The 242,995-nt window shown below is 45.2% G+C and overlaps 2 protein-coding genes and 2 non-coding genes across 4 annotated transcripts; 2 read left to right on the top strand and 2 right to left on the bottom strand.

Moving 5' to 3' along the window:
- Positions 1-2,939: 2,939 nt before the first annotated feature.
- On the top strand, positions 2,940-215,570 carry LOC101610720. Its single transcript, XM_045155548.1, has 48 exons — positions 2,940-3,076; positions 6,267-6,339; positions 6,761-6,871; positions 16,165-16,278; positions 17,125-17,319; positions 19,741-19,891; positions 22,231-22,379; positions 28,144-28,296; positions 31,378-31,479; positions 40,719-40,876; positions 41,341-41,347; positions 52,381-52,454; positions 53,080-53,215; positions 53,649-53,852; positions 68,895-69,087; positions 73,255-73,382; positions 85,720-85,920; positions 89,228-89,349; positions 93,457-93,685; positions 98,759-98,961; positions 102,349-102,504; positions 105,567-105,660; positions 106,916-107,053; positions 113,396-113,553; positions 115,424-115,535; positions 117,722-117,771; positions 118,135-118,311; positions 130,691-130,693; positions 133,978-134,095; positions 136,365-136,530; positions 144,153-144,291; positions 154,534-154,684; positions 157,924-158,019; positions 159,408-159,560; positions 165,503-165,732; positions 167,145-167,283; positions 168,829-168,949; positions 182,994-183,103; positions 192,532-192,681; positions 196,542-196,595; positions 197,390-197,557; positions 200,891-201,043; positions 201,285-201,419; positions 202,004-202,156; positions 204,056-204,265; positions 208,257-208,377; positions 212,497-212,624; positions 215,445-215,570. The coding sequence occupies exons 1-48, from the start codon at positions 2,940-2,942 to the stop codon at positions 215,568-215,570; spliced, it is 6,549 nt and encodes a 2,182-aa protein (XP_045011483.1).
- On the top strand, positions 103,307-103,409 carry LOC123462483. Its single transcript, XR_006638302.1, has one exon. It is a non-coding gene; the product is annotated as a U6 spliceosomal RNA (small nuclear RNA).
- Positions 152,975-153,074, bottom strand: LOC123462670. Its single transcript, XR_006638452.1, has one exon. It is a non-coding gene; the product is annotated as a small nucleolar RNA U13 (small nucleolar RNA).
- Positions 215,571-224,822: 9,252 nt separating the features above from the next.
- Positions 224,823-236,943, bottom strand: Cd164 (CD164 molecule). Its single transcript, XM_045154898.1, has 6 exons — positions 236,692-236,943; positions 234,203-234,286; positions 232,766-232,837; positions 232,088-232,123; positions 228,069-228,125; positions 224,823-227,186 (listed from the first exon to the last, which is right to left on the bottom strand). Exons 1-6 carry the CDS (start codon positions 236,870-236,872, stop codon positions 227,020-227,022), a joined length of 597 nt encoding a protein of 198 aa, XP_045010833.1. The 5' UTR covers positions 236,873-236,943; the 3' UTR covers positions 224,823-227,019.
- Positions 236,944-242,995: the final 6,052 nt, after the last annotated feature.

The following is a 242,995-nucleotide window of genomic DNA, read 5'->3' as shown; positions in this document are numbered from 1 at the left end:
CATGCCTTTAATCCCAGCACTCAGGAGGCAGAGGTAGGAGGATTGCTGCGAGTTCGAGGCCATCCTGAGACTCCATAGTGAATTCCAGGTCAGCAGAGATGGCTCAGTGGGTAAGGCACTTGCCTTCAAAGCCTCTAATGACCTGGGTTTGATTCCCCAGTACCCACATAAATCCAGATGCACAAAGTGGCATGTGCATCTGGAGCTTGTTTGCAATGGCTAGAGGCCCTTGCAGATTTACTCTCTCTCTGTCTCTCGACTCTCTTCTCTCTGCCTCTTTGCTTGCAAAGAAATAAAAAAAAAAAATTTTTTTTTTTAAAGAGATTCGTTGAGGGAAAAATCAGAGAGCACATGAATAGGGTATTAATGACAAACAGTAAGAATAGGCATTTTGGTATGTAAAGCAAATACTGTGAGCACTATTAAAGTGAAATTGTATTGTCCAAATGCTTTTTTGATTCAGGTGTCCCCCAAAACCTTGTGTTCTAAATGCTAGGGCCCTAGCTGGTGGCAATTTGGTAATTGGAGCCTGCTGGAGGCAGTGTATTATTGGGGGCCAGCTTAAGGGTATTATATCCAGGTTTCCCTTGCCAGTGTTTGGCACACTTTCCTGCTGCTATTAGCTGCTATCTGATACTGGCCAGGAGGTGATGTTCACCCTCTGCTCAGGTAATCATTTTCTCCTGCCATCATGGAGCTTCCCCTCAAGTCTGTAAGCCAAAATAAACTTAACAGTCTTGGGCCTTCTGGGTATTTTCTGCAGATTCTCTAATTAAGGAGAAGCATGGATCTAATCAGGTGTGATGTCCAGGTCTGGAGTATAAAGTTCTCAGGAGACGGAGGCAGGAAGATCACGGGCTCAAATCAGGTGTGATGTCCAGGCCTGGAGTCTCAGCACTCAGGACAGAGAGGGAGGAGGGCCATGGGTTTGAACCAGTTGTGATGCCCGGGGACACAGAACTCAGGAGACATCGGGAGGAGAATCATGGGTCTGAACTAGGTGTGATATCCAAGCCTGGAGACACAGACTCAGGAGACAGAGGGAAAGGAATCACAGATTTGGATCAGGTGTGATGTCCAGGCCTGGAGTCACGGCCATCAGAAGGCAGAGGCAGAAGGATCATGGGGTTTGTGAAAGTATTGCTAGGCACTGCAAAGTTGTGGATATCAAAGCCTATTTTTTCTCTTTCTTTTTTTCTTTTTCCCCAGAGGTAGGGTCTCACTCTAGCTCAGGCTGACCTGAAATTCACTATGTAGTCTCAGGGTGGCCTTGAACTCACAGTGCTCCTCCTACCTTTGCCTCCCTAGTGCTGTGATTAAAGGCATGTGCCACCAAGCCCGGCTCGAAGCCGATTTCTGTCTGGATATTGCATTCTAAGGAGTCACATCCTTCCTTTGACTCTCACATTCTTTCCGCCACCTCTTCTGCAATGGACCATGAGCCTTGGAGGGTGTGATGGAGACATTTCAGTGCTGAGCACTCCTCCATCACTTCTCAGCACTATGGTGCCTTTTGGGTCATCCCCAAGTCACTGCCACCTGAAAAGAGAAGCTTCTCTAACCAAAAGTGAGAGTAAAAAAAAAAAAAAAAAAAAAAGGAAGAGTAGCACTAATATATGGCTATGACATTAAGGAAAGTGCTTACAGGGCAGCTTGGTGAGCATAATATACGCATTTATTCAGTCAAGAGCAGGCAATGCACTCCTAAGGCTCATGACCTCCCCTGCAATAGGCTTTTGATTAAGTTTTCAGTACTCGCTATGCATTTCTAGAGGAGGGAAAAAGGATAATTTTCTATCAAACTCAAATGTGCAAGGGGCTTGAACAAGTTAAGGCTCCCTATCCTTGGAGTATTATCCCTAGCCGGAAGCTCGGGTTCCTGTCTTTGGATAACTATCTCTAGCCGGACGCTCAGGTTCCCAAACTTGGAATACTATCCCTTGATGGAAGGTCGGGTTGCTATCCTTGGAGTTCTATCCCTAGCCAGAATTTTGGGCTCCTGTCCTTGGGATACCATCCCTAGCAGGATGCCTCCAGAAGCTCTGATGGAGAAATACTGCGGGCACATGGAGTGTCTGAGCATACCCACTGTGTATTCCACTTGCACTGATGTCAGAAGTCCATAGTAACCGCCGCTCACAGTACTCAGTGGGATCCCCACACACCTTTGTGAAGGCCCCAGGGGTGGGGCAGGGAGCTTGCATTCTCATTTAGTGAACCCACAGTCAAAGCAGAAAGAGGTTTGTTTTTTCTTAATTTTATTTATTTATAAGGGGGGGGGAGGGGCGAGGGAGAAAGAATGAATATGGCCACAGTAGGGGCTAGCGTCACTGCAAACAAACTCCAGACACAAGTGCCACCTGTGTATCTGGTTTTACAAGGGTACGGGGGAATTGAACCTAGGTCTTCAGGGTTTGAAAGCAAGGGCATGTAACCACTGAGCAATCTGTCCAGCCTGAGACTTATTTTTTGAAGATGAAGCAAGCTGAACAGAGATGCATGGCCATAGAGACTCTAACATAGCTGGTCTCTACCATTTACTAAACAGTAATTCAATCAGAAATGACAAAGCCAATCTGCTTATTGATTGATGTTTTTCTTTTCTCAATCTCTCTCTCTCTCTTTTTTTTTTTGAGGCAGGGTTTCACTCTAGCGCAGCATGACCTAGAACTCACTCTGTAACCCAGGCTGGTCTTGAACTCAGGGCAATTCTCCTCCCTCAGCCTTCCAAGTGCTGGGATAAAAAGCGTGAGCCACTGCACCCAGCAAATATCTAATCTGGCTGTTTCTTCATACTGCAAATGGATATTTTTTCATAAAGTTGACAGGATTTCTTGGAGAATGAATTTCTACATATTGCATAAGAGTCGCTGAGGAAGTTTGACACAGGCTTTGGGCTCTTCTCTTCCAAGCATATGGACAAACAGCGCATGGAGACCATGGATGAAGTCTACAAGATCACCTCTACAGCAAGGACCCAGCTGTTAGAGAGACAGCTGGCTGGGAGGTTGAGTGAACTGAAGTCTCAGATGGAGGAGCAGGGCATCCTTCAGGGAGCAGCTCGCCCAGTTTACAGGTAAATGCTGCTGCCAGGAGCCGTCAAGGTGTAGCCTAGTCGTCCATTATATGGTGGGTCTCATGGGCCCAGGGTCTTCACAGCCCTGGTACTGTTTGTACAACCACCTTGCTGGGTGAGTAACACTGTATGGATGTTAATGGTGTGCAGAGATCAGGAGAAGAGGCAGTAAGCAAGTGAGATTGTACTTCATGCCCAAGATGATTCTGAAGAACTGGGGTGCATAGTGTGGTTTACAATTGGCCTTTCAAGCCACTGGTGTCTGAAATAGATCAAGGGTCATGTAATGAGATGGAAAGATCACCGAACCATGTATGTCATCATTCCCTCTCACCTTGGCATCTTTATTTGAAGAATGAGGTAAAAGATGTGTACTGAGACCCAGATTCCATTCCCCAGCACCCACGTAAGCCAGATGCACAAGGTGTCGCATGCATCTGGAGTTTGTTGGCAGCGGCTGGCTAGAGGCCCTGGCATGCTCATTCTCTCTATCTACCTCTTTCTCTCTCTCTCAAATAAATAAACTATAAGGGTTGAAAAGATGGCTTAGTGATTAAAGAGCTTGCCTGCAAAACCTAAGAACCCAAATTTGACTTCCCAGTATCTATATATGGCTGGAGGCCCTGGGGCACCTATTCTCTCTGTCTCTCTATCTGTCTCTCTCTTCTATCTCTCTCAAATAAATAAAAAATTAAAAATAAATAAAATATTTTTGAAAAAGATGTGGACTGGGCTGGAGATATGGCTTAGTGCTTAAACACTTGCCTCTGATGCCTAAGGACCCAGGTTCTAGGCTCGATTTCCCAGGACCCACGTTAGCCAGATGCACAAGGGGGCGCACGCGTCTGGAGTTCGTTTGCAGTGGCTGGAGGCCCTGGCGCACCCATTCTCTCTCTCCCTCTCTCCCAATTTCTCTCTCTCTCTCTCTCTGCCTCTTTCTCCCTCTGTTGCTCTCAAATAAATAAATAAAAATAAACAAAACAATTAAAAAAAAAAGATGTGTACTGCTCCTACCTCATAAGGTTGTGAGGAGCAAGTGACAGGCATGATCATACTAAAGGGTTTTGAAAACTTCAGATTGCCACACAAAGATCAAGGGGTGATAGTGCAATTTAGAAGCCCGGCAAGTGGCTCCTCTGCATCACAACATGAAAGGAAGGCTTCCCAAAAGCTTTGTGAGAACACGGTGGCAGGAGACCCTAGATATTCATCTTTCTTGGTCTCCTTAACCGTCCAGCGCTGCTGCCACTTGAAAGAATATCAATCCCAGCAGAGCCTCATGAGGCACGTTGCGTTTTCCAGGTGCTGCGCCAACTTCTAGAGCTCAGGGAAAATGTCAATATCCACTCCTGCTAAGCATTTTAGCATTCTTTTCATTGAACTGAAAAATCTTTCTTTTTTAAAATAAATATTTTATTTTATTTATTTGAGAGAGAGGCAAAGAGAGAGAGAATGGGCATGCTAGGGCCTCCAGCACAAGCTAACTCCAGACGCATGGCACCACCTTGTGCGTCTGGCTTATGTGGGTCCTGGGGCATCGAACCTGGGTCTATAGACTTTGCAGGCAAGAACCTTAACTGCTAAGCCATCATCCAATCCCTTTTCTTTCTTTTTTTTTCACTTTTTAATTTTCAAAAATATTTTATTTATTTGTTAGAAAGAGAAAGAGACAACAACAGGACACACCAGGGCCCCGTTGCCACTGCAAATGAACTCCAGATGCATGCACCACTTTGTGCATCTGGCTCTATGTGGTACTGGGTATCGAACCTGGGCTGTCAGTCTTTGCAAGCAAGCAACCTTAACCACTGAGCAATCTCTCCAGCCCCCACTTTTCTTTAAAAAATGATTTTTCATTTTCATTCTTCATTTTTACCTCCATCACCCCCATGGTTACATTCTTCATAAATGCTCGTTGAACAGGTTAATGAATATACGTCACATGAGTAAATGAATCTCTTTGAGGGTCGCTGCAAACGTCACATGGGCTCACTAGCTATTTCTAGGTCATCCACAAACACACTGAGGGCAACAGAGAGGAACGTCTTGATTTGAGTGAGAGCTGGGCAGCTAAGCTCGTGACTCTGCCTGGGCTCCCAGCATGCCACAAACTGGGAGACAAGAGTGTAATGGAAGCCTTTTTCTGCTTCCATAAGAGCCTGCCCAACAGCAGATCCTCTTTCTGTTTGATTGCTGCTTCTGCAGTTCCATGAAGCTGTGGCCAGGATCCAGTGAGCGTGGAGGGGACACCTGTGATTCGAGTCCCCTCCTCCCCTGCTCACTGCACCCACCAAGATGTGAGTTGGCGTATGCTTGTGTGGCTAATGGAACTCCTGACAACCTAGTATCTTTTCATTTCCCCTGGTGCTGGGGATTGAACTCAGGGTCTTACCCTTGCTAGACAAGTGCTCCAACCATTGAGCCACGCTCCCATCCTCCTAGTATTCCTTTAACATGAACACTTGTTGGCAAGTGTCAAACCACAGTGCCTGTTTTAAACACATTCTGTTCACCAGGGAAATAGCTCAGTGGTTAAAGATGCTTGTTTGCAAAGCCCACTAGCCTGGGTCCGATTCCCTAGTACCCATGTAAAGCTAAGCGCACAAAGTGACACATCTGTCTGGAGTTCGTTTGCAATGCTAAGAGGCTCTGGCATGCTCATACTCTCTCACTTTCAAATAAATAAAAATAAAGTTTTCAAAAAAAAAAGTTCAGTGAGGCCTGGAGAGCTGGCTTAGTGGTTAAGCGCTTGCCTGTGAGTGAAGCCTAAGGACCCAGTTTGAGGTGCGATTCCCCAGGACCCACGTTAGCCAGATGCACAAGGGGGCGCACAAGGGGGTGAACACAATGCTTTGTCAGACACAAGGTTCCTAAAGGAAATACAGGCAAGGAAATACAAACCTTCCCCATGAGTGCCTTTACTCTGGAGTTGTGAGGTCAATCGGAGGTAGAAGGAAAGACTGCGTGAGGAGAAGGAAAGAGGAGCTGCTCCAAGGGAACATCAAGTATATAAAAGATTCTGACCAAGACAGAAGAACGTGGCCTTCCCATGCCCCTAAATAATCCATGGAAATATGACCATTCACAAATGAGCCCTGGGGAAGAGTTACAGATTTATCAGGCCTAGCTTCCATCTGGTCTATTACAGCGCTTTGTAATTTCAGCTTCAGTTGCATAAATCTTCCTGCAGCTCTGTTCAAATACCAAAGGACATCTCTTACTACAGAAGAGAGAGGGAACTGGCCTTGAAGAGAGCCTTACAGGTGAGCATGAGGGTGGGCCATTGCAAGACAGTCTGTCGTACATTCGATTTTCTTTTCTTTTTTGGTTTTTCGATTTTTTGAGGTAGGGTCTCACTCTAGCCCAGGCTGACCTGAATTCACTATGGAGTCTCATGGTGGCCTTGAACTCATGGCAATCCTCCTACCTTTGCCTCCCGAGTGCTGGGATTAAAGGCATGCGCCACCACGCCCAGCAATACATTCGATTTTCTAACTTGGGAATTCTTTACAAGAGTTTATTTTCGCAAACAAGCAACTGGTATTATTGAAAGTGGCCTTAAGAACAAAACCACCCTGCTAGAAAAGGGCAGGCTACTGTTTCCTTACAGCGATCTCATTTTGTGAGATCTGGTAATTTTACATTTCCTTGATAAGGGATGTTGAAACTTTCTTTTGGGGTTAGGTGAGTGAGCCCAAGCCCCTTGTAATTCAGAGCGATGTACTGCAGAGGGAGCTAGAGAGCTGCCTACGAAGGGAGTACACGCCGGAAAATCTACCTTTGCTCCTTTTGCAGGTAAGGGCTATTTGCAACTTGGAATTTGGTAGAAATGTGTGAGCAACCTGGCTTTCTAGTATGTTCTCTGTATAGGTTTTCTAGACCTGCATAGTCTGTAGAACTTGGTATAAACGCTGTTATTTTTAGAGGCTTCTCACAGCTAAGTTCAGTATTAAAGTCACTGGGCAATTTAAGTTTCTACAAAATATTACTTGTGCTGGTGTTACAGAGCATTATTGGCATGGGCAAAGACAATCCCAATCTTAAAAAGCTGCAGGCTAATCTAGGAAAGACCTTCCTGGAAATGTCTCCTAAGAAGATTACTCAGAGCTGGGCATGATGGCTCATGCCTATAAAGCCCAGCAGTTGAGGCTGAAATAGGAGGATCTCTGTGAGTTCAAGCCCAGCTTGGGCTATAGAGTGAGTTCCAAGTCAGCCTGGGCTAGAGTGACCCTACTCAAAAAAACAGAAAAAAACGAAACATGATTACTCAGAATGGGAAAGAGTTTTCTATAAAGGTTGTTGTAGCCTTATAGTAAAAGTAAAAAAAGCATGAGAGACAGGGGAGATGACTCAGTGAGTGACAGCGTTTGCTGAAGAACTTGAGGAGCTGAGTTTCATCCCCAATGGCCACATTAGAACAAAACAGTGTGCTGTGGTCATGCACGCCTGCAATCCCAGCAAAGGTAGGAGGATCACCAAGAGTTCAAGGCCACTCTGAGACTGCTTAGTGAGTTCCAGGTCAGTTTGGGCTAGAGTGAGATCCTGCCTCAAAAAAACAAACAAACAAAACCAAAATAAAACAGTGTGGTGTGGTCATGCATGCCTGTCATCCCACTGCTGGGCTGGGGAATGCTGGGAAGGAGCATCTCTGAGGCTCACTAGCCAACCAGTCTCACTGAACAACTGGGAGCTGCAGGTTTAGTGAGAGACTCTGTCTCAAGGACATAAGGTGGACGCACCATAGAAGAGAACCCCGGGTTCTCCTCTGGCCTCTGCACAAGTATGCATACACCACACACAAACACCCAAATCCAAATAAATAAACCCCAGTATTTTAAAATATATTTTATTTATTTATTTGAGAGAGAGAAAAAACATGGGTGCACCAGGGCCTCCAGCCACTGCAAACAAACTCCAGATGCATGTGCCCCCTTGTGCATCTGCTAAGCCTTCTCTCCAGCCCCACAAATTTTTTTAATGTAGTTACCTAAATCTCTACTATATGACACGAATGAGGTAGGTATAGCAATGTGGTATTTGGTAGAATATTGCTCCACCATTTAGTTTTTTTGCCTAAGAATTAGCATGTTATGTAATGTTAGCTAAAAGGTTAAAATTGTGTGCTTAATAACAATGATCAAATAATATATAGGAGAAGCCTCCTTTTACATATTTTCTAAATTTTATATAGTCATATTATTTCACTTTTGAAAATTGTCTTTAGCTTTTTAAAAAAATTTATTATTTATTTGCAAGCAGAGAGAAAGGGAGACAGAAGACAGAAGAGAAAAGAGAGAGAGAGGCTGAGAGAATGGGTGGGTGCCAGGGCCTTCCGCCGCTGCAAACAAACTCCAGAAGCATGCATCGCTTTGTGCATCAGGCTTCCTGTGGGTCGTGGAGACTTGAGTGGGAATAGTCAGGCTTTGCAAGCAAGTGCCTTTAGCCACTGAACCACTTCCCTGGCCCGGTTGTCTTGAATGTCTATTAAACCACTTGGCGTAATTCCAGGCTCTGAGTTCCCCCTCATTCATGCAGATTAGTTCTTTACCAGCTAGTTAGCTATTAACTATTAATCACAGAGAAATAAGACTTCGAGATTCTATTTGCAAGTCAGACCACTGTCATTATTTTATTCCAAGGTCTCTTTCCTTATATTTCCCTTCTTTTCTTCCTTCTTCCCCACACTCTTCTTTGCTAGTAGTCTCCATCACATATCTATCCATAGCTCTCGAAGACAAGAGTGGAAGGCTTTGTACATTACAGGTCATATGCCAAAGCCTGGAGACAGTTTTGGTTATCAAAAATTGGGTGCGAGATATACTTGGTAACACCTCACGTTTACTTGCCAGAGGCCAGGGATCTTGTGAACCACGCTGCAATGCACAGGGCAGCCTTCTGCAACCACGAGTTATCCAGTCCTAATTGTCCCCAATGGTAAGGTCGACATGGTTTAGTATAGTCTGAATTTCCATACTGTGTCATTTACCTTTTGTCTGAAGAACTTCCTTTGACATTTCGCATGGCGCAGATGTGCTCTGGATACATTCTACAATCTTTGTTTTATTTTTTTAAAGTATCTTCATTTCAGAAAGATATTTTTGCTTAGCATAGAATTCAGGGTTTTCTTTTCTTTCATTATTTTAAAGATGTTGCTCCGTTCTTTTCTAGCTTGAGTAGTTTTCATGTCTGAACACAGTATCTTTCTCTGTTCTGGCTACTGTTAAGATTTTCTGTTAATTATTTTAGGTATTTTATTATGATGTGTACAGATGAGCCTTTTTTCTTGTTTGGGGTTTAATTTAACTTTTTGGATCATAGGTTTTTAAAAAAAATATGATTTATTTATTTGCAAGGGAAGAGAGAGAGAGAGAGAGAATGTGTGTTTGGGAACACCAGGGCCTCTTACTGCTGCATGTGCCATTACACCTGGCTTTGATTTGTTTTTAATCTCATACATAGAATGAGGAGATGGCTCAGCAGTTAAGGCACTTTTTATGGCTGCAATGCCTAATGGCCCAGGTTTCATTCCCCAGTACCCACATAAAACCAGCTGCAAAGAGTGTTGCATCCATCTGGAGTTCATTTGCAGAGTCAAGAGGCACTGGTACACACATTCTGTCTCCATTTCTCTCTCTCTCCTGCTGATTGCAAACAAATAAAAATACTTTAAAAAATCTCACACATTTGGCTGAGATGGATGGGCTGAACCTAACTGAGGAAACTTGGAGTATAATTAGCAAAGAATAAATAGAAGGAAAACAAACATAAGCACCCAGAGAAAGAAACGGTGGAGGAACCCACGGGTGGAGGGACATTCATTAGCTATTTTTCCCCTTGCTCCTCTCCTGTCTTTCTCTGCCATGGCCCCAGTGCCCAGCTTTGGCTTTGGATTGTCTTCTCTTTTTGTTTTCCCCAGTGGACAAAGAGATGACCAATCCAGATAAACATCTTATGGTTTTGATTTCTTCTTAAGCCTGTTCAATTTTGCTTTCCCTCAGTTGATAGTTAGCACCTCATTCCCTTGTAAACCCTGTTCCTTGGCCTTCATCTCAGGCTGGCGATGCTATTGTCCATGGAGATGCCCTGGGCAAGGCTATTGTTGGAACATGTGGCAGGATGGGGTAGCCATGGCACTGTGTGGGCAGGCTGTCCCCTAGGGGAGGTCATCGGTGGGTCTAGGAGCAAGGCGAGGTCCCATGGGTTACACTGAGTGGAGTTATGGAGGGAAGCATTTTTCTTGGTGAGAATAGCCCTCTGAGTCCTGAGGAAATTGCCTCCATGGTTCTGAAATGACACCTGCTCCCTAGCCTCAGTGAGACTCAGTGGAAGGGTGAGATCTTCTCACATGAAAGCATCAGGGTAGAGTGACCACTCGGAGACACGCGCCAAAGCCTGCAGCCGGCAGCTAAGGGAAGGAGGCCCTGTTCCCCCACTGCTTTCTCGTCTTTTCCTCTGGGATCAGCTGTGCATAGTTCCAGGGGGGAGAGCCCATCCCAGTGGGAAGGCGTGGTGACAGGGGAGAGCCCATCCCAGTGGGAAGGCGTGGTGGTAGCAGCATCAGGTGAGCCAGTCACATTGCATCCAGTGATCAGGCAGAGAGAGCAAGAATAAGACATGGAGCATCCTTCTTCTTCTCCTTCTCCTTCTCTTCTTCTTCTCCCTCTCCGTCTTCCTCCTCTTTCTTCTCTCAGGTTCTTCTTGTCTTCAGGGACCTGACTGACTTCGTTGTAAGTGATCTTGACCTTGTCGTCTCTCCTTGCTGCCCACATGGTACCTTTCACCACGTTCTCTTTTCCTTTTTGTTTAGTGAAGATTCTTTCTTCCTACCTGCTGGCTTTTTTATGCCAGCTGATGTATGTGGCCCAGGGCAACCAGCATGGTCAGGCCGTGAGGATTTTCTCACTTTTTAAATAATGGGAACCACTATTTCTTCAAATCCATTTTCCGAGGTACTGAGAATGTGGCTCAGTGGTAAAGCACATGCTTAGTATGCATAAGCCCCTCAGTTCAATCCCTAGAACCACAACTTTCTTCTAATTGCATCCCCTTTTGTTTGACATTTCAATTACACATACAGAAAACTATTTCATATTGGTCCATGGATTGCTAAAAGTGCTCAGTATATCTTTTAGTCTATTTCTCCCCTTGGTACTTTTGTTGTTTTTGTTTTTCAAGGTAGGGTCTCACTGTAGCCCAGGCTGACCTGGAATTCACTATGGAGTCTCAGGGTGGCCTCGATCTCATGGTGATCCTCCTACCTCTGCCTCCTGAGTGCTGGGATTAAAGTGGTGTGCCACCACACCTGGCTACCCTTGGTATGTTTTTCACGTGTGTCGTTGCATGCATGTGTGTATAAATGCTTGTATCTCCCAGTTCTGTAGGTACCCCGTGTGTGCTGGTACACATGCATATGTGTGTTAATGTGTGGGGAGGCCAGAGGTTGAGGTTGGTGCCTTCCTCAACTGTCCTCAGCCTTATTTATTGAGATAAGATCTCTCACTTGAACCCAGAGCTCCCCAGTTTCACTACTCTAGCAGGCCAGCTTGCCCTTGGTATCCCCTGAATTCTCCTCCCAAGTGCTAGAAATCAAAAGGGGGCTGCCACACCCTCTTAGTTAGGGTTCCAAGCTGAGGTCCTTGTATGTCCATGACAAGCCCTCTCCCAGCATCTCCCAGCCTCTGGGGCTTCATTTTGTGCCATTCATTCCTATTGCAGTGTTTTCAGGTTCAGCAATTTTGTTGTCTGTGGTGTTTGATCTGCTTTACATCCAACCCACTCAAGTTTTCATTTCAAATATCAGATCCTTCATTTCCAGGCAGTTCGTTTGATTCCCTTTTATGTTTTCCATTTCTTTCCCTGTTAAAGTCACATGTTTCTCTCAGTCCTTGAACATGCTGTGTATATTCATTATGGTTCTTAACAGGCTCTGGTTGCTGATTTCGTTTCTCGGGGTGTTTCTCGTCACTATCACTAGTTTTTCCTCTGTTCCTGGGGTTACTTTCCTGCCCCTGTGCGAGTCTGATGGCTTGTAAATGAATGCCCCAAATTGCCAACTTTTCACTCTTGGATTTTATTCTGGCAAGCTTTTAAGTTGTTTACACATCAGCTTGATCCTTCAAGGTTTGCTTTTAAGCTTTGTCAGCGTGACTTTGCTCTAGGCATAATTTGTCCTTATTACTCAATCCTCTGGTGTCCCCACTGAAGGTCTCAGGCATGCAGGGAAGACACTTCACTCAGGCTGGCTGGAACCTGAGCATCTCCCAGGCCTGTAGGAAGACTGAGAACCTTTCCATTTACAAGGCCCCAGGCAATTATTCTTGTTATTCTGTGCACAGCGCCTGGATTTTTTTTTTTTTTCCATCTGAATGCGTGGCTAGGTACTCCCCAGCACACTCTGGGGATCGCTACACAGTTTTCTGGAATCTTTCTCTGCAGTTTCCTCCTCTCCAGTACTCCACCCAACCAACTCCAGCTGACTCCACTTGCCAAATTTCAGTTTCTCTCTCCTTAACTCAGAGGCCCGTCCCTCTGCTTAAGAGTGTCCCTTTCATTGTCCCTGGCTCAGAAGCTGCAAGTGATGGGAAGCCTTGCCTGACTCATTCATTCTCTTCTCTCAGGGACCATGGCACAACGTCAGGAAGCAGCTACCTTGTCTTGTTTTGTCCAATTTTCTGCTTGTTTCTGATGGAAGGTTATGTTCGAACCCTGTAGCCACTATTGCTTTTACTATCAGTAAGAAAACAAGTCAAAGAAACAATACAACTGTATTTTGAGATGCCTTAGTGGCTGGTCTTGAACTCATAATTCTCCTGCCTGGGCCTTCTGAGTGCTGAGAATTCAGGAATGTACTAATATGTCCCTCTTATTAACTATTTTTTTCTGGCTTTTTTTTTTTTTTTTTTTTTTTGGTGGGGTCTCTACCTACCTCCGCTCCAGCCCAGGCTGACCTGAAATTCACTCTGTAGTCTCAGGCTGGCTTTGAACTTACAGCGATCCTCTACCTCTGCCTCCAGAGTGCTGGGATTAAAGGCATGTGCCACCACACCTAGCTTTTTATGTTTTTAAAATATTTCTTTATTTGCAAGCAGACACAGAGAGGGAAAGACAGAGAGAGAGAGAGAGAGAAAGAATGGGTATGCCAGGGCTTCTCAATGCTGCAGTCAGACTCTAGATACATGCATCACTTTGTACAACTGGCTTTCCATGGGTACTGGGGAATTGACCCCAAGTTGGTAGGCTTTGCAGGCAAGCACATTAACTGCAGAACCATCTCTCCATGCCCATATTAACTATTTTTGAGTGTTAACAAAATTTCCAGTCTGATGTTAAAAGCTATAATTTAGTTTGTGGACTGGAGAGCTGGCTCATTGGTCAAGGCACTTGCCTGAAAAGCCTGAGAATCTGAGCTGGATTCCCCAGTGCCCACATGAAGCCAGATGCACTACGTGGCACATGTATCTAGAATTTGTTTGCAAGTAGCAGGCAGCCCTGGTGCAGCCGTACTCACTCTCCCTGTGTCTGTTTGTCTGTCTCTCAAATAAGTAAAATTAAAACTAAATAGAATAAAACAGAATTAAAATAACTTGTTACATACTAGGTATTTGGAATCTTTTTGTGTACATGTGTGATGTGCATGTGTACTGCATGTGCGTACGTGTGTGCACATGCGTGTGGAGGCCAGAGGTGGACAATGGGTTGGGTGTATTCCTCAATCATTTGATGCCATTTTTATTTTATTTATTTATTTTGGTTTTCGGAGGTAGAGTTCCAGGCTCTCCTGGAACTCACTGTGTAGTCTCAGGGTGGCCTCAACTTCACAGCAATCCTCCTACTTCTGCCTCCCTAGTGCTGGGATGAAAGACATGCACCATCATGTCTGGCTTAAAAATATTTAAGATAGAAAGAGACACAGAGAGAGAGAGCATATGGGGACACCAGGGCCTCCTGCTATTGCAAACAAACTGCAGATGCATGCCAGTTTGTACATCTGACTTTATGTGGGTAAACAAACTCAGGCCATCAGGCTTTGCAAACAAGTGCCTTTAACTACTGATCCATCTCTCTAACCCAACGCCTTATTTTTTTGAGATAGGGTCTCTCGCTGAATGGAGAGCTCACTGATTTGGCTAGACTAGCGAGCCAGCAAACCCTAGGGCTCCTCTGTCTTCTTCTTCCCAGTGCTTGGATTATAGGCGCATACAGCCATTCCTGGCTTTTATGTGGGTACTGAGGATTCAAACTCACATCCTCATGCTTGCATGGCAAGCGCTTGGCCCACTGATATGTCTTCTCAGGCCTGTAGTTTTTACTCTCAATTTCAGGTTCCGTGTGTGTGTGTGTCTGTGTGTGTGTGTGTGTGTGTGTGTGTGTACATGCATGTGCGCGTGTACAGGGGTGGATGTATGCATATGGAGATCAGAGGTTGATATAGAATGTCTTCCTCTATTGCTCTCTACTTTGTTTACTGGCAAAGGGCCTAGCTAGTCTAGCTGGCCAGCCTGTCCTAGAGATCCCATATTCGCCTCCATAGTGCTGAGATTGTAGGAGGGACACCGGATCCACCAGCATTTCCATGAACGCTGGGCATATAGGCTCAGGTCCTCATGTTTACACAGCAAGCACTTTGTCTACTGAACCGTCTCCCTAGCCTCTTAAAAAATACTCTTTTGGGATGGAGAGATGGCTTAGCGGTTAAGCGCTTGCCTGTGAAGCCTACGGACCCCGGTTCGAGGCTCGGTTCCCCAGGACCCACGTTAGCCAGATGCACAAGGGGGCGCATGCGTCTGGAGTTCGTTTGCAGAGGCTGGAAGCCCTGGCACGCCCATTCTCTCTCTCTCCCTCTATCTGTCTTTCTCTCTGTGTCTGTCTCTCTCAAATAAATAAATAAAAAATTAAAAAAAAATACTCTTTTGCTCTTCCAGGGCTGGCATTTAGAGGCACCGTGACAGTTTGATATACCATTGTAGGCTGTCCTACAAGACAGCCTCTAACGAAACTAGTCTGTCCCGAACCCCTGGTAATAGCATTGTTCACCTGGGCACCAAGAAGGCCGGGAAAGCACCAGGGTCAGCATGTGACATGTGCCCAGGCCGACTTCAGGGGTTCATGCTGTGAGACCTAAAGTCCTTAGGAGATTGTCCAAAACAAAACAACATGTCAGCCAGGCCTGTGGTAGTTCTGTGTGTGCTGAATGAGTACATGACAGGATCAAGTGAGCTTTCATTATTATTTATTATTATTATTATTATTATTATTATTATTATTATTTTTTCCCTATTGATGAGCAGACAATCGCCATTAAGGTGTTGAAGGCACAAGCAGAGTCAGAAAGCTAAAAAATATGAAGCTTTTTAAATAACTTTTTTATTTATTTGAAAGCAGAGAGAGAGAGGAGAGACAGGTAGAGAGAATGGGTGTGTCAGGGCCTCCAGCCACTGCAAATGAACTCCAGATGCATGCGCCACTTTGTGCATCTGGGTTTACGTGGGTACTGGGGAATGGAACCTGGGCCATTAGGCATTGCAGGCAAGTGCCTTAACCTCCGAGCCATCTCTCCAGCCCTCCCTAGCTTCTTTTTCTTTTTCTTTTTTTTTTTGGTTTTTTGAGATAGGGTCTCACTGTAGCTCAGGCTAACCTGGAATTCACTATGTAGTCTCAGGTTGGCCTTGTACCCTTGGCAATCTGCCTACCTCTGCCTCTCGAGTGCTGGAATGAAAGGTGTGTACCACCATGCCCAGCCCTCCCTAGCTTCTTAATTTCAGTCTTTAATACAAACTTCAAGTTCAACTTTAGGCTATTGAATATTTTAATTTCACTGCTGAAATTGCTGAGTAACTAATAAGTAAATTTACAATCGACAGACTTGGAAATATATCAGAAGGCTTTAGGGACATCTACTTGGCCTACTTGCTTTATTTAAGTTGGAATGATATATTGGGCCAGACTTCTTAACTTTATGGTGTTCATGTAGAAAAATGCAGTTGCTCGCTACAACTAGATATTGATTTATTGATTTGTTACTAATTTACTAAGATGCAATTCAGCCTTCCTAGCATAATTGTGTTCTGCTAAATGTGTTGTTGTTACAGTATTATACAGAGAGGGCCTCGCAGCTGGCCCAGAGTAAACGTGTGCACGGGCTTAGATGGAGAAGGCTCTGCGGGCACAGTCAGACCATGGAACGGTTCCTTCCTCTTTACAAGGTGGGGAGTCCTGAGCAGAACCGGGGTGAAGTTTTTAAAGAAACAACTTAAGTCAGTAAGCTTGCTGTTTTCTACAAGGCACAACTTCAGAAATGGACTAACGGAAGCATGCTGACTCTACCTACCCAAGTCCCACATAAGAGGAGGAAAAAAAAATGATGACTTCAAGGAAGAAGAGAGACTAGTGGGAAAAAATAAGTGATTCAATGGAGGGGGAACCTGGGAGGAGAAGAAAAGAGGGTGGTGGGAGGGGATTATGATCATGGTATTTTTTTATATTTATGGACGTTGACTATAAAAAGGCTTTAAAGAAAGAAAAGAGCCAGGTGTGGTCATGCACACCCTTAATCCCATCACTAGGTGATGGAAGCACTATGGTGGAAGATCTTTAAAAAGATCATATGCATTTATCTGGGAAGGGGTAGAGAGGATGGGCATGTACGAACTCCAGACACATGTACCACTTTGTGCATCTGGCTTTACATGCCTAATGGGGAATTGAACCTGGGCCAACAGGCTTTATAAATAAGTGCCTTTAATGACTAACCCATCTCTCCAGTCCACAAGGTTCCTATTTGTAGCCGTGGCCTCTGCTGTAGGTAGAAAGCTCTGCAGTGGGCTCCCATGACTAAACTCGCTGTGTCCTGGCTCTTTGGGGTCACTCTCCTTTGAAATCCCAAGAGAATGGCCACGACCTTTGTCAATCAGTTAGAATACAGAAGAATTTTGGAATCCCCAAGAGCCCTCATCTGGCCCCCAAACAGCGTTCCTTAATGTCGACAAGCCAATGGCACAGGGACAGGGCTCAGGGTCAGCCTCATCCTGCGTTGTGCTTCTCTGAAACAGGAACGCGTGAGCTACATTCTGCAGGAGCTCAGCGACGCAGTTCAGAGAGCCGAAAGACTGTCTGCTGCTCGAGAAAACTTCCTGATGGGGAAAAGCAATCCTCCCAACCTAGTGACACAGGAGGACCTGACCATTTACACAAAGTGGCTGGTGTGTCACTTGCACTCCCTCAGGACCATTCACCACTACCTGCAGGTCTGTGACGCTCTTATGTGACATTGCAACACCTTTCCACGAAGGACCCAGCACAGTGTCCCCACGCTTATTACCCACTTTGGGATTCTTCCTGTTCTATACTCCACCTGCCCTGCAAAGGACAGGAAAATAGCGTGTCACCGAATGTTTCTCATGATTGAAAACTTGCCCTGCTGACATTGCTCCATTGTTGAGTGCTCTCAAAAATGCCTCTAAGGGGCTGGAGAGATGGCTTAGCGGTTAAGCGCTTGCCTGTGAAGCCTAAGGACCCCGGTTCGAGGCTCGGTTCCCCAGGCCCCACGTTAGCCAGATGCACAAGGGGGCGCACGCGTCTGGAGTTCATTTTCAGAGGCTGGAAGCCCTGGCGCGCCCATTCTCTCTCTCCCTCTATCTGTCTTTCTCTCTGTGTCTGTCGCTCTCAAATAAAAAAATTTTTAAAAAAATGCCTCTAAGGCCAGGTGTGATGGGACACAGCTTTAGTCCCAGCGCTCAGGAGGTTGCAGTAGGAGGATTGCCATGAGTTCAGGGCCAGCCTGAGGCTCCAGAGTGAGTTCCAGATCAGCCTGGGCTAGAGTAAGACTCTGTCTCAAGAGTGCTTACAATACTGTCTTCCACACATAAAGTGGCCCTGATATTCATGCTCTCATAGTGGCTGATTCTACCTACACAAGTCCTGCATAATAGGAGGGAAAAAAAATGATAACTTCAAGGAAGAAGAGAGACTAGTTAGAAAAAGTGAGGGATTCAGTGGAGGGGGAACCTGGGAGGAGAAGAAAAGAGGGTGGTGGGAGGGGATTATGATCATGGTATATTGTTGATATTTATGGAAGCTGTTTATAAAAAGGTTTTAGCTGGGCGAGGTGGTGCACACCTTTAATCCAAGAACTCGGGAGGCAGAGGTAGGAGGATCACCGTGAGTTCAAGGCCACCCTGAGACTACATAGTGAATTCCAGGTCAGCCTGGGCTATAGTGAAATCCTACCTCGAAAAACCAAAAGCATTAAAAACAAATTAAATAAAAAAGGTTTTAAAGATAGAAAAGAGCCAGGAGTGGTCATGCACACACACTTAATCCCATCACTAGGGAGGCAGAGGTAGGAGGATCATAGTGAGTTCCAGGCCAGCTTGAGGCTACACAATAAATTCCATGTCAGTTTGGGCTATAGTAAGAACTACGTTGAAAAGCAGACAAACAAACAAACAAAACAAAACAAAACAACAACAACAACAAAAAAGACTGCCTTGAAAAAATGCTTCTCCTGAACTATTTCAAATATACTCTAAGTTGCTATTTTCAACTTCTTCAGGATCTATGCTTTCCAATTTAGGGCTGCTTTTTCACTCAGCAATATTTAGTGAAGTTTAATATGTCTAAGTACTATAAGATAGGACAATGCATTTAGCTTTCTTTTTAAAAAAATTGTTTGTATTTATGAGAGAGAGAAAAGACACACACAGAGAGAGAACAGGAGCACCAGGGCCTCCAGCCCTGCAAATGAACTTCAGGCGCGTGCGCCACCTTGTGCATCTGGCTTACGTGGGTCCTAGGGGATTGAACCTGGGTCCTTTGGCTTTGCAGGCCAGTGCCTAAATCAGTAAGCCATTTCTCCAACCTGACAATGCATTTTTCTTTGCCAATTTGGCCTTCTAGTCTTAGGCCACACAGCAAGAAATTGGTCTGTGCTGAAAAGTCACTAGGTCCCGACTCATAGGAGGAAGGACAAGTAAATTTAAGCTGCAGTGTGATGGGATAAGAAAGAGGAGACGCGGGCTGGAGAGATGGCTTAGAGGTTAAGGCACCTGCCTGCAAAGCCAAAGGACCTAGGTTTGATTCCCCAGGACCCATGTAAGCCAGATGCATAGGATGGCGCATGCATCTGGAGTGTTTGCGACGGCTGAAGGTCCTGTCACTCCCATTCTCTATCTGCTTCTCTCTCGTTCTGTCAAATAAATAATTAAAAAAAAAAAAAAAGAGGAGACGGATCTGGGCATTGTGATGTCACTTACACTGCCACACCATGGAAGCTGAGGCAGGACAATCTTGGGCTCCATCATGAGTTCAAAGCCAGCATGGGACGTAAGGAGACCTTGCCTCCTCCCACAAGTAAGGAGACTATAAGGTAAATAGTTACATGGGAGAGGCTCTAAGCAGGTTAGAGGATCACAGAGGAATAACATGTCCAATTTCCAAAATCCTGACCATCGCCTGGATTCATCCCTTCCTCATGGCCAGCCAGCACCTGGCAGTATAGCCAGTGTGGTCAAAGAAGGATCTGGGGGCATCAGGGAACCATCACTGGGTGGTGGTGACCCATGTTCTGCCCAGCACCCTCCATCTCCTTCCCTCTTCATCCTAACAAAGCCTGCAACTTCTGTGTGAACAGGGTTGACCGTGGCCTCTTGGTTTGTACCTCTCTTTAGACCCTCCAGTATCTACCCTTCTCCAAAGGGCTGAGTTTAGCTGACAACCAAGTCCCTGAGTTTGGTCAGGAAGGTGAAGTCTGCGTCAGTGACATTAACCCTGATATCCAAGATTCTTCATCTCCCCATCCTATGGAGGCCAGCGTTTGGGGTAAGAAGTTTGTCCTTTCTTTAGAGTGGCATGGAGAAAGGGTTGTGATCTTGAGCATGGCCTATTTTGTCTTATATCTTCCTGAAGTTTTTCTGTGTAGCATAAAGTTTTCTTTATATTTTATATTTATTTATTTGAGGGAGGGAGAGAGAGAGAGAATGGGTGTATCAGGGCTTTCAGCCACTGCACATGAACTCCAGATACATGTGCCCCTTTGTGCATCTGGCCTATGTGGGTCCTGGAGAAATGAACCAGGATCCTTTGGCTTTGTAGGCACATGTCTTAAGCCATCTCTCCAGACCCCCCTTTTTAAATATATTTAATTTTAATTAATTAATTAATTTGAGGGAGACAGAGAGAGAGAGAGAGAGAGAGAGGGAGAGGGAGAATGAGATAAAGTTTTAATTTAATATTTCCTGAAGGGAAAAGTACCCTTAGACATTTTAAAAAATTTATTTATTTATTCATTTGACAGAGAGAGAGAGAGAGAGAGAGAGAGGGAGAATGGGTGTGCCAGGGCGTTCTGCTACTGCAAACGAACACACCAGATGCATGCACCACTTTGTGTATCTGGCTTTACATGGCACTGGGGAATTGAATCAGGGCCATCAGACTGCAAACAAGCCCCTTTAACTGTTGAGCCTTCTCCCTAGCACTCCTTAGACATTTTGATACCTGTGTTTATAACCTGCACATTTAGAGACAAGGATAAATGGACTTGAAGCCAGGTTCTAGGCCCATTTCTGTTCTAGCCTCATGTAGGCCTGCATCTCACCTCCTTGAGATGCAGTTTATTCACGTCCATGGTAATCCTTTCAGATTAAATGAGCCTTCAGGTTCTTTCCAGGTTAAATGTTACACAATTGTAAGAGACCTTCCCTGTCAAAATCAGTCTCTCTGTCCTTATCCTGTGTTACCACGACTGAGAAAGCTGATTAGGTTTCTGCTCTGAGTGCCCTTCTTGCTTGGGTGCTGTGTAGAAGGTCCCAAGAGTTCCACCCATGAAAGGAAGCCAACCTCAGTTCTGGGGACTGGAAATGCTCCTTCTTTTGTTTTTTAAAATTATTATATTTTAAATTTTATTGATTTTTATTTTGAGAGACAGATGGGGAAGGAGGGAGGGAGAGAGAATGGGCACACCAGGGCCTCCAACTGCTGCAAATGAACTCCAGATGCATGTGCCACCTTGTGCATCTGGCTTATGTGGATCCTGGAGAATTGAGCCTGAGTCTTTTGACTTTGCAGGCAAGTGCCTTAACCACTAAGCCATTTCTCCAGCCCTGAAAAAAATATTTGTTATTGTGAGCAGAGGGAGAGAGAGAGGGAAAGAGTGCAGAGGCACACCAGGGCCTCTTATGACTGCAAACAAACTAAGTGCAAGTACCACTTTGCGCATCTGGCTTTATGTGAGTCCTAGGGACTCAGACCTGAGTTGTCAGGCTTTGCAAGCAAGCGCCTTAACCACTGAGCAATCTCTCCAGCCCCTGAAACACTTTTTTTTTTTTGGTTTTGGTTTTTCAAGGTAGGGTTTTGCTCTAGACCAGGCTGGCACATTACTATGTAGTCTCAGGGTGGCCTCGAACTCACAGCGATCCTCCTACCTCTGCCTCCCGAGTGCTGGGATTAAAGGCGTGCACCACCATCCCTGGCTGGAAACACTTTTTGAAGAAGGGAAGCTGAGTGGGAGTTAGCTAGGCAAAAAGCAAGTGAGGGTCTGGCGAGATGGCTTAGCAAGGAAGGTACTTGTCTGCAAAGCCAAAGGACTTATGCTCAACTCTCCAGGTCCCACTAACCCAGACACACAGTGAAGCAAGCGGGCAAGGTCGCCCATGTGCAGAAGGGGGCGCACGTGTCTGGAGTTCCATTGCAGAGGCTGGAGGTCCAGGCACGCCAATTCTCTCTCTCACTCTCTCTCTTGCTCTCTCGCCTTAAACAACAACAACAACAAAAGACCAGTCTGCTGGGCTTGCCTCAAAAATAAAAAAAAAAAGCAAATGAAAGTTCTCACCTTCTTCTAATTAGTTGGTTAATTTATGATGCTGCAACTTGTGTCTCACAGGCCCATAGCAGGACCGCTCCCAGAGTGATCCCCCACAAGATCTGGGGGGCTTCCCCACAGGGTGTGACATGCTGAGGCGTCCTTGCTCCTTCCAGAGCAAACCCAGCTCCAAGAGCTTGTGACATAGACCTAGCTAGGCGTGACACAGTCTAACCTGCAGGGAGCCGAGGGGCTGTCCCTTAGCAGAGGGTCTACCTCCAGTGTTGACAGGGCCCTCTGCTGGCTCTCTCTGACTTGTGCTCGCTGGTCTTCATGCTCTGGATTTTGGATTGTTTTTCAGGGCCAGTGAGCGCTTCTGTCCTGCCCCAGCACACAACAGAGGCGGGAGAACTGAACCCGCAGCTGAGGCGCCTGCTCTCCTGTTTCCATGTTCCTTTCGACCTGCAGGAGCTGAGGGACTCAGCGAAGGAGATGGAACTTTTTTCTTTGGTATTCGAGGTTCTTACTACAAATATAGTATTTAAAAGGCAGCTCAAGCCGGGCATGGTGGCGTACACCGTTTATCCCAGAACTTGGGAGGCAGAGGTAGGAGGATCATCATGAATTCGAGGCCAGCCTGAGATGACATAGTGAATTCCAGGTCAGCCTGGGCTAGAGTGAGACCGTACCTCAAAAAAAAAAAAAAAAAAAAAAATTAAAATTAAATAAAATAGGTAAAAGGCAGCTCACAGAGTTTCTTTTATTGTTTTGTTTTGTTTTGAAAACTTACTTGAGAGAGACCGAGAAAGAGGCAGATACAGAGAATGGGTTTACGAGGGCCTCCAGCCACCACAAACTCCAGACGTATGCGCCACCTTGTGCATCTGGTTTACGTGGCTTCTGGAAAATCAAACCTGGGTCCTTAGGCTTTGCAGGCTCACGTCTTTAACTGCTAAGGCATCGCTCCAGCCCCCTCTTCTATTGATTTTTTTAAAATATTTTTTATTTATTTATTTGAGAGTGACAAACACAGAGAGAAGGACAGATAGAGGGAGAGAGAGAGAATGGGCGTGCCAGGGCTTCCAGCCTCTGCAAACGAACTCCAGACGCGTGCACCCCCTTGTGCATCTGGCTAACGTGGGACCTGGGGAACCGAGCCTCGAACCGGGGTCCTTAGGCTTCACAGGCAAGCGTTTAACCACTAAGCCATCTCTCCAGCCCTTCTATTGATTTTTGAGAATTGGTCTCAGGTAGCCTAGGCTGACCTCACACTTGCCATGTTGCCAAGGATGATTTTGAATTGCTGACCCTCCTGCCTCCACCTCCACAGTGCTGGGATTACAGGCAGGAGCCACCGCACCCAGCGCAGCGTTGCATGTTGATGCTGTCGGCTCTTGTTTCTAGAGTGCTAAGATGAAATAATAATGAGTGACATTCCCCTAGGGGTTAGGAAGCAATTACTTTCCATATGAGCAATGGGACCTTCCAATAGTGAAACTAGAGGGATTTTAGGGCTTATCTGTTGTGTAGAATTTTCAGGAAAAGGTAGGGTATGGTCTTTAGTAGATGGAATAGATGTACCCAAGATTTGGCAAACTTACATGGCAGAGTTGTCAAGTGTCTAGAACCCTCCACTTCTCAGGACAGGTACAAGTAAGTGTTCTTACTGACAAAATAGATCATATAGCCAGTCATGCGCTCTAAGCACTGAGGGTGAGTCATGTAGTCTTTTCTGCTGTGAGACTGGGCAACAGTTGCTTAAGAATGAAACATCATAGCAGGGTGTGGTGGCGCTTGCCTTTAATTCCAGCCTTTGGGTGGCAGAGGTAGGAGGATTGCTGTGAGTTTGAGGCCACTCTGAGACTACATAGTGAATTCCAGGTCAGCTATCAAAAATCAAAAGTTATGGGGCTAGAGAGATCGCTTAGTGGTTAAGGTGCATGCCTGTGTAGCCTAAGGACCCAGGTTCGATTCTCCAGGTCCCATGTAAGCCAGATGCACATGGTGGCGCATGTGTCTGGAGTTCATTTGCAGTGGATAGAGGCCCTGGTGCACCCAATCTCACTTTCCCTCTCTCCCTCTCTCTCTGTCTCTAAGAAATAAATAAAAATAACTCTTAAAAAAAAAAAAAGCTATGCTTGCTAGGTGTGGTGGTGCATGCCTTTGATGCCAGTACTTGGGAAGTCAAGGCAGGAGGGTCCTGATGAGTTTGAGGCCAGTCTGGGCTGCAGAGTGTGTTCCAGGTCTGCCTGGGCTAGAGAGAGACCCTGCCTCAAACAAGCAAACAACAAACAAACAAACAAAAGAAGCCATGCTAAAACTTGTCACAAGGGGAAATATCAGACCATGGGCAGAGAGCTCCTGATTAATATATAGTAACACTTTTGTTAGAACACATTTCAACAATAAAAATATTTTTCTAGCTCTAGCTGTATTTGCACAAGTGTATCTATTTACTAGATAAACAGCAGTCAGTTGACTGGCTCAAATAGGCAAAAATCGAATCAGAATGTGTTGAATGCTCTTCGCGTAGGAAGTGGCCACTTTCTCCTCCATCACCATGTGCTGACCTTGAAGTTGCACTTGGCTTTGTGTTTACTGGAGCGTCGTCTTCCCAGAATTTGCTCTTTTGTATATGACACGTGTTTTAAGTTCACTGTCATCACACTCCTCTAGCTTGTTTGACAGCTGGAATATTTAGCTTTTGTCTGCCTTCCTCCACTTTCCCTCCTCCTCCTCCTCACCTCCCCCCTTCTCCTCTCTTTTACCTGCTCTTCTCCTCTCCTCTCCTCTCCTCTCCTCTCCTCTCCTCTCCTCTCCTCTCCTCTCCTCTCCTCTCCTCTCCTCTCCTCTCCTCTCCTCTCTTCTCTTCTCTTCTCTGTTTCCTCTTCTTCCTCTTCTCTTCCTCCTCCTCTTCATTCTTCTAACCTCCTCATGCTCTTCCTCCCCCGATAGCGTCTTTTTGAGTAGCTCAGCCTGACCACAAACCCACTTTCTCAGCCTCCCAAGTTCTGCGATTACACATGCGCACCACCATGCCTGAAACTTTTGTCTTTCTTTTCATATAACCAGTGATAAACAAAAGGACATGATGAGGCTGGAGAGATGGCTCAGCCATTAAGGCACTTGCTTTCAAAGCCTAATGACCTGGGTTCGATTCCCTAGTACACATTATAAAGCCAGATGTACAAAGTGGTGCATGCATCTGGAGTTTGTTTGCAGCAGCTAGAGGCCCTAGTGTGTCCACCCGTTCTATCTCTCTCTCTCTGCTTTAAATAAATAAATAGAATATGTTTTAAAAGGACATGAGGCCATCTAAACCCTCCAGCAAAGCAGCCTTGTTCCTGAGAAATAGTGTGTACACTTTACATGATGCAAGTTCCACTCGTGATTGTCTTAAAACAGTGTTATGTGAAATGTTGACTGTCCTTAGTTATCGATCATTGTCCAGTGACTCTCTCTTTCTCGGTCTCTCTGTCTCTCTCTCTCTGTGTGTGTGTGTGCGCGCGTATGTATCATTTTTGCCCTCTGTTACTTTAATGCCCTGAGCAGGGTCAGCCAGCTACAGCTCCTAGCCTACCACCTGTTTTCCCAAAATAAAGCTACATCAGAGTACAGCTGTCTTAGCCCATCTGGACGAGTGTAACAAGATACCACACACTAGGCAGCTTATATATAATCAACAGAAACATATCCTACAGCTTTGGAGCTTGAGAGGCTTACCCACAAGGCAGGTGTGGTGCCTGGGGAGGGCTCTCTTTCTGGCTCACAGATGTTGCCTTTCTGCTATGTCCTTACCTAGTAGAAGGGGCAAAGGTCTCTCAGGGATTTCTTTTGCAAGGCAGTAGCCCTATACATGAGAACTAATCACTTACTCAAAGCCCCATCTCCTAGACCCATTACTCCAGGGGTAAGGATTTCAATGCATGAATTTTGTGGATGCACAAATGTTCAGGTCACAGCAACGCTTCATCCACTAACTACAGTGGCCGACCCGAGTTGCTGTAACGGGCGACCTTATGGTCTACAAAGACTCAAATGTTTCCTGTCTGGCCCTTTAAGGAGACATTTGCGGCCCAGCCCTGAGCCAACACTCTTCACTGTACTTCATGGTGGATGTTTCCCCAGGCCGCCCTGTGCAAGGTGTCAACCACTGGCCATGGGTAGCTACTGAGGGCTTGAAATGTGACTGGTGCAAGGGGAAAAATGAAAATTTTATGTTTATTTAATTAATTTGTAATTAAATATCGAGCAGCCACATGGGGTGAGAGTTAGAGCTCTGGGGAGCAGTGCCTCAGAGGTATCAGCTGTCCCTGGGAGAAGCCTTTGCTCTGAAACTCACAGACTTGCTCGGTCACTGCAGAAACCTTTGCTGAGGCATTGCTGTGTCCAGCCTGAGGGCAAGCTCCTTTTTATGCATGTGTTCTTGTGTGTGGGGGATAAAATGCACACATTCATTACCATTTTACTCGTGTTACATGTATAATTCAGTGGCACTAAGAATTTGCACACTGGGGCTGGGGAGATGGCTCACTGGTTAAAGACCCTTGTTTGTAAAGCCTGTTGGTCTGGGTTTGATTCCCCCAGTATGCAAGTAAAATCAGATGCAAAAAGTGCCAAGAGGTCCTGGCATACCAACTCTCTCTCAAGGAAGAAGGAAAGAAAGAAAGGAAGGAAGAAAGAAAGAAAGAAAGAAAGAAAGAAAGAAAGAAAGAAAGGAAGGAAGGCAGGAAGGAAGGAAGGAAGGAAGGAAGGAAGGAAGGAAGGAAGGTGGGAGAGGGAGGGAAGAAGGAAGGAAGGAAGGAAACTTTTGCACTGCTGTGAGTGTGACCATCCCGTGTAAGGACATCGTGATGCACCGGTGACTGTGCATTCATAGGGCTGCCACCACAGACCCAGAGAGCCTTGCCCACTCGAGAAGGAAAGAGCAAGTTCTGGTCATTTGGGCAGTAGGAAGCGATGTCATAGAAAGCACCGTAGCTTCTGTCTGAAGATGGCTTTTGAAAGGAATGGAGCTGGCGCCTTAAAAGGTTTGAACAGGCCCTGACATCAGAAATCCTCTCTGTAGCAATATCCTAGCCAGGCTTGTTGTGAGAGTGGGATTTCTTTAAACTTTAGATTTTTCAGTTTACCTGGTGGTCAGAAAAGGTGAATCCAGAGGTGGACAGTTAACCTCCCACTTATATTTAGAGTCCAGATCAGTGCATATAAAGAAATGTGTCAGCGCTGGAGAGATGGCTTAGTAGTTAAGGTGCTAGCCTGTGAAGCCTAAGGACCCAGGTTCAATTTCCCAGTATCCACCTAAGCCAGATAAACATGGTGGTGCATGGGTCTAGAGTTCATTTGCACTGGCCAAAGGCCCTGGCATGCCCATTCTCTCTCTCTCTATCTGCTTGTTCCTCTGACTGTCTCTCTCTCTCTCAAATACATAAATAAAGATAAAAATATTTTTTAAAAAGATGGCTGGAGGGATGGCTTAGTTAAGCCATGGTTAAGGCATTTGCCTGCAAAGCCAAAGGACCCAGGTTCTATTCCCTAGGACCCACATTAACCAGATGCACAAGGTGGAGCATGTGTCTGGAGTTTGCAGTGGCTGGAGGCCCTGGTGTGCCCATTCTCTCTCTCTCCATCTTTCTCTCTGTCAAATAAATAAATGAAGATTGAAAAAAATTAAAAAAGAAATGTGTCAATGTATTTCCAGTTTTAGAAACAATCATTCAGAATACGGAATGAATACACTTACAATAATGATCTGAGTGCATGTGTCCTGTTAATCACACACAGTCCTATTTTATGAGTTAGTTTGACCCCAGGGTTAATTTCAAAGACAATCAGTAGCGTTTTTTTTGCATGTGTATACGTATATGGTATGCATGCATGTGTGTGTATGTATGTGTATGCATGTGCTCATGAATACATGTATGTGCATGGAGGCCAGAGGACAAACTGGGATACTAGCCTTAGATGGGCTGTCTACCTCTTTTTGAGACAGAGGGTCTCACTGGCCTGAGGCTCACCAATTAGGCTAGGCTGGATGGCCAGCAAACTCCTGGGTCCTGTCTGTACCTTCCCAGTGCTGGGATTCCAAGCCCATGCTGCCCTGACTGGCATTTTACATAGGTACTGAGGTTTGAACTCAGGTCCTCATGCTTTCAAAGCCAGTACTTTACCAACTAAACTCTCTGTCTTAAAGGCCAAGCAGCTGCTTCTGAAATTGCCTACAGTGTGAGACTTTTCCTCTGGGATCCATTTCTCTCTTATCAATTCTGTTTAGGTTTTCCCCAAATTCCAGAGCATCTTCATGGAGCAGCAGAGAATGCAGACGTTTCCAGACTACGAGGCTGGGATAACTAAAGCGGAGAATTTGGGTTTGTCGGGACCTGCGATGGCTCTGAAAAAGACAGCTGACTGGATTCCTTTCATAAAGGTAAGCAGGCTGTGGGACAGTCATCTGTCAGGGATGTCAACTGTGTCATTACACTTCCCTCTAACCAGGCATGCTAGCAGCCCAGGTCTTTCTGGTCCCTGTTGTTCCCTCTTCTTAGTGACCTTAGCAAATTGGGTCCTCTAGGACCCAAGCGAGATGCCCACTGTCCTCAGGGAACCTGACCCTGTCCACAGGGGACCTCCAAGCTCTCTTTCTGCTTATCTCTGCGTTGAAGACAGCCAGGTGACCAGCCTGCTCTGGAACCCCATGTAGCCCAGGGTGACTTTGAACTGGTGGCGGTCCGTGTGCCTCAGGATCCCAAGTGCTGGAACTACCAGTGTGCACACCACACCAGAGCGCCTTTTCGTATGCTTGGCAAGAAAAAAAACAACAAAAATATCACTCAAAAGTGCAGTTGATTTGTGTAAAGCCAACATTTTAGGTTAAACCGTGATTGGGCACATGAACTGGATCAGGCGTGGCTGTGGTACTGAAGGCCTACAATTCACAAGCCATGCAGGCTAAATCTTGTGACATTAGTGTGATGCACTGTCAAATCTCACTATTCAAGTTAGTTGTGTTCTAGAAACAACTGGGGCCAATGGTTTTAGCAAATACCAAAGTACAGGGTTAGGTTCCTGAGATTGAATAGTTATGACATCAATCAATACAGACCATTGCCAAGCGTGGTGGCTCACACCTGTAACCCTAGCACTTAGGAGGCTGTGATAGGAGGCCATGAGTTCAAGACCAACATGGACTACAGAGTGAGTTTCAGACCAGCCTAAGCTACAGAGTAAGACCTTGTCTCAAAAAGAAAATAAACATGGGCTGGAGAGATGGCTTAGCAGTTAAGCGCTTGCCTGTGAAGCCTAAGAACCCCGGTTTGAGGCTCGGTTCCCCAGGTCCCACGTTAGCCAGATGCACAAGGGGGCGCACGCGTCTGGAGTTCGTTTGCAGAGGCTGGAAGCCCTGGCGCGCCCATTCTCTCTCTCTCCCTCTATCTGTCTTTCTCTCTGTGTCTGATGCTCTCAAATAAATAAATAATAAAAAAAAAGAAAAGAAACATACAAACAAATTAAAAAAAAATGAAGCCAAACCAAAACCCAGAACCTTGATTTACATGTGTTTCTGTTTATAATATATCATGGATTCATTAACATTGAGCTCATGGCTAGTGGCCCTTGAACTTGTGTGATGACACTTGTCTAACAGGTCTTTTCTGGAGGACATGTCACAGCTCTCTTGTGCTTAGGACCCCAGCCAACATTCTAGCACTCTGTTTAGGGAACATTTTAACAATGAAATAACCCACAAATAAATGATAAATGTGGCTATAAATAGTCCACAAAAGGGGCTAGTGAGATGGCTCAACAGTTAAAGGCACTTGCTTGCAAAACCTAATGGCCTGAGTTTGATTCCCCCGTACCCATGTAAAGCCAAATGCACAAAGTGGTATATGCCTCTGGGGTTCATTTGCAGAAGCAGGAGACCCTGGTGCACCCATTCTATCTCTGTCTTTGTCTGCTTTCAAATAAAACTATTTGAAAAATAGTACACATAAGGATCCTTATTTCTAGAATCCTTAAGGTAGGGTTAGGATTGCTGCCCTGTCCAGCCTTAGCTGGCCAAAGCCCACCGCCCCCGCCCCGTGCATGCTTATTACTCATCATGAAAGTCCTACCATGACTGACTGAACTTTAAATAACTCTTAGGGAGGGGCTGGAAAAGATGGCCTAGCAATTAAAGCCAAAGGGCCCAAGTTCGATTCCCCAGGACCCACGTAAGCCAAATAGACAAGGAGCATATGCGTCTGGAGTTCATTTGCAGTGGCTGGAGATCCTGGCACAACAATTCTCTCTCTCTTTCCCTCCCTCTTCCTTTCTCTCAAATAAATAAATAAATAAATATTTTTAAAAAATCTTAGGGAGTAGGCAAACCTGGAAATATGGAATCTGCAAATGATTGTGTTATAAAAAGGTCTTACATGATTGTTTTGTCCACTCAGTCTGCTTTGAGAAATACCAAAACAAAGCCGGAAGGATGGCTTAGCGGCTAAGGCATTTGCCTGCAAAGCCAAAGGACCTAGGTTTGATTCCCCAGGACCCACGTTAGCCAGATGCACTAGGGGTGCATGCATCTGGAGTTCGTTTGCAGTGGCTGGAGGCCCTGGCATGCCCATCCTCTCTCTCCCTCCCTCTTTCTCTGTCAAAAAAATAAATAAATAAATAAAAAGAATTTTAAAGAAATATCAAAACATTGGGTAGCTTCTGCGACAGACAGGTATTTCTCACATTTCTGGAGGCTGAGAGGGCCAAGGTTGTGGCATGTTGGCATGGTGGGGTTCTGGTGGGCAACTTCTAGGTGGCAGACTGCTGACTGGAAGGCTTTGCCTTCATGATTTAATCCCTCCCTAGAAGTCTCACCTCCTATAGTGACATACTGGTGGAGGTGGGTTTCAGTATATGAATTTTGGAGGGACACAAACATCCCAAGGACAGTCCCTTTCAACAGTGGACAAAGAGGAGAGAAATCCAAGGTTGTTCCTACATATGGGGGCTTGAGTTCAGGTTTGAGAATCCAGAAGTCTGTCTTAGATTTTACACTTGACCTCCAAACACAGATGTTAAACAGAAAGATGGACATAGTACTCTAGAGCTTAGAGCTGAGATGTAAATTTGAGAATAATCAGAATATTGGTGGAATTTATAGCCACAGAACTAAGCCTTGAAATCCAGCTTGTTAATGTGAAAAATGAAGTTTAAAATGTGAAGTCATAAGGAGTTGTGGGTGAACGTCTCTCTCCTGCCCATAAAGTGCGGTGCCCAGTGATAATGGTGTCAGGGTCACACAGTTTGGTCCAGGCGCCCTGATGCACGGCATAGGCCAGACACTCTGATGGGAACTGCTGGCTCCTTCCATACGTCTGTGATCCCATGCAGACCCGCCCAAGGCTTCGCACACCCCAGACCACCTTCCAGCAGCATCCCCAGAGCACAGTACTGAAGATCCCTAAACCTTCTTGCTTGTGCCTCCCATTTGGTGATGCCGGAGTTTTCTATGGACATGTCTGTCCTCTAGATCAAGCCAAAATGTGATCCTTGGCAAAAGAAGATGTTAGCCAAACTGAAAGAACGGAAGAGAATGGATACACTATTGCAGTTTCAAGCAAAGTTTTTGAAGGTAAGAAATAACCATATTCTCTTGTTGATAAGATTATGTCCAAAAAACCATCCCTCTAAAATGGAATGTTTAATAAAATATTTATTTATAGCCAGGCATGGTGACACATGTCCTTAATCCCAGCACTTGGGAGGCAGAGGTAGGAGGATTGCCTCGAGTTCAAGGCTACCCTGAGACTACATCATGAATTCCAGGTTAGCCTGGGCTAGAGTGAGACCCTACCTCGAAAAACAAAAAAAAAAATTTTTGTTTATTGACTTATTTTATGAGAGTATGGGCATGCCAGGGCCTTCTGCTGCTGCTGCAAATGAACTCCACATGTGTGTGCCACTTTGTGCATCTGGCTTTATGTGGACACGGGGTCATCAAACCCTGGTTGTCAGGCTTTATAAGCAAGCACCTTTAACTGCTGAACCATGTCTCCATCCCCCCACCCCCAACCCCAGTGGAATTTGTTTTCCCTTTAAAAAAAAAATGTTGGAGGACTGGAGAGATGGCTTAGCGGTTAAGCACTTGCCTGTGAAGCCTAAGGACCCCGGTTCGAGGCTCAATTCCCCAGGACCCACGTTAGCCAGATGCACAAGGGGCCGCACGTGTCTGTAGTTTGTTAGCAGTGGCTGGAAGCACTGGCATGCCCATTCTCTCTCTATCTCTATCTGCCTCTTTCTCTCTCTGTCACTCTCAAATAAATAAATAAAATAAACAAAAAAATTTAAAAAATGTTGGCATGGGTCTACAAAGACTTTGTTTGGAACTTTCTAATATCCAACTAAAAATCTCACTACCTTTAATAGAGAAGAAAAACTGGCAAAAGGCTAGGCTAGGGAAGTGGCTCTGTGGATTGGTGTGAGGTTTGGATTCCCAGAACCTACATTAGTGCCTGATGGATATGGTGGCTGCAGTCTGTAATCCTAGTGCTCTTAATCTCAGGAGGTGCAGACAGGGGATCCCGGGACAGGCCTGCTAGATAGATGAGCGGAATTAGTGAGCTCTGGTTCCCATCAGCAAGCAGGAGACACTGTCTCAGCAAATAAAGTGGAGAGCAGTTGCAGAAGATGCCCAGTGTCAACCTCTGACCGCACGTCAACACCCACACTTGAGAGCTTGGAGGTTCTAACAGAGGAGGGTAGCTACTTGTATACCCTTGATGGAAGACCTGTCCTCCTTTATTGGGCATCTTCTAGGGGGGCACACATAAGTGGTGAGGGAGGAAAGGGACACCCACCTAGCCATCCAGATCAGCCGAATCAACCCTGGTGATCAATGGGGTGACAGATGCTACAGTGAGATCATCTTCCCATCCTCCCCCCCATCGCACGTGAATGCACACATGAGCACACATGTACCCACATGCATATGAGCACAACACACACACATGCATGCACACCACAAACATACAAATAACAAAACAGTTGTCAGAAAAGCTAAAACTAAGTCCCAGTTCTTAACTCTGAGCCTCTGTGGGCATTAGTGTTGTCATGTAGTCTCTTTGAACTTTTGTCTGCTCATCAGTGAAACAAGAATGTTGTACTAAGCCGGGCGTGGTGGTGCACACCTTTAATCCCAGCACTCGGGAGGCAGAGGTAGGAGGATATCACCGTGAGTTCAAGGCCACCCTGAGACTACAGAGATAATTCCAGGTCAGCCTGGACCAGAGTGAGACCCTACCTCGAAAAACCAAAAAAAAAAAAAAAAAAAGAACGTCGTACTAAATGTTTTTTTTTTTCTCTTTGTCATGGTACAAGCTATTCGCAGGAAATGTAGTGACTTAGCCACGTCAGTTGCACAGCTTCTATGATGTGAAATGTATTCTCATTGTTGTACAACAGATCCGTGGAACATTCTGATCTACAATGGTGAAACTCTGCCCATCGAACAGCTCCACATAGCCCTCCCCCCAGCTCTTGGAAACCACGATTCTACTTTTCTGTTTCTATGAACTTGACCACTTTAGATAGTTCAGACGAGTGGGCTCATGCATTCCTTATCCTTTTGTGACCAGTTTATTTCATGGAGCACAGTGTGCTCAAGGTCCATCCTTGTTGGAACATATGTCAGAAATTTCTTTTATTTATTTATTTTTTTCAAAGTAAGGTCTCACTCCAGACCAGGCTGATCAGGAACTCACTCTGTAGTCTCAGGCTGGTCTTGATCTCACAACGATCCTCCTAACTCCGCCTCCTGAGTGCTGGGATTAAAGGCATGTACCACAACACTCTGTACAATTTCCCTTTAAGGGATAAATGACAATAAGATTTATTAAATAATGAATCTGTTGATGGATATTCAGGGTGCTTCCACCATGGCTATGGTAAACAATGCTGCTATGAACATAGGTAGGCAAATATCTCTTTAGTTTTTGTTTTCAATTTTTTCGGTATGTATACACACAAGTAAAATAGTGGGATCACATGTCAGTTCTACTTTTAATTTTTTAAATTTATTTATTTGGGAGAGAGGGAAAGAGAGAGAGAGAGGCAGATAGAGAGAGAATGGGCACACCAGGGTCTCTAGCCACTGCAAACAAACTCCAGACATGTGTGCCACCTTGTGCATCTGGCTTATGTGGGTCCTGAGGAATAGAACCTGGGTCCTCTGGCTTGGTAGGCAAGTGCCTTGATCACTAAGCCATCTCTTCAGCCCTCTACTTTTTTTTTTCTTTGTTTTTCGAGGTAGGGTCTCATTCTAGTTCAGGCTGACCTGGAATTCACTATGTAGTCTCAGGGTGGCCTTGAAGCAATCCTCCTACTTCTGCCTCCTGAATGCTGGGATTAAAGGCATGTGCCACCACACCCGGCTCTTACTTTTAATTTTTAAATGTTTTCCATACCATTTACACCATTATACAGTGTACAAAGGTTTAAATTTTGCTACATTTTTTACCAACACCTGCTAGTTTCTTCTTTTTTTTAAATAGGTATCCTAATGGGTGATATTTATTTCTAGTGAATTTATAGCATTGAAAATATTTTCATATGCTTGTTAGCTATTTATATGTCATTTTAGGGATATGTCTATCAAGTTCTTTATATATTCTGTTATTTCCTATCAGATATATGATTATCAAATATTTATTTCCATGTCATGGGTTACATTTCCATTTTGTTAATAAGCCCTTTGATACACAAAACTTTTCAAGTTTAATGTAGTCCTTTGTGTCATTTTTTGCTTTGGGAGGAGGGCTGGGCTTTTGGTATCATATCAAAACAAACAAACAAAATCAAACATCACCAGGTCAGTGTCATGAAGCTTTTCTTCTATGTTTTCTTTGAAGGATTTTATACTTTTGGGGGTTACATTGAAATCTTTGGCCCACCTTTTTTTTTTTTTTTTTTTTTTTTTGGTTTTTCAAGGTAGGGAGGTAGGGTCTCATTCTGATCCAGGCTGACCTGGAATTCACTCTGTAGTCTCAGGGTGGCCTTGAACTCATGGCGATCCTCCTACCTGTGCCTCCCTAGCACTGGGATTGAAGGTGTGTACCACCATGCTCGGCTTGACCCACCTGTTATGTATGATATAAAAATAAAGCTTCAGCAGGGAGTGGCAGCACACACCTTTAATCTCAGCACTTGGGAGACAGAGGGAGGAGTTCAAGGCCACCCTGAGACTACACAGTGAATTCCCGGTCAGCCTGGGCTAGAGCAAGACCCTATCTTGAAAATCCAAACAGAAAAATAGTAATAAAGCTTCATTATTTTGCAGATGGCTGGTGACTCAGCTTTCTCAGCATCAGGTATTTTCCCGTTTGGTGGTCTGGACTCCTAGACCACATTTGTTAGAGTTGGTCTCTGGTTCTATTCTAGTCCATTGGCCTGTGGTCTGTCCTTACACCAGGACTACATTGTTTTCAAAATATTTGTGATATTAAATTTTTTAAAAAAATTTTTATTTATTTATGTGTCAGCGAGTGAGAGGGAAAGAAACAAAGAGGCAGATAGAGAGAATGGGCACACCAGGGCCTCCAGCCACTGCAAATGAACTCCATACACATGTGCCACCTTGTGCATCTGGCTTACATGGTTCCTGGGGAATTGAACCTGGGTCCTTTTTCTTTGCAGGCAAGTGCTTTAATGGCTAAGCCACCTCTCCAGCCCTATAATATTTTTTGAAATAAGAAAGTGTAAACCCTCCGATTTTATTTTCTCTAAAATTGTTTTCTCTGTAGTTCCTTGTGATTCCATCTAAATTTTAGGATTTTTTTTATAACTGTAACAAATGCCCTAGATTTTGATAGGTATTGGAATAAGTGATCTTTGGATCTTTTTAATAGTTCTTTTTAATAGTTTTAAACTTTACTTGTTTATTTATGTACATGTGTGCGTGTACTTGTACAGGTACTGAAATTTCTTGCCACTACAAACCAGTGTCCGCCTGTTTCTACATGTGTGGCTGGGGAATTAAACTTGGGCTGATAGGCTTTGTAAGCAAACACCATTAACTACTGAGCCATCTTCCCAGCCCATGGAATTCTTTTTTTCTTTTTATTAGTTCATGGAATTCTTTTTTAAATAATTATTTATTTTAAAGAGAGAAGTAACAAAAGAAGTGGGGAGGGGGAGAAAGAAAGAAAGAGAGAGAGAAAGATTGGGTGCCCTAGGACCTCCAGCCATTGCAAACGAACTCCAGATGCATGTACCCCTTGCGCATCTGGCTTTATGTGGGTATACTGGGGAATCAAACCTGGGTCCTTTCGCAGACAAGTGTCTTAACTGCTAAGCCATGTCTCTAGCCCTGGAATTCAAGTGGTTAATCTCATCTTGATTTAATTTTGGTAGGTCATACAAATCAAGGAAATAATCCATTTCTTTCAGATTTTCAAACTCAGTGGAGTACATGTTCTTATAGTATGTCCCTATGATTTTTTTAATTTCTCTGGCATCTGTTGTGATGTTACCTTTTGCATCACTAATTTTATTAATTTGTGTCTCTTCTCTCTTTCTTTTGGTCAGATTTGGTAAGGGTCTATCAATCTTGTTTGTCCTTTCAAAGAACCAACTCTTTGTTTCATTGATCCTTTGGATTTTTTTGTTATTGTTATTTCTATTTCATTAATTTCTGCCCTGATCTTTCTTATTTATCCCAATCTACTGATTTCCAGTTGCCTTGTTCTTCTTTTTCTAAGGCCTTAAGGGTGAATCATTAAATTGTTTACTTGTGACCTTTCTGATTTCTTAATATAGGCACTTAGAGCTATAAATTTCCCTTTCAGGACTGCCTTCATTGTGTCTCAAAAGTTTTGGTATGTTGTATTCTCATTATCATCTGATTCTATGAATTTTTTGATTTCCTTCTTGATTTTTCACTAACCCATTCATCATTTAGTAGTGTATTGTTTAGTTTCCATGATTTTGTGTATGCGTGATAGCTTTTCTTGCTACTGATTTGTAGCTTCATCCCTTTGTGCTCAGATAGAGTGAGTGCAAGGAATTATTTCAGTTTTCCTGTATTCGTTAGGGTTTTCTTGTGTCCTAATATATGGTCTATTTTAGAGAGTATTCCATATCTTCCTGAAAAGAACATATATTCTGCAGCATTTGGATGAAATATTCTGTAGATATTTGTTAGGTCCATTCCTTCTATGACCTCATTTAATCCAGAAGCCTCTCTGTTTAGTTTTTGCCAGTATGACCTGTCAATTGATGAGAGTGGGGTGTTGAAGTCACCCACTACAACTGTGTTTGGTGTTGTCTGTGACCTTTTTTCTAATAGTGTTTGTTTGATGAAAGTGGGAGCCCCCATGTTGGATGCATATATGTTTAGGATTGTAATATCCTCCTGTTGGAGTGTGCCTTTAACCAATATAAAGTGATCTTCCTTATCTTTCCTAACTAATGTTGGTCTGAAGTCTACCCTGTCAGATATTAGGATCACAACACCTGCTTGTTTTCTAGGCCCATTTGCTTGAAATGCCATGCTTTTATCCTAAGATAGTATCCATCTTTTGTGGAAAGGTGAGTTTCTTGGAGGCAACAAACTGAAGGATATGGCTTTTTTTCTTTTATTTATTTATTTATTTTTTTGGTTTTTTGAGGTAGGGTCTCACTTTAGTCCAGGCTGACCTGGAATTAACTCTGTAGTCTCAGGGTGGCCTTGAACTCACGGCAATCCTCCTACCTCTGCCTCCCGAGTGCTAGGATTAAAGGTGTGCACCACCACACCTGGCTAGGATATGGCTTTTTAACCCATCCTGCAAACCTATGTCTTTTGGTTGGGTCATTGAGGCTGTTGATATTAAGAGTTATTATTGAAGGGTGTTTATTTATTTTTGCCATTTTTCTTGTTTTTTAGTTCTTCTGGTTTTGCCTTTGCTCTCTTGTATTAACTAATAATTGAGTATGGTTTGGTTTTTTTTCCCCAGGTTTATTATGTGTATGCTTTTCTTTCTCTTCAGCATGGAGGATCCTTTCCAGTGTTTTCTATAGAGCTGGTTTTGTCTTCATATGTTCTTTTAGCCTGCTTTTGTTGTGAAATGTACTTATTTATCCATCTTTTTGAACGGGTAGCTTTGCAGGATAGAGTAATCTTGGTTGACAGTTGTTATCTTTCAGAACTTGGAGTACATCATTCCAAGCCCTTCTGGCTTTTAAAATTTGTGTTGAGTAATCTGCTATTATCCTGATGGACTTGCCTTTGTATGTGACTTGATTTTTCTCTCTAACTGCTTTCAATATATTTTCTTTGGTTTGTGTGTTTTGTATTTTAATTATAATAAGACAATGAAAGGTTCTTTACTGATTTTGTCTGGAATTCTATAGGCTTCCTGTATCTGTGTTGGGATCACTTTTCCCACTTGAGGGAATTAATTTTTTTTCTAGGATTTTGTTGAAAATACCTGTAATACCTTGGGAGTGAATTTCTTCTTCTACTGTGCCTGGAATTCTTATGTTTGATATTTTCATAGTGCCCAGAATGTCTTGAAATTCCTATTTATGCCTTCCTATTAGTTTGTTTCTCTTTGTTGGACTATATTAGATCTGCCACCTGGTCTTCTAATTTAGACATTCTGTCCTCTCCTTGATCCATCCTACTGGTGAGACTTTCTACAGAGTTTTCTATTTGACTTACTCTGTTTTTTATTTCTAGTATTTCTGATTGGTATTTCTTCATTATTTCTATTTCCTTACTCATGTTTTATATTGACCTCCTTACTTCATTAAGTTGGTTTCCTGTGTTCTCCTTCAGGAGTTGGTTTTCTTCTTTGATTTCTTTGAATATAAATATAATCATGTTTTAAAAAATATTTGTCAGGCATTTCATCTAAAGTCTCACTGGGGGTAATTTTTGATGGATCTATAATTTTTTGGTGGGGTTGCATTCTCATGATTTTTTGTGTTCCTTGTATTATAATGTAGAGATTTTTGCATCTTGAGTTAATTTGATGCTTGGGTTTTCTAATTATCTGCAGTGTTCTTAGCTGTGTAAATATGACTTTATATATCTTCAGTGTTGGAGTTTAAGGTGCCAGGTGTAGCTCTTATAGTCCAAGAGAAACAGCAGAAGTGACCCTAGGTGTTGAGTTTTCCTACTATTCAAGTATTGTACTAGTCTGAGTGAAGCAAATTACTGGCAAATTCTAAAATTCAACAGAGCAATATAGACATTTAATCAAAAGCAGCACAGAGTACCTGTACAATTGTGGGAATTAAACCAAACAGGTAATCTGGTAAAGCCAAAGTCCCTAAGGGTAGGCTCTGTCACCTTTTTGGATGGCTTCCAATCTCACCAATGCTGAGTACCCACCTTGACCTCTCTTGGTGCTGGGTTGCTGGGGGTGAAGGAGTTCTCCATATGTTCATGGCCCCGACGGTTGGGGGATGGGAGCTTTTGCGGGGTGCCTGCAGTTGTACCAGAGCTGCTCAGTTGGTCCTGTTTGTAATCTCTTTTAGCAGCTGCTCAGCTGGTCCCTGCTGTCTTCCCCTTGAGGTTTCTTGTCTTTGCAAGGGTCTGATATGAGTGGAAAATCCCCTCACTTTGTTTCTGCTCCTGTTGCACCAGCTGGGCAGGCACCTCGGCAGGATTCTTGCCAGTTTCTGCCTTTCTGGAAGATATTGGTCTCTCATGGTTCTCTGCTATGGTTGATAATAACTTATACACCTTCACTTTTCAGTAGAAGAGTGAATTTTGCTGTGTTTCTGTTTATTTCCCTCCCTAGGCTGCTTTGGTGAGTCTAGCATGCTGCCATCTTACCAGAAGTCTGGAATTCTTTATAGCATTAAAATACTGTCACACATGTATGACTTAGATCAAGGTTCAATCCTGGCTGGGACCTTTATTTAATTATTAACTCCCAGAAGAGAAGGGACACTTATTCAACTACCACAGCATGCTGGGCATCTTGCAGCCATCCAAGGAGAGATATCACTAAGATTGGTGTTAGGTGGACATGCAGTTCTCTGTGTGGAAAAGCCAGGATAGCATTAGGTAGGTGAGCCCAGGTCTATGTCCTTATGAAAATTGGCTGGTCCAATGCCACCAACTGATCTGTCCCCTCCCCAATCTCCTCCAGCTTCCTAAGTGAAGACAGAGCTTCCACTCACAACTTATGGGTGTTTATCATTTCACTGGTGCCACAACATTTGTGAAGCTGTCCCCTGATACTGTCTTTGGGGATGTCTCAGAATTTTAAATGAGGTGATATGTATATTGAATACATATTGTGAAGATATTGGGGCATTGATGATGCTTGAGTTTAATTTTATATTATTTATTTATTTACTTTTTTTATTTTAGAGAGAAACAGAGAGAGTAGGAAAAAAAAAAAGAATTGGCATGCCAGGGCCTCAGCCACTGAAATCAAACTCCAGACACTTGTGCCACCTAGTGGGCATGTGCAACTTTGTGCGTGCCTCACCTTTGTGTGTCTGGCTTACATGGGATCTGGAGAGTCAAACATGGGACTTTAGGCTTGGCAGGCAAGTGTCTTAACCAGTAAGCTATCTCTCCAGCTCCTTTTTTTTGTTGTTGTTGTTTCTTGGTATAGGGTCTTGCTGGGGTCCAGGCTGACCTGTAATTCTCTATGTAGTCTCAGGGTGACCTCAAACTCACAGTGATCCACCTGCCTCTGACTCCCAAGTGCTGCGATTAAAGGCACGTGCCACTACGTCTGGCCCATTTTTTAATTCAAAAATGTCCCATCTGAGGCTTCTTCCTTATTCATGTGTAGATGATCAAATTCTTGCTGGAAAGAAGGGAACAATCTTTCTGTTAACTATGTCTTTTCTCTCTGTCTTCTACCTGAGATTTCTGACCCCAAGCGAGTTGTGCAAGTGCTCCAGAACCATGCCGCAAGGACAGCCACGCTGGCTTCCCATCAGTCATCTGGCATGACTTTCCACCAGTGCAACTACGATCAAGTCTGGGAGAATATTTACAGCAACCCTAACCTCTACCAGGTACAGTAGTAATAAATAACCAGAACGCCTTCTGTTCAACCTCAGCACCTGTGTATAGCCCTTTGACATCTACTTTGGATGTTTATTATAAGCCCTTCTCCCCCTAAAGTCCCATTATCTATGTGGGTTAATTTTGATAGTAAGAAAATTGTATAACAATAAAAAGAGAAATATGGGGCTGGAGAGATGGCTTAGCGGTTAAGCGCTTGCCTGTGAAGCCTAAGGACCCTGTTCGAGGCTCGGTTCCCCAGGTCCCACCTTAGCCTGATGCCCAAGGGGGCGCACGCATCTGGAGTTCGTTTGCAGAGGCTAGAAGCCCTGGCGCACCCATTCTCTCTCTCTCCCTCTATCTGTCTTTCTCTCTGTGTCTGTTGCTCTCAAATAAATAAATAAATAATTTTAAAAAAGAAAGAGAAATATGGGCTGGAAAGATGGCTTAGCGGTTAAGCGCTTGCCTGTGAAGCCTAAGGACCCCGGTTTGAGGCTCGGTTCCCCAGGACCCACGTTAGCCAGATACACAACGGGGCGCATGCTCTGGAGTTCGTTTGCAGAGGCTGGAAGCCCTGGCGCGCCCATTCCCTCTCTCCCTCTATCTGTCTTTCTCTCTGTGTCTGTCACTCTCAAATAAATAAATAAATAATTTTAAAAAAGAGAAATATAAGGCTGGGAAGATGGCTCAGTGGCAAAAGACGCTTGCTTGCAAAGCCTGATGGCCCAGGTTCAGCTTCTAGTACTCATGTAAAGCCAGAGGCACAAGTGCATATGAAGATATTTTAGAAACAGGAATATAAAGATGTGTACCATGCCATGTTCCTACCAGCCCACAGATTCAAGTGGATCAATACCAAGTGAGACTGCACACCATAGTCCTTGGTGCTACACGCTTACCAAATGTGGAGAGGGTCTGGAGGGAAGTGGCCCCCACAGGGCTGGCTCTAGTAGGAAAAAAGCCCCTTGAAGAGAGAACTGAGCCAGGCTTGAGGGTAGGGTAAGGCACAGATAAGCAAGGCCATCGCGCTAGGGAGCATTTTCTAGGAAGGACAGCCCAAACTATGGTGCAAAGAGACAGTGTGAGTGGTGTGTTCAAGTTCAGACTGGGTGAAGGGAAGATTCAAGTGGAAATACAGTGAATAGGAACTGCCGTGTTTTGAGTGGGAAAGAGAGGCAGGTTGTGAGTAACCATGGATACAAGAGTAAGAAATCTGTGCTTTCTCCTGTTTTTTGTTTTTGTTTTTTGAGGTAGAGTCTCACACTATCCTAGGCTGACCTGAAATTCACTATATAGTCTCAGGCTGGCCTTGAACTTGGAGCAATCCTCCTATGTCTGCCTCCTGAATACTGGGATTAAAGACATACACCACCACACCAGCTCGCCTGTGACTTTAAGGAAGATTCACGTGGCAGCAAAATTGGATTGAAAGAGAGAGAGGTCAAAGCAAGGATACCACGTAGACAGCTGCTGGTAGGAAGGGCCTGAGGCTTGGCAGCAAAAGAACATCTCGATACAAAACCAATGTCACTTGTCTTTACTATGGCATCATAGCTGCTGTCATTTGTTGGTTTCTGATTTACTTGTCTAAGATGAAGATGAGAGGACCTGAGTGTGTTCATAGTCTGAGAGAAAGGGGCGGTGGAGAAGAGATGGAAGAGGCAAAGGGGAAAATGGAGAAACCATGGGCTGGAGAGATGGCTTAGTGGTTAAGCGCTTGCCTGTGAAGCCTAAGGACCTCGGTTCGAGGCTCGGTTCCCCGGGTCCCACGTTAGCCAGATGCACAAGGGGGTGCACGCGTCTGGAGTTCGTTTGCAGAGGCTGGAAGCCCTGGCGCGCCCATTCTCTCTCTCTCTCTCTCTCTCTTTCCCTCTATCTGTCTTTCTCTCTGTGTCTGTTGCTCTCAAATAAATAAATAAATAATTTTAAAAAAAAGAGAAAAAAGAAAAGAAAATGGAGAAACCAGCAACCTTGTGGGAAGAAGAGGGGATGAGAAAGGGAGGAAGATACTGCTTCCCTTGAAGATTGCAAGTGTAAAAGGTAATGAGAGTGTGTGCGTGAGACAGAGAGAGAGTGAGAGAGGGAGAGAGAGGGCTTGCCTGCATTTGTGAGGCGGTAGCTCAGAGGGTGAGTGAGGAGGCACATTACTATGGGCAGTTGCAGAGCCATGGGGAAGGGAAGAAGATATATGGAGAACTGCACAGTCATAAGGTTCAAGTTAAAGCAAGGGACCATGAGTTTGAAATGGGCCCATTCTGCATTAATTGTTACTTCCATCCCTGAAGATAATTGCAGTGGGGCTGAAAATTGCATAGAGCCATAGGTATAGGAAGCTGAGTGGTATGCGGGAGAGAACCATCATCCTAGGAAAGAGGAGACCTGGAGGTTTCCAGGTTTCCGGATAGACTGGAAGCAAACACACATGGACATATGTGTATACACACACACACACATACACACACACCTTTTGTGTAACTGCTGAATCTATTAAATGTGGGTCTAGAGAACTGAATGAGAAGCAAGTTGACCATACAGGTCAGAGTAGAGGCAGCATTCCAGCTCAGGTCCCCCTGCCCCCAGACTCCCTGTGGGATACACTTGGGTACCAGTGACACTCATTCCTCAGTTTGCACCTTGCCAGAGTTGAGGAGGTAGCCCATTTTTCCTATCCCATTGCCATGTGTCCTGAGGTATATGCCACCATTCAGGAAGACTATATCAAGCGGGTATTTTATTTATTTTGGTTTATTTATTTATTTGAGAGAGAGAGAGGCAGAGAAAGAGAAAAAGAATGGGCTCACCAGGGCCTCCAGCCACTGCAAGCGAACTTCAGATCCATGTGCCACCTTGTGCATCTGGCTTACGTGGGAACCGGAAAGTCAAGCCTTGAACCTGGGTTCTTAGGCTTCATAGGCAAGCGCTTAACTGCTAAGCCATCTCTCCAACCCAAGAGGACATTTTAAAGTACCCTTTATACTTCTTGACCCAAACTGAGAAGGGAGTGATAGTGGAAAAGGCAGGAGGGACGAGACAGCCAGCCAGCCCCAAGTATATTTTAACATCTTTGCTTCATGTGTCCTGGATGGTTTATCTCTGAGACTGATTGATAATCATCTTTTCCTGGGGTTTAGGGTATTAATATCTTGAGGGTCCCTGGGTTTGGTGGCACATATCTATAATCCTGGCACTGTGGTGGTGGCAGGAGAATCAGGAGTTGAGGGTCAACCTCTACATAGCAAATTTGAGGCTGAGCTGGACTACACGAATCATGAGACCAGCCTGAAAATAAAACATTGTGCTGGTTTGAATTAGGTGTCCCCTATGAACTCACGTGTTTGAATGCTTGGTTCCCAGCTGGTGGCAGTTTGGGAGGGAGAGCCTTGTGGGTGGAGGTGTGTTCTTAGGAGCAGACTTAGGGGTGTTATAGCCACCAACTCCCCTTTACTAGAGCTTGGCACACTCTCCTGCTGCTGTTGTCCACGGGATGTTGGCCAGGAGGCGATGTCCAGTCTCTGCTCATGCCATCATGAAGCTTCCCCTCCAGTCTGTAAACCACAATAGATAACTTTCCTCCATCAGCTGGTTTTGGTCAGGTGCTTTGTGCCAGCAACAAGAAGGTATCCATGACATATATAAGATAAAATAAGAAATCTGAGGTCTATGAGCACAAATCTGTTCTCCTCACTGGCCAAGAAAGCACAGACAATGACTGAGGCAGAGAGTGGAGGCAGCGCGTCATGTTTGAGGTTGTGTGGGTGCAAACGGGTGCAGGGTGTGACCCGGCCAGCAATGGTTTGAGTTTCGCAGCGCCCATGGTACTTAGCGGATGAAGGTGATTACTTCCAAGGGACCACCCTGCCAGTGACCAACAGAAGATGCACAGCCAGGGCACAGTGGCTTAGCTAAGCATTGAGTGACATAAGGCACCAAGTTAGGAAGACAGTGTGAGGAGATGGAAATGGAAGTGAGGAAGGCTCCTGCTGGCCTTTGCCCAGCGTGTAGTAGGGACAGAGAAGACACTTCCTAACTGGGTTTCCTCCCTCCCTTCCTTCCTTCCTCCTTCCTTTCTTCTTTCACTGGTACAGGGGGTGAAGAATCAGGTGTCAAAAGGTGTAGTCTGGGGCTGGAGAGATGGCTTAGCGGTTAAGCGCTTGCCTGTGAAGCCTAAGAACCCCGGTTCGAGGCTCGGTTCCCCAGGTCCCACGTTAGCCAGATGCACAAGGGGGCGCACGCGTCTGGAGTTCGTTTGCAGAGGCTGGAAGCCCTGGCGCGCCCATTCTCTCTCTCTCCCTCTATCTGTCTTTCTCTCTGTGTCTGTCACTCTCAAATAAATAAATAAATAATTTTAAAAAATTAAAAAAAAAAAGGTGTAGTCTGGTCGCAGCAAAACCATGTTGAAGGCACTTGTCCAAGTATTCCAAAGAGCGGGAAGAGTTCAAGGCCAGCCTGAGACTACCGAGTGAGTTCTAGGTCAGCCTGGGCTAGAGTGAGACCGTACCTTGAAAAACAAAACAAAACAAAACAAAAATGGAAGGAAGGAAGGGAGGGAGACTTCTTTTGGTTATTTGCTGAGTTATAAATGTTCTTTGAATTAGCCAAAGGAAGAAAAATATTTATTTTTCACTGTGTTTTCAAACTGATCTGTGGTAAATAGATCAAAAAGAGGCTTAAAATACCTGGGCATTTTCAGAGTCCAGAGCTGAAGGCATGAAGAAAACATAATTCACACATTACTCTACATGTTGGCATCCTTCCTTCCTTCCTTCCTTTCTTCCTTCCTTCCTTCCTTCCTTCCTTCCTTTCTTCCTTCCTTCCTTCCTTTCTTCCTTTCTTCTTTCCTTCCAGCATGCTTATATGGATGCTGTCCTTATGCCTGGGATTAGGCTGGACTCAGGGAATGAAATAGACCCAGTCCTTGCCCCTGGGGAATAGCAGAGGCACCACTGAGGGCCAAGAGCTCCTCCTGTGAGCCTGGGACCTGTTAGGTCAAGTCAGTCATACCCCCTGTCATTTCCTATGATGTCATGTGCCACCTTGTGCATCTGGCTTACATAGGTCCTGGAGTATCAAACCTGGGTCCTTAGGTTTTGCAGGCATGCTCCTTAACTGCTAAGCCATCACTAAATGAGGGAACAAAGAATCACTCCTGAGTGCTCGCTTGTGTGTGCATGAGGAGACCAGCTGCCATAATCCAGTGGCTGGGAAGGGGCACACTGGGACAGAACTCAGCCAGCATCTCCTGCTGGGGGGAGGCCATGGCATTTGGGCTGAGACTTCAGGAAAGAGAAGGAGCCAGCCATGCCAATAGCCCCAAGAAAAGCTTTCTAAACAGGGAACAGAAAAAATACCACTGGGTTCAAGAAAGTAGGCAACATCCTGTTATCATTTGTTTTTCTTCACATTTTTCTTGTGGGTGATAATATGTGACCTCCTCAAATATTTCTGTCACTTTATGTCAGAGCCCCGGTGGTATCGCATAACCGTTCTGAATGTTGCATGCCAGTCCGATGAGGTTAGGATGAAGTGAAAGGTGGCAGCTGGAAGGAGTGATGGGAATGTGGATATGGAGCTCACAGCTCACAGCTGTGTGGCAAGTGGCTGTTTTGCAATCATGTGGCAGCAAAGTACAAAGTTTAGCATCTGCGTGCTGGTCAGCATTCTGACTCCGAGGTGGACAAGTGGCTGCCAGTAACCCATAACAAATAAGGGTCTTGGGCAGAGAGGAAAGCAAATGTCATGGGTATGTTGATTGTCACAGCTGTGAGAGCATGCAACCGCTAATTAATTGTCAGCACAACTTCAGAACAGCTTCTAGTCAGTTTTCAAGAAATGCTGTTCCGCGGTAACCTTGTTTTAGAGTTTTAAAAAATATATTTATTTATTTAAGAGAGAGAGAGAGAGAATAGGTGCCCCAGGGCCTCCAGCCACTGCAAAGGAACTCCAGATGCATGTGCCCTTTTGTGCATTTGGTTTACGTAGGTCCTGGAGAATCGAGCCTGTGTTCTTTGGCTTTGCAGGCATGCTCCTTAACAACTAGGCCATCCCTCCAGCCCTAGAGTTTTTTTTTATTTATAGTTAAGTAGTATTTAGTTAACATGGGCTGGAGAGATGACTCAGAGGTTAAGGCATTTGCTTGCAAAGCCTAATAGCCTGAGTTTGTTTCCCCAATACCCACATAAAGCCAGCTGTGCAAAGTGGCGCATGCATCTGGAGTTTATTTGCAGTGGCAAGAGGCCCTAGCATGCCATGCCCATTCTCTCTCCCCTCCCCCCTGCTTGCAAATAATAAATAAAAAAGGCCTAGGTTTGAGGAACAAAGAAAAACATCATGTTTTCTTATCATTGTTAATTGATGATAATGTATATCTATAAATAATTCTGGTTTAAGCAGACCATAATTTAAAAATATTCTTTATAAAACCAGAATGCTTAGTAGCAGTCTTGATCGGGTTAAGGCCTGTACCACTGAGGGCCAAGAGCTCCTCCTGTGAGCCTGGGACCTGTTAGGTCAAGTCAGTCATACCCCATGTCATTTCCTATGATGCCATGTGCCACCTTGTGTATCTGGCTTACATGGGTCCTGGAGTATCAAACCTAGGTCCTTAGGTTTTGCAGGCATGCACCTTAACTGCTAAGCCATCTCTCCAGCCTGGCAATGGCATTAAAATTTTTATTTATTAGAGATGGGGTAGGGGAAGAGAGAGAGAGAGAGAGAACGGGCACACCAGAGTCTCTAGCCACTGCAAAGAAACTACAGACGCATGTGTCACCTTATGCATCCGGTTTATGTGGGTCCTGGGGAATTGAACCTGGGTCCTTTAGCTTTGCAGGATAATGCCTTAACTGCTGAGCCATCCCTCTAGCCTACAATGGCATTTTAAAAGATGTAGTTTAAACGGCTCAGGTTTTGAACCTTATGCTGTGAAATGGTAGCAAACACAGCATCCAGATGCATAGCCAGGGAACAGTGGTACGACCTCTTTTTTTGCCTCTTCCCAGTGGCCACACCCTGTCTGTTGTGGCTGCCCTGGACTCCAGAGATGATGCAAGGCAATGTGCATGAGATGCAGGAGAGAGTGTGTGCTCTCATATGCAGGAAGTCCTACAAAATATAAAATATTTTGTCTTGGTATTCCTCATCAACTTCAGTAGAACATTTTTTAAAACAACTAATATTTTCCAATGACAATAGGGACACATTAAAATTTTTTTAATTTTTATTTTGAGAGAGAGAGAGTGAGTGAGCAAGAGAAAGAGAGTATAGGTGCCATGGCTTTCTGCCTCAGCAAATGAACTCTAGGCCATGTACCACTTTGTGTATCTGCCTTTACGTGGGTACTAGAGAACTGAACCTGAGCTGTCAGACTTTGCAAGCAAGTACGTTTAACTGCTTAGTTATCTCTTCAGCTCCACATTTTTTATTAAAAAAAATTTTTTAGAGGGGGTGAGAGGGAGAGAGACAGAAACTGAGAGAGAGACACAGAGAGAGAGACAGAGAGAGAGAGAGAGAGAGAAGTGGCATGCCAGGGCCTCAGCCATTGCAATCAAACTCCATGTGCTTGCACCACCCAGGGGGCATGTGCAGCCTTGCGTTTGCCTCACTTTGTGCATCTGGCTTATATGGGATCTGGAGAGTAGAACATGGGTCCTTAGACTCCGCAGGCAAGTGCCTTGACTGCTAAGCCATCTCTCCTGCCCCACATTTTTCAATCATAGAAAATAAAAGAATCATAGAAAAAGATTAAAGAAGAAAATAAAAATTACCCATTATTATACCACCGTAGATAATACTAGTTGGAATGTTTGGTTTATATCCCTCTAGACTTTTCAGTCTGCAGGTAAATGTGCATAAGTTGTAGAGACATGTGCGGACAGGGAACATCGAAGTGAACTTTTCCTCTAATCATTTCTCCATCCTGCTTTCTGATCCCCCTACTAGCTTGGCCAACTTCCAAGGAGTTTCCTTCAGGTTTTCAGTCAGTGAAAGTCTCAAAACCCAAAATCATGAGGTCAGCTCTGCTGGTTCACAACCAGCCACAGGCAGGGTCAAGGTCAAGGACAAGGTCAAAGGTTTGCCTACTCAGGAAGAAAGAGAAAACCCAGCAGAAGCTGACCCTGGTTCTGCACAGCTCAGTGCTTCCCAGAACTGTCTCCTGTTCCTGAGAGGAAGACTGTCCCGGATGGTGGGTCCAGGAGGAAGCTGAGCCATCTCCCTTCCCCACCCAGACCCGTCTCTGCTCCTTGCCTTTCTTCCTGGCAATCCACAGCACTTTTATGGTTTTGGTTCTATCATTCCTTCAAATGTCTGTCACCTGTATCTTGGTGTCTGTTCTTTTCTATGTAATCCTGGATAATTTTATAGACAGCAGAAAACATTACAATCTCATCAGAGAAAGGATGTGATTCAAAGTCTTCCTTCTGGGGTCATGTAGATTAGTGTCAAACTGTGACCAGTGATCATGACAGACCCAGGAGACAAAAATGTCTTACCCTAAAATCAAAGGAGTGTGAAGATCAGCTCTCCTTGCTGGATGCATGCTTTCCTGACAGTTCCTAAAATAGTCTCTTCACTTCCAAATGATCGCCTTATGTTTCTATTTTTAGGAGCAGAAATGTACCATGTACTCCCAGGGTCTGCTCCACCCCTAGGCTTGTGGGACACATACACTGAAATACTCCAATTGCGGTGGTTTGATTCAGGTGTCCCCCATAAACTCAGGTGGTCTAGGTCTACAGCTGATGGCAATTTGGTAATTAACATCTCCCGGAGGCAGTGTATTGTTGGGGGCAGGCTTATGGGTATTAAGCCAGCTTCCTTTTGCCAGTATTTGGCACACTTTCCTGTTGCTGTTGTCCATCTAATGTTGACCAGGAGGTGATGTCCACCCTCTGCTCATGCCATCATTTTCCTCTGCCATCATGGAACTTCCCCTCAAGTCTGTAAGCCAAAATAAACCCTTTTTCCCACAAGTTGCTGTTTCTTGGTCAGGTGTTTTCTGGCAGAAATGTGAACCAATGTTCACTCACATGGAACAGACAGGCACTAACTCTATGCACAGGCAGAATGGCTGCTGCGTAATGATAACCAATGTCCTATCTTACCATTCTTCTTAATATCCCTGCAAACATGTCCTTCCCCACTGACTGTCAGGAACTTGGTAGAGTCCACCTGGAGCCTTGAGATGATACGAGTTAAGCTCAGATTTGACCGTCATTTATGATAAAACAAGATCAAAAGAGCTGGAAATGTCTTTCTCATGGTCGCCTCTCAAGATAGGAAGCGCAGTGCTGACATGGAATCTGCCAGAGCTCTCAGGTGGCTCGGCTTTGTCTGTCCTGAAGCTCCAACAAAAGTGGTCCCTGTACCCTGGGATCACCTGGTATCAACCTTCTTGTCCTAAGAAGTAGGAAGGAGCAGGGGAGTGGAGCCTCCCCAGGGGAATGCTCACAGCAGCTACAACATGGCTCTTTGTCCCCTATTCCAATAATCACATGGCCATAGCCACCTGTAGGAAAGGCTTGATAATGTCACCTTCAGCTGAGTGGCCAAGTGCCGAGATAAATATTTAATGTTACCCCGAGATAATTTATCCCAAGAACCAAGTACTAGAATAGCCTAACCCAGACAGGAGGCTCCACGTCAGTTACTGCTGCTCGGCACTGTTGTGGGTATCTGGGACACCATGAAGGAACACACCATGGGAGAATGGGGTGCGTGCTAGGGACAGGAGAGAAGACAACTAAGAGAGGCTGCCCAGAGGAACCACAGACCGTCACCTTCTTTACGGCTGTCTCTGGAGCCTGGAGTGCATGAGTTCCTTCTCAGCACCAGGGAAAGATGAGTGTGGGAAGTAAACGTATGCATGAGATCCAAGGAAGGCCCTATGGTCCAACTGATGATTGCAATCCACGGAGGACAGCATGAGCTTCCCATCACCTATTAGGTGCCAGGCACAAAGACAGAGGCTTTGGACGCATTCCTCACTCACTTCTCACAGCCCCTCACTACCATTTCCACGGCCATGCCATTTTATAAAAGGGAAAACAGGATCCAGGCTTTAAGAGACTGCATCGGGGCTGGAGGGATGGCTTAGCATTTAAGGTGCTTGCCTGTGAAGCCAAAGGATCCAGGTTCAATTCCCCACTACCCATGTAAGCCAGATGCACAAGGGGGCGCATGTATCTGGAGTTCATTTGCAGTGGCTACAGGCCTTGGCATGCCCATTCTCTGTCTCTCTTCTCTCTTTCTCTCTACTTGCAAATAAATAAAAGAAAAGAAAAGAGACTGCATCATACAGCTAATGAGGAGAAAGAGGTGAAATCCACTGGTGTCTCTTGGTTCAGAGCAGGGTTGGATTAGAGAGGCTCAACGTTCCATGCATGTGTGGTTTTGAAAAACATGTGAATCAATGTTTTTGTAAAGTGAATCATGTAAAAGGTAGGCAGTAGGGGGGGTTAGGGCCTGTTGTATCAAAACTGTGAATGCCTTCATAAAATAAAGACTTTCTTAGTAAAAATGGCGGCCCCATACTTTGTAGAAATATAGATTTTCTTTTTTTGGGGGGCAGACTGGTGAGATGGCACAGTGGGCTAGAGAGCTTGCCATGCATGTATGAGGGTCAGAGAGGTCCTGGTTTGCCCTGGGTTTGATTGTCCAGTACTCATGTCAAAATCCGGGCATGGTCACATTCGTCTGTAACCCCACTTCTAAGGGCAGCAGAGACCAGAGAATTGCTGGGGGCTCCTGAAAGCAACAGTTCTGGGTTCAGAGACATACTCTGCCTCAAGGAACTACATGGATGAGTGATAGAGGAACACACCTGATGCTTTCCTCCATATGCACACACATGCATACACCATGCACACACACCCATGCCACACAGTACACACACATGCATACACCATGCACACACACACACACACATACCATGTACCACACATACACATGCATACGCCATACGTACATACCCATGTCACATAGTATTCACACACATGCATACACCATGCACACACACCCATACCACATAGGACACACACATGCATTTTTCCTCTTTTCAGGCATTTGTGTATGTGTGCATGTTCATGTGTGAGCGTACCACGGCAAGGACCACCTCAAGCGCTGCCATTGGGAATGCCTTGCGACTTTTCTTATTCAAGACCAGGTCTCTCGTTGGTCTGCAGCTTGCCTGGACTGGCTGGCCAGCAAGCCCCAGGGACCTGCCTGCCCCGCATGCCCAGCACTGGGACTCAAGGTGTGCACCTTACATTCAGCACCTTTACGTGGATACTGGAGATGAAACTCAGTTTTCATGCTTGCAAGATGACTGAGCCACCTCCCGGCCCCGGATGTTCAAATGTTGAAATGTATGAAGACGTTTGTCTGTGAATGCATATACTTTTGTCTAATTATATGATGACCTGTGATTCTTTTTAGGTATCATAAATGCTTACGTATCTGAACCAATGCTAATTTTTTTAATAGACTGACAATACAAAGGATGGTGACTTTTCAGTGGACCAGAGCGACAATGACCTCGCGCAAATGAGTATCCACCAAAGTGCTGATGGGCCGCGCAAGCAGGAAACAGAGACAGGGTAAAAGAAAAACTAAACCTTTGTATTGGTGACAACAAAATTGGTTTACAGACTGTGAGGAACACTGAGTGACTGATTAATATATAGCTTACCTGTTAGCTTAAAAATATTTGAAGTCAGAATGAAAACAAAACTGTTCAAACAGGTCAGACAACTAAATTAACATTTCACCCTAGGACTGTGGCTTTAAGGAGCGTCATTGCTAAGAGAAATGTCCTTTTATATTTATACCTATAGACTACTTATTTTCCCTCCAAAGTATTTTTTAATATTTATAGAGAGCTAGTGGGGGAGGGGTTGGGGAGACAATGGCATGCCAGGGCCTCAGCCACTGAAATCAAACTCTAGAAGCTTGTGCCACCTGGTGGGCATGCATGACCTTGCAGTTGCCTCACCTTTGTGTGTCTGGCTTGCGTGGGATCTAGATAGTAGAAGATGGGTCCTTAGCCTCCGCAGGCAAACGCCTTAACTGCTAAGCCATCTCTCCAGCCCCCTCCAGAGCATTTTTAAAGAGCAGCTATTGGAAAATTCCTTAGGTTCAATAAAAATTTCAATGTGGTGTGTGTGAATGTTCTGAACTGCTTTGAGGTAAAGGTACTTATTTCATTTTTCCTGCACACTGAAGATACAATTATACGATAGCCCTCCAGCTGCTGGGCCTGGATGATGGGACAGAACCCAGTGGCAGGAATCCTGTCCTGATGAAAGGTGCCTACTTGTCCTTTCTGTATCTGCGCCACCTGCGCATCCGGGAGTTACAGGTATGCAATCCACCTGGCACCCTGGCTCTGGGTACCTGCCTGTCTGGAAAAGGGGCTGCTTTTCAGTAGCAATATATTTTTTATGTTTTTACTCCTTGCTTTTTTTTCTTTCTTGCATTCTTTCCTACATTCTTTCCTTTTCTTCCTTCCCCCCTTCCTTTCTGTATACCTTCCTTCCCTCCCTTCCCACATTGCTTTCTTCCCTTCCTTCCTTTCTTCCTGCATTCCTTTCTTTCTTCCCTTCCTTCCTTTCTTCCTTCCCCTCCCTTCCTTCCTCTCCCTCTCCCACTCTCCCTTTCTCTCCTTTCCTTTCCTTTTGTATGGAATCAGCCCCTTTCAGAAATGGTGTGTTCTGTTCTCCCCGGCAGGGCTGGCCTGCTCTGTAGGGTGAGGTGAGGCAGAAGATCCTGATTCTGTTCTTTCTTCCTTACAGCGCATCTGTTTGGGAGTTCTCAACTACTTCAGATCTGTTGAGCGAACTTTGACAATCAATGTTTCAGGCCTTACCTTGGTTTCAGGAAAGCTGGTCCCCGCAATGGAAGATGGTTCTTGGGTAAATACAACAAAAGGAGGCTTGGGTACCTTGCAAGGCCTAGGTGCTCACCAATATGTCCATAGGACACCTGCTGAGCAAAAGGTGAGTTGGTCTGCTCGGTTCTTCTAGCTTGTCTCTCACAAGCGGCTTTTTTTTTTTTTAAACCTAAACTCAGCTAACATGACAAAATAGCAGGTGGAGAGGTTCTTGGGGAAATGGCTGTTTAAAAAAATGTAAAAATGCCAGGCGTGATGGCACCTGCCTTTAATCCCAGCATGCAGGAGGCAGAAGTACATATAATTCCAGGTCAGCCTGGGCTAGAAAATAAAAAAAAATAAAAATAAGCCAGGCATGGTGGCGCACACCTTTAATCCCAGCACATGGGAGGCAGAGGTAGGAGGATGCTGTGAGTTTGAGGCCACCCTGAGACTACATAGTGAATTCCAGGTCAGCCTGGGCTACAGTGAGACCCTACCTTGGAAAAAAAATTTAAATTTAAATTTAAAAAAAAAGTAAAAATGGATGGACCTGGAGATCGTCCTCTTGAATAAGATAAGCCAGACTCAGAAAGACAAATATTGCATGTTTTCTCTTGCATGTGGCATCTGGGTTAATTAAAGGGAAAAGACATGAAAGTAGAAGGGCAACTGTTTTGAAAGAAGGAGGCCAGGGTGGGGTGGAGGTGTGAGTATGATGGAAACATGTTATGTTAGTGCATGAAAATGTCACAATGCTACCCATATTTTGTATAATTAGTATATGCTAATAAAAATAGGAAAAAAGGGGCTGGAGAAATGGCTTAGTGGTTAAGGAACTTGCCTACAAAGCCAAAGGACCCAGATTCGATTACCCAGGACCCATGTTAGCCAGATGCACAAGGGAGTTCGTTTGCAGTTACTGGACGCCCTGATGTGCCCATTTTCTCTCTCCCTCTCTCTCTCCCCCCACCTATTTTCTCTCTCTCAAATTTAAAAAAAAAATAGGAAAAATATGGTAAAAGAAGAAATAAATAACCACAGCTAAACACAGTGTTCAAAGCTGGTCATGGTGACACTCACCTGTGGTCCTGGTACTCGGGAGGCTGAGCAAGAGGAGCTCACGTTTGTAGGCCATCCTGAGCCACACATCAAAACCCCCTATATTCCCTTGAGAGCAGGATGCAGGCAGACGGCTGTATCCTAGAGCGGCTCTGCAGGCGGGAAGGAGGCCATTGAGCTGCCGAGTAGCTGACTTTCTAGTAAAGGGCTTCTAGTGAGGGGTCCTTCCTCTTGTCATGGCCAGGGGCACACAAATTCTTACAGAGCACTTACAAGATTCTCTTTAAAGTAGTGGGGAGATGGCTCAGTGGTTAAAGGTACTTGTTTGCAAAGCCTGACAGCTGGGGTACAGTGCCCCAATATACACATAAAGCCTGATGCACAAAGTGGTACATGTGTCTGGAGTTCATTTGTAGTGCCAGTATGCCCTGGTACACCTTTTCTCTCTTGTAAATAAATTAAAAAATATATTTTAAAGGGCTGGACAGATGGCTTAGTGGTTAAGGTGTTTGCCTGCGAAGCCTAAGGACCCATGTTCAATCCTCCAGATCCCACATTAGCCAAACACACAAAGGTGAGGCAAGCATAGGGTCACACATGCCCACCAGGTGGCGCAAGCATCTGGCATGCGATTGCAGTGGCTGAGGCCCTGGTATGTCTATTTTGTCTGTCTCTCTCACTCTCCTTAAAATAAAAATTAAAAAATAAAAAAAATTAAAAATGATTCTCTCTGATATCGTGAGAGTTCCTTTTTTCCCCTTCTCTGTTTTCAAAACCTCAAATGGAAAATAGACTTAAAAAACAAGGGTAGAAAAATTAGTAAAGTTAAATAATTAAAAATAATTTTGGACTAGGGAGATGGCTCAGTGGATAAAGGTGATTGCTCGTAAAGTCTGCCAACTGGAGTTCAAGTCCCCAGAACCCATGTAAAACCAGACAGACACACAATGTGGCATATGTGTCTGGAATTCATTTGCACTGGCAAGAGACCTTGGCATATGCACTCTCTTTCTCTAATAAATAAAGAAAATATTTTTAAGGAATTTTTAGCCAGGTGTGGTGGTGCACGCCTTTAATGCCAGCACTTGGGAGGCAGATGTAGGAGGATGGCTGTGAGTTTGAGGCCCCCCTGAGACTATATAGTTATTTCCAGATCAGCCTGGGCCAGAGTGAGACCCTACCTCAAAATAACCAAAAAAAAAAAAAAAAAAAGCTGGGCATGGTGGGCACGCCTTTAATCCCAGCACTTGGGATTGGCACTTGCCCTGAGTTCGAGGCCATCCTGAGAATACATAGTGAATTACAGGTCAGCCTGGGCTAGAGTGAGACCCAATCTCAGAAATCCAAAACAAACAAACAAACAAACAACAACAACAACAACAAAAACAGGTAAAAAAAAAAAAAGCAGCAAGAGCCTGGCGTACTGGTGTGTGCGCACCTTTAATCCCAGCACTCAGGAGGCAGAGGTAGGAGGACTGCCCTGAGTTCGAGGCCATCCTGAGAATACATAGTGAATTACAGGTCAGCCTGGGCTAGAGCAAGACCCTACCTTGAAAAATCAAATAAATAAATAAATAAAATATTGCTCCTTGGTGATCTTGATGTTTCTTGCACACATTTTTCTATAGAATCTGTAAAATTTAAGCCCTGCCCAGCAACATGAAGAAGACAAAATTTATATTAAATCCGTTTCTTTGGGACTAAACTTGAGAATGTTGGTCTCTTAGTAGGTGCTCTGGCAATATGTTTGTCTCAACCTCTAGCAAGTTTACTTCTGAAGACAGAGCTTGATACAAACTCAAACCTCTTAAAGGGTGCTAGGTTAAGCTGGGCGTGGTGGTGCACACCTGTAATCCCAGAATGGGGAGGTGGAGGCAGAAGAATCAAGAGTTCAAGGTCATTTTCAGCAACCTGTGCTATATGATACCTTATAGTTGTCCCCACCTCAAAAAATAAAAAAGGCCAGGCATGGTAGTGTTCACACACACCTGTAATACATGCATTCCAGAGCCTGAGGCACAAGGATCATAGGTTCGAGGACTACCTAGTTTGCATAGTGGGACTGTGTTAAAAATCAAAACAAAATTAAAGAGCATATTAGATGACAGTGGTGGAAAATAAAATCTATTCATCTATCAAACAAGTCATATTCTAATCCACTGTAGCCCCTGATATATGCCTATATCTTTACGGTATGAAATCTTACTGCTAATGATTGTTCATATGCACAAAGAAATACATACAAACCACATATATTATTTAAAATTTTGTAATGACTACATTTAAAGCATGCCAAGAAATGTGAAGTGATTTTTTTTTTTTTTTTGAGGTAAGGTCTCACTCTAGCCCAGGCTGACCTGGAATTCACTCTGTAGTCCCAGACTGGCCTCCAGCTCACAGCCATCCTCCTACCTCTGCCTCCTGAGTGCTGGTATTAAAGGTCCATGCCCAGCTGTGAATTGATTTTAATAATTCAATCTGTAACCCGATTCATACAAGATATCATTTCTATGGGCTGGAGAGATGGCTTAGCGGTTAAGCGCTTGCCTGTGAAGCCTAAGGACCCCAGTTCGAGGCTCGGTTCCCCAGGTCCCACGTTAGCCAGATGCACAAGGGGGCGCACGCGTCTGGAGTTCGTTTGCAGAGGCTGGAAGCCCTGGCGCGCCCATTCTCTCTCTCCCTCTATCTGTCTTTCTCTCTGTGTCTGTCACTCTGAAATAAATAAATAAAAATTTAAAAAAAAAGATATCATTTCTACATATACTCAATAGTAAGAAGTCAATGATGAGATATGCATGGTTTTGTACCAAGTCTTGGAATCTAACATATATTTTCCATAAGCAGCACGTGTGGCCAGAGGCTACCATGTTGAGCAACCCAGCTGTAGATACTAAGGAGTATCCTAAGTCTTTCAGTCAGACACCTAGAGTCTGCCTCTACTCAGTGCCCAGGATAGCCTTCTTTTCTGCTCTCCTCCCTCCCAGCTCCTGTCCCCTCATCATAGCCAGCCTCCTTTTCTGATCTGCTCTTGTCCTCTGCCTCCTCCTTGAGCTCGTTCGTGAAGCTACTGGTCCACCTTCGCGGAGCAAGGGATGACATGCAAACTCCTTCAAGCAAACACACGTGTACCACACATGCACGCTCCTCTTACTAGTATTAATCCTACCACAGCTGATTACTAGGCTGATAGAGTATTTAAAAAAAAAAACAAACACTTTTCTAGCTGGGCATGGTGGCACACACATTTAATCCCAGCACTCGGGACACAGAAGTAGTAGAATCACTGTGAGTTCGAGGCCACACTAAGACTACCTAGTGACTTCCAGGCTATTCTGGGCTAGAGTGAGATCCTACCTCAAAAAACTACAAAAAGCACTTTTCTTACCAAAAGCCCTCTCCCTGTTTGTTCTGAAGTGGGGTAGGGAGGAGACATAGAAAAGAGGGAAGACAATACTATCCTTCCCTATTGACTACAAGAATAATTTCTTGGAATAATGCACTATGTCTTACCTGTTTGCTCATAAATGATGAATTATGTCATACTCAAAAGTTCCCTGCTGGTATTACTTTAGTGTGAGACACTCAAGACAGTGGCCTTCCATCAGGGTCTTCAATAGGACCATATATATGCAAAGGGCATGGCCTTGTTGCAGCCTTGGATAATGTGATTCTTTTGCATATGAGGGGAAGAATGGGACACAGATGTTTGTCTTTTGGGGTCATATTGCCAGGCCCAGGGACTAGCTGCTGGTAGCAAGACCACTGGGATATCAAATGTGGGAGATGCTCCTAAAATAGAGGCTCCTTCCCTGACCCTTTCCTCCTGGCCCCAAGTGTTTGATTCCACAAGGAAAGGATTGGGCTGATACTAATGACTGTTCACTCGACAGCAATACCACATCAAGAAGGTGCATTTGGTTTGTCACAGACACCTTGGCTTTTTATCTTATTTATTTATATTTTTTTTTGAGAAAGAGAGAGAGGGGGAGGGAGAAAAAGAGAGAGAGAGAATGGGCACACCAGGGCCTTCAGCTGCTGCAAACAAACTCTAGACGCATGCACCCCCTTGTGTGCATGTGCGACATTGCACACTTGTGTCACTGTGCGTCTGGCTTATGTGGGTCCTGGAGATTCGAACATGAATTCTGAAGCTCGCAGACAAGCGCCTTAACTGCTAAGCCATCTCCAGCCCCATCTTGGCATTTTGTGAGCTTACTTAATGTAGGTACATGGCCAGGTAGAAAAATCCCTGGATGCAAAGCAGCAGGCCTTTCCTAACTGTTAGATCTTGAGTGCATGTCCTCAGTCCAGGAGACCTGGCAGTCAGTGGTGTCTGTAGGGTCTGCCCAGACTTGATGTGCTGGTAGCAGGGGCTGTTGGGAGAAAGGAGTGTGTGGAGAGGGAGAGACAAGCTGATGGGAGGGGATAGGCTCTTCTTAGATGTGGGACCACTTCCCAAGGTAGTAGGAACAGGGGACTTTAAATAGGAGACTGCCTCTTCTCATTGCTTTGTAGTTTTCTCTAGGATCTTTGCTTGCTTGTTCCCTGTCGGGAAGTCCTTCACGGACTTCCTGCTCCAATGAAAGCCCAAGCTTCCTGGTGACATTTAGAAGCCTGAGCACAATCTGGCCCCTGTCATCCCTTGGGCCTCAGTCCCTCACAGTTCCTATACTTTCATCTTATCAGAGTAGCCCAAATCTCCTCTGATTGGGCAGAAGTGTTCATGACCTTGGGCCCCTCTGTTCCTGTCCTCTTCAATCTTTGGAAAGCACCTACTCTTTTTTTTTTTTGTTTTGAGAGAGAGAGAGAATTGGTGTGCTAAGGCCTCAGCCACTGCAATGGAACTCCAGATGCTTGCACCACCTAGTGGGCTTGTGTGACCTTGTGTTTGCCTTACCTTTGTGTGTTTGGCTAACATGGGATCTGGAGGATTGAACATGGGTCCTTAGGCTTCACAGGCAAGTGCCTTAACTGCTAAGCCATCTCTCCAGCCCCTCACCTACTGTTAATTCAAGACTCCATTCCAGAAACTTTCGTGGGCACAGTCCTTCTTTACATCTCTGTGCGGAACTGAGAGCTGCTCCTGTGATGGCTCCTAGGCGTGCCTCGTAGCACTCAGCACATGGCTGTGCCTATTTCCAGACTGTGAGCCCATCAGAACTACCTGACTAATTCCACAGGTATTCTGACTCAAAAGGAGACTAGGTTCTATACTACGCTACATATACTAGGTTCTACTCTAGATATGGGGGATACAGCACTGAGCAAAACTGACACAGCTTCCTGTCAGCATGGGACTATCTTCAGGGCAAAGAGATACAATATGCATAGGAGGTCAGATTACTGGACCCCAAAGCTTCCTCAGAATTCCTAGCCCTGGGTTGGAGAAATGGTTTAGTGGCTAAGGTGCTTGCCTGTGAAGCCAAAGGACCCAGGCGTGATTCCCCAGGATCCACGTAAGCCAGATACACAAGGTGGCTCTTGCATCTGGAGTTCATTTGCAGGGGCTGGAGGCCATGGCACGCTTATTCTCTTTCTTTGCCTCTTTCACTCTCAAAAAAAAAAAACCCAAATAAATAAAAATAAAATATAAAAAAAATAATTCTGGGCTGGAGAGATGGCTTAGCGGTTAAGCGCTTGCCTGTGAAGCCTAAGGACTCTGGTTTGAGGCTCAATTCCCCAGGACCCACATTAGCCAGATGCACAAGGGGGCGCACGCATCTGGAGTTCGTTTGCAGTGCTGGAGGCCCAACAAAAAAAAAAACAAAAACAAAAAACAACTAAGTCCTAGCCCTTGCGGTCAGATGGGGCTCTGTGACCAGCCTTGAAAGCCAGTGGAGCTCCAAACAGAAATGACATGTCAGTGTCCGTTGAGAAGTCTTGGGAGCCACTCTATATCCTCTGACTGTCTCCCTGAGTAAGTGTTGAGGGGGGTCATATAACAAGATTGAACCCTCCTGGGTCACTACAGGAGGGTGACATCCTAAAGGGCAGCCGGTCAGGCAGTGGCTCTGCATGAGGAAGTTCGCTGGGTCAGGCTGCTGAGCACTGAGGCTGTGGACCAGGGAAGGAGGTGACGGTGACGGTGCCAAGGAGGGAAGTGAAGAGAGGCCGACCGAGGGTGCTGGAGGTGGGCAATGGATGCTGCTGCTTTAAGTAGGTGAAGGGGGGCCACAGGGATGGGTTAGTAGTTAAGGTGCTTGCCTGCAATGCCAAAGGACCCAGGTTCGATTCCCTAGGACCCATGTAAGCCAGATGCACAAGGTGGTGCATGCATCTGGAGTTCATTTGCAGTGGCTGGAGACCTTGACATGCCTATTTTCTCTCTATATCTGCCTGTCTGTCTGTCTCTCTCTCAATTAAGTAAAAATGAAAATAAAGTTTTAAAAGTAGGTGAAGGGGAAAGGCTTACAGAAGGATAGAGTGACTGTCTGGGTAAAGACCCAAAGGAATTAAGGACAAACCATCTGGAAAAGTACCAGCAGGGGACCAGTGTAAGGCCCTGCACAGGACCATCACAGCAATCACAGCAGACTGCAAGACGGCAAGGAGTTCAGCGTGATGGAGTGGATCAAGCGGAGAGTAGCGAACAGTGAATCTAAAGAGAAGAAGGAAGGTTCTAATGGGCCTGAGGGCCACTGTGAGGACCTTAGCTTTGAAGCCAGGCATGGTGACACATGCCTTTAATCCCAACACTTGGGAGGCAGAAGTAGAAGGATCACTGTGAGTTCAAGGCCACCCTGAGACTACATAGTGAATTCCAGGTCAGCCTAGGCTAGAGTGAAACTTTTCCTCAAACAACCCCCCCAAAAAAGGGAGGCAGAAGTAGAAGGATCTCTGTGAGTTCAAGGCCACCCTGAGACTACATAGTGAATTCCAGGTCAGCCTGGGCTAGAGTGAAACTTTTCCTCAAACAACCCCCCCAAAAAAGGGCAGCTTTGACTCTGAGTGAGAAAAGGAGCCCTTGTCCAGTAACAGAGAGATGTTATACTTGATTTACATTTAAACATTCATGCTGCTGTCAGGGGGACAGAGGCATTTTAGGACTGGTGCAGGGAGGCCATTGAATTAATTAAACCAGAGACAATGTGTCTGAGAAAACAGCCAGACAAGAGATGGTCAGATTCTGAAGATATAGCCACGGTCTGTGTAACCACACTTTGGTCAACGATGGACTGCATATACAATAGTGATCCCCTGAGATGATTATTATCATTATTATAAGCTGAAAGGTGCTTATTGTCTAGTGACATTGTAGCCATTATATAACAGCGGAGTGCAATGCATTACTACAGGTTTGTGGTATGGGGTTATGTAAACAAACTTGTTTAGATATGTTGAAACAAATGTCGTGATTATGTTCTGATTTTTGGCCACAGTAGTATAGTAACATGCTTTACAGGCTTGTAGCCTATGGACAATAAGTTAGATTATATACGTAGTAGACCAAATAGTCTATGATGCTCACACACAGTGAAATTGACACATCATAACAAATTTGTTATTGAGTAACATATGACTACTTAATTTTTTAAAGAAATACACTTTCTTAATATTTCATTTATTTATTTATTTATTTATTTATTTATTTATTTATTTGACAGAGAAAGAGGAGGGGGAGTGAGAGAATAGGTGCACCAGGGCCTCCAGCCACTGCAAACAAACTCCAGACACATGCACCCCCTTGTGCAGCTGGCTAATGTGGGTCCTAGGGGATCAAACCTGGGTCTTTTGACTTTGCAGGCAAATGCCTTAATTGCTAAGCCATCCCTCCAGCCCTATGACTAGTTAATTTTAATTTTTATTTCAAACAATATTTTTGAGGCAGGGTCTCACTCTAGTCCAGGCTGACCTGGAATTCACTATGTAGTCTCAGGCTGGCCTCCAACTCATAGTGATCCTCTTACTGCAGCCTCCAAAGTGCTGGATTAAAGACATGCACCACCATGTCTGATCTTATTTTTAAAAAATTTTTAAATTACTGGGCTAGAGAGATGGCTTAGCGGTTAAGCGTTTGCCTGTGAAGCCTAAGGACCCCAGTTCGAGGCTCGATTTCCCAGGACCCACATTAGCCAGATGCACAAGGGGGCACATACATCTGGAGCTCGTTTGCAGTGCCTGGAGGCCCTGGCGCGCCCATTCTCTCTCTCTGTCACTCTCTCTCTGCTTCTTTCTCTCTATGTCTGTTGCTCTCAAATAAATAAATGAACAAAAAAATTAAAATGCTTTTATTATTTTGGAGGATGAGATGGAGTCAGGAAGTAGCTTTGTTAGGCAGTTGGGGTGACTGGGCTCCTGAAAATAAAAAGGCAGGTCAGAGTGTACTTGCTGGAGATCAAAGGCTGATCTGGCTTCTTATCTCTTGCCCAGTTCCCTAGACCCGTTTTTCCATACAGGAGGTCCTTTTCTAGAATTCTGACATTGTGCTTGGTCAAGGTTAGACCCTGTAGCAGACAGCTTCAGGTTCACTGAGATGAACTTCCAGACCAGGCACAGTTATGGAGGAAGGGATATTTATTGAAGCTTACAGATCCAGGGGAAGTTCCATAATGGCAGAAGAAGCTAGGCAGCCTTCACAGGCCCAAGCAGACAGAGAAAGAAGTACAAACTAAAAGCCAAAAGCCACAGCACAGCACACTTCAGGAACTCCAGCTAGGCACACTTTGCATATCTTTAGATTGAAATCTGAAAGCCACCACCACACCTTAAGATCCACCCAGTGACATTGCCTCTAGCCAGGTAGGCAGCAGATGCAAACACACAACTGAATATCTTGGGGGTCATCTATTCTATTCAAACCACCACAGACCCCATGAACTGGCATCATGGCTGGCCTCTTCTTGCGACAGCCCCTAGCCCAAACCAATGAGCTCTCCCTCTGGCTCACCTGAGCTGGAAGGTATGGCCCACACCATAAGGTTGTAAGTGCCTTTGTGAGGATGTGCTGCCTAAGTTCTGAACCTCCAGCTTCTAGTGAGTTTCCTCTTAGCTAAGCCCAGCTGGGCTGAGCCAAAGGGGGAGCCCCCTAACCCTTATTTTCCACACGGGCTCCTTCTCCACATGGCAGGAACTCTTTGAATTCTCTTTTCTGTCCTCTCCATGGTTTTTCCAGGCCCACCACATGAGCTCTGAAGGCACGTGGGTGTGTTCATTCTCCTTTCTTTGGTTCTGTACTTCCCTCAATAAATATAATATTTTAATAATTATCCTTCTCGGTCTTAATTCAATTCTTTGGGTAAAAATAGACACAAATCTATGGTTTGGGAGTTAAGGACTTTCCTGAACCCCTAAAATCCCCGTTTCAAGGGGAAAGAAAGACAGAAAGCAAAGCACCAGGGCCTCTTGCCGCTGCAAACAAATGCCAGACACATGCACTACTTTGTGCATCTGGCTTTAGCTGGGTACTGGGAAGACGAACCTGGGCCAACTCAGGCTGCGGGCTTTGCATAAGCACTTCCAACCACTGATCCATCTCCCCAGCCCTGTATGACTGTATGTATGTTGAAGGTACACCGAGCATGATTTCCGTGCAAACAGATCAGGGTTCATCTTAAAGTTTAAGCCTGAGCGTGTGTCAGTGGGGAGTTGCCATCACCCGAGAGATGATTACAACAGGGTTATTGTGAAGGTCACCTTCTCATTTAGGACATGGAGATTTGAGGTGCTTGCTGCATGTGCATGTGGTAAAGGAAGTAGCAATCAGGAAATATATCTTTCACATAGTATGTATTTAATAAATATTTATTACTAAGTAATATAAACTAATATTAGCCCTCCTGCCCCTAACGGAATAGTTAGGTTATTAGAACAGCAAACACAAAAGTGGTTTGGGAAGTGTATCATGCTGTCAAAACACAGAATGACTAACAACAATAATAAAATCATTCTCTATGGACTAGAAATGTAGAGTAAAAGATATATTTGATCTTATTTAAATAGTAAACATTGAAGCCAATGATTGAGTCAGCTAACAAATATTTCTGACAACTTCTTCCATGAACTAGAGTTCTCTTAAAGCAAAATGATTCAAGGAAAGGTAATCTTGCCAGGTAAGTATTATCTACATTGCCAAAAGGCCCAAAATTCACATTAATTCATGGTGGCAGAAGCCACTAGAGAGCAAAAGCAATGAAAGTCACCAGTTTTTCTATAGAAACTTTTTTCAGCACATCGTTATGGTGCCATCAGCTAAAAACATATATGAATCATTCCAAAGGTCACATTATTTCTTACTCAGACAATAATTATTGCCCTCCCCTTCCAGCCACATTTCCAAGCCTAGCATTGAAGTATCAACTTTCTTACCACAAAACCTTTAGAAGGAGGATCTTCTGCATGACCATGAACAACTTACAAAGGAACTACGAAAATGTTAGCGTAACTGAACCATTGCCCTACATGAAGCACTTTGCTAAGTGAATTGCTTTTGCATGGGTGTGACCAAAATACCCGGGAGAGAGAACAAGTTGAAGGGAGCAAGTGTTTACTTTAGCTGATGGCTTCAGAGGGCTCAGCCCGTGGTTTCTTGGCCTTGCCACTTGGAGAGAACATCACAACAGCAGAAGTGTGTGATGGAGGAGGACTGCGCTGCAGAGCACACAGCAAGTGGAATGGAACAGCAACAGGGAGGGGCTGGAGCAAGATGTAGCCTCTCAAGACATGTCTGCAGTAACGTACTTTCTCCAACTAGGACTCACCTTCCGCAGATCCACGGCCTCAATAGTCTCTTCAGGTGTCAAACCTAATGGTGGAGTCATTCATTGCATCAGAGCCTTCATGATCTAAGGGTCTCTGGCAACGTCCCTTCAGATACCCCTAGAGGTGTGCTGAACTAATCCAAGCATTAATTAACCCAATCAAGTGGGCAGTCATGATTAACTATCACATTGGCCATATTTGGTTTCCTTTCTTTTTATGTTGTTTGTTTTATTTTTTGAGGTAGGGTTTCACTGTAGTCCAGACTGACCTGGAATTTACTATGTAGTCTCAGGCTGGCCTCAACCTCACAGTGATCCTCCTACCTCTGCCTCCAGAGTGCTGGGATTAAAGGCATGTGCTGCCATGCCTGGTGCCCACTTGGTTTTCAAAGTGCATCTCCTGTGGGCAGAAGTACACATTTCAGAGATAGGAAGTGAAGAAGGGAAAGAGCAAACTGTAGCAAAGAAAGAGAGAGACAGAGAGAGAGGAAGGAAGGAAGGAAGGAAGGAAGGAAGGAAGGAAGGAAGGAAGGAAGGAAGGAAGGAAGGAAGGAAGGAAGGAGGAAGGAAGGAAAGAAGGAAGAAAGGGAAGAAGATAACCTGTGCCTTTGTGGAGGATTTGAGTGGGGAGAGATATAAATGACTGTTTAAATATATGGCATCAGAACTAGCAGTTGACAATACTATTTCTCTTCATCAGCTTCCAGACTCTAATGAATGGCCATTCCCTAAAAATCTTATAAAATTCTCCTGCACAATAACAGTGGGAAAGGACTTTTCCAGTAATTAGATTAAAAAAAAAAAAACCCTCCACATTGTTGTCCTTTTCTTCAAGGATGATGGAAATGCACAGTAAGAGTGGAGTTTAAAAGGCCAAAAGCCAGCACACAGGTTATCAAGGAAGCTGCTGCTGGCATGGTGGTGCCCACTGGAATACCAGCGCTGGGGATGCTAAGGCAGGAGGATGGCAAGTTCAAGCCAGCCTGGGCCTCAGTGTGAAATCAAGGACAGCCAGGCAACTTAGTGAGCCCCTGTTTCAAAATAAAAAGTGCAAACACAGTAGGAGATGCAGCTCAGGGCAGAGCACTGGCCAAGCATGCATGAGGCCTTGGGTCAGCCTCCAGCACTACTGAAACAAAAACCGTAATGATAATGGTAATTAAGAAGAAGCTCAGGTGATTAATTTTGTTGTGTATATTTTTGCCACATTAATGTATATATAATTTTAAAACTAGCTCAGGGTTTCTTACCCTCTTTTGCTTTATGAATATTCCCTTACAGCTTTTTTTCTACTCAGCCCCTCCAAAGAAAAGTTAATGCCCAAAAAATGCCATATATTTGCTTAGTACCATGTGTATATCTATGCTTTGTATGTGAAGAGAATAAGCTTTCCTTTTTCTCTCCCAGAACCATCTTGCACTCTGGGCATGATCACCCTCTTACAGACTGTATATATTACACTATAGTGACATAAACCAGAATTTATGAGAGCAAAACACACAAGTTTTGATTAGAAATAAATAAATAAATAAAATCATTCTCTATGGACTAGGAATGTAGAGTAAATGTAGAGTATCTTTTTTTAAAAAAATATTTTATTTATTATTTGAAAATGAGAAAGAGAGAGATTATTTTTTTATTTATTTATTTGAGAGCAACAGACACAGAGAGAAAGACAGATAGAGGGAGAGAGAGAGAATGGGTGTGCCAGGGCTTCCAGCCTCTGCAAACGAACTCCAGACGCATGCGCCCCTTATGCATCTGGCTAACGTGGGACCTGGGGAACTGAGCCTCAAACTGGGGTCCTTAGGCTTCACAGGCAAGCGCTTAACCGCTAAGCCATCTCTCCAGCCCAATGTAGAGTATCTTAAAAGTACAGGAGGAGACTATAAGCACAGACTTAAGGAAACATACATGTGTGAAAATTTCTAAAAGCATTTATTTACTCATCTCTTGGGTCAGTTAACAATTTCTACTCATCTACTGTGTGTTTGGGTACTAACCAATGGACAAACAACGATGAACAACATAAACACGGTGCTTCACTCTCACAGTACTTCATAATCCATGGAGTAGACAAAGAGTGGTCACCCAAGTGGCTGAGAAGATGGCTGAGTGGCTAAAGTGCCTTGTTTGCAAAGCCTGTTAGCACAGGTTCAATTCTCCAGCTGCCCATGTAAAGCTGGATGGTCATTCATTTCCAGCAGCAAGAGACTCTGGCATGCGCACACACAAATAAAAAATATTTTAAAATGTCACACAAATAGGGCTGGAGAGATAGCTTAGCAGTTAAGGCACGTGCCTGCAAAGCCTAAGGATCTATGTTCAACACCCCAGAACCCACATAACCCAGATGCACATCGTGGTGCATGCACCTGGAGTTTGTTTGTAGTGGCTAGAGGCCCTTGTACACCCAGTCGCTCTCTCTTTCTCTCTCTCTCCATCTTTCCATCCCTCTCTCTGTGTAATAAATAAATAAGTAAAAATAAAAAATATTCAAACATCACACAAATAAATGTGAAGCACCAGTGAGTAAGTACCTCAAAAGAGAGATGGCAATCTTTATCAGATAGAAACTTTCACGTACTTGGAGCTCGCCAGTTAGGCTGGGCTGGCCAGCAAGCCCCAGAGATCCTCCTGTTTGTTCAGTGCTGGGATTGCAGCTATATTCCACCACGCCTGGTCTTTTTACATAGGCACTGGACATTGAACTCAGGTCCTCAAAGCACTTTTCTAACTGAGCCATCTCCCCAGCCCCAAATTTCCCCTTTTATAAGGCTTACTGGAATCCTGTGTGACTATATTTTAATACGATTGTATCTGCAAAGACCCTGTTTCCGAATAAGAGCTCATTCCTAGGTCACAGTTAGACCTGGATTGGGAGCCCATTATCCAACTCCGCCCATCAGTAGGACATGAGACTGCACCAATGCATTCTGGAAGACCTTACAGAATTAAAGCAAAATGTTCTTAATGGCTATTATTCATGGATCCAACATGCCTCACCTGTGGTTTCACGTATTTCCACAGCTCTTACATTGTGTGCTGTCCCCCGCTGTCACCATTTGCTAATGAGCTAGAGCAGCAGAGTACCTGGCCCAGATTGAGATCTGGCAGTCCCTGGCCTTCTGTCCCCAGAGGCCACTTTTCCATGGCTCTAGAATTGACCAGAAAGATAAAAAAGCTGGCATTTATCTGCCTCAGGAACTACCTCTTCCTGCAACATTCTTTGTCCATATATATGTATATTTTTTTCTACATGCAGCTTTTTATCCATCCAAACTGTCTGCAGCTCTGTGCTGACAGTCCATTGTGTAGGCACAGGTTCAAACCTGCTGCCTGGCCTATTTGGACTGGGAAAATATAACTCTCCCTTTTCCAGTAATGTCAGGGCTTGGCTTTCTTTCTAGGTCCACAGCATCCAATTCATGGAATCCTCAGAAGTGGAGAGCCAGGATGACCACTACAGCACAGAAGGTGGCTGTGTCCACACCCAGGACCAGCATGGGGTATATGTCATATATGACGTAGCCTTGCAGGATCTGAAGGAACTGGAGGCAGAGCTGCTGCTTGTGGCCAGCCACTACATCGAAAAAGAAAAAGGTAAGGAGGGCTGGAGAGATAGCTTAGCGGTTAAGCGCTTGCCTGTGAAGCCTAAGGACCCTGTTCGAGGCTCGGTTCCCCAGGTCCCACGTTAGCCAGATGCACAAGGGGGCGCACGCGTCTGGAGTTCGTTTGCAGTGGCTGGAAGCCCTGGCACGCCCATTCTCTCTCTTTCCCTCTATCTGTCTTTCTCCCTGTGTCTGTCACTCTCAAATAAATAAATAAATAATGAACAAAAAAATATTAAAAAAAAAAAAAGAAAGAAAAAGGTAAGGAGCGGGAGTTTTGAAAATCAACTGGTCAGGGGCTGGTGGTGTAGCTCAGTGGTAGAGCACTTACCTAGTATGTTCAGAGGCCTGGACTAGTTCCCCCACACCAAAAAAAAAAAAAAAAAAAATCAACTGACCAAACAATAGTATCTAAAAATTCAAGGCTGGGGAGATTTCTTAGTGAATAAATGCACTTACTTGTTTGCATAAGCCTTTTGGCCCAGGTTCAATGCCCCAGTACCCACCTAAAGCCACCCAGTGATGCATGCATCTGGAGTATGTTTGCACTGTATATGGCCTAGACGTACCCCTTCCCCCCACCTCTCTCCTTGCGGATAAAGAAATATTTTATAAAAAATAAAATTGGGGCTGGAGAGATGGCTGAGCACTTAGAGCACTTGCTTGCAAAGCCTGCAGGCCTGGGTTTGATTCTACAGTGCCCACATAAGCCAGGCGCACAAAAGTAATGAGAAAAGAGAAAGTGATGCATGTACCTGGAGTTGCTATACAGTGGCAAGAGACCTTGGCATGTCCATTCTCTCTCTCTATCCTTATAAATAGTAAGTAAAAAATCTTTTAAAAATACAAATCCATTAAACAGATAATAATCTTCCACCTCTAAAACATTCCCACTAGTGAGAAGATGTTCTGTTATAGCTCACTACCCCTTCCTGGTGGAAACTGACTACTCTTGAAGTGCTTAGCTGAAATTCTTTTTTTTTAATTTATTTTTATTTATTTATTTATTTGAGAGCAACAGGCAGACAGAGAGAGAAAAAGGCAGATAGACAGGGAGAGAATGGGCATGCCAGGGCCTCTAGCCACTGCAAACAAACTCCAGACGCATGTGCCCCCTTATACATCTGGCTTAAGTGAGTCCTGGGGAATCGAGCCTTGAACTGGGGTCCTTAGGCTTCACAGGCAATCACTTAACTACTAAGCCATCTCTCCAGCCTGAAATTCTTATTTAAAATATTCATTTATTCATTTCCAAATAGAGAGAGAAAGAGAGAGAGAAGAGAGACAGAGAGTATTGGCTCACCAGGGCCACGCTGTAAATGGACTCCAGATGCATGGGTCACTTTGTGCATCTTGCCCTATGTGGGCACTGGGGAATTGAATTCTGGCCATTTGGCTCCATAGGCAAGCACCTTAACTGCTGAGCAATCTCTCCAGACCATGAAATTCTCATTTAGACTATGCTTGTTGCACAGGGAAATTTCTGCATCACCCACTGGGTGTAAGGGACATGGTGCTGGGCCCTAAAGCAAAGAAGCAAGTGAAATGAATGACTTTGTTCCCCTAAGCAACTGACCTTGAGGAAACTGCATTTCGAAGCAGAGACATGCTGGGTTCCTAACAGGAACACATCATGATGCAAAAAGATCTGGCCAGGGGAATGTCAGACAAGTCTCAGAGGGCATGCTCATCCCTCAGGGTAACCAGTGCATCATCTGCGTACTCTCTTCTTTCTTGGTACCATCATCTAAATGGCCAGTTTTAGAAATAGATAAAAATAGAGGGCTGGAGAGATGACTTAGTGGTTAAGCGCTTGCCTGTGAAGCCTAAGGACCCCGGTTCAAGGCTCGATTCCCCAGGACCCATGTCAGCCAGATGTACAAGGGGGCGCATGCGTCTGGAGTTCGTTTGCAGTGGCTGGAGGCCCTGGCACGCCCATTCTCTCTCTCTCTCTCTCTGCCTCTTTCTCTCGCTGTCTGTTGCTCTCAAATAAATCAATAAAAATACCCAAAAAATTAAAAAAAAAAAAGAATTGAATAGTGTGGGGCTGGAGAGATTGCTTAGTGGTTAAAGTGCTTGCCTACAAAGCCTAAGGACCCAGGTTCAATTCCCCAGTGCCCATGTAAGCCAGATGTGTGAGGTGGCACGTGTGTCTGGAGTTTATTTGCAATGGCTAGAGATACTAGTAGACCCATTCTCTCTTCCTGTCTCTGTCTCATAAATAAAATATAAAACATTTTCAGAAAGGACGTAATCATGTGATAGCACTGACTATTTCATTTGGAAAGAGTTTAGAAGTTTTAGACACATTGCAACACCTGAAGGGAACTTTAGCAAGGCTTTTGTGTTATTTCACAGTATGTGTGCACTGTAATTAAGGATAATTCATGTTCATAGTGTTACGAAATGCTGCTCAGAGGATGTCTGACAACTAACTTATCAGGTCTCAGAATGAATTTAACATAGGAATCAATCCTATATCACATCATTGCTACAACACTGAGGATCTCAGTCATGCAGGGACAGCATCCGATGCTTGAGCCCATTTAATTTCAGCTCGTCATTTTTATCTTTACTAGATATATAACATACAATGCAGCACTTTTGTCCACATTAACTCACAATACCGTGTCACTGTTTCTAGCTGCTGAGAGTTTAATTAGATTGAAACACATTTAACCACACAGGCATCTTTCAATCAAGCTAATAGGTATACAGTCATCCATTGTGAAATGGCTCCTTGACTTCTGCGAGAGAAATCAAAGTCTTTCTCTTGCTAAGTACCCATCATAGACTCAATTAGTATCCAACTCACATGTCTGCACCTGTACATTCTTGCCTTCTAGTATTTTCTTATGAAACATGCCACTTAAAAACCCAAAGCAATAAGAATTTTGGCAGTGAAAACTAAATTAATATAGTAGAAAAATATTTCTGTCAAATAGTAATAAAGATTAACTTTATTGATTTAAGTTGGCAATCAGCATAATTAAGAAATATTTTGGGAATTTCCCTGAAAACTTTAAACATTTATAAAAAAACATTTATTTATTTATTGAGGAAGATAGAGAAAGAGGGAAGAAGGGAGGGAGAAAGAGAGAATGTATCAGGCTTCTAGCCATTGTAAATGAACTCCAGACATATGTGCCACCTGGTGAATCTGGCTTATGTGGGTGCTGGGGAACCAAACCTGGTCCTTAGGCTTCACAGGCAAGCACCTTAATAGCTAAGCCATTTCCAGCCCTTAAAACTTCTTAATGATAATTTGTATATATATATAATATGCAATATATAATATACATAATGTATTTTGATCATAATCCCTTTGCATTAAACATTTTTATCCCCCTCCCTTATATCACGGAACCCCCTTTTTTCCAACAAGTACCTCTTCTTTGAAAATTTTTGATTTAGTTAACATGAATAAAATAGCAAATGAGGATGCTGGAGAGATGGCTCAGCAGTTAAGGTACTTGCCTACAAAGCCTAAGGACCCAGGTTTGATTCCCAAGTACCCATGTAAAGCCAGATGCACAAAGTGCTACATGCATCCTGAGTTCATTTGAAGTGGCGAGGGCACCCATTCTCCCTCTCTCTCTCTCTCTCTCTCTCTCTTTCTCTGCTTGCAACTAAATACATAAATAAATTATATACACACACATATATTTAATCTGAGGGTTTTTTTTTGATAAACCACCAGACGCCAAACCTTTAGTGGGTTTTTTTTTTTTTTTTTTAGTTTTTTGAGGTAGGGTCTCACTCTAGCCCAGGCTGAGCTGGGATTCACTATGGAGTCTCAGGGTGGCCTCGAACTCACAGCGATCCTCCTACCTCTGCCTCCCGAGTGCTGGGATTAAAGGCATGCGCCACCATGCCCGGCCAGACCTTTAGTTTTATGTTAGCTGAACTTTGGTTTTATATCTAAAATTTGTCTTTAAAATTGGAAAATAAAACCCCAAGCTCCCATAGACTTGGAGGTCCACAAGAGTGGACCTGGGCCTTGTCTCTGTGGACATTTCTTCAGTGGATATAATAGGCCCAGTTCCAGTTTCCGTGTCTCCGTTCCTGAGATGCGGCTGATCATCCAGGGGCACATTTCCCTCAGAACCAGCCTTGTTGGAGGCCTTAATCTAACACTTCCCACCCGCTTCTCTCCCAGGTCACAAGGAGGACAGCAAGTCACAGCGTAGCCCGCACTGGGGATGGGCCCATGCGAGAGTGGACAGATTTGCTGTCCTGTATGACATGTGGACTTGGGAAGCAGCTCTCTTTGAACACAAACAGGAGGTATGATCCCTAAAACACACAGAATCTCCTAAATGCCATTCTTGCTGGGTACGGTGGTATATACCTATAACCCCAGAACTCGGGAGGCCGAGGCAGGAGGATTCCTCCAAGGTTAAGGTCAGCCTAGACTATAGAATGACTTCCAGGCCACCTGCTACATATCAGGACCTTGTGGAAAACAAGCAAACACCATAAGGCTGTTCTTACCAAACCAGGTTTGTTTGTTTGTTTGTTTTTTTAATTTAAAAAAAACCCAAAGAGGGCTAGAGAGATGGCTTAGCGGTTGAGCACTTGCCTGTGAAGCCTAAGGACCCCGGTTCAAGGCTCGACTCCCCAGGATCCATGCTAGCCAGATGCACAAGGGGGCGCACGCGTCTGGAGTTCGTTTGCAGTGGCTGGAAGCCCTGGCGCGCCCACTCTCCTCTCTCTCTCTCTCTCTCTCTCTCTGCCTCTTTCTCTCTCTGTCTGTCACTCTCAAATAAATAAATAAAAATTTAAAAAAAAAAACCCAAAGAGACTTTTAGGAAGCTCTCGGTAAAGCAAATCATTTTTATTTAAATGGTTTCAGCTAATTATAAAGATACAAGTATTGAGTTTAGGTTAATTAATCGTTGCAGACAGGTTCACATTGCTGGTAGAAATCACCCAACCTAGAGCAGCTTGTGGGGAAAAGAGGTTTATTTTGGCTTACAGGCTCGAGGGGAAGCTCCATGATGGCAGGGAAAACGATGACATGAGCAGAGGGTGGACATTACCCCCTGGCCCATGTAAGGTAGACACAGGAACAGAAAGTGTGCCAAACACTGGCATGGAGAAACTGGCTATAACACCCATAAACCTGCCCCCAACAATACACTGCCTCCAGGAGGTTTTAATTTCCAGTTGCCATCAGCTGGGGAATCTAGCATCCAGAACACCTAAGTTTATGGGGAACGCCTCAATCAACCCATCACATTAATCTTTTAAAAAAATTTTATCTATTTATTTGAGAGAGAGGGGATGGGTGTGCCAGGGCCTCCAGCTGCTGCAAGTGAATTCTAGACTCATGCACCACCTGTACATCTGGTTTATGTGGATCCTTGGGAATTGAACCTGGGTCCTTTGGCTTTGCAGACAAGTGCCTTAACCACTAAGCAATCTCTCCATCCCTAGTTAATTGTTTTTAATGAAAGAGGGGGAGGGGGAGGGGGAACTGGCATGCTAGGGCCTCCAGCCACTGTAATAGATCTCCAGACATGTGCACCACCTAGTACACATGTGTCATCTTGTGTGTCTGACTTATGTGGATTCTGGGGAGTTCAACCTGGGTCCTTAGGCTTCACAGACAAGCACCTTAACTGCCAAGCCATCTCTCCAGCCCCTAATTAATCTGTGTGTGTGGGTGGGGGGGTGTGTGTGGTACTGGGGATTAAATTCAGGGAAATTCTAGGCAGGTACTCTCCCACTGAGCTATATCCCCAGCCCCCCTTTCATTTTGCTATTTGTTTAAATGTATTTATTATTTTTGATTAACAACTTCCATAGTTGTAAATAATATCCCATGGTAATGCCCTCCCTCCCCCACTTTCCCCTTTGAAACTCCACTCTCCATCATATCCCCTCCCCCTCTCAATCAGTCTCTCTTTTATTTTTTTTTTAAATTTTTTTCCACATTTAATATGGAAATACTTTTTTTTTTTTTACTGATGTGTCTATAATAGGTTGATATGTTTTATCAATCACATTGGTATAATATAAGCACAGCTCAATAAAGACAACTAGGTATGAATATCCATTCAAGGTAGAAAATATATATTCTACAAATATCAAAATACCTTAGGTAGTTAGAAAGAAATGGATTTGTAGCAAACAAAAGATAAGGCTCTGTCAGATTTTATTTTATTTTATTTTGGTTTTCTGAGGTAGGGTCTCACTCTAGCCCAGGCTGAGCTGGAATTCACTATGGAGTCTCAGGGTGGCCTCGGACACACAGCGATCCTCCTACCTCTGCCTCCCGAGTGCTGGGATTAAAGGTGTGCGCCACCATGCCCGGCTTCTCTTTTATTTTGATGTCATGATCTTTTCCTCCTATTCTGATGGTCTTGTATAGATGGTGTCAAGCACTGTGAGGTCATGGATATCCAGACCATTCTGTGTCTAGAGGAGCACATTGCAAGGAGTCCTACCCTTCCTTTGGCTCTTACATTCTTTCTGTCACCTCTTCCACAATGGACCCTGAGACTTGGAAGGTGTGATAGAGATACTTCAGTGCTGAGCACTCCTCTGTCACTTCTTCTTAGCACTATGGTGCCTTCTGAGTCATCCCAAGATCACTGCCACCTGAAAAGAGAAGGTTCTCTACCAAAAGTGAGAGTAGCAGTAATATATGGGTATGAACATTAAGAGAAGTGCTTACCAGGCAGTTTGATGACCATAGTATATACATTTAGCCAGACAGCAGCAGACGTTACACCCCTAGGGCTCATGACTACCCCTGTTGCAGGTTTTCAGTAGCAAGGATGTATTCCCTCCCATGGAGCGGGCGTCCAGTCCAATTAGAGGGCGGTTGGTTTCCACCATGACAGATGTGCCACTATATTTTGCTATTTTTGAAACACATTGCACTAAGTTGTCTGGGCTAGTCTTGATTTCACTCTATAACTCAGGCAGGCCTTGAACTTTTGATCCTTCTGCTTCAGTTTGCTGAGGAGCCAGGATTACAAGCCTGTGACATCCACCAGGCCCCATTCAATATTATTTTCTGTATGTGGTTCTTCATCACTAAAAATACAATGTGACAGTAGTCCTTCATCTTGCAGGTGCATTAGAGGACTGCTTGATTTAGGCCTTGCTTGTGATGGGATTGCTAGATATGATGCTTATTAGGATGCTGTTAGGTGTGTATGCTTGTGGTGGGGATGCTGTTAATGGGAATGGGTCATGATTTCACTTGCACTCACTGGCCAGTCATAGGGACAAGCCTGGCTTTGCTAAGCACAGGCAAACGGTCTGGCACGATCAGAAGTAAATGTCACCAGCAAGTGAAGCAGTGAAGCCAGGAGTGCCGAGTGCAATGATCACAAGTGAATTTAAAGCAATGAAATAGCAAGTTACTAAGCCACCTCCCAAATCATTAACAGTGGACATCTCAGAAATGAAACACTGCACGTGAACTGCTCCTGGCTACCAGCCCTCCCAGTGATCATCCACTGCTGAGATTTTTTCTTGGGCTTGCCTGAAAAGCCTAAGGACCCATGTTCAACTCTCTAGATCCCATGTAAGCTAGATGCAAAGCTGAGGCAAACACAAGGCTGCACATGCCCACTAGGTGGCGCAAGTGTCTGGAGTTCGATTGTAGTAACTGAGGCCCTAGTCCACCCATTCTCTTTTTAAAAACATATTTTTATTTATTTACTTGAGAGAGAGAAGCAGAGAGAGAGAGAGAATGGGTGTGCCAGGGCTTCTAGCCATTGCAAATGAACTCCAGATGCATGTACCACCTATGCATCTGGCTTATGAGAGTACTGGTGAATTGAACCTGGGTTTTAGGCTTTGCAGGCAAGTGTATTAACTGCTAAGCCATCTCTTCAGCCCTAGAGAAGTGGTTTTTTTTTTTAAAATTTTTTGTTTATTTTTATTTATTTATTTGAGAGTGACAGACAGAGAGGCAGAGAGAGAGGGAGAGAGAGAGAGAGAGAGAGAGAGAGAGAGAATGGGCATGCCAGGGCTACCAGCCTCTGTAAACCACCTCCAGATGCATGTACTCCCTTGTGCATCTGGCTAACGTGGGTTTGGGGGAATTAAGCCTCGAACTGAGGTCCTTAGGCTTCACAGGCAAACGCTTAACTGCTAAGCCTCCTCTCCAGCCCTCCTAGAGTGTTTTTAATCAAACATTAAGTATTTACTCCCCCATGTACCAGGGGTATATAATATATAAGAGAAAATGATTCCTATCTTTAAGAAATTTGTAGTCTATAAAAGTTCATCCAATCTCTAAGCAAAAGCATAACTCATCTGGGCATAGAGGTGTACATCTTTAATCCCAGCACTTGGGGAAACTAAGGTAGGAGGATCGTCCTGTGTTTGAGGCCAGCCTGGAGCTATAGAGTAAGTTCCAGGTCAGTTTGGGCTAAAGTGAGACCCTACCTCAAAATAAATACATAAATAAATAAAAGCATAACTCAGTATCTGTCAGTTTACAACTGAGGCCCATTCAAGAGCTTTGGGGACTTCAGCAGAGTCAGAGTAGAAAAATGCCAGGAAGTCTTTCCAGAAGAACCAATGCTTAAAGTCATCATGAAAAGAGGAGTATAATGTTGTGTGACAGAGAAGTAGACTCGTGAGTGTAGGAAGTAGCAGTTACACTGTCAGTGAAGGTACTCATGGGAATGACCGGCTGAGTGCCAGGCAGACTGCTGGCTAGGATGTAAAGGCATAATGAGATACAAGCTCATTTAATTAATTAATCAATTTTTCTGCACACAGTACTGGGGATTTGGACGCAGCCTATGAAGAGCCTGTGAATCATGGAATTTTAGGGTTCATTGTATAATGAGGGGCTTCTTAAACTTTATCCATTTGTGACCCCTTTACACTCAAGAAATTTTTACACAGCCCCAGGTATGCAGGATTGTATAAAGTAGGTATTCAAATTAAGCATTTCCTGATGATAAATCATATCTTTTTGATTTTTAGAGGCATATTCTCACTCAGGCTGAGGCTGATCTGAAACTCTAAAGCCCAGGCTGGCCTCAAACTCACGGCAATCCTCTTCTCTTAGCTTCTTAATTACTAGAAATATGTGCGCAGCCTGGGCATGGTGGCACACGCCTTTAATCCCAGAATTTGGAAGGCAGAGGTAGGAGGATTGCTGTGAGTTCGAGGCCACCCCGAGACTACATAGTGAATAATGAATTCCAGGTCAACCTGAGCTAGAGTGAGACCCTACCTCGAAGAACAAAACAAAAAAAAGGGTCGGGGGAGAGCCAACATACTTGTTTATAATTTATTTTAAAACAATTCTTTGGTATATGTTGCAGTTACCATCTCATTGCTGACATGAAACACCCCAAAGCAGCTTCTGCATTTGATCTTGAATTCACTTTTGGTTGTGTGGTTCAGAAATCTCTCAGTATTGCCCAATTTGTCATGACCACCCCATGCATTGGGTTGTGACCCATAGTTTAAGAAGCTGTGGAAAAGCAAAGGGCCACAGGTGAGAAACATGACAACCTTGTTTTCAGCAGCTATTTTGGTGCCAGCTCAGAGGGCTGTGGCAGAAAGCCTTTGGAGAAAAGAGGGGGCGGCTATTGCCATAGAGACCTTGAGAGTTGGGGGGGACAGGGGGCACGGATATGGCCATGAGACAGGGGTAGACTTGAGATCACTCTGAATTGAACCCGAGGACCAGATGTGAGGTTTGCAGTGTGAGAGTGAGGAGGATTTAATAGTTTTATCACAGGGTCCAGCTGGTGACTTCTAACTGAAGCAGGATGCAGCGGGAGTGAGGACATCTTTAAGGGAGATCAGGTTGGCTCTAGGACACAGCCTACTGAGGTATTTGTGAAAACCCTGAATACATTGTGAGGAGCTGTGCGAAGCTCAGAACAGATATAAGCTGACATATAATTGCGGCACTTAAACCACAGTCATGAGTCAAGAGAAATGAGAAAAGTTAGAGGTTGAATGGGCCCCTGAGGGACACCTACATTTAACAGGAGGTCATGGAAGCAGAAGTAGTAACCAAATCGACTGGAGCACACCCAAGAAAAATAGAGTTTTGTGAAAGCCAACAGGAAAAAAATAAAAGTTGAACTATGCTTGCTGGTGTGGAGTACAGTGAAATTTCAAGAAAGATGACTCCCCAAATCCCACAGTGGGGTCAGCACTCAGGTGACCTGGGCGGCTGTGTAGGACTGTTCCAGAAGGCTTTCTGGGGGTAGAAGTCAGACTACCACATGCTGTGATGTGGTCTGAAAACCGGGAAGTGGAGACGGTTTCTCTGAATTGTTTTTCTAGTGGAATAGATGGTCTTACTGTTTCTTTTACTCTCTGGTCTGTTACTCACAGAGAAGTGGGTCATCCAGTGTTTTGAAAACAACCCACTAAGTTTAAAAGGTATAAGCCTTGGGCTTTGCAAGAATGTTTTTCTTTTCCAAGAAAACCTTGACCTACCAGTTAGAAGCTTATTTTGATTAATGAAGTAAGTCAATGAAAGATTTAGACTCATAGCATAGTCCCTGGAAAGGAAGTATTAAATGTAAATAAGACAGTAAGGCAGAATCTCTAATGTTTTTTATATTTTTGTTTTGTTTTGTTTTTTGAGGTAGGGTCTCGTTGTAGCCCAGGCTGACCTGGAATTCACTATGTAGCCTCAGGGTGGCCTTGAACTCATGGTGGTCCTCCTACCTCTGCCTCTCAAATGTTGGGATTAAAGGCATGTGCCACCTCACCAGGATAAAATCTCTAATTTTTGGTTCAAGCATGAGCTTCAAATAGTCCTTTTTGTTCTCTCTCTCTCTGTCTCTTCCTCCCTCCCTCTCAAAGTGTACAGGCAGGACAGGTTGGTGACAATAATAGAAGAAGAGGAAGTTCTGAAAACCACTTTCTCCACAGTTGACCCTTCAGTTCGTTCTGGGCTTAGGGGTAGGCTGCTTGTGGGTTCTTTCCAGGGCAAATGAAACTATTTTAATTTTTTAAAATTATTGAAAAGATCTCTCCTTCCTACCCTGAGAATAAGTTCCCTATAGAAACTGAGCTTTCTGTGCCAAATCTGTAAAATATGACCTTCCAAGTCAGAAAATCTAGCCTCAGGTCCTATTTTTAATGGCCGAGCCTGATTTCTAACTAAAGCACGATTGATTTCCCCAGCCCTGAATCATCGCCAAACTTCCTCAGCTGTTTCCAATTGCTAAATATATTGGTCTCACTATTTGAGAATGACTTGAACATATTGGGCTCTTTTAAGTCCTTAAAATAACCATAGTATATATGAAGACTCATAAAGTCAGAACTGAGGTCAATTTAAGTGGATTAAGGGACCCAAGGAAGCCAGGTACGCGCAGCAGCAGGAAAGTCAAGTAGGTGATGATGTACTGACTTTGGATTCTCTCTCTCCACAGCCACCAAACACGGTTCCTGGATAATTCAATTAAGTTCATGTGGCACTAAAGTGATTTTCATGTATTATTCCCTTGAAAAGAAGAAATTAATTCTGTGATAGGTTATGTTTAGAGAGGGAGAGAGGAAGAGAGAACATGCCAGGGCCTCTTGCCATTGCAAACAAACTCCAGATGCATGTACCACTTTGTGCATCTAGCTTCACGTGGGTACTGGGGAATCAAACCTGGGCCGTCAGGCTTTGCAAGCAAATGCCTTAACCACTGAGCCATCTCTCTAGCCCCTAGCTACCTTTGATTTTCTGTTTTACACCTTGATTTGACCTAAGACCCTTCTTTGAAAAAGTTATTTTAAAATGCTAGAAATAAAAAAAAAATTGTGAGGTTAAAAATAAGATAAATACAGTGTGACTTGGGATTATTTGTTTTGTCTGTTTTCCTATTTTCTCCAACATTCTCCTGCCCACTATCCCTGTATGTACAACATATTATTTTGCCTGCACAGTTGGCCCATGACACACAGAGGTGACATTTGACAGGCCAAAAAGACTTCTTAGACAAATATCAGCCCAGTGTGTAAATGGACATGGGCCAGTTAGCAACTAGATAATAAATAGAACCTGAGGCAGAAAGAGTTTGTCCCACCCTGTTAGGAAAGAATTAATAATAAAATGATGTAAGGTTCCATCTGAGAGCTTCAAGGGCTTGAGCCCAAAGCTTCCAAAATCCTTGTTAATTCAAAATGCCACGTTTTCCCAAGCAACAGCTAAGACCCCTAGACAAAACATTGCAATACTTGGGACATACTTAGGCTGAAGAAGTATCTGTTATTTATGTGAAATTCACATGTGTTTGGGTGCTCTCACCTGCTGACTGGCCAGGTCATCAGCAGTGAGCTTGCAGTTCAGCCTAGGCCTCTGTCTCTGCAGCCGGGTGTCACTAGACTGAGCAACTTGCAAGAACCAGCTCCCCAGGGACTCCCCCTCCCCCCCCCGCCCCAAGTAGTCAACACTTGGACTCTTTGTCCAAAAAAACAGGTCAAGGAAGTTTAAATACCATAAACCAGCTCTTGGGGTTGCCCTGGCCCAGCTGAAAAGATTCAGGTTAGGCCAGAAGGAATTAAGGAAAGTAATTGTTGCTTTTCTAATCTCCCCTTGGGGCTACTGAGTGATCCTCCTAGCCAGTCGATCCATTCTTTCTTCATTTCCGTCCTGCCCTTTGCTGTTTCATAATTGAATCTCATACCAGAGTAGACCTTGGGGAGGAGGGAATAAGGTCCTTTTCAGCTTATCCTTTCTGCTTCATTTTCTGTTAGGATCACTTAGTTTAGGGGATCCTGCCTTCCCTGCACTTGTGACACGCAGTCCCTAATCTGTGGGCCACCTTCTGCCCCTTCCGTGGCGGCCTGAGGCTCTCTCAGTGTTCTCAAGGTTGATCCAAAGTCCTTTGGATCTGGAATCTTTTCAACAAGGTATTCAAGAAACTCAGGTTATGTATTCATTACTTTTCTGGTCACTGTGAGAGAATGCCTGGAAGGTGCCCATTAAGAGAGGAAGGATTGGGCTGGAGAGTTGGCTTAGTGGTTAAGGCACTGGCCTGCAAAGTCATAGGACTCAGGTTTGATTCCCCAGGACCCACATAAGCTAGACACATAAGATGGCACATGTGTCTGGAGTTTATTTGCAGCGGCTGAAGGCCCTGGTATGCCCCTTCTCTTTCTCTCTCAAATAAATAAAATAAATGTTTAAAAAAAGAGAGAGAGAGAGGAAATATTTACTTTAGCTCACTGTTTGAGGGGACATAATCTATCATGATGTGGGAGGCACAGTGTCAGGCAGCTCCACGGCAGCAAGGGGAAACATGTGACTCTTCCATGACCTCACTTTTCAGCACAAGAGGCAGACAGGACCTGGGGGACAGGCTATTAACCTCAAGGCCCATCCTCCCAAAAGATCCACTTCCCAAAGGTTTCATGACCTCCAGAAATAATCACTACCAGTCAGAGACCAAATTTCCACACACAATTCTGTAGGGAACATTTTATATCCAACCATACCAGGTGCCAACTGAGATCTCCCAGACTATCCCATCTTGAGCCTTGACCCTGGGAAGACATTAAACATCTCTTTATAAAGCAATACTTGATTTCTATTATGCTATTCACCTTCCATTGTCTAGTACTTCTATAGAGGAGGAAGAGCTCTCCTACCCACTGAGATTCAGTGCCTGGGCCCTGCAAAGTAAACTGACGAAACACAGAAATGTTGGCATTGTGTGCATCTCGTGGGCTTCATAGAAAAGAAGACCCAGGGGCTGGGGAGGTGGTTCAGCAGGTGAAGGTACTTGCTTGCAAAGCCTGCCAGCTTGGGTTTGTTTCCCCAGTACCCATGTAAAGCCAGATGCACAGTGGCACGTGCATGTGGAGTTCATTTCCAGCAGCAAAAGGCACTGGCATGCACCTCTGTCTCCAATAAATAAATAAAAATATTTTTTTAAAAAAGAGAAGAAAAGAAGATCCAAAGAAGCCAGGAGGCAAACAAAACAAAAACTCTCTCAAATCTTCCAGTCAATAAATGGGCCAGTGAACTGAGCAGAAACACAGATGGCTAGTAAAATTGTAAAAAGTGTTCAGCTTCCTTAGCCATCAGGGAAATGTAAATTAAGACTACGTTTAGATTTCACTTCACCCCAGTCAGAATGGCTAACCTCAAGAAAATAAATGACAGCAAACGCTGGCAAAGATGTAAGGAAAGGAGTGATTATTCCCTGTTCATTGGATAATAGACTGACAGAGCTACTATGGAATTTAGTGTAAGGGTTTCTCAAAAAAAAAAAAAAGACTAAACAAAAATAACATGAAAGTAGGAGGGGGCGGGCTGGGAAGAGGATGGAGTTTAGTGGGAGCGAGAGCTGAGCAAGAGAGGATAATGGAGGTGAATATGATCAAAACACATTACACACGTGTGTGAAAGAAAATAGGGGGGGCTGGAGAGAGGGCTCAGTGGTTAAGGCGCTTGCTTACCCGCAAAGTCTGACAACCTGGGTTTGATTCCCCAATATCCACATAAAGTCAGATGCACAAAGCGGTACATGTGAGCTGGAGAGATGGCTTAGCGGTTAAGCGCTTGCCTGTGAAGCCTAAGGACCCCAGTTCGAGGCTCGATTCCCCAGAACCCACGTTAGCCAGATGCACAAGGGGGCGCATGCGTCTAGAGTTCATTTGCAGTGGCTGGAAGCCCTGGTGTGCCCTCTCTCTCTCTCTCTCTCTCTCTCTCTCTCTCTCTCTCTCTCTCTGCCTCATTCTCTCTCTGTCTGTCGCTCTCAAGTAAATAAAAATAAACAAAGTGGTGCATGTGTCTGGAGTTCATTTGTAGTGGCTAGAGAGCCTGTTGCGCCCATTCTCTCTCTCTCTCTCTCTCTCTCTCTCTCTCTCTCTGTATCTCTCTGCTTGCAAATAAAATATTTAAAAAAAATATATAATGAGGGTGAATATGATCAAAACACATTACATATATGTATTAAATTGTCAAAATAAATTAATTTAGGAAAAAAACCCTAAAAGCAGGATTAGCCTATGACCCAGCTATACAATTCTTGAGCACATTTCCAAAGGGTTCTCTGTCGGAACACAGAGGAACTCTTCACCCACACTCAGGACTCCACTGTTCACAACAGCCAGGACATGGAGCCAGCCATGAACAGATGAGTGAATGAAGCAAACACGTTACATATGCCCAGTGAAGTTTTATTCAGCCATAACAAAATGAAATCATGACATTTTTAGGAAAGTGGAAGGGAATGGAAATTGTTCCCAAAGTATCCTAGACTCAGAAAGACACTGCACATATTGGCTCATATACCCATCTTAAATTTTGATTGTTGGTTGTTTTCTTTTTTTTTTTCAAGGTAGGGTCTCGCTCTAGCCCAGGTGGACCTGGAATTCACTATGATAGTCTCAGGCTGGCCCTGAACTCACAGTGATCTTCCTACCTTTGCCACCCAAGTGCTGGGATTAAAGGCATGCACCACCATGCCCGGAAATTTTAATTATTTTATTTTATTTTATTTATTTGAGAGAGAGAGAGAGAAAGTGGGTGTGCCAGGGCCTTTAGCCACTGCAAACAAACTCCAGACACATGCATCTCCTTATGCAACTGGCTTACAAAGGGTCCTGGGGAATTGAACCGGAGTCCTTAGGCTTCGCAGACAAATGCCTTAGCAGCTAAGCCATTTCAGAAGTCTCACTTTTAATTTTTATATATGTGTGTATGGGGGTGTGTAGGTCATAAACCTAGAAAGGGTACCATGGGCAGGGGGTGTCTTAAGGAGGACTGGGGAAGGGGGGAAGTCAGTAATAAAATACATATGATATGAAAACAGAAAGGGGCCCACCAGGGGGAGGAAGAGTTTCAGCAGGAGGGGATGGCGGTAGGAAAGGAGGGCAGGAGAGATGGCTCCACAGTTAAGGTGCTTGCCTGCAAAGCCTAGGGAGGCCTAATGATCCCGCGTTTGAGTCCCCAGTACCCCCATAAAGCCAGATGCACAAATTGGTGCATGCATCTGGAGTTTGTTTGCAGTGGATAGAGGCCCTGCTATGTCCATTCTCTATCTCTCCTTGCAAATAAATAAAAGTAAAATATTTTTAAAAAGCACAGAATAAAAGTGCCATCAGGAAGCCCATTATTTTTGTATACTAATTTTAAGAAACAAATCAATTGACTACAGTGTGTATATGTGAGATGAAAGATGCATTGCACAGTAACTTCTCTCTCATCCAAAAGCAAAAAGCAGCAAGTGGTCCTAACAAGAGATGGAGCTAGACAAAGGAAAGAGGGGTGGGCTTCTTCTAGGAATGGCAAACATGTGGTGAAGAACCTTGGAATGCATCCATCATCTCACTGGAGCTTGTAATTTTCGCAGAAGAATGTCATTAATTATGCAGCGCTCCTTTTCTTTGCAGAGAGCAGAGCGAGAAGAGACAGAGGCACAAAGTCAAACTCAAGTCCAGTTCTTTTGGCTCCAAAACGTGTGTTCTTTCTATGTCTTCCTTACTTTGGGGTTTACTAGCTGCCCAGCTATCACAGGTGCTGCATCTGTCCACATGGGACCTGCTAGTACCAGAGGCTCAGGGCTGTGTCTCCAGCTGAGGCCATAGATGGGGCCTCCCGTCTTCTTCTCTGGGCCCAGGGCTACCTTTGCTGTCTCCTATCAAACTTACTTAAATCTTCCCCCCCCCCCAGCTTCTTGATAGTTATTTTGAAGCCTACCAGCACACGTTGGACACTGAGGAGAGGTTCACCTTAGCACAGGTGATGACTGACATCATGCACCGGCGCCCCAAGTTTGATCTCAGCCACCCCTATTTCGTCAAGGCCTACCAAGATGAATGCACCTGCCTGAGGCTTCACCTCCAGCTAGTGCGGGCCATCCTTAACCACCAGGTGAGCAAGGTGTTTTTTTTTTTTTTAAATTATTTATTTATTTAATTATTTATTTATTTATTTGAGAGCGACAGACACAGAGAGAAAGACAGATAGAGGGAGAGAGAGAGAATGGGCGCGCCAGGGCTTCCAGCCTCTGCAAACGAACTCCAGACGCGTGCGCCCCCTTGTGCATCTGGCTAACGTGGGACCTGGGGAACCGAGCCTCGAACCGGGGTCCTTAGGCTTCACAGGCAAGCGCTTAATTGCTAAGCCATCTCTCCAGCCCAGAGCAAGGTTTTAAATACTGCATAAGCAAAGAGGATGGAGGGTTGGAGAGATGGCTCCGTGGTTAAAGGCACTTGCTTGCAAAGCCTGATGGCCTGAGTTCAATTCCCCACTACTCATGTAAAGCCTGCTACACAAAGTGGCTGGAGTTCATTTCCAGGTACACCCTGGTATGCACATACTCTCTCTCTCTGAAATCAATAAATAAAAATGGGGCTAGAGAAATGGCTTAGTGGTTAAGGCACTTGCCTGCAAAGCCCAAGGACCTGGGTTCTATTCCCCAGTATCCAGGTAAGCAAGATGCACAGTGTGGTGCATGTGTCTGGTGTTTGTGTGCAGTGGCTGGAGGCCCTGTCATGTTGTATGTTCTCCCTCATGCGCGCTCTCTCTTTATCTGCCTCTTCCTCTCTCAAATAAATAAATAAAATATTTAAAGAAATAAAAAGAAAAGAGTATGGAAACAGGAGCTGGAAATGAAAGTAATGTTCTCCTTGCCTCACACGTCCAGAATCTGGGTTTTCTAGGTAGAGTTTCATTTAAGGTCATTGGTATGGCTGCATTCCAATTCCAGCTACAGTCTTTTTTGAGGGGGGGAGGCAGGGGGGTTCAAGGTAGGGTCTTGCTCTAGCTCAGGCTGACCTGGAATTCACTACTAGTCTCAGGATGGCCTCGAACTCATGGCAATCCTCCTACCTCTGCCTCCCGAGATTAAAGGCTGGCCTTAAAAGCATGTACCACCATGGCTGGCCCAGCTACAGTTTTACGGGGAGTTTCTAGCCCTAATTACAGGTAATGGTCCACAAGGAACCAAGGGCCTGGGTTTTTATGAGATCACATTCATCACTAATGAAGACACTGAAGACACATCTTCCCAAGGCATCAATGTTTAAAACTGTGGAAATGTTTGTGCCTATTTCTGGGATACCGAGAGAAGTAATTACATCAATGTCCTCTTGGGAAAAGCTGGGAATAACGCAAACGGGAAGTGAAGGGCTCTGAAGCTTGGTTGGGATTGGACCTTCCCTCCCCACCCCCGCCCTATAAAGAGAGGCTTCTTTTACTCCTTTCTTTCTTTTTCCTTCTTTTTCTTTTTTTTTTTTTTTTTAAGACAGGGTCTCATACTACAGCCCAGGTTAGGCTTGAACCCATGGTAATATTGCCCCAGTCTCTGGAGTACTGTAATTAGAGCTGTGAACCACTACATCTAGCTTTAATTTTTTTTAACTATTTTTTGTTTATTCTTATTTATTTGAGAGTGACAGACAGAGAGAGAAACAGGCAGATAGATTTCCAGCCACTGCAAATGAACTCCAGATATGTGCTCCCCCTTGCGCATTTGGCTAACGTGGGTCCTGGGGAATGGAGCCTCCAACCGGGGTCCTTAGACTTCACAGGCAAGCGCTTAACCGCTAAGCCATCTCTCCAGCCCTAGCTTTAATTTTTTAAAATATTTATTTATTTAGTTAGTTTTTATTAACATTTTCCATGGTTATAAAAAAAATCCCATAGCAATACCCTTCCTCCCCCCCCACTTTCCCCTTTGAAATTCCATTCTCCATCATTTAATTTTTTAAAAAAATATTTTATTTATTTATTTGCAGAGAAAGAGAGAGAGTGGGCATACAAGGGCCTATTGCCACTACACACATACAAACTCCAGATGTATGCTCCACTTTGTGAATCTGGCTTTACATGGGTGCTGGAGAATCAACCATGGGTATGCAGGTTTTGCAAGCCAGTCCCTTTAACCACTGAACCATCTCTCCAGCCCTTTATTATTATTTATTTATTTATTTTTGGTTCTTTCGAGGTAGGGTCTCACTCTAGCCCAGGCTGACCTGGAATTCACTATGCAGTCTCAGGGTGGCCTCAAACTCACAGTGATCCTCCTACCTCTGCCTCCCGAGTGCTGGGATTAAAGGCGTGCACCACCACGCCCGGCTTCAGCCCTTTTAAAAAATATATATATATTTTGAGAGAGAAACAGGCAGAGAGAAAGAGGGACAGAGAGAGAGAATGGGCATGCCAGAGCCTTCAGCTGCTTCAAACGAACTCCAGATGTGTGCGCCCCCTTATGCGCATGTGTGACATTGCGTGTTTGCATCACTGTGCATCTGGCTATGTGAGACCTGGAGATTCAAATATGAGTTCTTAGGCTTCGTAGGCAAGTGCCTTAACCACTAAGCCATCTCTCCAGCCCCTGTATATTTTTCGACACAAGGTACTACTGGATACTTTCTTTATAGCCCACACTAGCCTCCAATACATGGCATTTCTTCTCACTCAGCCTCCTGAGTTCTAGGATTATACCACCACATCTGGCTTAGAGTTTAGAGAATTATTTGTCAGGAAAAAAAAAAAAACAGTATTTTCAGTTTTGCCCCTTAAAATTGCCCTTTGCCTTTCTTAGTGCAGCATGGTTCATGATAAACAAGTCTTCAAAACCATGTCTGCAGCCTGGGGAGATGGCTCAGTTGGTGGGTGCATTGCTGGCTGTGCAAACATGAGGACCTGAGTGTGGATATCAAGCACCCATGTCAAAGCTGTGTGTGACAGTATGCATCTGTAATCCCAGGTCTGGGAGGATCCCTAGGGCTTGCTGGCTAGTCTAGCCAAATCTAAGAGCTTCAGATTCAGTAAGAAACCCTGTTCTTAAAAAAAAAAAAAAAAAAGAGTGGAGGGCTGGAGAGATGGCTCAGTGGTTAAGGACCTTGCCTGCAAAGGTAATGACCTGGGTTCAATTCCCTAGTGCCCACCAAAGCGAGATGCAGGAAGTGATGTATGCGTCTGGTGTATTCATCTGTGCTGGCTAGAGGCCTTGGTGGGCCAATTTTCTCTCTTTCTCTTTCTCTTCTTGCAAATAAATAAATATTTTGGAGGGTTGTTTTTTTTTTTTTTCTTTTTGAGGTAGGGTCTCACTCTAGCCCAGGCTGACTTGGAATTCACTATGTAGTCTCAGGGTGGTCTCGAACTCACGGCGAGGTTCATAGCTGAGGTTCATGGGAAAACCTGACTCATAATTACTTTGCTCTCCCATCAGCTGGAGCAACAACGGGAGTATGTCCAGAGGCTCTGGCGAGAGGATTGTTCAGACAACCATAAGACATTTGGGCTTCCCCTTAATGTAATTTGCAATCAACTAATTTCCATCAACAACAGCTGGTAAGTTTTAGGCATTTTTACATTTAGTCTTCTAGGGTGATTGTGGGTCCAGGGCTATGTTGGGTCTAAATACCAGTCTTAGGCCAGGCATGGTGGTGCACACCTTTAATTCCAGCATTCAGGAGGCAGAGGTAGAAGGATGGTTGTGAGTTCAAGGCCAGCCTGGGACTACATAGTGAATTCCAGGTCAGCCTGGGCTAGAGAGAGACCCTACCTCCAAAAAAAAAAAAAAAAAAAAATTGTTTAAATACTAGTCTTTAAAACATCACTAAAGGTTTTGGGAAAATGAGAGACATTTCTAAAAGCTCCAGAAGACAGAGTCCTCCAGATATTAGACCTCTATCGTGCTTTATAAATAATAAAGAAGAGGTGGCTAAAATTGAAACTGGTATCATTGGGTGCCAGACCATCACTTCCTTACAAAGTTCTGAGGAGGGCCAGGGAGCTGGTTCAATGGGTAAAAGCACTTGCTAGGCAAGCCCAAAGATCTGAGTTCTGATCTCCAGCACCCATGTAAAACACCAGATGCGGCAGCGCTATCGTCTGTAATCCTGGACACCCTAAGGTGAGATGGGAGGTGGCATCAGGAGAGCCCCCCAGCTCAGGCCACTAGCATGGCTTACATTAGCATGGTGGGCATGAGCGAGACCCCTGCCTAAGCCAAAGTAGAGGTCAAGGGCCAACACCTGAGATTGTCCCCTGACCTCCACACACATGCTGTGGTACATACACACAGAGCACAAAAAGAGGGAAAAAGTCCCATGGGGGAGCGGGGACAGTTGTTCTTGAAATGCACAAAAGGCCATTCTAAACCTAGAAGTGCCTCAAAGACTTTCAAGTGGAATTTTGTTTTTTCTTCTCACAGTGTCAATAAAGAGGTTCTTGAGGATTTATTTGGTGACATCACCCATTTAAAGAGCAGAGTTCCATTTCCTCTCCCTTGCCTTTTGGTCTTTGAGGTTGGGGGGACTGAAGTGGTGACAGGCTCCAGGTTGGTTTGAGCAGCCCCAGGGTGCAATCTGCCTATTGTCTCCAAGTGGATGGAGAGAATGGCTGGCTTCCCTCAACATCCAACGTATACTTGTGAGGATGGAGATGTGGACACAGAAGCAGCCCTGTGTTTTGGTAGTGTGTGCACTAAAGAGTCTTTATGGAAGAAGTTGTCATGATAGGATTGGGGAGAGGCAGGGTACTGTGAGAGTTAATAGCTGAGATCCTGGGCTGGAGAGATGGCTTAGCAGCTAAGGCACTTGCCTGCAAAGCCTAAGGACTCATGTTCAACTCTCCAGGTCCCACCTAAACCAGACTCACAAGGTGATGCAAGTGTGCAAAGCTGCCCATGTGCACAAGGGAGCCCGTGCATCTGGAATTCGATTGTAGTGGCTGGAGGCCCTGGTGCACCAATTCTCTCTCTCTCTTTCTCTCACTCTCGCTCTCTCACATTTAAAAAAAAGTGGGGGGCCTGGAAAGATGCTTAGTGGTTAAGGCACTTGCCTGTGAAGCCCGAGGACTCATGTTCCACTCTCCAGGTCCCACATAAGCCAGATGCAGTGATGCAAGTGCACAAGGTCATACGTGTGCTCAAGGGGGCACACGTGTCTGGAGTTCAGTTGCAGTGGCTGGAGGTTCTGGTGCACCAATTCTCACTCTCTCTCACACTCTTTCACTCTCACATTAAAAAGGGGGGGGCAGTCTGTTGAGTTTGCGTCAAAAAACAATCTCATTTCTTTAAAAAGAGCTCGGGAAGTTCCAGACACAGAACCCCATTTTCCCCATAGACCTTTGTGGGGATTGATTTTTTTTATGGTAATGAACCTGAGACACCAGCTGTGTATACATCTTGCTATGGCAAGAATCGGCTCTCAGGAAATGGCTTTTGGCAGATCACACTAAGGCTATGTGGATGCTAAAAGCTGTCAGAATGCTCTCCACAGCTAGTGTCACTGGCTGGATGAGGCTCCTTTCCAAACGTAGGACTGTATTTCTTTTTTTAATCGAGGACTAAGCAAAGTCCCATTTGCACAGTAAAAGGAAACATTGCTGGTCTTTAGCTCTAAGAAGAAAGGCCCCTGACTTCTGTCTCCTCTGCTCCCAAAAGAATTGCCCACAGACAAGAATCCTATCAGTGCTGGCTTTGTCCATTTCTTTATTGGGTTTATTTTGCATGTGTGCATACCTGGGGAATTGATCCTGGGTCCTTAGACTTTACAGGCAAGCACCTTAACCACTAAGCCATCTCTCCAACCCAGTTTTATTATTTTAATACATACATTTCACAAACAGAAACCCTCTATCACCACATAGTTTCAAACCCAAATGTTTCTATTTTGCCAACATTCTTCAACTATTTACACTGCATTTGTCTGCCTCTTTTTAAAAATTTTTTAAAATTATTTTATTTTCATTTATTTGAGAGTGACAGACAGAGAGGAGGAGGAAAAGGAGGAGAGAGAGAGAGAGAGAGAGAGAGAGAGAGAGAGAGGGAGGGAGAGAGAGAAAGAGAGAGAGAGAATGGGCGCGCCAGGGCTTCCAGCCACTGTAAACAAACTCCAGACGTGTGCGCTCCCTTGTGCATCTGGCTAACGTGGGTCCTGGGGAATCGAGCCTCAAACCGAGGTCCTTAGGCTTCACAGGCAAGTGCTTAACCACTAAGCCATCTCTCCAGCCTCCTTAATCATTTTTTTAAAAATATTTTATTTATTTATTTAAGAGAGAGAATGGGCACTCCAGGGCCTCTAGCCACTGTAGACAAACTCCAGACACATGTGCCACCTTGTGCATCTGGCTTTACCATGGGTACTGGAGAATTGAACTTGAGTCCTTAGGCTTTGCAGGCAAGTGCCTTAAGCTCTGAGCCATTGCTCCAGCCCTCATTTTATGTTTTTAAGTTATTCTTTCTTCAGCTATTTGACTGGATATTGGTTGCTGAAATGTTGGCCTTTTGCCATGTCTAGTCTTAATCTTATTCTTACTGGGCAATTAGCATACATGCCTATTTATTTCTATTGCAAAGGGTTTGTATTAAGACAAAGCACAGGTTGTAGAATTCAGTTAGTTCCCTGGATGCTTGCTGAAATCCTGCTAAGCTCCCTGTTCCTGAAAATGGTCTTGGCCTATACAGCTTTATTATTGATCTTTTTTAAAAATATTTTTATTTATTTATTTGAGAGCGACAGACAGAGAAAGAGGCAGATAGAGAGAAGGAGAGAGAATGGGCGCGCCAGGGCCTCCAGCCACTGCAAACGAATTCCAGATGTGTGCGCCCCCTTGTGCATCTGGCTAACGTGGGTCCTGGGGAGTTGAGCCTCGAACTGGGGTCCTCAGGCTTCACAGGCAAACACTTAACCGCTAAGCCATCTCTCCAGCTCTTTATTATTGATCTTTAGAAACAGAATTCAAGCCGGGCATGGTGGTGCGCGCCTTAAGTCCCAGTGCTTAAGAGGCAGAGGTAGGAGGATTGCTGTGAGTTTGATGCCACCCTGAGACTCCATAGTGAATTCCAGGTCAGCCTGAGATAGAGTGAGATTCTACCAGAGGAAAAAAAAAAAGAAAGAAAAAGAGAGAGAAAAGAAAGAGAATCCAAGAGCTAGGGAGATGGATCAGTGGTTAAAACATTTCCTTGCAAAGTCTGACAGCCCAGGTTTGATTCCCAATACCCACATAAAGCCAGATGCACAGAGCTGTCATGTGGCTAGAGTTTGTTTGCAGCAGCCATTTCTCCCTCTCTGCTCACAAATAAATGAGAATATTTTTTAAAGAAAATATATAATTCAAGAATCTCCAAGACTGGAGAGATGGCTTAGTGGTTAAGCACATGCCTGTGAAGCCTAAGGACCCTGGTTCGAGGCTCAATTCCCCAGGACCCACGTTAGCCAGATGCACAAGGGGGCGCACGCGTCTGGAGTTCGTTTGCAGTGGCTGGAAGCCCTGGCGTGCCCATTCTCTCTCTCTCTCTCTCTCTCTCTCTCTCTCTCTCTCTCTCTCTCTCTCTCTCTCTCTCTCTGTTGCTGTCAAATAAACAAAAAAAAAAATTAAAAAAAAAAAGAATCTCCAGAAACATTTTCTCCATTGTGTAAGATGACCATTTTGTTTTTCTTCTTTTTCAAGCCCAACTTTGAAAACTGTTCACCCACTGGAGCTCCACCCTTCTCTTAGCCTGGTCAGGCTCGTCCCCCAAGCCCTTGAGCACCTGCTGTGCGAGGTCCGCCGTGCCCACAAGCCCACGTCACCCAGTGGGCTCGCCCTGCTGGAGCTACGCGTCCTGCGGCTGGCGTTGGACCTGTGGCTCACCCCGAACCAGCCTGAGGCCTGGTACAGTGCACAACTCCAGAAAGATGTGGGTTCTTTCTGCAGGGGACATTTGGGTCCTTGGCGAAGAGAACGTTTCCTTCCAGATGTTACTGTTTAGCTATGTTTGGCTGTTTGGCTCCGTTCCCCTCTATTTGGCCAGGGACAGAGCTCAGCCCTAGGACCTGCCAATATTTTCACGTGATTCTTTTTGGACAGAGTTTCTAGTTTATAAGGATATTGCTATAATTAAAATTAAACGGAGGATTACATAAGCATGTGAGAAGTATTTTCTCATTTCTCATTGGCATTTTGACAATACACAGTATGCTTGTGTATTGGGGGAGACATTGGTGGAGGTAAGCCGGAAGGTTGGTAAAGCCCAGCTCTCCAGTGCTTCATGGCTAAAGATGTGCCCAACGACATGTGTGGAGCCTGCAATTGCACTGAAATCCTGCTTTGCTTCCATTAAGGCTACCAAGGCCGAGCTGGCCCAGTGGGGGCATTTGCCATATGGACTCCGGAGCTCTCACGGGCACCACCTGCCAAATTACCTGGTCCTTTGTCTTCTCCCCTCCTGCCCAAACTTAAATTCATCTAAAAGTTAATTTTAAATTGAGCAAAATAAGTTTATAGAGCATTTAATGAAAGTGGAAAGGCAAGGCTAAAATACAATCTGAATAAAATCACTCGAAAGCTGGGTGGTGTACATCTGTAACCTCAGCTCCTTGGGTGGCTAAGGTAGGTAGGTCACAAATGTAAGGTTTTTTTCTGGGCTACAGAGTGAGTTTCAGGCCAGTGTGAGCAAGATTCTGACTCAAATTGTTTTGCAAGTCAAAAGAGGGCTAAGTACCTCAATGAGGGAGGGAGGTGCAGGTTTGATCCCTAGCACTATAAAACTGATAAATATAAATAAGTAAATAAGGCCACTCAAATGCACTCACATTATTGTTTTGCTAAATCCAAGTATTTCTCATATGCATAGGATGTGACCAAACATTTCATACATTATTACCTTCAATTTCTCTCAGTTAATATTATATCATATGTTTTCAAATTTTCTACTAGATTTAAAAAATATTTTATTTATTTATTTGAGAAAGAGAGAGACAGAAAGAAGTAGGGACAGAAAGAAAGAGAGAGGGAAAGTGTGTATGGTTGCAAATAAACTCTAGACACATGCTCCACTCTGTGCATCTGGCTTTACATGGGTACTAGGGAGTTGAACTTGGGCCATCAGGCTTTGCAAGCAAGTGTCTTTAACTGCTGAGCCATCTCTCCAGCCCTTCTACTAGATTGTTAAAAAATTTTTTTGATTTAATTTTATTTATGTGCAAGCAGAGAGAGAGAAAGAAATAGAGAGAAGAGAGATAGACAAATACAGAATGGGTGCACCAGGGCCTCTAGCCACTGGAATGAACGCCAGAAGCATGTGCCCCCTTGTGTATCTGACTTACAAGGGTACCGGGGAATTGACCCAGGGTCCTTTGGCTTCGCAGGCAAGCCCCTTAACCACTAAACCATCTCTCCAGCCCAGCCCCCTACTGGTTTTTATAGTCAGCTTTGTGACCATGTAATATCCTTAATGGTGAATCATAACTTCTCTAACCATTTCCTTAGGATGGACATCCAAGTGGCTTTTTAAGTATTATATTTTTATAATTTATTTGAGAAAGTGAGAAAGGGAAGAAGACAGAAAGAGAGACACCGGGTGCACTAGGGCCTTCGGCCACCGTAAACATTATGTGGTGGTTGCAGGGCGATCAAACTCAAGCCCTGAGGCTTTGCAGGCAAGTGCCTTAACTGCTGAGTCGTCTCTCCAGCTCCCAAGTGTTTTCTAATTTTTCATGATTATTAAAAATGTTGGAGGCTGGAGAGATGGCTTAGTAGTTAAGGCATTTGCCTGTGAAGCCAAAGGACCCAGGTTCAATTCCCCAGTACCCATGTAAGCCAGATGCACAAGTGGCACGTGCATCTGGAGTGTGTTTGCAGTGGCTAGAGGTCCTGGTACACCCATTCTGTATTTGTATTCTCTCTCTGTCTGTCTCTCTTCTCTCTCTCTCTATTTCTCTCTCTTCTTGAAATAAATAAATAAATTTTAAAAAGATGTTGAGCTGGGCATGGTGATGCGCACCTTTAACCCTGGCACTTGGGAGGCAGAGGTAGGAGGATTGCAGTGAGTTCAAGGGCAGCTTAGGATGACAGACTGAGTGCCAGGTCAGCCTGAGCTACAATGAAACCCAACCTTGAGAAAAAAAACAAACAATGCTGAGCTGGAGAGATGGCTCAGTGGCTAAGGCAATTGCTTGCAAAGCCTGACAGCCTGGGTTTGAGTTCCCAGTACCCACATAAAATCAGATGCACAAAGTGGTGTATGTGTCTGGAGTTCATTTGCAATGGCAAGAGGCACTGGTGTGCCCATTCTCTCTCCCCTTGCAAATAAATAAATAAAAATTTAAATTTAAAACAATGCTAAAGACTGTGCCTGCACATGCACACACACGTACACATGCACATACATGTGCACTGAATACACACAAATACATACATACCCACACAGAAAAGCAAACTAAAACATCCTTGTGTTTATAGCTATCTCCATATTTTGAATTGATTCCTTTTGATAGATTCTTGGAAGCAGGACTGCAGAAATGAAATTTAAATCTTGGATGCACATTAGCAGACTGTTTTCCAAAAGAGTTGTGCCAACTTATATAATGTTATCAGCTAATGGAGAAGGGGTCAGTTCTGCTATAGTGATTTATATATAGTACTAGGTAAACATATAGAACTGATACCTGCATGTACACGAAGCATGGTCTTATGCTCTTAATTTATAGTTCCTTGCTATTTATTGAGAATATTCTTGCATATATTTTGTTCCCAGCTAAAACTTTGTGAAAGTTTTGCTCTTTCCCTGTTTTTATTTATCTGTTGGAGACTTACTTCATTTCTATCCACTTACATGAGCTTTTCTGAGGTAAAACAAACTTTCACTGTTTTGTCTATCATATTTTTTACAAATAACTTTCTTATTTGTCTCTCTGGGATTTTTTTTTTTTTTTTTTGGTAGGATCTCACTCTAGTCCAAGCTGATCAGTCTCAGGGTGGCCTCAAACTTATGGTGATCTTCCCAAATGCTGGGATTAAAGGTGCATGCCCCTGCACCTGGCTATTTGTCTGGTATTTTAACATAAAGTTCTTATTTTAATATCATCAAATCTGTTGACCATTTCCTTTGTGACTTCATCTGCCTGCCTAAATGCAGAAAGAAAATCTCCATACAGATGTTTCATATTTGTCTTATTTTATTACAATTTTAGGGCTTGATTTAATTTTTAAAATATTTAACTCCTTTACTATTTCACTGGAATGTGTGCACATGTGTATGATGTGTGAGGTATAAATCAAAACTGAGTTTTCTCCAAGTTATGAACCATTCCTCTTTCCATTTAATGAGGATTCTTTTCATGCTGTCTCATACCATACTTAAATATGGTACCATATTTAAGAAAGCTCTCTACAATTCTCTACTAAACTGTCGTGAGCATCTGGGACACTCACACTGTCTCAAGGCACCATATTTAAGGAAGTTTTGGAAATTCTCTAATAAATTTTAGTGAGCATCCGGGACATTTGTTTAGTTTTGTCTTGGTACCATAGCTTTATTTATTTTTTAAAATGTATTCAAATGTGGGCCCCAAAATGTTCAATATTCAGACTAATCTTTTGTACTAGGAAATAGAGAGGGGGTTAAAGGCACTTGCTTGCAAAGGTTGATGGCTTCGGTTCGGTTGATTCCCCAATACCCATGTAAAGCCAGATGCACAAAGTGGCGCATGTGTCTGGAGTTTCTTTGCGGACACAGAAAGCCCTGGTGCACCCATACTGTCTATCTGTCTCTCTGCCGCTCTCTCTCTAATAAATAAGGAAAACATTTTTAAAAAGAAATAGAGATGGTGTTGCCCTCAGCACACATGCATTATCACATTAGAAGTTTTTCAGAACCAGAAATCCAATGTCATATAAATAAGTCCTTTGGTAGATAATGTAGAGAGATAAGGGAGCTGGTGCAACTTGGGGAACCAAACCAAGAAAAGCTAATAAAGGCGCCCCAATCTGGGTTCTTGCTGGGAAGGGCACCATAGAGGACAGCAAAGATGTCAGAGCAGGGATGCCCGCCACAGTAGGCCAGTAAAGGCTCCGTGAATATCCCACTGGAAACTGGCCAGGAATGAAGGAGCACTGTTGAACAGGTGGGGGTCTTGGGGAACTGCAGAACTTGGCACTGGGCAGCTGAAGTTACTTCTGGTGGTGCTGAGTAAGCTTGGAAAACGTAGATTTTGCAGGTCAGGCTCAGTGGTGGAGGCCTATAAATCCGGCCACATGGTTGAGGAAGCAGGATCACAAGTTCAAGGACAGCCTGGGACACTTAGTAATATATACTGTTTCAAAATAAATAAAAAGAGGGTTGGGAATGTGACCCTCTATGAGGCCCCGAGTTCAATCCCAAACACACACGCATGGACGCACAACACAGTTAAAGGTTGTTTCAGGTTTGCTAAGGGAGAATAATCTGATAAAAATGAAAGTGATTTGACATATGTGAAAATATTTGAACATTTTAAATCCAAAATTTAAATGGTTTGTTTAAAAACTGCTATTCACGCTCCTAATAATTCTTTTTTTTAGCTAGTTTCACACTCTAGCCCAGGCTGACCTGGACCTTATCCTGTAGTCCTAGGCTGGCTTCAAACTCACAGCAATCTCCTTACCTTTGCTTCCTGGGTGCTGGGATTAAAAGCATGCACCACCATGCCTGACGAAAAATAGTTCTTAAAATGAGACTTCTAGTTCTATTAAGATTTTTTCCAATTTCTATGTTTAGACTTGAAGCATTTATAATCACGATCACATTTATGGTAAATGATGACAAAAGTATTTTGCGTATATTAGCAACCCTAACCTCTACAACAATCCTAATAGGTAGCAATGGCTATTAGTATCTGGGAGAGAGCCCGGGGCATATGGACCAGGACGTGTGTCACTAACACTATTGTTTTTTGAGCATATATGAAGTTTCTTTTTCCTTTTTTTTTTTAAATGACTGGTTTGCTTTCAGCTATTTTCATCTAAAGTGATGGGCGATCCGTTTCTTGTGGAGGAGATAGGCCTACTTGCTCTCAAGTCTGCCACAGATGAAGGACAGAAGCGGAGCCAAGATTCCCGGCCGCCGTTCCTGGAGACGTTTTCCAAGCTGCTGGAGCTCCTGACCCTGCGCCACCGCCTGATAGAAATGAGCGTGGCCAGCGCGGGCTTGGCCGGGTCAGTGGTGGGGCGCTCCCCCCGCGGAGTACAGAGAGCGAGCCGCAGACCCAAGCTCTCGCTGCTTACAAGCCGGGTGCCTCTGCGCCCAGAGGGCAGCCAGAATCCCTTTTCTAGTGGCTGAAGAGATCCCCTAGCTCAGCTGTTCCTTCCTTTTTCTAAGACACCCTGTGCTCCTCTTGGATTACTCAGCAGGGCCAGGTCCTCCCAAGTCACACCCCTGTTTCCTCTCGACCCAGCACACGCCCTTTGACTTAGACACCAAATATTGACTTGTCACTGTTTTCTGCTGGCATAAGCTCCTTGAATGTGCAAGCCCTGCCAGGCTGTTTATCATGGTATCCCGTGACCTGGTGCTGCTTTAACAGAATGTCTGGGGCTAGGTAACTTACAAAGAGTGGAGGTTTGCAGCTGGGCGTGGTGGCGCACGCCTTTAATTCCAGCACTCGGGAGGCAGTAATTCCAGGTCAGCCTGGACCAGAGTGAGACCCTACCCCCCGCAAAAAATAAAAAAAACTGGAGGCTTACTTCTAACTGTTCTGGATGCTGAGAAGTCCAGAGCGAAAGGGGGCCAAATCGGCCAAGACCCTTCTTTTGATATCAGCCCAAGACAGAAGACCAAGGGCAATAGAGTATGCCCTCGCTTGTGAGCATAGGAAGGGGGGAGAAAGGAGGAAGAAGAGGACGAGCGGAAGGAGGATATGGAGGAGAGATAGAAGAGAGAGAAGGGGCCGGAGAGGTTGTTCAGTGCTTAAAGGCACTTGCTTGCAAAGCCTGATATCCCAGGTTCAATTTCCCAATGCCCACCTAAAGCCAGATGCAGAGTGGAGCATCCTTGGAGTTTGTTTACAGTGGCAGAAGGCCCTGGTATACCCTTCTCTTTTCTCTCTCATAAATAAGTAAATAAATGAATAATTTGTTTTTCAAAGGAGAGAAGGAAGAAGTCCTCTTATCTTATCAGGAACACACTATCTAACCCACATCCTCAATAACACCTGAGCCCTCACAACCTCCTTATCTCTTAAAAGTCCTGCCTGTCAGCAATATTTATCGGGGATTAATTTCTAACACATGAACTTGGGGACCACTCAAGACATAGCATTTGGTGCAGGGCCCAAGTCATTCTAGGCCTCTAGAAATACTGGCTAAATTTGCTCTTGAATGTACTGAAATTGATTAGCAGAGAGCCTGGGGGCAGGAGAGGATGAGTTAGTGGTAACACCTAGGTCTGGAGGCTCTGCAGGTCAGAACGGTTAACGAGCTCCAGTTTAGTTGTGTGCGGTGACGGTAAGGCTTCAAGTAGACATGTTCCATAAGCCGGAGGAGTAGGAACCAAGAAGGGTTGTTGCAGACGCATGTGAGCTATAGTGCTTTTGTCCTCAGGAGACCTTGTAAACAGACATCCAACCATTATCAAGAACCTGCCCGGACTTTGTGTGTGTTCTTTTGCTGAATTCTTAGAGTGTCTTATGAGATAGATACAGTCCAGCAGCAAGGAAACAGGGGTGCAGAAAAGTGAAGGACTTGACCGAGGTCATGGAATTAGAAAGGAATAGAATCAGGAGCCATTAGTCAGGAGACCGTGACCTCTCTAACACTGCTTTTGGGCAGTTAATGATGCAAAAATTACCTGTAGCGTATAATTATAATGATATTCTGCTCATTAAAAAAAAAAAAATACCATGGGTTGGGCCTGGTGACTCATGCCTTTAATCCCAGCACTCAGGAAGCAGAGATAAATGGATCACTATGAGTTCAAGGCTAGCCTAGGACTACAGAGTGAGTCCTAGGTCAGCTCGAGCTAGAGTGAAATCCCATCTAGAAAACAAGAACAGCCAGGCGTGGTGGCACACGCCTTTAACCCCAGCACTTGGGAGGCAGAGGTAGGAGGATCACCGTGAGTTCAAGGCCACCCTGAGACTACATAGTGAATTCCAGATCCGCCTGGGCTAGGGTGAGACCCAACCTCGAAAAACCAAAAAAGAAAAAAGAAAAAGAAAACAAGAGCAAAAATACCATGGGAGCTCAAAAAAGAAAACACTTTGTTTTCTCCTAAATGAGCCAGGGAAAGTACCTCAGGAGAGGGCGTGCTATGAATTGAATTGTGTCCCAAAGTGCATATCCCCCAGACCTGTCTGTCACTAGATCTTCACAATGTGATCTTATTTGAATTCAGGGTCTTTTTAGGAGATAATAAAATTAGGGGATGGAGAGATGGCTCAGAGGTTAAGGTGCTTGCTTGCAAAGCCTAACAACCCTGGTTCAATTCACCAGTATTCACGTTAAGCCAGATGCACAAAGTACCGCATGCATCTGGAATTTGTTTGCAGTGGCAAAGTCCCTGGGGTGCCCATTCTTTCTCTCACAATCTCTCTACCTCTGCCTCTCTCAAATAAATAAATAAATGTTTTTTAAAAGAGATAATCAAATTAAACTGAAGTTATTAGTTTGGCTGTATCCAGTATGGCTGGTATACTCATAAGAGGAACATTGACGCAGACATATACACAAAGGACAGTCTATGTGAAGCAATGGGGAGAGGCCGTCCACAAGCTAGGGCGGGAGACATAGACAGATCCTTCCAGCACACCCTTCAAAACCTGCTCACCGTGACCTCAGCTTTCTTGCCTCCAGAACCGTGGGACAATGAAGTTCTGCTGCTTCAGACACTGGGCATTTGGTGTTCCTGTGGTACTTAGTCACATGTCACAGCAGCCTAGTGCACAAATACAGGTGTGATTGAACTCAGTCTTCACTGCCCACTCCTTAGAGAACCGGGTTAGAACAGGGAAGTGAGGAGCGGGCATTGCAGACAGGCACGGCTGAGCTGTCAGAGGGTCGTCTGAACAGAGCCACACTGCAAGCCATGGAAATGCGGAACTGGAGCTCAGAGGCGAGTCAGGGTAGAGACAGGGGCCACAGGTTCTCACATGGGATGGGCTGATTTCAGGGCCTTGGGTTGGGTGGATTCCACAAGGAGAGGATGTAGTAGATTACAAAAAGGACCAAGGCTAGACCCCCGCCCCCACCAGAACTTGAAAGCCAGAAAGGACTGAGGTAGGGTGGTCACAAGGCAAAACACAAGGACCCAAGAGAATGTGAATGTTCTAAGAGAGGCCAAGGGCCAGCTGCGAGGAGCTATGAGAGAAAATGGTGAACACTGGTCACCTCACGAGGGCTCTGGAAAGCCAGTCTGGAGGAAATGAAAGGTAAGGAGGTGTTCAAGTACATCTCGCCTCTGCCGTCTGTATCTGACATAGCCAGAACAGGAGTGGGGACCTTTTTGGTTTGTTCACCTCACACAGTGCTGGGTTTATTCTTGTTTGACTCTGCTTAATTTCTGTTCAGGAGCAAATACTAACAAATGTCCTTATTTTTTTTTTTAAGACTCTATAAGGAATTGGCAAAAGAGATGGGATTTGAAGAATTCCATTTGTTCCTGAGGCCTGTTCCCTTTGAGCTGGCATTACCCAAGAACAAGATAGACCAGCCACCTCCGGTCTTTATGACATCTCTGCTGGAGGACAGTGGTCAGGTAGACAGGTGAGCTTTAAGAAAGTCAAAGTGAAGATGCTGTTATGACCAGTGCCAATGGTTTCTGTCGCTACTAGACACAAAAGTGTAATTGCATTTCTAAATTCTTTCCTTATAGTCTATCTGCCATGACGTTCACTCCGTAGTCCCAGTCTGGCCTCAAACTCGCAGCAATCCTCTTACCTTTGCCTCCCGAGTGCTGGGATTAAAGGCGTGTGTCACCACACCTGGCTCCATCCATCTTCCTCCCTCCCTCTCCTCTTTCTTTCTTTCTTTTTTTCTTTTTTTCTTTCTTTCTTTCTTTCTTTCTTTCTTTCTTTCTTTCTTTCTTTCTTCTTTTCTTCCCCTTTTGGTTTTTCAAGGTAGGGTCTCACTCTAACCCAGGCTGACGTAGAATTCACTATGTAGTCTCAGTCTGGCCTCAAACTCATGGCAATCCTCCTACCTCTGCTTCCCAAGAGCTGGGATTAAAGGTGTGCATCACCACACACAGCTTTTCTTTCTTTTAATAAGAGAGGCAAAAGGATATCTCAATCAAGGGCTGGGGAAATGGCTTAGCAGTTAAGGTGTTTGCCTATGAAGCCTAAGGACCACAGCTTGATTCCCTAGGACCCACGTAAGCCAGATGTACAAGGAGGGCACATGTGTCTGGAGTTTGTTTGCAGTGGCTAGAGGCCCTGGTGTGCCCATTCTCTCTTTCTCTCTATCTGTCTCTTTCTTGCTCTCTCATAAATAAATTTAAAAAAATATTTTTTAAAAAAAGAATATCTCAGTCGAGGGGGATAACTAGATTTAAAAACAGAATCAGTAATTGCTTTGACAGCATATATACTACAATTGGGATGATACAGAGAAGATTAGCATGACCCCTGCACTAGGATGGCATGCAGTTTCGTGAAGCATTCTATATTTAAAGAAAACAGCAACACAGAATTAGGGGCTGGAGAGATGACTCAGGGGTTAAGAACACTTGTTTGCAAAGCCTGACATTCCAGGTTCAATTCCCCAATACCCACATAAAGCCAGACGCACAAAGTGGCACAGTAGTCTGGAATTCATTGACAGTGGCAATAGGCCCTGGTTTTTCGACCTTGGCACCCTGGAAATTCTGAGGCTACATAGAGGAGAGGAGAGGTAGCATTCCTGTATGTGTTAGGTTGTTCAGTAGCGTTCCTGACTTCTGCCCACTAATACCAGTAGTACACACACACACACACACACACACACACACACACACACACACACTCCCCCCCCCTCAGCTCTACTCCTGGGTTGTCCCTGACAATTGAAAATGTCTTCATATATTAACAAATAGTGTCCTGGAGGCAGCCCACATCCCATGCTCTCTCCTGCCCCACTAGCTAAAACAAGACCAGAACTCACTGTGGGATTTAAATGTGTCACAGTTCCCAAGGCAGGAAGTGACCCAGCTGTGGCTGAGGCCAGGTTGCCAACTGGCACTATACATCTGGAGCCAAGCTCCATTCGAGCTCTCGAAGGGTCTCCTGATGGAACTGCTGATGCCATTTTACACTTCTGCCACAAAAGGACCCACCTGGCTTTGGCTGGAACTCACCAAATTGCACAAGCTGCCCAAACGTCCTTATGTTTTGGTCACAAGGTGACTGGTCCTCCCAGAGATGCTTCAAGAGAAGGGGACCCCTCCCTAGGGAAGGTTCATGTTGGCATCTTGACGTGGTCTCATGTGGTAATTCCTTGAAATTGTCACTTTGGAGTGTCACAATAATTGCAACATACACTAAACATGAGCATGGTGTCTTCTTACACTTAAAAAAATGCATCCAGGCTGGAGAGATGTCTCCGAGGTTAATGAGCTTGCCTGCAAAGCCTAACGACCTGGGTTTGATTCTCCAGTACCTACGTAAAACCAGATACACAAAGGGGCACATGTATTTGGAGTTCATTTGCAGCAACTAGAGGCCCCGGTGTGCCCATTCTCTTTATCTCTCTCTCTCCCCTTTCTGCTTGCAAATAAATAAATTAAAAATTAAAGATAACACACCCATGCATATTATTCATTTCATATTTGTCAGCATTCTACAATGGATGATAGTCCCAGTTATCGATGAGGAAACAGCTTGACAGATATAAAATTGTTTGACAAAAGTCTCATAACTCTCAACAAAGAACTACATTCCAAAGAGGAAACATGGGTGCAGAGAATGTTTAGATAACTGCTAAAACCAAGATCGAGCAAAAATGAAACACTGTTTCGAAGGGTGTCCAAAACCAGAGCTCCCAGGCCATATGCAGCCCCGGAGAGCTATTAAAGATGTCTAGGGCTGGAGAGATGGCTTAGCGGTTAAGCGCTTGCCTGTGAAGCCTAAGGACCCTGGTTCGAGGCTCGGTTCCCCAGGTCCCACGTTAGCCAGATGCACAAGGGGGCGCACGCGTCTGGAGTTCGTTTGCAGAGGCTGGAAGCCCTGGCGCGCCCATTCTCTCTCTCTCCCTCTATCTGTCTTTCTCTCTGTGTCTGTCGCTCTCAAATAAATAAATAAAAAATTTAAAAAAATGTTTAAAAAAAAAAGAAAGAAAGAAAGATAGAGCTAGAGAGATGACTTAGCAGTTATGTGCTTGCCTGTGAAGGCTAAGGACCCCAGTTCAAGGCTCAATTCCCCAGGACCCACGTAAGCCAGATGCACAGGGTGGCACATGCATTTGGAGGTCACTTGCAGTGGCTGAAGGCCCTGGTGTTCCCATTCTCTCTCTCTCCCTCTTTCTCTCTCTGTCTGTCGCTCTCAAATAAATAAATAAAAGTAAACAAAAAAGAAAGAAAGAAAGGAAAGGAAAGATAAAAAAGAAAATAAGAGAAGTATCAAAAAGACTTTAAACAGGAAGGGTCGCCATCACCCAAACTGTGGATACTGAGTTCAGTGAGGACCAAGAAGACTCCAGAGCCATCCAGTCTGGAGTTGGAATGTGGTCTTGCGGAATGGAAACCCTGCTGCTGTTAATGTTCCGCATCTGGTCCCGTGCTTTCTAGGCCATCAGGACTGGCATCGCTCGATCATTGACACAGCACTTCACCACACTTCTTTCTCTGCTTACAGATATTCTCCTGCTCACCTTGTCTTAGCCATCTCTGAGGTGGATGAGAACCAAGTTGGCAAATTTAGTTTTTATACCAAAGAAGCCATCCTTGAGGTAAATTGTTTCTGTGAATTTTTAGAAAAGAAGCTAATGCTTAAAAAAAAAAAAAAAAGCTAAAGTAAAAGAAAGCAACTTGTTTAAATGTTCCTAAAAATGATCTTTAATTCACGTAAATTTGGTTTCCATTTATTTAAAAAAAAGTGCTTTCTTTCATTGGTAATAATAATGGCCTTGCTTTGTTAGTGTGAATATTGGTCTGGCTTGAGCCACAGACACTGCAATGTCACATAGACTTAGACAGGAACAAGAAGTACACGTAGAGGCTGTGGAGATGGCTCAGTGGTTAAAAATACTTGCATGCAAAGCCTGCGGCCTGGGTTTGATTCCCCCACACCCATGTAAAGCCAGACGCACAAAGTGGCGCGTACATCTGGAGTTTATTTGCAGCAGCAAGAGGCCCTCCCCCTTATTCTCTTTCAAATAAATATAAGAAAAATATTTTTATAAAGGAAGTCTATTCAGCAAACCACCTTTGCATTGAGCTTTTGAAGTGGTGCTTTTTCCCCTGCCCCTTGGATTTCTTTGTTTATATATGCGCATTTCAAAGACAGCAATCTAATTTTGGCTCGCAAGAGTGGCAGTCCATATACTTTGTCAGAGCCAACCATAGGGAAAAACCACATGGATGTGTAGCCTGGAGGCTGCCTGTCTGTCTGTGTTGCAATCCTGCTTAAGGAGACTGGATGCAGTCTGATGGCTGATCAACAAAGATCACAGCACATCCTGCAGTTAAATTCATAGATGAGTTTACACACTGGGTAAGTGATAATCTCTACTTCACCTCTTTTTAAAACTTTTTAAAAAATTTTTTTTTGAGGTAGGGTCTCACTGTAGCCCAGGCTGACCTGGAATTCACTATGGAGTCTCAGGGTGGCCTCGAACTCATGGCGATCCTCTTACCTCTGCCTCCCAAGTGCTGGGATTAAAGGCGTGCGCCACCACGCCTGGCTTACCTCTTTTTAAAACATTTTAATTAATTAATTAATTTATTTATTTATTTATTTGCAAGCAGAGAGAGAGATAGAAGACAGATAGAGAGAACCTGCGCGCTAAGGCCTCCAGCTGCTGCAAAACGATTCCAAATGTATGTGCCAACCCTATGCATCTGGCTCCACATGGGCACTGGGGAATCAAACTCTGGTCATTAGGCTTTGCAGGCAAGCTCCTTAACCACTGAGCCATTTCCCCAGCCCTTTGCTTCTTTATGTATGGGAACAATTCCTAATGTTTTTCACATTTTCTTCCTTAGCTCTTGTTACACTCAGGAGCGGAAAATATGCAGGTGACTCTTGCATGCCAAGCTGTTCAGAAAAATGCTTTGATGGTGGCCATTCAACAGGCATCCTTCTATCACACCCCACGAGTGGGCCGCCCTGCTGCTGGCAAGGTCAGCCAGTATGATGGAGTAGGGCCAGAGGTACGTTGCCACTGCCACCAGCTAATGCCTGGCTGTCCTTGTTCCTCCTTCCCTTCCTTTTTTCCTCCCTTTCACCTTTCCTCCCTAACTCCCTTCTTTCCTTCCTTTCTTCCTTCATTTCCTCTCTTCCTCCTTCCCTTATTTTCCTTTTTTCTTTCCTTCCTCTAACCCCTCTATCCTCTTCCGTTCTCTCTCTTTCCTATCTGTGTAGGAAAAACTGACTCAATTTCTCATACTAAGTACAGCACAGGTCACTTTTGTGACTCTCCAAACTATGACAATGTCTCCTCACTAATAAGCAAGCAATTTCGCAGACATCATCTGGGCATGCTGGAATTCAATTCAGTTCTGACACCATCCACCAGAGATAGTGGCAGATCCCATAGATTAAGGTCTCCTTCCCTAAACTGCTCCAAATTCAGACCTAATCACAAGTCTGCACCTCCAGAACTTCTGACTGCCTGCCTACAAATTAGACTTCCCACAGCCCCTTGGTCAAGTCCTTGAGAACTCAGGGAAACACTACATACATTTACCAGTTAATTTTAAATGGTTTAAAAGTATTTTTATTTAGTATTTGCAAGGAAAGAAAGAGAGAGTGAGAGAAAGAGAGAATAGTTGCACCAGGGCCTCTTGCTGCTGCAAACTCCAGATACACACACCACTTTATGCATCTGGCTTTATTGAGTACTGGGGAACCGAACCCAGGCCATCAGGCTTTTCAAGCAAGTGCCTTAACTGCTGAGCTACATCTCCAGTCCTTATAAAAAGTTCTCTAGGGCTGGAGAGATGGCTTAGGTAGGGGTTAAGGCACTTGCCTGCAAAGCCATATAAGCCAGATACACAAGGTGGCGCATGCCAGGTGAACACTTCTAGCTCTTGTCTCACAAAGGAATGAAGCCAGCTGAGAGACATAGGATAAGGATTTATTTAGCAAAACAGAACAAAGGATATTACCACCAGAGAAAGACTGGAGTAGGCTGAGGTACAGAGGAAGAATAGCAGTTCTTTACTGTGTTTTTTTTAAAGTTCTTATGAATATTCATGAGTTCAATGGCATAATCATGAGGTAAAGTTACTCTTTAGTCCCCTTCTAAATCTTGATGGATCCCCTCCCCCTTTTAGAATATTTCTTCCTATGATCATCTTGAAAACAGGGGGTGGGGATCAAAACTACAATAAAGGGCTAGAGGGATGGCTTAGCAGTTAAGGCGCTTGCCTGCAAAGCCAAAGGACCCTGCTTTGATTCCCCAGGATCCACGTGAGCCAGATGCACAAGGTGGTGCATGCATTTGGAGTTCGTTTGCTGTAGTTGGAGATCCTGGTATGCCCATTCTCTGTCTCAAAATAAATAAATAAATAAATAAATTTCAAAAAAAATTTACAATGCACTGGGCGTGGTGGCACACGCCTTTAATCCCAGCTCTCTGGAGGCAGAGGTATGAGGATTACTGTGAGTTCGAGGCCACCCTGGACACTACATAGTGAATTCCAGGTCAGCCTGGGCTAGAGTGAGACCCTACCTTGAAAACCAAAATAAATAAATAAATCTACAATGCAAATGATTTGCTAATGAAGCTGGGTTTGCTGAGGATGCAGGACCTCCATTAGTGCGCCTGAGTGGCTCCAGGGAAAGTCCCCTGGTACCTGGGTTTTTAGTACAGTGAGAAGAAGCTAAATACAGCTTCAAGTATTTTTAGCCTCAGAGGGACATTCTAACCATCAGGAAACAGCTACTGAGATGAGACACAGCTTCGCTGGTTACCTCACATCTAACTCTTCGCCTGCCTGGTCTCAGGGAAGGAGATCCAGCAAGGCTTGTCTGTCCAGATCCCTCAGCACACGGGCCTGGGGCAGATCCCTTTCTGCAAGGGGTCTTATCTATTATCAGACAAATGTCAAAGAAGTTAAGATTACAGCTTCAACTACCTGCCCCGAGAAAGAAATTCCAGGTTCCACAGCCTGCCTTGAAGAGACCAAGGAGCCCTGGGGAAGCTGGGAAAGGGGTGGGCGGGCGACTGCCTGATGCTTCTGAGAACTCACAGGCCACACATCATCCCTAGTCAGGAAATAAAAAGCACTGTGGGGTTAGGAGTCAAGAAATGATAAAGGGATATGAAACATATCTATCACATCATATTTTCTACACATGAATGAGCAAAGCCAGATTCAGAAAGAACAACACATTTTGCAGGGTTTGACTTTTAGGAAATTCTAGGAAGCCCATTCTGATCTCTAGTTGCAGAGGGAGGCGCAGTGTATGGGAAAGGGAGCAGGGAGAGAAAAATACGTGTTTTCAATGGCATGTGGCGATAGTTTCACGCTTGAGTACATATGAAATACATCAGAATTTATCTAAATGTACACTTTTCTTAATTTTTTTTATTTTTATTTATTTATTTGAGAGTGACAGAGAGAGAAAGAGGCAGAGAGAGAGAGAGAGAGAGAGAATGGGCACGCCAGGGCCTCCAGCCCCTGCAAACAAACTCCAGGTGCATGCGCCACCTTGTGCATCTGGCTTACGTGGGTCCTGGAGAATTGAGCCTCCAGCTGGGGTCCTTAGCCTTCACAGGCAAGTGCTTAACCACTAAGCCATCTCTCCAGCCCTAATTGCATACTTTAAATATGAGATGTTGGGCTGGAGAGAGATGGCCCAGTGGTTAAAGGTGCTTGCTTGCAAAGCCTGAAGGCCTGTGTTCAATTCCCCAGTACCCACATAAAGCCAGATTCCCAAAGTGGCATATATGTCTGGAATTCCTTTGGAGTGGCAAGAGGTCCTGGTACACCCATTCTCTCTCTCTCTCTCCATGTATCTCTTGAATAAATAAAAATATAAAAAATGAGCTGTTTATAAAATGTCAAATACTCCTCAATAATGCTACTATTTTAGAAAGAACAAGAATTTGACAGGTGTGAATGGTGAAGGGGGAAATGAGGCGTGTGGGTGGGGACTAACATGAAACTGTGTGACGTTCACAGACTTCACTGCTGACTGCTGAGCAGCTCAGAGGGAAGGCCAGATGCCAGAGTTAAGGTACAAGTGGCTAATGGAAGAACAGGATTTCATTTAATTTTTTTTTAAATCAGAAAAGGAGAGAGAGAGAATTGGTGTGCCGGGGCCTCCAGCCACTGTAACCAAACTTCAGATATGTGCGCCGTCTGGTGCTCAGGAACGACCTTGTGAACTTGCGTCACCTTGTGCGTCTGACTTACGTGGGACCTGGAGAGTTGAATGTGGGTCCTTAGGCTTTGCAGGCAAGCACCTTAACACCTAAGCCATCTCTCCAGCCCTAGTTTTGTTTGTTTGAGACAGGATCTTATATCTCAGGCTGGTCTCTGACTTACTATATAGCCGAAGATGGTCTTGAAGTTCTGTTTCTTCTGTCTCTGCCTCCAGAGTGCTGGCATTATAAGTGTGCCCCACCATGCTTGGTTTATGACGTGCTGGGGATGGAACCCAGGGCTTTGAGTATGCTAGACAAGTGTTCTCCCAACTGAGCTGCACCCCAGCCCAGGAGAAATGTTTTCTGTTCTCACATTGGTCAGCTAGGGTTACTACAACAGAATAACACAGAATCGATGGTTTGAACAATAGAAACAAATCTTTTCCTAGTCCTATAGACTATAATTAATTTTTTTTAATCTTTTGTTTTTCCTTTTTATTTTAAAGAATTTTTGTTTATTTTTATTTATTTATCTGCAACAGACAGAGAAAAAGAGAGAGAGAGAAAATGGGCACACGAGGGCCTCCAGCCACTGAAAATGAACTCCAGATACATGCTGTGCCTTGTGCATCTGGCTTACGTGGGTCCTGGGGAATTGAGTCTCGAACCAGGGTCCTTAGGCTTTACAGGCAAGTGCTTAACTGCTAAACCATCTCTCCAGCCTCTTGTTTTTTTCTTCCTTTAAAAAGCATTTATTTATTCATTTATGAGAGAGGGAGAGAGAAAATGGGTGAGCCAGGGCCTCCAGCCACTGCAAGCCCTGCAAGTGCATCAACCACTGAGCCATCTCGCAAGCCCCGAGACTAGAGGTTTGAGACCAAAGTGCAGCTTGGTTTCTGGTGAGGGCTCTGCTGGCTGGGAGATGGAGACTTTTGGCTGTGTCCTCATATCAAGGGGAAAGCAAGCCAAGGAGAGCTCGGATGTCTCTTTGTATATGGCACCAGTCTTGAATTAAGTCCTTACTCTTATGAACTCACTTAACCTTTACCAAACAAAGATCCCTCTATCACAACACAGGGTAAAACTTGTTGGAGGCATACACATGTTCAGGAGTTCAAGGTCCATGGTTACATAGTGAGTTTGAGGCCAGCCTGGGCTACATGAATCCCTGTCTCAAAAGAAACCAACAGGGCTGGAGAGATGGCTCAGCGGTTAAGGTGCTTGCCTGCAAAGCTTAAGGACCCTAGTTTGATTCCCCATTACCCACATGAAGACAGATGCACAAAGAGGCACATGCATCTGGAGTTTGTTTGCAGTGACAAGAGACTCTGGTGTGCCCATTATCTCTCTGACTGTCTCTCTTCTTCTCTGTGTGCAAATAAATAAATATTTTAAAAAAAAACTTAGAGGGCTGGAGAGATGGCTTAGCGGTTAAGCGCTTGCCTGTGAAGCCTAAGGACCCCGGTTCGAGGCTCGGTTTCCCAGGTCCCACGTTAGCCAGATGCACAAGGGGGCGCACGCGTCTGGAGTTCGTTTGCAGAGGCTGGAAGCCCTGGCGCGCCCATTCTCTCTCTCTCCCTCTATCTGTCTTTCTCTCTGTGTCTGTCGCTCTCAAATAAATAAATAAAAAAATTTAAAAAAAAACTTAGAAAAGAAACCATGGAAGAGTTGAAGAGATGGCTCAGTCATTAAATATACTTGCCTGCAAGGCCTGTGAAGCCTGGGTCTGATTCCCCAGAGTCCACATAAAGCTACATGCACAGAGTGATGCATCCGTCTGGAGTTCATTTGCAGTGGCAGGAGGCCCTGGTGCCTCCACGCTCACTCTTTCTGTGTCTGCCTCTTCTGGTTTCTGTCTCTCAGATAGATAGATAGATAGACAGACAGACAGACAGATAGATAAAAATAAAAATCAGGTCAGTTGTGGTGGCACATGCCTTTAATCCCAGCACTCTAGAGGCTGAAGTTTGAGGCCAGCCTGAGCTAGAGTGAAGTCCTGCTTAAAAACAAAAATAAATAAAAAAGGTCAGGTCTGAATGAGGAAGGAAGCTTGATGGGACAAGAGTATTTAAAGAGGAAGAAGAAATGTGGACAGCTTTTTAGGAAAGCAGTTGAGGAAGGAAATGAAAGCTGGATGTGGTCAGAGCTGAGGGGGGCTGTGTGGGAATCCAGGGGTGAGGGTCTTCTCTGCAGGGCTTCTGCAGGCAGCGCTGGCAGAAAGCAATACAAGTGCAGACGCCTAACCTCGTAGTAAAGCCCCTGGGCACGGTGGTGTTCTGCATGAGGAAACAGGCTTTGAAAAGTTAAGGAAAGCAGACCTGTCAGCAGGCAGAATGTGACTCAGACGTGTCTTCTCTTTCCTCCCGCTCTTCTCGGGGTCTCCTAAGACTTCTCACTCTTCTGAAATGGTCCACACTGCTATTTCCAGCAGACTGGGATATCACAAGGGGCTTGAGGGGTAGGGGGAAGAAAAGGTTGGAAGCTTTAGGTTTTTTCTTTCCTATGATTTTTTTTTTCTTTTTTGGCCTTACTCTTCTTATTGTCAATAGTAAATTCAATATGAATAACTCCTTGTTGATTTCAAAGTCTGGCCTTTCCTTTGAAAAATTAACTCGTTTCTTTTCAGCTAATTATGCTCTGTAACTCCATAATAAATGGCACTGGAATACTGGAAGACACGGATGTCTGTTTTTACCCTCTCTCCTCTCTCCCTCATTCCTCCTGCCTCTCCCTTCAATCCCTCTCTCTCTTTCGCTCCTTCGCCATGACATTGCTGATGGCAGCATGCCCTCTAAGCTCGGGAGCCCTGAGGAACTTTCCAGATCTTGTAGCTGTGAAATCCATTAGCAGCTTTTCTTAGGAGGCAGTTGCCTATAGAACATTCCACACAACCACACTGTAGAATGGAGAATTATTCTCACAGCATTTTAAGTGGCTGCACTGAATTCTGGAATGAGTCATACTGCCTCATGCAAAATGGTGCCTCCCCCCTGGGCCCCTTCCCCAACCCTTCTACTCTTTCTAGTCTCTTCCTCCCATTACCTACCTGCATGTGAGATCACTTGTGGTTGTGAGACAATTTTGCAGCCAGCACTGTACGACTTATACATCCAACAAATTGAATTCGTTTGGGACTGAAATGTTTTAGGAAACAAGTTCAGATCTGAGGAATCATGCTGGAATGAATCCAACAAGAAGAAGACATTCCAGAATGGTGAATGGCGCAGAGAGCTTGCTGTTAGCCCCAACGCCAAAGGTCCCAGCTGCCCTGACTCACCCTTCAGAAAGATTTCAGACTGCAAAAAGGTACTGTATCGACTTGAAGGATAGTTTACAATGAAAGTGTTCTCACCGGGTGTGGTGGCTCATGCCTTTAATCCCAGCACTCAGGAGGCAGAGGTAGGAGGATCGCTGTGAGTTAGAGGCCACCCTGAGACTCCATAGTGAATTCTAGGTCAGCCTGGGCTAGAGTGAGACCCTACCTCCAAAAACCAAAATACGAAAAAGTGTTCTTCTCTTTTTTAAAGTTTGTATTTTGTTTATTTATTTGAGAGAGAGGCAGAGAGAGATTGAGGGAGAGAGAGAATGGAAGCACCAGGGCCTACAGCCATTGCAAACAAACTTCAAATGCATGCTTCACCATGTGCATCTGGCTTATGTGGGTACTGGCGAATCAAACCTGGGTCCTAAGGCTTTGCAGGCAAGTACCTCAACCACTAAGCCATCTCTCCAGCCCAAATAGTGTTCTCTTCTGAGTCAATAAAAAACACAGAGTTATGAGACTGAAGTCACCAGGCTTCTCAGGAGGTATGATTAATATATGTTGTTTTTTCTTTTAAGATCTCATATGAAGGGGCTGGGGAGATGGGCCAGTGGTTAAAGGCTCTTGCTTACAGACCCTGGCCCCCCAGATATGATACTCTAGTACTCCAAGCCAGACACACAAAGTGATACATGCACCTGGAGTTCATTTGCAATGGCAAGAGGAGCTCCCATATTCTCTCTCTCTCTCTCTTTCTCTCATATGAAAAAAATTACAAAAAAGAAAAAGAAATTATATAAAGAGCTTCTAAGAACATTCCTTCAATGTAGTCCAGTCTATGAAGGAGAGTCAGTTGTCCCCAATTTCAATCTCTTCCTCTTTTATTTTCTTCTCCTCTCTTCCATCTCTCTCCCCTTCCTTCTCTATTGTTACTTTCTCAGTATTTTTCAAACTCTTTTTCACAAGCAAGAAGAGGTAGAGGCCACTCCAAATTTTCTGTATTTACTTTAAAATGAGAAGTACAGAATTGCCCTCACTGCTCTAATAAATGTTTTGCTGTTGTTTAGAATAACAGCATGGTTAATTCTCTGAGAGGCACAGTCTCCAGAGGCAGTGGATAATCCAGGATAATGGAGATTATGTCTTGATCTCTTCATCATGACAGAGAAAGAGATATGCTTATATTCTATAGTATCTATTTTTTGAAAACTTAAATATTTATTTATTTGTAAGCACAGAGACATACAGAGAGAGAGAGAGACAGACAGACAGACAGAGAAGGGGTGCAACAGGTCCTCTAGCTGCTGCAAATGAACTCCAGATACATGTGCCTCCCTGTGCATCTGGCTTTACGTGGGCACTGGGGAATCAAACCTGGATTCTTAGGCTTTGCAGGCAAACACCTTAACTGCTGAGCAATCTCTGCAGCTCAGTAATCACTATTTTATTCAGGACTTACCAAGGATGCTTAAATTTAATTTAGCCATTTTAGAATGAAAAACAGCAACAGGCAAATCAACTGTGCTATTCAGGATGCCATTAATCTGCAAGTTGGTCAGAAGTCAAGTTCCTTCAGCCCACATCCCAGTGTGGGTGGAAGATTCAAGATCAGTCAATGTGTCTAGTTGAGAAGCCCCTTCATTCCAGGTAACCCATGGCCCAGACCAGGAGGGAACACTTGGCCGCTGCGTCTAGGGAGGCAGTGCTGGTCAGGCCACGTTCTAGGTTCAAAGCTCCTCGGAGCGGGGCGCCATGGCAGCATCTCTGGAGAGTAGTCAGAAATGCCTGAAGCAGATGGGAACTGTGGAGACAGAACCACCTGCCCTCTCGCTATAGCACATGAGTTGTATGCTGCACGCTGCATGCTCTCTCACTTCCCTCGTCAGCTCAGCCATCTCTCTCTTCCCTTAACAGGACGCCACAGGCCTTTGTGTCTATTCAACTAGAAAAGGTGGGCTTGCGGGATGCAATGCTGAATGCCTTCCTCCTCAGGAGACAGGCCATGGCTGAGCAGATGAAGAGCCCTGTGAGTGTGCAAAGGGAAGGGCTTCCCACAGCTCTGCTTCTCTTTTGTATCTGAAAAACTAAAAATTCTGCACTTGGACTCTGTTGCTTTCAGCCATTTGGATAGGACGATTAAATATATGTTGTAAGGAACTGAAAAGAAAAAAATAGAGTTTAGGGCTAGAGAGATGGCTTAGCAGTTAACGTGCTTGCCTGCAAAGCCTAATGACTAGGGTTCAATTCCCTCGTATCCACATAAAGCCAGATGCACAAAATGGCACATACAACTGGAATTCATTTGCAGTGGCTAGAAGCCCATTTCCTCCCCCACCCCTCTTTCTCATTCCTTAGAAATAAATAAATAAATATCGAAAATTGAGTTGACTGAAAATAAAATAATCAACTCAAGCAGCTTAATACCAATGTTTTTCCAAGCTCACACATCATTTATTGCCTTCTATATTGACTAGTCTGAGCACTCACACTGGGACCCTTGCTTTTCCCGAGTGATTCATAAGTGGCTCAAGCAAGGTGGACATACGTTCACCTGTTTCTTGGTTTTTCAGGTGCTACTGGTATATTCCTGTTTGAGCTTTCAGTTGGAAATCAGTTGGAAAACATTAAACTCAAAACCTTATTCAGTTAAAATCATTATCTAATTTTATGATTAGTATAGTACTTCATTATTCATTAGTTTTAAAAGATATTTTATTTTTATGTATTTATTTATTTGACAGAGAAAGAGGGAGAGAGAGAGACAGAGAGAGAATGGGCACGCCAGGGCCTCCAGCCACTGTAAACAAACTCCAGATGTGTGCGCCCCCTTGTGCATCTGGCTAATGTGGGTCTTGCCTGGGGAATTGAACCTGGGTCCTTTGGCTTTGCAGGAAATGCCTTAACCACTAAGCCATCCTTCCAGCCCCTTTATTTTTTTTTAATTTTTTTGTTTATTTTTATTTATTTGAGAGTGACAGAGAAAGAGGCAGAGAGACAGACAGAATGGGCTCACCAGGGCCTCCAGCCACTGCAAACTCCAGATGCATGAGCCACCTTGTTGTGCATCTGGCTTACGTGGGTCCTGGGGAGTCGAGCCTTGAACCAGGGTCCTTAGGTTTCACAAACAAGTGCTTAACTGCTAAGCCATCTCTCCAGCCCTTAATTTATTTTTGAAGAGGGAATCACTCCACTAAAGTTTTAGGTACTTGGAAGGAAAGTGTCCAGGTTTATTGTCTGTGGGCTTCGCCCCCACAGTGACCAAGAAGGAAGGACTGAAATGTGCCTGATGGGGAGCTGCACATGGAGATGATGGAGGCCCACCAAGCAAAGGTGGAAGCAAAGGGCATCAATTCTCAGCACATATTTACTGGAGAATACATAAGACCTTTAACTGACCTTCGGGAATATCTAAAACCAGTTGGGAATACAATTCAGTTGAAAGTGCTTGCTCAAGGCCCTGGCTCCCCTGAATGGAAAAACAAAACAAAAACAAACAAACCAAAACAAAACAGTGAAGAATGACCTAACACCTACTAGATCACAAAGAGCTCAGGCTATATATAATGATCAGTTAGTTGTCAGGTCTGGGATTTTTTTAAAAACTTTATTTATTTATTTATTTATTTATTTGAGAGAGAGAAAGAGGCAGAGAGAAAGGGAGAGAGAGAATAGGCACACCAGAGCCTCCAGCCACTGCAAATGAACTCCAGATGTATGTGCCCCCTTGTGCATCTGGCTTACATGGGTACTGGGGAATCAAACCTGGGTCCTTAGGCTTTACAGGTAAGTGCCTTAACCTCTAAGCCATCTCTCCAACCCAGGTCTGGGATTTTTAGCCTACTTCCTGGTTAAGAAATTAGCCTTTTTCTGTTCCATGGATACCAGCAGAAGACATGAGACTCCAAGCTTGGTAACAAAATATTACTCACAGCAGAGCAGGCAACATGAGTGACCTGTTTGTGTCATGTCACGTGTCATGGAGAAACGGTCCAGTTAAAAGAGGTCAGGGCATGACATTCTTGGCATACTCAGTGAGCTGTGTGAGGCTAGAAGATACCACAGAAGAGTGTCCAACAGGCTTACCCCGAGAAAGAAGTGGCTTCGGCTATGCGACCTTTTCCTCCTTGCAGTTGGCCATAAGTATGTCCATATGTACTGAGACATCTGGCCCCAGACAACTAACGGATGGAAGGTCATTTTCTTTTGTCACAGGATGGAATTGGAAAAGTCAAGAGGGACGTTATAGTCGAATACTGTCAAAAGTAAGTATAATCCGTGTGAATTACACACAGTGGTTTTTCTGACTGAATGAAATTACCAGCAATTTAGCATAGGGACCCAGACAATGAGTGTTGTGGTTTGTGTCTTAGCAAACCAGTGGCCACTGAATGGCACCTGGTGAAAGTGTCCTGTCACATACAGGGCAGCACCAGAAATGAAGGGTAGGAAGCGCTTCTCTGCCTTTGGGCAGTGCCAGCCTGACCCCGATGGCAATTATCTTTTTGCTGGCAAAGATGCTCTGTTGTCTTTGAAACAACCTCCGGGAAGCAGATCCTGGAGCTTCTTTGCAAGGTGGAGGGCCTGGGACTCTTCTTTGGGACACCACCTTTTCTTCTGACTTCCAGGTTGAACCGCCACATGTCTCACTATGCATTTCGGGGACAGATCATGGCATATTATAATAGCCTGAGAGCTCTGCTAGAAGATTTTCCCACCATCAGGGACACCTTCTTTATGGTGGGACAACCGGAGGAAAAGAAGGAATGGGAGGACTCCAAAGAAGTCCCCAAGGCTAATCCAAGGTGCGTGTTGTTGTAGTTTGTGACGTCCCAGGCCCTATCTCTCCCTTAAGAGCACCACTGAGTATGGAGGCTCTGTTTTGCTTATTTGTGTTTTTTTTGTTTGTTTGTTTGTTTGTGTTCTTTTGTGAGTTAAGGTCTCACTCTAGACCAGGCTGACCTGGCACTCACTCTGTAGTCCCAGGCTGGCCATCCCTCCAGCCCAGCCCAGGTATTTCTTATAGTAACTAAAAGCTGACAGACGCGCTCCTTTTATTTGCCTTTGACTATGACATTCTGGTCTAGCAGGACAAAAGGAAACATGAACCCGCCAAGGATAAGAGCATCTTTGTATTTGGCCCCAGAAGGAATTCTTTGTTTCTGGGCTGTGTGGCTACTTAAAAAAAAAAATCAATGCAGTTTTGTTTTCTGCTGGGGAGGTCAGGGATTTTCATCAGTCACAAACAAACAAACAAGGGAACTTGATGTTGAGCCATTTTCGCTTCAAACACTCGACTCAATGGAGCAGAAGAAGTATTTGGGGGGGGGAGGGGATAATTGACACTGCAGATCAGTCAGTGTCCTGCTTTTCTAGATAGATAATGATCTATCTAGGTAGACAGCGATCTTCCCAGCTACTTATCACACTGTCTCTAGTTTTCCCAACGTTCTTAGTCCCGCCTGTAGGGTGACTCCTATCTCTATCTTTCCCTTATAGCCCAGAGCTTGAGGAGCAGTAATATTTAAAATATGGACATAAGGGCTGGAGAGATGGCTAAGGCATTTGCCTGCAAAGCCTAATGACCTGGGTTCAATTCCCCAATACCCACATAAAGCCAGATGCAAGAAGTGGTGCATGTTGGGCTGGAAAGATGGCTTAGCGGTTAAGGCACATGCCTGTGAAGCCTAAGGATCCCGGTTCAATTCTCCAGGTCCCACGTTTGCCACATGCACAAGGGAGCGCATGCGTCTGGAGTTCATTTGCAGTGGCTAGAGGCCCTGGCGTGCCCATTCTCCCTGTCTTTCTCTCTCTCTCTCTCCCCTTCTTTCTGCCTCAAATAAATAAATAAAAATAAAAATCTTTTAAAAAAAAAAAAAGTGGTATGGGCTGGAGAGATGGCTTCGCAGTTAAGCGCTTGCCTATGAAGCCTAAGGACCCTGGTTCGAGGCTCGGTTCCCCAGGTCCCACGTTAGCCAGATGCACAAGGGGGCGCACGCGTCTGGAGTTCGTTTGCAGAGGCTGGAAGCCCTGGCGCGCCCATTCTCTCTCTCTCCCTCTATCTGTCTTTCTCTCTGTGTCTGTCGCTCTCAAATAAATAAATAAAAATTTTAAAAAAAAAGTGGTACATGCATCTGGAGTTGGTTTGTGGTGGCTGGAGGCCCTGTCATGCCCATTCCCTCTATCTCTCTTTGATTGCAAATAAATAAATAATATTTTTAAAAATACAATCATAGACTGGATGGATGAAGGGAATAGAGATCAGTTGCATGAGCCTCTTCATACATGCGTTCATTCATTCATGCACACTTGCTTCCGTTGCCCAGCCATCATTCACTCAATGCAGACAGTTTCAGGCACTTTGTTGCATGCTGGAGGTACAAAGGTGAGTGAGTCATTGTCCCCCAGCAATAAATTGTGGTGGAAGAAAGCTGTCTACTCAAACAAGTTAACTTCCGAGATAGCATGTTAGAGGTATGTGGAAAGGTATGTGAGGGCTCATGGCAGGAGACGCTTACTCTATCCCAAGCCCTCAGGGAGGAATTAAAAGGGTAGGTGCTAGCCAGGCATGGTGGTGCATGCTTTCAATCCCAGAGGCAGAAGGATTGCTATGAGTTCAAGGCCAGCGTGAGACTATATAGTAAATTCCAGGTCAGCCTGGGCTAGAATGAGACTCTACCTTGAAGCCCCCGGAGCCCAGCTCCCTAAAAAAGGGCAGGTGGTATGAAAGCTGGAGGTCACAAGGAAAGGAAATAGCTGACTGAGAAAGAGGGCACCAGAAACTTCTGTCAGCCCCTGACTGACTGGCGGCTGAGTGCCTGAGGAGCAAGCATCCAGCCCTATCTTGACACTCATAAGGTGCTCAGTGGATACTGGTGTTTTATTTTTGTGCTCAGCAGCACTTTCCTTCGAGTAGACATCAGGATTTGCCTCACGTAAGAATACACTTGGAGGGCTGGAGAGATTGCCTAGTGGTTAAGGTGCTTGCTTGTAGAGCCAAAGGATCCAGGCGTGAGTCCCCAGAACCCAAGTAAGCCCGATGCACAAGGTAGTCGTTGCATCTGGAGTTCATTTGCAGCAGCTGGAGACCCTGGTGCACTCATATTCTCTCTCTCTCTAATAAATAAATAATTTTTTTTAAAAAATAATGCGTTTAGAGAAAAGTGGGTGGAGATACAACAGCAGACTATTTAGTGGAAGGTTTAACTAGACACGTGCAGCTCAGGGAAGCTACAGGAAGCTAAAATGTATTTTTCAAGAAGCAGCACAGAGGACTGGAGGGATGGCTTAGCGGTTAAGGCATTTACCTGCAAAGCCAAAGGACCCTGGTTCGATTCCCCAGGACCCATGTTAGCCAGATGCACAAGGTGACGCATGCGTCTGGAATTCGTTTGCAGTGGCTGGAGGGCCTGATGTACCCATTCTCTCTCTCTCCCTCTTTCACTGTCAAATAAATAAAAGTAAAATATTTTTTAAAAAAGAAGCAGCACAGGAAAATCCTCTCAGACATCTTTAGTTTCATTATTTCATCACCCTCTAGCCAAATTGATTTAACCATTTGGATCAAACTTGAAAAATTATTGGGCTAGGGAGATGGCTCAGAGGTCAAAGGCACTTGCTTGCAAAGCTGGTGGCCAGGTTTAGTTCTCTAGTACACATGTAAATCCAGATATACAATGTGGCATCTGTGTCTAGAGTTTGTTTTAATATTTTATTTATTTATTTGAGAGAGACAGAAAGAGAGAGAAAGGACTCACCAGGGCCTGTGGCCACTGCAAATGAACTCCAGATGAATGGGCCACCTTGTGCACCTGGCTTTATGTGGGTACTGGGTAATTGAACCTGTCCTTAGGCTTTGCAGGCAAGCACTTTAATGACTAAGCCATTTCTCTGGAGTTTTTGTTGTTCTTGGTTCTGGTTTTTTTGTTTTGGTTTGGTTTGGTTTGGTTTTTCGAGGCAAGGTCTCACTCTAGTCCAGGCTGACCTGGAATTCACTATGTAGTCTCAGGGTGGCCTCGAACTCATGGCGATCCTCCTACCTCTGCCTCCTGAGTGCTGGGATTAAAGGTGTGCACCACCACGCCCGGCTTTGGTTCTGGTTTTTTGAGGTAGGGTCTTGCTTTAGCCCAGGCTGACCTGGAATTGTAGTCTCAGGCTGGCATTGAACTCATCATGATCCTCCTACCTCTGCCTTCCAAGTAAAGATGTGTGCCACCACACCTGCCTTTTAATTTTTATTTATTTACCTGCAAGCAGAGTGAGACAGAAAGGAGACAGAATACTAGAGAATGGAACCCAGGTTGTAGGCTTTTCAGGCAATCCCCTTAACTGCTGAGTCATCTCTCCAGCCCTGGAGGGTTTTTTGTTTTGTTTTGTTTTGTTTTAACAGCAGCAGCAAGAGAACCTGGTATACCCTTTCTTCCTCTCTCTCTCTCTCTAAAAACATGAAAATTCTTTCTAAAAGCCTCACCACGAGTTAGCTGCATTCATGGTTAGGATGAAATGTATTTAGGTCTCTTTTTGCTTCTGATATGTTTAATTTGCAGCAATCAAACAAGGAAGTTGGGTTGCAAAGGGTAGGAGGGAAAATTCCCGTACCATGCAGGTCTTGTTTTGTTCCTGTATGGTTTCTTGTAGACATCTGTGCCAGCTCACCTTCAGGACAGAAGACGTTTAAGCTAGAGAGCCTGGACTCTTGAGTAGACTGCTCCACTGGTGTGTGATGGTTTCAGGCAGGGTCTTTGAGCTAGGAAAGTGAAAGTAAAGCCAGTGCCACCCAGAGGCCAAGTCACAAAGTGTTGTGGTTACCTTGTGCTTGCTGGAATGAAACACACTACTAAATCAAACATGACGGCACACGCCTTTAATCCCAGCACTTGGGAGGCCACGATAGGAGGATTGCCCTGAGTCTGAGGCCATCCTGGAACTACAGAGAGAACTAGAACATTGTCATCAGTTGACCTCTGGAGAGGGCCTTCTTGGCTGAGTCCCCTCATGGTGGGAGAAATTGTATCACAAATTAAGAAGGTATATTTGGGGATGGCGGCATATTCATATAGTCCAAGTACCTGGGAGGTGGAGAAAGGAGGATTAGGAGTTCAAAACCATCCTCAGCTACATAGCAAGCTTGATACCAGCCTTAGTAGGCTATGACACCCTGTCTGAGACCTGTATCCAATTAAAATTAAAGGCTAGAGAGATGGCTCAGTGGTTAAGGCACTTGCCTGCAAAGTCTAAGGACCCGGATACACTTCCCCATTACTCAAGTAAAGGCAGATGTATAAAGTGGTGCATGCATCTGGAATTCCTTTTACCATGGCAGGAGGCTCTTGCATGCCCGTTCTCTTTCTCTCTATTTCTCAAATATATATATATTTGAGAAAGATACACACACACACACACACACACACACACACATTCATTCAGAGGCAGGGTCTCATTCTAAATCAGGCTGATCTGAAATTCACTATGTTGTCTCAGGGTGGCCTTGAACTCATGGCAATCCTCCTACCTCTGCCTCCCAAGTGCTGGGATTAAAGGCATGCACCACCACGCTTGGCTTAAAAATATTTTTAAATATTTTACTTATTTGTTAGATAGAAAGAGAGAGAAAGGGAGTGCCAGGGCCTCTAACCACTGCAAACAAACTCCAAACTCATGCACCACCTTGTGCATCTGGCTTTATGTAGGTATTGGGGAATGGAACTCTAGTTCTTAGCCTTTGCAGGCAAGTACCTTAATCGCTGAGCCATCTCTCCAGCCCAAATAAAAATGCTTTTAAAAAATAAGAGGGCTGGGCATGGTGGCACATGCTTTTATCCCGGCACTCAGGAGGCAGAGGTAGGAGCATCGTCATGAGTTGGAGGCCACCCTGAGACTCCATAGTGAATTCCAGGTCAGCCTGGGCTGGAGTGAGACCCTACTTCAAAAAAATTTTTAAAATAAAACAAGTCAGTGAGGCTGGGAGTGGTGGCACATGCATTAATCCCAGCACTTGCAAAGGTAGAAGAATTGCCATGAGTTCAAGGCCAGCCTGGGCTAGAGTGAAACCCTACCTCAAAAAAAAAGTCAGGACTTCTGGCCAAGATGGCGACCGCCTAGCTGCACTCCAGATACCAGGGAAAGAAAGATAGATGCAGATCCTAAGGAGAGAGCTGCCCCAGCATACCTCAAAAGGGGCCCGACTGAAACTAAGGACAATTGGCAAAACAAGCAAGGGTGCTGTTTTCCTGATGAACCGGATACCAGCACAAAGGGGAAGGAGATCAATGCAGAGAAAAATCAACTCCTACCAAACCAGAGAGCCAGAGCCTCAGAGGCCCCCAACACCTCAGCACTGAAGCAGACCAAAAATGAACCCAACATGGCTCAGGGAAATCTTGCGGAAGAGGGAGTGGAAAGAATGTCAGTCACATGTTGGGTCATGATTTGCAGAGACATTTATCATACCAATAACTGTGGGCTAACTCCACAATGCACAACCCATATACCTCAACAAGGAAGGGCCATTGGGAAGGGGTAGATCATAGATGAGCCTAAACAATGGTACCAAACTGCCTGTATTTGCTGAAAAGAAAACTAATAAATTAAATTTTAAAAAAAAACTGAAAAAAAAAGTCAGAGAGGTAGAAATATTCTGGGTTCTAACAACTGACCTGTGTCCTGCCTCCTAGGTCTCACTCAAAAGTCCCACGCCTTGGGCTGGAGAGATGGCTTAGTAGTTAAGGTGCTTGCCTACAAAGCCAAACAACTCAAGCTCAGTTCCTCAGTATCCATGTAAAGCCAGATGCACAAAGTGGCACATACATCTGGAATTCATTTGCAACAGCTGGAGGCCCTGCCATGTCCATTTTCTCTGTTTCTCTCTGTTTGCAAATAAATAAATATTTTTTTAAATAATTAGAAAAAGTCCCATACCTTTATAAATCTCCTCCTGGGGACCATGCCTCTGATTCATGAACTCTTTTTATAATTTATTTTATTTTTATATATTTTATTTTTTTTATTTATTTGAGAGAGAGAGAAAGGGCACACCAGGCCTTCTAGCCACTGCAAATCAACTCCAGACACATGTGTCACCTAGTACATCTGTCTTACATGGGTACTGGGGAATTGAACCTGGGTCCTTAGGCTTTTCAGGCAAGTGCCTTAACTGCTAAGCCATCTCTTCAGCCCTGATTCACTGCTACAAGAACAATCTCCCATTGCACTGGAGAGAGCCATGGACAAATAGTTAGAATATTTGGACTTTTACCTAGCTCAGTCACTTGTTGCCCTGAAGTGGGGTTTTTGTTTGTTTGTTTGTTTGTTTGTTTTGAGGTAGGATTTCATTCTAGTCCAGGCTGACCTGGAATTCACAATATAGTTTCAGGGTGACCTCGAACTCAAGGTAATCCTCCTACCTCTGCCTCCTGAGTGCTGGGATTAAAGGCATGCACCACCACATCCTGTGCCCTGAAGTCTTGAGCCAATCATTTATCTCAGTCTCTGGACTTCAGTCTCTTTTCCTGAGTGAGGGCATTAAAGTAACTTTCCAGGGTTAAACATGCTGTAATTGTTAATGTTTAGATATCTGTGGCATGATTCTAAGAAAAATGACTGCTGAGGAAAGACTTTCTGGAAAGGGGCCATTCTTAGGACTGCTTGTGAAATGTCTATGGGACTCTCACCCCAAGGTAATTGGAGATCAAAAGGCAAGGTTGAAAAATGAGTGTCATTAAGGAATGGAACCCTCATCTCATTCACAAAACAAGGAGTTAGGTGGGGCAATGGTAGTTCAATAGCTCAAGGTCGGTCTGGCCTAGTGTGAGACCCTACCTCAAAATAACCACAAAGGGCTGGAGAGATGGCTTAGAGGTTAAGGCACTTGCCTATGAAGCCTGAGGACCCAGGTCCGATTCCCCAGGACCCACGAAAGCCAGATGCACATGGTAGTGCGTGCATCTGGAGTTTATTTGCAGTGGCTGGAGGCCGTGGCGTGCCCATTCTCTTTCTCACTATCTGCTTCTCACTCTCTCTCAAATAAATAAATAAATAAATATTAGAAACAAATTCTCCAAATTAACAAACAAGCAAACAACAACAAAGAAAAGGACTACACTGAGTGTCATAGTTACTTTCTCATTACTGGGACAAAATACCCAACTACAAACAGCTCATGGGAGGAAAGGGTTGATTTCGCGGCTATGGTTTTGAGAGGAAGCTTTCTCATGGAGGGAAAGCACGGCATGATCAAGATCTTGCTATGTGCCTGGGTGGAAGCGTCCTCATTGGACTGGGCTGGTAAGCAAACTTTAAGGTCTGCCCCCAGAAACACACGTCCTCCAGCCAGGCTCCACGTCTCAAGTTACCACCAGTTGGGGACCAAATGTTCAAAACACATGAAACTGTGGGGATACCTCATTCAAACCACCACATTGAGGACAAGAGAGAAGTTTTTTTTGTTGTTTGTTTTTTATTTATTTGAGAGCAACAGACTGACAGAAAGAGGCAGAGAGAGAGAGAATGGGCACGCCAGGGCCTCCAGCCACTGCAAATGAACTCCAGATGCATGTGCCCCCTTGTGCATCTGGCTAACGTGGGTCCTGGGGAAATGAGCCCCGAATCGGGGTCCTTAGGCTTCACAGGCAAGTGTTTAACCGCTAAGCCACCTCTCCAGCCCAAGGTTTATTTTTATTTTTTTAATATTTTGTTTATTTTTTATTTATTTATTTGAGAGCGACAGACACAGAGAGAAAGACAGATAGAGGGAGAGAGAGAGAATGGGCGCGCCAGGGCTTCCAGCCTCTGCAAACGAACTCCAGACGTGTGCGCCCCCTTGTGCATCTGGCTAACGTGGGACCTGGGGAACCGAGCCTCGAACAGGGTCCTTAGGCTTCACAGGCAAGCGCTTAACCGCTAAGCCATCTCTCCAGCCCCCAAGGTTTATTTTTAATGCTGATTCCAACGTCAAGTGGCCCAGCTGAGGATTCTGAGGTCACTCATTTGTGAGATATGGTCATTGATTGGCAATGTCTGCCATGGTCACGGAAAGGGAGGAATGAAGTCACCGTCATTTATTTCCCATCCCTTGACTAGAAGAGTCCTATGAATCCTGTAGGCTTGAAATTTTAAGATGAGATGTTATCCTAACAGGGTCTGACATTCTGTGGCTTAGCAGAATCCTCCCCAGTCTGTCAGAGAGGCAGTAAAGGGAATTCTCTTTCCACAGTCTTTTGGGAGCTTGCGCTCCCCCCCCCCCTCGTCCCAGGAAATCTCTAGAGAATTCTGGGAGCTTTCTCTCTTCCCAGAAAATCTCTAGAGCTTGAGTTCTTTCATGGCCCCAGAAGAGACTGGAGCCTGAAGACAAGGATGTCAGTCAGCTGCACTCTGAGGAGTGGTGACATTGGCTGATGTTGATAGCAAGACGATACACAGAGTGAGGACACTGTTAACTGAATGTTTACTGTGTGACCAACAGAGCCACCGTGACGCCACTCAGGCACTTTGTACAAACTACAAGAAGGCATTCCTCCCTCTGGGAAGGTGCTGTCCCCAGCTAGGTTCAGGGCCCGGCAAGGAAAGCTCAGGCTGGAATCTGAGCCACTGCTGGTAGCCTCAGGACGCAACAGTACTTGGCAGTGTGGGTGTCAGCCAGATGCTGCACAAGGAAGTAAGCATGATCTCGCCCAGCAAGGGGAAGTAGATACTAACAGCACACTGTGATAAGAATTGAAACCAAAGCCACGTTAATGACCATTCCCATCAAGCAATGATCCATGATGTCTGTAGGATTGGGGAGATAGTGGTAGGATCGAGGTAGGCTTTGGGGAAGAGGGATGCTCATCTGGACAAAGAAACTTCACGGGAACTGGAAGGGCCACATGTGCAAAGTCACCAGGACTCGGGGCAGCAGTTGGCCATCCGCCTGACTCACGTTGGAGTAGCAAGGGTGGGCAAGGACAGAGCATCAAGTGGGATACGCAGAGACGGCACAAGATCCAGAACTCTGGGGTTTGCCCGTGGGTCACATGCAGAAGAGGAGCAACATGGCTGCCAGTTAATACGTTAATAACCTAATACATTCTTCAAGTTGTATAGACAGGAAGTGTCTAAGAAGTGAAATCTGCTGAACTGGGTGCCAGAAATGCATGTGGAAAGGGGGAAGAAAGGGCCATCCTTGCTTAATGGATGAAGCTCAGTCTTGGGAGGGTAAAACACAAGCTCTGTGTGTAGGAAGTAGTGAGCACGGCCCAGTGCAAATGTGCTCAGCACCACACAACTGTGTGCAAAAAATGGGTTAAATGGTGTCATGTGTGCATTTGACCGCACTTCTTTTCGGGGAGTAGGGTGCTTGGGATTGAACCCAAGGCCTCACATATGTACTTAAGTACTCTACCACTGAACTGCATCCTAGCTCCACAATCATTTTATTTATTTATTTTGGTTCTGTGAGGTAGGGTCTCACTGTAGCCCAGGCTGACCTGGAATTCACTACGTAGTCTCAGGGTGGCCTCGAACTCATGGCGATCCTCCTACCTCTGCGGCCTGAGTGCTGAGCTTTCCCACAATTCTTTTTTTTTAATTTATTTTTATTTTTTAATTTTTTTGTGAGTTATGGACACGCTCAGCATGTAGACACACATGTTGGTATCATCCTTACCTTCTTCCCTGACCCCCCTCCAAAGGGACCCTCCTCATTGGAAGTGCAGGCTATCCCCATGGGGATCTACAATTTTTTTTTTAATTTTTTTTTTTATTTTTATTTATTTATTTATTTGAGAGCGACAGAGAGAAAAACGAGGGAGAGAGAGAGAATGGGTGCATCAGGAACTCCAGCCACTGCAAATGAACTCCAGATGCATGTGCCACCTTGTGCATCTGGCTTACATGGGTCCTGGGGAATTGAGCCTCGAACCAGTGTCCTTAGGCTTCACAGGCAAGCGCTTAACCGCTAAGCCATCTCTCCAGCCCCTACAGTTCTTTTTAATGGAGCAGAAAACGACAGTGGCGACAAGTGGTGTGGACAGAGAGACGAAATCACAGTCCAGATGCTCGGCTATGAGGTCTGCCATGTCCCAGCAGCTGCTGGCGCAGTGTGTCCAGATGCTTTCTTAACTCCAACACGCCATGTCTCCATGCATGTGCCATGATTGCGTGTGCGGCTCTGGAAGGACAGAGGCCGTCTCCATTTCCTGACCCGGGTGTGTCCCTCTGACGTTGGTCCTAGTAGGAAAGGGAGGTGACACATTAAACCTGGTACCTGGCCTAGCTGATTTCATCTCTTAAAGGAAGTGGAGAGGGTTCCATCCACTGACCTTTCGTTCAATCATGAACTAGTGACTATGTTGTCACTTGCTGGCAGGAGGTGGTATGGGGCTTCGAGAAGGCTTTGGGTGAGTGAACAGGGAAATGGGCATGATAACCGATCAAAGGAAAGTCACTGGGTAAGACAGCTCAGGTTGGAATGGTTCTCCTCTTATGGCCTGTATGCAATTGCTGGCGCGTCGTTCTCCAGCTGTGCTCAGCAACGTGCACCGAGGCGGGAAGCTGCATGGTTGGCTGGGTGGCTCTGGAGTTGGGGCCGTGGCTAGGCCAGTAATTTGTGCACTCAAAGATGCCGGGACCTGGAGCTGCTGATAAGGGGGTTGTTCATGCGTTGGCTGTGGAAGCCAGTCTGGATAGAGAAGAGATGGAGGTTGGAAGCACATTTGCCAGGATAAGGGAGATTTAGTGGAGGGAATGAGCGAGAAAACAGGAGGGACAAGAGTTGAGGGTGGAAAGTTAAGACTGTGGAGGTGGTAAGTTTCCAGGAGATGATGAAGTCTGGGGCTTGTCCCTGAAGTGGGGAGCAGAGGGGAGAATATGCATGGAAGGGGACACTGCTGAGCAGTCCCTGACATTGTCAGGTCAGAGGAATTAGTCTGTCTACCTGTGTTTCCCTCAGCAACCCTGAGCTAGCTTCCTGCTGCCTCTGCTTTTCCTAGGCAAGTAGCTACTCACTGAAGCCAAGAATGGAAAGGAGGGGGGGACAAAGCGACAGATAAGCACTCAACAGAGGGCCCTGCAACTCCAGGGACACATGTATGTCTCAGACACCAAGAACTGCTTAGCCATGCCTCTGGGACACAGCAGCCCACCTATGTCTCCCAGACCCATGTGTCTAGACTCAGACCTCCCACCCACCCATGTTTTGGTTTCGATATTATTTCTCTGGGACACCATCAAACCTATAAAATGAAGCAGAGGTTGGATTCAGCTGCTGTTGATCTGCTCCACCAGGAAGTGGTCTAAGTGTGGTTGATAAGAAAGGAAGCTCTCCCAACTAACACAATACTCATTCCTGAACTGAGAATCCATTGATTCAGACAGACATGAAAGGTAGGTAGGCTTAAAGCCAGTGATGCACTTCAAGAATTTCAGAGGTTTGAATAGAAGTGCCAGTCAGTTAAATGCCTGCCGCACGGGCATGAGGACCTGAGTTCGAATCCCTAGCACACTCATGAATGCCGAACGAGGTGGTGCCTGAATGTAACCTCAGCCCATGGGAGGCAGAGTCAGGAGACAGAGGCAAAGCTTGCTGGCTGGCTAGCTTAGCTAAATCAATGAGCTCTGGGTTCAGTGAGAGTAACCCTGTCTTGCCAAACGAGGCAGAGAATGATTGAGAAAGAATTTAACATTGACCTCTGATCTTTACACACAAACATGTGCATGCATACCTATAACATACATGTTATCACAATTGCCTTCATGCTGCTGGCGTAAAACCCCCGATCAAAAGCAGCTGATGGTGAGCTGGAGAGATGGCTTAGTGGTTAAGCACTTGCCTGTGAAGCCTAAGGACCCCGGTTCGAGGCTCGATTCCCCAGGACCCACGTTAGCCAGACACACAAGGGGGCACATGTGTCTGGAGTTCGTTTGCAGTGGCTGGAGGCCCTGGTGTGCCCACTCTGCTCTCTCTCTCTCTCTCTGCCTCTTTATCTCTCGGTCTGTTGCTTTCAAGTAAATAAATAAAAATTGAAAAAAAAAAGCAGCTGATGGAGCCAGGTGGTGCACGCCTTTAATCCCAGCACTCAGGTGACAAGAGGTAGGAGGATCACTGAGAGTTCGAGGCCACCCTGGGACTATATAATGAGTTCCACATCAGTCTGGGCTAGAGAGAGACCCTCCCTACCATATAAGACAAAAATAAATAAGTAAATAAAGCAGGTGATGGGAGGAAAGGGTTTATTTTGGTTTACAGTCTCCAGGGCAAGCTCGATGATGGCAGGGGATAGATGGCATGAGCAGAGGCTGGACATCACCTCCTGGGCAACATCAGGTGGAAAGCAGCAGTGAGAGAGTAAACTGCATACTCACAAAGGGAAGGTGGCTATAAGACCCTTAGCCCACCCCCAACAACACACCTCCTCCAGCAAGGCTCCAGTTCCCAAATTGCCATCAGCTGAGGACTTAGCATTCAGCACACATGGGATTATGGGGGATACCTAATTCAAACCACCATTCATGTGCTCCCCCACACATACATGTACCTACACCCCACACACATATACCAAAAAAAAAGAAAAAAAGGAGTTTTAATTTTTTTAAAAAAATTTTTTTGTTTATTTTTATTTATTTGAAAGTGATGGACAGAGAGCGAGAGAAAGAGGCAGATAGAAAGAGAGACAGAATGGGCACACCAGGGCCTCTGGCCACTGCAAACAAACTCCAGATGCGTGCGATCCCTTGTGCATCTGGCTAACGTGGGTCCTGGGGAATCGAGCCTTGAACCGAGGTCCTTAGGCTTCACAGGCAAGCGCTTAACAGCTAAGCCATCTCTCCAGCCCCGAGTTTTAATTTTTTTTTTAAAGATACGTTCAAGTTTAGCTTCATTTCGAACTGAAAGTCTCACCCATCTGATAACATGAGCAACTTACTTCAGTAAGTGGGAAGGGTTATTGGAATGGCTCCTAGAGATCCCCAAATGTTTCTCATAGGCCATCAACATGACAGTCAAAATTGTGCCCACAACGTTCAAAATGCCCCCTTGGCAGAGAGGCTCTGCCATTCGAGACCATGCAATGGGCAAGGACGTAGACTAAGAATTTGGTTACAGATGTGAGAGGTGGTCAAGCGATGGACTCGGCAGGGCCCAAGCTGTAAGAAAGGACAAATCTTGCCCTAGATTCCAGCTTTGGATGGGGATGGAGGGTGTCCTTTCACAGAGCAGATGGAAGATCTCTGAGACAGGGATGAGGAGCCCAGTTCTTGCCTTGTTTCACTGAGCTGGCCTGAGGCAGTGCCGGGCAAGGTTTAGAACTCCGGGGCTGAGGAAAGGGCCAGGCCCAGCACTGCAGATTTAGGAGTCTTTAGTAAATGGATGTGGTCGTAGCAAGAAGAGCACTTGAGGTTGTCCAAGGTGGGGGCGAGTGAGAAGAGCAGAGGGTTGACCCAGCAGCACTGGGCAGGGGACAGTGTGAGGTCTCTGCACCCACTGCCTCTCCTTCCTTACTTCTCTCCGTCAAGCCTGCCTGTTCCAGCAAAACCAGGACAAGCCTGGGGTTCCGCTGTTCTCTGGTTTTCCCACATAACCCTCCAGCCTAGACATCTTCCCAGTATGTTCATGATCCCAGGTTTTTGTTTGTTTTGTTTTCTTTTGTTTTTTAATTTTTTATTTATTTGAGAGCGACAGACACAGAGAGAAAGACAGATAGAGGGAGAGAGAGAGAATGGGCGTGCCAGGGCTTCCAGCCTCTGCAAACGAACTCCAGACGCGTGCGCCCCCTTGTGCATCTGGCTAACGTGGGACCTGGGGAACCGAGCCTCGAACCGGGGTCCTTAGGCTTCACAGGCAAGCGCTTAACCGCTAAGCCATCTCTCCAGCCCTGTTTTGTTTTGTTTTTTTAAGCAAGGTCTCAGTCTAGCGCAGGCTGACCTGAAACTCACTCTGTAGTTCGGGCTGGTCTTGAACTCCCAGTGATCCTCCTGCCTCAGCCTCCCAAGTGGTCCCACCACACCTGGCCATGATCTCAGTTTTAACAAATTCTTCCCTGGGCTCACATCCACCTCCAGCCACTTCAACAGCTATCAGGCACATGTTGACATAACAGTTAAACTTTGTAAAGCACCATAACATGTAATACTTGTCATATGTCCTTTGTAAAAATTATTTCTCACAAGCTAGGCATGGTGGCTCACTCCTATAATCCCAGCACTTAAGAGGCTGAGGCAGAAAGATCACAGCCTAGGTTATGGAGCAAGACCCGATTTCAAAACAAAAAAAAAGTATTCCACACATCAATCTATGAGGAATCATTACCCCATATGGTGGATGAAGAAATGTAAAGATGTTTAATGTCATATAATCACAGGTGAACTTCCTTCCGCTGCTCCTCCCCCGAATCCCAGACAAACACACTTCATTTGACTTGCTGGCTCCAGATGGATCCATTCAAGGTTGTGGTGGATTTCACTCCTGATCTCTGGCCTTCCAGATCGCCTGATACAAAACCTGACCCAGCATCCCGCCTCCCTCCAGGGTTGTGGTAGACAGATCAGCGAGCACCAAGGAAGGCCTTCATTTATGTGAAAGTCAAACACAGGAGCTGGGGGAATGGTCCAGTGGTTAAAGACGCTTGCTTGCAGAGCCTGCTGGCCTGTATTTGATTCGCCAGGACTCACAAAGTAGTGTGTGTATTTAGGGTTTGTTTTGCAGTGGCAAAAGGCCCTGGTGTGCTCATTCTCTCTCTGTCTCTCATAAATAACAATAATTTTTTAAAACTAAAAGTCCAATCAAATATCTCTTATTGGCATAGCCACTTGTGGTTAAACTATAAAGAACAGCAAGGTATTGGTTAGTGGAAAATTCAAGATGGTTACTCTGTGGCCGTGGGGAAGTCGTATCAGGCTTCAAGGATGCTGTTAAGCCAAAGTACTTGGGCTTGTGCAAGTCCTTAAACCAACTGTGTACGGACGTTATATTTGTCTATAAAACTGCAAAAGAGAGACAGCCGAATAGGCCAGAAGCTGGAGAACTGACAAGACATATGGTGAGCAGGGAAGGAAAACAGAATTGGTGTTTACAGCCAAGATCCTAGAGGTAGACAGATGTGCATTTCAACCCTGACTTTACCTTAGAAGCTTCCAGGCAGGACCTATACCACCTCTCCAGGCCCCAAATCCCTCAGCTGTGAACGTGGGACAAAAATAGGTTGTCAGAGAATTAAGTGACATCAAATATGTTTAACACCCAGTATGAGGCCTTTCCTTCCTTTACCACACATTCCCTCCCTTCATGCCCACGCCTTCCTACCTCCCAGGAAGCTTGGGCTAAAATCAGCTCCCATGCCCGTCTCCCTGAGATATTTATAAGTGACTCTGGCCATGCCCTGGCCTTGGATGCTGGCCCTGTGGTGACAAGCATGTGTGGCCCTCCACAGCCTCATGCTGGACGGGCCTGGGCTTGGCGGGAAGCAGTGAGCTGCTACAGGTGCCTTCTTGGAACCCTGCAGGCGTTTCCAGCCACGGCCTCGGAGTCTGCTGTCAGCTGATGGAAGAGTCTTCCTCAATTTATGGTTCATCCCCCATCCTTCTGAGGTGCTGGTTATGTTCAAAACTCTGCCAGAAAAGGTTGGTAATTTTTTTTTGGTGTGCCAGAGTAGAAACTGGCTGTTTCTTATGTCTCAGGACTAAACACATCAATTTGACAGGATTTTATTTTTTCCTCCCTCAGTGGTACCCAATAATTAAAATCTTTTCAAAAGCCGGGCGTGGTGGTGCACGCCTTTAATCCCAGCACTCGGGAGGCAGAGGCAGGAAGGATTGCCGTGAGTTCGAGGCCACCCTGAGACTCCTTAGTGAATTCCAGGTCAGCCTGGGCTACAGTGAGACCCTACCTCAAAAAAAAAAAAAAAAATCTTTTCAAACTCTAATACTTTTTACCTGCTTTATGATAATTTCTCTTGAGACCTATCATTTCATGAGTTCTATTTTTATCTTGGTCATTAATGAACACTAATCTGGACTCTCAAGGCTGTTTATTAATCCTCGGTGCCTTCCCTTTAACAAACCCCACTCTGATGTCCCTAAACTAATGAGAGATGATGCCCACACTGGTAACTCTGCAGGCTGCTAGGTTATGTCTGCTTGTTTGTTTTTGAAACGGGGTCTCCTACATCACCCACTCTGGCCTTGAACTTGAGATCAATCCACCAGCCTCAGACTCTGAGGAATGCTGGGATTTCGGGTGTGCACCACCACACCCACCCAGCTGGCTATTGACCTTGTCAATCATCCTTCTCCCCATCTTCTTTCTACTCCTCCTTCTCCTTCCCCCCACCCCTGCCCCTCATTATTAAGCACTGCCTGGCCTGGAACTTACTACGTAAGCCAGGGTGGCCTTGAACTTACAGCAGTCTTCCCGCCTCGGCTTCGGAGTGTTGGAATTGTAGGCATGTGCCAGCATATCTACAAGGCTATCTACCTAGCTTAGTAACAGAGACATAGTATTGATAACCTTGAAAAGGTGGATATGAGCCAGCATGGGCGGCACCCGATGAGGTAGGAGGCTTACCTGTGAGTTTGAAGCCAGCCTGGGGCTATTGAGTAAGTACCAGGTCGGACTGGGCTAGAGTGAGAACCTGCCTCAAAGCAAACAAACAAATAAACAAAGGTGGATATGGAAGCACGAACATTTGCTAGATAAAAATGCAACTGCAGGGCTGGAGAGATGGCTTAGCGGTTAAGCGCTTGCCTGTGTAGCCTAAGGACCCCGGTTCGAGGCTCGGTTCCCCAGGTCCCACGTTAGCCAGATGCACAAGGGGGCGCACGCGTCTGGAGTTCGTTTGCAGAGGCTGGAAGCCCTGGCGCGCCCATTCTCTCTCTCTCCCTCTACCTGTCTTTCTCTCTGTGTCTGTCGCTCTCAAATAAATTAATTAATTAAAAATGCAACTGCAATGTGATTTTCCTTTACAACTAAAAACCTGTGTAGCTATAAATACTCATGTTTTGCTTACAGATATCCACTCAGGACAATGCTATCTAATGTGGGTCCCTGGTTTGAATTTGTGACCCTTGTCATTCATTGATGGTCATGTAAACACATGTTGATGTATTCATGGTCACCAATGGCCTTAAACAAACAGAAGCACATTGTTTTAACCCCCACAGGAGAGCCCTTGTCCAAAACCTTGTTTAGGTTCATGAACTGGTTAGCTGTTTTCTTTTTTAGGGGTTATCCTGCTTAAATACAGTCGGCCCTCTGTGCCACAGTTTCTGCTTCCATTGGTTTAACTAACCACTGACTGAAAATATTTTGGTGAAAAACTGACTGTACAGACTTTTTCTTCCTTATCATTATTCTCTAAACCATGCAGCACACCAACTGTTTATAGGGCATTGACATTGTCATAGGTGTTATCAATAATCTAAGAGTGATTAAAAGTTCACAGGTTGGGGCTGGAGAGATGGCTTAATGCTTAAAGCACTTCCCTGGGAAGCCTAAGAACCAGGGTTCAGTTCCCCAGTATTCACATAAGCCAGATGCACGAGGTGACACATGTATCTGGAGTTTGCTTGCAATGGCTAGAGGCTCTATCTGCCTGTCTCCCTCCTTCTCTCTCTCTTTCTCTCCAACAAATAAATAAATAAAATATTTTTATAAATCAGTTCACAGGTTGTACACATGGGTTAAATGCTAACACTTGGGTTTTATATAAGGCGTTGATCATTTAGACACGATGGTATCACAGGGCTCTGAAACCAAGCCCCTCTACACACGGAGGGGTGACTGCTTACCTCTTTTAAGATATTGCTCCTAGCTATGCTCAAATATTGAATATGTCTCTTAGAAGCTTCCTGGAACTGATTTATTTTTTTCTTTGTTTTGATTTATCCACAGGCTGCTTTGAGATCCTTAAAGCTCACTCTACGTCTGATAGCCCCCCTCCATGACATTGTGTCCTACCTTTTCAGCTTTGCCAAACTTGGCAATTGTCCATCATGCTTTGAATTTCCTCTAAGTCCTAGCCCTGTGAGGAGTGACTGGGGAGGAAGTGAGGGCATTGGTAAGTGATTAACAGTGATTAAACTCACCACTGATAGTCAGTTGAAATTCTATGAAGCACTTAATCTTTGGAAAGCCAGAAGTGTGATATTTCCTCATAAATGACAGAGGAAGGATGGAGAAAGGAAAAGTCCCATCGTATACGGTGTCCAAAGTGCACGTTCACCTGGTGGGTTCCACATTTATAGGCCAAGGCACGAAGTACAAGGAGTCAGGAGGCCTGCGATTGGATCTCGCCACATGGCTAGAGGATGCTGGACACTTTACTCCCCAGGGCTCTGTTCACCTTCTACAAAATGGGATGTGAATGCCTATCTCATAGGGTTGTTCTCTGGATTAAAATCTATGTAAGCCTTTTAGAAGGAAACATTGGGCCACACTAAAGGTCACTCCCTTTCCCTTCCTAGTCCTTGTGAACTCACATGACAAGGTCAGAGTCAAGCTTGAACTGTTAAGAAGCTTCTAGACAGTCACACTAGACCACAATCTCCTGATAGTCCTGTGACAAAATTGATTGAGGCTTTAGTTTCCTATGATAACCTGTGGATGCCAACTCAGCTCCAGGTTATAAGATACAGACTCTTCCTATCTTCCAGTGTTGACAAGATACTACACATTAGTATCTTTTAGGTGGGGAGGGGTTGAGGTAGGGTCTCGCTGTAGCCCAAACTGATCTGGAATTCTCAGGGTAGCCTCAAACTCACAGTGATCCTCCTACCTCTGCCTCCTGAGTGCTGGGATGTTTAAAAAATCTTATTTGCAAGGGGAGAGAGAATGAAAATGAGTGTGCCAGAGTCTCCTGCTGCTGCAAACAAACTCCAGATGCATGCGCCACTTTGGGCATCTGGCTTTACATGAGTACTGGGGAATCAAACCTAGGCTGTCAGGCTTTGCAAGCAAGCTCCTTAACCACTGAGCAATCTCTCCAGCCCCACACAATAGTATCTTCTAAGGAGAAAACAGGATTTACTGGAAACAGACACATTGATCTTAGTTTAATAATTTGCCTCCCATCTAAGTTAAATCACTAATGCAAAAATTCATCAATTAATAGCATGAGTATTGTAACAGAGTAGCCAGGAATTTTTTTTTTTCTTTTTGGGTGGTGTGTGGTGGGGTGGAGGGTTTGAGGTAGGGTCTCACTTTAGCCCAGACTGACCTGGAACTGACTCTGTAGCTCCAAGCTGACTTTGAACTCACAGCAATTCTCCCTCTGTCTCCTGAGTTCTAGGAATCATGCCTGGCAGTAGCTGTGAATTTTAAAGATGAGCCTAAGAAATGAATAGGCCAGGTGTGATAAAGCTATGAGTTTGAGGCCAGCTTGAGACTACACAATGAATACCAAATCAGCCTGGGCTAGAGCAAGGCCCTACTAAAATAAAATAAAATAAAATAAGCCAGGCGTGGTGGTGCATGCCTTTAATCCCAGCACTCGGAAGGCAGGGGTAGGAGGATTGCCATGAGTTCGAGGCCGCCCTGAGTCTACATAGTGAATTCTAGGTCAGCCTGGGCTAGAGTGAGACCCTACGTTGAGAAACCAAAATAAATAAATAAATAGGTAAAATAAAATAAAATAGGTAATAGAACTGGTGGAATTTATGCCATATATATATATATATATATATATATATATATACACACATGAAGATACCCTCAGGAGAGAGCTGCTGGGAAGTTGTGAGTGCTAGCCATCAGATGTAGGTCAGAAAAAAAAGAGGGTAGGTGGAGAAAAGGGGGCTTCCTGCCTTTGAGTGGAGTTAGCAGTTAACAGGAAGTCCTCCAGCAACTGGAGGCAAGATGCTCTCTGGGCAAAGCCTGTTACGAGCTGCTCTGGGGCTCTCGCCCCAGCTTGGAGAGGAGCAAAGAAAACAAGGATGACCCCAGCAAGACAAAAAAACAAGGGCCCTGATGAGGACCGCCAACCAGAGCAGAGAACCTTTCTGCCCACCAGTTGGGTGCCTGGAGACAGTAACACAGGAGGACCTATTGCGGAGGATCTAGAATCCAGGATAAAGGCAGAGTTGTCTTGCTTTTTTACTGGTGCGCAGGCCTGGAAATGGTGGAGCTGCGTGGGGCCCGGGCTTTCTCAGGAGTATAATTAGAGAAGTGCCCTTTGGCATGTGGTGAGGAAAAACAGCTGTGCTCCAGGGAGAATGTGTAAAATTTTGCATCCTTGGAATTGCTGAAAATAGATAAAGAGAAAATTAAGTGAAATATTTTTTGAAAAAATTCCACTAAGGTAAACACCTTTTTTAAAAAGGCTGGGCCTGCTTGATTCCTGGACCAATTCCCAGAGGAGACAAGGAGAACCAAGGTGGAAGATGAAATGGGACTTTGTCCCTTTAAGCCAGTTCTGAGCTGACTGGAGGTAGTTAAAATGACTTTAGTGGACGTGAGCACTTTAAAATATTTGTTAAAAGGGCACTGGGGATGTGAGCTTCTGGTCCTCTCCATGACCAAAAGAAGCAGCTCTTCCACACATGGGCCAGCTATGAGGACCCAGCCACATTCTCTCCTTCTCTGGGAGCCAGTAACTCCCCTTGGGGTCGGCCTGAAGCAGAGGGTGTCATCAGAATGGAGGCATTCGCACTGAGCTTTCTTTGCCAAGTCTCAGCCAGCCAACTAGAGCCTGAATGCAATACACTGAACCTGAGCTTTCAGGACCCATCAAGACGAAGGCTCCCTGTCCCTCTCCCCTCCACAATTCCCTGGAGACAAAGAAAGAGAGGGTGTGTGTGTTCGATAGTCCCAGGCTGGCCTTGAACTCATGATGATCCTCCTACCTTAGCCTCCCCAGTGCTGGAACTAAAGGTGTACACCACTACACCCAGCTTTTTTTTTATTATTATTATTAAAATATTTTCATTTATTTATTTGTGAGGAGAGAGAGAGAGAGAGACTGAGAGATAGCTAGAATGAACAAGCATGCCAGGGCCTCTTGCCACTGCAGACAAACCCCAGGCACATGGGCCAGGCCGTTTAGTGTACCTAGATTTACATGGGTACTGGGGAATTGAACCCAGGTCAGCAGGCTTTGCAAACAAGCACTTTTAACCTCTGAGCCAGCTCCCCAGCCCCTTGTTTTTTTTTAATTTTTATTTATTTATTTATTTATTTGAGAGCGGCAGACACAGAGAGAAAGACAGATAGAGGAGAGAGAGAGAATGGGCGCGCCAGGGCTTCCAGCCTCTGCAAACGAACTCCAGACGCGTGTGCCCCCTTGTGCATCTGGCTAACGTGGGACCTGGGGAACCGAGCCTCGAACCGGGGTCCTTAGGCTTCACAGGCAAGTGCTTAACCACTAAGCCATCTCTCCAGCCCATGTTTTTGTTTTTTTAACTGGAGTACAAAGTAATAGGTTTCATTTTGGTGTTTTCATACATAGTTTGTTTTCATTGATTCAGTTCTTTTCCCTCAGCCCTTTACCCCTTTGCCCCCCTTCTGCCCCCTCAGACTCCTATACCCTTCATGCCATGTGCGCTCATACCCTCACCCATTGCCTCAAAACTTCCCCATATCTTGGTCCCCTTTCTAGCTTCATGACTTATACCGACACACACACACATACTTACACATATAAAAGCTAAGATTCATAGTTGAGGTAAATCATGTGGCATTGTCTTTCTGAGGCTGAGATACCTCACTTAACATAAATCCCAGATCCATTCATTTTCCTGAAAATTGCATAATTTCACTTTTATCTACAATTGACTAAAACTCCATTGCGTATATGAACCACGTTTTCATCAGCCATTTATCAGTTGATGGACGTCTGAGCTGATTCCATTTCCTGACTATTGTGACTAGAACAGCAACAAACACAGATGCTTACGTCTCTCTGTGGTAGGCCATGGAGTCCTTTGGGCGCATGACCAGCAGTGCTATAGCTGGGTCATATGACAGCTCTATTTTTAGTTTGTTGAGAAACCTGCACACTGATTTCTACAGTGGCTGTGGCAGTTTATCCTCCCACTAGCAGTGAGTAAGGGCTCCTCTTTCCCCACACCCTCACCATCTTTCTTTTTAAAATTTTTTTGTTCATTATTTATTTATTTATTTGAGAGTGACAGAGAAAGAGACAGAGACAGAGAGAGAGATTGAGAACGGGCACGCCAGGGCCTCCAGCCACTGCAAACGAACTCCAGATGCATGCGCCCCCTTGTGCATCTGGCTAACGTGGGTCCTGGGGAACCGAGCCTCGAACCGGGGTCCTTAGGCTTCACAGGCAAGCGCTTAACCGCTAAGCCATCTCTCCAGCCCTCTTTTTTTTTTTTTTTTTTTTTTTTTAATGATACCTGTTTTGACTGGGTGAAATGGAATCTCAAAGTAGTTTTTATTTGAGTTTCCTTGATGGCTAAAGATATTGAACATTTTAAAAGAATTTATTGGCTAGTTTAGTTTCTTCTTTTGAGAACTGTCTCTTCAGTTCATCAGTCTGTTTATTGATTGATTGCAGTTGTGGGGATTGGTGTTTAATTTTTGCAGTTATTTATAAATTCGGGATATTAGACTCCACCCCCCCCCACCCCCCGCCAACATACCCACATCAGAAGCATAGCTGGCAAAGATTTTTCTCCCATTCTGTAGGTTGACTGTTCACTCTCTGCTGATAGCTTCCTTTGCAGTGCAGGAATATTTGATGTCACGTAGTCCCATTTGGGATTAGTTCCTGTGCCATGTGAATCCTATTCAGAAAGCCAGAAAATTCTTGGGGACTGAAGAAATGGCTCAGTGGGTAAGAGCATTTCTTGCACAAGCATGAGGGCCTGAGGGGGCCTGGGACTGTCAGAGCTTAATTCCCTCGCTCCCATGTGAACAGCTGCCCACACGCATCCATAACCCCAGCTCTGTGGGGAACAGAGACTGAAGAAGTGTTAGAGTGCCCGAAAATGGCAAGCTCTGGAAGCAGTAAGAGACTGTCTCAGGAAAATAACGGGCATGAGGACCTTCTCCTCTGGCCTCTGCACCCACGTGCATGAGACACACCCTTTGCACACACACCACACCATACACACTACTATACATACTCACTCACACACACACAAAGTTCTTGCCTAAACCTATACCTTGAAGTGCTTTCTTCTAGTACTTTCAGTTGTTTTGATTTTTTTTTATAGTTTTTTTTAATCTTTTTTTTTAATTTATTTGAGAGCGACAGACACAGAGAGAAAGACAGATAGAGGGAGAGAGAGAGAATGGGTGAGCCAGGGCTTCCAGCCTCTGCAAACGAACTCCAGACGTGTGTGCCCCCTTGTGCATCTGGCTAACATGGGACCTGGGGAACCGGGCCTCGAACCGGGGTCCTTAGGCTTCACAGGCAAGTGCTTAACCACTAAGCCATCTCTCCAGCCCGTTGATTTTTTTTTTAATTGAGGTAAGGTCTCACTCTGGCCCAGGCCGACCTGGAATTCACTATAGAGATTCAGGGTGGCCTCGAACTCATGACAGTCCTCCTACCTCTGCCTCCCGAGTGCTGGGATTAAAGGTGTGAGCCACCACGCCCAGCACTTTCCATTTTAAAGTAAGGTCTTTGGCTCATTTTTATTAATTTTTGTCCACACAGAACTATTTTGATCATGTGCAAAAGTGCTTTTGCACAAGGAACATGATGAAACATATTAGGCCCTGAACAAACAGGCTCCATGACCACCTCGCCTCCCAGCATCCGCTCGTTCTTGGACAGATCACGCAAATGTCTCCTCCAGTGGAAATGTTTTTATAGCCCAATGGGTCCATCACATTTGGAAGAGTCATTAAGGAAAACCGATTTGGCTGGGGAGATAACTAATTAGGTAAAGCACTTGACTTGCAAGCTTGAGAACCTGAGTTCTTCCTTAGCACCCATAAAAAGACACCCAGGCAGGCTGGAAAGATGGCTTAGCGGTTAAGGCATTTGCCTTCAAAGCCAAAAGATCGATTCTCCAGGACCCACATAAGCCAGATGCATAAGGGGGCACATGCATCTGGAATTCATCTGCAGTGGCTGGATGCCCTGATGTACCCATTCTCTCTCTCTCTCTCTCTCTCTTCTGCTTTCTCTCTCTAAAATAAATAAATAAAATATATTTAAAAAAAAAGATATCCAGGCAAGCATAATGGCATGTGATTATAATTCTATAGCTCTGGGAAGCAGCCAGCAGATCTAGCCTAACTAGGTGAGCTCTGAACCAGTGAGAAATCCACTCAAAATGGTGGATGGTGTCTGAAGCAATGACACCTGAGGTTGTCTTTTGACTTCTATTTGTGCACACACATGCATGTGAACACACACACACACACACACACACACACACACACACACACACACACAGATATTAACTTATTGGACCTCATTATTCAGGGGTTGGCAGAAACCCAACATAGTTTCCTGTCATGTGTAAAGCAACAAATGGACATGAAATATAATTGATCCTCTTTCCCTATAGTCACATGCATATGTGGTAAGTATTAGCTGTCATTCTCAGCCCTGGATCCACCCTGGTTAGGCTTTCCCAGACAGCTTCCCACTCCCACAATCCTCTGCTTCCCTACAGGGCAAATTCTGAAGAGGCCCAGTAACGGAAGGGAGGGAAGAGCCTGCTTGGGTTTGGAGGAGCTGCCAAGAGAGCAACTCTGGCAATGACCTTGAGCAATTCCAGCAATGCCCTTGAGCAACTCCCTCTTGAGTAACCTAGAGAAGGTGGTGATTCATTTCTACAGCCCTTCTTCCCATAATAGAGATATCCTCTCAGGATAGAAAAGCATCATTGTCCCACAGGGAGCTGAAAGGCATTTGCGGGGCAGATGATGTTCAGATATTCCTGAAGGTGTGGGCCCACCATGCCCCTCCGCCAGCTCATGGTTTGTTTTGCTGAGCGCTTCCATTTTGTCTGACTTGCTCCCTCCACGGGCCAATGATGGAGGTCTGGGAACAGCTGTCCAGATGTGGGCCCAGTTCCTCAACCAGCCCTAAGTGGCACAAAGAGCTCCTACTTGCAGCTTCGCCTGAAATATTAGCACATTTATGACTATGCAGCATTCTCCTATAGTGAGTGTGCAAGAAATAAGCCAGATTCCTAAAATGACTAGAATCATCTACATCCTACAGATGGATATATGTGAACACATGTGGACATGGATATCTGTACATATGTACACAGACATGTGCATGTCGACTTTACCTGCTTTGTGACTCTTGAGCCAGTCTGTGAGCCGGTGACAGGGTAGACTCATGTGGATGGCTTGGCGACGAACATGAAATGTCAAGGCCCTCACGGATATACTGGGGACTTTACCTTCCCATTCCTTGTCATTTGTCCTTTTCTTCCTGTTTTGAGATCATCGCCCTGCAAATTTTAAAACTTTCTTTCAACAGCATGTTCTTACTGTGCCGAAAAAGCAAAGCTAAGTTTTTATCTTCCAGAGGGAGGAAGGAAGGGAAGATAAATTGGACATTGGGTTCTAGAGCACAAGGTTTCGCTGGTCTTGCAAAACATATAATTAGGCCATTCACAAACAAAGGAAAGGAAGTCTATTTAGGTGACAGGTTAGCCTGGGCGAGGGGACGCCAGACGGAGGCTCGCTGGGTTGGTTAGGTCAGCCTGTGTCTCACCCCGTCTGATTCAGATGTTGTCCACCTTCCAGGCTCTGTACTTCAAGAATTACAGGAAAGGCTTGACAGCCTCCCGAGGCCCCAAGACCCCACCGAGGTGGCCCAGGCCCTCCTCCTTCACAGGGATGTGATGTTTCTGCAGTTCGATGTTGTTATGAGGCATCTCCTCGGGTAAGGGCCCTGGCTCTATTCCTGCCAGAGAGGTTCTATTGAGCAGGTGCTTACTGGCAAATTATTAGATAAGAACTTAAAACAATCAGGGCACTTGGGCTGGAGAGATGGCTTAGTGGTTAAGCGCTTGCCTGTGAAGCCTAAGGACCCTGGTTCAAGGCTCAATTCCCCAGGACCCACGTTAGCCAGATGCACAAGGGGGCGCACGCGTCTGGAGTTTGTTTGCAGTGGCTGGAGGCCCTGGCGCGCCCATTCTCTCTCTCTCTCTCTCTCTCTCTCTCTCTCTCTCTCTCTGCTTCTTTCTCTCTCTCTCTGTCACTCTCAAATAAATAAATAAAAATGAACAAAAAAAAAATAAAAAAAAACAATCAGGGCACAACCAGATCAAAGCACACAACCACACACCTCTTTTTTTTAACTTTATTTTTATTTATTTATTAGAGAGAGAGAAAGAAGCAGAGAGATGGAGAGAGAGAATGGGCATGCCAGGGCCTCCAGCCACTGCAAATGAACTCCAGGTGCATGTGCCCCCTTGTGCATCTGGCTAATGTGGGTCCTGGAGAGTTGAACTAGGATCATTTGGCTTTGCAGGCAAACACCTTAACCACTAAACCATCTCTTCAGCCCTCACACACCTCTTCATGTAAAGCATGCCTCTGTGGAATCCATCCTCACACTCATTTCAATATCTTATGTATTTGCAAGAAGAGAGAGAGAGAGGGAGTAGGCATGTCAGGGCCTCTAGCTACTGCAAATGAATTCTAGATGTATGTGCCACTTTGTGCAAGATATTAGGGTTTGCAGGCAAGCACCTTAACCACTGAGCCATCTCTCCAGCCCCCTGATTTTATTAAAGCAATTTCAAGCATTAATATTAACTAATTAACAGTCATTGCATTTAATAATTAGGTTGTTTATTGATATTTAAAGTTTTTCTTTTTTTGAGGTAAGGTCTCATTCTAGCCCAGGCTGACCTGGAATTCATGATGTAGTCTCAGGGTGGCTTCAAACCCATGGTGATCCGTCCTACCTCTGCCCCTCAAGTGCTGGGATTAAAGGCACATGCCACCACACCCGGCTGAAATTAAAACTTTTATCCACTTGAGAATCATTATTTCTAAGCGTTTTACTTTTTATCAACCTTACCTTTCAAAGAGACAGTTTTCACTCTACTTTTGGGGGGGGCATATATGTGTACATGAAGTGTGTTTGTGGGTATTTGTTCATGCATGTGCATATGGTGTGCACACGACATGGTGTGTGTGTGTGGGTGTGTGTGTGTGTGTGTGTGTGTAGGCCAGATGACAACTTCAGGAGTTGCCTTCTATCATGGTTTTTTTTTGGGGGGGAGGGGGATTTTTGTTTGTTTGTTTTGTGTTGTTCCTCATGGTAGGGTTTCAGTCTAGCTCCAGTTGATCTGGAAATCACTATGTAGTCTCAGGGTGGCCTCGAACTCATGGTGATCCTCCTACCTCTGCCTCCCGAGTGCTGGAATTAAAGACATGCACCACCATGCCCAGCATTCCACCTTGTTTTGAGGTGGGGTTTTTCGTTCATTGCCACATTTGCCAGGCTAGTTGACACTCAAGTGTCCAAGTGATCCTCCTGTCTCCACCTCCCTTCCCACCATAGGAATGCTGAGATAACAGACTCACTACTGCAGCTGGCTTTTTATGTGGGCTCTGGGATTCAAAGTTCTTCACAGCTGTGTGACAAGCTCTTTAGTCACTGAGCCATCTCCTCAGCCCTTTCACTGTACTTCTGCAGCTAATGGAATTGATTACAGGAGTTAATTTTGTAAGGGAATCCACCTTGACCTTGTAGGAACCATCTTATTAAGTTTTCTGCATATAAAAAGAATGTTTTGAGCTAGAGAGATGTCTTAGCAGTTGAGGCACTTGCTTGCAAAAGCCTAAGCACCCAGGTTTGATTCCTTAGTGCCCACATGAGCCAGATGCACAAGGTGGCACATGCTCCTGAAGTTCATTTGCAATGGCTGGAGGCCCTGGTATGCCCATTCTCTCTCTTTTTCTCCCTCCCTCCCTCCCTCTCTCTATCTCAAATAAATAAATAAATAAAGATTAAAAGAATGTTTTATTTTGCTAATTAACCATAATTCTGATACAACTTGGATTAACATTCATATTTCCAGGAGAAGTCTTATATGAGAGAGGAAACAGTCCAGCCTCAGACTGGGTCTGTTCTTTGACACAGTGTAACCCAGGCAGGCTTGAAGCTTGCTATGTAAATGTGTCCAGCCTGCAGCATCCCAGTATAGCTGTGTGTATTTGTAGATGACATCATATGAATACAGACCCATACATTAGCAGATGACTGCATCAATCACAATGTCAAAAGGCAGGGCACCCCTGAGTAGCCCAAGCCAACCTGGAACTCGTGATCTTCCTGTTGTAACCTCCCAAGTGCTGGAATCACAGGCATGCAGCTCTGTGCCCAACTCGGATTACCATTTTGTTTTGAGACAGGGTGTCACTTTATAGTTAGTCCTCATTAGACCAGGCTAAATTCAAGGCAATCCTCCTGCCTCTGCTTCCTGAGTGCTGGAATTACAGGCCTGTACCACCATGCCAAGCTCTGGCTGTTCTTTTTTTTTGAGAGAGAGAGAGATGAGAGAGAGATGGTGTGCCAGGGCCTCAGCCACTGTAATTGAACTCCAGACGCTTGTGCCACCTAGTGGGCACGCACAGCCTTGCTCTTTCCTCAACTTTGTGCGTCTGGCTAATTGGAGATCTAGTGAGTAGAACATGGGTCCTTAGGCTTTGCAGGCAAGTGCCTTAGCCACTAAGCCATCTCTCCAGGCCTGGTTATCCTTTGTGTTTTAAAAAATATTTTTAGTTATTTATTTATTTCACAGAGAAAGAGGGAGAGAGAGAGAGAAAGAGAATGATTTGGCATATCAGGGCCTCCAGCCACTGCAAATGAACTCCAGTCACGTATGCCCCCTTGTGCAGCTGGCTGATGTGGGTCCTGGGGAATTGAACTTGGGTCCTTTGGCTTTGCAGGAAAATGCCTTAACTGCTAAGCCATCTCTCCAGCCCAGTTATCCTTTTTTAAAATATTTCTTATTTATTTATTAGAGAGAAACAGAGAATAGGCAGGGCCTCTAGCCACTGCAAATGAACTCCAGATGTATGCGCCACCTTGTGCATCTGGCTTACATGGGTTCTGGGGAGTCAAACCTACATTCTTAGGCTTCACAGGCAAGTGCCTGAACTGCTGAGCCATCTTTCCAGCCCTGGTTATTCTTAAATTTTCAAAACCTGTTAACTTTTTTTTTAGCTGGTCTCCATTAACAGTGTCACTAAGGACCTCAAATAACTGTACAAATACTTCCCACTCTTAGCATCCAGCATCCAAAGAATGGAAGTGTAGGACTGTGTTGAATGAAAAAAAAATTATATATATATATATATATAATTCTGCACCTTTTTTTCTGTCAGAGATTCTTGGATTTAGGATGTAAATTCAGCCAGGCATGGTGGTGCACATCTTTAATCCCAGCACTTGGGAGGCAGAGGTAGAAATATCGCTGTGAGTCCAAAGCCATCCTGAGACTATATAGAATGTAAGTTCAGGGCAGGAGACATGGCTTAGTGGTTAAGGTGCTTGCCTGCAAAGTTAAAGGACCCAGGTTCAGTTCCCCAGGACCCACGTAAGCCAGATGCACAAGGTGACACATGCATCTGTAGTTTGTTTGCAGTGGCTAGAGGCCCTGGCATGCTTGCTCTCTCTCTCTCTCTCTCTCTCAAATAAATATTTTTTTAAATAAAAGAATAGAATGTAGGTTCAGCAGAGTGTATGTCATGTTAATGTGTTGGCTGATTATTGGCAAACAGCTTTCTGAGCTGCAGCTTAGCCAACAGGCAAAGGTTGTAAAGGCTTCACATGTTGGGATGGCCATTGAATAGGCAGGTCCCTGGACCCTGACAGCCTCGCATCAGAATTTGCGTCAGTTTTTCCTGTTTGTTTGTTTGTCTGAGATAGGTTCTCATTGCAGCCCAGGCTGGCCTAAAACTCACTTGTGTAGCCCAGAACTTCTGGCAATCTTTCTGTTTCAGCATCTAAGTTCTGGGATTATAGACATAAACTACCACTGCTACCCAAGGCCAGAAATTGTAGGGAATTAATACATGCTAAAGAAATAGAAGCACCCCCAGAAATCCTAATGGGGTCCGGGCATGCAGGGATTTGTCTGATGGTGTTCCCCTGGGGAAACCACCCTGCTTCCCCCCAGATTGCTTCGTCTCGGCACACTGTCTTCTGGCACAGAGGTCCCCGTGTCCTGTATCTGCTCTCCATATCTCTCTCGGCGGGAACTGCCCAGGTGGCACACCTTGGTGAGCCCTTTTGCCTCGTGTTTCCCTGGCCTTTCTTTCTTCCGACTTCTTCCAGCTGGGTACATGTAGGCAGCCAGCAGCAGATGGGCAGCAGAGCTAGGTGAGTCCAGCGCTGATCCAGTCCACGGTGGACTTTGCGCAGCCCTGTGGGAGAGAGGTGACTCAGAAGAGAAGGCAGGAGATGGGAGAAGAAAGTCAAAGGATAAATGTCACCCCCGTCCATCGTCTTATGTCACACCGAACATGTAAACAAAGGAAAGCCTTTAGGTAATCAAGAGACCAGGAAGTCGGGGATGTTCCTTGGACCCTCTCAAAATTCAGCACGTTTGAGCAAATAGGACTGTTTGCTCAGGGAGCACTTTGCCTGTGTGAGCTGAAGGCTTCTCCAACTTGAAAGGAAAGAAACTTCATGAACTCTTACCTGGAATGAGCTTAGCATGTTTCCATAGACTGGGAGAGAGGAGGGATGAGGCACTTGGATAGCAGGCTCCTAAAATCCTGCTCCCCTGAGGGTAGACCAGATGGAGTTACCTAATACATTTCACGCTGCCTTTGTCCCCTGCCCTCTTCCAGCTGGGCAAAGGCCTGATGGGAGTTGGTGCCTGGACACTAACAGACTGGAGTCAAATTGTCCAGGGCCCGTCATTCACCTCTGGGCATGTCCATGAAGCAATGATTCTATTGTCTGATTGAAGAGACACCGGAGGGCTGAGCTTATCTGTATTGCTCGTGAAGCAAACATCATTCTCCTTGAGGCGAATGGTCCCTAGAAGGGATGCTGAGACAGTCTTATCCATGCAAGTGAGGAGTTGGAAAACTATTGCCATAGTTTCCTGCTGGTTTCTATGTGGCCTGTGGGCTCTTCTTTTCCTCCCACCTTTTGCCTTCTCTCTTTTTTTTTTTTTAATTTTTATTTATTTATTTGAGAGCGACAGACACAGAGAGAAGGACAGAGAGAGGGAGAGAGAGAGAATGGGCGCGCCAGGGCTTCCAGCCTCTGCAAACAAACTCCAGACGCGTGCGCCCCCTTGTGCATCTGGCTAACGTGGGACCTGGGGAACCGAGCCTCGAACCGGGGTCCTTAGGCTTCACAGGCAAGCGCTTAACCGCTAAGCCATCTCTCCAGCCCTTGCCTTCTCTTTTATGTGTTCAAATGTTTTGAGGGTGGGGGGGAGTCAGTCAAAATAGCACTTTGCGGTGCATGAAAATTATATGGCTTTCATACCCAGTGTCCATAAAAGACATTTTGTGGGACAAGGAACTTAAGGTGCACTGGCCGCAGTGAACCTCACACAAGTGTGCAGAGGAGGGAGCACCAGCCTCTTATCCGTGGCTCTTTGTTGATTTTGATTCATTGCAGCATTTGTTCTTGGGGCTGGGAAGATTGCTCAGTGGTTAAAGGCACTTGCTTGCAAAGCCTGACAGCCTGGATTCAGTTTCCAAGCCACCCACGTAAGGCCAGATGCACAAAAGAATTTGCTTGCAGTGGTAAGAGGCCTTGATGCACACACACACACAACACACACACACACACACACACACATACACACACACAAATTAATAAAATAAAATAGAATTCATTCTTACTTTCATGCCTCTAACCGCTCAGATGTGAATGTGTGGCTCAAGGTCATCTGGGGGGGTTGGGAGACGCACAGAAGGCCTCGTGGCTAAGGTCCCAGTCTCCATACATGAGAAGTTCAGAGCCACAGCCATGCCTGGCTTGTCGGAGCCACGCTGTAGATTTTTCTGTACCCTTACTTCCAGGGAAGAGCTCTTGCATATGCCTGACTGTTTCCTGATACGGTCTGTCTCTGAAGCAGCTTGCCTGGTACCACGCCATGGGCAGCTCTCTCCATGTGATGAGAGAGGCCTCTGTGAATTCTGATCATTGTTGGCTTGACTGGATTGAGAATCACTGTGATGCACACCAGTGTGTGTGTGTGTGTGTGTGTGTGTGTGTGTGTGTGTGTATGAAGGTGTTTCCAGAATCTTCCAACACATGAACCTTTGGAAGATATGAGCCATATCCAACCCATAGCACCTAGTATGTACACCAAGGGATTAGGAAAAAAGGAATGAGGTACTTTGGGTTCCTTACCAGGGCTCTAAAACTTTGCTAAGAATTTTGGTCACTTCTGGCAAATGGCTATTCCAAAGTTCTTCACAGACTTGCTAGGACAAGAGTATGTCACAGCCAGGCATGGTTGTGCATGCCTTTAATCCCAGTACTCAGCAGGCTGAGATAGAAGGATCGTTATGACTTTGAAGTCAGCCTGAGACTGCATAGTGAACTCCAGGTCAGCCTGGACTAGAGTAAGAAAAACCAAAAAATTGAAAAACCAAAAAAAAGAAGAAAACCCACAAAATATTATGTCAGAGACTGAACAAGGAAGATATGAGCGAAGATGAATATAGGGAGGGGGAAGGGGGGAGTGAGAGATCTGTGAACTGGAGGTAGAAAGGAGCGGGGGTTAGCATGCAATGAGACAGACTGTTCCTAGTTACTCTGCTTCCCTGTGTTTGATTTGGGCTGAAAAGATATTTCTGTTAGAATCATCTGCTGTGTTGGGGGAGGGGGTTTACTCAGAAATGCCATCCACCTCTTTTTCTGTTTGTTTGTTTTTGTTTTTCAAGGTAGGGTCTTGCTGCAACCCAGGGTGACCTAGAATTCACTCTGTAGTTTCAGGGTGGCTTCAAACTCCTGGCGATCCTCCTACCTCTGCATCCTGAGTGCTGGGATTAAAGGCGTGTGCCACCGCGCCCAGAAATTCACCTCTTTTTGAGACAGGGTCTTACATAGGCGTGGGGTTTACCAAGTAGGTGAGCCCAAAGATCCAATTGTATTCACGTCTCTGGTGCTGGGATTCTAGCCACTCGTCACCATACCCTGTATTTACGGGGTCACTGAGACTCACGCTTAGGTCCTCATGTTTGTGAGACAAGCATTTTGCTGGCTGAGTTATCTCGGTAGCCATTCCAGAATGCTCTGCATTTTGGTATGTTATTTCAAACACATATTCCCTATGAGTAGCGTGAGCGGTCTGCAAGTATAAAGAGCTTTTCCTTGTTGGGCTCTGTGAGGCTGGAAGATCAGAAGCTGTGGCGTTCATCTTTACGCCTCAGTTCCTGGACCAATGCTGGATGCACAGCAGTGACTTGAGACGTCACTGTCTCCTGGAAGGGGATGACTTATTGTCTCCCTAGCAGGGCCCATTGAGAACCATGACAAATTCTGTGGAAGACAGAAGGAAGAGAAAATGTCTCTATATTCTTTGGACAACTCTAAGCTCCACCCCTAATGTAATGTAGGGCTCAGGGTTTAGCTCAGAGGTAAGAGTATATGACCAGCATGGCCAAGGTCAGGGCTTCCATCTCCAGCAGCCCCAGTGTTTTATCTGCTCTCTCGGTGAAATGTACCCAGAGTTTTCACACTAGTACATTGTATAATATGCAAGTGTAAAGCTTCCTTTATCGCATTTGGTACCCAAGTTCTAAAGAGTTTACTTCTGCCAAAGGCCAAAAAATTAAGTTTGGTGGCTGGGTAGATGGCTCAGTGTTTGTATGCTCTTGCTGGAAGAATCTGCCAGCCTGTGTTCAATTCCCCAGCCACCATGTAAAGCTGGGTGCAAAAAGTGGCACAAGTGTGTGGTGTTCAATTGCAATGGCAGACACTCTAGCATGCCCATGTGCTACCCACCAGCGCACGTGTGCACACACCCCCCCCCACAATGCACAAATAAGTAAATATTTTTTTAAAAAATATTAAACTTTCTGGGCTGGAGAGATGGCTTAGCCAGTTAGCAGTTAAGCACTTGCCTGTGAAGCCCAAGGACCCCAGTTCAAGGCTTGATTCCCCAGCACCCACGTAAGCCAGATGCACCAGGTGGTGCATGTATCAGGAGTCCGTTTACAGTGGCTGGAAGCCCTGGTGTGCCCATTCTCTCTCTCTCTCTCTCTCTCTTTCTCTCTCTCTCTCTCTCTCTCTCTCTCTGTTGTTCTCAAGTAAATAAATAAAAATTTAAAATTAAAAAAAAAATATTAAACTTTCCAATGTCATGTTATTGAGTCACACCTGAGTATAAAAGTGGTCAGCTCAGGGCCAGGCATGGCAATGCACGTGTTTAATCTCAGCACTCAGGAGGCAGAGGTAGGAGGATTGCTGTGAGTTCAAGGCCACTCTGAGACTATATAGTGAATTCCAGGTCAGCCTGGGCTAGAGCAAGACCCTACCTTGAAAAAAAAAAGTGGTCAGCTCAAAATTTCAAGCCAGTTAGTTCATGAGTCTCCCTCTTACCCTTTGTTTTACTTTATTTTATTTTTTATGCCAGGTGGATAATGTGTTGATGTAGCAAAGTTTGTAGGAAGCACAATGTCACACAAGGGCATGGACACTCGAGTATCTCACTCATGAACCAAAAAAGTGAGCATAGCCTTCGTATTAATTGCCTCTTATCCTATGGCGAAGAAAGGATTCCACTCTAGGTTATGGCGATGGCTGAGCATACGACAGTGAACAGAGGACAGATGACAACGGTCGTTCATTAGTGCCAAGTCTGCACAGTCCAAAACAGGAGAAGCTGCAGGCCATGGCAGGTCACCTGGGAGTGGACATGCAGGGGCAGAGGGAGGCAGATTTCATTACGCCATGGGTGATAGTGTTTCCTGGTTCCCAAAGAGGTTGTGAGCCGTTTGTTTGAATAGCTCCAGGGTCTGGTAGGAACCGGAAGCTACTGTTGGATAAGTAGGAGGAGCACCTGGTCGCTTTGATACGGAAACTTGTTGGACAAGAGGAACTTTATCCAGAGGGGAGAACAATGGTTAGAGCACTTGAGGCCCTTCTAGATGTCAGCACACACATAACACTAGGCTTTAAATTTAGGTCTCTTGCTTCATCCTCTCCCTGATCACTCCTCTCAGAGGTGACCCAGGTTCTTGGGGTGCTAATGAATTCAAGGGCTCTGGGGGGGGAACATCTATTTCACTTGCCCCTGTTGCAGATAGCAGGTCCACCTCAACCTCTCATAGTTGATTTCCTGTTCTGCATTCCACCTCTGGGGATTATGCTGAGAGTCTACTAGCCTCTGGCCACCTCATTTCCTCCTGTGGCTTCCTCTTTTGTATCTGTGGTTTGTGAAATTTTGACCTTGCTCACAAAAGATCCAGGCAATAGGTCCCCTATGCTCAGATACCCACACCGCGTTAATTGTTCATTACGTCTCAGCACTTTTGTTAGACTCCTTTGCAGCAGAGTTCTGGAAATAGTCTTTCCTTCATTGCAGACAAATCCTAACTTATCTGCAAACCTCATTTCATGCTCTTGTCTTCAGGGTTTATGGTTCTAGGTGTGTAAAGTCAAAGTTCTGTTTGAAATAGAACTGTTCTCTCTGTAATCATTGGCCTTGTTTAATTTTAAATTTGGTTTTATAAATCAAGACGTGTTATTTTGGCTACTGCCCTTAAAATAACCCAACAAACGATTGAAATCCTTGCTCTAGAGGTATAGGCTGGCTATCCAAATTGGTAGCCACATGTGGCTGTTTAATTCAAGTTATGATTAACTAAATGAAAATCCTGCCCATCGCAGTAGCCTCTTTTCCAATGTCAACGGCCACATGTAGCCATTGGACAGTGTAGGGATAGAGTGATTCCATCCTGGCAAGAAAGTTCCAACAATACGCAATTGACAGAGTATCAACTTCCTCTGGAGGGCTGTGAGGGAAGGGAAGTGTGGGTGACATGGCTGAGGAAGGAATTTGTTAACCTCTCAAGATGCTGTCCTACTATAGTAACTTGGGTGAAAGCTTTGAGCTTAGAAGCATAAATAATTGCTCCATGTAAATCCCCTCTCCCCCCAACCACCCACCTCATGTTTTGGCAGAAGAACATTTTTGGCAGCTGGAAATGTTCCTGCCTACCAGTCTCTCATGCATGGCACGTACCATGGGTTGCCACCACTAAGCAACTCTCTCCAGAAGAGCCTTTTTGCTTCACAGTTAAGCCTGCCCCAGCCCCTGGACCCCAGGAGCCTTCAGGTGAGTTTCACAGGTGTTTCACACCTACAGAAGGTGTGTGAGGTGCATAGGATTTTGTCATTTTGTTTCCATTTGATTTTCATTTTGTAGAGATCTCTGTTGTAGTTACCTTCATGTTGCTGGGATAAAACGCCTGACCAAAAAGCAGCTGATGGGAGGAAAGGGTTTCTTTTGGCTTAAGGTCTGGAGAGGAAGCTTCATGATGGAAGGGAAGGCCTGGCATGAGCAGAGGCTGGACATCACCTCTGCCACAGCAGGTGGAAAACAGCAGCAAGACAGTGAGCCGAGCTGTGGTACAGGGAACTTGACGTTAACACTCCTAAGCTTACCCCCAGAAACACACCTCCTCCAACAAGCTCCCACATCCCAAACTGCCACCAGCTAGGGACCAAGCATTCAAACCACATGCGTTTATGGAAGACATCTGATTCCACCACCAGTCCCCATACTTAAAGGACCTTTCAGTTGTCACAGGGAGCTGTCAGGCCCCCCGCGGTCAGCTGTGACTCTCTCTTTTCTACAATGACTTAATAGGCTGGTTGGGAACCAGCCAGCCTGATCACAGCTGGTAGGGAAAACCAAAACCAAAGACCTCAATGTTTTCCATCTAATAACTAATGACAGTAATTCAGAGGCATAAATGAGGTCAGCGGCTGAGTTTTGAATCACCCTGGTTACAACCCACGTTATCAAATGTGGTCCTGGCAACTGTTCCCGCTCCCAGGCAGAAACATGATCCACCCCGGCAAAGGTCAAGGTTCAGGAAAGCCAGAGATCAGAGAGTCAGAGCAGCATCAGGTCCCACATGGTATATTACTTATCTATTGCCACAAAACAAATCCTACCCCTTCCCCCAGGTTGACAAGTTAGAACAATGAACGCTCATTATCACTCCCAGTTTCTGAGGTCAGGAGCAGCTTAGGTGGGAAGCTCTGGCTCGGGGTTTCTCACAGGGCTGCAATCCAGATGTCACCAAGGCTGGAGGACAATCTACTCTCACCTTCATATAGCTGCTGCTCCATGTTGGAAGATTCACTTCCGCGATTATTCCCATGGCCTGCTGTTACAGAGCTACGTCACAACATGGAAGTTGACTTTCCCCAGAGCAGGCAGCCCAAGATGGAGGACCCAAGGTGGAATCCACATGGGTGTATGACTTGACTTCAGAACTGACGTCCATCACTTCTGATATGTTCTGTTCACTAGAAGTGAGCCGCTAATTCCAGCCACAGTTAGGGGGAGGAAAAGTCATCTCTCTCTTGAAATAAGGTCTCTCATAGCCCAGGCAGGCCTTGAACTAACTATGGAGCTGAGAATAACCTAGAACTCCTGACCCTCCGGACTCTCTCTCCCAAGTTCTGGGGTAACAAATATGTACTACCACACCTGTATTGAAGAATTTGTATAGATAGCTTTATTTTGGGGGGGGGTGGTGTTGAGGTAGGATCTCACTCTAGCCCAGGCTGACCTGGAATCACTACATAGTCTCAGGGTGGCCTCAAAATCACAGTGATCCTCCTACTTCTGCCTCCCAATTGCTGGGATTAAAGGCATGCACCACCACGCCCAGCTTGTATATATAGCTTTAAAATCATCTTGCAAGCACGGAATTTTTACTACAAAAACTCCCGCTTAGTACGTTTTTTTAAAAAAATATATATATTTAATTAATTTATTTATTTGAGAGAGGGGAAGAAAAAAAGAGAGAGGCACAGAGAGAAAGAGAGAGAGTGAGAGAGAATGGGCACACCACCAGGGCATCCTAGCCCCTGCAAATGAACTCCAGACATGAGCCACTTTGTACATCTGGCTTTACGTGGGAACTGGGGAGTCGAACCTGGGTCCTCTGGCTTCGCAGGCAAGCACCTTAACTGCTAAGCCAACTCTCCAGTCCCTACGTTATGTTTTGACATCATAAACATTGTAAGTGATTCCAACATCAACTTTAAACAAGTCTCACATTTCTGCGCTATAAGACAGTGACTCTTGGCCCAATCCTTGACCCTCTTTTACACCAGAAGAGTTGGCCACGGGCTCAGGTGTGTTCCTACTGCCCTTGGGCATTGCCTCGGATTGGGTGGATGAAGGTGTCCTGTTCCCTACCACCAAAATCATCTCCATCTGCAGGAAGTGACTGAGAACCAGGCCCAGGGCCAGGGAGATGGCTCAGCAGTTAAAGCTCATTGCTTACAAAGCCTGCTGGCCCAGGTTCAATTTTCCAGCCACCAAGGAAAAGTTGGATTGGAATTTGTTTGAAACACTAGTGTATACACACACACACACACACACACACACAAGTGTGTGTGTATAAATAAAAAATTTAAAAAATAGGTCTAGAGGTACAGACTGGGGTCAGATAAACAGCTCTGGAGTCAGGACTGAGCATGGTACCACAAGAGATGAAACATACTGTCCCACAACACAAGGGCTCACATGTAACAAGTTGCAGCATTGGGTTTGAGTTGTTGGCACCAAAAACAGAGCCCAGTGGAGAGGAAGAACACATTGTAACAGCAACATTTAAATACGTTTACTTTTGTTGATTGAAACTATGTTCCGTGGGGCTGGGCCTGATGACACACACCTATAATCCCAGCACTGGGGAGGCGGAAGTGGTAGAATTGCCAGTGAGTTCTGAGACAACATAATGAGTTCTAGGACAGCCTTGGAAAGAGTGAGACCCTACCTAAGTGAAAAAAAAAATCCCATTGGTGTTATATTGTTCTGGAATATTGATTTATTTGATTTGAGACAGGGTCTGAAGATATAGACTAGGCTAAAATCAAACTCACGACCTCCCTGCATCACCTGGCATTACAGGTGTGTGCCACCACACTGCCCTTGTTCTGGAACTTCCCAACACTGGTTCTGCCCTGTTAAGCCTAAACGACCATGAAAGAAAGAAAGAAAGAAGGAAAGAAAGAAAGAAAGAAAGAAAGAAAGGAAGGAAGGAAGGAAGGAAGGAAGGAAGGAAGGAAGGAAGGAAGGAAGGAAGAAAGAAAGGAGAGAAAGAAAGAAGGAGAGAAAGAAAGAAGGAGAGAAAGAAAGAAGGAGGGAGGTGAAATAGCCATTTCTACCCTTTATATCATTGAGGATGCTTTTTCAGGAAATCATGCTACAGAACAAGCAAATCATCCAAGAGTATTTGAAGCAAATTTGCAGAAATCCTGTCCATATTCAGGTATCTTCACTCAGGGGTACAGTTCACCATTATCTTGTCTACCATGTGGTTCTTTCAGGCATTGGTGCTGTTCCCTTGGAGAACATTTCTGGAAGATGGTGGTCCATTTCCAGTTACGAGCAGCGTCCCAGACACCCTGGCGTATGACATGCAGGTAGATGTATCTTCCTACTCAAGAGAGACCTGAACTCAGACTGCAAGGCAGGGTGTCACTGGGTCTTCCCATCAGAGCTCTGGGCTTTGCCAGTGGTAATTTATGAGATAAGCTGAATGTTTAATTATGAAACTATAAACCTGAGGCTACAAGGTGAGTCATGTTTTCTTACTGTGGGAGAGACTCGTGGTCTCAGCAGGTATCGACCTTGGTTGTAGACTCAGCTGACGTTCCCATGGCAGTAATGACCCAGAGGAGGGGCCAGTCATCTGGAGTCTCCGTCTGGGCCCTCACAGAACCTGCTAGGCTGGCACTCTGAGCTTGTGGCTCCTAGCCTGGTGGGAAGGGAACTTTTAAGCAAGACTCATAAGGGGAATGACTTTTAATTATCTTTGTTTGTTTTTGTTTTTTGAGGTAGGGTCTCGCTGTAGTCCAGGCTGACCTGGAACTCACTCTGTAATCCCAGGCTGGCCTTGAACTCACATTGATCCTCCTACCTCTGACTCCTGAGTGCTGAGCTTAAAGGCATGTTCCACCACATGCAGCTTGTTTTCTTTATCATTAACGTATCTTAATTACTTTAAGTTGCTTTAAAAAAAAATGCTTTCTCCTGATTAAGTAAAAACTGATATAGTTTTTTACTTGAAAAAAGTATAGAAAAGTGTTAAGAACAACACAGACATCAACCATAACTTTGCTTCAAAATATGGGGTCGAGAGTGGATAGAGCTATAAATTGATAATTTATAATTGGAATTGGAATCATTTTATTTGCTCTTGTATATGTTCAAAATGCTTCATAAGTAAAAAGAGATTTTACAGAAAAAGTAAAAGTAAGAATGAGGGGAAAACGGTTCCATAATAAATTACAGTCCCTCCACTAGGAGATAACCACAGTTCACATTTGGAGTTTTTCTTGCATTCTCCCCACCCCCAGACATACTCGTGTTTGTAACTGTACTTTTAAAGGAAAACTGATACCCCATCATGCAGTCACAGATCTGCTGAAAGGCTGGGGCATTTGCTTCTTTGGCACACAACCAAAAAAATCTAATATATTCTAGCAGGACTTGAAGCTAGAAATGTTACTCTAGTTTTTATGGATTTTATTTTTTTCCAAGGTAGGGTCTCACTCTAGCCCAGGCTGACCTGGAACTCACCGCAATAGTCCAGGCTGACCTCAGACTCACAGTGATGCTTCTAGCTCTGCCTCCCGAGTGCTGGGGTTAAAGGTCGTGCGCCACCACGCCCGGCTATTGGATTTTATTTTAGTACTTGAGAAGGTGGTGTTTACAGAAGCAGTTACTCTTTTTTTTTTTTTTCTTCAAAATCCTATGTAAAGGATACATAGAGATCTTCAAATTGGGAAGATATTTTCTTTGTTTTTAGCTATGCCTCTGTGGGCTGAGTGACCGGGACTGCGCGGTGGCCCATGGAGAGTTGGTGGCCTTGCAGCTGCTCATGGAAGGTGTACTTCTGAGCAGCTGTGATGTGATCGTGGAGGGTCCTGGACAGCAAGCCACGCTGGACAACAGTACACAGGTACATTCTTGGCAAACAGTCTACGTGATTGGCCAGTGCTGTATTTGTGAGATGACCTAAGAGACCCGCATCTTTCACGTAGCCTTTCCTGGTGGGTCCCAGGATGCCAGTGTCACCTAGAAACATCAGTAAAGCACGGAAAAAGCTTCTCCAAATATTTTCCTTCTAGCTAACTCCCATGATCAGTCCCATTTCCATTTATTTTATTTTATTTATTTGAAAAAAAAAATTGAGCAGGGTCTTGCTATGTAAGCCCAGGTTGGCTTTGGGCTCTCAATCCTCCTGCTTCTACATCCATTTACTGTCTTTATTTATCTGCAACGAGAGAGTGAGGGAGAGAGAATGGGTGTGTGGGGACCTCTTGCCACTGCAAAAGAACCACAGAAGCCAGACGTGGTGGCGCACGCCTTTAATCCCAGCACTCAGGAGGCAGAGGTAGGAGGATCGCAGAGAGTTCAAGGCCAACCTGAGATTATACAATGAGTTCCAGGTCAGCCTGAGCTAGAGTGAGACTCTACTTCGGGGGGGGGGGGGGATGAGGGCTGGAGAGATGGCTTAGCAGTTAGGCGCTTTCCTCTGAAGCCTAAGGACCCCGGTTCAAGACTCAATTCCCCAGGACCCACGTTAGCCAGATGCACAAGGGGGCGCACGCATCTGGAGTTCGTTTACAGTGGCTGGAGGCCCTGGCACACCCATTGTTTTTCTCTCTCTGCCTCTTTCTTTCTTTCTCGTCTGTCACTCTCAAATTTAAAAAAAAAAAAAAAAAAAAAAAAACGAACCCCAGAGAGAGAGCAAAAGAAAGTGAGAGAATGAGAATGGGTGCACCAGGGCCTCTCGCCACTGAAAATGAACTCCACATGCATGCGCTTTGTGCATCTGGCTTTACATGAGTATTGAGGAACTGAACCTAGACCAGCAGACTGACTGTAAGCAAGCACTTTCAACCGCTGAACCATCTTCCCAGTTCCATTAATTTTATTTTTATTTTTTTCGAGGTAAGGTCTTACCCTAGCCCAGGCTGACCTGGAATTCACTAGGTAGTCTCAGGCTGGCCTCAAACTCACAGCGATCCTCCTACCTCAGCCTACCGAACCCTGCTGGAATCAAAAGCATGCACCACCACATCCAACAGAGACAGAGAGATACGGGCATGCTAGGACCTCAAGCCGCTGCAAATGAACTCCAGATGCCTGCGCCACTTTGTGTATCTGGCTTTACATGGGTACCGGGGAATCAAACTCAGGTCATTGGGCTTTGCCGGCAAATGCTTTAGCTGCTGAGCCATCTTTCCAGCTCCACGTTTTATTTCTAAACTAGAAACAACGATTGAAGGAAGTGAGATGAATGCTTCCTTATGAGTCACTTGTTTAGAAGAGCTGGGCTACCTGAGGGCCAAGCCTTAGGAGAGCTCCTCTGACCTAAGCTGGGGGAATGTGGTATTCACCAGCCTGTGAGCCTGTGGGCACTAGGCTAGCAGCCCAGCCCCAGGCTAACCCTGCTGGCGTGCTAGGTACAAGAGCCACCTCCCACCTAGTAAAAGAACTGAGCAACTCTGCATGTATCTTTGGTCCGTTTTTACCATTTTGTCATGTCACTTAAAGTAGCTGGAACCCCTATTTATGGGGAGATGGCTCAGCAGTTCAAGGTGTTCGCTTGCAAAACCTGCCCACCTGTGTTCGATTCTCTCATACCCACATAAAGCCAAACACACAAAGTTGTACACACAGCTGTAATTCATTTACAGCCACGAGCCCTGGCATGCCCATTCACATTCTCACACTCCCTCTCTCTTCCTCTCTGTCTTGCAAATAGATAAAAATACTTAAGAGGGCTGGAGAGATGGCTTAGCGGTTAAGCGCTTGCCTGTGAAGCCTAAGGACCCCGGTTCGAGGCTCGGTTCCCCAGGTCCCACGTTAGCCAGATGCACAAGGGGGCACACGCATCTGGAGTTCGTTTGCAGAGGCTGGAAGCCCTGGCGCACCCATTCTCTCTCTCTCCCTCTATCTGTCTTTCTGTCTGTGTCTGTTGCTCTCAAATAAATAAATAAATAATTTAAAAAAATACTTAAGAAAACACAAAGCTTGTCAGAGCCCAGTTGTCAAGATGCCCACACTTGTCTGTTTCCTTGCCCCCCAAACTATTGCTCAAACACATGTTTCCTCTTTCCCTTCTCACCATGGAGGTGCTCCCATCAGGGACACAAAGATCTTGGTGATCCTGTAAACCTCTGTACCTTTAACCCCTCTCATCATGGCTAATATGCTACCTTCTCTTCTGTACCCCTGGGCTGGCCAGTCTTTCCAGTGGGAAGCTTCCTCTCCTCATCACCTCAGCAACCCCTCCCTCTTCTTTTCTCTTTCTATTTGTTTTCGTTTTTTAGAGATAGTGAGAGAAAGAGATAGAGACAAAGAGAGAGAGAGAGAGAGAGAGAGAACGGGCACCCCAGGGCCTCAGCCACTACAGTCAAACTCAGATGCTTGCGTCACCTAGTGGGCATGTGTGACCTTGCACTTGCCTCACCTTTGTGCATGTGGCTTATGTGGGATCTGAACATGGGTCCTTAAGCTTTGCTGGCAAGCACCTTAACCGCTACGACATCTCTCTAGCCCTTCTTTCAAGTATTTTTATTTACTTATTTGAAAGAGAAAAAGAATAGAGAGACAGAGAATGGGCATGCCAGGGCTTTATACCAGTGCAAACAAACTCCTGACGCATGAGTCATTTTGTGTCTGGCTTTATGTGGGTACTGGGGGAATCAAACCTGGGCCACTGGGCTTTGTAAATGAGTGCCTTTAACTTAACTGCTGAGCTATCTCCCAACCCTCTTTTTCTTCCTTTCTTTCTATTCTTGTTTATTTGTTTTTCAAGGTAAGGTCCCCTCATGTTAACCCAGGCCAACCTGGAGCTCACTCTGTAATCCCAGGCTGGCCTCAAAGTCACAGTGATCCTCCTGCCTTAGCCTACTGCTGCTGCTGCTCCTGCATTCTTGTGTTTTTGAGACTTCTTTTTTATTTTATTTATTTATTTATTTATTTGCATGGATGTGTATGCACGTGCATGAAGGTATACTAGGGCCTCTCGCCACTGCAATGAATAACAGATGCCTGTGCCAGTTTTTGCATCCAGCTTATGTGGAGCCCATGTACCATGATCTCTCTCCACAGTTCCAAAGGGAAGGTGATAGATTGGCTCAGGGCTTTAAAAACTGTGGCCTGGGCTGGAGAGTTTGCTTAGCAGTTAAGCGCTTGCCTGTGAAGCCTAAGAACCCCGGTTCGAGGCTCGGTTCCCCAGGTCCCACGTTAGCCAGATGCACAAGGGGGCGCACGCGTCTGGAGTTCGTTTGCAGAGGCTGGAAGCCCTGGCGCGCCCATTCTCTCTCTCTCCCTCTATCTGTCTTTCTCTCTGTGTCTGTCGCTCTCAAATAAATAAATAATTAATTTAAAAAAAAACCTGTGGCCCAAGGATCCCCTGGGGTTCCTGCAAGACAATGGGGTTTCTGGAGCAGAGGACCAATGACATGGCCTATAGGCTGCCTCTTCCACCTCATTGCTCTTGGCCTTGGTCTGTTAGATTTCAATTGGTGAAAGGGATCTGAGAACAAAATAAAATCTGGAACTCTGTGGACACTTCCCCTCCCCCAAGCCTGAAAGCCCATTCTTCCCTGGCCACTCTGACCAGCCTTCTTTCTGGCAGACACACCTCCCTTTAGCTGTGGGAAGCACTAATCTAGGCTCCAATTGCACTAGGTTGTTCTTCCTGTTTCTAGGCAGGAAACCTGAGTGTCTAAGGTTGGCTCAGATTCCATTCATGGGGTTTGTCATCTGGCCTGCAAAGGCAAAGTCCTCCCCTGTGCATGAGATACCACCCACATGATGGCTGGACCCTGTGTGTCCATCAGTGTGAGTAGCTCTGACTTCACACTGCTGGCTCCTGAGAAAGCAGGGACCTGGAACTGTGTTCACCCCATGTCCTCTAGACAAAATACGGACTTAAGGAAAGCATCAATGAACAAATAAGCAGATCAGGGTTGTTTTTTTTTTTTTTTTTTTTTTTTTTTTGGTCTGTTTGTTTTTTTGTTTTTTTGAGGTAGGGTTTCACTCTAGCTCAGGCTGACCTGGGATTCACTATGTAGTCTCAGATCGAGATCTTAGTTTTAAAGTAACATTGCAGGGCAGGAGAGATGGCTCAGGGGTTAAGGCATTTGCCTACAAAGCCTAGGGACCTGGGTTCAACTCCCCAGTACCCACATAAAGCTAGATGCACAAAGTGGCTCATGCACCTGGAGTTCATTTACATTCTCTTTCTCTCTATATCTGCCTTTCTCTCTACATGAATAACTTAAAGTAACATTGCAGGGCTGGAGGGATGGTTAAGTGGTTAAGGTGCTTGCCTTAAAAGCCAAAGGACCCAGGTTTGATTCCCCAGGACCCACATTAGCCAGATGATGCACAAGGTGGTGCATGCATCTGGAGTTCATTTGCAGGGGATGGAGGCCCTGTTGCACCCATTCTCTCTCTCTCTCTCTCTCTCTCTCTCTGTCACTCTCTCCCTGCCTCTTTCTCTCTGTCAAGTAAATAAAAATAAAGTAACATTGCAGGCTGAGCTGGGAGCATTGCCATGTATTTAAAGACAGCCTGGGATGTATAGTGAGTGTCAGGCCAGCCAGGGCTATATAGAAAGACCCTGTCTTAATTACAACTAATTAAAGTATTGCCTACTCAACCATAAGTTCAAGTGAGAAGTCCTCCTACCTCTGCCTTCTAATTGCTGGCATTAAAGGTATGCACTACCATGCCTGGCTTCCTCACCCTTAAAAATGGGTGAAATTGCCACAGAAAAGTTATAGTATAGCCTCCCATGGGAGGTGGGGAGAACTTAAATTTCAAGTATAGAAAGCACCTTACAAAATGCAGAGCTAAGTAGGAAAGACTAAAGTTTTCAAACATTAGTGTGCAAGGAAGAGAGTTGTCAAAACAAGTGTTTCAAAGCTGGGTGTGGTGTCTCAAGCCTATAATCTCAGCCTGTGGGATATGGAGGCAGGAAGATTAGAGTTCAAGGTCACCCTTGGCTACATAGCAAGTTTGGGGCCACCCTATACTCTGTGAGACCTTGTCTCGAAATTTTTTAAAAAATTAAAATTTAAGCCGGGCATGGTGGCACACGCCTTTAATCCCAGAACTCAGGAGGCAGAGGTAGGAGGATTGCCGTGAGTTCATGGCCACCCTGAGATGACAGAGTTAATTCCAGGTCAGCCTGGACCGGGGTGAGACCCTACCTCAAAAAAAAAAAAAAAAAATTTAAATATGAATGGTTTGCCAGGCATGGTGACACACTCCTTTAATTCCAGAATTTGGGAGGCCGAGGTAGTAGGATCACTGTGAGTTCAAGGTCATTTTAAGACTACAGAGTGAAGTCTAAGTCAGTCTGGGCTAGAGAGATACCCTACCTCGAACTCCCCTCCCCCCAAAAAAAGAATGGTTTTAAGACACAATCAGAAAGCTGAAGTCAACACTTTCCTATACTTTCTGTTTACTATCTGTTCAGGCAGGATGCTTAACTTTCTACACATGCTGCAGGCCTAGAATCCATTCCTTCTGGGAGAAAATGCAGTCTCCAAAGACTTTGGTTTGCATAGGCCACATGTAAAAATGTTATCCCAGGGCTGGAGAGATAGCTTAGTGGTTAAAGCACTTGCTTGAAAAGCCTAAGGACACATGTTTGACCCTCCAGATCCCACATAAGCCAGCTACACAAAGGTGAGGCAAGCGCAAGGTTGCACATGCCCACTACGTGGTGTAAGCATCTGGAGTTAGAGTTCAGTGGCTGAGTTCCTGGCGTGTCAATTCACTCTCTCTCTCTCTAAAAATGAAAAAAAAAAAAAAAAAAAAAGATTCCACCATGACCCACAGGGAATAAGGAGAAATTTTTTGTCATGTTTTCAGCCAAATTGGTCCAAACTGCCAGGATTCCGAAGTAAGCTTGAGAGCCACCTGAAGGCCTCCAGGCTGCTGGAGGGCCAGTGCGATGCAGCGGTGTCCTTTGCTCTGTTAAGATCTTTCCTGGTACTGTGGAAGCAGCTGGAAGTGCTTAAGCAGTACTGGGGCCAACTCAAGCTGGGTGGCCAGGACATCAGTTCTGGCCCCCTCCACAGACAGTTCTCGGAGCTCTATGAGTAAGTGTTGGGCGTATCAATGACTAGAGCCTGGGGGTTCACAGGATCTGTCCCCCTGGATCAAAGGAGAGCTTGGGGGCTGGGAAGATGGCTCAGCAGTTAAAGACGCTTGCAAAGCCTACCAGGCCAGGTTTAATTTTCAAGCCAACCACATAAGTTGGTCACAAAAAGTCGTGGTGCAAGTGCTTGGTGCATTTGTTTGCAGTGGTAAGAGGCCCTGGTATGTGTGTGTACGTGTGCAAATACATACATAATTTTGGGCTGGGGCGATGGCTCAGCTGCTTGCTTATAAAGTCTGCCACCCAGGGCTCAATTCCCCAGTACCCACATAAAACCAAATGCACAAAGTAGAGCATGCATCTGAAGTTCATTTGCAGTGGCAAAAGGCCCTGGCTCACCTATACACTCTCCTTCACACCCCCACCCTACATGCGTGCAAATAAAATAAGTAAAAGGACTTTTATTTTATTTTATTTTTGAAGTAAGGTCTCACTCTGATCTAGACTGACCAGAAACTCACTGTGCAGCTCCAAGTTGGCCTCAAATTCATGGAGATCCTATTACCTCAACCTTCCCTCCCCCCAGTGCTGGAATTAAATGCATGTGCCACCACACCTGGCTAAAAACATTTTTTAAAAAAATCTTTTTTAAACACCCAGATTCGTGGAGTCAAGGGGCAGCTAGGACCTCTCCACAGCAGAGCTACAAGAGAAAGCAGAGCTGTATTAACTGTGGAGACAGCGCTATGCTGTCTACCACTTCCCTGTCCCTAAAGTCTGTCCTTCAGAACTTGTGCTTACCCAGTGACCACACAGTGCTAACTCTAAGCTTTGTGGCTCACGGGATCCCAGGTGACCCTGGTGGGCAGCTGCTGTTGCTGCTAGAGTTACCGGCAGGCTCAAGGTTGGGTCCAAGCTCTTGAGGCACTGCAGCCAGAGAGTGGTGTGACACGTATGACCTTAGGTCCACATGGTGGTGCAGATCTTGGCGACAAGCCTTGGCTGGGAAGATTCAGCTGGCAGGAAAGGCAAGCTATTGCTGCTGTGTGTCTGTTACTTAAGAAGCACTTCATAAGCCCAGCCTAGCACCCTGGGCCTCCCAGGCTACAGAAGGTTCACTTTGGCATCAGAATTGTCTGCCTGCACGTGGAAGTATCATGGCTAGGTTTCCTAGTAACAAGGGAATGGGCATGTTGTCACTGTTTGGAAGAATGAAGATTAAAGTTATATGTACCCAAAGGAAAAAGGCCTCAGGATTTAGTGCTGAGTACGGGAGTGGTGACTTTTGATACAGTTGTGTCTGTAACTGGGTTGGGTGACAAGAAGCAAAAAAGGAAGGTCAATATTTGACAACGAATCTGAATGAGAAAGAAATGTATTTATTTGCTGACTTCTGTCTCTTTTCTTCCGTAGAGCTGAAATCTTCTACCCCAGCATGAAATCTCTAGCTAGACAGATGGGGAAAGAAGATGAGTTTGAAGGACTTATCATAAGTAGTCAGTCTACCCTTCCCCCAAAAGGAGCTTCAGAAATTGAGATAAAAACTCAGCAGGTATACAAGAACACTCATAAATTAATTAGCCTAGCCTTTGAAATTTTGCTCTGTGGGCTTAGTATGTAAAAGGACAGATATGCCTGGATAATGATTTGTCTAAGAAGTTCAGTATAAATTGAAGGGTCCTAAGTCACTGCATAGGGTATAGGGCGGGGGAAGGGGAGTGTTTAAAAACATGTGGGGTTTGAGCAAAGATGTACCCCTCAAAGTCTCAATTCCATAGAAGTCTAGATCCAAATGTCTGGTGTGGTGGTGCACGCCTTTAATTCCAGCACTTGGGAGGCAGAAGTAGGAGGATCGCCATGAGTTTGAGGCCAGCCTGAGACTACATAGTGAATTCCAGATCAGCCTGAGCTAGAGCAAGACCCTATCTTGAAACACCAAAATAAATAGATAAATAATAAAATAAATTTTAAAAACTGCAAGAAATGACAGAAAACAGGACTTCAGTGTAAGATCCTGCAGATAAGCATCCAGGTGGAAATGAAATGCTCACTACAGCTCCTCGTAATGATTTTTCTCAAAATAAGGAAGTGCAATTGGAGCTGTTTTCTCTTGCGCAGCTAGCTTAGTCAGGGGAACCATGGCTCAGCTGGTTTTACAGGCAAGCAAAGCCTCTGGCTGTTGGTTGTTCCCTGGGCCACAAGTTGCGTCAATGTCAGCCCAACACATGCCCCAGGGCCAAACCACTGCTTACCCCTGTTCCTAGGCAGGGCCTGGGGTCCTCCAACCAGAAACAGGGTTGGCTCAGGGACCATCCTGGGTAGAGCAAGACTCGAGATTATGGGAGAAGTTTTTTCTTGTTTGCATATGCAGCTAATCTTAATCTCATAAAATCCTCTTCAATGTCTATATTTTTATTTTATTTTATTTATTTGAGAGAAACAGAGAGAATGGGTGCACCAGGGCCTCCAGCCACTGCAAACAAACTCCAGATGCACGTGCTCCCTTCAGCGTCAGGCTTACCTGGGTCCTGGAGAATCAAACCGGGGTCCTTTGGCTTTGTAGGCAAACACCTTACCTGCTAAGCCATCTCTCCAACCCAGTGTCTATATTTTGACCCAAGACCTTATTTTAATGGGAGAGAAGGAGAAAGGGGACAGGGAGAGAAATAGAAAGAGAGAGGAGGAGGTGTATGCATGAGAGAGAGAGAAGGAGGGATAGATAGGGGGAAGAAAAGAAGGGATGCACAGACCAGAGTCCTTGGTATCTCAGACTTCTATTAAAGCAGTGGCTCATAAAACCACAGGCCTTATATAGAGACCCCCCAAAACATGAGTTTATGTCACACACTGGGAGCACTTTGCAATTTAGCAAAAGGTAAGCACAGTTATACTGTATTAATTAAGAGGTGGGCCATGAAGAAAAGATGTCAGTCTCCAAAGAGGTCCAACTACCTCCAGAAGATCTTGAGGTCCCAAGAACACATCCCCTTTTCCCAGAGAAAGAACTGAGGGACCCAAAGTCCTTCCACAGGAATATGCCTTAGGGGCCCAACATGTCACTGAATTTAGAATGACATTCAACCTATGTTTATTCCAGCTTCAGAAGCTTCTGGAAAATTTAGAAATTCATATGATAAAAGAAGTGTTAAGAAATGTTAATAGAGAGATGGCACTGGTTTTATCAGAAAAATCCAAGGAGGAGTGCACCCTCCCCACAGGTAAAGCATGTTTATTCTACTACTTTAGAAAATAAATTTTTTTCTAATTACAGAGTGTCATAAGAATAGGGTAGAGACAGTTCTCCACATTGCTGACCCCTAGCCAGAGCCTGAGAATTCCCTTATCTTTATGGACCTACATTTGGGGAAAGCTGGAGTTTATTAAACCCTTAAAAATGAGTTAATAGAGGAGCTGCTGGGAAGAAAGGAAGACACATCTGAGAGCAAAGTGTGGGCTTCTCAAAGAGAGAGTAGCAATTAAGTGTCTTTACAATTGCCATATATGTTTTTGGTGGCGTCTGAACTTACATCTTAAAGTGTTACTAAATAATCTGAGATCATAGGGCGGTTCCCGTGCTTTGCATAGAATTATAGCTGATAAGGTGAAACTCCAGGTCATAAGGTTTGCAGGAGAAGTTAAGATGTTTCCACTGTTGAAAAAAAAAATAAAAATAAAAATAAATAAATAAAAAGGAGAAGCCAGGCGTGGTGACACACACCTTTAATGCTAGCACTCAAGAGAGAGGTAGGAGGATTGCCATGAGTCAGAGACCAGCCTGAGGGTACAGAGTGAATTCCAGATCAGCCTGGGCTACAGTGAGACCCTACCTAGAGAAAAAGAAAAACAGTCTTATATGAGAAATTCCCAGACAATACTAGGAAAGAGGTAAGGCTGTACCTGAAGGTCACATAGGCTCAGACCTTCAGCATGGTACCCTGCTATTTTAGCCTGCTTCTCTATATGAAAGGAATGATCTCTTTGCTGGCAACCTTCACAGCATGTGTTATTTGGGCAGGAATTCTGGAAACTCAACTTTTGAGCTGCTTCAACCAGACTCCAAAGTGAGGGGTCCTTCCCTTCCCATGTCCCCAAAAATGTCTCTGCCTTTCTAGCTTGCCTCGTTAAATCATCCCTCTATCTATATTTATTGTAAAAAGATACATATATTGTGGGGGGGGGAGGGAATTACCATGGGATTTTTTTTTATAATCATGGAAAATGCTAATAAAAAATTTTAAAAAAGATACATATATAAGCTAGGCTTGGTGGCTCACACCTGTAAGCTCAGCACCGAGAGGCTGGAGGAGGAGGCGTGCTAAGAACGTGAGGCCAGGGCTGGAGAGTTTGCTTAGCAGTTAAGCGCTTGCCTGTGAAGCCTAAGAACCCCGGTTCGAGGCTCGGTTCCCCAGGTCCCACGTTAGCCAGATGCACAAGGGGGCGCACGCGTCTGGAGTTCGTTTGCAGAGGCTGGAAGCCCTGGCGCGCCCATTCTCTCTCTCTTCCTCTATCTGTCTTTCTCTCTGTGTCTGTCGCTCTCAAATAAATAAAAATGAAAATAAATATTAAAAAAAAAAAAAAGAACGTGAGGCCACTCTGTGCTACGTAGTAAATTCCAGGCGAGCCTGGTTGACTCAGTGACACTCAGACTCAAAAACATACCCACAGAGCTGGGGAAGTGGCTCGGCAGCTGAGAGCCCTTCTTGCCTAAGCATGATGGCCCTTGGGTCAGAGACCACCATGTTCGACTCCCAAGCACTCATGTCCAAAGCTGCACATGGCCGCAGGCATCTGTAACCAGCTCCGGGTTGCGGGTGAGACCCTGCCTCAAGGAAACACGAGCATGAACAGTAAGATGGAAGCCTCGTGTCTTCCTCTGGCCTGGGCATGCGCGTGGGGTATGCATCACACGCCACATACACACATGCATACAAAAAAAATTAATAATAATAACAAAACTCACACTGCAGTAATTCCAAGGGCTGGAGAGGTAGGGCAGTGGTAGCGAATTTGCCTAGCATACCTGAGGCCCTGGGTTCAATGCCCAGCACTAGAGAAGCAAACAAATAACGTTAAAAATTCTTGGGCTGGAGAGATGGCTTAGCCGTTAAGCTCTTGCCTGTGGAGCCTAAGCACCCCGGTTCGAGGCTCAATTCCCCAGGACCCACATTAGCCAGATGCACAAGGGGGTGCACGTGTCTGGAGTTCGTTTGCAGTGGCTGAAAGCCCTGGCGCACCCATTCTCTCTCTCACTCTCTCTTTCTATCTGCCTTTCTCTCTCTGTCGCTCTCAAATAAACAAATTTTAAAAAATAACTTGCTAAAAAAAAATTCCTTAGAGGGCTGGAGGGGTGGCTTAATGGTTAAGGCACATGCCTGTGAACCCTATGGGCCCAGGTTCAATTCTCCAGATCCCACATAAGCCAGATGCACATGATGGCGCATGCATCTGGAGTTCATTTACAGTGGCTAGAGACCCTGGCACGCCCATTCTCACTCTCTCCCTCTCTGTCTCTAATAAATAAATAAAAAATAAAAATTTTAAAATTCTTTTTAATTAATTGATTAGTTAACCCTTGACCTAGAAAAAGAGATGCTACTAAATCTTAGTGTATTTCTTTTCACATAAAAGGCCCTGTAGGGCTGGGGAGAGGGTTTAGTGAGAGATCTCAGGGCACAGGTGTGAGACCCTAAGTTCAATCACCCCAGTACTCATGTAAAAACCCAACTGCAGCTGCCCGCACATGCCCAGAACCCCAGTGCTGAGGTGGCGAGGGGGGGGATGGAGATCAGAGGGTCACTGGGGCACCACGGGAGCTGCAGGTTTGGGGAAAGACCCTGTCTCAAAGGAATAAGGTAGAAACCCAATAAAGAAGAACACCTGATGTATTCTCTGGCCTCTGCAGATACCAAATGCACACGCATACAGACCACACACACACACACACACACACACACACACCCCAAAAATAAAAATTTTAAATTTAGAAACAATTTTTAAAGCTTCTATTTTATTTTATTTACTTACTTGAGAGAGACAGGTAGAGAGAGAAAGAATGGGCACGCCAGGGCCTCCAGCCAATGCAAATGAACTGCAGAGGCTCGCACCATCCTGTGCATCTGGCTTTACACGGGTCCCCTGGAATCAACCCTGGGTCCTTTGGCTTTGCAGGCAAGTGCCTTAACTGCTAAGCCATCTCTCCAGCCCTAAAGCTTTGGGTTTTTGTTTGTTTGTTTGTTTGTTTGTTTGTTTCAAAGCAGTCTCACTCTATAACTCAGGCTGACTTCAAACTCACAATCCTCCTATTTCAGCTTCCTGAGTGTTGAGTGACTGGATCATGGGAGGGGCATGAGTGTGAATGAGGCTCTCCTCTGCCCTTTGTTTCCTTGCCACACCCGAAGGCGTGTCAGAGCACACCCACCAACAGTGGAAGAACGGACGCCCTTTCTACCTCAGTGCTCACAGATGAACTGTGTGAAGAGGTCTTAATTTTCAATTTTTTAAAAATTTATTTATAAGCATAGGGGAGAAAGAAAGAGAGAGAGAGAGAGAGAGAGAGAGAATGACTAAGCCAGGGCCTCTTGCCACTGCCCACGAACACCAGGTTTATGTGCCACTTTGTGTATCTGGCTTTATGTGGGCACTGGGGAATCGAACCTGGTTTGTTAGGCTTTGCAAGCAAGCAACTTAAGCACTGAGCCATCTCTCCAGCCCTAAGAGCTGTAAGTCTTAATTATTGGGGTTTTTTTTCTAAAAAATTATTTATTTGTTTGCAAGGAAAGAAAGAGAGGGAGGGAGAGAGAGAATGGGCACACAAGGGTCTTCACCTGCTGCAAACAAACTCCAGGTGCACACACCACCTTGTGCATCTGGCTTTATGTGGGTATTGGGCATTCAAATCTGGGTTGTTAGGTTTCACAGGCAGTTACCTTAACTGCTGAGCCATCTCTCCAGCCCAATTATTGTTTTTTGCTTTTGTTTTTGTTTTTGTTGTTTGAGGTAGTGTCTCACTGTAGCCCAGTCTGACCTGGAATTCACTATATAGTCTCAGGGTAGCCTCCAACTCATAGCAACCCTCCTACCTCTGCCTCTGGAATGCTGGTATTAAAGGTGTGCACCACCACACCTGAGGAGGTCCTGTGTTTTCATTCTGCTGGGCTCTACAGATCACACAGACCCTACAAATATGTGCTCCTAACACCTCTACAGAAAAGGCTAGAACCTTGATGCTAGGGCAGAGCGGTCTAACTAGCAAAACAAATTAGGTTTTCCTTTTGAGACAAAGTCCATGCCCACTGGAATGTTAATTACAACCTCAGTCCTCACTTAAGACATTGCCTCTCCCCCACCCCCACTACCTGGGTAAGGACATGGCATTTTCTTGTGCTTCCAGTCACTAGGTTCCATAAACGGATCTTTGGGGAAAAGCTGACCGCTGTCTGTGGGACGTCTCCAAATGTCACCAGAGAGCTGGGTGTTATTGAGCTTCTGTTACGGAACACTTCACAAGACACAAAGCTCCCATTGTTTGGGCTAGTTGCTGCACCCAGATGTCTCCTTTCTGATTCTGGGCAGAGCACCCCTAAGCCCATGGCAGGTGCAACCACCTGGACCAGGGCTGTGGTTCTGAGACGCCCCGGGGGAGCAGAGAGGGCGCCTCGCTTTGAGGCTTGGAGGTGATGCTGTCTCTCTGGCTGGGCCTTCACAAGAGCCTCCCTGAAGCGGCCCCTTGGGGGATCAGGCAGAGGGGAGAGGTAGCTATTTATAACACTGGTCAGGTTGACATTACTGACCTCACAGTGGCCATTCCAGACCTTTGTTTGGATTCTCTACTTGCTAAACTTTTTAAATAAATGTTATCAGGGATGTGGCTCAAAGTGCTTGCCTGGCATGTGCAAGGCTCGGGGTTCAACTCTCAGCACTGCACAAAAAAATGAAACAAAATAAATGCCAATACGGGGTGGGGAGTTGTGGCTTTGGTTTTATCTCGGTTTTGCCAGTTAGTCTGCAGGATCAGACTCAGCAGGGGAGGTCTGCTGTGTTCCCCAATATAAGCAACTGCATTCCCACTGTGTGCTAGATGGTCTTTGAATACATTTCTTCCCTGTAGTCTGCGGGTTGGGAACCACTGAAGAAGGCGTTAAAAGCCTTGGAAACCCACCTACAGTTCATATAGCAGCCGGAAGTAGTTGTAGTGGGCAAAGCTTCCAGGCAGGGCAGCTTCCACAGAGATCAGCCTTTGAGTGCTTGCCTCGTATGCCTATCCCCAGAAACCACGTCAAAATGCCAGGCACAGTGGCACATGTTTATCATCCCAGTGCTGGGGAGGTGAGGACAGGATAGGAGGGTCCCTGGAGCTTGCTGGTCCTCAAGGGCTTTATGGACATTCTTTGTACTTCCCTGTGAACTTAAAACTGCTTTTAAAAATTCAGTTTATGGGGCTGGAAAGATGGCTTAGCGGTTTAAGGCAGTTGCCTGCAAAGCCAAAGGATGCTGGTTTGATTCTCCAGGACCCACGTAAGCTAGATGCACAAGGGGACACATGCATCTGGAGTTCATTTGCAGTGGCTGGAGGCCCTGGTGTGCCCATTCTCTCTCTCTCTCCCTCTTTTTCTCTCTCAAATAAATAAAATTTTTAAAAATTCAGTTTATGGCTTGTGGAGATGGCTTGGTGGTTAGAAGTGTTTGTTGTGCAAGCCTGATGAGGAGCTCAGCTCCCCTGAACCCACGCAGAGCCAGCTGTGGGGGCACATGGGACTGTAATCTCAGCATGCCTATGGCATTGGTGGCAGATTCAGGAGAATCCCAGAGCTTTTGGGCCAATTAGTCTGGTCTTCAGAGCAGCAAAAGACAGGAGAGAGTCTGTCTCAACCAAGGTGCAAGGTGAGACCCTGAGGTTGTCCTCTGACTTCCACAAACACCTCACGCACACCTGCACCCATGCACACATGTACGTCACACGCACAAAAATTCACTTTGCATGCTGGCCTTGATGCTCACCCATGTAATCCCAGCACTGCAGTCAGAAGCAGAAGGAACACAAGTTTGAGGCTTGCCTGGGTACATAAAGAATTCCAGGACAACCTGGCTATGAAGCCCTGACTCAAAAAAAAAAAAAAAAAAATTAAAAAAGAAAGAAAGAAAAAAAAAACACACAGAAAACAGCCAGGCATGGAGGCACCTGTCTTTAATCCCAGCACTCAGGAGGCAGAGGTAGGAGGACCACCACAAGTTCAAGGCCACCCTGAGACTACATAGTGAATACCAGGTCAGCCTGGGCTAGAGCAAAACCCTACCTTGAAAAAACAAAACAGAAACCCATGGGCTAGAGAGATGGCCTAGCAGTTAAGTCACTTGCCTGTGAAGTAAGGACCGAGGATCTATTACCCAGTACCCACGTAAACCAGAGGCATAAGATGGTACATGCATCTGGAGTTCATTTGCAATGGCTGGAGGCCCTGGCATACCCAGGCTCTCTCTCTGCCCCTCCCTCCCTCCCTCCCTCCCTCCCTCCCTCTCTCTCTCTCTCTCTCTCTCTCTCGCTCCCTCTCTCTTAAAAAATTAAAATATTTTTTAAAAACAGAAACTAAAGCCAGGTGTGGTGGCGCATGTCTTTAATCCTAGCACTTGGGAGGCAGAGGTAGAAGGATCACCATGAGTTTGAGGCCACCCTGAGACTACATAGTGAATTCCAGGCCAGCCTGAGCAGTCAGTGAGACCCTACCTCAAAAAAACAAAATAAGTAAATAAATAAACAGAAACTAAACAAACAAAATTCAGTTTTCTTGTGGGGAAAAAAAAGTTGGAAACTTTGGGAAAACTCAATAAAAGGCTAAAATATCAAATTAGTTATGGGACAGATGACTGAAAAGTATCAGGCAAAATTATACAAATGGTCAAAATTATGTCTCTGGGTTTTCATAGACTTTTAACTGTTCTCCCCTGAAACAACCCTAGGAATTGTAGGCCATGCACTTGAGAAATACATTTGTCAAAACAATATAGAACACCGAATGCACCCTTAATGCAGACCGTGTTAGATGATAGAAGATGCAAAACCCTAGCAACTGGCATATGCAAAGAAAAGGTCTAGTCACTGTGTTAGATGATTGGCAAATATTTGTAAGTTGATATACTTTTAAATTAAATAAAATATAGGTAGTGTCTATCATTTGTAAAGCATTCTCTGCTTCATATTTTACATTAGTTTTTTAAAATGTAGTTATTTTATTATTGACCACTTCCATAATTATAGACAATAAACCATGATAATTCCTTCCCTTCCCCCACTCTCCCATTCACAACTCCACTCCCCATCATATCCCCTCCCCTTCTCAATCAGTCTCTTTTATTTTGATGTCATCACCTTTTCCTCCTATTATACTGGTCTTGTGTAGGTAGTGCCAGGCACTGCAAGGTCATGGACATCTGGGCCATCTTGTGTCTGAAAATATGTGTTCTCTGCTTTAATTGGCTTCTCTCAACCAGTGCTGATTTTGGTTTTTTGTTTTTTCGGGGTTTTTTTGTCTGTGCTTTTTTATTTATTATTATTATTTTATTTTGGGGGGTTTTTCGAGGTAGGGTCTCGCTCTAGCCCAGGCTGACCTGGAATTCACTCTGTAGTCTCAGGGTGGCCTTGAACTCACGGTGATCCTCCTACCTCTGCCTCCCAAGTGCTGAGATTAAAGGCGTGCGCCACCATACCCGGCTTGTGCTTTTTTATTTTTGTGATAAGATCTCACTATGTAGACCAGGCTGGCCTCCAACTTTCAATCCTCCTGCCTCAGCCTTCTGAGTACTGAGGCCACAAACATTCTCCACTGTGCCTGGCTTATTTGTTTTATGTCAAAGTAAGTTAGGAAAATTTGGGGCAAATCCCATTTAAAACTTTCCTCTACATTATTACCCTGTTAGGCATTACTATCCTATCTAGGAAATGAGAAATACAGCAGTTTGACATTATGTGATTACAGGACCCTCTTCTTGGGAATAGTAATTATTTATTTAAGGGGTATTCTAGGGAACAGTTTAAAAAACACAGGTGTGCAAGGTACAGACTTAGCTTCATTCATGTTCAAACCTCCCCCTCAGCTGGGGCCCCTGGGGGTACAGTTCTGACTGGCATTTGTGTGTCTTCTGGTTTTACTTCTGTCTTAAGACCCAGGGCCACTCTGGCGCAGAGCACCAGTGATGCCAGTTCTGGGGAAGTTCAAAGCTTCAAGTCAAGGTGTCTTTCTCCAGTGGAGGAAGCTGGGCCAGGGTGCTGCTCAGACAGGGAGGGAAGAAAAGTGGTTTGACCAGCAGGAAATCAAATTTTCCCATAGTCAAAAGCTTGGGAATAGACTGAGAAGGAAGAGGGGAAAAAAATCTTAATTTAATCTGAGATGCTATCTCTACCCACCACCAAGCTTCAATCAAAACTTTTCCCCATGCCAGGCATGGTGGCACACGCCTTTAATCCCAGCACTCAGGAGGCAGAGGTAGAGGATCACCATGAGTTTGAGGCCACCCTGAGACTACATAGTGAATTCTAGGTCAGCCTGGACTAGGGTGAGACCCTACCTTGAAAATCAAAAAAAGAAGAACCCAACTTCCCCCTCCTTTCTGTTTGCCTCTTTCTCTCTCTCAAAAATGATAAATAAATTAAATATATTTTAAAAGTGCTGGAGAGATAGATAGCTTAGTGGTTAAGACACTTGCTTGCAAAGTCTAAGGACTGGCCCTGGATTCCTCAGTACCCAGATGTACAAAGTGGCACATGCATCTGGAGTGTGTTTGCAGTGGCTAGAGATCCTGATGTGCCCATTCTTTCTCTTTCTATCTGCATCTTTCTCTCTGTCTCTCAAATATATACATAAACTGCCCCCTCAGGTTAAAGAATCCATAGCCAGTCCGGGTGTGGTGGCACACACCTTTAATCCCAGCATTTGGGAGGCAGAGGTAGGTGGATCGCTATGAGTTCGAGGCCACCCTAGTCCAGGTCAGCCTGGACTAGAGTGAGACCCTACCTCGGGAAAAAAAAAAAAAAAAAAGAACCCACAGCCACACATGTACAGAGAGGCCAGCTCCTCTCTGCCAGGAATTCCTTGCATGAATCCCACTGTCCTCTGGCTCTTTAACTCCAACTTGTAGATTCCATGGCATGTCTGAACGGGTGAACTCCGGAGGAGGAGGGTGCTGGCGAAGTCTTCCCAGCCTCCGGGAAAATGCTTCCCCCTGGGCTGAGCACAGACTCGCTCAGTGACCACCTCCTATGTGATGTATGGAACAAAAGTCCTTCCTCATGGGGCTTCTCAGTGAGCCCAAAAATTGCCCCAGGGCACTCTGGGAAAGGTATCTAACTTGTTATCTGAAATGTTTCTGAAATATACATGAACTCTGTCCTCTCAAAGCTTAGACTAACAAAAGCCTCAAACATCTGAAAGATACATCAACTTCCAGACCCATGAACCCTGAGCTTTCCCACTTCAGCTAGGCCTGGACAGCAGCGACAAATCCATTCACCTTCATTTCCTAAAGGGAAAAAGATCAGCTTTGTTACGGAAAGCAGCGATTTTCAGAAGCAATGTGGAATCTGGTTTTCAAAACCAGCACTCCTCAGGCAACTGTGTAATCCGTGTAAATTCCGGAGCATCTGGCTAGGTCAAGTCTGTGTCTGAGCAGACTCGGTTGGAAACTTCCTGAATGTGGCTGAGGGTCCTGTCTGTGTTGTGAGTGAACTCTCAATTGAGATTAGAAGACAAGGGGGCCAGGAGTGGGCTGCCTGGCGCTGCTGATGGTGGGTAGCAACCCTAGGCTTGGCTCCTGCCCCTCAGCTACTGGCTCTTCTTTCCTTTTCTTTTTAAAAATATATTTTTAAATATTTTATTTTTACTTATTTATTTACTTGACAGAGAAAGAGGGGGAGAGAGAGAGAGAGAGAGAATGGGCGCATCAGGGCCTCCAGCCACTGCAGATGAATTCCAGACCCTTGTGCCCCCTTGTGCATCTGGCTAATGTGGGTCCTGAGGAATTGAATCTGGGTCCTTTGGCTTTGCAGGCAAATGCCTTAACTGCTAAGCCATCCCTCCAGCAGCTAAAAGTATTTTTATTAATTATGTATTTGCAAGCAGAAAGAGAGAGAGAAAGAAAGAGCACACCTGAGTCCCTTGCCATTGCAAATGAACTCCAGATGCCTGCCCCACTTTGTGCATCTGGCTTTATGGGGGTACTGAGGAATTGAACCCAGGCCAAGAGGCTTTGCAAGCAAGCGTCTTTAAGCACAGAGCCATATCCCCAGCCCAGGCTCTTCCTTTTTTTATATAATTTTATTTATTTATTTATTTATTTGACAGAGGGAGGGGGAGAGAGAGAGAATGGGCACACCAGGGCCTCCAGCCACTGCAAATGAACTCCAGATGCATACGCCCCCTTGTGCATCTGGCTAACGTGGGTCCTGGGGAATCGAACCAAGGTCCTTTGGCTTTGCAGGCAAATGCCTTAACCACTACGCCATTCCTCCAGCCCTAGCCCTGGCTCTTCTTTTCACAGCTCCTTAGGGATGTGCGGGATCCACTTTGTCCAGCTGGTCCTTACCAAGGTCATTAATGCACTTTGTGTGTGTTGTACATGCGTGTTGTATATTCATATTTGCGTGTGTTTGGGTACATGGGGGGAGGGTTACCTGTGCGGACAAAAGCCAATGTTGGTGCCTTCCTGGATAGTGCGCCACTTTACTTACTGAAGCAGGGTCTCTCCCTTGAACCCAGAGCTCACTGATTTGACCCCTCTCGCTAACCAGCTCTCCCTGGGGAATCTGTCTGTCCCCGTCTCCGCAGAGCTGGAAGGCGAGCATTTATCATGCTGGCTGACAAAGTTTTTATCCATCATTTCTCTGCCTGCATCCCACTTGATCACTAAACAGCAACTAATCCAGGCAGATAAGCAGCCTTTTTCTTGAGTTTTTCCCTTTCTTGTCTACGAAGACATCACACTTTCTTGTTTTTCTTCCTACTTTACTCTCTGGGCAGCCTGACCCCTCTGCTGGAACATTCAACACTGGAGGGGACTCCAGGGCCACCACGGTCTCTTCTCCGCCTTCCCTCTTTCTGTCGATGGCTCTGCCAAGGTGTGTACTGCAGTGTCCATCTTTTTTTGTGGGTGCTAGCTAGGGACCCCAACCCAGTCCTCATGCTTGTGTGGCCAGGGCTTTTCCCACCGAGCCAGCTCCCCTGCCTATATGACATCCTTGTGTTTTTCTAGTGATGCCATATATTTTAAATTCTGATTTCATTTTCAACACGATTCAAAACTCAAAATGATATAAAAATATACACTTAGAAGTCTTGTTGCCACCACTGACCTCTGTGCCTCCCGTTCTGTTACTTGTCTGTGGCCGCTCTCACCAGTTTCATGTATGAGTGTGTATATGTGCGCCTTGTTTGAGATAGGATCTTATGTAGTCCGGGCTGGCCTCAGGCACTCAATATAGCCAAGGCTGGCCGTAAACCCTTGATCTTCCTACCACCACCTCCATGTGCAGGGATCACAGACATGCACCACTATACTGGTCTCATTAGTTATTTTTTTTTTTTTTACTATTTTTCTTTTTCTTTTTATATATTTGAGCGAGAAAGAGGCAGAGAGAGAGAGAGAGCACGCAAATGGATGTGCCAGGGCTTCCAGCCACTGCAAACAAACTCCAGATGCATGGGCCACCTTGTGCATCTGGCTTACATGGGTCCTGGGGAATTGAACCTGGGTCCTTAGGCTTTGCAGGCAAGTGCCTTAACCACTGAGCCATCGCTTCAGCTCTCATTGGCTTTTTAACAATATTTTATTTTATTTATTTGAAAGAAAGAAATAGGCAGATAGAGAGTGACAGAGAGAGAATAGGCACATCAGTGACTCCAGCCACTGCAAACCAACTGCAAATGCATGTGCCACCTTGTGCATCTGGCTTACGTGGGTACTGGGGAATTGAACCCGGGTTCTTAGGTTTCACAGGCAAGCGCCTCAACCACTAAGCCATTGCTCCAGCCCTTATTAGCTTTGTTGTTATTGTTGTTGTTTGTTTGTTCGCTTGTTTTTCGAGATTGGGTCTTATTCCAGGTCTGGCTGACCTGGAATTCACTATGTAGTTTGAGGGTGGCCTTGAACTCATGGCAATCCTCCTACCTTATAGTTCTTATATAGTTCTTATTAGTTCTTATAGCAAATTTTTGCAGTGTCTCTGTGTATACCTTATTTCTCATTTGGTGACTTTACTGAACACCTGATATATTCTAGCCATTGTCACTTGCGCTGCTATGGAGACAAATTTCACTTTCATAAGCAAAAGTTCTTGTTCCCATGAGGTCCACACATTATAAGGTAGTAGACATGAAGCAATCGACAAAAGAAACAAGAAAGTAATAAAAACTGTGGTATATAGTGGTGGCTTGGAAGGCTAAGCAAGATGGTTACCATGAGAGTTTTAAGTCAGCCAGGGCTAATAATCCTGGCTACAGAGAAAGACATTGTCTCAAAGAAAAGGAGAGGCATGGAGAGATGGCTTAGTGGTTAATGTGCTTGCCTACAAAGCCAAAGGACCCAGGTTCAATTCCCCAGGACCCATGTAGGCCAGATGCACAAGGTGGTGCATGTGTCTGGAGTTCATTTGCAGTGTCTGGAGTTCATTTGCAGTGGCTAGAGTTAGCGCACCCATTCTCTCCCCCCCCCCCCCCTTCTCTCTCTCTCTTTCTTGAGTAAGAAAGAAAATAATGCAGTAAGAAGGAAGGTATTGTGAACAGGTTGGGACACATTGCAACTTAAAGCAGGGTGACTGGGGTAGACTTCATTGGCTTAGTGACATTTTGAGCAATTGTACAGGTGAGGGATTTAGTTCAAGCACCTCTGGGGATGAGCATTGCAGACAGAAGGAACAGAATGTTCCCCATATTTAAGAAGCCGCAACACCCCAGAGCAGCTGGAGTGGAGATTGCGATGGGCACGTAGATGGAGAAGAATGGCTTGGGGTTTCCAGGCTTTTGCTGCCATAAGCGATGTTACTCTGAATAACTTTGTGTGGGCCTCATCTCTTAGGCATCAGCTCTTCATTCATTAGACTCGAATTACTACTCAGCAGGAAGTCATCAATGAAAAGATGCCATGTAGGACCTATGATAACGGTTCCTTCAGGATTTTAGATATGGTAACAATGTTTGCTGGACTTCAGAAGTGCTTTTCCAAATCTTTTATTTATTTATTTATTTTGATTTTTATATTCTCTTTTTTATTATTATTGACAACTTCCATAATTATAGACAATAAACCATGATAATGCCTTTTCCCCTCACTTTCTCCTTCACAACTCCACTCTCCATTGTATCCCCTCCCTCTCTCAATCAGTCTCTCTTTTATTTTATTTTTTATTTTTTTAAAGTTCAAGTTTCTTTCTTTCATACCGAGTCAATACAGAGATGAAAGGCCAGGCACTGTCTTCCAGAATTTTCAACCTTTGGCAAGGCTATTATTTTATTTATTATTTATTTATGTTGGTTTTTCAAGGTAGGTTCTCCCTCTAGCCAAGGCTGACCTGGAATTTACTACATAGTCTCATGGTGGCCTCAAACTCACAGCAATCCTCCTACCTTTGCCTCCTGAGTGCTGGGATTAAAGGTGTGCACCACCATGCCCGGCTATATCTCTTTTATTTTGATGCCATCATCTTTTCCTCCTATTATGAACGTCTTACGTAGGTAGTGTCAGGCACTGCATGGTCATGAATATCCAGGCCATTTTGTGTCTGGAAGAGTGCATTGTAAGGAATCCTACCCTGCCTTTGGCTCTTACATTCTTTCCACCACCTGTTCTAGGATGGACCCTGAGCCTTAGAAGGTGTGACAGAGAATTTTTTTACATGAATTTTCAAAGTAAGATCTTGCTCTAGCCCAGGCTGACCTGAAATTTACTATGTAGTCTCAGGCTGGCCTCAAACGCATACTGGTCTTCCTACCTTGGCCTCCCAAGTGCTGGAATTAAAGGTGTGTGCCACCACCATGAGATTGCATAGTGAATTCCAGGACAGCTTGGACTAGAGTAAAGCCCTACCTCAAAAAATAAAATAAAATAAACCTCCCCATTCCATGTTCCAGAGGATCCTGGACTATCACCCCCCTTCCACCTCTTTGCTGGTTTCTGGCATTTGGAGATGACAGCATGTGATGCTGGTGATGTCTGAGAGCAGTGAGTTCATCGCTATTGATGATAGTGTTTTGTGACACTGTGCTGGTATATTCTTCCTAGATCTCTGGAAACACCGAGGAATGAAGGAAAATTTCTCAGTTGTAAGACCACAGATCGTTGAAAAGTTTATACAGAGATTAATGGAGAGCTGCCAGGATGGTGGCCCAGAGGTATGTATTCAAGTTAGTTGTTCTGGTTCTGTTTATAATATAAACCTAAACAAGAAGACAGTCATTAAACACATTTCCTAATGCTTGTCCAACCCACAAGAAAGGTGAATACTGCCGTTCACTCCCAAAGGCCACCGTGTGTTACCATTTAGTCCTGGAAAGGGCCATGTCTATCAATAGCTGAGTATTAGAAAATGCATGGTGGCTAATTGCAAATATAGACCATTTAAAAAAATTAACTTGGACCTTTTGATTTAATTTTATTTATTTATTTGAGAAAAGACAGAGAGAGAAAGAGGCAGGTAAAGAGAGAATGGGTGCACCAGGGCCTCCAGCTACTGCAAACTCCAAATGTATGTGTCACTTTGTGCATATGGCTTACATGGGTACTGGAGAATCAAACCTGGGTCTTTAGGCTTCACAGGCAAGTGCCTTAACCACTAAGCCATTTCTCCAGTCTTCTGATTTCTTATTGTTTTTTAAATTTTTATTTATTTATTTGCAAGGAGAGAGAGAGAGAGGTAGAAGAGAGACAGAGACAGAGAGAGAGAGAGAGGGAGAGAATGAGCATGCCAGGGTCTCTAGTCACTGCAAACAAACTCCAGATGCATGTGCCCTTTGTGTATCTGGCTTACATGGGTCCTGGGGAATTGAACCTAGGTCCTTTGACTTCACAGGCAAACACCTTAACCACTAAGCCATTTCTCCAGCCCCTGATTTGTTTTTTAAAAGCAACATTTCCTATTGTTGATTTGTTAGCATAATTTTTAAGGTGCTGGTGAGATGTCTCAACAGTTAAAGATGCTTTCTTGCAAAGCCTGCTAGCCTGGGATCAATTCCATGGTAACCATACAAAACTGGATTGTACTTGGCATGGTGGCACCCGCCTTTGATCCTAGTACTCAGGATGACCCACACAAGATAAATCATTTTTTTTAATATTTATTTTTCTTTATTTATTACAGACAGAGAAAGGGAGAGAGAGAGACAGAGAATGAGAATGGGCACATGAGGGCCTTCCTAGCCACTGCAAACGAGCTCCAGACGTGTATGCCACCATGTGCATCTGGCTCATGTGGGACATGGAGAATCAAACCTGGGTCCTTAGGCTTTGTAGGCATGTGCCTTAACCTGTAAGCCATCTCTCCAGCCCAAGATAAATACTTTTCAAAAATTTTTAAAGGAAAATTAAAAGGAGCCTGTAACACTACTAACCAAAAATTTTTTTAAGTATTTTATTTATTTATGTATTTGTGAGAGGGACAGAAAGAGGCAGACACACACAGAAAGAGAATGGACACTCCAGGGCCTCCACCACGCAGATGCACACATACTTGCTTAGCATTTAGCTCCGCACAGCCATGGTCCTGTGTGCTGGTAAGGGTGATGAGAACAGGGCCTGCTCAGAAGTGGCTGAATCACAGAGCCCGGGGCTCCCCTTCAGAAGGAAAGGCATTCTGACACTTCTACAACTTGATGAGTCTTGAGCACACCTGCCAAGTAAAATGAACCAGGCAAGAACGTACAAATACATGATTCCACCTTCATCAGGTACCTAGAGTAGTCATATTCAGAGACAAAAAAAAGTAAGATGGAAGCTGGGCATGGTGGTGCATGCCTTTCATCCCAGCACTTGGGAGGCAGAGGTAGGAGAATTGCCATGAGTTCGAGGCCACCCTGAGACTACGTAGTGAATTCCAGGTCAGCCTGGGCTAGAGTGAGACCCTGCCTCAAAAAAAAAAAAAAAGTAAGCTGGTGGGTTCCAGGGCTTGAGGACAGGAAAGTGGAGTTGGTGTTTAGGGGTGCAGCATTTCAGCTTTGCAAGATGAGATCTGTGGGTGGCCATGGTGACAGTCACACAATGAAGTGAATGGACTTAATGCTGCACTGAGGACAGTAAACATGGCAAGTTTTATGCTGCATCTGTTTTGTCATAGTAAAAACAAGTGACATTTTCATGGTTTAACTTCTGCCTTACCCCATCACTGGAGATGTTTGGGTTTATTGTTTTATTTTTTTTTTATGTTAGATAGGATCTCACTATGTAGCCCAGGCTAGCCTCCAACTCACCATCCTTCTGCCTTCACCTCCCTAGTGTTGGAATTACAGGTGTGTGTTGGCACACCCAGGTGAGGGTAACATCTTGTAGCAAAGAAATGAGATGCTCATTCTCTCTCTCTCTCTCTCATTCTGCCTCTTTCCCTCTCTCAAATAAATAAATAAAAATGAAATTTTAAAAAAGGGCTGGAGAGATGGCTTCGAGGTTTAGATGCTTACCTGCAAAGCTAAAGGACCTAGGTTCGATTCCCCATCCCCCATGTAAACCATATGTACAAGGTGGCGCATACATCTGGGGTTCATTTGCAATGGCTGGAAGCCCTGGTGCACCCATTCTCTCTCTTCCTCTCTCTCCCTCTTTCCCTTTCTCAAATAAAAAAAAAAATGAGAGCATGTGCAGGCAGAGCAAACCTATGTAGGGTACCTCTGAGACTCGGGACATTTGGAGAGGCCTGCCAGTCCATGGCTTGGGGGATACTAGACCCCTTGGCAGTCTCTGCCCAGTGGGCCAGCATCCCTTTCTGCTCAGCAGCTAGGAGAGGTAGCTCACCTGCTCCGAAAATGCCTCCAGCCCTGGGTGGCCTATGTTGGATCAGCTCTTAACGAACCTGATCTGGCCTCCATGGCACATCTCTATATGGGTCCTCATCCCCGACCCACCGCAGATGATGGCTCTGACCCTGACGATGAACCTTCAGATGTCTGGGGAAGTTCTGTTAGCAGGTTCTTTTAAGCCACGGCTAGTGTGGGGGAAGGCTGTGCACATTCCAGCAGGGCCTGTTCTAGAAGGCAAGGCCCCACTGGGTGGTGGACCTCACGTTTGTCCATCCCCTCTCCTCAGATGGTGTAGCTCCTCCCCAGAGCATGTGGACTGGGAAACGGAACAAGTCCACATTCCCCTGTAGCCGGGGCCTCCATGCAGGGCCGACCGTGCGCACCTCGGGGACCCCGGCCTGGCAGCCCTCCTGCAGAGCAGCATCTCTGTTTCTTTCTGCCTTTCCATAGTAGTGCTGTTGCGTTCCTGTTAAATTCAAGCTTGTCTGCTCTTGGATTAACAACTGAGAGTGCGCTGGCCTTGGTAGCCCTGTCAATTTTTATCTGAAGCCCACACGAGACACTCAGGCATTGGCAGCTGTCATCAGTCTTATTCTAGGTTGGTCTGGTCCATTCTCTAAACATCTTGAGACCTTAAAAGTCTGCATTTAAAAATGTTTTTATTAATTTATTTGCGAGAGAGAGAGAGAGAGAGAGAGAGAGGGAGAGAATGGGTGCACTAGGGCCTCCTGCCATTGAAAACAATCTCCAGATGCAAGTGCTTTGTGCTTCTGGCTTTCCATGGGCACTGGAGAATTTAACCTGGGCCATAAAGTTTTGCAAGCAAGCACCTTTAACTGCTGAGCCATCACTCCAGCTCCAAAACTCTGCCTTGTTTTTTTTTTTTTTTAATTCTTTTGGTCTTTTCAAGGTGAGGTCTCACTCAAGCCCAGGCTGACCTGGAGCTCACCCTGAAGTCCCAGGCTGGACTCAAACTCAGAGTGATCCTCCTACCTCTCCCACCCAAGTGCTGGAATTAAAGGTGTGTACCACCACTCCAGGCTATGCAGTTTTTTAAAAATATATTTTTATTTATTTGAGAGGGAGAAAGAAGCAAAGAGAGAGAGAGAGAGAATGGGCAGGGCCTCCAGCCACTGTAAACGAACTTCAGATGTATGCGCTCCCTTGTGCATCTGGCTTACGTGGGTCCTAGAGAGTCGAACCAGGATCCTTTGGCTTTGTAGGTAAATTCCTTAACCGCTAAGCCATCTCCCTAGCCCAGGGCTATGTGTTTTTGTTATCTGGTAAAGTCTTTCAGCTTGCCCTCAGCAGCCTCAGTGAAGTCCCCAATCGCCATAGGACAGGACAGGCCCCAAGCTAGGCTGCCCCTGTAGGACCTCATAGGCTGTGTGGCGTCCTCGGATACAGTCTTCTTCCACGGCCAGAAGTCCATCTAGCCACGGACTCCCACTTCTCCTCAGGTGGCCTGCTGAAACCCAGGGATGCTGCTCCTTTTCCTGAGAAAAGAAGGCTAACCTGACTAACTTTTCTTGAGCTCATGTTGGTTTCTAGCTACCCTTATTTCTTGTTCCAAATTGTAGAAAGACATCCTCTCAGCCTGAAGTGAGAGACTGCCAAGTTTGCAAATCAGAACCCTAAGAACCTAGTTCCGGGATTCCAGAACCATTTCCATTTACATGACAGGAGTTATTCATTCAATAAGCATTTGTAGATTTCCTATCCCCCCCCCCCACCCCAGACACTTTATTAGAGACATAAAAATCTGGGCTAGAGCAAGACCCTACCTCAAAACATCAAAAAGACACTTTAAAACACAGTGCTTGGGGCTGGAGAGATGGCTTAGTGGTTAAGCACTTGCCTGTGAAGCCTAAGGACCCCGGTTCGAGGCTCGGTTCCCCAGGTCCCACGTTAGCCAGATGCACAAGGGGGCGCATGCGTCTGGAGTTCGTTTGCAGAGGCTGGAAGCCCTGGCGCGCCCATTCTCTCTCTCTCCCTCTATCTTTCTCTCTATGTCTGTTGCTCTCAAATAAATAAATAAAAAATGAACAAAAAATATTTAAAAAAAAAAAAACACAGTGCTTGACCTCAAAGTGTTTATGGGTATAGCTTGGTGAAGCAGCCATGTTTCAGAAAAAAAGTAAATACCTAGAGAGAAGAGGCACAGGGTGCATCTGGCATGAGCTCAGAGAAGCGGGGACACACCCTGCTAGAAGTTAAGGAAGGCTTCCTGGAATGGGTTTTGTGTGGGCCAGATGTTGACTTAGCCTAGTGAAGAAAGGTGAGGAAGGAAAGCAGAAGAACCTGGTAAGATGGTATAGCAGAGCCCAGGGAAGGGTCTAGAGAGGAGGATAGAGCTTGGTGCTGAACGGTGTGTGTGTGTGATCTTTGGGAGTCTGTCTTTAATCCCCAAACCAGTGGGAAGTCACAGTATCTTGTCAGCAGAAATTTTTGAAACCTCAAAATACTTTGGGTGTGACTGGTAACAAACAAATTGTTTGGGTTGGGTGTACTGGTACATGCCTCTAATCTAAATGCTCAGAGGTTGAGGCAGGAGGATCATAAATTCAAGGCCAGCATGGTCCTACAGAGTGAGTTTGAGACCAGCCTGGACAGAATAGCAAGACTATCTCAAAACCCAAACCAGGGCTGGAGAGATGGCTTAGTGGTTAAGCACTTGCCTGCAAAGCCAAAGGACCCAGGTTCAATTCCCCAGTACCCACATAAGCCAGATGCACAAACTGGCACATGTGTTTGGAGTTTGTTTGCAGTGGCTAGAGGCCCTGACACACCCATACACCCATTCTCTCTCCTCTCTCTCTCTCTCTCTCTCTCTCTCTCTCTCTCTCTCTCTCTCTGCCTCTTTCTATCTCTCTCAAATAAATAAATAAATAAATAATTTTTTTAAATTGTTAAAAACCAAACCAAGGAAAAATTGTATGCTGAGTTCTAAACTGAAGCAAAGAATAGGACCAGATTCAGACCTGGCATTCTAGCCTGTCTCATCACAGACTGGCTCTCGGCAAGAAGCCATGTGTGGAGCCATCCCGTGCTCCAGCGTCATTGCCAGGGCTCAGGTATAAATGAAGCGAATCTACCCAGAGAAGGTGGGTGCTAGTTACTGTGAAAAGTTGGGCCAGTGGGCTGACTTGTGGCTTTTTCATTGCCCAGAGCCTTGGAAGGTAGTGGACAGAGGAAGCCTGTCCATGGCTGCATTTTGACACAGAAGGTGTGACTTTTAAGGTGATCTAGGGGTAAAGCCCTAGAGCTGTAGGAGTGACCATTGCTGTAGCAGACCCGTGGGCTGTACTTCTGGATGGCCACATGCAACCTACAAGAGCAAGATGTGCCTCCTTATCCCTCTCCCTTACCCTCAGTCCCAGCATCATGTGGTCCCCGTCTCAAGCACACGCCCCACTCCAGGTCCCCTGCAGATGCTTGAGAGGTGACTGTCCTGCTAAAGAGCTTTTAGAGGCCTTGTTGGCTTGCTCTGATCCAGGCACAGATGCCCAGGCCAGTAAGGGATGAGTCACAGTGTCTTTCTCCCAGCGTGAAATGATGAGGTCACGGGCCACACCCTTGCTGGCCTCCTAAGGGATCTCATGACTTCTCCTGGCTTCAAGCTTTCATCGAAGTCAGAAGCTCCCTTTGCCTTTTCTAAGCTCATGCAGAAAGAAGTCAGGGGCCAGGAGAGAGCTTTAGTGCCCCTGGCCTCGTATCGACAACCAAACTGGCTGGCCTGATACTCCTTGTCCAAGGGAGGGGACCAGAAGGGTAGCAAGAGCAGGGTGACCTGCCTCACCCCATCTACTGAACAGGCCCTTTGAGAGAGGCCCTGGATAGTGAGTCAGAGGACGCCAGGCTCTGGCCTGGCTGTAGCTTGCTCTTTTCACACGAACAGAATTTCTCAAAGGAGGGAGGCCCTGATCAGTGAGTCAGGGCGTCAGGCTCTGGCCAGGCTGAAGCTAGCTCTTCCCACATGAGCAGAAGCTCTCACTAGATTCCGTGGGCTGTTCTTCATTGTCTATCCTGCTAAGCTGATACAACTGATGATTTTCTAAAAATATATCTTTTAGTCAGTATGTGATGAACTATTTTAATTATATGCATACACTGTGACTATATTGTATCTGAAGATAGAAATATAATCCTTTAGAAAATATACTCATGATCTTACCACTCATTAATATCCTTCCTCTTACTATTTTGGAATAATTCTTTCCCAACTTTATTCATAACCATTTACTATTTAGGTACTATGTTTGTTTATTATTATTATTATTTTGATTTTTCAAGGTAGGGTCTCACTCTAGCCCACACTGACCCAGAATTCACTATGTAGTCTCAGGGTGGCCTTGAACTCACGGCGATCCTCCTACCTGTGCCTCCTGAGTGCTGGGATTAAAGGCGTGCGCCACCACACCCGGTAATGTACTTTATAAAGTAAGATTATTCTATATGATCTTTATAATAGTGTACTTCTTTTCACTTGGCCATATGTTATAAGTATCTTTCTTCGTCAATAAACATATGTCTATTCTAGCTGCAGGTCAGTTTTATTTCATGTGTGAATGCCAGGTAGATTTAACTTAGTTCCCATGGTAGCCACTTGCTTTTGGGCCTGTGGCAAAGCAGAGCCATCATGGGGGAAGGAGATGGCAGAGGACAGCCACTCACCTCATGGCAGGCAGGAGGGAAAGAGACAGAATGAGGGAGGGGCAAGATCCACTCTTCAAAGGCACCAGCAAGTTATCATTAATAACGCTGATGAAGTTACAACCCTCACAATCCAATTACCTCCCTGAAATCCATCATCTGGGGACAAAGCCTTTAACCTTTGGGGACATTTTATACCCAAACCATGACATTCCCTAAAAATACCTTTGTGGAAGAGGAGTTACTGGGTCACAGGGCACAAACATGGAAGCCTTTCTGAACTCTATAATAGGGACTTCCCTCCTTGAGCAGTTGGGCGAGGTGTGGGTGGGGGGACACTGTTTGTCCTTCTGTCAGCATCAGGCCTCCTCACTGTCTGTCACCTCCACTGGTTTTCTTTGTACTTTGCTTTGGCAAAATCCACTGCTGGTCTTTTTCTGAAGACCAGTTTGGCTCTGAAGCTGCATTGACAGGGCAGGGTCTTGAGCCTCCAGGGATGTTGCAGTCAGGTTCACATTGCTGGCAGGAGTCACCCGACCAAGAGCAGCTTGTGGAGGGGAAAAAAAAGAGGTTTATTTTGGCTTACAGGCTCAAGGGGGAAGTGCCATGATGACAGGGGAAAACGATGGCATGAGCAGAGGGTGGACATCACCTCCTGGCCAACATCGGGTGGACCACAGCAACAGGAGAATGTACCAAACACTGGCATGGGGAAACTGGCTATAACACCCATAAGCCCGCCCCCAACAATACACTGCCTCCAGGAGGCGTTAATTCCCAAATCTCCATCAGCTGGAAACCTAGCGGTCAGAAGTTTATGGGGAACACCTGAATCAAACCATCACAAGGGACAAGCAGACCAGAGTCAGGAGCCCACTGCAGGCTCCAAGGACACCCTGGCTTCTGTAACAGCTACCTTGAGCCAGGAGATGGCTCTGCAATGCCTGTAAGATCCCTGGTTCACACAGAGACACACATGGTGGAAGTTGTGTGGACAGACAGGTCCGCCCTGCCTGTCGCAGATGGGGTCCCTGTGCTCTCCAGAGCCTACATCAAGGCCTGCCTTGGGGGGGTAGAATTTCCTCAGCTCCTCCGTGGCCATGTCTTCCCAGAGCATGCCTGGTCTCCTAGGCAAAGGCAGAGACAGTGAATCATGTGACTTAGAGCACCCCCCCCCTTCCCCCACCACAGGGTCCTTCTTTGACCCTCCAGCCCTGCTCTTTCCTCTGGGTCACAGAGGCACTGTCTACTCAGAGCCCCGATCTTCTTTCCAGACTATGCCTAGGGACCTGGTGCCTTGGATCTCCCCAAGTTCAAGGCTACATGAGCCTTATCCTCAGATTTGCTCTCCAGAGAGTGAGAGAGCCTCGGTACTGATGTACACACCTCTGACCTGTCGGGGGGGGGTGTGGATGATCGACACCCAGCTGTGTTGAGGGGTGTGAGTGGAGCTTGGACATGCAACTTGGGGTGTCCTTTCCCAGGTGGTTGAGAACGCTGAGGTAGGAGAGAGGAGATCAAACTGTTAACTCTGGTTGGGGACCAGCTCTCTCTACATCACCACCCGTCAGCTCAGCACTGAGAACAGTTTCTGAACAACACCTTCAAACCTGGCTTCCCAGCTCATTTTGAAGGTTTATCTTTCAAAATCAGAGACTTAAACATGGCATTTTAATAGTTCATTTGTCTCCATTTCTCCTTTTTTTTTAAAATTTTTTATTTATTTATTATTTGAGAGTGACAGACACAGAGAGAAAGACAGAGGGAGAGAGAGAGAATGGGCGCACCAGGGCTTCCAGCCTCTGCAAATGAACTCCAGACGCATGCGCCCCCTTGTGCATCTGGCTAACGTGGGACGTGGGGAACCGAGCCTCGAACCGGGGTCCTTAGGCTTCACAGGCAAGCGCTTAACCGCTAAGCCATCTCTCCAGCCCTCCATTTCTCCTTTTGTTCCTGGCTCTGCCAATGTCCAGAGTAGAGCTGAGAGAGAACTGCAGGGTTACAGTTCATCGAGTGGAGCGGAGAGGGGATTTCAGGGCTAGAGCCGGTACTTCTGAAAGAGGGTCTGTGAACCAAACCAACATGCACCCCAGAGTCCTGGCATGGTGAGGCTGCTAGAAACCCTGCCACGGCTTTTGTGAAAGACACCCTTGCCCTTTCAGGTTACTTTCAGGAAGGACCACCTTGAAGCCTGCCTCCACTCCTTGGGGTGTGATGTGATGGCAAGAGAACGCAGTAACTTTGAGACCTATTCCATGTGTTATGAGCATGTGTTGCAACATGCCAGGCAGAAGCTCCACCAGAAGGAGCAGGTAGGTGCCCAGAGCAGGTAGGTGGTGATGATGCAGAGGCGATGGAGGGGAGCAGGGAGATCTGGGAGCCACTAAACAAGGGGAGGCTGGAAAAGTGGAATTGGGAGGGGGGTGCCAGGAAATGGTGATCTCCAAATTTCTTTGTATTTATTTATTTATTTGACAAAGAAAGAGGTGGGGGGGAGGAGAAACATCTAGCCACTGTAAACAAACTCAAGATGCATGTACCCCCTTTTGTTTCTGGCTTATGTGGGTCCGAGAGAATCAAACCAGGATCCTTCGGCATTGCAGGCAAGTGCCTTAACCGTAAGCCATCTATTGGCACATGTTTCTTGTGCCCTGACATTCTCGGTTGCTAAGGTGATAGCCTCAGCAGCAGTGGGCTGTGGGGTTTGAAGGGTGCATCTGTGAACTTTATCAGCACTGGGACAAAACACCTGACCAGAAACAACATATGGAAGGAAAGGGTTTCTTCTGGCCTACAGTTTCAAGGGAAAGCTTTATCATGGCAGAAAATGTATAGCAGGAGCAGATAGCTGGCCGTCGCATCTCCACAGCATCAGGGAGAGAGGGGAGAGGTTTAGTTAGCTAGCAGTGGCAAGCGAGGCCGTCCCCAGTGACACACCTTCAGCAAGGCTCCACCAGCTGGGGTTCAAGTATGAGCTGAATCATAAACATATGAGGCCATGGGGGATGTCTCACATTCAAACCACAAATCCCTCCCGTAGCCTTCTTGGCAATCTCATGATGCAAAAACTCCATTGAGTCCCACTTTTAAAATTCCCATAGTTGGGCTGGAGAGATGGCTTAGCGGTTAAGCGCTTGCCTGTGAAGCCTAAGGACCCCGGTTCGAGGCTCAGTTCCCCGGGTCCCACGTTAGCCAGATGCACAAGGGGGCGCACGCATCTGGAGTTCGTTTGCAGAGGCTGGAAGCCCTGGCACGCCCATTCTTTCTCTCCCTCTATCTGTCTTTCTCTCTGTGTCTGTCGCTCTCAAATAAATTTTAAAAAAATTAAAAAAAAAAAAACAAGGAGCCCGGAGAGATGGCTCAGCAGTTAGGGTGTTTGCCTGTGAAGCCCAAGGACCCATATTCGACTCTCCAGGCTCCATTTAAGCCAGATGCACAGTGACACAAGTGTGCAATGTTGTACATGTGCACAAGGGGGTCCCTTTGCAGCAGCTGAAGGCTCTGGCATGCCCATTCTCTCTCTCTCTCTCTCTCTCTCTCTCAAATAAATAATAAGAAGAAAACCCAAAGGGCAAACATCAGTCCTATAGTTCCATGTCTGGCACAGCACCTAGACTTACGATGAAATCATCCAGGCTCCAAAGGGCCGGGGCAGCTCTGCACTTCCACTGTGCTGCTTGAACCCCTGTCTTGAGCAGGGTCCCCCCCGAGCCAGCTTTCTTTGGCAGCTGTCCCATAGTCTTGGTATCTCCAAACTCCTGAGCTCTGCCCAGCAACTGCGTTCATCTTCACAGCATCTCACACCGGCCTTGCAGGACCTCCATCCTGCCTCACACTGCCTGGCCTCCGTGGCCATCTCCAGAACCTCCATGCACTTTATGAGCCTCTATTTCCTGTATCTTGATGCTTTCAAAATGAAAACCAGCTAGACAACAGTGGCACATTTGTTTTCTCAGGTGGGAACAAGCCTGGCTTTGAGAAGCAGGTAACTCCTTCAGTATTCTATGGGCCACCCCTACTGAAGAGAACCTAGCCTATCCTTACTGGTAGAAATCTTTTGTTTGGTTTTACGAGGTAGGGTCTCACTCTAGCTCAGGCTGACTCAGAATTCACTATCTAGTCTCAGGCTGGCCTCGAACTCATGGCAATCCTTCTACCTATGCCTCCCGAGTGCTGGGATTAAAGGTGTGCACCACCACACCCAGATTTCTTTTGAAGTGTCTGTGTTCTCTGAGCCTGGGATTTTTATTCCTTTTTGTGCCAAACTTCACATCCTTCATATCTTTGTGCTCTGTATTTCCCCCCCACCAAGTACATTTGTCCATCACTTCTTTTTTTAAAAGATTTATTTTTATTTATTTGAGAGGGAAAGAGAATGGGTGCACCAGGGCCTCTAGCCACTGCAAAAGAACTCCAGATGCATGCACCACCATGTACATCTGGCTTATGTGGGACCTGGAGAATCGAACCTGGGTCCTTAGGCTTTGCAGACATGTGCCTTAACCACTAAGCCATCTCTACAGTTCTGTCTATCACTTCTAAATTTAACTTTGCTCAAGTTCTCAGGACACAGGCAGATTGCAGCCAGTCTGTTCCACCAGAATATCACACAAACTACCTCTAACCCAGATCCAACAAGGTCCTTGCTTCCCCCCTCTGAACCCTTATAAGCTGAGCCTCCACAGACTACGCTTCTCTGCATTTTGGTAAGGCTTTTCTAGTCCAAAGTTTCAAATTTTTCCATCTTCCTCCAGCAAACAACTTCCAGAAGATGAAAACCTACATGGTCAGGCTTATTGCAGCAACAGCCCCACTTCTCAGTGGCTAAAGGTTGTTGCTTGCAAAACCTGATGACCTGGTTTCAGTTTCCCAGCACCCACATAAAGCCAGATGCACAAGCAGCACATGTATATGGAGTTTGTTTGCAGTGGCAGGAGGCCCTGGCATGCTCATTCCCTCCCTTTTCTCATTTTCTCTTTCTCTGCTTGCAAATAAATAAGCAAATAAAAATTAAAAAAAGAAAACCATTCAACTGGGGCTGGGAAGATGGCTCAGCAGATAATAAGCTTACCTGCAGAGCCTAACAACCAGGTTTGATTACCCAGTACCCACATAAAACTGGATGCACAAAGTGGCACATGCATCTGGAATTTGTTTGCAGTGGCACTATGCCCTGGCACACTAATCCTCTCTCTCTATCTCTCTGCTTGCAAATAAGCAAACAAAAGAAATATTAAGAAAAACAAAACACCCAAACATGCCAGGCATGGTGGTACACACTTTTAATCCAAGCAATTTGGAGACAAAGGTAGGAGACCCTACCTCTAAAAAAAAAAAAAAAAAAAAAAGAAGAAGAAGAAGAAGCAACTTATGGAAAGAGTTTATTCCAGCTTACAATTTCAATGGAAAGTTTCATCATGGTGGGGACAGCATGCCAGGAGCAGACAGCTCGACGTCGCATCTTGTCATCTCACCGTGGAAGGAGCAGCAAGAGTGAGCTAGTTAGCACTGGCGAGCAGGGTTCGACTAGAAAATCCCACGGCTTGCCCTCAGTGACACACCTCCTCCAACAAGAGTCCACCTCCCAAAGGCTCTCCCAACTGGGGATTAAAGATGAGGTTAAATTTGTTTCCTCCAAGGCTCGGGTACACTATGGAAAAGGGGGCAGAAAGAATGTAAAAGCCACAGGGTGGGAAGATATATTGTGAAGCATTGTCCGCCGCCCCCCCACACTGATGATGCATTCATGATCCTACAGTGGGTATACATAACCCTGCTGAGAAGGGCCCCCCGTGGAATGGGAGCAGGGGAAAGGGAATAGAAGAGTATGACCTGAGGGGACTTGAACCAATATGCAATATGTTCGTACGATAATGTACTCAGTGAATTAACAACAAAATACATGAGGTTAATCACAAGCACATGAGGCTATAAGGACATTTTACATTCAAACCATCACCACAGACGGGTCCAGTGGGGAATGTAAGACATGGCCTACACGGATTCCCGGAAGTAGATGTGTTAGAAATCATGAAGTCTGATGGGATACCGAGTACACTCCTGGCTCCAGATGAGACCAAGGGATCTCTAAATGAAGTTCCCTTAACCCAAAAGGGAATGTGCTGCCCTGAACTGAGTTTGAGCTGAATTGTGTACACTGCCTTCTCCTCAGGAAGCAGAGATGCTACGGAAACGTCAAGTTCCTCCTGAAGACCACGCTGGTCAGGTAGGTCAGTCACTAGAAAGATTCTCTTGTCCATTCTCATATCCACCCTTCTAGAGTTCATCAGAAGTGGCGGGTGGGTAGGGGGGGGGGTCACCTGTAGCAGTCCCATCAATGAACCCAGGCAAAAATTCCTAGGGAGTATAATTTCACTGTGTAAGCAGCCCGTCTATGGCACATTTTTAAATTATTTTATTTATTTATTTATTTGACAGTAACAGACAGAGAAAGAGGCAGAGAGAGAGAAGTAGAGAGAATGGGCGTGCCAGGGCCTCCAGCCACTGCAAACGAACTCCAGAAGCGTGCACCCCCTTGTGCCCTATGGCACATTTTTTTTCTCCAGTTTTTTGGGTTGTTTTGTATTGTTGGGAGGTTGTAATCTGGGTGAATTTTGTGATCATTATTTCTTTTCTTATACCAGTTAATATGCACTTCAAAATAAGATGAGGAGCTGGAGAGTTAGCTCAGTGGTTAGGGTGCTTGCTTGCAAAGCCTAATGGCCTGGGTTCAGTTCTCCAGTACCCACGTGAAGTCAGATGCACAAAATGGTGCGTTTGCAGTGGCAGGAGGCCATGGTGTGCCCATTCTTTCTCTCGCTCTCTCTGTCCTGGGACTGTGCAACCAGCCTGAGGGTCTGCTGCCCCCATTGGCCCCATGAGCATACCAGGATTTGCATGCCCCTTGCTGAGAGTCAAAATGGAAAGGCTATGCTAGTCTATAAGGGACTCTTCCATGGAAGCCGATGGGCGTTCTCCATTGGTGGTTCCAGACCATGTCTGTGTTATTCCTGCTGCTAGGTGGCAGAGCTCAGTCATGACATGCTCATGGAGATCACAGCTCTGAGAGCCCGGCTCACAGATTTGGAGGAGGAGAATCTGAGTCTCAAAAAGCAGATTAGGAAAGAAGTCCAAGAAGAATATGAAGCATTAGTCCAAGCTCTGTTCATGACCTGTTTACACATCAAAGTAAGTGTCCTGAGTGGTGGTGGTCTGGGCAGTCTGTGGCTGCAGCCCAAGGGTGCAATGACAGAATGTACTTTGAGGTACTTGGGCCCAAGAATTTTCTATCTTGGAAGATTTTTCTTGCTTGTTTTCCTTTTTATTTTTATTTAAGTTGTTTTTTTATTTATTTGATAGAGGGAGAGAGAGACAGAGTGACTATGGGCACACTAGGACCTCTTGCCAACTGCACACAAACTCCAAATGCATGTTCCACTTTTTACTTTACATGGGTACTAGGGAATCAAATCCAGACTGGAAGGCTTTGCAAACAAGTGCCTTTAACCACTGAGCCATCTCTCCACCCTGTTTTTTTGTTTATTTGTTTTTACCTTGAGACAAAGTCTGACTATGTAGATCTGGGTGGCTTGAAACTCGCTAGGTATGCACACTGGGCCTCGAACTCACAGTAAATTCATCCTGCCTCAGTCTCCTGAGTGCTGAGATTACAAACATATACTATCATGCCAACATATTCACACAGCTGAAAGTTGGTTCTTTTGTTTTGTTTTTCGAGGTAGGGTCTCACTCTAGCCCAGGCTGACCTGAAATTCATAGGTAGTCTCAGGCTAGCCTCGAACTCATGGCAATCCTCCTACCTCTGCCTTCCAAGTGCTGGGATTAAAGGCATGTGTCACCAGCCTGGCTCCTGCTCAAAGTTTTACCTGTATTCTCCCTGATAGACAGTGAGCTTTGGATAATTGAGCTATTTATTTTTTTGTTCATTTTTTATTTATTTATTTGAGAGTGACAGACACAGAGAGAAAGACAAATAGAGGGAGAGAGAGAGAACGGGCGCGCCAGGGCTTCCAGCCTCTGCAAACGAACTCCAGACGCGTGCGCCCCCTTGTGCATCTGGCTAACATGGGACCTGGGGAACCGAGCCTCGAACCAGGGTCCTTAGGCTTCACAGGCAAGCGCTTAACCGCTAAGCCATCTCTCCAGCCCTGAGCTATTTATTTTTTACACTCTACTGCTAGTCACGACTGCTGCCTGTGGGCGCTGTTGGAAAGAGGAGACATTCTGGGATGACTCCTACCAATGTCTGCCATGGTTGGTTGTTTCCGGTGAGCGACACATAAATGGGTAAGCCCTCAATCCACCACAGTCCAGAAGAAGGAGCTGAAGGCGTAACTTAGAGCTCCAGGTGGATTAGAATATGAGCCAGCTCCCACAGAAGTTCCAGCCCTTACTATGTCCTCCGGGCTTTCTCTTGTACCTGTGAATCAGGAGCCATGGCCCTGACCACCCCCTACCATAGCCACCTTACAAGAAGAATGCTAGGGTGCCTATGTGCCCATGGCACTGTGGAAGCTGGTTACTTCCTTGTGATGTTGGAGCAGCTGTAAATAGATGCCCTATCAGGAAGACGGGCAATCAGAAAGCTGGTCCACCTGTCCTTTGGATTTTAGTACAAGCCTTCAACTCCCCATGGCTCCCTCCCATTCTGACCCATCCCTGCTACTGGGTGCATTCCTGAGCCTGCCTCATTTAAGCACTTATAACTGTCCCTCCCTGGAGGTTCCAGAGGACTCTTAGTTTTTTTAAATTTTTTAATATATTTATTTATTTGAGAGAGAGAGACAAAGAGGAAGAGAGAAAGAGAAAATGGGTGTGCCAGCTCCAGCTGCTGCAAACAAATTCCAGACGCATGTACCACCTTGTGCATCTGGCTTACATGGGTCCTGAGGAATAGAACCTGGGTCCTTTGGCTTTGCAGGCAAGTGCCTTAACTGCTAAGCCATCTCTCCAGCCATTAAAAATAATAATAGTAGTTATTATTTTTATTTTATTTTACTTTATTATTATTATTAGGATTCCCCATGGATGCTCTGTCTTAGCCTGGTCATTCAGAGAGGATTAGAGATTTCTTCTCATTTGCAAAGTAAAAGTGCTTACAAGTATTAAAAGATGAGCTGGGCATGGTAGTGCATGCCTTTAATCACAGCACTTGGGAGGCAGAGGTAGGAGGATCGCTGTGAGTTCGAGGCCACCCTGAGAATACAGAGTGAATTCCAGGTCAGCCTGGGCTAGAGTGAAACCCTACCTCTAAAAACCAAAAAATAATCATAATAATAATTGAATCCAAAATGCACGGCAGGAGAGAAACGAGTAGTCAGCGGAGGCTGGAATTTGCTAAGCAATTTTGGAGGCATTGCTTGCTGAAAGGTGCTTCTCAACTTCTCCAAAACTAAAGTACTTCCACCAAAGGAGGGGCTTCCTGTCCCACTCCATGGTCCCAAGAAGATGGCAGCCAGAAGTCAGGCTTTCTGACCTGGCTTCCTGCTGGGCACTGTTCTTCGGCCTTCATCTCTGAGAAAATAAATGGTTGATTTGAGAGAAGATGCCCTTTTCCTACGTCTCGCCCAGGACACTGGGAGTCTTAGTCATACCATACACTGAGTGGCTTAAGCAACAGAAACTTACTGTCTCACAGTTCTAGAAGCTGGAGTCGGAGACCAGGGTGAGGTCCCAGTATGCTCTAGTGAGGGCCAGCTTCCTGGTTGGTACACAGCTGCCTTCTCCCTGCCCCCGTATGTCAGAGAGAAAGAAAATAAACGGCCTCTCTGTTCTTATAAGGGACAATCTTATCAGAATAGGGACTCAGCCTTATGATCTAAGGATATTACATCTCCAAACCCTGTCACATTGGGGGTTGGGGTTTCAATGTGTGATTTGGGGGAGGGGGACATAATAAAGCCCATAGCACTGAGCCAGCAGCTACATTGACCATTAATCATATTGTTTCACCATAAGCCATTAGCCATAAGCCATTCAGAACAGAATGTCTCATACCAAGGTTTCGGCTGGAGCTGTCATAGGAAGACAGCTAGCCGACACCTTCCTTCACTCCTCTAGACTTAATGGAATTCCTCCATGGTAGCTCATCTACAGTAAGAATCTGGTTACATTTTGCTTTGAGTCAACGTGGCAGCCACAGTTCTTAGTCCAACTTCCTCCAGTAATCCAGTTCAGCCAGCAGACCTTTTCCCTGTGACCTCCTGCTTTCTACCCACTGTTCTCCCTAGCTTGGTTTACCTTGGTGTTGGCAAACAAGGCATATTCTAGAACACACTGCTGATCAGATGATGAAATCCTATGGATTAAAGACACTGCTTAAGGGCCACTGGTGCGTGCCTTCCATTAACACATAGAAACATTGTCTGGGTAGGGGCTATGTTAATGCAAAACCACTTCCAAATGCTAGGATTTAGGAGACAAAACAACCCTTTCCTTTTATTTGCCCTTGACACTGCTCAAACCCGCTGTGCTTGCTTGACCTGAGTCTGCAATTTACAGGAGCAGCTGGATGAGCATCAGCTTCATTTGATCCAGAAAGTGTGTGAGCTCATCGGCGAAGTCAGAGCAGAAGGGATCGCCAGTATTAAGAAGCTGAAGAAAACCCGCGGCTCTGCCAGGCCAGCTGAAGGAGGAAACAAGACCCCAGCTCAAGTATGTGATGGCGTGAAGCAGTTGAGATATTGACATTGCTTTCCTAGCATCCCTTCCCCTCCCCATTCACCCTGGGTCCCCATCCCACCCACCCCCGTGGAAAGTATTGCAACAGGCATTTTAAAGGGGTCCGGGACTCACGCAGTCATATCTTCTTTTGGAGAGCATGGTTTGCGCGTTAGAAAGCATGCTACAAAAGGGTTGGGAGGCAGCCTTTTCTGAACATGAGCCTTCTTGGCAGGAGCAGCTGTGGGCCTTGGAGCAGGACAACAGCAGCAGACTGGCCTCCCTGGTGTGCAAAGTGAGGAGCCTGGGCCGCTGGCAGCTGGCCATGCAGCAGGCTCGCTTCCAGGGCCAGCTGAGCAGGGCAGAGAAGGTGAGTTCAAGGAGGAGGCCCTGGGGATATCCCTGGGCATGGCTGGCTGCAGCTGCCACACTTGTGGCAGGTGGCAGGGCCAGCCATGCTGACGAATCTGACAGTTGGGCACTTTTTCCTGGAAACAGGCCTCAGAGGCTTGGGACAAATAGAAACGAGGCAGACACATCCAGCCAGGGAGAGCAGATAGGAAAATGAAGGCCAGGGGAAGTGGAAAGACAGAGGAGAGAGTCTTACCATGGGCGTCAGGCTGTGTTGTCAAAACACTGCCTCGCCTTGAGTTTCACTCATCAGAATCTGAGCAAAATGAAGCAAGGTGCATGAAAAATCTGCTTAAAATACACTGAAACCAAAGCACACATGGAGAGCGGTGTGGAAGTGTCCACTTTCCTGAAAATCTGGCTTTACTCGGACCTGGTGAGCTATTCTTACTTAAAACCACAGAAGCGGTGAGCAGCCAGACCTCCATTTTACAGGAAGTGTCAAGAAGGAAAGATGGCCAAGTGGCTTAAATAGAGCTGGTCAGACTAAAGCCATGGAAAAGAAGCTTACTTCCCATCTCACTGTGTTTGGGACGTTTACAGGAATCTATTCAAAGTCAAAAGGAGTGTTTGGGCATCAAGCTAATGGCAGAGCAAGAAGTCAGCTTGCTTCGTCAACAGCTGCTGGCCGTGAGGCAGGTCCTGGCCAGGGCCCAGGCTGACAACACGAGGCTGAGGAAGCAGCAGGAGACCCAGGTACCAGAGCCTCAGAGCCTCCTCTCCCTCTCTCACCCTGGAAAGCTGAGTGTGGCCATGAGCGAGGGGCCCCGTGGCCACCAGGAGAAGTCACTAGAATTCCCTGGTGTGCAGTTCAGCTTGTGGTACAGGCAGGACAGAAGGTTCTGACCGCAGCTTCCCTTCCCCCAGAAATCAAAGGTGATGGCCCAGAAGCTGCTGTTCTTACTTGCATTTGGTTATGATGACGAAATATTGCTTTTAAGCGATATGAGAGAGATAGAGAGAGCGTGAGTGTTTCTTGGGAGAATAGGGGTCTTGGGATCTAAGTCTCTGCCTTGAATACTGGCCTTTTGTAGTCCAAGCATATACTCCACACTCGGCAATCTCTGACCAAGGAGTGTGGTCCAGCCTTCTGGATTAGCCCCCAAACTGAACCTCTCCCCATGACCCACACATGTGCTTGCGTTTGGAAGTGACTACCACTCAGTGGTGGATGGCACCCTAATAAAGGGGCTTTCTATCTAAACTCATTGATAAAACATTGATAATTGTGTCAACCCTGTCCTCATGACTGGGGCAGAGAAAACCCAGGCTGAGCCCCACTTGTCTCATGAAAACTACACAGCAATATCAGAGAGCCCGAGAGAAAAAGTGGGAACCCTCCCAGTTAACCTAGGGTTTGAGTCACAACAGCTGGGTCTAAATAGGGTACGCTGGGTATGGTGAAAGCAGGAGACATAATTTGTGCATTTTGTACCTTTCTCTTCCATCAGTTAGTTATGCAAATCTTGTTAAGCTGTAAAGTCACCATAAAAGTCTGGATAAAATGGAGAGATGGCTTAGTGGTTAAGTGCTCACCTGTGAAGCCTAAGATCTACGGTTCGAGGCTTGATTGCCCAGATGCACAAGGGGGTTCATGCCTCTGGAGTTCGTTTGCAGTGGCTGGAGGCCCTGGCGCACCCATTCTCTCTCTGTCCACCTGCCTTTTTCTCTCTGTCTGTTGCTCTCAAATAAATAAATAAAAATAAACAAAAAAATTTAAGTATGAATAATCATTCTTAACGTCATAACCAGGAGTGGTCTACCTGGTATTTATAATATCACTGGTTTGAAAAACATTGAAACACAACCAAATTTTCACCACGTTTTCCTTTGATTTCTTTCTCTCTCTTTCCTCTTCCTTTCTTTCTTGTCAGGGCCTTACTCTGGAGCCCAGAAAAGCCTCCCAAATTCTGGAATCCCAGACATGAGCCACCATGCCTTCTCTAAAAGCTATTTTGGAAGTAAAAAATGGACCCAAGATCAGAACCACCCATCCCACTAAGTTCCTGCCTCCCAGAGTTAACCCCTTCCAATGCTACTATCTTATGAGGAAAGAAAGTTCCACAGCAGTGCAAGGGCAGTTTTGATAGGGCTCCTTGGGAAACAACTGGTTCTCATACACCTTGTGCTGGTACTGGAGAAATTACTTGATTTGATGTTGTTCTCTGTTGGCACTACCACTTGCCTGGCTTGCTTTTGATTTTTTTCAGTCATGGTCTCATTGTAGCCTGGAATGACCTAGAACTCATTCTGTAGCCCAGGCTGGCCTCGAACTCACGGTGATCCTCCTACCTCAGGCTCCTAAGTGCTGGGCGCCGCCACACCCAGGTTTTACCTGGATTTTCTTGTTGTTTGCTTGAGGGTTCTATTCCTTCTTGACTGTTGCCTCTGAGATCGTATAAGTTCTAGGCAAGGTGAGATCCTGAGGCAGCGCAAGATAGCTGGACGGGCTGTGCTACCTGGAGCCCAAGATCAGTGCAGGTGGAGCCCCAGTGAAGGGGTGGTGGTTCTGTCGGCCCGCCTCTTCTGCCTGTTGCTGGGAGAAATGAGAAACTAACTCATTACTTTCTTCCCTTGGCCTTTCCTTGCCCCCAGGCTCAACTGCTAAGGGAACTGGAACACAGAGTGACCCAGGAGTCTGTCACCCGGCAGCAGCTGGATGTCATAAAAACATCCAGGATGGAGAAGCTCTTGGAAGATGTGGAACAGAAAGGGCAGCAACTGCAGCTTCTGACAGAAGAGGCTGAGCGGGCTTCGAAACTGGGCCAGCTGCAGCGGAAGAAGCTGGGCCGAGAACTCCGGCAGGTGAGCCCTGGTGAACGTGACCCTGAGGGGCCAGAGGAGCCAGCTCCATCCCAGCCGCCCTCTGGGGAGATGGCCTCATCAACAACCCTCCAAGCCTGCTCTTTTCAAACGAGCTACCTGTGTTAGTTCCTTTTTTCATTTCTATGACAAAAGACTTGACAACAGCAATTTATGGGAGGAAGGGTTCATCCTGGCTCACAGTGCCTGATGGCAGGGAAGGCAAGGTGGCAGGGGCATAAACAGCTGGTCACATTGCACCCACAGTCAGGAAGCCGAGAGAGGTGAATGCTGCTACTCGGCTCCCTTTCTCCTTGTCACCCAGTCTTGGACCCCAGCCCATGAAATGGTGTCACCTACATTCAGGGTGGGTCTTCCTACAGCCACTAACCTACTCCAGAAAATACTTTACACACTTGCACAGAGGTTCATTTCCATGGGATTCTAAATCCCGTCAAATTGACAATCAAGAGTAATGATTGGAGGGCTAGAGAGATGGATCAGCAGTTAAGGCACTTGCCTGAAAAGACTAAGGACCCAGGTTCAATTCCCCAGTACCCATGTTAAGCCAGATGCACAAAGTAGCACATGCATCTGGAGTTTGTTTGCAGTGGCTAGAGGGCCTGGCAGGCCCAGTCTCTCTCTCTCTCTTATAAATAAATAAAAAAATTAAAAATAATAACCACTGGGCTAGAGAGATGGCTTAGCAGTTAAGGTACTTGCCTGCAAAGCCTAAGGATCCAGGTTCATCTCCTCAGATACCCCAGAAGCCATATGCACAAGGTGGTGCATGTGGCTGGAGTTAGATTGCATGCCAATTCTCTCTCTCTCTTTCTCAATCTCTCTCTCTCTCTCTCTCTCTCTCTCTCTCTCTCACACACACACACACACACACACACACACACACATTAACAAAAAAAAAAAAGGAGCCATCGCAGATAGATCAGGACTTAAATCCTGGCTCTGTCACTAAGTGGTTGGGTGACTTTGGCCAAGTCACTGTATATATGCCTGCGGAGTGGGGTAGATGCAGCTAACACAGGTAGATCCTTAGGGAACACGCTTCTTACCTATATTAGGAGCTCTAAGATTTACTTAACCCTAACCTGGCTTAAGACTCCTAGGCTGGGGAGATGGCTCAGCGGTTAGGGCGCTTGCTTGCAAAGCCTGATGGCCCAGGTTCAATTCTCCAGGACCCAAGTCAAGCCAGATGCACAAAGTGGCTCATGTATCTGGAGTTCATTTGCAGTGGCAAGTAAATCTTTTTTCGTTCCTCCAGCCCCCACCTTGGGGGACCAGGATGCTGCACAAATCCTAGGAGTTCACGGAAAGTCTGTGTGCCTAGTTTATATTGGGACATGTTTCTAACCCTGGAGCTCTGATGGCTTGCTGCAATCTAAGCTGCATTTAGGGTCATCCCCACACAAGGAACAGCCTGTGGGTGCAGCTGCCAGCATTCTGTTCGGGTCTGTACAGCAGGGCTCAGATTTAAAACAGGTGGAGAGGACTTGCGAGATCAGTGTGTATATTAGTTTTCTAGAATTGCCCTGAGAAATTACCACAAATTGGACAGCTGGAAACAGCAGACATTTATTGTCGTATCATCCTTTTTTGTTGGCGGGGGGGAGGTAGTTCCCAGGTAGGGTCTTGCTCTAGCCCAGGCTGGCCTGGAACTAGTCTCAGGGTGGCCTCAAACTCACAGCGATCCTCCTACCTCAGCCTCCCGAGTGCTGGGATTAAAGGTGTGCGCCACCACGCCCAGCTTTATTGTATCATCCTAAGGTCGGAAAATGAGGTATTGGCAAGACTGGTTGTTTTAGAATGCTCTGAGGAAAAGCTAGTCCCTTGTCCCCTCTTCGTTTCTGGTGGAGGCTGGCAGTCCCTGGCCTTCGTTGGTTCACAGCTCCATTCCTCCAAGTTCTGCCCATCATCCAGTGAGCCTCTTCCTCATGTGGATCTCCTTACCTGCATCCTTAGCCTCTCTTCTTCTATAGACAGTAGTCATTGGATTTGGGGCCCTCCCTAGATCTAGTACGACCTCATCCTAGCTTACTTATATCTGCTAGGACCCTATGTCAAATAAAGTCACTTTCTTTTTTTTGTTGTTGTTGCTGTTTTTGGTTTTTTTTGAGATAGGGTCTCACTCTAACCCCGGCTGACCTGGAATTCACTACGGAGTCTCAGGGTGGCCTCGAACTCACGGCAATCCTCCTACCTCTGCCTCCCGAGTGCTGGGATTAAAGGCATGCACCACCATGCCCAGCTTTAATTTTCTTTTAATCATTAAAAAAAGTAACACATATAATAGTGTCCCTTCGAAACTCACTCCCACCAGGAAATCTCAGAAAGTGACTTTAAGCCAGGCATGGTGGTGCACACTTTTAATCCCAGCACTCAGGAGGCAGAGGTAGGAGGATTGCCGTGAGTTCGAGGCCACCCTGAGACTCCGTAGTGAATTCCAGGTCAGCCGGGGTTAGAGTGAGACCCTACTTCGAAAAACCAAAAAAGAAAAGAAAAAGAGAAAGAAAGAAAATTAGAAGAGGGTAAATTTAAAAGCAGAGGTAGGAGAATCGCTGTGAGTTCGAGGCCTCTTTGAGACTACACAGTGAATTCCAGATCAGCCTGAGCTAGAATGAGACCCTACCTCAAAAAACAAAAAATTCAAAAGAGAAATACATGGGACCTATGCAGAAGGGGGCATTTGGGATTCTCTTGCCTTCCTTAGGAACTGTGGGTCAGTGTGCAGGGCAAGAGCTAACCAAGGAAATGAGAAGGTTCTTGGGAGATGGGCCCTCTCTCAGACCTGGGAGATGTACCCAAGGCATTCCCAGTAGAGCCCCAGCTGTCCATACAGACCTGAGAGAGGGTTCAAATTTTTCTTCTGCTTGAATTGTCTTGGGTTCCTACTGTAGATACTGTGAACTGAGCCCTAACTTTGCTCTATCTTTCTGTGTGTGTGTGTGTTAACTTGACAGGATTTAGGACCACCATGGAAACAAATCTCTAATAATGTCTGTGAGGGATTTTCTAGATTAAGTTTTAAATTGAGATAAAAAAAAAAAAAAGACTCACCTTAACAATGAGTGGTGAGTTCCATGGATGGGGTCCTGGACTGGACACAAAGTAGAAAGTAAGGGCTAAAGAGATGGCTCAGAGGTTAAGGTGCTTGCCTATCAAGCCTAACAACCCACATTCAATTCCCAGTATTCAGATACACAAGGTGGTACATGCATCTGCAGTTCTTTTGCAGTGGCTGGAGGCCCTGGCATACCCATTGTCTTTATCCTTCTCTCCTCTCCCCAACCCCTCCCAGGTATGGTGGTGCATGCCTTTAGTCCCAGTACTTGGGCGGCCAAGGTAGGAGAACCATTGTGAGTTCGAGGCCAGCCTAAGACTACATAGTGAATTCCAAGTCAGCGTGGGCTACAGCAAGACCCTACCTGGCAAAACAAAACAAACAAAAAAAGTAGAAAGGTTGCTGAGCACCAGGTGAATTGCTCTGTGACCCTGGATAGAATATGACCAGGTGCTTCTTGCTTCTGCAACACTGAACTGTATGTAAGTCAAAACAAATGTTCCCACAACCTGCTTCTAATCAGGTATTTTGTCACAGTAATGAGAAAGTAACTAATATAAAGTTGTCAATAAAGTCCTAGCAAGAAGGGTTCTAAAGGTGGCCTTTGGTCCTCTTTCATTATAAGAAGGAGCCTTTCTGGGACTCTTAAAATCAGCTGCTCACACCTTTAATCCCAGCATTTAGGAGGCAGAGGTAGGAGGATCGCTGTGAGTTTGAGGCCAGCTTGGGACTACAGAGTGAGTTCCAGATCAGACTGGGCTAGAGTAAGACCCTACCTCCAAAAAAGAAAGAAAGAAAGATCCCCCAACCCCCGCTGCTCCTTCTGGGGTCCTCACTCTCCCTCAGAAGCCCCCTGGAAACTAAGAGAACAGGAGTGAGCCCCACAAAGTGTCCCACTTCCCAACCCTGTTTCTTCAGATGAGAAGTCGGCTTGCCCAGGAGCGCAGTGTGAAACTGGATGCGTTCCAGCGTGTAGAAGAGCTGCAGAGTCAGCTTAATTACACAGAGCCTCCATCTGTCCAAATGAGCTCCCCGGGAGGTAAGCCCACCCTCTCTGGCTGGAATTGTCCGGTCTCAGGGACTGAGTTCAAGGAAGGCCTCTGTGACTAGCAGTGACAACCTAGTGGCTAAGGAGTGGATCTTCTGTAATGTTTGTGGGACGGATGATGGATGTATGGATAGATGAATGGTGAGTGGATGTATGGATTGATGGATGGATAGATAGGTGGGTAAATAGATGTACAGATAGATGAGTGAATGGATAGGTGAATGGATGAATAGGTTAATGTATGGGTGGATGGATGAATAGGTAGATTTATGGGTGGGTGAATACATATATGGATGGATAGGTGGGTGGATAGGTGGAGGAATGGATGGATGAGTGTATGAATTCATTGATGGATAGGTAGGTGTGGATGGATGGATGAATAGGTGGATGTATGGGTGGATGGATGTGTAGATATATGGGTGGATAGGTGGGTGGATGGGTGGATGGACGTATAGATAGATGGGTGGGTAGATGGATGGATAGATGGGTAGATGTATGGGCAGGTGGGTATATGAGTGGATGGATGGAGAAACCTTACTTCTAATTTGCAACCACATTTTCTACTTTAGTTCACCTCAGAGCACTGGCATCTAGACCAAAAAGTTTCAATCAATAACAACTGGCTCTGTGACTGTACAGAGTATCACCTAAAAAACGTCAAGTGCTGCATCTTAATGATTGGGACACCAGTGACCACATTTCTTTTTTTTTTTTTTTTAGTATATATTTTATTTATTTATTTGCAATCAGAGAGAGAGATAGAAGAGAAACAGACAGAGAGAATGGGTGTGCCAGGGAGTCTGGCCACTGCAACAAACTCCAGATGCATTCACCACATTGTGCATCTGGCTTTACATGGGTACTGGGGAAATAAACCCAGGTTGTTAGGCTTTGCAGGCAAGTGCCTTAACCACTGAGCTTTCTCTCCAGCCCCTGTGACCACATTTCTACATATGATTTTAAAAAAGAAAGAAAAGACAAGAAAACAACCCTTTGGAAGCAGAGAAATTGGAATTATCTGAGACTAAGGCTGGAGTTAGGCTCACCATCCCTCCTCTGTGCTTCCTGCTAACCCTTGCTGCGGGCTCCGTTGTCCCCCTGCCTGACCACTGATGCTGAGAAGTTCCTGTACTGTACACAGTCCCTGGGGATCTCCTTCACTCCCTGGCCCTGGGCCTTCCTGATACCAAGTGTCTTTTTTTTTTTTGGTTTATCTTTATTTATTTATTTGAGAGTGACAGACAGAGAAAGAGGCAGAGAGAGGGAGAGAATGGGCGCGCCAGGGCTTCCAGCCACTGCAAACGAACTCCAGACACGTGCGCCCCCTTGTGCATCTGGCTAACGTGGGTCCTGGGGAATCGAGCCTCAAACCAGGGTCCTTAGGCTTCACAGGCAAGCGCTTAACCACTAAGCCATCTCTCCAGCCCCCTGATACCAAGTGTCTTTGTAATCCTTTCTGGGTAATGCCTACCAGAGAACTGCCACCCAGCATGCTCGGTGTCTGCACACTTCTGGAGAGAAACCAGAATGAGGCACTCAAGTGGCAAGCCAGGCAGCCCTCCTTCCCAAGATGGGGGACAGGACAGCTGTCCTCTTCTCATCCAGTGAAAATTGAGGCATGTACATGTAGTGGTACACACCTTTCAATCCCAACATTCAGCAGGCAAAGGTAGGATCACTGTGAGTTTGAGGTTAGCCTGGATCTACAGAATGCGATTCAGGTCAGTGTGGGCTACAGTGAGACCCTGCCTCAAAATAAAACAGAGTGTCACTTGTAGTCACCCTCATAATTCACTTTACTTAATTTACACTTTAGCCTTTATCTGTTAGGATCACACATACCTAAAGCACACATACACAAAGAGGAATAATAGTGGATTATACAAAATTAGGAAGTGAGTCTAACTTTAAAAGCCTAGACATAGGGCTGGAGGAATGGCTTAGTGGTTAAAGGTGTTTGCCTGCAAAGCCAAAGGACCCAGGTTCGATTCCCCAGGACCCACATAAGCCAGATACACAAGGTGGTGCATGCATCTAGAGTTCCTTTGCAGTGGCTAGAGGCCCTGGTGTGCCCATTCTCTCTCTCTCTCCACCTCTTTCTCTCTGTCTCTCTCAAGTAAGAAAAAAAAAAAAGTCTAGAGATAGGCTATTGACTGACTATACTGTGGTTCTGCTACTCTAAGAATCCCAGGTTTCTCCCATGACTTGCCACTTTCAATGTATGGCTTCCTCCTCAAGATCCAAGATGGCTGCCAAGCTTTCTAGCTGACAGGAAAGACAGAAGCTAAAAAAGCCAGCTGCTCTCTTAAAGGGTACTTCCTGGACGTTACATAGGACACTTCTGCTTCTGTCTCATTGAGCAACACTTAGCCAGAAGACCACACAAAGGATACTGGGAAATGTAGTTTTTATGTGTCTAACAAAAAGTTGAGGGGGTTTTCTACTAAGCAAAAAAGGGAGCAGTGGTCTTTGGGGACCAGGTACAGGTCTCTGCCACACCACCAACAATCTGTTGTGTGGTTTTTTTTTGGGGGGGAGGGAGGTGTATATGTATGGGTAAGGTATGTGTGGTGTTATGTGTTGTGTGGAATGTGTTATATGTAGGGTATGCACATGATGTGTGCACCATGCATGTGCATGTGGAGGTCAGAGGAGAACTTGAGAACTTCAGGTACCCTTCTCTGTGGCTCATCCATGTAATCCCATGAGATGGGGGTCTCTCTCTCAACCCCCAACTGCCTTTTTTCCCCCCCAGTTAGTGAGTACCAGTGACTCTCTGGTCTCTATCTCCCATGAACTGGGGTTACAGACGTGGGTTCTGGGGTATCAAACTTGTGTAGTCTCAAGCCCTCAGGCTTAAGTGGCAATTGCTCTTAACTGTTGTTGAACTATCTCCCCAGCCCAACAACACGTTTTGACTTCTCTACCCCCCACCCCACCCCCACCTTTTTTTTTCTTTCTTTTTTTTTTTTTTTCTCAAGGCATGGTCTCACTGTAGCTCAGGCTGACCGGAATTCACTATGTAGTCTCAGGGTGACCACGAACTCACAGTGATCTTCCTCCTACCTCTGTCTCCTGAGTGCTGGGATTAAAGGTGTGAGCCACCATACCTAGCTTTTTCATTGTTTTTTTCTTGTTGTTTTTGGTTTGTTTTGTTTGTTTTTAATTCTCCCTTTTATTACAGCTGACCTCATGCAGGGCATGGGCACTCCCATGTTCCATGAACAATGGACAATAAGCCCTCACCGCCTCTCTCAGAGCTTCTGAAACAAACATCCACAAGCTTCCAAGCTGTCTTTCCTCGTTTCCATACCACTGATTCCTAAGACATGCCACTGTCTCTGGTTCTAGCTCATAACTCTCCTTTGCTTCTTGCCATTTGGGGCTCTGACCTCCTCCTGTTTCCGGGTGGTGATTACCTGCGTCCCCCTACTTTCATCACTGCTTGCCCAATCTATACCTGTAGCTGAGGCTTTCCCCCCGAGCTCCAGACGCAGACACCCAATGACTATTGGATGCCTCTGTTCATGTCTCCAGCTCACAGGGTGAACTGGAACCTGTCTTTCTCTCCTTCTCCAGGCTGACTCCCTTTGGGGTGGAGGAGGTGCTGTCTCAGCACATGGCATTGCCAAGGATCCAGTTGCTCAATCCAGAAATCCGAGTGTCATTCTTCTTGCCTACAAAACCAGTTAATGACCACATCCCATTATTTCAGTCGCTCAGTCTGTCCATGGCTACATCCGCGTTTTGAACTGGGTTGTGTCATCATTGGGGAAAAAAATTAATTCAAAATTTTATCCTCACTTGTATCATATGTCTATTTTGGGCTGGAGAGATGGCTCAGCAGTTAAGGCACTTGCCTGTAAAGCCTAACAACCCAGGACCAATTCCCAGGTACCCACAGAAAACCAGATGCACAAAGTGGCACATGCATCTGGGCTTCATTTGCAGTGGTTAGAGGCATGCCCACATTCATTCTCTCCCTCTGTTTGCACATAAATAAATAAAAATATTACATGTCTGCTTAAGATCTAAACATTTACAAAATTCAACTGAGGCCTGCATGTTGCGGCCATGGATCTAAGTGACGACTTTTCATTTGCTCCACAGGACTTCTGTTCCAGGCATACTGCTCCTTGGGTTCTGCATCCACATCATCCAGATACTCCCATCACCAGTTTCTAAAAACAAACCTTATGGGAAACAAAATGACAAGAAGGATTCAAAGGCCAAGGACGGTGAGTAACCATATGTCTGATGATATGTTTGAAACAATGAAAACTTTTATGTTTGATATTATGCTCAGGGTCACTTCCAACTCGCATTAGAAAATGTGTACATCAGGATATTATCTAGGTGCTTTGGATCTGCATAGCAAAGGCCTAGTGTTGAAATAAGTGCAAGACAACATCTCAATGACAATCCACCAATGGCTGCGGAGGTCAGTACCTGCACTCTGATGCATTCTTGGAATTTCTTGTTTTTGTCATTGTTAATATTTTTATTTATTTACTTACAAGAGAGAGAGAGAATAGGCATGCCAGGGCCTCTGGCAGCTGCTAATATGCCCCAGATACATGTGCCACCTTGTGCATGTGGCTTTATGTGGGTACTAGGAAATCGGACCAAGTCATCAGGATTTGCAAGCAAGTGCCTTTAACCACTGAGCAATCTCTCTGGCCCAGAATTGCCTTCTTAGGTCATATCACCCTGAACATGCCTGATCTCATCTGAAGTTGTTTTTTTAGTCATCTATAGTCATTATCGATACCAGATCCTTTACCTGAGTTCTCAGGCAGAGAGTGAAGAATTTCAAGTCATTTTTAAATTCTTGGAGTACAGAGTAGTATATATTTGAAGAATTAAAATAAAATTTCAGCCTTTATGTATGTGAAACTGCATCTGCATTCTCTTCTACTACTTCCTCCATACTACCTTAATTAATTATTGTCTTATTGGACTTTGATCTGGTATCTTTCAGGGCATCCTCTAGAAATGTACATATTTGATTTATACATTTAGTAGTTCTGCCCCCCCTCCCCCAACTTGAGGAAAAAAGAAGATATAATTGTTTCTCTAAAGAAAATTATGTCAGCTGGGCATGGTGGCACCCACCTTTAATCCCAGCACTCAGGAGGCAGAGGTAGGAGGATCACTGTGAGTTTGAGGCCACCTTGAGACTACATTGTGAATTCCAGGTCAGCCTGGGCTACAGTGAGACCCTACCTCAAAAAAAAAAAAAAAAAAAAAAAAAACTAGAGAAAGAAAGAAAGAAAGAAAATTATGTCATTCGAGTGGTTTCTGGAGATGTAGGCCTGTAATCACAGCTACTGGGGAGACTGAGGCAAGAGGACAACAAGTCCAAGGCCTGCATGGACTATGGAGTGAGAGCAAGGCCAGTCTGGGTAACTTAGCGAGATCCTGTCTCAAAATAAAAAGTAAAAAAAAGCTGGGCGTGGTGGCGCACGCCTTTAATCCCAGCACTCGGGAGGCAGAGGTAGGAGGATCGCCGAGAGTTCGAGGCCACCCTGAGACTACATAGTGAATTCCAGGTCAGCCTGGGCCAGAGTGAGACCCTACCTCGAAAAACCAAAAAAAAAAAAACAAAGGTAAAAAAAAAAAAAAAAGGCCTGTAGATATGGTATAAAGAAATGTATACACAAAATACAAAATATTTTCTAAGCAAAAAGCACTGTCTAACAGAAATGATAGAATGTTTCAGTAATTTCAGGTGTTCCCAGCAAGGGAAGTCTATACTTCCTTCCCTGGAAATGGCTTTTTGTTTGTTTTTCAAGGTAGGGTCTCGCTTTAGCCCAGGCTGACCTGGAATTCACTCTGTACTCCCAAGGCTGGCCTCAAACTCACAGAGATCCTCCTACCTCTGCCTCCCAAAAGTACTGGGATTAAAGATGTGTGCCACCATGCCCGGCTAAAAATGGCTTTTTACTGATGGATTCATTTTTGACCAGTTCCCTTGATGAAAAAGAACAGAGTACAAGAAGTCCCACCAAAGACTCACTCCAGACTGAACTAACAATTTTATTCTCATTAATAACAGTGGTCCTGGGCTGGAGAGATGGCTTCACAGTTAGGGTACTTGCCTGCAAAGCCTAAGGACCCAGATTCAATTCCCCAGAACCCACATGAGCCAGATGCATATGGTGGCACATGTGTCTGGAGTTTGTTTGCGGTGGCTAGAGGCTCTGATATGCCCATTCTCTCTCCCTCAAATAAATAAATAAATTTAAATAGTAATAGTGGAGCCAGACATGGTGGTACACACTTTTAATCCCAGCACTCAGGAGGCAGAGGTAGGAGGATTGTTGCAAGTTCAAGGCCAGCCTGGGCTAGAGTGAGACCCTACCTTAAAAAAAGGGGGGGTGCTGAAGGGATGTCTTAGTGGTTAAGGCACTTGCCTACAAAGCCAAAGGTCCCAGGTTTGATTCCCCAGGACCCATGTAAGCCAGATGCACAAGGTAGTGCATGCATCTGGAGTTCATTTGCAGTGGCTCTCCCTCTTTCTCTCTCTCAAATAAGGAAAAACAAAAAATAAAGCTGGGCATGGTGGTGCACACCTTTAATAGGAGGATCACTGTGAGTTCGAGGCCAGCCTGAGACTACATAATGAATGTCGGGTCAGCCTGGGATAAAGTGAGACTCTACCTCAAAATAAATAAATAAATAACAGTGGTCTTTTACTATGCTATAAAATAAATTATTCATTGTCCTTTTGTTAAAGAAATAAAACACCAATATTGGGACTGAGGATGTAACTCAGTTAGTGGGGTGCTTGCCTAGCATGCATGAAGCCCTCGGCTGCATCCCCAGCACTGCATGCACAGGGCATGACCATGCACACCTGAAACCCCAGCATTCCAGAGCTGGAGGTAGAAGGATCAGAAGTTCAAGGTCATCCTCTGCATCATAGGGAGTTCCAAGGCCAGTCTGGAATACAAAAAATAAGGAAAGTAGACTGTCATAAATTATGAGACTTCCTCCAATGGAAGTTAAAGAAAGAAAGCAAAAAGAATAACAGCAGTATGTATTTTCTATCCCAGGGGCCTCCTGAGCACAAAGAAAGGACCAGTGATGCTTTCCTACCCAGTGTGGCAGAAAATACTCACCTTATGGTTACTCAGATCCAGACAGCTCCATCCACAATTTCATTCAAACCGGATTGCTGATGTCCTTTCCTAGCTAGATTTTACTTCTATGAGCATTTGGATGAATAAAAATGACTTCAACTCCATTAAATGTTGTGTCTGGTTTTTCTTCCCCTTACTTGGAAGACAATATGGAAGAACTAAACTGATCACACTTTTGAGTGTCTGAGGTGAAGTAGGGTTTGGCCCCAATTCTAAAAAGTAAAAGTTGATTTGCATTCTTGCACGTAATCACTTAGCAGCCTCTCCGTTGGAGTTCCAAGGTAGGTAGAGTTAGCCAAGATAGAGGGTCTTGCTGCTAAGCTATATTTATCAACAAGTGAAAAATCATTCTGAAGCCAGTCATGGTGGCACAAGACTTTAGTCCCACCACTTGGGAGTCAGAGGTAGAAGGATTGCCCTGAGTTCAAGGCTGCCCCGAGACTACATAGTGGATTCCAGGTCAGCCTGACCTAGAATGAGACCCTGCCTCAAACAAACAAACAACAACAAAAACCACTGCTTGTTTGGGTTTTATGTCGATGTCCACCAAAAGCTATCTACAGCAGAGGACACTTACAAATGGACTTAACCAAACAGCATGCCCTAGGGGTGTCCATTTCATTGCCCAGCTATTTCTCTGCTTCATGGGCCCATGGACATGGTTACAATGGCAGGGGAAGAGGTTATGTAAGGACTCAGTAACACGGACTTCCTCTTTTGCAAGGTGACATGCAATGATGTCCCCTTGTGCCTAATCTGTACAGAACTAAGACCAAACGTGAGACCACAATATGCACCCCATGGCTAACAATCACCCGTCTAGTCACGACACGGGATCATCGCACTAGTCAGCTTTCATTAAGATAAGGCCAGAGGCCTGCTGCCTTCACTGGCAGAGGAGCACACGCTGGACGTGGATTACTCCCCTGCCTATAATTCTTCTGCCAGCACCCCCCACCCAGCCCACATACCTAGACTACTTTATCCATTGTCACATTCCCACAACGCTGCTAAACAAGGAATCAATTTCCCAGCACAGGAAATGCTACACTGATCTCATGTCCATGAGATCAACATGTCCTTATGCCAAGGAGTAGCAAGTCTAATTGAAAGATGAAATGGGTTAGGCACTTGCCTGCAAAGCCTAATGACCCAGGTTTGATTCCCCAGTACCCACATAAAGCCAGATGCACAAAGTGGTCCATGCATCTGGAGTTCATTTACAGCAGCTAGAGGCCTTGCAGCTCGCTCGCTCTCTCTCTCTCTCTCTCTTTCTCCATATATCTCTCTGTCTCTCAAATAAATAAGAATTTAAGAGAAAAACCATGTATGTATGGGTATATCAGGGCTTCCTGTCACTACAAATGAACTTCAGTCATAGGCATCACTTTGTGCATCTGGCTTTACATAGGTACTGGGGAACAGAACCCTGGTCAGCAGGCTTTGCAAGCAAGTGTCTTTATCCACAGTGCCATGGCTCCAGCCCCAGGACCTCCTTCTCTCTGTTATTTTGCTCTTGACTAGAATCTTAGCTGGTTAGGGTGCTTTATTAGTACAGTGAATCAAAAATTCAGTACCACAGGTTCTAAGTTCTCTAACTCACCTGTTGGTTGCTATAGTTTCTCATCAATCTTTGCTGATGGGCACAGAAGTACTCAGGTACCCAGAGACTCCTTTGTGTGGTAGCAATACCATCTCCTGCTGGCAACAGGATTGGTCATTGTGGCCTGCAGAGGTCCATGCTGCATACAGGATTAATGGCATCATCTTAGATCTGACATCAGCAGGGCCACTGCTGTGCCCCTGGCTAGAGCACCTGCTGAGTACTCTGACCTTTGACCTCCAGACTCCAGACTGAAGAGGAAAAAAGTAGACCTCATGACTCTGTAGCCCATAGTTTCTGGTTGACAGCTAATATATATACTGTCCTTTCAGGGTACTAGTTCTCAATGGTGGTCATAACTGAATACCCAGTGAGCCATTTCATTGGGTTACAGAATATTTGATGAAATGGAAACAAAACTTGAGAGACAATTAGTGCAGTAAACAAGAGAAACTATGACAATTGGTGCTGGCATCTTCTCATTCTGGGGAAGGGGAGTAAACATGACATCTATGGAAGTATTCTTGCATCTTGTTAGGTGGAATATGTAGCTGCTTTACATTGTGATGAAGTTTCAAAATGTGCAGGTAGACACACACCGAAGTTGAATAGCCGAGGAGTGGACGGTGACCATTTTTAATATATTGCCTCAGCTCACAAGCTGCTCTAGGTAACGGACTTGGACAATGTGAATAGTTCTCTTTTGTTATGTGGAATGACATTCTGCAGTGGAAGGCACTGGAATGCTCTTTTCTCCTGGTTCTGATGTGCCCCTCTGGAAAGTCACCCACAGTGCTCAGCTGAAGCAGCTTGCATAGGTTTGTGTGGCATGCTGTTGGTGGGATACTTCCTGTGCATGGCTGGCCTCACACTGTCTCCAGTGACTTCCAGCTCTGGGACAGAGAACCACTGTCAGGACACTTCCTGTGCATGGCTGACCTCACACTGTCTCCAGTGACTCCCAGCTCTGGGACCAAGAACCACTGGCGGGACACTTCCTGTGCATGGCTGACCTCACACTGTCTCCAGTGACTCCCAGCTCTGGGACCAAGAACCACTGGCGGGACACTTCCTGTGCATGGCTGACCTCACACTGTCTCCAGTGACTCCCAGCTCTGGGACCGAGAACCACTGTCAGGACACTTCCTGTGCATGGCTGACCTCACACTGTCTCCAGTGACTCCCAGCTCTGGGACCGAGAACCACTGTCGGGACACTTCCTGTGCATGGCTGACCTCACACTGTCTCCAGTGACTTCCAGCTCTGGGACCGAGAACCACTGTCAGGACACTTCCTGTGCATGGCTGACCTCACACTGTCTCCAGTGACTTCCAGCTCTGGGACCGAGAACCACTGTCAGGACACTTCCTGTGCATGGCTGACCTCACACTGTCTCCAGTGACTCCCAGCTCTGGGACCGAGAACCACTGTCAGGACACTTCCTGTGCATGGCTGACCTCACACTGTCTCCAGTGACTTCCAGCTCTGGGACCGAGAACCACTGTCGGGACACTTCCTGTGCATGGCTGACCTCACACTGTCTCCAGTGACTCCCAGCTCTGGGACCGAGAACCACTGTCGGGACACTTCCTGTGCATGGCTGACCTCACACTGTCTCCAGTGACTCCCAGCTCTGGGACCAAGAACCACTGGCGGGACACTTCCTGTGCATGGCTGACCTCACACTGTCTCCAGTGACTTCCAGCTCTGGGACAGAGAACCACTGTCAGGACACTTCCTGTGCATGGCTGACCTCACACTGTCTCCAGTGACTTCCAGCTCTGGGACCGAGAACCACTGGCGGGACACTTCTGTGCATGGCTGACCTCACACTGTCTCCAGTGACTTCCAGCTCTGGGACCGAGAACCACTGGTGGGACACTTCTGTGCATGGCTGACCTCACACTGTCTCCAGTGACTTCCAGCTCTGGGACCGAGAACCACTGTCGGGACACTTCTGTGCATGGCTGACCTCACACTGTCTCCAGTGACTTCCAGCTCTGGGACAGAGAACCACTGGTGGGACACTTCCTGTACATGGCTGGCCTCGCACTCTCTTCAGTGATTTACCAGAAGTGTCATAGGTGGCTTTCCTGACACCCTCTCAGATGGATTTGCAGCCATCATGAACTTAACCATGCAGACAGCCAATAGCCATGAACTAAGCTTGAGAGTGGGTGAGTAATCAATGACTTCTTCTTTTGATACCCCCTTATTCTCTCCATCCTTCCTTTCTTCTTCCCTCTCTACTTCTTTTCCCTATGATTGATAGATCTTATTATGTAGCCCAGGCTGTCCTCAAATTCATTATCCTCTTGGCTCTACCTCCTGAATGCTAGAATTACAGGTGTGCACCACCTTACCTTGAAGAATGCTTATATTCTTTTTTGGTTTTCAAGGTAGGCTTTCACTCTAGCCCAGTCTGACCTAGAATTCATGATGTAGACTCAGAATGGCCTCAAACTCATGGCATCTTACCTCTGCCTCGCAAGTGCTGGAATTAAAGGTTTGTGCTTCTATGCCCAGCAATGCTTATGTTCTTTAGAGGTCTATTTGCTTGTTTGCAAGTTTCTACTTCCTAAATTCTATAGGTAATATGGCCTACAATGCCAAACCACTGATATAGTTAATTGTTGTGTATGCCAACTTTTTCCTTTTAATACTGTGTGGTTTCTGTCTTGAGACAGATTTCTGGCTGATGCAGGTATGATAACCACAGACAAAGCACGAATATATTAGGGAAAGTCTAACCATGGACTATCATCTGGACTATGTTAGTATGTTGTAAATCCTACAAGTCCTAAGAACAAATAATAGGCAATTCTTATAGGAAGTATGAATTAATATTATGAACCAATAAAAACATTTCATCATACGATTTTAAAACACAAAAGCTAAGGTAAAGAAATGACTTGAAACTGCTGGTAGAAACTGGATAGAGCCAGGCATGGTGGCGCACGCCTTTAATCCCAGCACTTGGGAGGCAGAGGAAGGAGGATCACCATGAGTTCGAGGCCACCCTGAGGCTACATAGTGAATTCTAGGTCAGCCTAGTCTAGAATGAGACCCTACCTTGAAAGCCAAAAAAAAAAAAAAAAAGAAGAAGAAGAAGAAGAAAAGAAAGAAAGAAAGAAAAGTAAAAGAAAGAACCTGGATGGTAACCTTGGTCTGTCTGTTCAAGGTGGTGGCTGCAGAGATGGCTCAGAAGTACAGGTGCTTGCTTGCAAAGCCTAAAGGCCCAGTTCTATTCCCCAGTACTCGCATAAAGCCAGGTGCACAGAGTGGCACATACATCTAGAGTTCACTTTTAGTGTCTGGAGTTTGAATGCAGTTGTTGGAGGCCCTGGCACACCAATTTGCTCTCTCCCTCTCTCTTTCATTAAAAAAAGAAATGTTTGAGGAATATTTATACTGACTGAAATATCACACAATGTATAAATATATTGCAATAATCACAGAGCACCTATGATATGCAATTGTTTTCTATCACTTAAAAGTAATTTTAAGGCTGGAGAGATGGCTTAGCAGTTAAGGCACTTGCCTGCAAAGCCTAAGAACCCAGGTTTGATTCCTCAGTACCCACATACGCCAAATGCATGCATCTGGAGTTCATTTGCAGTGGGCGAAGGCCCTGGTATGCCCATTCTCTATCTTCCTTTTTGTCTTTCTCTCTCAAATAAATAGAAATAAAATTTTAAAAATTAATTTTAATTTAAACTGCCTGGCGTGGCAGCATACACCTGTAGTCCCAGAAAACGGGAGGCAGAGGTAGGAGGATCACTTTGAGTTCTAGGCCAGCCTAGAACTACGAAGTGAAACCCACCCAGGTCAGCCTTGGCTAGAGTTAGACTCTACCTCAAAAAAAAAAAAAAAAAACAAAATAGAAAGCAATTTTAACTTGAAAATGATTAAAGAGCCAAAAACAACTAGGAGAAAAAGTAGCATGGGACTGGAGAGATGGCTCAGCAATTAAGGCACTCACTTGTCGATAGGTACTTGGAACTCCCAAGACTGCAGTTACAGCCTGTTCCCACCCGCCACAGCAAGTTCATAACCCAAGGGCACTGGAACAAGTGTTCTGGCTCCTGAGTCACAGAAAGATCAGACTGTCTTTAAGTGACTATGTTTCAGCACAAGATTCAAGAAAATTTACAGGAAGCCAAAGGTACCCAGACCCCAAGAACTTTACATCTGGCACCCAATAAAGTTTACCAAGCATACACTGAAGCAGGAAATTATGACCCAAGGGCAGAAAAAAATAATAGGAAGTGACCCAATAGTATTAGCAGATATCAGCATTAAAAATTGTTACTCTAGCCAGGTGTGGAGGTGCACATCTTTAATCCCAGCACTCAGAAGGCACAGGTAGGAGGACTGTCATGAATTCAAGTCCACCCTGAGACTACATAGTGAATTCTATGTCAGCCTGGGCTGGAATGAGACCCTACCTCAAAAAATAAAAAAAGGAAAAGGAAAAAGATATGGAACTGAAAGATACAAGATATAAAGTTGGAAAAATTCAAACAAGTTTAAAATTACTGGCCCAGGGACAGGTTTTAGGTTACTGAAGCCACTATTGTTAAGGATGGCCAAGTACTTACATTGAAACAGTGGGAAGGAAGCCTGAGATGATTCCACCCAGGAAAGACTGAGTCACTAGGGATGAAAACTCTTGAGAGATGACTGAAATAGCCTGCTCTTTGAGATCATGATTTATTCCTTCAAATGCTGTGTCCTGCACACCTGGTATTGATTTTGGAAGCATGAAAAATGCACTGAAGTGGGTCATAAAGTGCAGAGTTCCAGGAGCCTCTGCTGAGATGAGGCATGGGAAACAGGATATTACTGTTTCAAAGGCTAGAAAGGACAGTGTATGGAGTAGAAGATGGACCATGTTACAATGGAGACCCAAAGATGTTTTGGATAGACCAAGACTGTGCAAGGGTTACTGTGGAGTGTTGCTGGCTGGGGATGGAAGTTTCCCCAGCTACTCAGCCCGGCTGGAGGGGCAGAATTGGAAATCTAGACTCTTGTCACTAGTCACTGGTTATGGATGTCGGACTTGAACTGCAGATGTTTGTTTACCTGATGGTTATTGATTTTTTCATTATTCTGTAGTCTCTCCTTGTTATGCCTTATAGCAATGGAAATGTTTACTCTGTCCCATTTTGTGTTGGAAGTATGTAATTTGTTTTGATTTTATAGGACTCACAGTTAAGAAACAGTCTTAAAGGTGGATAAAGCCTTTGAAGTTACACTGAATGCAACTTCAATATGAAATGGCTGTGAGTCTGTTGGGGGCCAGGAAGCGAATGTGGTAGTTTGAATGTATGTCCCCCATAGACTGTGATTTATTAAAATTGAGTTTATAGCTTCAGCTCATAGCAAGCAGACTCCTGCTGTGGGGGAGGGGGGGTTGTGTCACTGGGGGCAGTTCTGAATTTCAGACTAGAGAGCTTTTGAGCTCTGACTGTGCTTGTGATGCCCAGCTGTTTGGTTGTGTCTCTGAATTTATAAATGGGAGCCAGCTTCTTCTATCATTTGATGGAACCTCTCTATCTTTAAGCTTAAAAGAAATGATGTCCTCCTATAAACTGTGTCTGGTTTAGATGCTCATCCCAGTAATGTGTCCCTGATTACCATAGTGTATCAGTAGGCTGTGGGGTTAACTTTCAGCAGCCAGTGTAGAACCAAAATCCCTATGCAGAATGAAAGAATCCCTAACAGGGCAAAGGGGGGATAAATGTGTATGTATATTTAAATATATACGTATCACAAGTAGCTGAAAGTCTTCTGAATGTGCAAACTACGGACCCTTAGCTTAGCTCAACCTCAAACACAAAAAAACAAGGAAGTATAGCCCATAAAAATCAATTTTCTAAAAATCTATCACAAAGAAAAAGCTCTTCACTAAAAGTAGCAGGGCTGGAGAGATGGCTTAGCGGTTAAGCACTTGCCTGCGAAGCCTAAGGAACCCGGTTCGAGGCTCGATTCCCCAGGACCCACGTTAGCCAGATGCACAAGAGGGCACATGCATCTGGAGTTCGTTTGCAGTGGCTGGAAGCCCTGGTGTGTCCATTCTCTCTCTCCTCCACTCTGTCACTCTCACATAAATAAAAATAAACAATTTTTTTTTAAAGTAGTAGAGAAGGGCTGGAGAGATTGCTTAGTGGTTAAGGCACTCACCTGCAGAGTGTAAGGACCCAGGATCAATTCCCCAGTACCCATGTAAGTCAGATGCACAAGGTGGTGCATACATTTCTGGCATGTCCAGACTAGACATACATGGCCAAAAGATGAAAACACAGATCATAGGAAACAATTCAATTCAGAAGACAATGGACCAAAATTCTTCAAACATGAATGGCAAAAAAAAAAAAAAAGTCCACATTGAATTACAGATCCACAGAAAACCTTTCAAATGCAAAGGCATTTAATACCAATCACTTTTTGTATTAAATGTATACAACCCATGCATGTATGAAAAAGGAATACAATGTCTTTGCATCTCAACCAAAGCACAAATTAGAAAAAAGGAAGACATAATACTAAACAGAATTATCAATAGGTATACCAATAGGTAACAAGACATTTCTAAATAAAAATTAAAGTGCTGGGCTGGAGAGATGGCTTAGCAGTTAAGGCACTTGCCTATGCAGCCTAAGGACCCAGGCTCATTTCCCCAGTACCCATGTAAGCCAGATACACAAGGTGGCATGTAAGACTGGAGTTTGTTTGCAGTGGTTGGAGGTCCTGGTGTGCCCATTCTATCTTCTGTCTTTAATAAATAATAACTTTTTTAACTTAAAGTGCTAATGGGCAACCTTTGGAAACCATCAGTGGCCAGCAACTTCTTACATGTAAGCACAGGAAACAGTAACTACAGGGACAAAATATACAAGACCTCTTATTATTAGATACAAAACAACTTTCACCGTGTTCTTTTTCCTACAATACTTTAGGAAGTTTGGCACATAGCTTTATATAATCACCAAATGACCATATTATATGTAAGGCTAACATGGAAACTAATCACCTCCAAGATCACCAAGTCTACCTCATAGATGTTCGGGCTTATAGGAGTACCAAATAACCTCTTCTGTAACTCAAATATGTAACATGCTTTTGCTCAGCATGGTCCAATAGAACCAGATTTCATGTATTTGCATGTGGCTTGGTGAGTAGATGCTCTAAATAAACACAGAAATCCAGTGTTACTTAACATGCAGGAAATCACAAGCTTTCAGAAATATAACAAGATGGTAGTCTATAAATTCTTAGATAACTTAGTTTGCTTTCTATTCACATGTGTAATCACTGACATGTTACTACCATTCTTCCTTCAGACATCTTTTTTTTTTTTTTTTTTTTTGGTTTTTCAATGTAGGGTCTCACTCTAGTCCAGGCTGACCTGGAATTCACTGTGTACTCTCAGTCTGGCCTCGAATTCACCGCAATCCTCCTACCTCTGCCTCCTGAGTGCTGGGATTAAAGGCATGTGCCATCATGCCTGGCTCAGTCATCATTTCTAAGGGTCTGTTCTCTATTGACTAATTCATACCTTAGTTCCATCTGCTAGCCTAGAGGAGCAATAAGTAAGACAACCCACCCTCAAATGGACAATTAAGGTAAACCCAACAGTGTCAATCATCAGGAATCAAAATAACACACTTCAGTCAAGAGACTAATTCAATAAACTTGTAGATTTATTTTAATCAGTTTGGTACAGATATAGATTGGTTTTGTAATTTTGCATGAACTCAAGTACAAATGTCTAAGTACAGCAGTGTCTGCTCGTGCAACAACCATCTGTAAGGCAGAGTAAGCGCTCTGACAGATACACCAGCACGAACCAATCAGATGAAAAATCTGAAAAGCATTCTACATACCTTCTGGATTAAAAAACCCAAAAATTATCAATGGCTCAAGATACGATGCTCAACAAAGAGGGAAAGAGTCAGCAAAAGAGCTCATCTGGAGACTTGCTTGAGTAGTGCTAAAAATTACAGAAGCTTCAAATTGTTAATTTTCACAGAATTTGCTACATGTGTTGACATGAATGCATGGCAAGGAATTCATACCTGGTAAATGACAATTACACTATTGTACCTAACCTTTGCCACCTTGTAAAGGATGAAAATTTTGTGTATTTTCAAACGAATTTCAGCACTCTCCAAAAACTAACAACTGTGGCACCATAGTAAGTTTTGTGAGGTACCTAAGTATTACTAATGAAAACACAAAACAAAGTGAGGTAAACCTATCTTTCCCCAAAAACTTTTGAAGCCAGAGATTTTAAACAATTAAGGCACTTGAAAACATTAGGTGTATGTACAAATGTGCAAGGAAAATAAACTTGAGCTGTACCAGCATGTGACAAAGTAACAGTTTACTTCATTTTAAGAATACAAGGAATTTCAATTTATGAAACAAACCAAAGCAATTCGTCATTTCCTGCAATAAAATACTGAAAACCAAGTGCTCAACTCAGCTACACTAAAGAAACTAAAAAACAAAGACTTCAATGACCTAGGAAACCAGAAGCCCATTTCCAACCATTAAGTGCCTCTGAACTAATCCAATGTGTCAGGGAAGGCTCTCTAAAACTAAAGAAATTAGTGCTTTATGACAACTATGCATGATTATACTATGGGAATTGAAACCAAGGAGGAGGAAGAGAGAGAAGAGAAAGCCAGAAATATCTATTTACCAAGGGCAATCATCTACAGTAATTTTACCAAAAAATCCTAATGTTTTCTGAAATTACACAGGTCAAATTTTATGTTTGAAAACGTAAGGCGACTGTCTCATCTAGAGAGCTGATAATTTAAAGCATTTCCTTCTTGCCTCGTGTTAAGTTACTTTTCAGGAAAGTTCGGAGATCCTTTCAAGGTACAATAGTTTCAAGGTTTTTATTTTGTGTGTTCAAAGGGAAAGATAATTGAATCAAATCTATCTCTATTCAACAGTCCTAAAGAAATGTTGGGAGGCTTAATCTATGAGGGCTTTCAGCTCAGGATATTCTTTAGCTTACACTTCTCCACTCTGGACAAAACAAGGTTTTTAATTAAATATTAACAGTATGCTATCTAAAAGCAGACTTACTACTGCTCACATCAACAGTTACATTCTCAGACTAACCTTACCTTCCTAATGTAAAGGAACCAATCACACGCTGTTACTGCTTCCTCCTCCCTTCCAGTCTAAGGCACTGTTCTGTTTTCTCAGTAAGGTGCTTTGAGTATGAACCACCACCTGTTACACATTAATGGTTTGTATCCTTTCATTTCTTTAAATCTGGAATGTAATTCCCTGTGTAGCCTCTTATTTCTAATGTAGAAAAAATAACTTATCAAGCACAAAATTTTACTCTAAGGATACAATTTAGTACTAACTCAACAAATATATTCTACTTCTGAAATAACAGCCAGAGTCCACCTGCTTGATGCTCACTTGGCACTATTCTCAACTCTGGCCGCTGAATTACATCTTGTGCTACGATGAAAATAATGCAATTTCAGGTTTTAAAATGACTAAATTTAAACTGCCAGTCAGGAGGTCGTCTGCAGGGGACAACATTTTCCATTACAGAAAGTTACATTTGGCATGTCAAGGAAAGAGACAGAACCCCACAGCAGCAGCCACTTGGAGACAAGAGCCTAATATGCCGCAGGGACTCGTGCAGGTACTTCAAACATTCCTGTGGAGCAAAATGGTCTAACTGGCTTTCATTCAAGGATGAGGCTCCAAAACATCCTGTAGGAATCCTTTGGAAGCTGAAAGATCCTGGACCAGCTTCCTCCGTGGGGGACTTGACAGGTAGTATTTTGGTTTCAGTGAGCTACACAGATGCACTGCCAGTCCTCCTCAACTCAGCGGATCTGTTCACAGAGTGTGGTAGTTTCGTTCCTTAGATTTGCAGAATTTATAAAGAAAGAAAATGACAGCCTGTACACCCAAGACAAGGACAATTCCTCCAATGAAGCTGGCAGCATTAAAGGTGGATTTCCGTGCAGGTTCTGAGGTTGGAGTCAAAGTGGTATTGGCTGCACCTGATGTGATTAGGGAGGAAAAAAAAAAAAAGAACCCTTAGTAAGCCTCCCAATGCTCCTCACAATTCCAGACCACCTGAGCATGGCTCCTTCGTGGGTTCAGTTATACAAAAGATCTCTTCTATCATTGTTTTAATGGCTGGAAGTCAAGTCGTACCCGATTAAGGAAAACAACTACCAGTCCCATTCTTCATGCTGACCAGGAACATCAACTTAAATACTTTTTCTAAACCATGCAATAACTTCTGGTTAATTGCTAGAGTTAAGTATTTGTTAAAAATCATGACATTTGGGTCTTACTAGATATAAGGTAAATAAAAACTCAGTCACAATTTTTCAAGCTACAGAAATAATTATCTGCAATTTATAATTTCAATAAAGTAACTCATAATTGGAAGGGTAAAATGGTACTCTGTATCAGCCAATTTTGCACTATGAGAAAGTATTAATAAGTCATAAGGAAAAGACAAAAACTACAATTTCTCTTCAAGAAGTGAAATGTTTCAAGAGGAAACAAAGCTAAGAAACTAAGAAAATGGCATCTATTTTATTACTATCATTTCATTCTGAAATAAAATAAAATGGTGAGGTTCACATCTGGTCCTGATGATGGCTTTCAGGTCTCTGATACACATGGCAGTACAGTCTTCACTTGTAGTCCAGCATATAGCACAGTACAGCTGGCAGTTACAAACCAGAATTTACATACAAGTTGTACAAAAAAGCTCTCAGAAGAGCTTAACTGGCTAATTAGTACTTGGCCTTCTAAATTAGGAGTTCCAATCCAGTTATTCAAAAACTGGGACCTGACAGCAGAGCCATTAAAAGACAACACCTTATCAACACCCCTCATCACTGTGAAAGCTGAACAGCCTCAATTACCTGATGTAACAGCTGTGGGAGAAGGTGTTGAAGATGAAGGCAGAGTTGTGGGTTTAGCTGGAATGAAAAAAAAAAAAAATTTAAAAACCTCAAATTTGCTAGTGGCACACACCTTTAATCCCAGCACTTGGGAGGCTGAGGTAGGAGGATTGCACAGAGTTTGAGGTCAGCCATAGCTAGACTGAGACCCTAAATCAAAAAAAACAAAAAAAAAAAAAAAAACAAAATTTTTTTTTTTTGTTTTTTTTTTGTTTTTTTGTTTTTCAAGGTAGGGTATCACTCTAGTCCAGGCTGACCTGGAATTCACTGTGTACTCTCAGGATAGCCTCGAACTCAGGGCCATCCTCCTAACTCTGCCTCTCCAGTGCTGGGATTAAAGGCATTCAACACCATGCCCCATCCAAAAACCTCAATTTTCTAACTTTCCAATTATCTTATCTGACATCTACTTTAAAAAACTACATTTCCATTTTTTCAGCAAATAGAAGTTAATTTCAGCCAGCGGCTCACTACACACATACATGTCTACAAATACTAACAGTTAAATGTACTGTAAAACACTCAGCCACTATGAAATTGATTTTATGTTAAAATCTATGTGTATGATTAATATACCTACCTAAGACATATATATGTCTAGATAAAGTTTACAAAAAGACAAAAAGAGAGGAACAATGTTTAGGAAAAGGAATTAATAGCTTTTAAAAATAACCTTTCTTCACCAGCGGGGTGGCACACGCCTTTAATCCCAGCACTCGGGAGGCAGAGTTAGGAGGATCGCCGTGAGTTCGAGGCCATCCTGAGAATGCACAGTGAATTCCAGGTCAGCCTGAGCTAGAGTGAGATCTTACCTCAAAAAACAAACAAAATAATAATAATAATAATTATCTTTCTTCTAACCTTTGCTAATTAACAAAGCCTCAGTTAAAAAAAAAAAGACAAATAATCTGTACTGTAAATAGCATATATACTTGAGCAATATATATGTTAATATATTCTGTGTGCACAGGATGTGGGCACAGGCCCCCCTCTCAAAAAAAAAAAAAGACAAATATAACTGAGTATTTCTTATGTAGGTAACAAGATTTGCTTATCATTATCTTCCTCACTTCACGGTCAACAAGCCTTCCTTAAAGGGGCAGAGCAGTAAGCATGTCATGCTTTGTGCACTAGGGAATACAGAAGCAGTCAGAGGCAGCTGCCCCAATTTAGATACTAGTCAACTGTTTTGTGTGAGGCCAGAATGTGAGTTGATGCTGCCTCTAACAACACCCTGAGCAGAGCTAGCCTGCAAATACAAGAGCTTTAGGAAACAAAACCCATGACCACGGGACAATTGAGCAATGCTAGGCAGCAAGTATCATCTAGAGTCCTTGTACAAGAAAGGGAAAAAATTTAAAATAAGTTGTTTGGGGGGTTTTTTTTGTGTGTTTTTGAGACAGGATCTCACTCTGGCCCAGGTTGACCTGGAAACCCACTATGTAAACCAGGGTAGCCTTGACCTCACAGAGATCCCCCTACTTCAGCCTCCTGAGTACTGGGATTAAAGGTGAAAAAGGCATGTGCCACTACACTGGGCTTTTTTTTTTAAACATGTATACTTTATTTATTTATTTGAGAGAGAATGGGCATGGCAGAGCCTCAAGCCACTGTAAAAGAATTCCAGATGCATGTACCCCCTTGTGCATCTGGCTGATGTGGGTCCTGGAGAGTCAAACTGGGATCCTTTAGCTTTCCAGGCAAATGCCTTAACCACTAAACCACCTCTCCAACGCTGCACTGGGCTTTTGAAATTGAAGTTTATAAAAATTAACAATTTATTTTATTTTATTTATTTTTATTTTTTTGGTTTTTCGAGGTAGGGTCTCACTCTGGTCCAGGCTGACCTGGAATTAACTCTGTAGTCTCAGGGTGGCCTTGAACTCACGGTGATCCTCCTACCTCTGTCTCCCAAGTGCTGGGATTAAAGGAGTGCGCCACCACGCCCCGCTAACATTTTTTTTTAAAGCCCAAAGATCTACTAAATGATTTTCAAGTTTGCTAGTTTACTGTAGCATTTAAGGAAGATTTAAGGCTGTCACCCCAGCACTTGGGAGCTGGAGGCAAGGTTTCAAAGGACAGCCTCAGTTGGAGTGTTTTCCATGTCAGGATGAGGTACATGAGATCCTCTCACAAAAAAACAGTAATGTAAGCCAGGCGTGGTGGCGCATGCATTTAATCACAGCACGTAAGAGGACCACTTAGTTCAAGGCCACCCTAAGACTACACAGTGAATTCCAGGTCAGCCTGAGCTAGAGTGAGACCCTACCTAGGGTGGTGGGGAGACAAAAAAAAACAAACAAAAAAACCAACCACAGTAATGTTGCCCTTAAAGTTAGTGTTTACTTTTTTACTTTCTGTAGGAAGTTAGGAGGATACTTTACTCAGGCTTCAATGAGTATTTGCAGCTACAGATGATTGGAGGAAAATTAATTATGCTATTACACTAGGCTTGTTTTTGGGGGGGGGGGATTTTGAGGTAGGGTCTCACTGTAGCCCAGGCTGACCTAGAACTCACCCAAAACAAGTTTCATAGAATCGGCAGGTTTCTGTAGTACATACATTTCCACTGTGGCTGGTATCAATGAGGCCTGAATTAGGAAGTTATGCACAGTGGCAGCAAAAGCTGAACCAGCTTCGGCACTACTGCCCAAGCCCTTCAAAATGAGTTTTTGTCGCCATTTTAGCATTTCATTGCTTTTGGAAAATTATAGTTATGCTATTAATGCTTCTTGGACAGTCCTCTCAGCTTGCTTTCTTCCATACTCATCCTGACTGCTTCCTCTGTAACCTTCTTCCCACCCTATAAGGCTCAATAGTCTGGTCTTAAGCCTACCTTCAAGTGCTCCTTCATGGACTTCAACCACTATCTACCAGACTGAATCACTGCATGTTTAGTCACTGGCTCTCTCCAAACTTAAGTATCTTGAAAAATTTCGGAAGACAGTCTTAATGTGCTAAGCTTCCTCTTACTTAATTTTGGTGAATACAACTTTTCTCACCTTTTTACCACATTCCATCCTATCCCATCCCCTCAGTCAAACCCCTTCTAATTTGTTATGGAAATGAGGGGGGCCCCACATGAGTGTGTTCACATATATGAGTGCAGGTGTACACATAGTGGTCAGAGGACAACTTTGGGTGCCTTCCACACTGCTTGAGTCATTCTTTCCATTGTTAGCCACTGTATTTCCAGACCAGGTGCTCTGTGAGCTATGAGGCAGTACTCCTGCTTCTGCCTCCCTTCTTAAGCAGTTGCACTGGGATCACAGATACTCGTGCAACACTATCTGGCTTTACATGGCTGAGGGATCCACACTCAGGTACTTACTTTTGCACTGTTATTTACTAAGCCATCTCCACAGCCATGAGCACAAGGACTGAAGTGTATACTGTCATCTCACAGTAAGGGGAAAGACAATGCAAAGGCACCTGATACTACCAGCCATTTTCAGTTTATTTACAAAGTTATGCACACAGGAAAGACCAGAAGAAATCAATCTCTGAAAACACTGACACACCTTTGGGTGATGGGAACTGAAATTTCCTGTGGGGTTTTATATTGCCCAAGATTTCTACAATACCCACAAAGAGTAATTTGTAGGTTCAAGGTACAAACTGCAGATCGGTGGAGATTTACTCACTGTGAAACAGGTGTTATGTGTGCTGTCACTGTTAACTACTGTGGTTCAAGACTAAGTCTTAATCTTTACAACTATACTAACAACTTTTAGCTAAAAAGTTACCAAGAGGGCTTAAAATTTTTGAAAGGTGAGGCTGAGATTGATCTCCAGCACTGCACAAACAAGACATAGTGGCTCCTGCCTGTAATCCTGGCACTTGGGAGGTAGAGGCAGGCAGATCAGGAGTTTGAGGCTACATAGTGAGTCTAAGGCCAATCTGGAATACATGAGGCCCTGTTTCCCCACTACCACCACAAAAAAAAAAAACCAAAAAAAAAAAAACCCTACTTCCATTACCTGTAGAATTGGTTGGCACTGGAGTATCAGTAGGCACTATGTAAAAGAGAGAGAAAGAGATATTTCAAAGTTGTCTACCATCTACAATCACTGGACCACTACATCCGTAATTTTTACAATGTAAGCACTAACCTTGAAGAGACAGTTACCCATACCCATTACCAGCATCCCCTTCTTTATACAAATGGAAACCACCAATTTTTGGTGATATCTCACTTCCCCTATGACAGGTCTCAGCTTCCCTTGCAGCTTATTAGATAGGTGGCATTTAACAATCATCTACAAAGCAGGTACACACCTCTCATTTTTAGCTTTCCCATCTTGCTGGCAGGGATTTAAAAAAAAAAAAATCGATGCGATGGCTGGAATGTGAACACCCATGTTGGAGAGTAAGGTCAAAACGTGTTTTGAGGAATAGAATGAAAACTTAAAAGTAGTCTGGGACTCCTGCCAATAAAAATGAACTCCTGACACATGTACCACTTTGTGCATCTGGCTTTATATGGGTACTGGGGAATCAAGCCCAGGCAGTCAGGCTTCGCAAGCAAGTGCCTTTAACCACTAAGCCATCTCCCCAGCTCTGACTATGTGACTCGTATTTTAATAAGGTTAGAAAGATGATAAACTTCACTCTGAGGCAATGAGCTTCTCCAGTGGCCAACGTGAATGAAGACTTACCAGAACAGGAGTCAGTGCTGTTCACCTGGCTGCAATTATGAGCTGTTAAATTCTGTACACAGTAACTCTTATCTGGTATGGAAAAAGAAATGAAGACCACCAATTACTTATATCACCTTTGACTTTGCTAAGCTCAAGAACAGTGGTTAAACCTCCACATAAATGCTTCTGGCAAAGCCAGGTGTGTTGGTCCACATGTGATCCCAGCAGCCAGCTAAGTAAGTCAGGAGGATTTTCAGTTTCAGGCCAGCCTCAGTTCCAGAGACCTTGTCTCAAAAAATATAAAGCAATCTAAAGACCAGTAAGAACTGCCACTTTTTTTCCACTGGCTTAAGACACATTATGAAGGATTCAAATTTCACCCTTTTAAAATCCCCATGAAATAATGACAGCCAAAAATCCTCAAGAGGGTGAGCTGGTCAAGCGCCATCAGCAAAACAAGGTCTTCTAATGAAGCTCACAGAACAGGAGAGGGGTGTATGCTCCAGATTCCCACTCAGCTGTCTGCATCAGCTAAGACAGCTTTCCTGAGACAGCCTTCCACAGCACAGCTCAAAGTACAACATGCAATGTCTAAAACTTAAATCCTGTAGTTGACTGCCATATATGGAAGGATGCACCTTAAATTCCATTTTGTGAACCAATACAGTAACATTTATGTTATTAAAAAAAGAACTCCAAATTAATACTTTAAAGAGCTTCTTGAACTTTTTGTTGTTATGACTTCCAGAACTGTTATTCACTGAATAAAAGAACTTAATATGAGGCTTTATCTTAATAAAACTATGGCCCTTGCAAATCAAGAGATGCCAAAACAAAACATAATGACCCTTAGTAATCTCTGTGCTAACAGGGAAGAACCATAAGCACCTCCATTAAGAGACATGCCATGAGTCTAAGGAAAACCATGCTCACACTTCAGTGGACTTCCACCTATCTCTTTAGATGCTCACTAAGCTCACTTACTTTAGACCTAAGCAAAAGCACAGGAGTCAATTCTCTATGTACTCTACACAAATCTAAGCACCCAACAGTTTCACAAGTCTCTTTACAGTTCACCTTGTCAGATATATACAGGTAAATGACTCAGTTTCCTAAGGAAAGTTACGTAACTGTCTGTCATAACTAATTCCAGCTTATTAGCACACTTTAACTCTAACCAGGATCTAAAATCTCTCTTCCTTTAAAAGCTAATGAGCCTGAATAATCAAGTCTAGGAAATACAAGGGATAAAGGATTAAATTTAAAGGAGGAGAGGTCTCAAGGTATGTTAAGCTACTGGCCCTTTAAAGTATTACATTTGCTAAATAAAAAAAGAACATCCCCCCCCAAAATGGTATTTTCAAATGTTCAAATATATTACAATAAGACAGCTTTCATTCTCAAGCTTACGGCAAATCTCAATCTTTTTTTCTTTACTTATCCAATGTTTCTTACCTTTACATGCTATCCAAAAGCAGGTTGTATTATGAATGGTAGTATTAACACAGGAAAAACAGTTGTTGTAGCTTTCACAGGTTTCTGGGGAGGGGGGAATGCATAAAATCAATGAATTCACATCTCATTTCAGGCTGTTGTGCTTACCGTTTTTGAACAACAAGCAGTAAGACACAGTACCAGAATTATTAGCAAGTCTGGAAAACTTAAGCTTCATGAACTGAACTACTAGGAAATTCCGAGCATCAACTATAAAGCCACAAGTAAACTCAAGAAAAACAAGCTAGTGGGCATGCTCAGAACAACCCTTTTTCACAGGACTAGTTAAAAGATACCCACAGACATTCTGGGTTTCTTGAAGCATTTTAAAGCACCCTTACAAGACAAACACAAAAGGTTGTATTAGAATATCAACATTGAGCATAAGGAAATCAATGGCCCAAAATACCAGACAAAGCAAGAATTAGTAGTAATAATTATTACAAGTTAAAAATCTGCAGGGCATGGTGGCGCACACCTTTAATCCTAGCACTCGGAAGGCAGAGGTATAAGGATCACCTTGAGTTTGAGGCCGCCCTGAGACTACACGGTGAATTCCCAGGTCAGCCTGGACTACGGTGAAACCCTACCTGGGGAGGGGGAGGGGGAAGGGAGGGGAAAAAAAATTCTGATTGTGCCATTGTGAAAAACAGCTAATTTCAAGATAAGGTGAATGATCAGTGATGCCCTCTTCACAGCATTCTCCACAGTTGGAAACCATATCTAAAAGGGTCTCATTCATATATTTATAACTTAAGTCAGCAAGGTGTGTGCCAATAGTTTTATATACAATCCAGAAACAAGTACTCAAAAGATGGGTAAGTACAATCCCATGTCTGGACAAAGGAATGAATCTACAGTATCAGGCTAACTTTTTTTTCCCTACAAATTAAATGGCTACAAATTCTCATTTGCTTTCTCCTTGCCCAAAAACAAAAAAAAAGTAAAAAAAAAAAAAAACTACATTGCATCTTAATACTTTATTATTAGTATTTGTTGAAAACACGGACACACATGGTATCTGGAGGAGGGGGTTCATCAAGTAGTTGATATTTAATAATTGGCATTTAATATTCTTTTGCTCGACGGTGTATAGCAGAGCGGATGCTACTTAACATACTGAACTTGCTTGCTACTTTTCACACTATCTTATCCAACCATAATGTTCAGAAAATACAAATTATCTTCTCTGCATAATTTCAATTACACAAAGGCAATTAACTTAGTATTTCCAGGCTTCTCTCAAACAAAACAAACCACACACTACCGTTCTGAGAAGAAAGTGCTAAGTAAGCTGGAGACAAAAAACACTGAGCTTAGCATCCATCCTAAATACAAGAGTGGCTGGAAATTCCCAACACTGTACTGAAATTTACTCATTTGAAAAAAATCTGAATTTTACCCTAACATCTTCCTGACTCTAACAAGCAGTAAGATACCAAGCTCGTGTTTTGTTAATATAGAATCTTATGAAATCTTAAAACTAGTTAAGACACTAGGACGGTACGAGGAGCACGAGAAAAATGACACAGTCATTGCATTTAGCAATCCTTAGGTTAAAAAAAAAAGTTACTTTTTACCCATTATTAAGGGCATTAACCCATCCATTTAGGTGTTTTTGTTTTCCACTTCACTAACCCACATTATCTTTCCTCTTTTTTGTGTTGTCACGGCCCACGTCGATTTGAGCTTTAGATTTTGAGTATCCCTAATCGTATTCTACAGTTAACAAAAGGTGTCCCCCATAAAATCCCTACATTTCCTGGATTTCAACCCAACTCCCCAAGTACTAAATCGGCCCCAGGAGAGTTCCTTTCATCTCGGCCTCCCACCCCACCCCATCCCCACGGGTTTCATCACCCATCTTTCCAGTTTTCCCCTTAGGTACCAGGGTTCCACGCCGGCCGTCGCCGTTCGCCCGCAGCGAGAGTGCCAAGTGGTCGCCCACGGCGTTACCTTCGCGCACCTCAGACGTGGCTAACGCTACCGGCACCAGCCGTCTCAGGCGACACTTTTTCTCGGACCCAAGTCTGGGCGGAGCCGGGCTGATGATGGATCTATCTATAAGTTTCTTTTTCCCCCTCCACCACCCTTTCAACTTCCGGAGAAGCCCCGGTGCCCAGGGAGGCCCCGGGGTGTGGGGGGGGGGGTTGTTCGTCCTCCCCGCCAACTTGCGAGACGCGTCGCCTCGCCCCATCCACTCACGCGCCCACGGCCTCCGGGCGGAAGGCAGCCACGTCCCCTCCCCGCTTCGGGGCCAAGCGGCTTCCAGGGACACTTGAACCCGCAGCTCGGCTCAGCGGGCGCCCGCGGCCCGGCGCTCGTCCCCCGCGGGGCCGGGCGGCCATGTTGCGGAGTCGCCGCCACCCGCGCGCGACTCGGACCCCACGCGCCCCGGTCTCTCGGCTCGACTCGGGCGGGCGCCCGAAGCCCGCGGTGCCGATGCCCACCTGGTGCCACGGTGTGAGGAGACAAGGTCGTCACCTCCGTCGGGACCGGCTTGGTGGGCGTCTCGCTCGAGGGGTCAGTCACGTTGGGGGTCGCGACGGTGGTGGTGTTGTCCGCCGACAGCGCGCCGAGCGCGGCCAAGCCGACGACCGCCCAGAAGAGCGCGCGGGAGACACCCGACATCGTGCCCACGGCGCTGGAGTCCCGGCGAAAAGCTGCGGCGAACGACGCTCGCTCGGTCCGTCCGTCCGTCCCTGCGTCCCCTGCGGCGCCGCCCCCGACGCTCCGCTCCCTCCTCCTCCTCGGCCGCCTCCTCCTCTTTCTCCTTCTCCTCTCACCACCCCGCGGGAGTGCGCCCGGGTCACGTGAGAGGGGCCGCGGGCTGAGCGCGCGGCGCGGCGCGGCGCGGGGGCGGGGCTCGGGCGGAACCAATGGGGATCCTCGGAGGGGGGTGGAGCGGCGGCCTCAAGAAGACCTTCCTACGCCAGAAAACTCCCCACGTCCCTCAACGTAGGAACTCCGTCCTGCGACAACCGCATATAATGCGCAGAGAATCTCTTAGCACGTCTGCGGTGGGGGGGGGGGTTCTCCCCCCCTCCGTGCTGACTTGCGTGGAGCCGCCCACGTGACGTGGCGGGCGGTGTCCACCTGCGCTCCCCGGAGAGGCGGGCCTTGGGCGGCCCCACGTGACCTGCGGCCGCGCGCCTTCTGGACCGAGTCCAGCCCGGCGGAAGTTGATTCTGTGCGGTTGGGAGAGTCGGAGCGAGAAAAGGAGAGACGAGCTAGTGCCGAGCAGCGGCCTTTCCCCGGGAGCCGGGCTTTCTTTCCCAAAGACCGATGTTGCTGGATGTCATCCCGTCTGGGGACTTGTGAGCACGGGAGTTTCTGCCCGGCCGGTCACCTGCGCCTGCCTCCACTCTCCCAGCCGCGGCCGATCTGTCCAAATCCATAGTAGTCAAGAGTGCAGGACAGGGCTGAAAGGTCACTGGGCCCTTGCCCAACTCACATCACAGGTGAGGAGTAAATAGAAACTGAGGAAAGTGATCTGATCCATGCCCGAGATGGCCTAATGTCAACACTGGACGTTGCAGGGCCTGTTAGCGCCTTCAGGCTCTCTGCGGGCGGGAGCGCCATCTGATGCCCGGTCTCAGGAAATGTTCACAATGCTCTATCTAGTGGTACAAATTAGACTGCAAAAACTGTAGGGCTGAGTATACATATTCAGAGATTGAGTGCCTGCCTGGCCTTAGGTTTAATACCCAGCACCGGGGTGGGGGGAGAGTATATGTCATGACATCTCTTAGCTGTTTGGCATTTATCACGTAATTTTAATTGTGCATATTTACCCAAGGAACACTACTATTAACCGCTTTTGTGAGGTCTGCTTTGTCATGCCACAAACGCCAAAAAGAAAATGATGTCAGAAACACGTACCTTTTTCACTCCTAAAGTCTTATCCAGCTGGGATAAGAACAATGTGGCCCTTCTTAGGATTTGCTCAGGTTTAAACCAAACAATAACATAAAGTTGTTTTTTTAAAAAATAATTTTACTTATTTGAGAGAGAATGGACACGACAGGGCCTCCAGCCACTGCAAACGAACTCCAGACGCATGAGACATCTTGTGCATGTGGCTTATGTGGGTACTGAATTCGCAGGCAAGTGCCTTAAGCCCAGCTATTTCTCCACACCCCCCTCTTTTTTTCTTTTGTTTTGTTTTGGTTTTGTTTGTTTGTTTTTCGAGGTAGGGTTTCACACCAGCCCAGGCTGACCTGGAACTCACTATGTAGTCTCAGGGTGACCTCAAACTCAAGAGCATCCGCCTACCTCTGCCTCCTGAGTGCTGGAAATAAAGGTGTGCGCCACCGTGCCCAGCTTAAAGGTGGGTTCTGACGGATCCTACATCTAGAAATTTTAAAGTGCAGTCAGATAAACAAGGTGGCACCTGCTCTTCTCTCACAGTCGACATTTGGCACATGACTGACACCCAGGCTAAATGAAGGCCCTAGTCAGCCTTTAACTTTTCAAGATGAAAAACAGGTTGTTATCACTATACAATCTTGTTTGCTCTCTAACATAAACACACTCCACTGTGGGAGCCATTGGTTGACAATGTGATGTGTGGGTGCTCAGCTTCACTTTTCAGATTTCCTTTAATCTTGAAAAGAGGACATTGCACTCCTTAAGGCAGGAAAATTTGAGACTGGAGAGAGGGCTCAGTGGGTGAAGGTGCCTGCTTGCAAAGCCTGACAGCCAGGGGTTCCATTCACCAGTACCTATGGAACACCAGATACACAAAGTGGCACATGTATCTGGAGTTTGTTTGCAGTGGCAAGAGACCTTGAAGCACCCATTCTTCCTCCCCTCTCTCTCCCTCTCTCTTTCTGCTTGCAAATAAGTAATAATAAGTGTTTTTAAAAGACTAGGATATTTGACTCATTTTATTTTACATGGTTATAGAACTAGATCAAGAAAAAGCTCTAGCCGGGCATGGTGGCACACACATTTAACCCCAGCACTTGAGAGGCAGAGGTAGGAGGATCGAGGGGAGTTGGAGGCCACCCTGAGACTACATAGTGAATTCCAGGTCAACCTGGGCTAGAGCCTCCTCAAAAAAAGAAAAAATAAATAAAAGCTCTAAAGACAGTTTCATCATTCCGGAAACTATTTATTTTCACTTCAAAGGAGTGGTTTCTCAATCTTGGCGCTGTTGAGGTTTTGGGCTGGCTAACCTGTCCTGCACATTATAGGTTATGGGGTAGTAACCTTAGTCTCTATCCAAGAGAAACCAGAAAGCACCCAACTTCTCAATCATTACAATTCAACTTCTTGACATCAAGTGTCCCTTAGTGGTAAAACCACCCCTAGTTGAGAACTATCTAGGGGTCTCAGATTGCAAGCTCAGCCATCACTTGGCTTATTATTTCCTCTTAGGTACTTTGCCTATAGTTAATATTATTGATTGGTTATTTTTCTCTTAAAAAGCAACAAGGCAGTGCTTGGCTCTTGTAAATCTGCTAGCAGCCTGAGCTCCTTCTAGGGTTTTTTTTAAATTTTTTGGTATTTTTACTGATTTATTTGAGAGCAACAGACAGCGAAAGAAAGAGGCAGAGAGAGAGAGAGAGGGTGCGCCAGGGCCTCCAGCCACTGCAAATGAACTCCAGATGTGTGCGCCCTCTTGTGCATCTGGCTAACGTGGGTCCTGGGGAATCAAGCCTCAAACCGGGGTCCTTAGGCTTCACAGGCAAGCGCTTAACCGTTAAGCCATGTCTCCAGCCCTAAAATTTTTTTAATACCACATTTTATTCAGATATCACAAAGATGTGGGAAAAGGAGAAAACTGTGGTCCTTCTAGTTTTTTAAACAAAATTAAAAGTTTCCCTTAAATACCATTCCCCAAACAAACAGCAACACTCCAAACAGCTTGTTTTCCAGCTGTAAGAATAATATTGAAAGCTTGGCATATGGCTCATGCCTTTAATCCTAGCACTTGGGAAGCTGAGGTAGGAGGATCGCCATGAGTTCAAGGCCAGCCTGGACTACAGAGTGAATTCCAAGGTAATCCTGGCCTAGAGTAAGACCCTACCTCAAAAAAAAAAAAAAAGTGAAGGAAGAAAGGGAGGGCCAGGTGTGAGGGTGCACATCTTTAATCCCAGCACTCAGGAGGTAGAGGTAGGTGGATCACCGTGAGTTAGAGGCCACCCACAGACTACATAGTAAATTCCAGGCCAGCCTGGGCTACAAGAAAGAAAAATATGCAGTGGGCTTTTTAGGAAAATGGAGCTTGGTTTCACTAGTTGATAGCAAGGAACAGAAGAAACAGAAACCCTCTGCACTAGCTGGCATTAAAGGGAAAGAATATGGCAGTAAGTTTGACAGACTTTCAGGACAGGAAACCAAGAGTGTGCGGACCACAGGAGCCTTGAACTTAAAAGGAGGGATCCTAGCATGTCAGCGGGCTTGCTAGAGTATCGTTGAAGGACCCAGTCCCACATCATTTTGCCAGCTCTAGTCCCCACATGTAGTCAGCTTCGTGGCCCAGTATTCTTATTACAGCTTCAGGAAGAGAATACTCAACTGCTCTGTAACTCTTCAGCCTGTCTGCTCTCTGCCTGTCTCTGCTGAACGCCTGTCATGAAACCACACTAGAGCTCTTTGAACTTTCACTCCTAACTTGCTCGTGTTGTGCTTTGTATCCACATATTCATAATGCTTTGTTTTCTGCCTGTACCACTCTGAGCTCCTGTGGTACCTGGCCAACTCCTACTTCTCTGCAAATCTCTCGGCTAAGATCTATTCCTTCTAGAAAGTCATCTTTAAACATCCCATACTGGGCCTGTTTGTCCCTCCAGGTACCTATGCTATTGTGAATGATGGTAACTGCTGGGGGGGGGAGGGGAGGGCAAGACTCATCAAGGTACTGATAAGAAGTAACAGATGAGTGCTTAGCACTGAATGACACATCGCTATCACACCCCCCTGGGCTAAGGGAGCATTGCTGAGGAGGTAGCAGAAAGAATATCAGTGCTGCTGTCACCACTATCCAGAGAAACTTCTTGATGGAGTTACTCACAAGTGACCAAAGTGATGAAGGTAAGCGGTAAGAGGTCAGCGCTTTGTGAGACACCTCCATTGTGCCTCCAAGGCTCTGGGAACACCGTGGAAGAGGAGCAGAAAGAATATAAGAGCCAGAGGATGGGGAAGAGTACTTTGGGACACTACCTGCCAGACATGAAAAGACACGTGAATTCACGACTTGATAGCTGATGTAGGCTGTGATTACTTCCAAAGCCCTGTACAATATTGAGCCCGTCGGTATTATGACAGATGATGAAGGAGGGCCAAAAGAAGAATCAAAATAGAAAAGAGAGGTAGCCCTCAGTTAATTGTAATGGGGGAAAGGTGGAAAAAGAGGGTAATGACATGGCATTGTGATTAAATTACAGTATGGTTATATATTAAAATTCTCAATAAGAAAATCCCACTAGACATAGTGGTACACGCCTTTAATCCCAGCATAGAGGAGGCAGAGGTAGGAAGATCACAGTGAGTTCGAAGCCAGCCTGGGACTACAGAGAGTTCTAGGTCAGCCTGGGCTAGAGTGAGACCCTACCTTGAAAAACCAAACTAGAAAGAAAGAAAAAGAAAAAAGGAAGGAAAGAAAGAAAGAAAGATCCCCAGCTACTTCAACCTGTTGGCCTGTAGAGCACAGGTGCTCCTGCTCAGGGCCCTGTGTACCCTGTGCTTGCCTACAGCAAAGCAGGATCCCATTAGACTGCTGTTTGTCTTCCTCCGTAGATGATCAATGCGGAACAGAGACAGTTGGGGAACTTATTTCCTACTCCAGTCATGATGCCTGGTTCATAATAAATAACTTGAAAGTGTGGGGGTGGGGAGGGAGGGAATTACCATGGGATATATTTTATAATCATGGAAAATGTTAATAAAAATTAAAAAAAAAAAAACTTGATTTTTAAGAGAAAGATAGAGGCCAAGTATGGTGGCACACGCCTTTAATCCCAGCACTCGGGAGGTGGAGGTAGGAGGATCACCATGAGTTCGAGGCCACCCTGAGACTAGCCAGAGCTAGAGTGAGACCATACTTTGAAAAAAAAAAAAAAAAGGAAAAGAAAGATAGGAGCCAGGTGTGGTGGTGCATATCTTTAAACATCTTTAATCCCAGCATTTGGGAGGCAAAGGTAGGAGGACTGCCATGAGTTCAAGGCCACCCTGAGACTATGTAGTGAATTCCAGGTCATCCTGGACTAGAGTGAGAACCTACCTCAAAAAAAAAGATAGGTGCTGGGTGCAATGGTTCACATGCCTATAATCTTACCCCTAGGAGGCAGAGGTAGGAGGTTTGCCATGACTTTTGAGGCCACCCTAAGACTACACAGTGAATTCCAGGTCAGTGTGAGCTGGAGCAAGACCCTACCTTGAAAAATAAAAAAGATAAAGGCTGGAGAGATGGTTCAGTGGTTAACAAAATAGTACACGTGTCTGGAGTTCATTTGCAGTGGCTAGAGGTCCTGGTGCACCCATTCTCAGTCTCTGGCATGGTGATGCATGCCTTTAATCCAAGCACTTGGGAGGCAGAGGTAAGCAGATCACTGAGTTTGAGGCCAGCCTGGACTACATAATGAATTCCAGGTCACCCTGGGCTAGAACAAGACCCTCCTTCAGAAAAAAAAAAAAAAAGATTCTTAATCTTAACCACGTGATTGCTGCTGGTAAGTACGAGAGATATTATCTGTAAATATTTCATTGATCCAGGTTCTATTCCCCAGGACCCACGTAAGCTAGATG

The sequence above is a fragment of the Jaculus jaculus genome, chromosome 7 (assembly GCF_020740685.1).
Source record: "Jaculus jaculus isolate mJacJac1 chromosome 7, mJacJac1.mat.Y.cur, whole genome shotgun sequence".
NCBI classification, from domain to species: Eukaryota; Metazoa; Chordata; class Mammalia; order Rodentia; family Dipodidae; genus Jaculus; species Jaculus jaculus.
Note: the sequence above shows the minus strand (reverse complement) of the source record. Positions and strands in the feature narration are given on the sequence as shown.

What these genes read in the sequence shown, in the direction of transcription:
- Cd164 (XM_045154898.1), bottom strand. Translation starts at nt 236,872, where the DNA reads ATGTCGGGTGTCTCCCGCGCGCTCTTCTGGGCGGTCGTCGGCTTGGCC. An exon ending in CTTTTGGATAGCATGTAAAG is followed by an intron (nt 232,838 to 234,202) that starts GTAAGAAACATT and finishes TTTCCATACCAG; the next exon opens with ATAAGAGTTACTGTGTACAG. An exon ending in AGTGCCAACCAATTCTACAG is followed by an intron (nt 228,126 to 232,087) that starts GTAATGGAAGTA and finishes TTTTCATTCCAG; the next exon opens with CTAAACCCACAACTCTGCCT.
- LOC101610720 (XM_045155548.1), top strand. Translation starts at nt 2,940, where the DNA reads ATGGATGAAGTCTACAAGATCACCTCTACAGCAAGGACCCAGCTGTTA. An exon ending in ATTTCCATCAACAACAGCTG is followed by an intron (nt 89,350 to 93,456) that starts GTAAGTTTTAGG and finishes TTCTTTTTCAAG; the next exon opens with CCCAACTTTGAAAACTGTTC. An exon ending in AGATTTCAGACTGCAAAAAG is followed by an intron (nt 113,554 to 115,423) that starts GTACTGTATCGA and finishes TTCCCTTAACAG; the next exon opens with GACGCCACAGGCCTTTGTGT.